Genomic DNA, 243,793 nt, shown 5'->3' with positions numbered 1-243,793 from the left:
AAGAGGCAGGAAACTGATATCTAATGAGGATGAAAGTTGTATGACTTTGTAATTTATATGTGTGTTAGTTGGCAAAACAAAATGGTGAAAGGACAGAAATAAGAGGGAGCAAAAGAAGTGATAATGAGAAACGCAGGCAAATGTGTTGTCAAAATTAGCCAGCTGAATTGATAGCAGTATATCAACAGATTAGCTAAATAAAATTAAGTACTCCCTAAAGTTACATGATTTAGTAAACTGCAGTGCATCATAACCAGATGAAGCCAGTTTATGTACCCACTATTGGTTAAGACAAGGGTGGCATCACTGATACAATAACTTCCTTTCATATCTGAAAAAAATATCCTGTATGATGCTGCTTGGAGACATCTGCTTTTCCACTGTGGGAAAAAAATATGGGCTTGCTGTTGGAGTAATCTAGAACAGAAGACATGTTCCCAAAGTAAATATACAATTTCTAAAATAATTAACACCACCCCCCCCCCCCAAGTTCTGTAATACACATTTTTAAAAGTGTGTAAGAACCATGAGAGATTTATAAGGCAATTGAAATATGCGAGGGGAAACAAAAAGAGAGAGAGAGAAGGGAAATCAGAGAAAATTGATTCCTGATTTGGTCTTGGGGTCTCATGCTTCTCTCTGCTGTTGGCTGTTTTTCTATCTCATCTTGTTCCTTCAGTGAAAGCAACAAATCAGAATGTTTTGGGGAGAAGAAATAGCAACAGAATGTAAAAATCAGTTGAAATACATTAGATATTAGGATAGTTTTGGGATGATGCACTGGCATTATCCTAGGGATATTGTGGGGTTTTTTTCCAAGGGCATCTGTGCATTCCCACTTCGGGGTTCTGGCGTGGAGCTGTGAACTTCTTATTGAAATGTACAGTTACAAAATTGGGCCTAAAAAGCTGAGGTTGCTGAGATGGCTTTGATTTTTATATATATATATATATATATATACACACACATAGCAGTAACCTATAACTCTGTTACTTGTGAAATGACAGACCTGCTTGTTTCTGACTCTTCTTTCATTTTCCATCCCCTATATCTTGCCTCATATGTTCTCTGTTTCCTGTCCATTCCTATGGACGTTCTCCTAGCTGCAGTGCCAGTTTTCTATATCTCTGTGTTCTCCTGTTCTCTTGCTTCTATCCATGTGCACCTCAATTTCTGTGTCTGGGACTCCCCTGATCACAAGAGATGCGAAGAGCAATTTAGAGGTAAGTCCTGTCTGAGTTCTGTATCCCAGGTTGGGATATGCAGAGTAAACCAAATGCTGTGATATTTTTCTCTTGCAGTTGTCTAATGAGTATGTGTGAGCAATATTTGTTTCTCATTTAAGATTTTTAGCTTCTCCTTTTCTGAAATGCAGGATTTGTTCTAGCTTTGGGTAGATCACCAACATTAAACATTTCAAGTATTTTCCACGGTTAAGGCCAGAGGTGGCAAAAATGCAGCTGGATATAGTCTGGCAGAACATTTTATCTGCTTGTTCAGCCTAGATGTGTGGTATGTCATATCACCCGAGTGTGGAGAAGGTCATTTCGGTGCTCATTGTCTGATCATGTGAAGAAGCGCACGGATATGTGCCGCTTAGTGTGATGGGGCTGCCTATATGTTGGTCACCCGACAGGAGAGGGGTTGGGACAGACTGCCCTTCAGTGGCTCTGTGAAGGTCCACATAGCCCGACCCTACTGAAAAAGATACAGTGTCCCCTTGCAGGGGGAAAAATTAAGCTTCTGTTCCCTTTCACGATTAGTGTCATAGGTTGTTTTTTTTCCCCGAAGTAAACTGGTAAGCAATAAATCATCTGCATCTTTTTTCTTTCCTTGTTTTTTTTAAGCTAGCTGACAGTTGATTTCCTTCCTCTTTCTCTTTGAAGATCTGAACTCTTCTTTTGTAGTTGTTTGTTGAACTGTTGGCCCAAGGTCTAGTAAAGTTCTCAAACCTTTGCAGGTCTGTGGTTACAGAATATATTATAAGGTCTCAGGAACTGCGAACTCACGCCAGAAAGTAAACAGCTACAACAGCAGTACAAAGAGCAGGGGTTTTATTCTTTTGCACACAGATTGGTGATTGCCAAATATCTGCATCAGGTCTGGGGCCTGAATTGCTTGATCTTATGTTTGAGATTTCAAACAAAAATTGTTCGTGGTTAACAGTGCGAAACATATATGTGTTTCCAGTTGTTCTCTTCACTAACCTTTTGCAGTGCTTCAAGCTTCCTCTTTGGTCTCACAAGTTACATGAAGAGATTTCAGTGAGTTTGAATTCCTCAAGCACAGAGAAACAGGAAGCAGAGAACTCAAGCTAGACTGGCCTTGCTCTCAGTGGCAATCTCGCCTTGCTATTGGCTTTCAGAAATCATTTGTTTGACCGTATTTGTCTTTAGTGGTTGGGAAAACCAGCTCTGGGATTGCTTTAGTTGGCAAAGGCACCTATCAGTAGAGAACATGCTGTGCATTATGTATGCATGGTGCTGTTTTATTGACGATTACAAATCAAAGAGGATTTGTATGAATTTCATTAGATGCTTCTGACTATCCCAGTCCAAATCAATGTATAAGGACTTTATATAAGCATATGCAATAAGTGTTGAAAGAATATTGGTAAGGTTACAAAGTCAGTGCCTCAAAAGTTAGGAAATGTTTGGATACAAGAGGCTTCTCCAAGTTAAATTCCTTTCTTTTCTACAGATGCATTAAGATGCCCACGTATAAGGCTGTAATATACCATTGGAGTTGTGCTAAGGTACCCTGCCAGGCCTTCAGCTTCCTTGTTGGCACATATACTGGCATTGGGCTACCAGCTTGTGTCCTGTCTTTGGAGAGGATATGTCCATCACAAAGAATAACAACATATTTCCTGCAAAAGAATGCCAGGCAAATTGGTTAAGTGTTCTCCCGTAGAGCGCAGGTGATGTGTAGATGCTGTGGCAGGTGTCAGCCCTGTGTCTTGTCCTCTGTTGTCTCAGATGGCAATAGGGATCTCTGTTTAGACAACTGAATGCCATCCTTAATATCCATTTACTATCCTATCAGTTTAAACACTAGGTCATATGTAGACATCTATGGTGAGACACCTGAGTTCAGGTGTCTTAATCTTAGTTGAGTCCTGCCCATAATGTCAGATGACCCAATCCTATGTCTTTACTTTCTTCAGAAAGAACCAATTCTCTTTAATTTTTTGCAGGTGGGCAATAGTGGACAAACTCTTCTGCCCATTCCCAGCAAAGCTGTCTCACTCCCGCCCTATGCCTTCAGCCTGTCCCCAACTCTGCACTGTGTCTACCTCATGATTGCTTCTTAATCACAGTTTCCATTCCGTGGATGTCTGAAGTCAGTTTCAATCCCCTTGCCCAGCACGAGTCTGTCCTCTACTTCTCAATCCCTTGCTTCTTTTGAGATATTTCCAGACACCGTAGCTGCTTACTGGCTAGTCTGGTCAAATTCTCTCCCATACTCCTTCTCCTCTTTCTTCTTTTGAGGATGGCAGTTGTTCAGTCCTACTGCTGGCAGTGCTTGTCCAGTGTAAGTGTCAAAGTCCCTGTATAAAGTAGCTGAATTTAGGTGCATTTTTGTAAGGAGAACAGAAATGTTTGCCTGATGCAGTCTGCCCTGCCAAATCAAAACTCTTTGACCCAAACCAAGGAGGAGCTAGAAATCTCCCTCTAACATTCACCAGAAAATTGTTTCTTATACAAAAATGACGTATTTTCTGCAACATTTTTTAGAAATGGCTTAAATATTTTGGCTGAAGTCTTCCCAGCCTGTTCCTGTTTGGGCCAGACGTGGCTTTGGAAAATTTCTGCCCTTTCTCATTACAGTTTGGCAAGGCTTAAAGGCAACTTAAAACAGGTTGTTAAAATAAGAATTGCCAAATAGTAGATTCAGATGCAAATCCTGTTTTGAGCATGTGGCTGTAGCTGAAGCCATAGATCAAGTTTATGACTTTACAACTAGTTTTGTAAGGTATTAGAGCCGCTGACTTGCTCTGCAGCTTTCTCAGTAGCTGACACAGGAACTGCCTCTTAGTGATTTTTATAAACTGAAGAAATTTAGTAGTGGGGTAAGATTGCTATGGACTGCTGTGTATTGTCCTGTTACCTCATTTCCTCGACGAAAAAAAGAGATTAATTTGGCCTGAGAGCTTAGTTTAGGCAGCTGAATGTTTGCGGTCACATCTGGAGGAACAAACGGATCTGGTGGTTGCTTAGAACAACAAATTGAGTTTCTTAAAAAGATCTGTCTGCAATGGCACTTGTTGCCAGTGAGTATACTGTTGCGGGTGTATATATGTGTGTGAGGGACGGAAACTTGAAGATACATCCCTGAAGTGCTGTGTTTGCTTTTTGTTCAGTGTGAATGACTCCAGTTCTTTCTAAGAGGTGCTCATCTGTCAGCATTGGTCAACTCCAAAGGTTTCACGCTAGAAGGATCTACAGAACTTTTACTACATCCTATACGCAGAGACACACAACAGTCCGCAGCACATTTCTCAGCTTCCAATAGCAAGGCTTAGACCTGTCATGAAAACCAAAAGCTGCCACCATAACATGCTACAGGAAAGGGGCTGGAGTTACCGAGAGTGCTACCAGCTTTTTACTTTGAAATTTACTTTCCCAGCAGGAAGAATTTGTTAGATAAATTTCCTACGTGGCCCTGGAAAAGGGGCCACACATAAAAAGATGAAAAACAACCAAACAAAGCACTTTCACATTCGGGCAGGAAGGAAGGAAGAAGAGGAAATCCCTCCTGTCCCAAATCCCTCTATTTGTTTTAACCTTGAGGGTGTGAATCACCTCTTCTTCTCCCAGTGATCCAATATTCAGTCCATGCAGGAACATAATGTTTGTCCTTTCAGTACAAGAACCCCAAACTTTAGCACTAAGTTAGACAAACCTATTTATTTTTGTAAAATTGAAGTGAGAAATGAATTCAGGAAGAAGATTGGCCATGTAATAAATCAGTGGATGTTGCTGGCATTCAGTTTTTCCTGGATGGCTCTGAATCACTTGTCTGGGCAAGTCGTGGCTTGGAAGACCACGACTAAAGCTATCACAGACAGGAGATTTTGGGGATACTGGCTGGGCTGGCTTTCAGCTGGGAGGTAGTCTGGAGTCTGACATGATACCTGAATCATCATTAACTGGAATAGATGTTGGACTTGGCCCTGGGGAAGGAAATTCCACCTTGGAAATGCACTGCTAGTATCTCTGTCGTGGTGGAAAAAAAATAACAGACCTTGACGTTCCTGTAGACGGCCGCATAGCCCATACTGCACTCCTGTCAATGTTAGAAGTTGCCTTGCATCACTCTTTGGATAGGATGCCTGTTAGGAACAAGCTTATACAGAAGAAAGGGGGAATAGTTATTATTCTTGCCTAAAAATAAGCACAGTATTAAGCTCCTTATTACATTTAAATATAGTCCCGGTCAGTGGTCACTTCATTCCATGACTTTGAAATCTAGCATTTGAAATGGCATACTCTGGGCAGTTATAAGGGTCTAATTTTCTTCTCCCAGTTCCTTTCTGCTTTCCTTCCTCCTGCCCTAGAGAAAATAAACCAAAGTAGCTCTGTACCTACCAATGCTAGACTTCACAGTCTAGCTTCCAAAAACAATGAAAGATTATGTTGCAAAGTTCAAGTTAGAGATAAATCTCTTATTCCTTTCCCAGAAATAGTGTCGTCTGATAAAATTTCAGTGGAAATCTGTACTGAGGGTCCTAAGAGAGGTAATCAGGCTCTAACACCAAGGAGTGAATTCTGTAGAGAAAAACCTTGCATAAAAAAGCTTTAGCTGAGGTGGAAGACAGTTTATTACACATGCCTGTGTGCTGTCAGAGTTTCAGCAGGAGGTCCCTGAGGACCTCCTGCAACTTGTTAAACGTGGATATTTCAGAAGCATTAGAGTGGAAGGCTGAGGGACTGGGAAATTTGTTTTCAAAAGCTGCTTTGCAATCAAGAAGAGAGGCAGTGGTCCTGGAGAAACAAATTATCTCAAGCTGTACGTGGATGAAAATGTTGATTCTGTTTCAGGACATTATAACTGGTATATTATGCCACACTCATAATGTTTTCACTTCAAGCGCTAGGAGGGGGCAATCCAGCAGTATTTTGTAGCTGTGATTCCTCTTTCTTTTTTCTTCCAAAATAGCTGACAATTTGTGCATGCTTGAAAAAAATGCTGCTAATAATACATACATATAGTAATTAACATATTCTAAAGTAAATAAAATTCTCTTTTCAGAACATGTTAATGAACTGTAGGGGAAGGTTATTTTTGGCAGGAGCACTGCAGAGGTATCCAACAGCAAGGGCAAGGTTGAAAGCCTTTATGGAGTGGTTTGCATAGCCCTCAACCACTAGCTGTTTGTTGGTCACGATCCAAAAGTGCTGTTTGTCATACTTACTCCTGGTGTTGTGGCCAAATGCTCCCTCAGGTTTTTTGATGCTTCCTTATTTAATGCCATATTATTATCTTTATATCATAATCACACTAAACGATACTTGTTACTGTATAATGTTCTGTTAAAAGGCAGTATGTCTGAATAGCTTATAGTCTAAAGAAGCAGCAAAGAAAAACCAGGAGGGGAGAAGTGAGAGGTGAGGAAAAAGATCCAATATACAGAAAAGTTGTGAGAACAGCCATTAATGATTGTTCCTTTTCATGATAAATACAAATAAAGAAGAGTTGTGGTCATGCCTTCTTGTTCTAAATTGATACTCCTGCATTTTGCAATAGTGACTGCACAGCCTCGTGTGGAAAAGGGATTCTTGCTGATAAATCGCTGGAAGTAAGACCTGCCAGACTGAAGCACACTTTTGCCCAGGGCCATGCAGGGAGTCAACTTAGAGATTGGGACTGGGACCCGTGTCCACCACCGGCTGCCTGCCACTGTTGGAAAATGTGTATAGACTTATAAATTACTAGAAAAGGAAGGAAAAGACATTTTATCAAACATGTAAGAATGTGCTTTGAATTACTGATGTTGCCCAAGAAACAAGATTTCAGTTTCCAATCTTCAGAACAGATGATCCTGCTGTTTATGGGACTTGTTCCTGTTCAGAAGCTAATCTAGTGCTGGCAGCTGGAGGGAAGCGGTTGGGCACTTACAGGGTGATTTCTGTAAGCTCAGCAAGCTTTTAGACATATGTTATCCAACACAGCACTGTAACATAGTGATTAAAACAGACATGATATAACAAAGTCGTATTTGGAGGTATGGAAATGGTCTTGCCAGGAGGTTTTCAAGACTCGATTGGACAGGGTGCTAGATAATCTCATCTAGGCTCTCCTTCCCACAAAAGGTTGGACCAGGTGATCTTTCAAGGTCCCTTCCAACTTGGGCTATTCTGTGACTTGGGGAATGTTGGATCATATTGGTTAATCTTTTAAATTGACATGACTTTATTTAGTATTATGATTGCAGCCTTCAGTCTTTTTGCAGCATAATTATAGGGGTTGTTTTAGAAGTGGTGATAGATATGAAAGTGGGACATCTCTGCTAACTTCTGGTTTTCTTCAGGGCTGGTTCTTCAGCTGTACTGCTTGATTTCACTGAAGTGAGGTGCAGCTGGAAATTAACCTCAGATGTCTACAACCTAACAATGTCGATGAAAGTGTTCTTGGTGGGATTTTAATATCAACACAACTCGTAATGACAAACGCTATCCTGGGAGAATTAAAATAAGTGCCAGGAATCTGCAATCAAGTAGGTTGACTGGATTATGTCTGTAGATAATGAGAAGTAGCTTTTGAGTGGTAAATTGAAAATTGTGAAGCCTGGAAGACAGGACTTCTTGTGAGCAGAAAATGAAAGGGCCAGGTGACTTGGTAATGTTAGTAGGTTATTTGTCAGTCCACGTAAACTGCTAGAGATGTCCCAAATTTGGTGCAGTAAATAATAAATGACAAATAATGAACAAGAATGTTGAAAGGGAATTTCGAAGGGAAAAGTCTCAACTAGACAGCCAGGCTATGAAACCAGTGGATTGGAAATGCTACTGGTACCCAGCCAGCCTCTGTGCCCCTGCTAATTTGAAATGTTTTAACATTGTGTTTTCTTCTTCACACATAGGCTCAGCTCCCCAAGAAGACACTGACAGTACAATTACTTATATCACGGTGTGTCCCTTCATTAGGTAGGAGGACAGGATTTGAACTGGGAAAGGAATTTAGTAACGTTTATTGAATTGAGCCCTGCCAGTGCAATAATGATGCACTGGGCCAGTTTGCTGCACGCGGCAGGTTTGGGGCTTGCGGTGCTGCCCCCGGTTGAGACTGGGGCATTTGGGGCATGTCTGGAAGCCCAGGTATCCATGGAAGAGGACTTCAGTGTGAGGAATCAAACAAGTGATGCTTCATTTGTGGGTTGTGGCTGTAGCTGCTATTTTATTTGTGGGTTTAGGCCAATATTGTGTCAAATGTACAAAGTTTTAAAAAAAAATTCAGTTTTCTTCCAGTTTTATGAAAATGCTCAAAGTACGTTAAAATAATTGAACTCTTCTTAAACAAACCTAGCCAAGACTTGATTGAGAAGAGAGACCTGTCAGCCTTTGGGGCTTGCTGGAGTTTATCCAAGCGGTGGCTGGGAATAGAACATGGACAACCTGCCAGCCTCAACCACAAAGCCATCTTTCATCACTTAAAATATAGATGTAACAGGGAGTATGGACCATGGGAGGTGGGAAGACATAAAAATATTCACGTGCAACACTAGCTTTTGTATATGTGTCTGTATCTATACATACGTGTGTATATTTTCAGATAGGTATATATATTCACACACATTATTACTCCTATTGATCAGGATCAGGGTATGAGTAAGATTAATGCAGTGACAGTTTATACCCTTTTCTTTGTAGGGTGTAAAGGTTACAGCCTTTAAAAGACTTCCCCTTTTAAATTATTTCATGAACCTTTTAAGTGAAAAAACTCTTTTTTTTATATGTGCCTTAGTGATTGCTTTGTGTGCAATGCTGCCTTACCTTTAAAAAAACAACAAAAAAAAACCAAACAAAAAACCAAACCAAAACCAGAATACTAAAGAAACAGACATAAGCTTTTCTTCTGCAATGATTATTTGTACTTGTATTTATTTTTTAAATTTTCTTGGTTGTTTATTTGTTGGGTTCTTTAAAATCAAATTACGTTCACTTTTCTTTAGGCAAATTTTGTTTCTAGGATGTATTTAAAGTGGTGTTGCCTGCGGTCAGAGACTTCGAGAGCACACCTTTCTGGTGTGGGTAGATTATTTTAAACTATTATTGACATGGCAAAATTAGGAAGTAAAACCTAAACTCTGTGTGTGCTCTTATTTGTTGGGTTTTTTTGTTTCTTTTATTTTTGTAAATAAGTCCCTGTGGTGGAAATCAAACATCTAATCTTAAAATAACTGCACTCTCACTGGATGCATCCTATATCCAGAATTGCTATTTGCAAGCTTCTGCCCGTTAAAGAAACGCTGAACTTTTATCATAAATGGCATCTGTTTCAGAGCTCATTACCGCATGGCTTCCACTGTGCTAGCGGATACCACAACAAAACAGTGGGGCTTTGTCTCCAAGCATCTTGCATCCTTTTGGGAGGGAAGATGGCTCTGATGAGAGGTCCCTGAGCTCTATCATCAGTGGAGGGATGCTGGGCACCCTGACCGCCGGCCCTTTCCCGCGTGGCTGTTCTGCCAGCAGCCCCAGCCCATGCTGGAGCATCCTTCCCCAAGAGCTGGGCAACCCGCAGGTGTTGTGGCAGCAGATGAAACAGCCGACTCTTGGGTAAATGGTCCATCTGTATTCCAAAAATCCCTGTGATCATCCGTAGTTACAGTCTAAAAGTCTGAGCGCTCTTTCCGATAGGAACTGGCGTAATGTTGTGGATGTAGCTATTTCTAAAGCGTTCATGCAAGTCTACAAATGTCCATGTTGCTCGTAGCCATTACATTCAACCCCCAACCGCGGCATATCTCTGTAGATGAAAATGGATAGATAAACTGATGTAGTTCATTTTCATTAAGCTGACAAATACATTTCGCACATTCTTTATGGTGAATTTGTGAGTATGTGTCAGGTTTCTGCATCTCAGTATACTTATTTAAAGTATTTATTTTCTGGCAATGCTGACCTACTTCAAATGCTGTGGGGTGCTGTTACCTCCATTTTTTTTCAGGAGCCGGTTGATACCAGCAGGGATCTTTGTACTTCAGCTTCTAAACCTTTGATGACATTTTAACTGCTCATTACTGTATGTAGGCAGCCACTTTCTCCTTTTCTAGGTGGGCTTTTGCTTCAATTCAGAGTTAATGGTTACTATTTATTGCATACTTTGCGTGCAGCAAAGTTGCTACGTGCACGTAGTGCCTTAGAAAACCCAGAATCCCGTACATGAAGAACATACCGTCCCTAGCCAGGCTGTGCAAAGGTGCGAGTACGTGAGTAATTTACCTGTGCCCTGGAGTCACGGGGACAACTTAAATGAAATAACTCAACGTCCAGCACAACTGAGTCCTATGATGGGTGACAAATAATCATGAGGTTCAAGGAAAATAAAACATGCTGTGCAGCATGCAAGAGTGTCTTAATTCCTGGATAGTTGTGCTGTGCTGTTATTGTAGCGGGATGTTTTCTTTTGGGTAAATAATCAGTGCTCTCCAGAGAGCTGCAGATGTGCTGTAGCATTATATGTACTCAGCCACAAACACTAAGCCAGGCTTAAAATATTACAGACAGTTCAGGTGTGGCTGGTTTTATGCGGAGTTAATTACCATCACCTTTTTCTCCTCGCTGCCTCGTTGTTCCACCCCATTCCCCTGGCTTTTTTGGCACTGACTCCCCCATCCCCATTGTTGCCGCAGCCCCCGGGAGCAGTGCACATTGCCGAGGGAGGGAGCACGAAGCAGCTCGAAGGCAGAGGGATCGAGGAGGCAGCAGCAGAGCTGAGGCACCTCTGTTCATTCATGCTCCCATTGCTGTGTCCTCATAGAAGTGCTGGTCCTTGGAGGTCCCGCTCTGGGCCCATTGAAGCTGAAAAGTGATATTGCAGAGTACACATTTTCATAGATCAAAGTCTTGGGTACGCACGCAGATACACAAGGATTTTACACTGAAGCCAGTGGTTGGAGCTCTTAACCCACCAGTTCCGACTCCCATGTGGTTGTCTCCCATTTCTAGATGCTGTAGTATCATCCTTCTTCTGTTGTCTTGTGGGACTATTTCTGTCCCACGAGGGTGTTTCTCAGCCAAGCCCTTAAGGGGTACGCTAGAAGCAGGGTAAGACCTGTCTCCTGTCTTGCAGGACTTTTAAAATTCAGTGCCTTTGTTAGCGAAGGGAAGCGCTGGGCGCTCTGAGCAATTCGGGTCATACTGAGTCACCGATCACTACCCTGGAGTTTTGCACACTTCTGATTCAAAACCTCCTGGAGCATTGCTGGTACCAGTGTCACAGCTCCTGTGAATGCCTCGGACAAGGCTGAATGAGGGACCACCGAGTCTCTGACACGAATTTTGCTCTCTGATTTTTTTCTTCCTTGGACATCAGGACATCTCTGAGGGACTTCACCCCCATCATAGAGGATTACAGTCCAAAGTGTCAGTCCTTCGCTCCGTGAGTTGTTGGATGTTGTGTTCCAGCCCAACCCTCATAATTCTCTCCTCTCGCTCAGAGACCTCCGCTGACCCCAGACACAGCACAGCTCTGCGCTGGCACCTCTCCAGGAGTGCCTCCGGCCTCCTCCTCCCCACCATGACACGGGAAAGAGGCTGCATCCCTCTGTCTGTGTAGCTCTAGACAGGGGGACAAGGTGGGAAAGGTGGTGGGAAGGGTCAGTGCGGAGCAGGGCACCAGGCTGCTATTGTGCAGCCTCCAATACTGTAATTGTATGAACACCTAATCATTTCAATATCATTTGCATTTGGGTATGTATGTAAATACAGAGAAAAAAACCCTCTGCTTTAGTCCTGATGAAGAACTAGATCTATTAATTTGAGCATGCAGCTATCCTGCTTTTGGTACCCAAGCTGGCCAAGGCATCTGTGGCTCAGTGTGATCCACCTTCATTGTGGGGCGCTCCCTCCCCCGGGAGAGATGGGCACTTACTCACCGGCATTTGGTGTTTCTCACATGGGTGCTCTCCTCCTGGCTTGTCAACAGTGAGTCAGGAATCTGAGCTATTCGGTTCATTGCTTGGTAGATCATGCTGAAAAATTGCAAAGAAAAAACTGTGACTGTTTGAGATGAATAAAGGAATAAACTGTGGATTTTGGTTTTCATGGGTTATTTCTCTCCACTTCTCTCTCTTTCCATTTTGTTCTGTCGCTGCCACCCTGATTTCCAATTTTACTTGATTTGGGGGGATGGACTCCACTGTTCATCCCTACCTCTTATTCTTGGGGCTTAATTCTTTTTTTTTCTTGTACTCCCTTTTCCAGCCCTTGCAGATCACAGCTATCCTTTGCCAAACATCAACTCTTGAGAGACTACTTTGGGTGCCCTACTAAGAGTTGGTATAGTTTATGGTATGGTTCAGGAGTTTTTCTCTCCACTTGGGTTCTGATGGTCCTCCAACCACTGCTGTTCCTTTTTCTGCCCTTCAAGGAGTTGATTCCCTCACCCAAGCATCTCTCAAGCGCGTTGGCTTTTTGGCTGCAGGCTGCTGTGGCGCACATCTGTATTGTACGTCGCTTTTGGTTGCTGCTCCCTGTGCTCAGTTGGAGCAGGGATAGGGCAACTGTGAATATGATGCCTGCGTTCCTTGTAAAAGTATGAAAAATCTTTCTTAATTATACACTGAACAAATGCCCTGCCCTGCCACGCAGAGCTCTGGCTCACCATGTGCTTCGGTAATCGCTATATGCTGCCATGTTTCTAAGTGGTACCTTCACAGAGAGTAGCTCTGTTGATTTCATGACACCGCTTGCTTAATAAGAACAAGGAAACTATAATGGAAACAGGCCCCATGAAGTCATCTAATTTATGTAGTACTTACAAAACCACCAGATCTTTGTGGAAAATTATAGAATATAAATAACACCAACCAATGGCCAGGCATTTTCAGTCTCCTCTGGGAAATTGTGGAAGGTTGCTGTACTGCCAGTTTGAAATTTATGATACTTTAGGCTTGTACTTGGACCAAAAAGATGAAATAGAATTGGTGTTTTGGAACAGCTCGGGGGAATTGTGCAGGAATTGTGTGCAACCAAATCTAAAGCTGATTGAGGGTCTGGCTCTGAATTTTTGCAAACCAGAATGGTTAAACTCTTCAAATGGAAAAACAAGATACAGCTGGTAGAACACTGACTCTGTTTCAGTTGGGCAAGTAATTTTGTAGCTTTATACTGGTGAAAATGTGATAGTCATGAATCTGCTTTCCTCATAGTTTGGTCTTTGGATCATAAGTGAGTGTTTGATTCACTGTCAAAGGCACAAGTGGGTTTTGGCGATTTTTCTCCCGCAGTGTTACTGCCTGGTAACGTGTGAAAATTGTACGTACAGTCAGTCCAAATATGTGAGTGATCTAGAAGTGCTCCAAAACGAAATCTTTTTTAAATGCATGTATTTATAAAATGGATAATGACTGCTGAGCTTGAAATGCAAAGACTTAAGAATTTGAAAAAAAAATTAAGAAATCTGAAAAACCTATTTTCATGGAAAGTTGATTATATATAGCATTTTCTGGAGGCTTATAAATTGTCTTTAATATATAAGGAAACTGCTAGAATTTTGTATCCCTTTTCATACAGACTCCTAAAACTTGTCAATAAGGTACGGTTGAAAATATAATTTAATAACTTCATTTGGGTGATTTCGCATGTTGCACCGTCTTGTGCAAGATGTTGTACACTAACTCACTGCTGCTTTTTGTCACCGAGGCTGCTGCATTTCAGACCTGAGCCTCAGTATCTCCGATCAGAGCGTGTGCACTTGAAATCCCAATTTGAAACAAAGTATTTATTCAGAAATCAGTCTTCTTCGCGGATCTTCACTTGTTGCCTAGCCAGCCACATCTGAGCCCAGGTATTTGATCTAGAAATATTTCAGTCATAAGAGAGATTTTAATTAATTAATAAAGAATACATAACTGTTTACATAAATGTGATTTTGACACCTCAGGCCTGTAGGTTCAAGAATAGCTTGGGCTTTTTTGGCAGGACACATCAGCATAAATGCAAGTAGTCATTAAATAACAGTAAGAAATGAAAACAATAAACCCCCCTGCCTATTTTTCATCCCAGAAGGGTGAAAGAAAACAGCAAATTATTCAATGTTTTTCATGGATGTCAAAAACTGGACAGAATCCAAAAACTAGTTCAGCAAATATTTATGAAACGGTATCTAAATCATTAACTGTTCTGCTTATCTGAGATGTAGTTGTGCAATCTGTTTCTCCTGCTTCGTACTCCTTATCCAGAGGTGGGGGAGGAAAAGGCATGTTTTCGAGGTAGAATTTGTGCCAAATCAGACTTTGAGACCAGAACCAGTTTTAAAAATCAATTTAAAAAACCACCTTAATAGATCTGGGTGATTCTTTAAATTGGCTACATCAAACTGAGCCCTGTGATTTGAAAGGGATGATTTGAAAGGGATGATATATGGGACATTCTCCTGGCTGTTAATACCCCTTTATTTGATCTGATCTCTAATCAGAATAATCCTTTTAAGTTAGCTATACATGGAAGCATTTGTGCTGAACCTTGCTTTGCAGTCTGGCTTGTAGGAGGACCTCTGTTATTCCAAGATGAATCCAGTCTTCCCTTTTGCCCTCTCTAGGTCAGCCACAGATGCCTGCCTTTCTCCTGCAGCTAAACTAGGAGAGATGTAAATGTGTTTTGCTTGCTCCAGCTGGTTGACTGGCTTCTCTGGTACCCCTGAAACAGGATTTAAGAGAAAGCTCGTTTATTTTTGTAAACTATTTGTATATTCTGCATGCAGAAAATATTCATTTAGCTGGGGAAAACCCTAAACGTTAAATATTTGTTCATTTCTGTGTTAACAAGGGCTGCCACTGAGCTTGTCTTAACATGGTTCAAGTAATAGCTGCCATTTGTGAGTGAACAGTATGGACCATTTTTGGCTTTTTGCTCCGAAGGGACTTGTTTTATCAGATGCAAGAACACTTAGCACGCCAAGGGAAGGGAGGGCAGCAGCCGTTTCCTAGGATGTGCTCTCTGCCTACCACACGAGGGGCATCAACTGGACCTCACATCCGTTGCTGCTGAAGAAAATGTACTGCCTGGCTTCAGTGATTTTTATCATTTGATTTGGCTTCAGTGATGTTTATCATTTGATTTAGACAGAATTAAGGGCAGTGTTGGTTGCACCCAGTTGCAAAGGGTGCAGGGTCCTGCAATGAATAGCATAAATAGACTGAGAGTGATGCATAAGCCAAGCCCACCTCACTGTAATGATTTAGTGACCGGTAGCCATTAATTAAAGCAAACCCTTCATGTTAAAGAGTATTTCAATACATCATCACAAATGTGATTTTGAAATGGCCAAGAAAGGATTGGCAATGCTTCATGGCTCAGGATCTGGCCACCTGTTTCTCCAGAGGGGTGTCAGTTCATTGTATGAGTATTTTTTTGCCTTTGGTTAAAATATTGGAAGCTGTGGAGATGATCTTTCTGCCTTCATGTTAGCTTTTTTCTAACAGAGTTGACCTCATCTTGCAGCAGCCTTCAATAGCGTCTTGGCCAAGAATATGGCCCCATGGTCTGGGGAGTGATTTCTTCACCGGTAAAGGACACTGCAAGATTGTTTAGTGGAATAATCAAAGCTGAACGTGATTATAAAGAGGGATTTTTCAAATAATCCTTGATGAAGAAGAAAAGTCAGATCCCCACCGTCCCTCAGCTCCTACTGGGAGAGTTTGCATTGCTCTGCTAGTACTTGCTCACGTGATACCCTTTCAGAATCTCAGCTATTACCTTTATTTTTAACAGTAATGTTATACTTCGTGCTCGGACACTGCGTTTTCCCAGTGAGGTCTTTATAATAAATTACAAAGTCAATTAAGTCTTCCTCTGTTCGTGCTGCAGATGGGAAAGCTTAAGCCCAGAGAAATAATGTGACTTTTGTACAGCTACAAAGTGGACTTGTGGTTAAGTGGGGAACAGGGCTGTTATGGTGCAGCAGACAGTCCAGCAGTGGAAAATGTATCTGCTGCTCTGTGCTGCCTTCCCCCAAGTATTTGATACTGATGCAGATGCAGCCTCAGTTATCTGAAACTTCTGCTATTGAAACCAGGATCTTTTTTTCTTCTGATCACATTAAAAATGTCTGCGGTTACTTGAACTCTCCAACTTCCCTGGTGTACCCACAACATTTAGCTAATGCACCCAATACGGCGCTTAATTACCTGCTTGTACCGTCCGTGCGCGTCGCTGGCCCCCGTCAGAGTTAATGTGGCAGGTTGCTGCAGTCGCGTAATCGAATCCTGTGATGCCTAAAGCATTTTTGGCAGGGAGCCTGCAGCGAGGGAGAAAACCATCGCCTGCTTTCTCCTGCGTTACCTACCGCTCCTGCCATCCTCTCGCAGCGCTGCGATGGGAAGGAGGAACACACCCAGCCCTGGTCCCCATCTGTTGCAGCATCAGCTTCAGTAGCAGAGCCTGAGATGTTTAAATGCGCTTGCCTTTAGGGAAAAGCTTCGAATGCAGTTCTTCAATGGACGTTTCCAGCCAGACTGCAGGATTTTTCAGAGCTGTAAGTCAGAATGGGGCTTGATCGTCTGTGGGTTTCTTTGGATTTTATTATTTTTTATTTTTTTTTAAATTTATTTGTCTTAGGAGGGGGAATAGGATTTGCATTCATTTAGGTGCAAGCTCGAGTGCACTGCAGGACTCTGCCGAGAAGCACGCATTCTTCAGGCTGAGTAAGAAATGCACAGTTCTCGGGTATTTTGGTTTTTTTCACCGTGTTTTGTCTCTTTTGTATGCATGACTGGCACAGGGCTGTTGTCCTGGTTTTAGAGCATTTAATTACAATAGATACTGCAAGGCTGAACAAAATGTTCTTTTATCTAGTTAAAGAATGTAGCTTGGTTGTTTTTTTTTCCTTGCATAACTTTTCCTTAGTGTTTTGGAAAGAGAGATTATCTTTTGGGGGGTGTTTATTTAATTTCAGCTTAAAACCATCTGGTCGCTGCATCCTGCAATGCCTGGTTTCTCATACTGCTCATCTCAGAGCAGCCCCAACTGCTGGGCAACTAATTGCCGTGGCTGGTCATTGCAAACCCCAAATCGCGGGTTTTTGGGAACTCTTCTTTTGCCTATTGATTTTAATTTGATATTTGATGAGATTTGTCAGGATAAAGAGGCATATTACACACAAGAGGAACGCTTGAAGCCTTTTTTCCTTTCTGCTAGCAGACTTAACGCTGAGCACACGCAATTTGCGCTGCAATTAATGGACCTGTGAGATGATGAATGTCCAATAACGAAGAGGGTGACTCTTTCCTGGGATCAGACCCAAAGCCTGAAGGGTTTAAAGGTGCTCCGTTAGCGGGGTGATGGGAGGGGTTTGGTAAATAACAACTGAAATTTATTCTAGTACAAGATGCAGGGTATTTTGCCAGCATCTTGTGTGTTTTGCTTGTTGGTCACCGTGTTTTAGCTGCTTTATAGGCCACAGGAGAGATCAGGGTATCTGCTGCCTTTGGGGAAGAGATTTCACTCTCAGCTCTATCCCCGGTATGGGCTGAAGAGTCAGGAGTCTAGGAGAGGCTGGGAAGCAGAGGCTGCGCTGACTTTGAGCAGCCCTAAGAGGTGAGAGAAACCTGAAGTTGCCAAAACCGGGAGTCTGGGGGGCAGGAGCATCTGTCGGAAGAGGGAATGATGGGCAGGAGGATGAAATGGATAGTTCTGACGTGGGGCCAACCCTTGATCCAAAGGGAGACAGCAGGGAACCCAGCGAAAGAGGACTCTGTTGCACTTAATTTTTGTCCACTTTTGGTACTGGGAGGGGGATAAAATATATTTATATTGAAAAAGGCACCAGTTTGAAATAAATACCAAAAAAACACCCTCCCCCAAAACCCACCCCATCAATCTGTACTAGGATGTCTGACATTCATCAAGAAGAAATTAGGAGAATTAAAAGCAATATTGTTGCAAACCTTTAAGGGCAAACCACAGAGTTGGTGGAAATCACCTGTAGCCAGAGTTTGCTTCAGGCAGCAAACAGCCACTGGGTTTCCACCAAAAAGAGAAAATCCCCGTGTCATTTCGGCATGTTTGGCCACCCAAGTAGGTCCAGTGACGAGCTGATTTATTGCCAAGAAATATTTAATCATCTTAAATTTAAAAGAAATGCCAGTTAAAAAACTATGAGAGCTTGTTACCCTGTCTGTATACACACAGTATATGATTATATACATTCAAGATATGTATTCTCCTATATGAGATCATGTGTTATACGTGTGTAAAAAAGTGATGCCCTGTGAGATGAGCTCTAGCACGTCTACATCTGGGAGGACATAGTCACCAGTGGCAGACTGTTTCTGTTTCTCACTGTAGGTGCTAATGCTTTTGCTTTTAGAACCGATACATGTTTTGATAAACTTATCTTCTTGCTCTGATGTAAGAGACACTTTTGTAATAGGTATTTAAGGACTTCTAGTGCCTGATTGCAGTTCTAAGTCCAATTTCCATTCCTAATAGAGCTTAAAATAAATGCGAATAGAACCTGGAGTTAAATTCTTACTAATAGTTGTACAGCTATTTAATATGTATAGGTAGAAATTAACATTCTTGATGAGGAAAAAATAACCAATATATTTTTAGGGCCATATTACTTGCATTAACTTAAATTTAGATAGTGAGGAAAAATCAGTATTTTTCTATGAAAACTAAAAAAGAAAGCAAAGCAACAATTAAAAATGTTATTCTGAATCAAGATTTCCTGCTTGTGGATTTAATTCACCTTGAGAAAAGAATTGGTTTGGTTGTCTTTTGCTTAGTTTTGTTTTCTGCTTGGGTGCTGGTTTGTTTTGTGGGAGGTTTTTGGTGATGCTCCTTGGCAGGGTGGGTGTCCGTACCGGGGTGAGCTTCAGGTAGAGGCTCTCCCTGCATCTTGGTTTGGTAATTCCAGTGTGAGCTTTATTTTTTTGTGACAAATGGCTTTGGCCTGTCTGCCACATGGGTTGGAGCAACAGCCAGTTATAAAATGGACTCTCCCGTGCCAAGCTCGTACTCTGCCCATCTGTCACCGTGTCCAGGGTGTCCTGCTAACTTGGAAATGTTTCCCACACTCCCCGAGCAGGATCAAATGCTTCGTGACACATTTTGATGCACAAACTGCCAGCCAAATCAAATGTGGATTTGCCTGTTTCAGCTCACCAGTGTCTGCTGGGTTTCAAAACCATTGCGCGGGGCAGAAATTACATTTGGCAATGTGTATATGTAGATATTGAGCTTAAGTTTTCAATTGGATTTACCCGAATGTGTGTTTGCTTGTCTTTTCTCCACGGCATATTCAGAAAGATCCATTGTAATTGTGATGCTTAAATGGTCACATGAAGAATAAGGTGGTTAAGATCAGAAGACTCTTACTAAGGGAGCCAGAAGTGAATATGGCTCATTCATTAGTAACATTTTTTTTCCTGCATTGGATCTAAGCTAGGAACAATTTCTGGAAAAAAAATAGTGGATACCAATGAAAGTCAAAGCCCTTGAAAGAAGCCTGCAGTTTATTTGGGGAAATATCTGCCTTAAAATTTTAGCAATGCATGTACAGTAATTAGAAAAAAACTCAGTGTGTGTTATTTCTGTCCTTCCCTTTCCATATGTGGATTATTTCCAAACTGGATCCACTGCGAAAGCTTATTTTCGGTGATGGCAGTTTCAAGTTAGACTGAGTAATCCCTTTGTTGTGTTCTTCCATTTGTCTCATTGTTCACAAGATTTTCCAGATGGATAAATATTTTATCCATCTTTCTTCCAGAGATGGCCATTGGTGTCTTCTAACACCTTTTTCCGAGCAGAGCTATGACGCTTTTTGAAGCATATGCCTTGAGAGAGCCTTAACGAATGGCCAGGGCTTGGTGTGAGGAGGCCTGGAAGCGTGAGATACACTATCCCTTGGACTTTTCCCTTAGATCATGCCAATTCTCTTAACAAACATCTTTTTCTCGGAAGTCCTACAGCTGGTCTGTTTTCTTAAAATTTAAATTCTAGTTGTTTCAGTTGGACACAGCAGCTCCTTCATTTTCACTCCAATGGGCACTTACCCCGTCAAAGAGTTAACCTGTTTTCTACACAGCAGCCAAAGCTGTGTAAAGAAAAAGTACATTTTAGGAATACTTAGAAATGCCAACAGAGCTTAGGACCTCATTGTGCTATCTATTGTATGGATGCTTATAGTGTGTCTAGACTGCAAGCAAAGACGTGATTGAAGCTGGGCTTAAATTAGCCCGGCTGAGTCCTGACAGCCGTACAACGGTGGGAGCGAGGAGCTCAAAGTGAGCTAAATTGCTGGAGTATTTACTCAGCCTCCCGCGGGGATTTTGCAGCCTACGCTAACCCGTGTGTTGTCATGGCTACACTTTATCGGTGCTGTGCAGAGCTGGGCGAAAGCGAGCTGGTGTAAACCACGCTTGCGATTGCCGTGTAGACAGGCCCATAGTAAGGCGTGTTCCTTTATCTGGACAGCTTGCTTTCTAAACTGAGGAAAAAAAGGAAAATAAGTGATTTTATTCCTGCTATATAGGTAGTAAAGAGGTAGAGGTAAGAGGCAGGGTTCATTTATCCTATGTTGAATCATCCAAAGTTTAAGCAAGTTGTCTAACCTCTCCCATACCAGGGGAATGGGAGCAAATTGCCCATTGGAGATGCTGGCTTTTCCCTGCTCTCTACACTGGACAAAAATTGTGGGGTAGATGACTAGTGTTTTGGATGGCTGAAGTTAGGTGACAGATATCCTGTTCTTGATGCTTTCGCAGAGGTAAACCAGAAAGCCGAAGCAGGCAATGAAAGTCTCATCACTTAAGTCCATCTTTGAAGCTATTCTGGACTGGATATGCAGTTTGTAAAGCAGTTGGATCCCCACAGGATGAAAGATGTAATGTTATTTATTAGTATTGCATGGCACCGCTAACTGGAAAAAATAATAACGGTACCAAATCTCAGCATCTCTCAGCTCAAAGCCAAGGGTGGGACCTGAAGGACATACAAGCTGGATTTAGGACAGAGTACTGTACTATGAATGTGATAACATTTTCTAGATTATCTCTGAGAATTTGAGCTTTCTTCTGTCCTTGCGGCCTTTATATATTGCCAGCTTCAGCAAAATGCACCTTTAAGTAAGGAGTTCAGAGGGTGAAGAATGAAGATATCCATTCTTTTGGGAAAAGAAAAAAAATAGTTTAACCTATGAAATAAAGCATGTTGTATACATTGGTCTCTTCTTACATGTGGTGCTAAAACTGTAAGAAAAGCTATAGCATAGTGATTGTCAACTTTGTAGACATGAAATTGTTCTCTGCAGCTGCAGAGCGATGTAGGAAAATGCTGCAGGAAAGTATCAGGAGGGGAATCTTCCCTCATCGTGGGCTCCATGTGTTGTCCCCTTTGACCTCCCATTCAGGTCTTCAGCACAGCAAGCACAGAGCCATCCTGTTCTTTCTTTCCTTGCCTAATTTCCTCTTTGCTTCTACTTTTTTTTTTTTTCTTTCTTTTTAAGTTGGGGGACTACTTGATCAGAGCAGGTCCCTCGCTTGCCTGGCTTTCCAGCTATAAGCTTTCTTCTAATTGTTCAGATTATTCACGGTTATTAATTGACAAGAATGTAAAGAGGAGGCAACAGGCAGCTGTCTTCCTAAGTGCCATGAGCTGGAAAAAGTAGTTGCAGTTCAAGTATCTACGGCAGAGATTTTCTGCCTGGTGTGAATGTCACCTTTTTTAGTCACATATGTGCAAGGGAGAACCCTGCAAGTCCTTCTCAGATAAGGCCATCAGCTGGAGGTTTTCAGTCCTGATTTTGTTATGTTTTACTCTCCCTTGAGAAAACGGTTTTTGAAGAGATTTGGCCTATAAAGAGTGGGGAAAATCATAAAAAATGCAAAACAGTGACTTTTAAAGTAGCTGAAGTGTAGAGATGATTTAGAAAGCCTCATGATGATCCTTGCTTTGAATCCCCTTCAGATTGCCCCCATGCTGCAGCATCTCAAGCGTTTTCATTATGTTATGGCAAAATCATCTTTTGTTTCCTGCATTTCTGCTATTTCACTGTGGCTGAAGTTACGGTTTATAGCAAATGCGTGCTTTTCTCTTCAAATACATTGGGATCCTGTGCCTCATTTATGTAAGACAACCAGTAGTGGAAAGCAATTCTGTTGGCACTGAGTATGTGCCACCTGAAGGGTAACATTTCCAGTCTCCTCCAGTCCTTCCCTATAGTTGTGTCTCTGTTGTTTCGTAATTCCCTCATCACTCATCTGACCACGTTTTCCAGGTCTGAGGTATGTTATCTTCTGCTTTCACCTTGTGTCTCTTAACTTTGGGTGCTTCTTGGAGGAAACGTCTCACCAGAGAAAGGTTGTCTTTGGCTGAGCACTCAGGAATAGCACTTAATAATGAGTTTGCATGTGGATCGCAGTGTCACAGGGAATATTGAGAATTTTGTTTTCCTCCCTGACTTGCTTTCTCTGCTGTTCTCTCACTTTCTCTCTCTCTTTTTTTTTTAAATGACATTTTGTTATTTACACGTTTGCTAGATTGTCCATCTGCTGTGTAATAAACATGCTGCCAGTCACTGTGCTACGTGGTTCGTGGTGCGAAGGAGCTGACAAACCAGGCTGTCGTGTGCGTGGGGATCGTATTCAGGTTTTGTCAGAGAGCCCCTAATGATGGTCTGGAATTACTGATGAGGTGGAGGGCAGTACCCTTCATCACAGCATTTCCATACAGCACTGAGCTCTCTGGACATTATAAACATTATGGGGCTGCAGGCAGAACTGATTGCATCCCACCCCAGGCTATCTGTGCTCAGCTCATCTGCAAAGGCTGAATCACCAAGAAGATATGGTCGTGTTTCCTGGCAGGAGAGCACGAGGCTTGAAAGAAAAGTTCCTTTTTTCCGTGAACAGTGTAGGAATGTGTTCTAGTGATTTAAATCTGAGATTGAGAACAAACCAAAAAACAATCCACAGGCTCTTGACAGTTTTTGTTGATGAACCTTGTCTACAGCCTCAGAAGAAAAAAGGTGAATTTGCTGTAGACTGCGGGAGATTAATGCCTGTCAGGGTCAGTCAAGTGGTTTAGAAATGAAGAAGGATGTGCTGGAGGCCGACAGTATCCCATGATCAGGATAACTCAGAAAGAACAGCTTGGAGGACAGCTGTTTTCAGGGAAATATCAAGGACTTACTGGTTTCATGGCTCTCTTTATCCCCTCCCCTTAGAAAAATTCTCAACTTTAGCAGCTCTTTCAGACCAACTGGTAGCAATCCAAGCCAGGCGACCCACAAGTGAGAACAGGAGAAGTGGCTTCAGTAGCTCTTTAGTACTTTGCCTGTTTGTTGTTGCAGCTGAAAGAAATGCCTTCAAATTACATGTAGGATGGTTTTCTTATGTGAAGTTTTCATATGCAATTTTTTTGGATATAGGACAGTGAATAATCACCAGATGGATGGTGATTTCCTCATACCGAGATCTGGGTTAGATTTCAGCCAGCCATAACCCCCTACCTTTTTAGATTATGCCTCTTGGGACTGAATATTTTCTGTTTCTTCCAGGCACATCATTTAGGGTGATGTACCCTCTGTAATTTCAAATTCGATGCTGTATCCACCTTGACATTGAAGTGCGCACAGCTGGTCCTGCACAGTCACTCTGGACCATGCTGCCTCTGGCATCTTCATGCTGCGGACAAAATAAAGTCTTTGTATCTCATTTCTACCATCTCAAACTCTCCAGACCCACTCAATTTTTCTTTTTTAAATACAAATAGCATTAAAAGTAATGGCAAACAAATACATTGGAATAGCCTTGTGAAGTACAAAGCTGGCTTGCACAAATCTAACCAGCTTTGTACATCTGTTACTGCCCACTCCCATTGAGTCATACCGAGACTTAGTCACCAGCATCCTCAGTCTCACAGTACGACTTATATGTCTGTCTCCAAAACACATGCTGCAGTCTAGATGGCATGGGGGAGGGAGGAAAGCAAAGCAATGAGCAACCAACTCCTAAAGGAATAAAGCAATGTAGCAAGTCTTATTATACTATACTATGACTAGTACATCAAAACAACAAAAAAAAAAGGACAGAAATTCCCGTGTAAGTCAGTTTTGAATCTTTCCTTGTGCAATAATTGAGTGATTTGATATAAATCCCCAAAGGCTTCCAGATAGGATTGTTCTCAAAAATAAGAAAATTTTCTATTCAGTCAAAGCTACCAAGCTATGCCCTCTATTCCACAGAGTTCAAACTTTGGATTCTGTTCACAGGCTATTAGCATATGTGGCGTATTTGCTATTCAGAGTTTTACATAGGCTTGTAATAGGTACAAATCCAAGGTTGATCTAAAAAAAAACCACTGGTGTGCAGACTGAGCTGAAAGAAACTGTTCACAGCTAACGTTACTAAAAATCCCAACTTTCTTTGTCCTTGGTAGGATAGTTGAAGTGCTCATAGCTCAGTAACATTAGCAGAGGGGGAGACCCCAAGAGCCCTGTTGAGGTGTGATGCTGAGGAGTGGAGCTTTTAGCAATTTTGTGTGAGATCAGGGCTCTTGTCAGCACTCAGCTTAATTTCTCTGTATCTTGTTTTCTTTGTTTATGTTATTAAAGGAGCTGTCTCCCCATATTGAAAAGCTGTCTTAGTAAAGTGTCACCTCCTGCTTGAGTTATGTTGTAAAAAGAAACTGTAATGTCTAGCAGGCATTTCACATCCTTAAATTTGGTGCAATCCTAGCACATATATAGAACTTAGCAAAGCAGAAAAATAATGTCTCATAGGTGACGCCATCAGTAGCCAGGACTGCGTGATGCTACCTACGCTAGGACTCTGAAGTTGCTTATAGCTGAGGAACCCAGCCTTTCAGCAGAGATGGGCCATGGGGCTGCCGTGAAGCCATTCTGACCTGAGTCACCTCTGAAATATTGCCAAAGAGTTGACCATGTTCATGGGGCATAGACCCACCACCATGGGCACGGATCCCACATGACCACGTTGTTGCATGCCTTGTGTTTGAAGGGACAGTTGCAAAGGATGGATGGCAGCAGGGAACTGTTTGTGAAATATTCTTTTAATACCCAGCCCTGAAATTTTGGACCACTGTTGAGTGGGGCCGTAAAAAGGTCCTACTTCCACCCAAAATACCTTGGAAATTAGTCTCTGACCTGTGAATCACAGCATGCCCCAGAGTGTCTTGCTGGCTCCTTGGCTTCAACCATTGCAGAGAAGCTTTACAGCCTGGCTGCCAAAGTAGCCTTGAAACAAAACAATAATAAAAAAAGAATCCTGTTTATTCTGTACTGTTTACTGGATTCAAGGCTTTAGTGGTCTGTTACTTAAGCTTGCAGCCTCCGCGACAGAATTGCTGGAAGCCCTCTTCTGACACCAAGGTCTCCAACTGCAGCAGCGTCCAGACCAGCATGTCTGGGCAAGCCTTTTTGGCAGGACTCCTCCCCTGTAAGGAAAGGAGCAGTGAAACTGGCTGGAAAAGGTGAAAAACGGCTTGGCTAACCAGATCCTGCTCCTGTTGCTATTTGGCTATGCTATGCCAGACCATATATTTGCTTTCTGTATCCTAAAATGTGGTTTTCCTTCCTATTCTCCAAAACAGTTCTGAGAAAAGGTTCTTTGTTTTCCCAAGATATCAAAGAACAAAAATTTTATTCTTCCTTCTTTTCACATAACCCCAAGTACTCTGATGTAAGGGCTGTCAAAAGAAAAAGAGCTGGAATTAGGAAGGATCACCCTCTAGATGTAGGGGTAACCCAGACAAGAATCGCCTTAGTGTTAGTCTCACCTTTGGAGGAGAAATTAGTGTGAAGAATCTTTAACCTTCCAGATATCTGGTTTCGCCCCAGAGGAAAGAGGGAAAGAAGTGGTAGAGTACGTAAGTGTGCTTGCAGACAGAATTATCCTGATTTATACCCTGCAAAAACTAAAGCAGCAGACAAGGCTGTTAAAAGCAATGAAGTCAATTTAGTTGCTTTTTTAGATCTGTTAACCTCTTGTGCTATCAATAAGAAAAATCCTGGAAAATCACCTGTTGAGTAGGTGTTGTGGGAGATGGCCCTCCCCGGGAGGGAGCCTGGCTGGTAGCAGGAGCACCGAGCCGTGGATCTGTTGTGTCACAGCTCTGCTGTCCACCACAAAAGGCTTTGATATCCCTGGGGCCATATTCTTCAGCGAATGTAACAGGAGCTGCCATGACAACCTCTTGTAAATAAAAATGGGTTGAAAACAAAATAAATCTGCAGTGTCTTTGTGGCTGTAAAGTAAATCTAAACGGCTCAAGAGGTCATTTTTTCTAATTGGGGATGACAGGAGTGATGTCTGGCTGTCAGATGGCACTGAGCGATGTGAAGGACCAACTGAGGAACAGGAGCACAGCAGAAAAGCTAATAAAATTCTACAAAACAGACTTCATACTCTTAATTCCACGTTAGCAGCACTAGGAGCTGCAATCTCTGATGGTCTTTGTTCCTTACAACGATGGTCATAGACTGTGGTCTCTACAGAAGTTGTCTCTCCAAGGATATAATGCAGGACTGATGGATACAGAGAGTGATGCTGTCCGTTCTTCAGCAAGGGCTCTGGAGTCTCAAATGAGAAGCCCTCTTCCTTGTACCAACACACCACTGTACACCTCCAGCAGAAGTTTTTAAAATGTCTCTTCAGAACCATGTGAGTTTCCAGGGCACTTATTCCAAGCGCAGTGAAGCAGAGCTGGAGAGCAAGAAAGCTGTCTAAGAATGGTTTCAACCCCTGCTTAATGGCAGCGCGAGCCTTCAATGTGTATCTGCTGGCATGAGATCAGAGCAGTCAGATATGAGATAAGCTGCACCACTGGCCTGTCAAGAGTACTGTGGTGTTTTGCAACACTTTTGGAGCAGTTTTGAGGTTTTTTTGATGAGTTACTGTATCATCAACTGCGTTGTCACATGTGTTCATGGATGAAGAGGAACACAAGAAGGAAAGAAATATCTAGTCTGTATTCTGCAGAGATACATGCAAAGGGAAAATAAGCATCTAATACATCCTTGCTTAACCAACAGGTTGGAATTGAGAGCAGTATTTGCAGCTTGGCATTTGATATATGCTTTTTTTCATTCTGCAAATGGATGCCTTTGCATATAGAATCCCATGAAGAAGTGAAAGATGAAAAAATTGTTAGGTAGCAGCTACAATTACAGACTTTATCACAGGACTAAAAGCACAGTTATTATCCTGTTTGAAATATTCTCCAGCACTGTATTAACGAAGAAAGGTCTCATGCTGTCCAGAGAGGTATAGCTCCAGTTATTTCTGCTTACAAACAGATATCTCCTGTTCTGCACGTAAAGACAGATGGAGTTAGCATACCCCCATGATATCTGAGAGTTACAAATCAGAATAGAGTCATTGGCTGGGTTTCATGATACTTTTAGACTTCAGAATTTAATATACACATGTTTTTAAGCTTGGAATTGTAACTGGAAACTGAAATTTAGCTCCTACAAAAACAGTTGTACCTACCTACCCCCTCCTGGTTTTGAAGGTTTCTGCTCAAAAAAAGAAGTTATGGTTTTGTTCCTAGCTGGTCCAGATTTTCTGAACAGCTTTTTCAACCCTGATTACTAGATATGTGTAACCCAGTTTCTTCCATCCAGTCTCCAGCCTTCCTAAACAGCAGGTTTTCTCCCTGTGGATTACAACAAGTAGTAATATAGGGACGCTAATATATGGAGCTCAAAAGAGGTTATTTCCTTGATTTATTTCATGGAAAATGACTTAGCACACATCAGATTCCAGCTTCTTCACTACCTAAGATGGGCAGAGGAAAATGTTGGAAAATCCTTTGGCTAAATTGAAGTAAACACGAGGGGATATGTTTTTGTCTAATTTTCCATTAGGCTTTTAAACTTCTTCACAGAGATTCATCAATTAAGTCTTGCAGTAACATATGAAGTAGGAGTAACAATAATAATCCATTTATTGACAATGTTATAAATGTCATTTATGCCTGAATAATTTTTATATGGAGTATGTAAGTCATTTTTGTCTTAACTAATTCTAAGAATAAGCAAATTAATACAGAAGCTTTTCTTCAAGGTCCTGCGGTGCCTGGTTTAGCCTCCATCAAATCTTGATAACAGTGAAAATCTAAACCAGACAAATTTCCTCTTCTTTTGGTTTTGAGATATTTCCTTACATTTTTATTTGCAAATGAAGGTGATGTGAAACACAGATGTCAAACCGTGGTAATGAGGGTGACGTTATATAGTTGGGTTGGTGCTCTGTAGTTTGGGCCTTTGTAGATAGTTCCCATTGAATTTGCATAGATAGAGCCAGGGGCATACTGATTTGTCATGAATACTTTGGTTTGTGGCCTAATGGTTTGGGGCCAGCTTGGCCAAGCCTGGCTGCTGCTGCTTTTTTTTTTCTTTCCAACTTGGCATGAATTACTCCCATGTGCTTCAGTTCCAGTAATTCAATATTTTGTTCCTTATTTTTGTTGTTCATTATGTAACCAGAATATTTTCAAACATTTGTAAGGATTATGCCTGAGTTATACACATTTTTGAGCATATTTTGGATTTAGTATGATTACACAATGTGATGTGATTAGACCTGTGGCTGCTCTGAATTGTGAAGGCAAGCAAGCCTTGCAGACTTCCTAGCTGGTGCTAATTTTTAATTAAGCTCTATTTAATCTCAAATTAGGTTTACGTGAAACATTTATTTATGTTTTGAACTATTTTAAATGGGATGCAGATGTAGTGGTAGAGAAGCACTGAATCATTACATGGAAAGGGTGATGCCTTGCATCTGGGAGGTTCTGTGTTGGGGAGCTATTCCTGACATTTAGATAAAGATTTGGGATTCAAGACTCAGTTCTTCAGCACACAGCATTAGGCAACCCCATGCTTTTGGTCACAGGACTACTCATTATCTACTTTTCTGATCAAACAGATACTAAACTTGACACTAACGTAATTTCCTTATGCATGTAGAAAGGAGCTCTAAAAACCCTGTGGCTGGAACATGAAGTAGCATAAACAGAACAGACGGCAGGAGGTAGAATATAATTGCAGTTTGTTTTTGTTAGTTAAAGATGAGCATGTGTGCTTTTCTTATGGCTTTATTGTCTTTAGTCATGCAGAATTGGGTGCTCCTCTCCAATCTGTGCAAGTGAATTGGTTATTTCCTCCCCAAGCATCATGTCATAGTTTTCTCCCTCTTTGTTATATATGTTACATGTTTTTCAGAACATCGACATATTCTCATTCAAGTTTTGTTTGTTGCCATAAATACTCTTTAAACTAAAGACAAGATAAGGCCATTTGCTGAGCAAGTGGCTATATTTAAACTGTAATTTCCTATGAAATTTTCTGTGGGATTTGAGCACCTCCTCCCGAAAGTTTTAGTACAGGACTTTCGACTTTGGCTGTGCAGGTGCTTTTTCATGGTGATGTACTGCAAGCACTGCTAAGGGCTCCCTATTCACTTGTTACATCTGCCATTGAGTTCACAGCCAAGGAGAATGATCAGAGCCCGTGTTATTGCTTACCAGCAATCACTATGGGTAAAGCAGTGGGCACTTTGGAAATAAAACCACAGGCTACAATCATGGGATGCTCTGATGGAAGGAAGAAGACATTAATATAGGACATAAATTTTTCTTCTCTGTCCTGGCAGGATCTCAGCTCATTTGCCATGCCATTCTTGGACGGTGATGTGGAGAGCACAGACAAAAATGCTTCTCGCAAGGTAGGATATTTCCAAAGCTTCACCTTCGCTGTAGTGGTTGAGTCCCTTGGGGGTAAACACAATTTATTAGGCTTAAAAAAGCCTGGGGTTTTAATCTTTCCTGCCATACCATTAACCTCTTGAGAGTGATGCACTAAGGCAAATATAGTGACTTTTGCAGACCTTAGCATGATGGTACTTATGCAGTATAACCTGTAAACGATGCTAACCTCTGGTGGTATTGCTTTAAATACTGCAGAGGTTGTGTGTAACACTGTTGTAATTCAATGAAGTGATATTGCATAACTGTATTCTCAGGAATATAGTTAGCTAACAAAATTTGTGGTGTTGCTACAGAAATACAGTGCCCAAACAGGTGTCTGTGGCTATTGGTTTGTTTTCCTGGAATTGCCTCCTGATGGTTGCTCTCTAGCTATGGAGGTTTTAACTGTTCAATGTCCTTCATCTATCCATCCTTGGCACTGGCAAAATGAGCTGCCTTCATTTGCTGAAGCCATAGCAATAGAGTCTTCCTCTAAACAAGGTGGAAAGGTTCCTCCTCGATGTGGGATGAACTCAAGGTTATCCTTCTGGAGGCATTGCTATGATTTGTTTTTCTGATGGCCTGCTATTAAATTAAACCGATATATTCATGGAGTTTGCTTGCTTTGAAATGATCGGGCAAGCATATTCAATGGATGACATTAGTGATGGTTATACAGCACCTACACAATCTTCAAAGCAATAAAAATTGTGGGTGGGATCTGTCGTCTTCAGGTCCTGGCCTCATCATTTTCACAAAGCGTTGAAGTATAAGCTGGTCTGCTAAATGTAAGCCTCCTATCAGCCAAGTTATGGCCTTGGTGAAGAGAGGTACTCCTCTGAACAGTAGATAACCCCAAAAGCTGATCTATAGCTACACAGCGGACCAGTTTGACTTGTCACAGTATTTACAAGGCTATGGACCTCTGTGAAGATTAAACCTGCTGCAAGCCATTTGTCAAAGAGTCTGCAGTTATAGTTCAAGGCAGGTGAAGCAATAAATATCTCCTTAGTGAAGCTAATCTGCATCTAGAACAATAATAACTTAGCTCTCTTGACAGCATGAGTCTCTACTCATTGCAACTTGCAGGAAGGGACAGTTGTTTAAAAAAAATCTGCAAACCATCAGTAACTGAACACGTTTATAACATTGGCCTTGTTCTTTTCTGCATTGGACCTTTTAAGACTGACGTAGGAGTCGCTGACGCAGAGGAGCTCTTGTAGATGCCAGGGAAACTAAAATATACAGTGTTACCAAAAGGTGCTTGTTTGGTGGGTTTGAATAAAGTGAACAATGTGGTGTTTTTGAAAAGGGTTGTCATGCTGGAAGAAGGCAGAGGTTTCTAGCCAAAACTTGTTTTTTTCCATTTATCACCTCCTTTTCACCATGAAAGGTGAGAAAGCTGCATGAATCTCAGTCCTGAAGAAAATATACCAAAGCTACTCCCGCTCATGTGTAGTATTACATGATACCATTTAATGACTTCCACTTTACCATTTATGAGGCCCTTGTTTTTCCTCTTACTGGTCTTGGGACTCTCTTTTGATGAGTGCTTGTCTTGGGGACAAATGGAAGAACATTTCAGTAGTTGCCCCTTTTTACAGCTTCAGTAAATGCTGGGTTTTTTCCCCACGCTTGGGTCAAGTTCCGCTTATGGAAGTGCAGTTAACTTTGGAATAACCATGCAACTGGGGCTTAACATCTGAAATTGCTTTTTTAACTGACCTTTTTGATTGAGTATATAAGACCCAGAGTTCTTTCTAACATCTTGGAGCTCTATTCAACACATGTGACAAAGTGGTAAGAAAACAGCTGGCAGTGCCCAACTTCCAATAAAATCCATTGCCACGCATCACATCCTAAATATCATTTTTCTCAATGCGAAGGATGGGATCTTTGCTGCTAGTGAATGATGAGTAGCATCAGACTGCGGTATTTATTTAACTCTAAAAGTTTGCCAGTCCCTGCTGATGCTACATAAAGAAGTTCCCAAGTTACCCTTCACTTTCAAGTGAGATGTTTTTTCTTTGTTCATGTTTGAAATCACAGTGTGGTGTGTAACTTTTTATTAAAAGTCAGTATTTCATCAGTAGCATGGCTTTTCCATTCACCCGTCATGTTGGAGACTGGCAATTCATCAGGGTTGTCTCTCTTCCTGCACTTAACTCTTCTGTCACTTGGGCTATAGATCAAGATAGAGAAGAGTAGTTCACAACCCGTCTTTCCAATCTGCCATTAATTTAATTCTCCTGTTCTTTGTGAAAGGCTTTCAGAAACTGTATTAACATTTTTCACAGAGATCCTCAGAACTTTACCATGCAAGTGTCTCTCAATCATTATCCTGTGACAACAATCCTCATTACACAGCTAGGAAACTCAAGGGCAGAGTTATTTGTTCAAGTTCACATAAGAATTTTTTGGCAGCGGTGGGAATGTGACACACATTTCCTGATGTTTAGCCTTAATCACTTCTCATTAACATGGCTGCTATTATAAATGATGTGTTCTTCTTTCCTTTATGACCAATGGCAAGAAGGAGATAGGGATAGTTTTCACCTTCCTCTGCTGAAGATGGGGAATATAATTTTCTGAAGACTTGCGTAGAAGTTTTTGGTGTGGTGTGATGGAGAAAGGTAGCTCTTGTGCCTGTGGCAGGTATTCTGGCCCTTCTTATTGCCTGACAAAATGCCTTAATACTTGTGCTGGTAGCTTTGTCTAAAACAACTGGTATTGCTGACTGCCCCATGCTCAAAGCTAGAACCCTCCAGAAATGGCTTGAATCCTTCTTGCAGGGTGACCTTAGAGGATCATTAAATACAGCAGTACAGACAAGGATAACCGGGAGCTGAGAAGCAATTAGATTTACTGGATTTCCTTGGTCTGGGAAAAGACAGTGAAAGAGGGGCAGTTTAGAGGCCTGGGAAATCATGAATGATGTGGAGCATCATTCAGAAAATAATTCTGGTACGGTGTGGCAGGGCAGCAGTCGGGGACGAGTACCCCTCTGCACCCAAATGGCTCTATTAATTTTAGAGGTCTTAGAACCTTGAATGCTTATAGATCCTTCATTTAAAATGTGAGTTAAAGGATAAGGTGTGGAAATTATAGGAAACTGATAGCCATTGCTTTCAGCTGAAAGCCTGGGATTGGGAAAGATTACAGAGAAGAAAATGACACAAGAAGAAAATTGTCCATGGGGAAGGAACTAGCAAATTATAGATGGAGGAGGGAAGAGGAGGAAGAAATGAAGTTTGAAGAATAATATTGATCCATTTCTTTATGGAAATAATAGAATTGTCATGAAAATATAGAAGACAGCTTGGAAAAGAAGTGTGCATTAAAAGCTCTTTTCTCTACATGGGGAAAAAGCTGGTGAGATGTTTATCTTAGACGATAATGGTGACTGTTGTATTAATGACTGAAGTGTATCTAAAGCAGAAGATGCTAAAGTTAGACATTTTAAAATTAAATCCAAACAACTCTGATAAAACACCCTTGAATGAATTTGCACAGCTTTCTCTGACTAGTGCTGATTTTGAATAAATCTTGGAGCAGAGATGAAGTTACAAAAGACTGCAAAAAAAGCAATTACCGTGTTAATATTTACAATATTTGCAATTAGGATAATTTACAAGTTTGTCAGTCTAACACTAGTCCTGGGCAAAACAATGAAATATCTAATGTTGGATAGTTAATGATGCTATTATAATAGACTCATTTGGATTGGAATTAATAGTAAACAGTCTTATTGAACTAATGTGGGGGTTTCGATGAATTATAAATTTACTTGGAAACTGTCATAGTGTTGGTGTCACGTATATAAAAAAGTAGCACAAGACATTTTGATTTAAGAAACTGGAATGATACTGAATAAAAATGGAGCCTATTAAATGAATAAAAACCTGGCTGATAAAATAAATTGAGAGTCATCAGTGGAAAAATTTGTTTCTAGGCAGACAAAACATTCTGTTGCTATACTATATCATAATTTATCAGTGACTTGAAAGAAATATAGACTCATTACTGATAAAATTTGTAGTTCATACAAAAATGAGGGGGAAGCGTGTGGTAAATTCTAAGCAGGAAACTCTCCAATGCAGAATAACCTAGAATCATAGGATTGTTTAGGTTGGAAAAGGCCTTTAAGATCATCGAGTCCAACCATTAACCTAACACTGCCAAGTCCACCCCTAAACCATGTCCCTAAGCACCTCATCCACACGTCTTTTAAATACTTCCAGGGATGGTGACTCCACCACCTCCCTGGGCAGCCTGTTCCAATGCTTAATAACCCTTTCAGTGAAGAAGTTTTTCCTAATACGCAATCTAAACCTTCCCTGATGCAACTTGTGGCCATTTCCTCTTGTCCTATCACTTGTCACTTGGGAGAAGAGATCAGCACCATCTCTCTGCAACCTCCTTTCAGGTAGTTGTAGAGAGCGATAAGGTCTCCCCTCAGCCTCCTCTTCTGCAGACTGAACAACCCCAGTTCCCTCAGCCGCTCCTCATCAGACTTGTGCTCCAGACCCCTCACCAGCTTCGTCGCCCTTCTCTGGACACGCTCCAGCACCTCAATGTCCTTCTTGTAGTGAGGGGCCCAAAACTGAACACAGGATTCGAGGTGCGGCCTCACCAGAGCCGAGTACAGGGGCACGATCACCTCCCTACTCCTGCTGGCCACACTATTTCTGATACAGGCCAGGATGCCGTTGGCCTTCTTGGCCACCTGGGCACACTGCTGGCTCATATTCAGACGGCTGTCAGTCAACACCCCCAGGTCCTTTTCTGCAGGGCAGCTTTCCAGCCACTCGTCCCCAAGCCTGTAGCGTTGCATGGGGTTGTTGTGGCCTGAATCACTTAAAACACATTTTGCAAACAAACAGCCCATCTCAGTTTGGCCAAATTGTAATCTGTTACATCTAGGAGGAAATATTGCAGACTTTACTTTTGGGAAGTCTTTCACAAAGCTTTGGTTAGATTTTGAGAATATCTTTAGGTAATCAGCTGTACATGGATTCCGGATGTGACATGGTGGGTAACGGATTAGTTTGGTTTTTGGATGTATGAACAAAGGATTAAGGTGAAAAGTAGAGGTTTTGTTATGACTGTGTTTGGCACTGACTCACAGTTCTGCTATCAGTAATGCAGGAAAGCGTTGATGAACTATGATCAGAAAACATTCGAGGAGTGACTCCAATATCGAAGGACTCCGAGGAGCTCTTTGTCCTGCTTCTGGTCCCAGCATTGTTTTTGTTTTGTCCAGTCACTCATGGGAACTGCATGAGCAACCCCTGGAGCAGGGAGGAGAAGCAAAAAATATGCCATTTTTAGCTCTCCCTTCACTGGATAATAAATCTCTTTTTGATTTATTTTTTGCCAGACTTTCAGTTATTCATTTCTTTATGAGCAGTGAGGATGGAGTGTGTCCTGGATGGTGCCGCATTCTTGGCAGACAGCACTTGCAGTGGATGCAGTGAGCCCCAGGGCAAGGACACGTGCGCCAACTGCTGCACTGCCATATGCATGGCTCCTTCCCATCTGCTGCTTTGAAATAAATGCAGTTAAGGGTTAGGAAGTGGACCGAGAGCCAGCCCTGCTTTCACCTTTCCTCAGGCCTGCTCCTGCCTTTAAGCAGCCCTGCTCGCTGCTGGAAACCTAACCCTTACCGTCCGTACAGCAATGTGGAGCTCTCAGAGCCTGCCAGAGCAGCCAGCCGCATCCCATTGTATTTTAATTTGGGGAAGTGTCATTGTACTTTAGTTTTGGGAAGTGACATCTCTGATCCCGTAAAATACGTTGTCGCCTCGATTGTTACTGCTCATGCAGAACCAAGGGAACTAATGGTGGTGAATGTGACCACACGGTGCCTGGGAGAGCAAGTCCTTCATTACCTTTCACTCTAATGAAGTCAGCTCTTGTGTTTCTGTGAGCTCTTTTATTCCAGCAGAATGAGAGAATCATCCAATTAACTTTATCAAAGAGCTTTTTTATTGAGATTCAGTGGAAGGGCAGGAAACAAGTTCAGACGTCTATCTGGTGTATCGTCTCTAATTGTGTTTACTGTCCCTGTCAAGGATGGTGGGAGGCAATTCCTTTTCTGTTATTCACCTTTCAAACTTTTTTTTAAGTGAAGAGGCAAAATAAAGGTCAAATAACTCACTGTTGTAAAAGCAAACAGAACTCAAATGTCCCAACTATTCGGAGTTGGAGAAAAAGGAGCGGAGCTCAGGAGCGTTTAATAACTTTCACTTAAATTCAGAAGCATTTTGAAAGGCTGTTTAGCTTGAGCCCATTCGTATTACAGACAGGTTTATTTTCAGGGAGGGCATCCTCTGGGGAAGGCTGTGTGCCCAAGAAAGGACCCGCTGCTGGAGCACCCTGGCAGGGGAGCAGAGGAGATGGCTGTGAAGAGGTGCTGCATCAGGGACATGGGCAGCGCTGGGTTTCCCCAGCTCCAACACAGTCTCTGTTCATGGGCAGGGTCTTCTCAGCACAGCTCGTCCATTTTTCTGGCTACGTTGCTTTGGCAGGACACTTCTCTTCCCTGCAGTTACGTGGTCCTTAAGTTCTAGGTTGGGAACAGAAATGGCTTCTTAGAGAGGACTTTATTTGGTAAAATGGAGGGAATAGATTTTCAATACAAAGGATGGGAAAGAAAATTACAAGACTGGGAAAATTTCTGCCTGTGAGTGAGAAGGAGGACTAAGATCGATGGTGTGAGGATGACGAGAGACTACTTTGTGGTGAAGCATGAATAGTTTGGTCTCTTAGTGCATTGCATTGGGGATTATCATGTGGTAGTGACTAAATGTAGTGCGCTTTAATCTTTCTTGTAAAATAAGATGAAGAATTGTGAGTCACATAAGAAAATAGAATCATAGAATCTCTCAAGTTGGAAGGGACCCATAAGGATCATCGAGTCCAACTCCCTGCTCCTCGCAGGACTACCTAAAACTAAACCATATGACTAAGAGCATCACCCAGATGCTCCTTGAACTCTGACAGGTTTGGTGCCATGACCGCTTCCCTGGGGAGCCTGTTCCAGTGACCAACCACTCTCTCAGTGAAGAACCTTTTCCTGATGTCTGATCTGAACTTCCTCTGATGCAGCTTCATTACACTTCCTCATGTCCTATCGCTGGTCACAAGAGAGAGGAGATCAGCACCTCCCCCTCCGCTGCTCCCCTTGAGGAAGCTGTAGACTGCGATGAGGTCACCTCTCAGCCTTCCCTTCTACAAGCTGAAGAAGCCAAGTGACCTCAGATGCTCCCCATAAGTCCTGCCCTTGAGGCCTTTCACCACCTTGGTCACCCTCCTCTGGACACACTGATAGTTTGATGTGCTTCTTATATTGAGGCGCCCAAAACTGCACACAGTACTCAAGTTGGGGCCGCACCAGTGCAGCGTAGAGTGGGACAATCTCCTCCCTCAACCGGCTACCTATGCTGTGCTTGATGCACCCCAGAAGGCACTTGGCCCTTTTGACTGCCAGGGCACACTGTTGACTCATATTCAACTTGGCATGAGCCGAAACCTCCAGATCTCTTTCCACAGGGCTGCTTTCCAGCCTCTCGTCCCCCAGTTTTTATGTATAACCAGGATTACCCCATCCCAGGTGGAGAATCTGGCACTTGCTCTTGTTAAATTTCATACGGTTGATGATTGCCTAGCTCTCTAGTCTATAGTAGTTCAAAGAGTTGAAGTGAAAGATGGCTGGCTGGTATTGAAGCAATGACTGTTGGGTGGAGGGACTGGTGGGGTTTCCCCAGGCTCGGTCCTTGGACTGGTCTTTGCTAGTAAGGCTGAGATGAAAAATAGAAGCATGCTTACCAAATTTGTTGATGATGCCAAAAGAGGCGTTTTCTTGTCATAGGAAAGGACCTTATACAGGAAGACCTGGATGACTTCAGGATGATAATTCTTAACAGCACAAGATACAAGGTTGTTCACTTGGGATATGTCAACAGTAGCAGTAAATAAAAGAGGTCAGGGACCCTTCTCTTGGCCTGGAGATGAAGGGCTTGGGCACAGTTGTGTTGCAGAGCCAGACTCTTGCACCCACTAGAGCAGGGTGGCCATGTGCAACCTGGGGCACTCCCTGGCTTGACCTCTCCTCGAGCCCAGGTGGCACCTGCAGAGTGCTCATGGCACAGACTAAATCCCCATCAGATGGTGACTGAGCAGGGAAGCTGTATGGACCTCCGTTCAATGGTTTCAGCCTGTGTCCAGCTGTTTCATTCACTGGCATAGGGTAGACTGGGACTGGTAGTGGTTTATGTTGGGATTTTGTCATCTAGGAGTTTATCTGTTGAAAATGAAGATGTGGGTCTGCTGGTCCATCACAGGATGGCTCTGGGCCATTAATGTGTGTAGCTGTGAGAAAGAAAGAAGAGATTAGGAAGAAGGGAAAGATCCCCATGTCCAGGTGAAATGCCGGGGGCAACTTTCAGGATGCTATTTCTTGAGTTGAAACCTTCCAGAGCTACCCAGCTTGGGGCAAGTGCCACGCTATCACTTTACATGTCTTGTTTTGTTGCTTTATTTTCAACGGTGGCCAGTTCTGAATTTATTTTAGAAACCTGCCTAAGATCTTTTGGTTTATACAACAGAGCAAAGCCTCTCCCTGGTCCCCAGCTGAGGATCCTTTTGTGCTCTGAAGCATGAAAACTGGTAGTGTCTTGCAGCATTTTAGGATATGTTTACTCAGTGCTATTCAAGGTAACTGGTTTAGCCTTGAACAAAGTCAGTTGATAGAAACAGCGCATCTGATATAACACAGGGCTCTGCTTGGTTGCTTAACCTCAGGAGCACATTGCCGTAGTCTGAGGGTAGGGTTGCACTGGCACTATTACCAAGCTGCTAATTTAGCCCTATTCCTCTGCAGACGTACAGTCAGGAGCTGACATTTCTCTCCAACATAACCAGTTTTAAGGGTTAAGGAGTCCAAGGTTAGGCATAGACCTCAAAGATCCCATATATGCTCTGCACAAAGCCACCACAGGGAATGTTTTGTTGTTGGTTGGTTGGTGTTTTTTTTTAATTAGGTGAACAGTCTTCATACTTAGAGGAATTTTTCAATTTGTTTGATTAGACCTTATTTGTGCATTGATTTGTATTGTACTTTCATTGTGTGTTTGGATTCCTTATCTCCAAAAGGCCAATAACCCAGTCAGGGTCAGATGAGCTGTATCATCACGTGCATTTATTAGGTGTATTTCATATTTCTGCCCATTCTCACCTACTGCTTTTCCTGGACCATCACAAACTGATGTACGAGGGTTATTGATGTGAGAAACCAGGATGCAATACTTTTTTTTGCTGCTACAGCTCAGCTGGGGGAATAGTTATCTTTCTGAAGCACATGTGGGCGTTTTGTGCCCACCTGCCTGTCATAGCTTAAGGAAATGAGTCCAAAAAGCATGAAGAACAGGCTGATGATCCATCTAGCTGTGTAACCTGCCTCCAGCACCACTGCCGGTGTGTCACACCGAGTCTGCATAGGGTGGTGGAGTTTATTCCACAGCGGAGATTCTTCCACATTCCCAGCTGAAGCATGAAAATTAACATTGCCTTGTGACTTTTATATACGCTGTAACAACTGTTGTTGCTGCTGATGTTACTCATAGAAGCACCTAATCATCTTTTACAACTCACAGTCCATTAGCCTTGAACAATATTCTAAGAAAGCAGTGCTGTTGTAATTCCCAAAATGAAATCACAGGTATTTATCCGCTTTGATGGTGGGTGTAACCTGTGTGTAATTAGCGTGTGGAGCGGCTGGGGAAGAATTCAATGTAGTAATTTCCTTTAATTTAGTAGCATGCACATGTGTATTTAGCAGCGTGCCTCTGGTGCTCCGACAATTAGCTAATTCATCTGCCTGGCGCGATGGAGAGAAAGCAACTGGTTGTGATTGCAATAAATAAAAACATCCCGCTGCTTCTGCTCAGAATTTGAGAACCATTTGCTTTTGTGTTTGACTTGTGCATACAAGGGAATACTGACGTTATTTGACAAATTGTTGCTTGGCATTTTACATTTCTAGAACTGCTTTAGCACATGACAATACCATAGTGTTTTAAAAGTGACTCCTATCAGTGTGCCATTATAACCAAACAAGCATGCAAAAAAGGTAACGTGAAATATTAAGGGTAGCACCAGAATGACATCCTTCTGCTGGCTTTACAAATGTCATGGCTTGTCACTTTGGGAAAAATTATAATGAAATTACCATCCTGAAAACAGTCCTAAATTGCAGTAGCAATGGCAGGTTTGTATTACGGTTAAAATGAAATGGAAAATATTCTTACGCCCCACCTGCAGGCGGCAGATTTGGCAACAGACCTCTTTAAATCGCAATGCAAAAGGAGGTGCCCTTACGCTACTTGGTTGTTTCCTGGACTATGTAGTTGTGAAGAGAACAATGTATAAGGAGTCTCAGATGATTTACAGATGATATTTTAGTAAAGTTAATGAGCTTTTATGAAAAAGCTACCACTCTGGGACTATTTACCCATGACAGAAGTGCTATTTGTTTATTAATTTACTTATAGCGTGGTTATTATTCCAGGTCTCAGTCGAGGGATTGTGCCCTGTTCCTCTTGACAAATACTCGCCAGGAGATGGTCTCTGTGCCAGAGGACTTAGAGTGGGAATAAAGGAGATACGGCAGAATAGATGTGTAATATGAAATGAGTTTCCAAGATTACACACAGAATCCGTGACAGAGCTGGGAGGTAAACCTGAGGCTCAGGCACTGCATTAAGCATGAAACACTACTTTTTTCTTCTCTAATGGATACTGACAGAGTGTTTGGTGCCCAGTGCTTCAGTTACAATTGATTTATCCTTTCCAAAAGTTTCCCCTGGAGGGCAACTGCTCCCCTAATTCACTGCTCCCCTAATTCATCTGCAAAAGGACAGGTATATTTTTGAGATATTTTTGTCCACACTGTCAAAAACAAGTGTGCAGGTATAAGAAGCAGTTGTGCCTCTTGTCAGACATCTCCGTGCTGCACAGTGGAGCATAGAACAGAATTCATCAGCTGTCCGGGACTGTGCCAGCGCGGCTCCGTGCCCCTCCTAGTGACCCACGCTATTTGTGTCCATCTCCCGGCCCAAGTGCCTTTTAGGTTAGAAACCTTCCCAAAAGAGGGACCACGCTCTCTGCAGGCCCTTCTGCAATTCCCACGGAGCAGAACCCATTCCAGCTCTGTCCGATCCCAAGTGGAAAGAGGAGCTGGTCCAAAGTGCGTGTGCAGGAGACAGAAAGGATTACAAAAAGTGGGATCCTGTGTTATGGAGGGAGCAGCTATTTGGCCATTGTGCTTGCTCATGAGTATTTCTACAAGTGTTTTGGAGCTGTAGCTAAGCATTATTTTGAAAAGGGAGTTAGTTGCATATGTGTTTTAAACTCAGCTGACCATTTTTAGCTGGATTCATATACACAAGCCCTTTACTGACCCGAAAGAGGGCATATGTACCTATGAGGCTTTCTTTTATCTCTTCTTTCATCTAAGTCATTCTAATAAAAGTTATTATTTTTCTCTACAATGACTCCCATGGCAACACAACCCATACCTAACTAGACTGGCACATATCAGGTGTACCTGGCATCTTTGCAGGTAGAAGTTGCTGTCTGCTCCATACCTCCCCATTTGTTTTGAGTAATAGGGAGGAGAGGCGCAGGCGTGCAAGGGGCTTGAAAGTCAGCGGCACACCTTGCCCGTGGGCACATACGCCATGGCCTTTTCTTACGCGTTCCCTGGAGACCTGAAACCTACCGCTGCCTTTTGCCAGGAACAGGGCCCTTCATTCATGAGAAATGCCCTCAGCTAAAAAAACAGTCTCATGCCCACAGAAGTACTTTGTGCATCCAGAAGGAAATAAACTCTGCATATAGCCCAGGCACAGGCAAGTATCACAGAGCTTTTGGATCAGCTTCTGTTAATTGGATGTGGGAAGAATTTCATCTTTGCTCCTTTTTTTTTGTTTTTCTGGATTTTTATCTCCCCTCGCTGGGCGAGCCCACACAGCGCAGTGCTGTGTTGCGCCCAGCTATTCACACTAGCTGGAAAGCCAGCACGGGTCCCAAAAGAGATACAGCTGTTAGAAAGGTCATACCCAAGCTCGAGGCTGGGGTAATTAGCAGGAACGTCACCACTCTCAAATGGTTCCTCTGTTTTGGGACCGGAGTTGCAATCCCACAGTTGTGGCTGTGTCCGGCATTGTAGAGACCTGCCAGGTGCTTGGGAACTTGTGCACTGTGCTGTGTCGCATGGTGTGATGGAGATTTAAGTACCATAGATGGGTGCTTAAATTCGGGAGGGAGACTTTGGGGTGCTGTGTTTCCTTAATGGCGATCATTCATTGCCTTAAATAAATTCATTGCCAGTCATCTTTCAGTTGGCTGGGGAAGGAAGAGGGATGTGTGGCAAATAAAACCAGTAAAGAAAATCCTGCATTATATGTGTGCTAATAGAATGTATGCACACATGTTGAAATTTTGTGTGAAATTCAGGGTGTCTTTAAGAGCGAGGGGCAGCACGGAGCCCAGAGAGGTGGCACACATGCACCTGCGTGTCAGTGCAGGCAGGCGCTGGGGAAGTTGAGGTCTGGCTAATCCACCACCCAAATAAACAGGGGTTGACTGTGTTGAAGCAAGTTCAGAGATCCTGATCACCCAAGCTGAACTGAATTAATGGTGATTTTTCTTTTTTCTTCCTTTTTCTCTCCTTCTCAGGTGGAAGAAAGCTACTCTGCCAGCAGTCCTTCAAAAAGCTTTTTCTCAAAAGGGCTCCAGAACCGACCTTCCAGCCCTGTTTCTGCCCCTGTGAGATCCAAACATAGCCCTGGCTCACCCAAAACAGTGTTCCCCTTCCCCTACCAGGAGTCTCCCCCACGCTCCCCTCGCCGAATGAGCTTCAGTGGGATCTTCAGGTCCTCCTCCAAAGAGTCTTCCCCCAATTCTAACCCGTCTACCTCTCCTGGGGGCATCAAGTTTTTCTCCAGATCAAGAAAAAGTAAGAAATTGCTCATGTTATTTCAGGAAGATACACGGTACCTCTGGGCTTGGCCCATTCTTTACCTGCGGTAGTGAAGTAAGTGCAGATGAGGCATGTGCTAATTGTTCATTATCGCTTTCACTGACCATGTGTTTTGGGTTTCTGACATGCTGGCCATTAGGGTATGACCTCTGCAGAGCCACAGACACCTACGCAGAGCTGAGGAGGGAAATCACACTTCAAAGCTTTGCTTAGAAATCCTGCGTCCACGTTAGTGGGAGTTTTCTGGGTCGTTTAACCAAGGCTGGTTGGACATCAGCACCGGGGCTCGCGAACAGCTGGAGATGTTCGTGGGGTTTGTGGTGGAGCTGGGCACAGAAAGGACGTCATCTCTGGAGCTAAGGAAAGGTTGCTTCTGTAGACTCCATAGAGAATTTCAGCTGGTTTTTTAATTGGTATTTCTTTGCCCTATTGTAAGGGGGGGAAGAGAACTTTACTGAATAGAAATAAATGATATGTGTTTCCAATCAAATGACCATTCAGGGAGCATTTGAGCTCCTCTGCCAGAATATCAAAGACATCATAGACCTCCATGGTTCACAGCACTTGCTTGCTTTATATAGGGCACAAATTTTACCTCTTTAGCAGCCTGTGGGCTAACACACCATTAGGACTCAGAAATGAGCGGATTGAGAAAAGACTTCAATTTTAAATCTTTCTTGCTGAATAAAGGCTCCCAGTGCTGGTCTACCAACCAAACCTGGTCTACCCAAGGGGTTAGTGGCTGTAGGAAAGGGACAGAGTTACAGGGGAAAGAGAGCACTGGGGGTGCTGGATTGTCAGACCACAGCAAGTTTTCCTTCTGTGAACAGAAGAAATAAGTCAATGATAAATTGTTGTTAAATATCCTGTGACAATGTAGGTGCAGAATTAGTGATGCATATACCTACATTTGACTATATGTTTCCTGTGATGTGTTGATAGCTTTCAGTGACTTTTAAATAGTACAGAGGGACCTTCTTGTTTTTCTTCATCAGAATTTCCCTTAAAAACATTGGTTTTAATTAGAACAAGTAATTTCGTAGTGACTTTTATGCATAAGAATACAGCTATGCAAACCCATGTAGGATTTTTCTTTATGTTTATCAGAAGTTCTGTTGCAGCTTAATTGAAATGGCATTTTTTCTAGTCCTTGCCTCTCTCTAAAACACCTTCAGGAGATTGAAAGTAGCAGAGTCAGTGTCTCTGAAGGACTCCAAGCATCATTTCTATTCAAGGACATTTGTTCTCTGCTTAAAGTCTAAGTATGCTTTTTATGCTCCCCTCTTTTTCAAGCCTCACAATAATTAAAGTTCATTTAAACTCTTTTTGCTAGTCCACATATTGGACATATTAATGTTGCATAGGCAATATGCCGCTGATTGAGTACACAGAGAAGGGCTCACTGCTGCATGGATAACAGCAATATACACTGCATAGCAAAGCCATTTTGCGACTTTTAAATCAAGTTATCCAAGCAAACAGCACTGTTTAAGTCCTAGCTGGGTACAACAGAATATTAAATAAAGGAATCTTCCAGTAGTCAGCAAAATCCTTTTGATAAGGTCACATCACTGTCATAGGAACAGGCTTGGAATGGGGCCATGCTATTTTTGAGCTAACGGAAGATACCCATGACCCTGCTGAGACCTCCCTCCAGAGAGGGTTGCAGGAATTGCGCTGGACTTGGGTGTTGGTGGTCTTCTGGTTATCAGGCAGGAGAGACAGCGTCTTGGAAAGGGTGTGATGATTAAAATTGGTGTTTTAATTGATAACTCTTCCCGTTCTGCAGCTTTTTGCAAAACAGAGCATTTCTTACCACATGCTTTCACATTGTTTAGCTCTCTTACAGAAAGACTAATGCAGATACATACCCTTCCCTACCACGTTAAAGTAGATTTTATTCAGAATGTGCTGAATGGGTTGGTAATGAATTACACTCTTAGGGTTTACTATATTTAATTAAATTTTATTGAACTTTATTTAACAAATCCTTTTCAGGACTTCAAGAAATGTATGGGTTAGCATTTCTGTTGTATTATGTAGTTTTTCACAAGCAAAACTTCTGCATTCTGCTACTTTGCAAATAAAGAATAACCCTATGTATTATGAAGCACTAAGTTAATTGGTTACGTCCCACTCAAAACAAAGTCTCTGTGGCTTGAACAGCATTTCCTGAGTGACAAGACTTCTCAGAGACTCCTCAGATCAGGTATCTCAGACCTTTGCACAGATGCTGCACTGAAGATCTCTGAGGAGATCTAAACCAGCACGTGTCTCCACGTTTCTGAAGGTGCATAAATGCTTCACTGCTCAAAATTGTCACAGCCTGCGTGATTAAAATCCCATTTTCTCCAGCAGTTTGGAATACCTGTGTTAAAAGTGAATGGGACTTAGGTTGCTTTATCAGTTCTGAAACTGAGTGCATTGAAATCAGATGGACTTGCTGTGCTTGTCTGCCTTTACAGCCCTGCTGGTGCTGGGTTAATAGTATTAAAATGAAGATTAACCGTGTGCTAGGCTGTAGTAGGAGGAGCATCACCAGCATGCCAAGGGAGGTGATCTTCCCCATCTGCTCAGCTCTGGTGAGACACATCTGCAGTGCTGGGTCCAATTCTGGGCTCCCCAGTACAAGAGAGACAGGGACGTACTGGTCCAGCACAGGGCCACTACGTTGGTCAGGAGCTGGGGCACGTGGTGTAGGGGGAAGAAGAAGAAGGAGAAGACCTTTTTGCTGTCTTCAGTTACCAAACGGGGTTATGGAGACGGCAGTGCCGGGCATCTCAGGGATGCCGAGTGGAAGGGCGGGAGGCAGTGAGGGGAACTCCAGGCAGGTGTAAGAAAAATGTTCTTGATGGGGGTGATACGGCATCAGAGCAGGGGTCCAGAGGGGCTGTGAAATTGCTACCCGTGCAGATTTTAATGTCAGCTGGGAAGGCTCTGCGCACCTCAGTTTGAAGTTGAAGCCCTGCTTTGAGCAGGGGTGGCACCAGAGACCTCCAGAGGTCCCTTCCAGCCTCAGCTGTTCTGGGAAACTGCACTGGAGCCTTTGCTTCAGATTTATAGCTAATCTGTATTTTATCCAGGCAATCTGCAATTTAAAAAAAAAGCACCAGGTAAGAGTTCATAGGGGTTTGGGGGTTTTTTGTCCCCCACTTCATCTGAAATGAGTCCGTTCTGTACTCCTTTCCCTATCATCATGGAGCACTATGTGGGGGAAGTATGTGCTGTCTTTGTTTTAAATAACATACCGCGTCTTCCCTCCACTTCCTCCTCCCACGCATTGTCCAAAACAGACTAACCTGTTACTCTGCATATTCCTTGTTTTTCTTGGAAGCAACTTCTTCCTAGCTTGTTTTCATTTTAAAGGCTATGTGTGGTATTCACGGCGCTTTCTTTCCCATGTAGTTGCTCTTTTCCCAGCTAAGTTATTTTGCCTTTTGAATATATGCAGTTTAGGAAGGGTGTTAATGGTTAGGGCAGGACGATATTAAAACAGAAAGTGATTTGCAGACATGAGGCTTAAAACATTTTCCACTTAAGGCTGGGAGTTTAAAGCTTTTGCTCATCTTTAATATTTTATCGCTTGTTTTGGCACTAGCCAAAAGCTCATCTTTGTGTCTTTTCCCCTTGGTTGCCCCAGTTCAGCATCTGGTCATAACCCCACGGCTCTGATCTGACGAAAGGTTTGCCTTGAAAGGAAAAATATCTTCCCACAGCATGTACTTGGCTGCCAGGCACTTCAGGTATTTTGTAAGTACAGCTTCGAAACAGTAAACCGCTGGTTGGGGCTTCACGTCCAGCATCCCACCTCTGAAAAGACAACAAACCCACCTTGGGGCCCCCCGGCAGAGGCTCTGCAGGGACCTGTTTTGGGTGAGGTGTGTGCTTGGCCACTGGCACAGCCCCTTCGGTTCAGGAAGTTCACCACAGAAAAGTCCAAGACAGCTCTTTATGTGTTGGGTTTCTGTACAAGTGCACTGTTAGACCAATAATTGAAAACTGAAAACTGAATATGGGTTTGGGATGAATGGCAGTGCATTTCTCTTGTGTAGAGGTTTATGTGAGCAGGTATAATGCTAAAAGAAAGAAGAATTGGCACAAATTCACTCTCAGTAAAGCAAAGTGAGGTGATCCAAAGTAAATGCAGGAGGATGACCTGCACTGGGGGAAAACACAATTCAGATCACGCTTTTCCACGGTCTTGCATGAGCTCTCCCTTCGTATACATATACAAATAGATGAGGAGAGCTTTATTTTACTGAGTGGAAATTAGGGAGCTACCCCTGCAAATAGGCTAAAATCAAGTACCCTGAATATTTTCTTAAAAGTACATGGTTGTATGAAATTTAAGTCATTAAAATGTAGCTCTTTCCATGGGGCCGAATGCCCTGTTTGAAGGACAACAGGGCATTTTCCAGTCTTGCTTCCCCTTCCAAAAACATCAGTTCAGGTAACAGCAATATTTATGACACATTGATGGTGCTGCCAGTTTTAACAGCAAAGGAGATCAATTAAAAGTTTTCTACTGACCTAAAGCTTTGCACTGTGGTGGATGGGATCGAAAAAGAAATGTAGCTCAGAATAAATGTTGTTTGTAGAACTTTGAACCTAAAATTATGCAGCTTGCAAACACCTTGAAGCCGGTGGTCAGATTTGAATCACAGTGAATTTGCAGCGTATTTGAGGAAGGAGATGTTTTTCGATGTAAAGTTTTAATTTTCTGCTTTCTCTTAGTAATTTTGCTCCTTCTGAAATTCAATACTATTAACTGTGGTGCCTGAAATAATCCATAAGGAGGACTCCTGGTACTCCAGATAGTGTTTTTTCAGAAGAATGCAAGATGCAATACAGAAATGTTGTCATATGGTTTATTCATTCTAATAATTTATTTGCTTGGAGAACGTTTTGTGGTTAGACTATGCACTCTACAAGAAAAGCTTATGACTGTACTAGTTTTTACCCATAGATGGAGCAAGTAGCTCTCATTTCCAATACCTCAGGGAAGAAATGGGGAAAACCCTGCAGGGTTTCACGTTGCCACATTCACCTCTGCTCCCTTGAAGGTCTCCTGACTGTGGCTGATCAGTGCTAAGGCTTTTCTTCAAGTTTTAAACTGAAATTCATTTCCTCTCAGACTTTAATATGTATTCGTGACATTTAGGTAACAACTTGCACTGAAGTGAGGTTTAGTCCAAGACAGGCTGATGTGGAGGGTCAGCAGCCAGGCGTAGGCAGTTCGCGTACCTTTGGCTCAAGCTGTTTCTCACCATTACTCTTTAGGAATACCTTCCCACGACACTTAGCGCTGTGCAATGGCATGTCCTCTGTCGTGCCAGTTACTGGAGTCTATATTTGGATTTTTCCTTGCTAAATCAATAAATTTGTCCCATACTCTTGGACCCTCCCAGCCTTTGGACCACAACTGTAGAGAACCATCGATTATAACGTGCATCGGGATGCTGGATAGCTGAGGCCACTTTCATCCTCAGTTTTCCATCTCTGTTCACAGTTCCCCTGCCTTCTGAATGGGCAGGAGGGTGGGATGCTGGAGGGAAAGGCCACGGGCCAGCTTTGTTTTCTGGCTGTGACTACCCTCACCATGCAGGACAAGGGGAGCATGTTGAGGAAGGACGGGGCTGCTGGGTCCAGGTTCACCTTGGTAGGTTGGCATAGGCTCTTCCGCCATCATCCCATAAAACCTAGGAGAGGAGCAGAGTCATATGTCTCGGTTTATTTTCCAGTACTGCTGTGCAAAAATATCTAATCATAATTTTTCAAGCTTGCTTTGCCCGCAGAGGCAGACAGGGGACCAACACTGTTCATTTTGGGCTCATCTACACTAAAAAAATGACTTTTTGCAAACAACATGTGTCAGCACCGCTGCAGCTGAGCTGGTGGTGCACACAGCTTTGCATGGCCAAAGACCAGCCGCATTCAGCACCGTTTCTCCTGCCAGTTACCGACATCTGCTGTCAGCAGCAGATGACTTTTCTGGTTAAAATGTGCCCGTGGTGATTGGTCTTAGTTTATTTGGAGATATCCTTCAATACACTTCCCATTTAACCTTAGCTTCCCATGGTCAGTGTTATCTGCATAGGTGGAGTACATCCAGTACGCTTTTATATTCTTCACCACTCTTTCTAGGCAAGAAGGATTTTTCAGAGTATCTTCAAATTGCTAATGATTTAGATGCAATGATGCAAAAAAAAAGGGGAAGTTTTTTAGACTCTTAACTTTCATGTGTAGGGTGTGGGACAGACCTGTGATCATATTCATTCCCATTTTCTATCTCTTTCCCTGGATTTAAAATATGGAACATGCTATAAATGATCAGACTTTTAAATAACAACCAAGTTATTATTTCTTGTGATGTATATACAAGACCTTAGTTTTATATTTGCTCTTTTAGAGACTGCCGCTGGCACGCAGGGGAAATAGAAACTACAGCTTGAACATCTCCAAAGGTTGATGAACTTTGGTGGCCTTTCACTGGTGGTCTTCTTTGTGTCCTTTGATAAGAGATGTCTGCAGGGCAGTGCTCGTGCAGGTGACTTTGTTCCCCCACAGATAGTAATGTAAGCAACAGTAAAGCTAAAGAGAGAGTTTTGAAGTCTCAAGCTATCTAATCACAGGAAACCATTTGGAAATAAGTTGTGGGGGATTTTTTTGTGGTTGTGGGTTGTTTTTTTAAAAACTATCTGTAGCTTAAAAATCCAGGAATACATATAGGAGCAGATTTTCAAACATATTTAGGTGTCTATTTTCCATTTACATCAATCATTTCAGAATTTGGTCCCTAAGCAAGTATTTGGTTATAAGTGCTGGAGAAATCTTGTTTATTTTAGTAGGTTTGTTCACATATTTCATGTTAAGTACATTGCTTTATCTGAATCTTAGTGAATGCTTGCCATGATCCCACTGAAAATGTGTTGTGCATCAGAGCTCTTTTGATATGTGGTTAGAGTCTGAAGTATTATTAATCACTTAAGGTATCAGATCCAAGCTTTACAGATATCATGGGTTCTCAGCTTCTTAGATAAAGTCCATGGAAAATGCCTCAAAAATGGGCTGAATAAACATGATAAATGTTGAATCATTTGGTTTTCTGATCTGGAAAAATGTGGAATGAAAGAACCTGATCACAAGGCAGAAAAATGCTTAGTTTGGGGAATATAGTATGTGTACTATTTTAAGTATAGCTAAATCCCTGGCTCGATCCAGCAGCCTATAGTTCTTTTGTAGCCCTTGTTGGATCAGTGTGAGTTTTGACTGAGCTGGTACCAAATGAAAACACTGATTTTCAAAAGAAAATAAAACCATAATAATGATGGTAAATCACTGTGAATTGTGAGAATCAATAGGGCGAGGTGTTGATCACTCTCATGTCTCAATATGCAGGCTTTGTGGAAATGAGCCTTTGCTTTATGCAACCTTTGGGGCTGTGAAAGCATCTCGAAGGAGAGCCCTGGTGATAACCGATGATTAGACTGAGAGGGTTTTAAAGACTTCACACAGACTCCGCTACTTGCCTGCACGGATGACTAGGTTTGTCCCCTGGTTTCCCTTGTGTATTTTGTTTTCCCATTGACCGTAAAGCCAACTGAAGGTAACTGAGACCTCTTTTGGGCCGCAAGGCTGTGAACCGTGGATGGATGGGGCGGGACTCGGGAGCCAGCAAGTGTCCTTGGTGGGTTGAGCAGAGCACTGGCCACCTCCAAGCAAGGCAGAGGGCTCTGCAGCCTCTTCTTCTGGGACACCTCATGTGCGCCGAATTATCACCACACCTGGTAGTGACTGAATAATGTGGGGAGACGAGACAGGACTTCTGTTTGTGTAATGCCTTCAGAGACCCTTGTAGTCTTCTGTATTAGCCCAGGAGCATGAGAAGGGCCTTTCGCATTTGATATTGCCTAGGAATCATCAGTGATTTTGTAATATGCCCTTGGGAAAGGTGGTAGAGGCAACATTAATAGAGAAAGAAGCAAGATTTAGCAGGCTGAGGACTGTGGATACCTAGTCCAACTTCTGTTACAGTAAATGTCATTTATGCTTTTTCTGTGGACTTCCAGGGAAGATGTTTCTCCTATTTCTAGTAGTCCATTTGTATGGGAAGTAGGCATGGGCAGACACTGCAGCCTCACAGCTGAGCTGGTATAAACCATCACATGAGCTTCCAGCATCTGCTTCAGCACAACATCACTTCCAGCAGTCACTGGCAGATCTGTGAATTGGCAAGGACGGCCCGTAGCATCCATTCTAATTCAATCACTCGTTGGAGCACCTTACAGCAGCTTGTGTAGTGGTCATCCAACTATGGAGTTGTCATTGGCCCATTTGGTGTATACATGAAATTTAAATGCACATTGGTTGTTACTGGGAGGAGGGGAAGTGGAAAAGCACAGAAGATCTCTTCTAGTATAAAGCTGTGCATGGTACCAGGTTTAGGATTTGTTTTTCCCCATCGCCATAATAAGTCACGTAAATATCAGGCTGGATTAGGAGATCTTTCAAGAATCCTTTTGTACTTGCAGTTTGACAGACGTGAAAGGAAGTTGTGTAATAGCAAAGTTACATTAATGTCACTGATCTAACTAATTCCCATACTCCTGAATCTGTGTAGTGGAGCTAAGTCCTTCCATGCTGCTCTCTATTTGGCTAAAGTAAGATCACGTTTCCTTTGTCAAAGCAAAGGAGAACAAAAATGCCACTTTTTAGAATTAATTGGTTTAGGATTTTCTAGTCTAGTGAGTTAATTGATTTGGATTTTATTGTGCTTAAAATAATCAACACATCAGCTAGAGGAGGCTAGAACTCATGTTCTTAGTTTAAAATAAAAGGATAGGCAAAGTCTTCTACTCATGTCAGAAAATGAGTCTTGGGTCTAATTTTTGGACATTGACCTATGAATGGTTCACAACCGTCAGAACCTTTACAGAAATTTGTTTAATTATATATCCTGAATGGATTATATGTGTCTCAGGAGCCAGTAACTGTTATAGCAGGTGCTTTGACAATCCAGCAAAATTTCTGACAAGCTTCCCTGGCACAATGTGGGACATACTGAATGAAGGACGACACCATACAGAGAACTCAGGTTCAGAAAAGCATTTTATTGCTCACAGGCCCACACATGCACATTAGCTGGAGGTCCATGCTCCCCAAAGTTTGCACCATTTTTCGATTTGCAGGATGAGGGTTGTAAAAGGCTCGGAAGCCCTGGCTGTGCTTTGCCAGCTGGCATATGAAGTGGTTTGTGGTGCAAAGTGGGCGTGTGTGCATGCTCTACAAATAAAGTGCAAAGGATGGGGCAGCAAGGTGAGAATTTATGGTGGGTACAGTGTGATGCTGTGGTAAGTAGTGAATGTGGTAGTGAATGTAATTTTGAGAGTAATGTCCTGAATAGCGATCTTTATGAAGGGAAGATCTTAGTCTGTAGAGTCACCTGTATACTACAAGCAATAATCTGTAACTGGTATTCTCCCCAGGTTGTTTCTCTTTAGTCCACTTTCTGGATGTCAGAATTTGTCATCCATCCAAACAGCTAAACCAGCGCATCTACAGAACATTGCTGGAAAGGTCCAAATGTCAGGAACTAACTGATTTATGATAATCCTAAAACCACTGAGCCAGCAGTGAGCTTACCAAGGTCCCTGGGCCTGGGATCTCTAGGATGGATCAATAGACTAACTGCCCACCTCTCCTATTAGGGCTGGCTGGTTCTAGCATGGAGCACTAAGCGTTTAATGAAATCTAAATAGGATCTTTCTTATTTTAGTTTAAAAAAAAAAATGGGTTGTGGATTGTTTGGGGTTTGGTGTTTTTTTTTTAAAAAAAGAAATTATTTTCTTTCTTCATGCGTTTTCTGCTATGTTCATTTTAGTCACAGTTCTCACAGTATTTGAAGACTCTTCTCCATCTTTAATAAATACTTAGACTATGGAAAAATATTGATCTGTGTGTACTTGATATGCGAAACAAATGCTCCGCATCTTTGATGATCAACCATCAAAACACCTCAATTTCTTAGCTAAATTATTGTGAAGCTTGCCTCAGGGTTCCTATAGGCACATTTTATTGGTAGGCAACAAGGCGGTTTGCAACAGGGTTTCTTTGTACTTTGCTTCTTGCAGCATCTCCTGCTGCTTATAGCTCTCAGAGCCCGAAATGTAAGTGCATCTTTGAAAGCCCCGTGTAGGCGTGTGACACAGGACTGCGGTGACAAGTGCGTGTGGGTAGCTACGCCAGACAGTGCCGCACTGTGCGAGCCCAAACTGCATCTCCCTGGGAGCTCCTATATGACTGTGAAACATAGGTGCCCTCCTGTGGGCATCCTGCTGCTCCTCCTTGCTGTAATGGAGAGGCTGGGATTGCCGTGCCTGCCTGGAGATGCGATGGTTTAGGCTTTGAGCATCCGACATACGTAACAACAGTTGTTCAGGAAACCAGCTTCTCTTCTCCTCATCCCAGGAGGGTTTGCCATTGCCCTCAGGTCAGGATATGGCCCTCAATATCATGATAGACATTTAATTGCGTTGACAAATACATGGACCCTCATGCAATTCATTTCTGCTGGGGAAGGCCTGTGAAGATTAGCTGCTAATCATATGTTCTTCAACAAATTCCGTTATTTGGGAATCCTGAGCATTTTGTTTCAGGGTCAGTATGAATGTATCTGCTTCATTGCCTGCCTGAGCTGGGCAGAAGGTTTGGTGTCAGATTTGTTTGCTTAACCTCAGTGTAAGGTTTCCATAGCTCTTCATGTTCACGGTCTTTCCACGGATCTGTTTAATGGTGAGTGAACTGCGCTTGGCAACCTGAGCTGCAGCTCCAACAGGATGATGCTGTCTGCAGTTACGCGGTTGCTCTAATTCCTCTCGCATGCCAACGTGTCCCCCCTGTAGCGCCGAGCAGTCAGAGGCCAAAACTGACTTTAATCAAAGCAAAATAAAAAATCCACCTCTAAACGCTATGAAAGTTAAGACTTTCTGGAGAGGAGATGAAAGAATTGCACATGAACTAACAATACTGAAACAAGAGTAGCTGCACATGGCAAATAGTGCCTGTGTTATTTATTCTGTGTTGAGCATCTGTATTAAATGCCTGCCTCCTTTGTGTTTCATAGAATCATAGAATGGTTTGGGTTGGAAGGGACCTTGAAAGGTCATTTGGTCCAACCCCTCTGCAATGAGCAGGGACATCTTCAACTAGATCAGGTTGCTCAAAACCCCGTCCAATCTGACCTTGAATGTTTCCAGGGATGGGGCATCTACCACCTCTCTGTGCAAGCTGTAAAAAGTAGAGTTTCCTAGAGAAGTGTTAAGCTTGGCCATGTTAGGTGCACCTCGAAGGATTTCTGAAAGACAAGAAGAACGAATGGCAGCTGAAATACTTAGCCCGGTAATAAAAATGGAGTTTTGCATAGGAGTCCTCAGCAGCAGTGCTTGATTGCAATACAGCACTGGCCTAAACTTCTTCGGGAGAGCGAACCTCAAAAATGAATCGACATGAACATTTAGATGAGCGGTTAGCTGAATTTGTTCATCTTTTAGAAGAAAGTATTGCTCCTTCCTGCGAAGCTAATTAAAATGTGGTTTCTGCCCATACGAAGATCAAATTCTGCTGTATTATGTGCATTTAAACATATCTGATTTACTACATCTGACTTTCTCAGAGTCACATTTGACCATTGGGCTCTGAACATAGTGGAATAATTTCCAGACTTGGGTGCCTGAAGTTAATAGCATAAATCCTTGCTGAGACACCTAAGCCAGTTGACTTTGGGGAAAAAAAAGACCTTCTTAACCAAAAAAAAAAAGCAAAAGACAAGAAAAAAGGAAATATTTTGGCTAATTTCAGCAATATTTACTAGTCACCCATATGAAGGTGATGGGTAATAAGGAATAGTTTCCTGCATGGGCATCTAAGTGTTGGGTTTTGTCCTTCAAAGCCAGAGGAAAGCCCTTACTTCCGATGGAATCAAAGGCACTCTCATTGACAAAAGCCTAATTATGAACCTTCCCTCATTAAAAACATAAATAGTAAGTAATGAGGATTATCACCGATTTGACGTCTTGTATGTTCACTGGCATTCTCGGAAAGCTTTCAAGCAAATGTTGGGGATTAGCGCAAACCAGTTTGTACAGCTGTCTAGATTTTGTTGAATCAGAAGCCCAGTCTGCAGAAAAATACGTGGATTATCAGCAAATTCTTGCTAGTGGTAAGGGAAGACAGGCAGGGATAGATGTTCTGAATCTAGAGATATGGTCAAAGCCATGGCTACGGGGTAACAGATATGGGCTCTGTTGCAGTAGTTAGGAACATTTTTCTTTTTCCCTGGTTGTCTTTGTTGTAGAAACAAAGACCAAGAAAGAAACTGAGATTGACCATTTTTCTTAATTACATTAATGTATTTAATTAATAGCTGTTGCTTTGGTATTCCTTTGTGATGGACCATAATTCCTTCCATTTTGCTTAACAGAAGTGGATTTATGTGCTCGTATTATCCAGACCATTGGGGTGAAGACTGTGTGAAAATCATCATAGTATGAAAATGCAAAAAAAATCACCATGTCTTATTTCTGCGTGTTATGTGGAGCATCTCCATGTAACACAGTAGCACATATCCATGCAGTCAGATAAACCCTGAAAGACAAGATCCCCCTGGATTTAGGGTGGTGGTATGGGATGAAGCTTCCGTGCAAGGGAGATGTCATCAGGGCAGTTTCTGACCCTGGCCCCATGGTGATGTTTCGCTTTTTCCTTTAACCACAGAGTTTAGGGTCATGAAGGGAGGTGAAAACTCAGATATTTTTTTTAGAGAGTAAACCCTGTTGAGGACTCAAGGACGGTGGCTACTCTGGGGTTGTCCCCAACCTCAGACGATGGTGGTGGAGGAGCATGTAGCCATCACAGAGGGTGAAATTCAGAGTAAGGCACCTTGTTACATGTGGCTGTGGCAGGGGCTGGAGGAGATCTGGGTGGCTGCAGCCACCTCAGTGACTCAGAAGAGTTTATGTGGCACCCAGGGGCTGCAAGTTAGAGGAGGGGGGAGTGAAAACCCTTGGGAAACTGGCCTTAGGTCAGCTCTTTCTCCAACTGCAGTTTCTTGGCATGGGTTTTGTTATTAAAGACATGTCACCGCAATTAAATCGCCTTAAAGTCAAACAAGCTGATGATGAGCACTGGTCAGAAGTCACACTGCTGTTAAACTGACCCATCATTTTGGGATGAGCTTTGAGGCAGAGTGTCTGGAGCTTGGTTTGGAGTAGGTGGAAGCCACCATGGCAATCACAGGAAGCCCCCACAGCCTCTCTGTTTGGAAAGCTGGGATATGGGTAGAGTGAACGTTGTCGGTGCAGGAGCTTACAAAGCAGACAGCTGTGCTGCAGACCGGGAAACTTAAATCTGCTGCATGCAGCTGCTTCCCTGGAGAGCCCAGCTACAAACCAAGAGTGGGAATGCTGACAGAGCACGGACCTGGACCAGCTGTGCTGCACCATCAGCCATAGTTTGGCTCTAGTTTAGCTGAGAGAGCCAAGAGAGGGTCCAGCTGCCCTGGGCTGGGCTGGGGGTCTTGCCTGTGCTTGGAAAAGAGACTTAGAGAGCATGATGCTCAGTATTCATACCATCATTTCCATTCTTTTATTGCATTTTGTATTTAAGAAGAGGTGTGGAGTTGGGAGGAGGTGAGCTTTTCTCATGCACTTGTGCGTCTTCAATGTGAGCATCCTGGCACTGCCTCCGTTCACTGGCTTTTACATCTTCATCCAAGTGCTCTTACAGTTCCCAGCTACAAGAGGCTTGGGGAAGGCAACAGCAAAAGGCATTGCCACAACATGAGCCTGTTGAGCTTGTTTCTGCTTCAAGATCTTTATCTCTCTTTTAACAGCATCAGTAGTTTTTCCATGTAAATTTTTTACCAGTGGTTAAATTGCAAGATTGGGAGTGCTACAACAGAAAGGTGTCTTCTCCTCCCCACAGAGCTGTTAAAGCTGGAAGAGTGTCCAAAATCTCACCCCTGCTACTGCTCTGATGAGAGGGGAAACAGAATCATGCTGCGTAGATGAACCTCACATGTTCACTGCTTTGTGGTTGGCATAGATCGGAGGGAGTTATGGGGTCGTGGTATATGTTCTTGTCCTGTTCAAGCATTATTTACTCTCTTGAGGTGATGCTGTCATGACGTTTAGTGTTACAATACCTGGATTTTCTTCTGGAGGAGTGACTGCAAGGAACAGGAGAGTATGCCCTTTGCTTCAGCATGGCTAAACTGAGTTGTTCCCAAGTGCAGAAGGACTTGCAGGAATGGGGCACTGATGTTTGGGGTGCAATTGTTGAAAGAGAGAGTTGGCTGCTTGTATATTCAAAGCCTGTGACATTATTAATTAAATAAAACAAGTGGCACTAAAGAAAGTATCCGAACAGCACGTAATTTCCTTTGGAAAATAACTCGCAGGCTGCTGAAGTCTGCTGCTGCAGAGCACCAGGATAACTGTGCATTGTTCCTCACTTAGGAACCATGTCAGGGACCAGACTGGAAAAATGATCTGCAGTGGATTGTTTTTTACTTCTCTGTCATCTAGCTGCCAGGAAGAGTTTTGTGCTGTATTTTGTATATGCACTTTGGTCCTGTTTCTGTTCTGCCTGAAGCTCTTTCCCAAGTCCTTCCAAATTCTTTACCCTAAAAGATAATAAAACACTACAGCACTTCACTAAACGGCATCCAGAACTCTTTCTTCAAACACTAAGGCACAAGTCAGATTGGGAGCAGGACAGCAGTAACGGGAAAGACTGGGGAAAATTTGCTTCCCTTCAGAGTAGCTGGATTTTTGCCATCAGTGAAACCTGGAATCCACCCGCTGTAACAAAAAATTAACAGGTATTTAATAATGCTCTTTTTTTCCCAAGGCCCCATGGATACCCACCAGTAATGATTTACTGTAAGCACTCCATGAAAAGCAATGTTAAATCTTGCTGCCTTCTGCTTTGGAGGTCACAGAGAGACGGCTGAGCAAACCTCAGCAGTGGCAAATGCAAAGCATAAAATACTGTCATTGGGCCACGGTAAAGAAGGAGCCAAGTCTTAATCACATAAACAGATTCTTATATACTTTCCCCATGCTATTTTATAAAGTGCTTATATAACTGAAAAGATTAACCTTGGAAAAAGAAGGCTAGAAAAATATTTTTACGGCTTCTTGTTTATGGCTTTACTATGGTTGAGGAATTAGTTTGCATTTTACAAAGCCAAAAAGTGGGGGAGGAGCGAGGAGGAGGGATCTGAATAAGGAGATGTATTTGCACGGCTCTCAGAATATTAAAGAAAAACTAAAATCCTGAGGAGTTACCGCTGTCAAATACACAGGCAAATCCTAGACTGAGGCGGGACTCAGTATCCAGGCAATGTCGACATTTTTTGTTAAGCCACTGCCAGTGCCACTGACAGCTTTTGCCACTTCATGGTCACATTAAAAAAAGAAAATGCATGACATCACTGAAGCTCTCAGAAATTAATTTCTCATGCGTCCAGCAGATGCAAGGCTCGGCAACACGTGGCACATGCACATCTTGCAAAAATTCAGAGGTGAAAAACCTTTGATGAGTTCATGGCTGGGAAGGTGTGTGGTTCCTTGTTTCTCTGTAATCCTGGCACTTTGTTTCCCCCAAAGTTTCTTATCCTCTCCCTTGGACACAGATACTTACTGTGCCTTAGCGAATGGATCGCATTTGATTAAGCCATTTGTAAGTAACTTCTGCGCTGCACTATACGTTGCAAGATCAGAGGAACCCTTTGTCATGCTAAGAAAGCCTCCACCTCTTCTTTCCTAGTTCTTTTTGCACGGTGCAAAAGCCAAGTGGCTAAATGAGGTTAGGAACTTCATTAATTTGCTAATAATGTTAATATATGAAGGGAAAAAGCCCTTGCATTTGCAGTCTTACAGGGGTAAGGTGGGACTGATGGGTGCAGAACACATACAGCCCGATGGGCTCAGCGCCGCGAGGCTGTAGGGACTGTGCTGCAGGGTGGGTAAAGAAAGGACACTGTGCTGTGTCCGGTTATTGAAAGGCAAGTATTTTTGTGCTGAAAGTGTTAATACAGTGAAGCTGAACCTTTTCTTGGAGCTGAGAAGTTAAAACTGTGTTAAGGAGCCAACCCTGTTCTTCGTCATGGACCACCGCAGGGAGCACCGAGCGCTCCCCAGGCATGGCTGCATATTTTGTGCTCTTGGAGCAAAAGCCAAACCGTCTTTCACCTTGGGAAGTGCCTTGTGACAACAACCAAGAAAAGGTTGGTAAGACACACAGAGCTTGCCAATCATTAAGGTCAAGTAATGCAAAAACACAGTAAAACTTGTTGCTAAACATAAAGATGTTTAGCTCGCTGCTCGCTAAGTAGTAAAGCACATTAGCAGGAGATGCAGGGGGAGCTGCTAAGCTGCAGAAAGTCCTTCGGACTCTGCTGGTGCCCCACGCCTTCCCTCCCATGCCGGATTTGTGCGGGCTGTGATGTGGCAGGTTTGTGCGGGCAGGGAGGGTAAAGGCTGGAGCAGGAGCATCCCCCTCCACTCCAGCCTCCCCCAGAGCTTCCTGGATCTCCTCCAGGTTTTGGTGAAATTTCATTAATTCCTGTAGTTCAAGAGTGTGAATTTTGTAGCAGGTGACTGTAAATAGGGAGGGCTGAAGGGTGCAGCAGGAATTTGAAGGGACTGATTTAGGCTGGTGATGCTGAGGGCTGTGGCTCAAAATAAAGACCAGCAGGACCTTCCTTGTCAGTGCTGCGCTTGACGCAGGAGCTCGTGTTACGTCTTTTAGCATGTTGCGCAGGAAAAAAAACACTCGCAAATTAATATTAAGACTTCTTGAGAAGCTCAGTTTTGCCAGCAACGAGCCTGGTTTTTGCTAGTGAGGCCAGTGGGACTTTGGTCTCTGAGGCTGGGTGTTGATGCTCTCCACCCTGCGCTTGCATTGCCCCACTCCGAGCAATTCCTGAAGACATGGGGATTTTGCTGTTTGCCTTTGAACACACAGGCTTGTAATACATATAGGCAGCAAATAAACAGGAAGGAAAGCCAGAAACCTGTGGTCACTGTAAATATCTACTTCATCTGCTGTAGGTCTTTGTTTTCTTTAAGATTTTTAAATCTCTTTCTGGTTACTAGGTGTAGAAAAGGGGTTGGTCTAAGCATGAGACTCTTGCAGTACAGTAACACACAGCATCTGAAGATGGCTTTTCATCTGAAGCTCTCGCAGAGATGATGTGAGTTATCCCTGGTTGTGCAGTGGCCTGGTAGCAGAGCTGAGAATAAAACCAAAATCTCTAAACTCCTTACTCAGCCCCATTTCAGTGTTCCTTCCTCCCCTCCTCTGCCCTGTTGGTATTTTATTATGACTGGAAAAAACCTACCTGGTTTACAGAAATATGTAGCTTGGAGCAATAATTTCTGTTCGTGTCTATTAGCACAGAGGTTTTAATATTTTTTGCTCCAGTGACATGCTTGCAAATAAGATGACTGTCAGACTTGCCAGGCCCTATTGCTAGCTGCCAAGGTGATGACGGAGTATTTTTTTCCACAAATATGTATTAAGTAATAATAACAAAAGCATTCAGTCCTTAACACTGATAGGTTTTTACAGGCTGTTTTAAGCAACCTTGACTCCAAGAGCCAGAATTGCACGAGGCTGCATTAGGGAAAGCTCATAGGACTCTGTTAGAAACGTGCCCCTGAAAAAAGAGACACCCGAGTGAAGGACCAAGGATGCAGGATGCTTTTGGGGCAGACCAAGAAAATTCAAGAGTTGGGCTTTGTGCTGCTGGATATAGCCAGAGCTCTGTAACCATAACACTGAGTTTCTGCTTTGATTCTTGATGTGGAATTTAAACTGATTAATGATGTTAGAGCTACTTGGTAGACTGCTTTCTACTTTAAGCACTGAAGCCACTGAAAGAGTATGACCTTTGGCAAGATTTGGGAATCTGATGGCACTGTACAACAAGTTCTGGTCATCTGTGATACTAGTTTAGATCATTTCCAAATAACTTTACAAGGTACAAATAGTAGCGTGATTGGTCCAATGCATTGCTAAGCTAAGTCACCACTAAAAGAGATTTCATTGTTCCAGAAGTCTCTCCTCAATTTGAGGCTTGATGTTTTTTGAGGAAGCGAACAGGGCAAGATGCTGGCTGCAAATTAAGTGTCAGCCTGAGAACTGTGTCGAGCTGGGATGTGCCTGAGCACTGGTACCCGCCCTCTGATTCACAAGGGTATCCTAAAACCTAAATAACGAAGGAAGTGTTGTGCAAGGAGTTACCATGTTGTTGCCTCTTCCCCACTCTGTCTCTGGCTTTCAGGCAGCCCCCCAAGGACACAGCTGATAGCCTTTTCAGTCTCTTCCTTTATCATTAGCTGTTGTGAAAAGCTTTCAGACTATTTTGTCTCCTGCCAGGTATTGTGTGTGCAGACTGGCGGGTTTGGCTTTTCCAGGAATATTCTTTTACTGCCTTGTAGCTCCCAGGTTTCCAGCCCTTCTGTCATCTAGGCATAAAGACTCAAAAAGCTTTCTCTAGTTCATATCTGCATTGGTCCCAGCTAACCCACTGAGATTTTTCACACAATCCTAAATATAACAACTCTGAACTTTACAGTGCTTGGTGTTTTCAGTTGCACAGTGAATGAACAGGGAACTTTTTACCACCCAAGCTGTCCCACACGATCCCTTGATTCACTCCCATCATAGCCTTGTGGCTCCCATAGTCGCAGCATCTTCCCAGCTGGTACCATGGATGTGTCAGATGCTTTTTCCCAAGTTAGCTGTCTGCCAGTTATACGAATTGGTAGAATCATCAAGAAATGGGAAATATTGGGGCTTGGATGGTTTCTAGCTCGCTACAGACATTAAAACAATGCCAGTTTTCCCTTACATGTCCACTGTCTCAGTCTTTGTCCCTTCTGTACCCTGGCAGATTGCTAAGGTACCTCTGTTACCATCTCAGTAAGTTCCAGCGTCTGTTTTCTCACTGTTCTTTCATCTCTCAAAAAGTCAGTAAAGTTTCTTTTGCTAACAAATTTGCTATCTTTGATCTGGGTGCAAAAAATCTCAAAAAAAACCCCCAAACCCAAAAAACCAAACTGGAAAGAGAAACCAGAAAGATTTTGAACGATTTCTTTTCCAGACCTCACATAAGTGATAACGAATGTTTCCTCCTCTATATGCCCATCTGCTCTGGCAGATCTTCTGTAATCTGGGCAACTAATTCTAGTAATCCCTTCAGAGCTGGGGCATGTGAGACAGCCACCTCACGCATACAGCAGTTTAAAGCAGCGTGAACAATATGTCATGTTCTTGCAAAGGAAGGAGCAGAGCTGTCAAGTCGAACAGACCTCCGTCTTGTCCTGTTCCTTGCCAGCCTCGTGCCAGCCTGCTGCACAAGGGCTTTTGGAAAGTCACTTTTCCCTGTGCAAAGAAATGACAAACCATGGTGCTTACCTCCCTTCTGCTGAGGATGAAAAGGTGCTATATGAGCTCTAGCTGGTGGTGGTTCTCGAGATGTTTATCTTGGGAAGTTAACAGAGCTGGTCTGCGAGTTGTTCAATCATTACAACATTAAAGTATGCACTGTACTTGGATTTATTCCTTTGCTTGCAACTAACGACGCTTCAGAATCATTAATTCATAGGAAAAGTAAGGGTAGAAGACAAAGATAGATCTTGAGGGGTTTTTTGTGCGGGTTTTTTTTTTTTTTAATCCCTTGTATTGTTTCTTAACCACCAGATGAAGGTCTACTGTATTTGCTAGGAGTGGCTTGAACAAATAGACCAAGGGAGCTGTCTGCAATGCAAAAAGGCTGTGCAGGGGGTTGGATTTCAGTGCAGTCCCTGTCTGCGCATGGTGGATTCCTCCCTTTCTATTATAATCCCCTTGCTGGAGCAATCCCACTTATAATGACAATGCAGTGTTGGGTGAGCCTTTAGGAATTTCCTCTCTTGGCATTACGCCTGTGTTTAGTTCATCAGATTGAGATCCAGTCCTGTGCGATGTCCTTAGTCATTCATGTAAACATACTGTCGGTGGCTATATAAGAAGTAGTTAAAGCCCTTCCTATGGATACCCCATCTAGTCATCGGGATTTTGTGAGCTTTGAGCTTGAGTTCAATGAGCAATTCAGCTCACCGCTGGTCTAATGCTACAAGACCCTGCTTTCACTGTCAACAAAGCAACGTTTGCAACAGTTCACGGAAAATATCCATTCTGTGTAAACACCTGCATCAGACACCCCTATAGGTAACCTGAACATAGTCCTCGGGCTCTCCTGCACCATCACAGCAGTTAAGAGCAGGAGAGGTACACGTATGCAAACTCCTTTGCCCTTGAGATTAGGAGTTCACGGGGAATGGTTCCTTCCTCTGGAAGTTGCTGCTCTCTTGCAGCTGCACCAAACAAGGTGCCTCTTTCATCACGGAAGAACAGGAGATTCATCAGTGAAATTGAGACTGAGAACGGTTTCTCAAGCATTAGCTAAGCATTTAGCTTTTCAAGGTGTGGTTCAGCTTTCTCTTCAGTCAGCATTTCTGTGTTGTCTCATGTCTAATAGGATGCTGCTGACCACTGTCTCTAATTTTATGTGTATAATATATATAGCACATACGTCTTTATTATATCCACTGTGGCATAGGAATGGGTCAATTGTGGGATGACTGTCAACCCCAAAACTGCACTCTCAGCATTTTTTATTGTTAGGGAACACTTAAGATTATTTTAAACCCAAAATAGCAGATAATAATACCCAGACAGGAGAAGAGTCTCTTTGTTGTCTTATTTTGTGTGTAAGCAAATTTGTTGGGTTTAGCTGCCAGATGCATCTGCTCATTGTGGGGAGCAGAGGGATACAGATCTTGAAATTACTTTGAAATCTCATAATCCCATCTAGATTTTAGGGTGAGGGCATTGCTTCCAATATGCATGTTGGTCAATAAAGTTGTATTTTATGATAACTGTGCCAGTGTGAAAGTTAAAACTGCAGTAAATGTGTGTGAAGCTGTCTTACTGCTAATGCTCTTACTAGTTTCTGAATTGCAAATGTGGTGGCTATGGCTGTGCAACAAAGGGATGCTGACTGGATTTGTGTAGGGTTGACATCCGAGGAAAGTTGAGGATTGGTGCAAACCATTGCTAATTCAGTTACGTTTTGATCATCTCTCCAAATAAATCTCCTAAGGCAGAATTGGTGGAGGACCGTATTTCTGTGGAGTCATGGTGCTCTGTTTCTTAGCGTCTTGTATTTTGGGGTGTTCACTATGGGACAATGATATGAATTTCACTCTTCAGGTACTGGCTATGCCTAATGTATCACTTTCTTGGAGTCATTTCTGGTTTTATTCATTTGCTGTCATTCAGTTTGCGACCCATTCAGTGCTGGTTGAAAGACTTTTTCTTTAATTTAAACTGAAGGGGATATTTTGTTCAGCCCTACAATGCCCATTACAACTTTAGCATCATTTAATCTGTTCCAATCCTGCATGAGAAGTGAGGAAGTAGGAAAGAAAGAAGAACAAGAAGAGGACGAAAAAGAGATTTGTGACGTTCCAGTGAATCCTATCTCCTCCAGGTTTTGTGGATGGATATGGTTGAAAGACTTGATAGAAGCAAGAAAAGATGAGAAAAGCACAAGTGGATACTTCTAAGGAACGTGATTGCCTATACTATTTTTTTGTAAAAGTTACTGCTGAGATGTTTTCCTTTAGCTGAGAACTTATTAAATTTTAGAAGTTGTGTTGTCACACCAGACATCCTGTACTTGCTGGATCAAATACTGTTTTGCTGTTTTGAGCACAGCCAGATTGCGGCATATGTAAGAACAGCTCAATTTTTCACGTTATGAACTGAAATTGCTAAAGAAGTGAGTGCTGGAAACACATGCACCACAGTTTATTACTAGGTTCTGGGGAAATGATAAAATTATCATTTGGATAGAATCATAGTCATCAGTCCCAGCTTATCGGGCTTTTGGGGTAGGTGATCCGAGCCTGAAATAGAGTGGTTTTCTTACTAGAAATCACCAACATGCCAACGCTCCCATTGCCATTACTCCTATTCCTGCTGGTTCATATTATAAACTCTGGAAAGGTAGGATAGAAAAACATCACAAAGACGCCAGGATGTAATTTATAAGTAATTTATCAAGAGTTCTGGGGAATCTAGTGTGCACCTTTGGGACTGCTAAAAAGAAGTAAAATTAAACTTTCAGATTTTTCAAAACCAATTTAGTGCCAGCCTGGCAGCTTCAGAGACTGAAATTTTTCTTAATGCATAGTGAAAGCAGCATGAAGTAGCATAAAAAAGGGGTATAAAGACAAAAATTCATTACAGTGAAACACTTGGTTATGATTATGGGAAGTAATTGAGCCCAGCTTGGAGTCATAAACTTGCAATTCTTTTATGGGGTGTGAGTTGGACTTGGACCAGATGGAGAAAGTGGTAGTTTGTATTTCCCTTTGAAAACGCAGGCTGCATGCTCTGTCCAGCCAGCCTGCAAATGCCTGTTCAGGCAAAACAGGCTTTTTGTTATTGAGCATTGCATCACTTGTAGTCTTGAGCATTTTTTTTTAGAGCAAGGATCTCTTTTACAGATTTCTCTGCATGTTATTTTGAAATATTTTCCATGTTTTCTATTTATATGAAATACGTTCGCAGTTAAAACCAGTCTGGTGTTGTGAGGCTTGTAAGCATGTCCTGGCATCACTGACAGGGATAGAAAATGTTTAATTTTGCCAACATCAGTCTGTAGAATTGAGAAGAGAAATTTCAAAAAATTCCAATTTAGGGAAATTTTTAAGAACCAGACAGAGAAAAGTGACCCATGTAAAAATGCAAACATGATTCATGCTTCACCCTTCTAAGAGTGAATCTGAACTTTATTTCTTTCAACAATAACAAAAACAGAGGGACTTTTGAACAAGGAAATTCTCAGCCGCGAGGAAAGGGAAATACTTGGTTTTGCTGATTTGCAGTCAGAAGCCAGTTGAAGCGTTAATTGTGACTAAGGGGATACATACTCTTTTCAGCCTTCCTGTTTTGTGCTAAATAAGATCTTAAGTTACAAGGAGGAAAGTATTGGGTTTTTTCCATTTTCACACCAGAATAAACCCTGATAGGACTAACTGGTCCTCATTGCCTGCCCCACACTCTGCTGCTGCATTTGTATATCAGCTTAAAGCTCCTATTAAAAAGACAAGTGAGGAAATGTTTCAGAATATCAGAATTTAAACTATTTTCACCACAGCACAGAATTTACACCTTCGTGAGATGGATGAATCAGTTTGTGTTTCAAAACTCTGACGTCTGGGTCAGACACCCCACGATGGCGGCGCTTGGCTGGTGCAGTCGTGTTTTCCGTATTTCCTATCTGGTCACCAAATCCGAACGCTCAACCCCCAATTCTACCTTGTAGAACACATCTTCACATTGCGCTCAGAGAAAGGAATATTTTTGTTATGTTTGTGCCTGAAGAGCCACGTTAAATCGCTGTGGGGAGGTGCAAAAGGTGCTTTTATCCTGAGAGATGGAGAACTGAAAAGCAAGAAGCAGAGAGATGAGAAAGCCCGGCCACGGATGGGGCTTTTTCGGGTTGGATTGGAGATGACTCCTGCCATGAGACTCCTCTCCTTATGTGGCCCTCTGAATTAGTGAAAAATACAGCAGAAGGAAGTTTATCTTTTCTCCTTTGTATGCTCCAGCCTCTCTTTTTAAAAAAACCACGGATGGTTTAAGGGGATGGAGGGCTGGCATGAGCAGGGGAGGACATTGCTGGGAGGGTTGGGCACACAGGCAGCTGATGGGATAAAGGCAAGAATTGGTGTAAGGGAGATTTCCAGGAGATGTGGGTCTTTTTTTTAGCTGTAGAGCCTTTTTTAGGCTCTTTTTTGGACTTGACACTAGGTCATCAAAGTAAAACTGTCAAAGAAACATGACTTGGGGCAAGAGGGTGGTGGAGCTGGAGGCAGGTTGGCGAGTTGTCAGCAGAGAGACTGTGATAAGGCCATGAAATGGCTTGGGTCCGGCCAGCTTAGTAGCGGGACTAGGGGAGCATTTCACACACATGCACAAGTGTTTGTTTGCTCCTTCCCCCCAATAATTTTATTAAGCTGCCCAGTGCTTGGTACCTCACAGAGTGAGCCCACGTATGGTTTTTGAAGGGGACAGTGTTATTCTTGTGCAGCTCAAGAAATATAGTATGCTATACCTAATTTGGGGGACTTTAAAGTAGCTTGACAAGAGTCCATTTCATGGTTGTTTGGAAGGGATTTGTGTTTTCAATCTCCAGAACATAGATGGTCCCGAAGGAGCTCTTTGAAGCCCAGCTTTTTATTATTAGTTTTATAAGATCGTTACACTGGAATCATTAAGAAGATGTAGTATCTGGTGTAAATGTGCTAGTATCTGTTAGACCATTAGCTGTGGGAGACGAAATGATCATACTCAAAGCACTTTTAGTGCTTTTTGTAACAAATTACTGTGAAAGTCAGTTGTTAAAAAGCGTTGTTTCATTTTCTGGTAGCTCTGTGCAGAAACATTAGGGGCTTGCTGCTTTCCTTAATAAGGGGAAATGAGCCCTCCTGGTGCAATGGCCCTGCTTGAAAAGGTCATCAGCAACTATTTATCCTTGGCCTCTATCAAAAAGGGGGCTGTGTCTGTGCTGAATCAATACCAATTCTTATCTCATTAAATAGGGATTTAAATTTTTTGGTTTCTGATGACATTAAGTCATTGTCAGCAGTCCTTTGGCCACTGAGGAATGAGGAATGCTTTTCTAAGGAGGGGAAACTTGAGGACCAGATTGCATTGGTGTTGTAGGCAGCACTTCTTGTGTCTTTGGCCAAGTAAAGACTGGAAAGGGAACTGGATAACTGTCTTCAAATATGTCAAGGGCTGCACCAGAGCAGAAGGGAACAATCTGTTCTCCACATGTGTGGTGAATAAGACAAGAAGCAATAGGCTTAAACTGCAGCAAGGAAGATTCAGTTTTGCTATTGAGGAGCTGTTTTTCAAATAGGAAGGACTGTGAAGGTCATAGGTCTCATGGAAGTAGGTTGAGAGCTGGCCCATGAAACGTGCTTATGGGGAGAGCCAGAGCTTGACCCACTACAGCTACTGTCGTTGTTGTGATGCCATGAGCATGGCAGAATGAAGGGAAGAGACAGAGAAGATGATGCAGCTTGCAGAGGTAAATGTGGTGGTCACACAAGGCCAGATGGGGTGTGAAGAGCTTGACACTTCCTACACCTACATTGAAACAACTATTTAAGTAACACTGACACTTTCCCCTGCCAATCCCTCAACACTTCTCATTGCTCCACCTGCTTCTCCTCTGCTCTGGGGGAACAGTGAACCCCAAGGGAGGGGCTGGAGGGGGGGCTTTCATAAAGCACTGGGATTTTCACATGCAAAGTTGAAAAGGTCACAAAGATGGGGGTAAAAGAAAGTAGGAGCGCAAATCAGGAGGGGAAAGGCTGGGAAGAGCCTTAAAGTAATTATTGTGGTTCCTTGCTTGGATATTAGTGAGAGCCCTATCTCAAAGGTAATTAAGTGTCTTGTTAATAATTTGATTATTTTGGTCACTAGGTGGAAAAACAAAGGTGCCATCTGTACTGTCTTCTTCCATGTTCTCCATAGTAGTAGCTGAGGATGGCAGAAGGACCTGCTGTTATCTCTGCACCTTCATTCAGGGTCCCTGAAAAAAAGCTTTTTGGGTCCCCCAAAAAGCTTTTGATTTAACAGAACATTTACTGTAATCTTAGGAAGGTTGGCTATGATGGTTTGACTGTGCCTTAGTTTGTGCTTGCACCCCTTTCCAGCTGCTCAAGATCTAGCCCATGCTGCTCAACCCTTTCCTAAAATAAACAGCTCTAAATCTACAGACTCGGAGCCTAACATAATACAACCCGGCTGGCTGGGATGAGCAACAGCCCTGTGAATGTATGTCTCATTGAAAAGACCATGAGGTGGATTTCAGTTGTGTTACAAACAGCTGTGCCTTTTGCTTTGCTTTGCAGACAGCAAATTTGAATGGAGCAATCTATGCAAAGCATATAGATACGCGTAGCACAGGGAGAGTACATCGCTAGAGAAAGTCCAGCACATTGCTCCGGCTACGGTTTCCAGAAAGTATCAGCCTTCTTTTTATGAATTGGCCGAAGCTCATTCCCATTAATCCATTAGTCATTAGTCGCGGAACGCCAGGCGTTTCGGAGCTCATCGACAGGCAGCTGGGCTATGCTGTCGCTGCAAAGACCCAGCACACATGAATCAAAATAGTTGGGTGATGTCATGTCACGGTGCGAGTGTGCCCAGGATGCTCGCTGCCAGGAATTGTCTGTCCAGGGGTGGTTTCCTTTTACAGCCTTTTTAAAGAGTCATCGTGCTGAGCTGCACATGACAATTCCCTTCAAGAGGGCTTGTGGCTCCTTTGCATAGTTAGTATTTTTTAGACGAGGGAGCTTATCAGGCGGTTCCTGACCTTTTCCGCATGAGCTGATCCGCTGGGAAACGTTGCTTCGGTCTCCGAGCCTTCTGACGGATAAGAGCTCCGCAGCTGCAAGCTGGGCAGACTTTGAACTTCTCCCCGTGTCCACAGATACTTGCAGGCGTGTTACTGTATGCTGGAATTAAGGCTGGAAACGCCTGGCGTGCGAGTTTTGGCAGCCTGCTGCAGAGTGGCTCTCCACGAAGACCACAACGAAGTGCCTCGGAGCTGAACTGCCAGTGAGCTGGACTTATTTTGCAGCCACATGGTCTTTCTGGAGCTTTATTTTCTCGCACCTGGGCTGTTGGTGTAAGCGACACCTTGCCTTGCCCCTCGCGCTGCTTTTTTTCTTCAATCCTGGGCATGACCGACAGCTGCTGCCGTGCGAGCGCATGTTGCAGCTCATGAAGCGTTTTGGTAGCTTTAGAGGGAGCAAGAAGAGAAAGGAGCAGTGCAAAATCTCGCAGAGATGCCAGTCCGATCCTCGTGGCCTGTTCGGTAGGGACCCTCTGTTTTACCCATCCAAAAAGGAAGAACCATGGTCTTTGGGAAAGGGCAGTAAGTGGGGGATAGCGAATTATCAAGCAACAGTTTTGAGCTTCCCAATTTCCTTGACTGAACTGTGCAGTTGTTGTGTGAAGGTTATTTATATTTTGGTTTGCACTGGGCATGAACATCTGAGCTGGCACCTGTAACACGCATCAGATATAACCCTCAGGAAAGAGTGATGGTACAGGAAGCTTTACAGCAAATGCTATGAAATGCATAGGGGCTGTTGACTAATGTTACTTTAACTGAAGAGTAGTAACTAAATGCTAAGTTAGGGCTAACACTGTATATTGAAAGATTAATTTTAAGTAGAGAAAAATTGCATATCAATCTGATAAGTAATGCATTTTAAAACATATCTTTCTGATACTGCAGTTGACAATATAATTGTGTTTGAGTTGCAATTAGGGACCATTCTCCGTCAATCAAAAGAATTTCCTGGTCACTGAGTATTAACTCAAGTACAGGTGCTGAGTTGTGTGTGTCGGAGAGTCTGTGTATCACGTAGGGATCAGCTGTTCGGGAGACAAGGGGTATTCCGACAGGATCTGGATGTATTTCTTAAGAATAGTGAAGAAAAGCAATGTTTAATGCATTTCCTATATGGACTAATGGTAGCAGTTTTAGAAGTCTGTGGTTCCCTGAAGACCATGAATGCCGCCGAGAGATTCTGTCCTGTGACTAAGAGGTTTAAAACTGGTGTTACACTGAATCAGCCAGATAAGGCACAGTTTAGAGAGGCTGGCTCGTACAAGCGGTAGGCAAGGCTCTTTTTTACTCTGTTGGTCAGGAGTCACTGTGTTAAATCCAGCAGAACGACGAAGGTATGAGTTTTATTGGACTACATGGATGGTGGGGAGAGATGCATACAGATTTAGTGATGGGGAGTTGCAACTGATGCATGGGTGGCTGCCCAGAAAGCTTGGTTTTTTATTATCTAATGTTTTGCAATTTATTTAGTGGTTGGTTGTGTTGTTTTTAAGATGTCCTTCTTGCAAATGCTTCTCCTTTTGTTCCTGTTTTGTACAGTTAAGTGTTTATAAATCTAAGGTACCGTGCCTTGTTCTGCATTCCCTTAAACCCATCTGAGGGTTTCTGCTGGAGTGGCAGTAAGGTCAAGACGATGTGACTGAGATACGACCCAGGTCTTTGGAGTTTCACAATGTCAGCAAGATGCACAAAGACAGGTAACAGAGTTTATGCAAGAAGAGGGGAAAATTTAGATTACAGATTGCCCAGATGTAAAATTTATTCCCAAATTTCTAATTAAAACCCCTACATTCTCACCTAAGCAGAAACACATGTGCGATTTGTTGCTGGTGTGATTAATGGCACTTTGAGCCATTAATTCACCCTCTTCTTGTGGTTTCATCAATGAGATGGGAATAGCCAACATCTGCAAAAGAATTCGCTGCTGGAAGCACCAAACATAGTGTTGCGAGTCTGCTTCCTCGGAATCTAACTCTAAACCCCATCCTTATCTTCCTCCACAGAGAAAATAATTTGTCCTCCACGAAGAGTACTGGCTATATGAACTGTAACGTTTGTGATAGAGTTATAAAAAACAGTTGAAAGTGTAATGCCAGAAATGCCAAAAAATGTGCTCCTCCTTATCCTCATTCCCATTAATCCAGCTCTGTAGCCCACTCTGGTGGTACGCAGCGAGCATTAGGCAGAGTTTTCTGCACCGTATTTACACTACAGATTTGCATACTCCATTATTGTAGAGCATGACCAGGTCAGCTCCCTGCATCCCATTTTCATCGTGAACAGAGAGCCACCAAGTCACAAGAGCAGGAAAAAGCAAACGGGATGTGTCTGGGTTAGTGCCTTCCTCAGATGCTCTGCCGCGGGGGTTGGCTCTGCTACCCCAGTGGAGTCTGGATTCCTTTTGGGAAACCAGTTTTTCCCAAATGGCCTTAATTATTTGCAGGGAAATGTCAAAACAAAAGCTTTGCATTATCTGCTAGATTTAATCTGTATCTCATAGCTATTACGCCTTACTAAACACTTTCTGAGCAGCTCTCAAGGGAACTGCCGGCACTCAGCAGGTTTTATGATCAGTATTAGTGGCGTGTAGGAGCTTTGGTAGCAACCAGACCTGGTGGCTTGTCAGGTTTTGTCATGCACTGGTGCATCCCCTTTAGCTGCTGTCTATCATCAGGGATGAGAAATGAATGATGGCAATCCAACGTGAGCTTTCCCACCCCGCTTTCCCGGGGTGGCTGTGCTGCCACAGCAGCCTCCCTGTTGCTGAATGAGTTTGGATTGTATTCAGAAAAGGGGCAGAAAAGGTAAGAAGAGGAAAAAATGCCCTGACGCCCCAGAAAGGGGTGCTGTGTCACCTGGACTAGTTGAATCTGGAATTTCTGTTTTTTCTTGCCCATCTCTGTAAGTGTTCTAAGGAAGAGTCCTCCGGTCATTGTAAATAGGATTGGGCCAGCACAGCTTCTCGTCTTCCCAGAGATAGATACCATCAGGCCACTGCAACTAAAGTTATCAAGTAGTACTTTCTTCTGTGTATCAATTGAGCTAAACCCCATCCTTCCACTGCACCGATGAAGAGGTTCACGTCCTGGTGGAGAAGTGGAGGGTGGCATTGCCAAGGATGGGCATACCTGTAGCTCCCTGGTTTTGGAGCCTTACAGTCCTTTTATGCCAAGTGAACAGCAAGAGGAGACCTGAGTATGGCCAAACAGAAGCAGAGAGCTCACAGAGAGCGGAAGGAGAAAAGCGTGAACAAGCACCAGGAGCAAACAAGAGCAAGGAGAACTGTGGGGCGAAGGCAGAGAGCCCACAGCTTTGCTCTGGGAGTGGAGCAGCCAGCAGAGAGACCTCAGAGCTTGAGCTATCCACCAAACAGCAGGGAAGCTGATTTATGCAACATGATTTTGGCAGGACTGAGGATTGGGATTACCCAAAATTTCTCCAACCTCTGGATCATCACCGCAGAGTTTCCTCCTTCCTATTGCAGTTCTGCTTGCCTGTGCAGGGTTGCTGGCAGCTTCTCCACCCGCCGAGTCTTGCTGCGGTCTGGTGTGTTGTAAATAGATAGGCTCTGTGGCATTTCTGAAGGGGACAACTTTTTGGCCCCAGTGAGGCTAATTGCTCTGGCCTTTAAAGGACACCATCTATTCCGTGAAGGATTGAATGACACATGCAAAAGGTATAATGTTAAAAGTGTTTCTTCCCTACCCGAGCCATGAGTGCACAGCAAAGGAACCACTCTGCAGCACATGTGGCTGCCATGACCCCCGGCGCTGCCTTGTGCCCAGGCATTTACCTTTAAATCACTCATCTTGGAGACTTTTAGCCACGTGGAAATGCTCAGGAGCTTCTCCTTGCCCATGGTGCTCCTCAGGCTTTGTTGCTGTGGATTTTTATCAGCAGGGGCCAAAGCTGAGCCCCGACAAGCCGGGTCCAAGGGACTCCAGGCAAACCTCAGTGCTGCCCCTTGTCCCCTGACCTGTCCCGCCTCAATAACACTCTTGAGGACAATTTCCCTGCCAGATGTTACAATTAGGTGCAAATTCAGACTAAATTAGGAGCGAGCCTGCTGAATGACTCAGACCCCAATACATACACGTGCAAACTTGCTTTTCCCCCCACCACGTACACGAATCAGGTGGTCCTGGTGCAAAGGGCAGGGACTCGTCCCCGAGTTACCCCGTAACTCACTGTAGCCACGCTGGTGGCACTCAGCGCACATGTTTTATCTCATGTCCCTGCCACCCGCTGTGGGATGGAGGGCTGCTGAGGCTCTCGAGCGGATCTGGGAAGTGCCATATTTTAGATTATCTTTAAATACTCAACCCAAGGGGAAATGTCTTCCCCTCTCAGTCAAAACTCAAGCAGCTTCTTCCATCGCTTGTCATGGTCCTTCCCAGACCCCTGGAGTTGGGGGTGAGTGTAGGTTGTGTGTCAAGCGGAGAAATCATGCTCTTCCTTCCCGACAGTGGAGATGTGGTGACCGCATCAGTGATCACTACGTGGAGTTAACGTGCCATAGGATGCAACCAGCTCAGACGGCAGTCCCTGGGCAAGAACTTACTCCAAACCAAAGAGTAGGTGGTTCACAACCGCTCCACGTGCAAATGGAAACCCAGGGGACACTTCAGCCTGGCTCACATCGCCGTTTATCAGCACAAGCCGGGTTGCAGATAGTTGCACTGAGGACAGGGACTGAAAATGTACGGGAGGAGGACTGAGAAGTGATTGCAAAAGGAGATAGGACTTGATCTCCTTCTCCTCCAGCCTGGGGAGCTGCAGCTCAACTGGCGCTTTGCCCCAAAGTGGGTAATGCTGCTTGTGGGAGGACCAGAGCTGAGATATTTATTTTTCTCATTCTGGTAGGATGTTTCTGTTATGAGGTAGTGGGGGAGAAATCATGGCGAAAAAAATTCTGGAGAAATAAATGAGAGTGAGGGGGTTGCTGCACGTTCCAGCAGCTGCCGTAAACAAACTGAAAGAGCAAAATCCTGTTGCTCCTGAAAAGCAGCTTAAAACCACCAGCATCAGAGACTGGGCATGAGCAACTGAGACTGCTTTGGTCTGTTAATGATTTTCTCTACTGGATTTCATGCTCTGTTGAGCTGACAGTGATTTTAGAAAACGTACAGCCTTGGCTGATCAGTACTGATTAATCTTGTACTACAGAGAGGTCTGAGACATGGAAGCTGTGAAATTTCTATGGTTGGTTGTCAGGAAGGAGAAAAGCAGTGACGAGCCTGATTAAATGTTTGAGACTTTTTATTTTGCCATTTTCTGCTTCCTTATAGTCACTGTGCTGGTGCTTTCTGGCACATCCCAGCTCTGTATGCAGCTTTGAAGCACTCTGAGAGGGGGGAAAAGGACTGTGCCCATGAAGTAATAGAAGCAGCAAGGTATTTTCAAGCAGGTACTGGTAAATTCAGATAGTAATAAACCCCAGAAATCCTCCACTGTTTTGGTGGAAATTGAAACAGAGTTATATTGAGCAGAGTGCTTTGCCCTGGACTCTTCCCTTGCTCCCTCCCTGGTGCAGAGCCCGGCAGCATCTTCCTCTGCAGCCCTTTGTGGGCCTAAAGAAGATGTAGACTCTTTGCTCTCATGCTGAGTTGTCTGAGAATGCCAATTCTCCAAGTAATTTCTTTTCAAAGACAGTTATTTTTGGCTGAAGGGCAGGTTATACACATGAAAATACAGTAAGTTCTCTTGAGGCACAAATTTACAGATAGGTGCTGCAAATGAATCTGCCCACCGACACGTCTTCCCAGTCCTGCTCCAGGCAGCTCTGTGCATCTCGTTGCAAAGTTTGATCAAAAATACTAATATTACTATAAATGACTGAATTACTCAGCATTGACGTGCTGTCGTCAACAGCGTGGTGGGTGAGAGCAGCAGGGCCAGCCTCCCTTTTGGCAGGCTATTTTACAAACTGGGCAGGTTTTTGGCAGGGAGAGGTCCCATCTGGGAGGAGTCCATGTGGTTATGGTCCTTGTTGGTGCTTGTGGGGCAGGTACTTGTCCCCCAGGCACAGCAGCATCATGGACACTTCAGTTTTTTACTGTCTTAAGGATGCTTTAATTCTGCTGCTATTCAAATCGTGTCATTTAGAACAGCAAGATGAGTGTTACTCCTGAAAGACAGAGAGAAACTAAAAGCAAATCTTGGGATTGAATCTAGGTAAAGCTGTGAAATGCAAGTGTGAGGAGGGGTTCACTGAGGTGGAAAAGGAGAAACTGAGACAGGAGGAAGCCAGCAAGTCAAAGCGGATGCAGACACTGCCTGTTTGTGAAAGCAGATGATATTTATGTATTTATCAGGATTTCCTTTTTCCATCCTTCACTTCTGTTACCTTCAGGTACCAGCTCACTTCTGATATGTACATAAGGCTGGAAAACTAACTCAGTTACATTGTGATATAACTAACTATCACCTGATTAATTTTTGAGGCGAAAAGAAAATAGTGTAGATAAGACTTTCATACATGACATCTCAGCTTAAAGAATGCAGCCTGGAGTGCCTTCATGCTGAATGCTGGAGGATCACAACCTACATGCCAAAAATGACTGAAATTACTGATTTCCATGCATGATCAAAATTGCACTCTCATCCCTATTGCACCAGGATTTTTTCCTCTTTCTTTCACTTGTGCTTTTAAAGGGCTCTGACTTTCAGAAGAATATCTCTATAAGAAGCTGTTATCCTCCTCTCACCTTCTACTTGATTTGAATGTGCTAAGCTAGACCACAAGTTATTTATACTTCCCTGCATCTATATTACAAATGCTGTTGCCAGGTTTTAAAAGCAAATTTCAAGCCCAGATCTGTTTTCACAGCCTAAAATTCCACTTGACAGTAGCATTTAGGTAGGTGGGTACTTTTGTTTAATTAGAAATCAATGTTTTGGACTATTGACTCCTTGCTCAAAGTTTCAGGGAATTGCCCAAGAGTGCAATTTCAAAGATGTTGTTAAGGCAGTTTGTTTGTCAGGTTTATTGGATCAGCAAATCCCAGGAATTACCAGGATTCAGCTGTTTTCTACTTTCACCTTTATTCTTGTCCAACCTAAAAGCAGTTCAAGGACTCAAAAGGGCCCAGAGCGGTGGGATTTAACGCCTCGAAATTGTTTTAGCCATCTTATTGTCATTACAGAGTCGTACTGAAATGTGAAGGCTTAGGTCTCAAGAGATGAAGGGCTGCTCTGTGAGATATCATTGTGCGGCTGGCAGGCTCGGCTCAGAGGCTTGAATTCTCCGTGCCGGAAAGGTCACACAGCCTTACTTGGTTTAAGGACAGAGCCCAGTGCTGCATGGCACGCTTGCACTGAGGAGTTCCCGTCCCGTCCTTTTTCTGCTCCTCCTTTGATAAAGCTGGGGCGATTCAGCTGGAGGAGGGATGATAGGATTAGCTGACATTAATTACGAGCATCCTGTTGTTTCCTCAGAGTTTTTTCCAGGCATCGGAAAACAGCTGCTTCCCAGTGCTGTGTTCTCCATGGGATAACAAGGACCCTTTTGACATGCTCAGAGCTACAGTCACCGGATTGTTTAACAGATCCTGCCCATCTGGCCCTGCGGTTTTATTTCAGTCAGTGCAAGCATTACGATAGCGTACGCAGGATTCTTGCGACAGTCCTGCGTTTCCTGGCAGGCGATGCTCCTGGAGAGTAACAGATGATTTGTGACATCTCTGCTGCTTGTATGTAGTATAATTAGAGATAATAAACAAGAATAGGGCAAGAAATCAATTTAAGAAATATAGATGAGGGAGAAATGAGATGGAATGTCAACCGGAGACATGAGGAGGTCGAAAAGTTTGCAACGGAGAGGTTCTTGCTGCAATGGTGGCAACAAAAGTCGGGTGGGTGTTCAGAGCTGAGGATTGTACCAGCCTCCTTGAGAGAAGGACTGAATTGAAAGGATGAGAAGCTGGAATATTGTAGACATTTCCCAAGGGACATACCTAAACTTAGGGGTAGTCAACACCCAGGCATCAGTTTAGGGATGATAACATTCATTAGTGACATGGATGATGGGTGAGATGAGCCCATGCAGCCGTACACGCTGATGACTGACTCCCAGTGAGAAGGACTTGGGGGTTGTGGTGGATATCATCTGGAAAACGATCAAAAAATATGCTCTCACTACCAATAGGGTGAACCACATACATTAGGAGGAACGGAGCAATCCAGTCAAGGGAGGTTATTACACCCCTCCACCCGCTGCTGGTGGGGCTGCAGCTGGAATGGGGTGTCCTATTTCTGGTCCCTCCCTCAGAAAAATGCTGGGGAACTGGAGAGGGTTTCCCTGGAGGACTACCAAGATGTTTCAGGACCTACAGCAGATGTTTTGGGACCTAGAGCAGATGTTTCGGGACCTACAGCAGATGTTTCGGGATCTGTGAGCAGAGGTTCAGGAAACTGGGCTTTTTTTATCCAGCAGAGAGAAGGCTAAGGGGCAATCTAGCAGCAGCCTGCAACTACCTAAAGGGCAGTTTCAAAGGCGATAGACCCAAACTCTTCTTAGTGGTGGCAGATGGTAAAAGAAGGAATAAAAGGTAAGAGTTTGTGGCTGAGAACGGTCAGAATGGATGTCAGCAAAAACTCCCTCAAGAGGGTAGTGCAGCACTGGCACAGGTAACTTAGAGAGGTTGTGGCCTCTCCATCCTTGGAGGTTTTCAAGATTCAGCTAGCCAAAGCCATGGCTGACCTGGTCTTGGCTGATACCAGACCTGCTTTGAGTGGGAGACTGGAGAAGTGGCCTCCAGACATCCTTTCGAACCAACATTTCTGTGACTCTCAGCTGTTCAGTTGCAAGGAAAGCTGAAGTTGCAAATGCCCTGACGGTGCATCTTTTCCCACCCAGTTCTCCACATTCACATACAACTGCTCTTGTTTTGATAAATTTTCAAGAACGGACTTCTCAGGTAGGGGCATCTAGGGCTGCCTGTACGGCTGAGTTGTATCAGCAGACCAGCAGCGGGAGACCACTGCAAAGCCAAAGACCAACACTGGCTCATTTATTAGGCCAACAAAGGCAGCAAGATGTGTGTTTCCTACAAAAGGCACCCAAGCTGCCTTCTGGCCATTTCATATACATTAAGTGTGACCTTGAGAGTCCTGGGCAGTTATTAATGCCCCCCCGAACTGAGCAGTGTCTGGGCACCCCCAGCTGCTGCCCCACTTTGGGTATGTTCCTTTACCAGCCGGAGGAATTGCAGTGGGACTTGGTTTGTATCAGCTATCTGTCACTATAGCAACTCCTCACTTAACCAGTCCCTGCACTAAAAATAGATCACCTTGATCTCAAGGAAAGAAAACTAAAGGAAATCAAAAGGGGCAGTGACAGCAAAAGCTGTAGAGTCAGCTGTTGACTGAAGGCTGGAGCATTAGAAACCTCTTATAAATAATCTATCATGTAAAACAAATATTTGAGGGGAATCTATTTAATGCAGAAACCCCACCGTTTGAAGCTTTAGCAAAGAGCATGCATTACTTTTTATCAGATAGATGATGTGTTTGCAGTTGTCACCCAGCACACAGGGGATGCTGAAAACCGTGTGGGATGTTGCTTAGATTGGTTAAGACGTGTAAGGGATCTTATCTTCCGAGTAAGCAGATCTGCAGCTCTGTCATTAGAGCAGATGATAGGTCTCTACACTCTTGTAGGTAAATTATCAAAATCCCTACTCATTGATGAAATTGTTACTGGTATCTGCAGAAATCTGTGAGGGACCCAAACCTGAAAAAAGCTGAATGCTGTTAACAAACTTGCTGCTACCTCATGATGAAGTTAATGGGAGCTGAGTGTTTTAGCACCTGATAGGGACAGGGTCCTCTGTAAGGGAAGTGGAAATGATACTTGATCCTATTTTTCCTCCAAACCCAGCTAGTGCTTACATCTGAAGGGAATGGAATAAAGCCTTGTGAAAACAGGGCAGTAGGTGTGAAGGCAAAATAGCAACAAGATGAAAAGCTTGTTAAAGAGCTACAGTTAACTGAAAATGCCTTTCATGGGAGAAGAACTGAATTTGCATGAAGATAGCTCATCTATCATAGGCCATATGTATGATGCTCAGGAAAGGGTTAAATTAGCTTCCAGAAATGGCTGGAATTAGCATCATGTATTCAGCATTATCAGTCAGCGAGAGTTTGCTCTTGATAAAAGGCCAGATTATTTTAATGACCTTTTTGGGCTGACAATTTGCAGACATAGCTGATATTGTAATGTGTAGGCACTTAACTGCCCCTGCCCTGTATATTTTGATTCTTATTTTTATTTAGTATTATGAATTGTATTTTTCACATTTAGTTCATCTTCCTAGAACTAAGATAAGCAGCTTTCGATAGTGACATGCACCATCTCAGGAGAATACCTGTGCAGAGGGGGAGGGTGAGAGATACTGCTGACCCCCAACTCCCACCATTCTTTTCAAGTTTAAAGCATATTATTACAAGGCAAAAAAAGTAGAATTAGTCCTTTTTACATTTTTTTACCTTACTTGAGATCCACTGCTTTTATATCATCTGGGGATCTGACCCATATTCTTTACCTCTTCGCTGGGTGCTCTTCTTAATCAGCTTTGGAGCTATGAAGGAACTGCAGTGCAAAGTAATTAGAAATCCTAAGCGCATTCCCAAACAGCAGGAATGGAGGTGTGAAAATAGACAGTTCTTTTAAATAGAAGAAAATCGTTCATTGGAAAGGTGTTGTGATGCAAAGCCCGTAAGCCTACCCCAGGCATGACTCCTGCCCTCTGTCACTGTATTTTGGGGAGGAAGAGCTTCATTAACGTGCATGTTTGGACGAATGTCTCTAATACACAGCCGTTAATGAGAAGGAGATGACAGCAAATGACCCTTGGTCACTGCACATGCTCATTCAAAGGCATGTGCATTTATAGTCAGCCAAGTCTCCTGGAGATGTTAGTTACCATTTCTGGAGGTGACAGCACTGTATACACCAAAAGGCAAAAATTCCCCCAAATTGCAGGAGTTATTGCCAGCAAATGCCCTGTTTAGTGCTTTTACTCCCAGCTTCAGCCTGGCAGCAGATTTGGCACGGATACAAAATTTGCTGTAGGAATGAGCGGAGTTCCCGGTACCGGTATTCTCCCCATACGATATTTTCATGACAGTAAACTGATTTTTACCTCACTTCGCTGGCAAGACAGTTAGAAGTGCTTCTTCTGTCTTGAAAGAGACTGTTGCTTCCACTGAGCTGCAATAAAAATCTCCTCCTTACCCCAAAGCAGGTGACAACTTTCTATTGCTGTCAGATTTGGGTTTATTTTCTTCCTTCCTGAAAGGATACCGGAGTTTTCTTTTCTATCAGCCAGGTCCTGCTTTAAAACTTTACAGAGATCCTTCCTGGCAGCGGGAATAGGAAAACTAGAGACTATGTGAAGTCTATTTGAACTTAAAACTGAGGAGTTTTAAAACAAGTGTCTTATTGTAAATCATTACAATTTTTTCCCAAAATAAACACAAGTATGAAACAGAGCACAAAGCGAAGCAGCAAGTTCCCTGCAAGAAATCCCAACAGCATAAACTAACCTTGAGACATAGGAGACTAATACAGAAAAACTGTAATACTCAAGACTGACAAAACTAATTCTAACTGAGAAGACTCGTAGAGAAATGATTATGTTATGGGAGTGAGCCACCAGCTGAAATGAAATCCTACTACAAAAAACATGAGTGAGCAGCACTCTTTAAAATTTAATTACAAAACTGTCTGGGAGATGGAGAGATGCTGCTTCTCTGTTAGAGGGAGCTGGTGCCTGGTCAAATCCTGGAATGATAGGCTTGGTGCTTGCTCTCAGCTGAAAATTACAGCTATGAGGGGAAAGTCAGCTTAAACTAGAAAAGAATTAGACTGAAGAAATCATAATAGCAGAGTTTTTTTTTCTCTGTGCAGGGATGGGGAATAGCATGAGTCTCATTGCAGCTGAACAGCTCCAAGGTAGCTTCACGGCACTGCCTCAACCCTGGGTGACCACATAGGCATGAGTGTGCCTCTACTGCAGTCCCTGCTGCGCAAAGTAACTCTACAGAAGCCAACTTTAAATTAGCTCATAGCTAATTTAAAGGAGAATTGTAGCTTCCGAACTGCCCTGTAATGGAGTTCGTAATTTACCTTGCTTCCCAAGCAAGTTTTGCAGCAGTGCTGACACGGCTTATCCAAGTGTTGTGTTTAAAGGTGACTTGGATACATCTCTGCATTGCAGACAGCGCGATTCCAGCTTGCTTTTTCCTCCCCACCTTCTTTCCTGATAGGAGTCAGGAATCCACCAAGTTTGATCCTGTCAGTGGTGTTGCAACATCTCGTAACCATGAACAGGCCACGTAGGTTTGGACTTGACTCTTCACGCTTCTGAAAACAGCAGCCCGAGTCCCCCTGCTCTAGATTCCAAAATAAACACAAAAAGGAGGATTTGACCTCAAAAAGCGTTAAATACTCAGTGGCAGTTGGTGCTTCTGAAAATCAAATTTAACGCCTGATATCTTTTTACACCTTGTTTTAAGGCCTTGTCACAGACCCTGGACTATTTGAACTTGAGCACCAGCACATACTGACACACTTTGGTAGCTGAGAGGTTTTGGTTAATAATATGGGTAACTCCTTGTCATTGTTTTATTCGCACAGCTGTAGATCTTGGAGTGTCTTTAAAAGCCTAGAGTAAAATAATTCTCTGAAAAGTGGAGTTGTGTATTTATTATTTCCTTGGCTTGTGCCTAACTATCTAATCAGTCTTTGTACGTGTCAGCAGCACATCCATAATAAGAAAGTGCTGTATGGATTTTAGTAGCATTTTACAAATGGTAAAGTTTAGGCTATAGAAATTAAGTTTTTTATCATAATTACTGTGTGGATGGCACTAGAATAAAGGCACCTTGTGCTTAGGTGTGAGGTTACATTACTAATTTTACTGCTTTGAAATTCATTTTCATTAGACCACAAGAACAAATGTACCAGGTCGGGCCAATTAGCCATCCAGATCAGTCTCTTTCTGTGCTGGTTGCCAGTAACGCAGGTACAGCAAGGAGTACAAGAAGAGGACAAGAATGTGAGGATGTTTCCCATTACACTCTCCCAGCCTCCAGCACTTCATGGCTTACGTCCTGAGCTAAAGCTGGTGTTTGGTAGACCTTGATGAGTTTTTCTTCCATCATCTTGTCCAATTGCATTTTAAAACCAAACCTCTAGCACCTACAACAGCACCTGTTCTGCTGATTAAGAATGTGATATATCAGAAGTATTTACTTGTATTTGTTTTGAGCCTCCCACCTACTATTTTCATCTGATGCTCCCTTGCCTGTTTGCCATCTCCATCCCACGCCTGATTTTACAGATCTCTGTCATATCCTTTCCCTGCAGTCATCTTTTCCTAAGCAGAAGAGTTACTCTGTACCTTTGATCAACCTTATCAGCCTTTTCTGCATCTTTTCTAGTTTTATTGAGTCCTCTTTGAGGTTGGTCAGTAGAAACCCATGGTCATCTATTGCAGTGTATAGCCTGGACTCGGTCTGCACCTCTATATTATGAAGCTGCCTTTGAGCACAGCCCATAGGTGACCAGTTAGACAGGACAAGGCCACCACTGATGCCACCCTGGAGTCTGACCAGTATAGCTCGCTCCAAGAGAAGGCTACTTTTATTCTGCAACCCATCTACTTACATATGTAGACTGTCCACTCATAGCCAGACCCCTCTGGCATGTAACCAGAAAACATCTCTTGGCCACCCAAGTGGCTGCTTACCTGACAAGAAGTGTGCTTGGCCTTCGTAGTGTAGTTTTCTCTTGTACTGATTACAAGGAAGGGGTATATTGGCAAGGTGGGACATGTATATAAGGGGAAAAGCATTTCTTGGCCCACTAATAGGATTAGAAAGGCAGCTTTGCAAGAGCTGCAGTAAGAGTAGTCAAGAACAGTTCACTGTCTAACAGATCGGAAAATGATAAACCTGAAAAAATATTATGATGTGATTTATCTGTCTGGAAGATTTAACTCAACAGCTGGAATTTTTTTTGCTAAGAAAGGGCAGACAACTATGACAACAAATTCAACTGTGCACACAAGAGCCTAGAGTAAAATAATTCTCTGAAAAGTGGAGTTGTGTATTTATTATTTCCTTGGCTTGTGCCTAACTATCTAATCAGTCTTTGTACATGTCAGCAGCACATCCATAATAAGAAGGTGCTGTGTGGATTGTGTGAACTGGAATTAGGGATGCGATAATCAGCCAACCCGTTGGAGACAATGTAAAGGCTGCATGGCATTTGCATTCCTCTAGACGAGGAAAAAACCTTATATGTGCAAATGAGTTGTTGGGTTTTTTTTTTCCTTCCTGACATGTTATAACCATGGGCAAATTTCTGTCAGAGCAGCGCTTCCCCGACAGCATGCCAGTTCACACTGGAGTGCTTCCATGCCTGGTTAGACCTGCTCCAGTATGGTCATGACAGCTATGCTATATTCAGTTAGTATGTGAGGTGATGTGGCAAATAGAGGCATAAAGATGTATATATGGCATGGAAAAAATCGATGATGTATATAGGTAGGCCCACAGTTTTATGATGAAGAGACCACAACCGGGATTAGAAAACCTATTTTCCCATCTGTACAATTCTGATAATATTGATCAATCCCATCAAGATGTTGTGAAAGTAACTAGTAACTACAGAGGGACCCTCACTTTGTGATCCTCATACTGCCTCAATGTCCTAAATTGTTATCGATCCCTTATGCAAGCAATCTGCCTGTCTCCTGGTTGTTCTTCTGGCCAGCCTCAGGGGTTTCTGTCTAAATCCTCCTTGACTCTTATCTTTCCATATTCTGATTAGTATCAATCACAGTTATCAAGGTATAAGGAGAGACTGAAAGCAAAAGGCTGATGTTGCAGAGGGAAGGTGTGAAGTGCTGAGCAGATAAAAGCAAGCTTAGAAGTGATGAGTAGGACAAGTTCAGCAAACTCTGATCCTAAATTTAATCGCAGCCCTGTATGGCTACCATGCCTTTCCTGCTTGGAGGAGGAGAAAGGCAGGCGTAAGTCACTGGTGTGTTGCAGTTTAGTCCCTGTGTTCAGCCCCTGCCCATACCCAGTGTCCCTTCTTGCTGTGGCAAGAAGATGAGGCAGAAATAGGTGAGACTTTAAATGTAGAGCTTGTTCACTTCAAAGGTTTTTGTGACAAGAGCTGTCCTGACATACCCCTAGGGCAGACATAGCTTATCAAAACTATTCTTTAATGTATATAGTTTTAAGCCATTCCTGGAAAATAATTATCTATATTTGTAAAATGATATTGCTCTATACATTAAGAGCATGTTCCTCCCAGAAGCTGTTAATCAGCTAAATTGAGCTGGCAGAAGTTCTGCCTATTTTAATGTTTCAGGTAACTAAAAGCTAGATTAAGTGCCAGCTTACCTCCAACGGAGCAGACTTCTATCCCGTGTTGGGTCACACGACCCAACGCATACACCCTCCTGCCATGAAAAGTTGAATGTTTAAGTTCTCAGGACTGAGAGAGGGAGACAAAAAAAGTTCCTATATGCAGGTCTAAAGGCATATGGGACAGGTCTGTATCCCTTTTTCAGTTTCTAAAATTCAGGCTCATTATCCCAGACCAAACTTACTCACTGCTTAGACCGTACTAAATGCTGTGTTTAAGTGTCAGGTGTCAGAGTTCATCCCAGCTCAACTGGTGTCTTGAAGAACAGGAAATACCAAGGGGGCTTCAATGGCTACAATTTGGGAGACAGTTTGAAGAGCACATAGTTAAGACACGAGAACAAGCTGTTCACTGATGGATTGGAAACAGGAACTCGCATGGAAATCTTGGATTTATTCCACTACCTAGTGGCAAAAGGAACGTTTCAGGACACGAAGACGCAGGGGAAGTTGATTACATTCTTTGCAATAATATTCGTCAAAGACACTGGGGAGATGCCTTCTTGTTAAACAGAAGTACGAGATGACAAATGTAGTAATACACTGAAAAAGTAACAAGTCTCAGCTATGTGTTGCTTACTTGGGCATTGTGAGGATGTAAGAACAAAATAGCTGAATTGTATTCAAATGTGATATTTTGCAGGAAAGTGATATGATGATGCAGACTCTTTCCCTGGCCCTCAGTCTCCTAGACCTCTTTTGAACCTTGAGAAGAGACTTGACAAAAGGAATCTGACTGATGCAATTTTAAAACACCTTATGAGAGGCTGTTCAGGAAAGTGAGTTGTTACAAGAAGAGGAATTATGGTAGCAGATGAAAATCAGAGTTGTCTTCACCATACTGGTAGCTTGAGTTTCACCCCAGCTGATGCCTACTTGCACACAGGAGTTTCTAACTTAGAGATGCTTTACAGCTGAGCTGCTTTGCTCGCTGGGGAGTGAGTTGTTGCTGATATCCAAACTGTAGCAGGGAGGGTGCAGCTAAATGACAGGGCTGCTGCTGTTGCTGCTCCTCAAGCCAGTAGGTATTTTATTTTTTGCTCTCATTCACAGGGAAGAAATCAAATATAGTAAATCCTGGTTAACAGTGGCAGCGAAGACAGCTTCTACAAGAGAGAGCAAGGAGCACAGACAGTCCATTTTCAATAGGGTAAGATGGTAACAAGGGGATGTCATGGGGGACTGTAGGAGGACTGGTGTTAATAATAGGAGAGGTTGAAAAGACTAATCAGATCTACATGTAACATTTTTAGTGTTACTTACCCAAACCAAATTTTGCCTAGATATTTCAAGTAGGGAGGTTTTATTGTCACAGTTCTTAAGAGGCTTTATGATTCATTTCTCTATCTGCCATAACGTACCATGGTCTGGGATAGCTAGAGCATGTTCAGTCTTCATTCCACATTTTTACAGATGAGCCTGAGCCACAGAGAGATGAAGAAATTCAGCTGGGATGGATTCAGTATCAAAACCAGAACTGAAATTTTAAATTTGCTATTTCAGATTGCATGTCTCTGCTCAGAAAAAGGGGACATTTCCACTGGCTGGTTCACCTTCGACAGTGTAGTTTATGTGGGACAAATGCTCCTAGTTAATATTGCTGATCTCCCACTTTTTTTTGTGTGTGTTTGCATCCTATAACTCATTTGCCCTGCTTGTTGCTTGAGAAGACTTTTGATGGTAGGCCAGCCAAAGTGTATCTTTTACTTGGGTTACAAAGCGAGTAACCCAGGAGCTGATTTGCTCTAGGATGCCTTCAACTGTATCATTGTCAGTTTGCTGTCTGCATATCCAAAGACAGTGGTTTGTGCTCAGTTATCTTTATCCATGTAACTATCTTCAGGTCTCCCATCAGTATGTGTTTCACGCGGGCAGGTGCATTTGCAGAGGTCCTTGCTCATTTTTCCAATTGAAATAGTTTTGTGAAGGGTAGAGGGACAAACACTGACTTCCTGCTGAACAGTGATTTAGTTACTAGTGGTGATATTTTGGTAATTAGCAGGTTCTATTTTTAAATTTACCAAATCTTCAATAATTATGTGCTTTTATAATAATCTTTTTAGATTTACCCATTTGTGGAAAGGACATTATTTCAAATAATGATTAACTATAGCATTAAATGGAGAATATCTTAGTTGGTTCATTTACTTTGTTCAGATTATTTTTATGTCCCAACAACACTATATGGGTTCAGCTTTGTAAAACACCACATGCTCTGACCCATTTGGTCCTATTAACCGTAGTGGGATTATGTTCATGTGGTTGGTCTGGTCCCAGGTACTCAGCACCTTGAATGAGCATAGGAACATATCCAGAAAAGGAACATATATATCCAGCTGTCCTATAGCTCCAGCAAATTCACTGGGGGTGTCCAGAGTTGAATTTAGATGATGCTTTTCATTTCTGTGCAGATCTTTTCTGGAAACGTGGAACACGTTAGGAATTTGTGCAAGTCCAAGGCTGTTTCTATCTGTCTGCATATTCATAAACCAGTGATCTGGCACGGCCATACCTGGTACATGTGTGTGTATGCTCACATCCTCATACATGCACTGCGTCTTGTGTGCAGAAATAGTTCCGTGTATGGGAGCTTCTCATAGTTGATGAGCAGCTGAGAAAACTATGATTATTTCTGCTCACGCTGCTTTTTAGAAGATAGAGGTGAATGCAGTAGAGGAATGAGAGAAACAGTGGAACTGACTTGCATGGTAATAGTTCATGTGTAAAACATTTTGGATGTGAAGGGTCAGCTCCTTGTCTCCATAAATGCAAACCCATTACAGATTCACATTCAGTGGATTCACATTTGGGTCCCTTATTGTTAGGCTCTTTTTCTCAATTGTCTCTTGAAACCTTCATCCAGGATATTCAGAGTAGAGATTTTTTTATCATTTTGAAAAGACTGAAACATCTGGATGTTCTAGATGCTCACCCAAATGCTTTGCTGTGCATGGTGCTCTTGGCTGTATGGTTCTCTCCACAATCTATTACTGAAAAGGGCTCATTTTTAGCGCTAACGCCTTATCCGCAGTCCTCGCCCCAGTTTGAGGAACTCAGTGGGAAGCACTGGAGAGCCAGATGTCCTCCCAGGCCAAGCAGCCTAATAACTAACGTCCCACACGCAGCCTCTGTAAGGGACCGGAAACCTCGGAGAAGTTCTTGGGGACACTCGGTCCCCTACACAGCTTCTGGTGTCTCACAACACCTTCCTCCAACTGCCCTGTGAGGACACAGGGAAGAGGACCTGGCAGCCCCCCCTTTGGCCAGGCAAGATTTCAACCACCTTTCCTTGTTGCCGTTAAAACCTTATCAACAGTAGCTAAGAAAATTGCATTTATTTTTTTGCTCATCTGTTTCAGGAAGAGATTTTGAACATCAGAGTGGAAGAATCATGCAATTAGGGTCTGCGAGAAAGATAAAGCTGAGAAATAATGAGGCCTCCCTTGATGGACTTGGCAGTGTTAGGTTTACGGTTGGACTTGATGATCTTAAAGGTCTTTTCCAACCTAAATGATTCTATGAAATAAGAGCACATCACTAACTCCAGGATGAGCTTGCAACTCTTTCATCTTCATAAAAGCCAACCTGCTTGAACAGCCACTGCTGCTCTCATAGCAATGTGTCTAGGACAGAAAGTGTTAGCAGAAAGCCCATCTACCCCTTGTGATTTCATTGCAGTTGCCCATCTTTGACAGATGGGTGCACTGATTTTTGTGTATTTCACAATTAAAGGGACAACTTGGAGCCTAGATAGTCAGGACAGAAAAGCTGTTTATGGTTCTGTAATGGTTTCAAATCTTCCAGGTGTTTTTCAGGGGGGATGTTTCCCATTTTAAAGCTCATTCTTTTTCTGAGTTCACACAAGCAAAGGGGAAAACCAGCAAGATTATACCTGGGAAATGGTAAAGAAGTCCAGAATAAGGAAACTATTTCTCTATACTAGCTTCTGGTTGTGTCAGAAGGGAGAGGGGTGAGTAAGAGCAAGCAGAGAAATTCAGACAGAATGGGATTTTTGTGGGTACTGTATCCCTTTAAATGTGAAATTATTTTTTGTGTTTGAGAAAACCAAATGGACATATGAAATAATCCTTAATTTCACAATGATGGCAGATATTGCTGAACACAGAGAGGAAACCAGCACATTTTTAATTTGCTTAGGTGGCCCACTGGGAGGAAATCTGATGGACTGTGTGAGCGTGTCTGCCTCCGGCATGCTGTGATTACATACAGCCGCCTTGCAGGTGTACAGAGTAGGCTTTAATTTAGTTAAACCAGGTAACCCTGTGGCAGGGAGCTTTCAGCCAGCCACCTGCATAAATACCCCAAGGTGTTGGCAGGCTCAGTGACTGCATGGTTGCAGTTTCACATCTCTCGGTTGTGGTGCAGGCATGCTCTTTATTGCTGTCAGCATGTTGTTTGCCCAGATTTCTTTCTATTATGAGGTTTAGAAGGATGCTCAAGAAAGTATGCTGCTAAATTTCAGATGACTAGGACTGCCATATCAGATTGGGGTGTTAATGTGTATACTGCTCAGAACAAGAGAGAGAGGAAATGAAGGTTTTAGATTTTGTTCCTTGATCAGAGTTTGCTGAGTGATCTTGGATAAATCAGATAAAAATATTCCCATTCAGGTGCAGGCAGTTCACTTCCTAAAGCCCTGCAAGGATGCCAGAACAGTCTTCAGTGGTACAGGGTGTTCTCAGCAACCTGTGAATCCAGTGAGTGCTCGGTGCCTTAGCTAAGGCACTTGGGCAATTATTTAAATTTATTCTGTGGATTTGGGTGTCAGGTCAAGTTTAAAGTTCTTGTCTTAACCTCTCTGTTTACCCAGCTGGCAAAACCTGTGGAAGTAAGAGCTCCCTACTGCGAGGCTGCGTTGGGTAAGAGCGCTAAACATGGAGGGACCGCCTCATTTTGCAAGAATCTCGCTATATTCACCATTACCACCAATCTTCCCTAATTTAATTTAATCTAAACTATTACCATCTGATGCACATTAATACAGGATGATGATTTGAAGATTCATTGATCTGAGATGAATATGAAATGCTGGACAATGCATTGCAAGGCTTTTGGAAAAGGTGCTGGTATTTGCTCTCCCATGTAAATCTTTGCTGCATCCCCAGTGAGTTTTGAATCATCCTGCAGTTCTGGGAATGAGTCTGCAAATGCAGTGTCCTCTGCCGTAGGTGTTCCCTTAGGGGGAGGCAGCTGTGCTGGAGCTCATAGACCTTATTTTACCAACACAGCCACTGAGGGAGAGGCAGGACACACAGCCTAGAGTCCAAAAGTCAAAGGCGTGCTGACGCTTCCAGAAAGGAGGTGTTGGTAGCACAAGTAGTAATGCAATGTGTCACCAAGAAAAAAAAAAAAAAAACAAGAACAGGTTTTCTCTTCCAGAAAACAGGTTTCTGAGACCTTTCTGAAAAGGAAGAGGAAATGCCAGGCTCCCAGAGCTGGAAAGAAAGGAGCAGAAACTTTGAAAGTTTTTTGTTTTTTTTCTTTCTGTTTCCCTGTATTTCATCCTAATGATTTAACAGGCTGTGGAAGGTACAGGCGTGAGTTCTCGCATTCTAATCCACCTATGGAAACCTTAACTGGTCCTGTCATTGCTCATTAGCTAACATACAGCTTCCTTCATTTCAGCCTTTCATCTTCTGATAGAAGAGCTTTCAGGTGGGGCCTCTGGGTTGGTTTCCTGTCCTGTCTCCTTCGGCACGTGCCGAGCGTGACTCTTCCAAAAGCAGTGGAACGGCCTGGGTCCGGGGACAATGATGTAGGTCAAGCTCATATGATGCTTGAGCACTGGTGGGAACCTGAAATGCATGAGCTATGGATCGCAAACTTGTAGGCTTTCAAGCTTCAATGGTTTTATTTTGTATATAAAATATATGCAATTAGGCTTTCCTGATGTCATACGATTTAAACACATATAATATGCCAGATTAGGCATGGTATCTTAGAAGTGTTCAAGAAATGGTGCTTTAACTGGTAGTGTACACTAGGCTAAAGCAATGTGGCTGTACACAAGTTACTGGTGATAGACCAGGTATACACCACCTAAACATAGGACCCATTGTGCTTTTCAGTGAGTTACTCTGCCTCCATGTGTTATTAATGCTGTAAGTAAATGTAAGTTTTCATTGTATTAAAAATCACAGCAGAATTTCTGGGCTTAGCTTTTCAAACACTGTAAATGCTTCCCATGTGAATAACTCATGGAGGGACTATTCGTAGCAATAACTGCTTCTATCAATCAGCTCTAAGGGTTTCTATTTTATTTTGCATAAACCATGCCGTACAGACAGGACAAGGAGCAAAGCCTCTGCCTTACTAACATTACAGAATTCAATCTTTTATAGGGGATAATATTGAAATATTTAATAATATTGAATACTGAAATACGGGTGTGGGGGTGGATGAGTCGGAGGTGGCAATCAGCAGAGGGACTTCAGGGCAGAAATGTAGAGCTGTTTCTTACTCCAGAATCGCATTTGCCTGGGATTGCTGTTACACTTTTTTTCCCACGGAAGATGTAGCAGGAGCTGAATTTACTTCCCTGCTTGCAAAGCATCAAACTGTACTTTTGCTCCTACATTTCATTTCCACTGTTTAAAACCAGCAGAGTTACTTTAACTTTTTTTTTTTTTTAACCCTTGTTAAAAACACAGGGTTTGTCAGTCTGGCAGGCTGGGTTTCAGCATTTTGTATGACTAAATGATAAATTCTTGGTACTGTTTGGAGTATTCGAGCCTGGCAGTTATCTGTAGATGTCTGACAAACACTAGCTTGTCTTCAACTGCTCTCACAAGCAGCTTTGCTTGATTTCCATGAGGGTTTTTTTGGCAGCCGCTTAGATCTAAGAATAAGTTATCAGTCTCTGTCCAGATCCCCATAACTTGTAAACCAGGCTTGTACCCAGGCTATCTGGAGGGAGCGAAGGGGAGAATCTCCTCTGCGGGCTGTGGAGCAGCAGCAGCAGAGATGATCCAAGGCCATGGTGAGCGTTTCGGCAGCTGTGGTTGTCTTTGCCCCCTTGTGAGAGCATCTGTGGCTGCTCAGGTCGCCTAGCCCACCAGCATGGACCCAGTGCAGCCATAAAGTTGATAGAAGGAAAAAAAGATTTGCCACGGCAAAGCTGCTCCCCATCCCAGGAGCACAAGCACACAAAGACCTTGCTGGGGAAGGGGAAGGTTTGAACTCACCACTCTGGCCCTCAGCCATGCTTTGGCTGGTTTAGCCCACCTCTGCTGTTGTCCTCGCTGCTGTGGAGGGCACCCATGTCCCTTGCAGAGCCTCTCTGTGGCCTGCCCCCCTCCAAACTGCTTTTGCCCGGTTTTACGGAGACCTTCCGACTCCAGGTCTGGCGGGTTTGTCCGTGGCAAGAAAGTATGTGCTAAGTTCTCAGCATAGAGCAAGAAATGTAAAAATCAGAGGTTTAACCTCAGGGTGCTTCACCCTTAGAGCCCAGGTATCTCTCTGCTATTGAATGGCATAATATTTATCCTGCTACAACAAGGCTGCCAAGCCACGTGGCTTGGAAATTAGACATGCACGCAGATTATTCTTTGACATATTTAGAGAAGCACCCTTACCAGCCATCGTGTTTACCCACATTTGAAATAATCTTGATTTAAACGAGATCAATTACAACATCCAGTTTTCATTCTCAGGCTGCAGGAGTGATTTCAATTAAGTAAAAGGCATCGGGACAAGTATGGGAATTGTGTGAGCATGTGCAAACAAATATAAAGGAGTCATGGAAAGGCATCTCAATGCGGCTGTGAAATGAGTGAGGCACCTTCACAGCCCCATTCTGTTATGCATTTGGTAGGAAGGATTTAGAGCAGTGCCATTATATGTCGTGGCAACCAATTAGATAAAAATTGTACAAATTTAAAAGTATTTCCACTGTTTATAGGATTCCTCTTGCTGACTTCTTATGGAGCTGAATTCCATAGTCCTTCCACTAACGCACACAAATACTCTTTGTACTGGCTGGTGGGACTGTGATTGTGCCTTCTCATTCTCCACATTATTGATAAAGGCTTCTATTCCTTTTGGGTTTTTTGGTTTGGTTTTAATAGTTTTAATAGCTTGGTTTTTTAATACCATAGGCATTAAATCTGCCTTTCTACTTCAGTTTCTTTAATACACCTTATGGGACATCAGAGAGAACGGCTTTTTTTTCTTCTTTTTCTTGGACATGGCTTTATAGTAAAGTCCCCAAAATTAACCCTTCTAAGACGCAGTATAGTTTTATTCATAAGAAATCTGAAAGGGGTCCAGCCTGGGTTTTTACGTGTAATGGTTGCAAAAACCCAAGTTATGATTTTTTTTTTTATGTTGAATTTGCTTATGTCTGTGTGTACACATGTACAAATACACTCAGGTACAGGCAGCTGGAAGCTGGCCTGTAAGTCTGGTAATTAATCAAATGTCACAGCCAAATGAAAATACTACCCCTGGCCATAACCTAGGTAACAACACACATTGCTATAGAAACCTAATGCATGCATGGAAAAGACCAACTATACTTAAGGAGGGGAAAAAACCCAACCCTGAATACAGTACTCTAAGTAAGTTCCCTTGAGTTTTAAAATATTGGGGAGAAAAAATGGTAAAGACTGTGCAAGTCAGGTATGAACAACTTTCTTTAGAAGTTACTCTGAGACAAGAACTGCATGAGCAGGTGCATAGAATAAGTTGCTAACTTATTTGGAGTCTAGGTAAGGTTCACTGGAAGTCTCTCTATTGATTTTTATTGGGAATTAGATCAAGGCCTTTGCTTGTGAGTGAAATAAGAGAAGGAATCAATCGCAAACCATTTTCCTTCTCCTGAAGTACAGCTTGACTTATGAACAACAATCATTAAACATATTAACCTATTGCCACGTCTTCCATCGGTTTTGAAGATGTGGAACACATATTTCAGTGTTGCTAACATGAAGTAATAGTTTTACATTTACCCAATATTTTTTGTGTACAATTCAAGAGGCTTCATATACATTCATAGTGTCACATAGCAAGTCATAAATCTGTATGGTAGGTAAGGAATCACAGAATGACAGGGGTTGGAAGGGACCTCTGGAGATCATCTAGTAGAACCCCCCACCAGAGCAGGTTCACCCAGAGCAGGTTGCACAGGAATGTGTCCAGGTGAGTTTTAAATACCTCCAGAGAAGGAGACTCCACAACCTCTCTGGGCAGCCTGTTCCAGTGCTCTGCAACCCTCAAAGGAAAGAAGTTCCTCCTCATGTTTAGATGGAACTTCCTATGACCAAGTTTGTGCCCGTTACCTCTTGTCCTGTCACTGGGCACCACTGAAAAAAGACTGGCCCCATCCTCCTGGCACCCACCCCTTCAGTATTTATAAGCACTAGTAAGATTCCCCCCTCAGTCTTCTCTTCTCCAGACTAAAAAGACCCAAGTCCCTCAGCCTTTTCTCATAACAAAGGTGTTCCAGTCCCCTAATCATTTTCGTAGCCCTTTGGTGTAAATGTCCCTGGCATTCACAGAAAGGGAAGTGGAATCAGAAGAATCAGCTTATTTGCTTGAGGAGCTGGTATCCTCTTTAATTTCCCTCCTTTTTCTCACCTATACCATTATTTCAATTAAACATTTTATAGATATTGGTGATCAGTGATTTTTGTGATCATAACTCATAAATATTTACTGTTTCTACGATCATATTATGTACAATGTAAGTCTGATTCTTGCTTTGTAAATAGGTACAAATCAGGAGTAAGTTGAGATATTTCTTTTTCATATGCATGTATAAACGAGAAATCAAGAGCAATTTATTAATCAGAATTGCCAAGTCTAAATTTATTGCAACTTCTTGAATACATAGTCTCTAATGTCCCTGGCTTCTGGAATCATGTTACTTTATAAAAGCTTTCATGTTCTTTCTTAAAAAAAAAAGAAAGGAAGAAAGAAAAGCTTTTTATTTTCTTCCTTGGAATTTTATAGCTCCTTCTGGGTACAGAGAAATATTGGGAAGACTTAATGTCTCAAAAAAGAAAATGTGGATAGAAACCCTGACATTTATAGGTTTAAATACTGTGACACTTTGAGGGTTTAGCTGGTGATTTTTTTGGCATTTGAAACCAGTATTACTGATGAATACAATAAGTACATACAAATGTTGTTTGTTACAGTAGGACCATATGCATTACAATAGCTATGTAGTTACAGTGTAATTTTGTTTGTTCAATTCTGGGACATATCAATGGAAAAATCAAGCACCTGAACCAGAAGTTAGCTTCAGTTTCATTATCAGAGCTGCATTACATTGACTCCACATGCATAGCTTTAGGTACAGTATATCATTGAAAATATTGGCTCTTGTTCTTGGTTGTGCAACATTCAAGCAAGGTAGCTGAATTGTGTGTGACGCCAATAAATGAATGAGTTAAAACTGGATCAGCTTGTAAAACATCTACGTCTAATCCAGTGTTTTGGTAGCTCTGCTGTGGCCATATCAAGGCCACTTATAATAACACAGCTATTGAAATGCTGGGTTATATTTACATTCTAGAGGGGGAACGGTTTGTTGGTGTTGTTATACCATACTTGGAGCGCGAGGTGCAGCGTTTGTGCCAGCGGATCTGAGCACACCCTGAGCAAAACAAGGTATTTGGGAGTAAGTTCAGCTTGGCCACTCTATGGTGCTATGGCCAGCAGAAGCTACAGTACACAGAAACAATGGCCTTCCCTTCTGCATGTAGTAGATACACACAGCCTAAGAATCCAAGCCCAGGTTAGTTGCATTGGCTTATTAATTTATAAATGACTCCCTGTGAATCCCAGAGGGAATTTTTTTTGAGAAGTGTTTGAACAAGGGCAGCAGCTCAATTTGGAAATCACAGAAAAACCTGCCCTCAACTTGAGCAGAATGGCTGAGGAGATTTTTAGGCCTCCTCACAGAAGTGGAGATGGACCCCAACATCCTCAGCCAGAAAGGATAATGTCTACATTAAAGGCAAGGCATAAAAATCCCCTGGGGGTAGGACTGGAGCAGGGGGGAATGAAAATAGTGTAAGTAAGTGCGTGCTTTATTTTTGAAATGTGTATGTTTTACAGATGCTAATGTAAGGAAGAAGGTTTCCTGACATTTCAGTAAAATTCAAACCATCTGTTTCATTCAGACCCGTGCACTGCAGCTTTGCGCTCGTGTGGGAGAATGGGGAAGCCAGGCTGCCACTTGGAGTAAGGGGGGATCAAATGAGAATCTGTTTTATTATCCAAGTGGGATAAAATTTATAGAAGATGAAAAGCAGACCAGATTTGAAAGCTCCCTAAAGTGAGAAAGCTTGTCTTTAGGATAAACAAACAAACAAAGCCATGATTAGCCATGTTACAGACTGGAGACATCCCGTGTGCTGCCATCATGATAAGCATGTGCTTTTCCCTTGACTTTCTGTGCTTCGTTCCGTTGTATGCGCTATCTGCAAGTTGGCCTCTCATGAAGCCAAATATTTGAGCAGGAGTCATCTCCATGGTGTTAGAGGGGTCCGATTAGCAACCGAAGTGCAAACGGGGGCAGCTGAGTCAATGGCAGAGGTTGACCCCAGCAGCCTGCCAGGAAGAGGCAGCTTTGCATTCCAGCTTGGCGTGGTGGGAACTCGGCCAGCCCTGGCTGCCCAGGAAAAGTCGTGAATTAATGCATGTCTCTGCCGAGGAACAGGGATGTGCTGACGGCATTGCCGGAGCCTCTCGGAAAAGGACGGTAATGGACTAGTTTGTGCTTCTGGCCCCTATTTGAAGAGCAACTTTTAACCATTGGGAGCATATAAATCATGGTTTAATAAGCCAAGATGCGTAGGTTGTTATTTTGGTCTACATCTTATTGCGGATAATGCTCTACATATTTGATGTAAATGGTACAAAGGGTCTGACTCCAAAAACAAGAGTGTAGCTCAGGGGATAAATTGCATCGGTGTTCTCAGGGGAATGAGAGATGCTGCTCTGATTAACTCTAATGGAAGCTAATTTCTGCAGAGCCTCTACTGCTGATGTCTTGCCTTTGTTGGGTTTTGTTTTACATTATTAATTAACCATACTGCTGCTTCCAAGTGTTTGAGACCCCTTTGAAGTTGCAGTTTGATCAATTGATATGCAGTACGCTACAGGTATAAACAACTGTATTGCATTAAACTGACACTTTAAAAAGTTCTGTGGCTGGAGAACTTACCTAGGAAGAACTTCTCTGTGCTGAATCATGACTCCATGTTGCTTTAGCAAAGCCTCCACCACCAAATGTTGCCTTTGGTCTTTAAAAATGCCAGTCATTCTAAGCAAATATATTATCACTTTTAAGAGATAAAATATGCATTGCCACATATTTTAAGGCAGTTGTATTGGCAAATAACTTTCTCTCCACAGAACAAGAAAACTGCAGCCTGGAAGGGATCTAAATAGTGGTTAATAATCTGCTGTAGGAGAGATCTATCGTGAGGTTTTTGGATGTTTTTTTTACTGCAAAGTGCTCAGCAGTTTGGGATGGCATAGCTGATCCATGGCAATATTGCAGAGCTGAATGGACATATTTGTATTTGATGCCGATTCTCCTGGGATTTGCAGAAATCTGGCTCTGTGCTTTGAACCGTCTGACCTTCCCATCCTTTGGCAAGCGCCAGCTCACGCGAAGGTGATGCTACCAGTCGCAGGGAGGGCGAAGGTGCGAGCACGTTGTGCTCCTGCTTCCTCTTCCCCAGCAAATCATGGGAGCAGGAGCACTAAGAGTGCGGGGACGGTCCCGGCAGAGGAGGGGAAGGAGGAGGTTTGTTGGTAGAGTCCTGTCGTCCCCACAGGGATATAGGAGGACATCGCAAAGTCAGCATTTGCAGCACAAATCTGCCCTGTAATCTCCATGAGGGAATGAAATCCCCCCAAGGACAGCACTTGGCTCCAGCAAGGTCCCCGTCTCTGCTACTGATGTCATCAAAGACACTTGTTTTCTGCTAGTGCAATTGCATCATTATTTCCAAACTTAGTCCTGAATTTGGGCCCTGTTCATTGGGTGCTGGAGGAGGGATCGACAGACGAGGAGGAGGAATTGGGAAGAGAAGAACTGGGCAGAGTGTTGCTCCGGAAAGAGGGGGAACAGTAAAGAAAAGCCTGCAAGCAGCAGGAAAGGGGACCCTTGTCCTCCTCATTGCTCAGTAAAAAGGAAGGAAAGCCTTCTGGGGAGCCAGGGAAAGCCCTTGGCTAAAGATTTTAGATCTGCCCAAAAGGTCTCTGGGAGAGCTCAGAGCTAAGTAAAAGAGGGATGAAATGGCTGTGAATATTGAGGCATTTCCCGCACCCTTCACTTCATACATGTTGCTGGCAGATAGTTTCCTTGTGTTCAGCACACATTTCTCCAGTCTTGGTTCAATTTAATTTAGGTAAGTCCCCAGTGTCAGCCAAACCAAATCGCGCCAAGCACGAGGGAGGAAAGCTGACAGATCCTTAGGGAAGGGGAGGAGGAGAGGAAGGAGATTGAGGGAAAGGACTGAGCCAGTTTTCCTTGATCACATTATGGCACGTGACAGGGAATCACAGGGTCCCCGGTTGCGTGTGTTCCCACCTACAGCAGCCATCCACATGTCTGTCACACTCTGACACTGGATCTGTAGCAACTGTTGGTTCAGCTGGCTGCTGGCATGTATTTATCATCAGTGGTGTTGAAAACAGAGCCAGAGCAAAATGTCATTAAAGCTCCAGCTCTAGACATCAACAAGAGAAAAATGGAAAAGGATTTATCAATGTGAATGAAAACAACGTGATATATATTTTTTAAGCACAGGTTTGGGATATTTTCTTTTGGATTTTGATTTATTTCAGGTGACAGATCAAAGGAATGAAACAAAATATAGTTAGTAATGTGTTCTTTTGTTCCTGCATGGATTTATTTCTACCCATTTCTTGCATTCTGCTGTAGTACGTAGGTGTGCAGTTGCTGGGAGCACTTTCACCACTGGTAGGACACGGGGCATGGGCAAGCAAGGTCATTGATTAGTACCGTCATGTCTCAGCAATGACAAAGTTACATAATTACGTCTGTCGGGGATCCTTTTTCTAATTGCATATTGCTGAGGGACTAGCACAGATTGTGCCTTGTTTACCTTGGCCGTTTTAGTGGCTAAGCCCTCTCTGGTTGATATCCTTTTTGTTTCTGTAGCACTCACCTCCTCCTGTGGCCAGCTGTGCCCAAGCCCCCTATCCAGGTCTGATTATTTTCCTTCACACTAAATAGTTTTGATTCGCTGTCAGAGCCCTTTAATTTCATTGTGGCTTTGTTTACTGAGATGAAGCAATGTACTCAGAGCACAGAGTAACACAAATAATCGTAATTTTGGTGAAACTGCCTCCTTAGCTCTCAACCTTCCTGCTCTGCTTGCTCGGTACTAGCGGTACCAGCACACCCAGCTCCCGTCTCGTCTTGGTTTAAACCTACTACCACTCTTGCTGCTACCACAGTTGAATGGGAGTCAGTGCCTTCTCCAAAAACTCTGTTTGATGGTCTTAACGCTATCAAGTTTCAAGCCTGTGCTAGGAAGTTGCTTTCACCCAGGCTCCAGAACTTTGTGGGATGGCAGAACCTGGCACAATCTGTGCTGGGAATAGGGCTGAGCGCTCCTTTTGCATCATTGGGATGGACAGGGCTAAGGCAAATGCTGTCAGAGATCCCACACTTGGCTCCACATAGTGTGAATACCTTGGACATAAGCTCTGCAAGGCTAGTGGCCAGCCATGTGATGGTCCGGAGGTCTCAGCTGGCCTGGGCTGGTGTTCAGATTGTACCAGCCGTGGTCCAACACCGATACAGCTGAGTTGTTCCAAGCTGGGTACCGTTCAAGTTCAACAGAACTTCAGGGTGACGTTTCATGTTCAATCCTGCATCAGGAAAAAAGTGTCAGCTAAATACCAGCTACCTTCCACAAAACAGTGATTGAATTGCCTTTACAGTGGTGAAACTTTGGCAGAGTATATCTGCTTAATCAATGCAATAGTTTAAAAAAAAAAAAAGCAGGGCGGGGGGGAAAAGCTTCTTGGGGCCACAGCTTTACAGTGTGATGGAATGAGTGGTGCAAATGAACTGCTGATGTGACAAGAGCCTGTAAGGATAAATCTTAGGGAAACGTTTTGAGAGCCATGAACATTATTCAATAATATCGTGTCCTCTCTTGAAAGGAGAACATTGCAGAACTTCCTGATGTTTTTTGCAGTCAATCTGTAAGGTCTTGGCTGGTAGGAGTTAAAGATCATATGTTCATGCTGTCTCTGCAGTGTCATCTTCTATTTTTCTGGAGGTGTCAGGAACATAATCAGCTGTCAGAAAAAATAGAGGCTCGGTAAAGCAAAGGATGTGGTTTTCCTGGCAAGTACAGTCTCCTCATCTTATGTCCTCTGAATCTGGACTGGAAGGACTAGACAACAGTCCCATTTCTTGACTGATTTTTGCAAGACCTGGCTCAGCTAATGAGCTATCAGCCACGAACCCTTATCTAGATGGCTCTTTAAAGCCACTGATTTATGTGTTGAGCAACAGCAGATGACTCTCAGCATAAAACACATTTTTGCCAACGTTCAGTAAACTGGGGTAATATATAGTGGTTTACTACTTGCAGAAGTGCCCAGAAACTTGTCACAGTCTGTTTGTGGAGGCAGATTCAATCTTAATGACTTTCTGAGTGGGAGTCTTGGGTATCTAGGAGATATGCAGGGATTGGGGTAGTGATGCTCTTGTCCAGAGATGCCAGTGCTTCGAGGAACAGGTTGCAGCACTGCCTTGCTTTAACAACTGAAAACAACCAGCTTTCGAGTGCAATAGTTACTTGTTACAAGGAGAAAACAGCTCACAATTTATTTTCAGAAATGAGGTCAAAATAGTGCAGCTGGGGAGGGAAGTGAAGTGACTGGCGCAGCGGGTTGGTAATGAGATACAAAGCCTTTCCCTGCTAGGTTAAATCCAGCTTCAGTGAGCAGTGACTGAAATCTTTTATCATTTGACAGTTGTTCACCGCGGCCTTTGCAGTGTTGGCTTTGCTCTGTGATATCTGAGTCAGTACTTGCATAACCAGCGCCCTGCTCGACTGCCTGCGCATCGCACGGACCAGCACAGGGGGCCGGGGCAGGTTAGCAGGGAAGCACCCGCTCCTCTTGCCGGGATCACACTTGTCCTGTGAATATGCCTCCTGCTCTTCAGAAGGTTTTAGGTTGTACGTACTTTATTCCTGGTTTGAAGCCCTGAGCCCTGCCTGTGCTTCCAGCTCTGTCAGTGGACAGGGCAGTGGGGTGGAGACTGTGGTAATCCTCTGCTCCGAGTTAAGAGCAGCATTAGAGCAGCTCTGCCAGGGCTGTTGCAGCAGTCTCACCAATTGCTCGATCTGGTCCTGGCTGGTGGAGTCATCCCTTCCCCAGTAGGTTCCCCAGTAGGTCTGGTCCTGCCTCACAGCCTCCTCTGAAGCCTCTCTCCACGTCTGCCCCTACGTGCACAGATCCTGAGGGGTTAAAGCCTTAAATAAAAGGCCATAGGTGTCTTCTGTGCATTTCCTTTCCTTGACCATTGTAGAGTTACAGAAAAAAATAGGGCAGGCGGTTAGATCACTGCCCACAAGTTGTTCTTTAATGCAGAGCTTCTTCGAGTAATGGATGTAGGTTTCTTTCAGAGGGAAGGAGATACTGAGATCGGCTATTTAAGACCTGTCCATGCTTTTCTTCCCTGGCAGGTTAGCTGGTGGGAGTTGTTCTTACTTTTTCCCCTTACGGTATATTAACAGTCATATTGTAGACTTTGACTGCACCTCTTATGCCCAAGCTATCAGATATTGTCCTATTCAGAGAGGTAGCAAACTTGGAGGAAGGGCCTCTTCAAACGTACCTTCTTGGAGATGCACTGAGCTTTTGCCTGATGCAATGGAAGCGCCAAGCACTCTGTTTGCCTTATGTGATTTTTATGGCTGCTGGATTTGCCTAGCTTCTGCAGTTTAAAATGTACTAGTCCTCTGGGTTTGTCACTTAGCTCTCTTGTATGTGAACAGACATGGCTCAGCCTTCCTGAGTCTGAGGACTGAAGCAATGGCTGTGAAATCCCTACCCCGCTTTAGAGTATTAACTTGAGCATGAAATAAGAATAGTTGAGAGCGTCAGTGTGAACTGCCTGTCCACAGCTGATGGACAAAAGTCTCCGGTGACTTAGGGAGACACCTGCGAAAGGATGAGAACTGGTGCCATGGGAGGGAAAGACAGAATGAAGGGGCAAAGGTAGATCTCCTTAAATAGATCAGATTTCCCCACCGAGTGAGGGAAATCTCTGGCATGAAGGTGTCTCCTGCTCCAAAGAGTCTGCTGTTTAGGTACTCGCTCTCAACATGCTGAGTCCTTTCGGCTCCTACTGTTTTCATACGCTTTATAGCAGGATGACAGCTCTGAGGAGTAAAACAAGCCAGGAATGTGACTACTGTCATGTGCTGGAGGCATGCTGTAATAGTGACCTGGGATGGGCTGTGGGGTGAAGCTGGGGTTGGATGACAAGGGAGGGGAAGGATTTCCTGGAGAGGAAAATTGCCTGGCCAGCCCTTTGGAAAAATGTAAGCATGCTCTGCTGAAGGGCACTTGTGCTCCTTCCTGCCAGAAGCTTGCAGCACCACAGAGCTGGGTGTTGAGAGGAGGTATCAGCTGCAGCCTGGTGTGCAGCCAAGGAAAGGAAGCCACCCTGTGGCATGCTTTTGGGGGTTGGTCTTGCAGGTGCTCTGGTGAGTAGGCAAGTGGATGAGGAAGGTTTAAATCAGCATGCAAACAGAAAGTAAAATAACAAGAAAAAAGGAAATGTGTGAGGAATTCCTCTAACTTACTTTAATAGCCTCAGTCTCTAGTGGTCCTGAAGTGGAGTGTTGTTAGACTTAACATTGTAGCAGGAAGCGTAGAGAGGAGATGCTTGGTATGCAGAAGAAGGAAGCATATCAAGAGTCAAGAAAGCATATGTGGATGGGAAAGCATGGGCCAACCTTGCGTCGTGTAGTTGATGCAGAAATATCAGAAATGTGTGTAGTCAATATAAACACTTGGCAACAGAGATAGAAAATCAGATCAGGTGTTGGTTGATCCAATGCAATGGCCATCAGTGAAATTTAGTTCCCTCCCATGAGTTTGAATTTTACTCATGGGCAGGTAAGAAGAATAACATGATGGAGTTTAAGGGGACCTCCAAAATGACAGGGCCATTAAATACCCCAGGGTGAGTATTTGTTCATTTCATGTGACTGGTATTTATCCAGGTATGTGTTTAAAGTTCCCTTTAGGCTTTTGTTAACAAAGTAGGGATGAATTTCTGGCTGAATTCTTTCTTTAAGTAGGATGGGCCCCAGTGCTCATGGCTCTGTTGAGCATGTAGCATGCTTGCTATGTGTCTTTGACTTGCACAGCTGTGGCAACACCAGCATCTAAAACTTTGTAGATGTACCTTTTAGTATACCTCGGATAGCCTCTTGGGGTAACTCCTGGCTCCATCCTGAAGTTTTGACGTACAGATGTGACATCGCTGCTCTTCAGCCTCATTTCATTGCTGGTTATCATGACAGTACTTACTTGGTAAGAGTGTGGAGAATCACGGCAAGAGAACAGGGTTTCATTTGATTTTAAGCTCACCCAGCTTCTGTGCTGGGAGAAGAGAATAAGATAGTAACTGATACCTCATATATGGGAAGCATCGACTTGCCAGTGGTAGGTCAGAACATCCCAATTCAGGGCTTATTTTAGGTCGTTTGATTTGGCTTTGGTACACGGCTGTGCAGCTGCCTTCTCCCCTTTTTTCTCCCTTGTGCCCTCAACCAGATCCTAGAATGGACAACTCTGTTCATAGCAATCGCTAGAAGTTGGGCTGTAGTTTTCTGTACACTTCAAGTGGTATAAATCAGCAATGCCACTGTACAAAAGTGATTCTGCTTTCTTCCTGGCCCCTTTCCCGCTGCCCTCATACTTGTGCCAGGACAAGCGTTTGTACTCCATCGGGAAATGGGTCCAAATTAGAACTAACCAGAAGGACAGAGATCTGTCCTGGAGATCTGTAGATTAGTTTTAATCGCCATCACTTTGAGATCTAATTGTGAAAGGCAGAAGAAAGCCAGTGTTGCGTGGATCATTTCATGGGAAGGAGAGGGCTGGTCTCTGAGCAGGCTAGTGTCTAGAGAAAGCAGCCGTTTACTGCACTAATGTTCAGCTAAAAACATGATCCAGGACCAATGAAGACAATGGAAATTATACTACCAAGTGGCATGAGGAGCAGGAGCAGGCCCATAGCAATTTATTTTCAATCAAACAAGAGCCATGAAGTCATTAGTTATTTCTTCAAGAGGCTTTGGTAGGTGTGCTGGAGACCACTGTGCTGTCTCTGCTGTGCCATATGTGCACAAAAAGATTAATTCCCAGGTTAGCAAGATAGGAATTACGATGAGACAGAAGTCTGAGTCAGACACAGTGGGGAGAGGCAAATGCCACAGGCTGAAGCAATGCTTGGACTTCTGTTGAATTTTGAAAAGAGCTAGAATGAGGGAGATTTTTTTGTTCTTTTAATAAGAGAAAAAGAGAGGTTTTGAAAAACATGAATTTCAGAAGCAAAGAAGTTGCAAATTACAGCTTCATTCTCTAGCTACAGCTTTCCTGAGGATTTGGAGTACTTTGCAAATATTTAATTACTCTCACCTCAGTGCCCTTGTAAGCATTGCAGAAAATAAACAACAGTAAAATGTGCTGCAAGACTTGCAACCCAGCTGTAACTCTGACGCCTTTACTAGCACCTCTAGAGCTGTTTTCTTCATTGTAAGAGTAAGAAAGCGAGGCTAATATAAACTGATAAATTAAACAGAGCACAGGTCCCAGCACCTGAGTCCTGAAGACTCTGCTCTGACAGCCTTATAACCTGCTATTCCGAACCTCAGCAAGTGGCACAGTCTAAACGCTTGCCTTCTTGCTGTGCGGTCGTGGCTGTGTGCAGCATTACAGTACGCATTCCCCTGGCGCCAGCCCTGGAGCTTTCATGCGTACGCTGTAAATGGATATCTAGTAGTCTTTATGTGCATTAATATTCTCTCTCTCAGTTACACAGAGAGTAGATGTACTATGCAGATGAAATCACCCACAGTGATTTCAGTCAGGTTCTGCAGGCTCAAATTTAGACTGTTCTTATAATTAATTTGGACCTCTAATGACATATATGTAAAACATTTGGGGTTCTTTTCAGATTCCACAGGGTGTTCCTCTGCTTTAGCATGTTACAGAATAAGGTACACAGTTAAGGCACTGATTTACAGCAAGCGAGCTAGGAAAATCTTTGCCACAGTTCCCTCATACTTTAAATTTATGTTGGATGAGCATATCATAAATCATAGGAGAAGCAACAACTTACCCCCAGGCAGCTGCTTTGGAAAAGCTGACATTTAGTGCAGTGAGTAAGTATGAAATCCATAAGTGTGAAATAAGCATCAGAACGATCAAGTAATTACTTCCAAACTTGTCTTTATATGTTGTGCATACAACATTCCCCCTCCCACCTTTCCCCCCTTAATTGTCCTCCTCTTTTCCTTTGCCTCTCAAATGTATACCCTTCAGGTCAGGGCCTGTGTTATCTTTTATGTTTGTGAAGCACGCTGCACACAGTGGGTGCTACCAGAAGCAAAACACGAACGATGATGATGGTAACTGTGGTTTGGAAGCTTTGCTGTGCAAAACCAGGGAGAGGGTGCTGGGGCAGAAAGCAGTTATATCAGCCTCTAGCAGAGGACAGGGTGATGGAGAAACAGACAGTGCTGGCCACTGAAGTGTCACCAAAGACAGGCAGTTTGCAGCTTTCTGTAATGGCAGGGGAGCATTTAGCTCAGCTTGGCTCAAAACAGCAAAGAAAGCCTACACAGGACAACTGAGGTTAACATGGAAAGAACTGGTAAATGTTAGCTTTAGCAGCCAGACGTCTTTGCTAAAATAAAAAACAAAAGTTATTTCATTAAAGCCTCTGAACACAAAGTACTCTGTGAAAGTTTAAATGCCAGGTGGTGTATTAAGTAAATAAAGTAGTCCTGCTGTAGGCATTGTTTCTCACAGCAGCCGGCTATAACCAGCACATAGTACCAGTGACCATGTGAATCTCTGCCATGTGATGTAGTGCTATGCCTGGCTAACATGCTGATATGGGGCTGGAAGTCAAGAGGAGACTTTTCTTTCAGCAGGTATGCTGATAAGGGCCAACTGTTGCACGTGGCTTATTTGCATGGATTGGCTTATGCTCATTAGTCATCTGGTTTGGATCAGAAAAAGAAACTCGGGGTTTGCACAGATGTCATGTGTCTTTCCAGCACAGTTTGAATGAAGAGGAGTGATTGATTTTCACTTTAGTGACTTTTTAGATTGGTATCATAGTACTGCACAGTTATCTTTTGTCATAACCCGGCAGTCACCCCCAGGCAGCGGTTGCAGAATGTCATATCCTATTATCAGCAGTCCTGGGTTTGTGTACGGCAGAAGCCATTTGGAAGGTGGCACTCTTAAACTCCTCTTGCTCTGCTGTCAGTGGCAGGATTGGAAAGTTAGGCAGGTGATTCAGAAAGTGAAAAGCTGGTATTTGCAAGCTTCTTGACCCCATAATCTGTGGGTGATGGATGCACAGGAGGATAAAGCATTCTTTGCTCACGTGTGCTTCTCATAGAGATGCATGCCCAAACCTCCTCCTTCTGCTTCTTGTGGTTCTACAGGATGTTTCCCCATCATGCTGTTACCTGCTGAGGATCACTGTTAATACTTTACTCCTATCATTGGCACTTGTGCTGGCAAGGTACATGTTGCCTGTGTTTCTGACAGTGCGTGCTGGCCACAGCCATATGGTGTCTGGTAAAGTCTTGGTGCTGAGTCTCTCAATATAATGACCACGCTGAGCTAATTGCTCATGCCTGGCTCAGGCACGTATTTAGTGGCTACCTCAACCATTACCAGGACCTTTTCATTTATCACCCGCCAGGCTGTCAAACAGCAGTGGAATGTGCAGCTGGCTGTCTCAAAAAAACAAAACCAAAAAAGCCATTCTTTACCATCAAGGTCATGGCTGATCTCCGTTTCTTTGCTATGAATTATTTGCCCATTGTATTCTCTCCAGTATTTGCAAGACAAAGGAGAAGGGTTGGCAGAAAGTTGGGGGTGAGAAGCCAGGCTGGAACCTTCCTGCCAATGAGAACTAGCAAAATCCCATTGGGAGGGATGCTTTACGCCAGGATTTCTGGTCTCTGCTTGCTGTGTTTGGATCCCATGTGTTTGTTGCTTTAAAAGCAACAAATTCATAATTGTATGCAACTCTGGATCCTATATACTACTTCCTGCAGCTTGCCTGCAGCCCTAAGAGTCCAAGTTCACACCCCTTGAGAGCCAGCTTTCTCCTGACAATCAAGCCCCCTGGTCAGCTCACGTACTCTGATAGAAATTTGTCTGCTGAATAAGGGAAAAAGGCAAGTCTGTTGGAAACAGGCAATGCAAAAACAAAAGTGATAAAACTCACCTAGTTGTGGAGAATAACTATTAAGAACTAAGCGTGAAAACACAGGCTCACTGTGGAGGTTTCAATCTCAAAAAGGTGCTAAGCTTGGGAAAAGGAGAGGGTAGAGATCAGCTGCAAGGGTGCTTAGGCAGTGGGACCAGGGGAGCTCTGCAGGGCAGATCCCCAGTGGCTGGAAGCCTGTCAGACTGATCCAGCCTGATTGTGCAGAGGTGATGACTGCTTTGGTAACGTATCCAGAACCTCGCAGTGCACTCTGAAAAGGCAAAACAACACAAAGCTGAAACCTCCCAAGGCCTGCAAAGTCCCCTTTGGCTGAGACTGGAGGTGTAGCCTGCTTACTGTTCCCAGATGGTCAGTATTAGAAAAGCTGCTCTAAGGAAATAAAATACTATTTCAGTTATGTTCTGTAAGCCATGCTGACATAACATGTCAAGTCTCTGCAGATTTGTCAAGTACATTTAACAAATATAAGATAACCAATGTACAATTCTGGGCAAGGTGGGAGATCCTCTGTCTAATCAGCAGTGCGGGAGAAATCTGCAGTAAACCCTCTAGAGGATACGGCATTGGGAAAGTGTTTCTCCTGATCAGCCTCTTCACATATAGGGGCCTCAAGATCTTCAGAAAGAAGAATTCTCAAAACTTTACTAATTAAACTCTTCAGCTCCTTGATTTTCTCAGTTTTGAGAAGAAAAGGTGTTACATGGCAGATTCCACAAATATGAGGGTTGTTTAGGCATGTAAATAGACCACAAGCAGAGGAGAATGGGCTGAATCCTGGAAACTGATACGGCTTTGTCTAAAGTTTTACAAAGTGAAACAGCTTCTAAAGCAAAGTTGGTGCTTTCAGGTTCAGATATTTCTGTGGCTGAGACCACTTAAGGAGTGGTTTCCTTTACTATGTTTGAATTAATATAAAGAAATGAGATTTTTACTCCAAAAATATACATTTCCCTGTGAAACTTTTCAGACAGCACATGATATTTTAATGACTTAAAGGATGTATTTTACTCTTCATTTGATTAATAAAAAAATCTGAAAGATGTTTTTGGAAACAAGTAAGCTTCCCATTGAATGGTGTAACAGCTACGTGAAAAGCCATGGAGTTGTTTCAGTAAAACTGAAACAAATCTCCTTACTAATGCAGCTAGGATAGATGCTGCTCAGCTGGAACCAGGGAGCTCAGATGAAGGACTGGAAGGCCTGGCCATTATATGAGTGACTCACTGTTCATCACAGATATAGGCTATATGGTTCAACAGTAGAAGCTCTAGTTCTTGTAGGGTGGGAGGCATCCTGAATCGGTATGTAAGTGAAAATGCTAGATACAGCAGGAAATTTCCTGGGCAGTATCTATCATATTTTTTGGTAAAATAACTCTTAAGATTACTTGTCAGGCTTAATTTTGTTTATTTTTTTTTAACTAACAGGTATTTTACAACATTTAGTGTCAATATCACCAGTACTATTTGAATAGAAACAGCCAGTAGCCACTTACCTGCTTATGGGTTCATAGTTTTACTGCCATTAAGTGGCATTACACTTCATTTCACATAATTTGCATCAATTTGCTTATGTGTTAAAATTAACATAGTATTGTGTCTGAAGAGTGAGTCAGCTTAATGAACAGCCGGCTCAACTCAGATTAATTTATGCTGCTAACTACTTAAAATTCAGCAGCCACAGCCTGCCGCCTTCTCTGTTTCACTGCCAGGTGAAGAATGGAAATGAAAGGACAGTGCAGTCCTGGGAAGGAATCAGACAAAAAGTGTCACATGGAGCCACTGCAAATGGAAATTCCTTTTGTTTTTTTCTGAGAAGTTTCAGTCTAAAGGGTAAATGAATATATCCCTATACATAAACTTGGAAAGCTACTTTAGCCACAGCTTTATATGTTAGCAACGGCATTATCTGCTTGATCAGGTACAGGACAAGAGAATACTGAAATGTGATTCCTAGGAAGAGGTGAACTGCAAAAGTGATTTATTTTTCACGGCCAGTAACTCTCGCTAGTTTTAGCAACTTCATCTTAAGCAGACAAATACAAAAGTAAAGTTTGAGAGCAAGCTGCTGGCTATATCCTTTGGGCCCTCAACAGGGGAGTGTGACTCTATTACGAACCACCCGAAGCCACCCTTTTGTACAGGAGCATTAGCACATCCCCGAAATCCCTAGCAGCATCATTTGTGGGCAGGTGGCTCCAAAGGTTCATGGGGGCAGGGGCTGTTTTTCTTTCGGGAAAGGGGTTGATTGGAGCTCTGGGCAGAACTACATGTAGCAGAGCTGATAAATAAAAGGGAGGCTTTGGCAGGAATCACTGGGCTGTGAGCATCCTTCCTCCCAAAAACCACCAGATGCATCCTGCCAGGTCAGGCATGAAATGTAGGTGACAGAACTGATTGTGTGTGTCACCCGGGGAATGTAGGAAATTTAGGAGGCGGCCACCCTTCTTCCCTTGGGAGTATGCGAATGACAACATAGCACTTTATCCTTTCCTGTTATGTATCAGTAGAGGGTTGGTTTGGATCAGAATGCCCAAGTAGGTGGGTGGAGAACTTAATGCTGTGCAAAATAGGGGCTTTATTTAAAAGAAATAGTTGCAAATACCTAGAGAAACAAGTGAAGGTAGCAACATTATTTTTGTATGTTTGTGACCAGCTAAATACCAGCTAGTGTTGCGTGCTGAATTGGGCCAAAGCTGTGGGCTCTGCCATTACAGCAGTACTTTCCTGGGGCTCTTGCATCCAATCTGTGATGTGCGGCTAGATCCCAGCCGAAGTTGCTCAAATACAGGCACAGAAATGAATGCTGGGCCATGACTGCATGCCATCAGAGACAACACTGTGACAGGGGGAAGGAAACTGGAGATCGCCCCATTTTGCTCAAAATTAAGACTAGTGCTATTTAGTTCTGTTAGGATCTCACACACATATTTTAAGTAAAATTATACTATAATACGAAAGTTGCTTCTTTACATTAATGCAATTTTGCACCATGTATTCATAAATTCTTATGAATATTCTTTTTCATATGCATATTAAATTATGCAAATGTTAGGACTTACGATTCATCAATATGGAGACCACAAAGTTATCTTCTTTTTTTGCTCTTGTTTTGTCCCAGAAAGGAAATGTCAGGATGACTCAGAACAAAGCAAAACTCTTGGACTGTTTTAAAATTGGACAGGGACGATCAATAGAAAACACAGGACAAAGCCTTGCTAGATTTTTTTTCTCTCCTGTTAATTTTTTTGTCTAAAATTCTTGTTCTATGTTATGGAAAAAGGAAGAGCTATTTAGTTTCGTAACATGAAAATACCACATTTCATTATGCATTTCATTGTCTGATGAAAGAAACGTTAGCATAAGAGATAATTACTTGCCATATCAGTTCATCTTGTTACCAGAACTAGTAGAGTTTGCAGCCAATCTCAAAGATTGTTTCTTCTCCAAAATCCTATGTACATACTGAATTTTTTCAGCTTCACTACAGAAGACTCCAGAATTGTTGGCTAGTTTTCACTGCTTAATTGTTTTATGTGTACTTTCTCCAAAATGAACTGTTTTCAACCATGGCATATAGCTGTATCTTGTCTCTTCAATGGACTTGTTTTGTAGTAGAACAGGGCAGCTACTGCACATCATAGATATAACTATATATTTACACCAATGCTGCCTGTTTAGATGGCAGTCCAATAGGATTAAAGTTAATACAAAGTTCTGTTACTCCTGAACTGATTTTGGTCTGGAGATATATTACAGTTTTTCATTCTTTTATGTGGCAGGCTTTTATAAAATCCTTTGTAGGGTTTAGGATGTTGAGCTGTATCACAGCAGCCAAAAGTCTTTTGTTTTAATAATCACAAGAATATTTAACATTTCCTATGGGATTATTCCTTCAATATCAGTATTGTACAAATGTAAATAACATAGATACCACAATAATGCTGTGAGGTAGGCTTTTAAATACCAAAGATTGAAAAGCTTAATTACATAATTTAATCAAATACCCTGCAAAATAATTATAATTTTCCCTCCACCCTTGCACGGAAACTGAGTCACAGAAAAATTGAATCTCAAATGTATTAGGGTGTGCCTCACAGTGAGTACTTTGTGGTTTAAGTGCCTAGTTGAAACAGTTCTGTTGAAACGGTAGACAGTTCTAAGGCTCAGAGTGCTCCCAGTAAAGTTGCTGGAGTCACAGATGCTCTTCATCTGTAAAAACTCACGCCAAGTGTCCAAGGCTGGCATCCAAAAGGAGATTCACAACCAGTGAATGTTCTTATAAAATGGAAACCACGCCGCCTGTCCTGGCTGTGCGGTTACACATTTATAATGAAGTGGCAATAGTTTTCATAGGATATAAGAGATGTTACTTCCTTGGTCTCCTTTGATCCACAGTCTTCTTATGTCCTATAGAAGTCCTCTACACTTGGCAGGCCAGCCTTGTTAGGACAGTGAATATGTTGTTTCCTTATGTCTCCTAATAGCTCTTTTGGCAGAGTTTGTTGATACTGGAAATGGCTTTTGTAGACTTGCTGAGTACATTAGCGCACAATGAACACATCCCAGCAGCAAGACTTTAAGATCTAATGGTGTTTTTCTCCCTTTTAGTGGTTTTACATTTGCATCAATTACAGCTACCCTCCACCTCAAACCCCAATCTGAGTACTAAGGAAACATTTGTACATCCATAAAAACACAGAAGATAAGAGCATCTGCCCCAGAACTGCCTGTAAGCAAAAACAGAACAGGCAAGTTAGGTGTCCTTTTAATCCTTCAGGATGTGGAACACTCTCCAGTCCCACTGAAACGAGCAGAAGTTGAGGATGTTCAAAATACCAGGCTTATTCTTCTTGCCTCACCCTGTGGCATATCACATTAGCCAACATTTATATCTGCCTACAACACCCAGCCTCCACTGTGGTTATTGCTGCTTGATTGGCAGAGCTACACGTCTCTTTATAAAATTAAATGGAAGTCCTTGGAGGGCAGCTGCAATTTTGGAAAAAGACTGAAGAGAGGGACTGAGTAGGGGGTCCTTTTTGATTCCAGCAAAGCTAAAATTTTTCAGTGAGAGTTAGGATTTTCTTTGAAAGAAATAAATACATTACACTGTACCACCAAACCCACTACAAACAAAACACATTAGAGCCTAATTATTTTGCAGGTTTCTTGATGAATGAGTCTATGCTCTTAAAGCTGTCTCTTCATCTGTAAAAGCCATCAAGAAAGGTTGTTTTCAATGAAGAATGATAGCTAAAGAACAGTTACCTAAATTCCTCGTTAATTCCTTTAATCATAAGATATGGTAACTCTTCCCCAGATATGTCAGGAGTAATAGTTTCTTCAAGCAACAGATCCCTCCCTGAGTTGTTGGATTTCTAGTCTTCTGAGTCTAGCATCTTAGTTATTACTGAGTTTTATTCTTACTTGCCATCAAAACAAAGTTTTCTTTGAAAATGCTGTCTGCAAGGTAAAATATGACACTGACAGGTAATGAGTATAAAGTGACTTGTACTAATGCACTTTACCCCGGATTGAAAGGAGGGACCAGAGGAGGCTGCGTGTACACCAATGCAAAGCTTTTGAGTGGGAAAAAGTCTCTAGTGCAAAAATCTCTGGTGGGGTCCTGAAAGCTCACACCGACAAGATGAGCTAGACTTGTCAGGAAGATGCGTTATCATGTTTTCAAACACTTGTTTGAATGGCTTGGGATTTTACGCTTACTAATTGCTATCTTATCTGCTCCCTTTTGATGGACTTGAGTGCCCATCTGCACAAATCTCTGGAAGTACAAGAAGTGAACCAAATTCAGAGATCATATAGCCCACTTAAAAATAAGTAGCTCTGTTCAGCCTCATAGTTTTTATGCATTTAAGTCTGTCCTGATTTATGCTGGCGTAAGAAAATCATGCTTTGTCTGCTGACGTACTTATAGATATAACAAGAAACACAGATGTTGTAAGTTGAATTTTCTAATTGGTTGTGGATGTCTGCTCGTTTCTTAAATGGATAATAAATATAGCTTAAATGATCTGTTTGATCACAATTCAGATCTGCCCTAAGAATGTAACCAAAAATGCAGCTGGGGTGGAAACACATGTCAAATAAAAACAGGATGCTCACAAGAGAAATTATCTGCTGTTGATAATTGATTGTCAGCAAAATAGATGAATAATCTTTCTCCTCAAAGGATGCTGAAGACAATTCTAGTTTTTATAAAGGTATTGCCAAGAGCCTTATAAAAAGCAGACTGAGGCTCATGGGAAATACTCCCTGTTTCTTTTTGCCTCTGCTCCTAATTTTATTCTAACTGCTGGCTGAGATACTGTTAAAATAACAAAAAAGAAGAAAAAGCAACCATTAAAGCTCTTGAGCCATGTGCCATGAGATAGAGGTAATCCTGCGGCTCACAGGAGTATTAAAATTATAACAATAAAGTAATACCAGTGCTGAGGATCGTTTTAGAAATAAGCAATCAGACAGGAGGCTAACATAACACGCACCTCCACCACTCTCGTCTTGCCGCTACGCCTCCCTGTAAATGGATCAGACAGTTCAGACAGTTGAATGATTAAAAGAGTTTTAACGGCAAGGCGGAGCAATTCCCTTTCATAAATGAGGAGTTGAGATACATACCTTTAGTCTGGGGAAATGTGATGAAAAAATACAGGTTCACTGTAAAGCTGAGATTTCTGTCTGCTTTTCTTCTGAACTGATCTTTGGTAATTATTCTTGTTTACAGCCTCTGGCCTCTCCTCTTCTCCATCTACCCCAACACAAGTGACCAAGCAGCCCACATTTCCTCTTGAATCCTATAAGCATGAGCCTGAGAGACTAGAAACACGGATTCACTGTTCTTCACCTCCGGACACAGGGCAGAGATTTTCTTTGCCTCCATCTCAAAGTGCAGCCAAGCCTCCTGTCATGACACCAGCTCCCTGTGCTACCTCAAAACCAGTAAGTAAAGCATGTGTCCAGTTTTCCACTGGGAAATGTACAGGGTTATGTGTTAACTGTTGCTTGTATTACAACCGATGGGCTGGAGCGTGTGTCCATACTGCGCAACAGAACAAGAGTAATTTCACGGGCCTTTTACTTCAGACTTATCTCAACTTCTCCCAGTATTCAGCTGACAAGTCACTAGGAGTCCAAAGGTGGTAGCTCCCCTTCTGATTTATCCAAATAGCAACTAATTTTTGCACTATTCTCAAGTGAGTTTTGCAGTGGCTACAAATCCCAGCATACATTGCTGAAATGCCACTTTAGAGAAGGATAACATTTTATTTAGGATTGTCTTTATCTCTCTTAGGAAGAGCTGCTGAGAGAGCTAGCAGCCAAGGAGAGCATATCAAAAAGAAATTCACAGTATGAGCTGCAGGGGTTTTGAGTTCCTGCTGCCTCTGGAGTCTGAGATGACTGGGACCACCAGTGACTGATGGCAGTAGTTGCTATCACGCCTCCTGCCCCAGCTCAGGGAGCAGAGGGAGAAGGGCAGCACTACCAGGGTATTTATGCAGCCCCCCCATGTAGTAGAGGTGTCTTCCTATGAGTGGTTTCTTCAGCTCCTGGGAATGCATGAACTCAGCAGTTCCTGGGAATACATGAATTCCAGCCTCTGATATTCCCCACTGCAACATCCGCACTGCGTGCCATTGTGCCTCCTCCCCTCTCCCTTGGCCAGGCTGAGCTTCAGAAGCATTGCTCTTCTTTTCTTTTCTCCTCTTCTTTCTTTTTTTGTTAATTCCTTTGCATTAACTGTATCTTTCTGTTCACCATTCCCCTGCCTCATGGAACTAGCAGACTATGATCTGTCACCAGAGTTAACTACTCTGCATCTGTCTTTCCCAGCTTTTCTTCTTCTTTTTTTTTCCCCTCAGAATATAAAATCTTTGACATTTTCTGTATCTAGAAATCTAGAACTGTAAAGGACATAAGGGTTCATGAGGTCTGTTTCCCTGTTGAATGACTACAAGTTCTCTTTCATTCCAGTTCTTAGTGATTTATTTAAAAGCAGGAAGTTTCCTCCCACTCACCCATGGGAAAGCTAACACAGCAATCCCAAAACCTTTTTGCTTTTGTGTTAGGTACCTCCACAGTAGCAGCAGCCGTTGTATGTTGAAAGTGTGTAGGTACTGGATCAGTGTTCACATACTACTTTCAAGCTGTTCACACAGATCCAGTAAAACACATGCCCTGTTTTGGGGACTCCTGCCCTAATGGTTAGGAAGTCTCTGATTTTCAACCTGATTTTTTTTTGTGGACAGGTTATGACCATTTGCTCTTACAATTAATAGCCATTTTCATTCATTGTTTTTTACATCCTGTTGTACCTGTAGCCAACCTTTGTTTTTCTAGATTAAGCAAGCCAAACTCTCCCTACAAAATACAGACTTTTCTGTTCTGCCGCTATGCAAAAGTAAATAAACTATTAAATAAAATAAATCCTACATTTATAGTTAAGGAACGCCAGCAGTAACTTTTCTCCAGCCAACTCGATGCCCTTCCATGTAAGTAGTAGTCTTGAGATACATAAATTATGAAACTCAAAGGCTTGTAGGACACAAAAATATGTTTGGTAGGTTTCAGTCAATCAGTCATATTATTTGCATATGAATGTGTTTATCTGTGTTATGCAGCTACGGAGGAGTCTTTTGTACCTGTTAGAATAGAAATGGGGAAATAACATAATCTTAGCACATTCCACTGACTGAGAGACTGAAAAGTTTGTTTTGTTTTTTAATTATTTGCTGATTTGGACAATATGAAGTTGAGTAGAAGATGCCAGAATAAAGAAACAGAATTCTCAGCAAGTATTTATCAACTGTTGTGGTTGTATATATGTACAAGAGAGAGTCTGGACAGAAACTCTATATGTTGGACTCAATTATCTCCTGTACAGAAGATACAGAAATACATAAATATATATATATATTTATGTAAAAAGATACATAGGATGTATAGTGCCCTAGTATCTTGGTTTGTACCCTCTGTACTCATTTATATCTGAGAACAGTGAGTGTGCAGGGCTGCCAGTGAATCATTAGTTTCTTGGTTTACTTGGGAACAAATGTCAGCAGCTACAGATCTGTGAGGAACAAAGCCCTGCATGTTTAATTTTCAACACAGACCAGAGAGAGAGATTTGCCATGCTTTTCTAGTAGGAGAAACTGTTAGAGGAGAGAAGAGCTAAGTTTCTGCAGAAGGGCATGAATCTGAAGCTGATGCGTGTTCACTCAGGACTGTTGTGTCTTTTGATCCCTGTAAGTTATTTATCTAGAATTCCTTTACAAATATGACAGCAGTAGACCGACATTCTTGATTTGAGTACTGTATTTCAAACATTTCATTTGTTCTGAGCTGTGTGTTAATAAATACATGTTTTTACAATGCACATGCCATAAACAAATCTGTAAAAGGCAAACTCAATTTCTTGTTTACTCAGATCACAATTTCTTGGCATAACAATTCCAATTATCTTAAAAACACACTATAAATTATATGATAAATGGTTTCATAGCGGCCATGCTGTTAGATGATCAGTTTAATAACAGGGAAGCTTCTATGTTGACATCTGAAACAAGACTCTTATCTACAGGACTCTGTCAGCTTAAATCTCATTTACTTATTACATTGTTTAACTAGTGATGATGATAATGTGTGAGATCGCAGAACTATTATAAATGATTCACGATTGCTATATATATTGCAGTAGCAAAGAGGAACCCTTGGACCCAGACCCGGAATTATTTAAAAAACCCACAGAACAGCACATAACTATAGGAAGTTGCAGTATCAGGACTTGGAACTAATCTTAGCCCATTTTTATAATTAACTGCATTTGATGCTTATTGTGAACTTGTTTTTTATATGTCTGAGACTGTGTCGCAGAATGGTTAAATCTGTTCAGTAAGAGAGAAGGCATGGAGGAAAGAATAAAAATATTTATTTCCCAGCAGATGTAATCAAAACCTTTCATGTTTTAGTAGCACTTAGAACTGTGTATATTTTGATGTGATTTTTAAGCCTTAGATTCTGGCAAGGGGAATAAAAAGTGGGAGACTGTTCCTCACAGGGGGAGAGCCTCCTTCAGCAAGTATCATCTCCAACACAGTATACAAACCCAAGCAATTAACCTCATGCTAAATGGATGTCTGTGATAATCACTAAAGTCTGGATTTAGCCAACCTAACTTTAGAAACCTATCTGAGCTGCTTAAGTTGGGAGTATAGTAGCTCTAGTTGTCTCTATATCCCACAGAGAGGCATTTGCAGGGGATGAATCAGATCTTCAGTGGGCTGAACAGCCTTTTGCACTGATTATAAAGGGAGTGACTCCGGGTGTTGCATTTCTGACTGAGGCACTTCTGTTAGGTGCCCAAAGCTAGATGTGATGAGGCTGTGAACACCATTGCAGCAGTTCTTACAGGCTTTTCTCTGGGTGTGTAGATGTTCCTAGTGGTTGAGTTAGAAGGTTATAATGAGAAATTCAGCTGATAAGAGATCAAAGCTATACCAAAAGATTAGTGTGCACTGCATTAAATGGGGAAGGAGCAATTTGATTTTTCACAGTACAGTTCATGACCCTGTACTTTGGCCTTGTGTTGTTTGGACTGTGTAACCTTCAGGCAGTAAGTGGTAAATGATAACTCTTCTCTAATGTGACATTACTAACCATGAAAGGAATGTAGAGAGGTTGCAAATTCAATAACGAACATGTTTACCCTGTTTCCGCTTTGCCTGTATTTTAAAGTGGAATGTAGTATGTTGAGCTTAATGTGGTTGTATCCTTTTCATTTCATCCTTTCTTCTTCCACTGATGCATAAGACACTGTGAAAATAGCAGTATTCCCTGTCTCCTGCAAACACAAGCATTTTTGTGGTACATCATTTCCTGGCCTTTATGGGTTTCCCCGTTCCCGGCATGAGAGGAGTCCAGGCCAGAGAAAGAAGATGCTAGCTCCAAATTGAGGAGCTGCCTTTGAGTTCTTTTTTGGTGAAAAACAGGGTTGGGGCTTCCTCTGCTCAGAAACAAGTGACAAAGGCAGAACATGCTTACGAATGGCCCTTCCCATATGATTGTGTATTTAATGACTGTTCTCCATGTAACTTCTGAGCCAAGTAATTTCCCAGAACATTCTTAAAAAGAGGGCATCTGAGCCAGAAGGTAGTCTGAGACTTACTCTAAGCTTGTGTGAGCAAGTCCTGTTAAAACTGCAGACACAGCACACAGGAGGGACTGAAAGAGTCCAGTCTGTATCTATTTTACACAGTCCTTGCTGCTCCATCACATGGAAAAGGAGAGACATAATGTACAGCTGGGACTCTCTTCCAGTCCTACATAGAGAGAGGGAAACAAGATTGTTTCTGCAGCTACCTGCTTGTTAAACAGTAGCACTTCCCTGCAAGGCTATTCATGCTGTTTCTTAGCCAAAGTGTAGTAAACTCAAAAACAGGGCTGTTAACTTGTTCAGCGTGATGAAAGGCTATTACATCACACCCTGCTGCTGGCAAGGAGCCTGGGAACCAGGATATGTGCAGCAGCAAGTCCTTCAGTTTGGTGCTCTCCAAAAAGCCGTGCCACCTATCAGAGCTCCATAATCTAGCTGGCTGATTAAAGAGATTTAAATCTGATGAAGTGAACAGAAGAGTGTTCTTTGATTCTGATGTTGCCAAAAAAAAAAAAAAAAAAAAAAAAAAGGCACAGTCTGGGAAAAAAGGAATCCAGTCTGCAAATGTACAAGAACTCCCTATTTCAGCATTCATGTGGTTTAAGGCAATACATTAGAGTGCCAAGACATTAAGACATTACTGTGATTCAGCTTTGATTTACACCACAGTAAACGGATCACAGAAATTAGAGCCAGAAAGGCTGTCATTTACCAGTGAAGAAAGCTCTTGCAGTGGTGGTGTGTCCAGGCTAGTTTTAAGCGGCTTAATACCAGCACTCCTTTTGGGAAATGATTCTGTTCTCTAATAGATCCTATGGACTGTAACAAGCTATCATTGCTTAAACATTTTTCCCTATTGGAACTGTTGCTGTCCATGTGAAAGTGTGTTTAATTTAAAAATGGTATATATTTGTCCAACAGTTGGCATGTAACTAATCAGTTGCAAACCTAGTAAAGCAATAACTTTTTGATGAACTACGTAACAAATACATACAATATTAATGAGAAAATGCTTTGAGCCCACCTGATTTGATTTCAGCCTCCTTTGACAGAGCATCATGGTAGCCCCACTGAATTGAATATAGGCTGACAGGAGAATTATTTAATATGGTTGGAAAGTCCATAGTGAGATTCAGTGGGACATAAATAAATGAACCAGTAAACTCACCTGGAACTAAACATTACAAAAATAGAAAGCTTCTTCTATACCACACTAGTTCTTTTTAATTACAGCTCCCATTTTATTAATATTCTGTTTTCCCACTTCACCTTCTCCCTATTAGCTGTATCTTTTGTATCACATTTGGTATTTTCCTCCGCTTTTAGTATTTAAAATATGCAACGAACATCTTACTATCCATTTTCTACTGGTTAATCTGCTTTTTTTTTAAAGCTTATTTGGTTTAGAAGAAAAAATGTTCAGTCACAACCTCCTGAAACACTAGTTTCCTAATGTATTTGTATTCTGGTTGCAATCAATCTTAGGATGCAGAGAAATTGTATTGCATAAAGGTGATTTTTTCTACCCTAAGGAAATGTGTGTCTGTGTCAGCTTGTGGCTTTTTCTGCAGCCACAGAGATAATTTAATCAACTATCTATGGATTCACTCAGTGGAGAATTTATTTTAATGGCATAAAGTCCTACAATTCCTGTACCTCCTAGTCCTAGATCAAAAGGAGAAAGGCTAGGTGGAAAGGATGAATAGCCAGAATGCTGAGTCCAGTCAATTCCCAGCTGCTTTGACAGCTGTCATAAGACTGTAAGTAGCTAAGGCAATTAAAACTAAAGCATCTATGAGTCTTTTTTAAGATACACATTGGTACCAAAATCATGACGCCAGCATCCTGAAGACAGAGTTAGTGGCTTAAAGCTAAGTTACTTTTATCACCCTAAGTCCTGCACTAGGCATGGTATAAAAAGGCTAAACCTAAGGATCTGGCCTCGTGTGCATATATAAATAGATATCTTTTGAATAAGTAACATGATGTAAGAGGGTGCTTTAAAATTGACAGCCTGGTTTTACCCATTGAACTGATTTCTCATGGCACAGTTTATTTCTGAATTTTAGACTTGTTAATTTAATAAGCACCCTGTTATTTTGCTAGAAGATCAGAACTCCTCATAAGAGTAAGCTGCATTAGCAATTAGAACCTGAATACACACTCTCTGCTTTAATGTAAAGCTGCAGCTTAATATAGGATCACCGAGTTTCTTACCAGCTATATCTGGGCAATTTTGGAACACAAAAATTATTTACCATCTAGGCTGTTTATTCACAAAGCAGTAGGGATTATAGACCAAAGTCTTTCCGTGAGAATGGAGGAGAGATGCACAGTTTTGAACCTGTTCTGTTGCACCATGCCTGCTTATGTATTGGACTAAAGGGAAAATACAGCTAAGAATAAGCAAAAAATGCTTATGGAAGGGAACTCTGTGAATTCCTTGCCATCTTCATCTCTCTTAGCCCGGTTTTGTCTATATTGTATTTTTAGATACACTGTCTTTAATGGCCAACAGAGCTTTAAAGAATGTAAAAAGCAGGTTGATACCAAAAGGAAATGGACTACATAAAGCAGTGATACTGCTTTCTCACTTCCTTACAACATTCCCCAGTACATTCCTCTGACTGTATGAAATAAACTGTTGAAGTTGGGAGGAATAAGGGGGACATCACAAACAACACTCACTTCTGTACGGCTTCGTTCCCCCAGCTTTCATATTTTATAGTGTCACTACCTGCTTGTGCATGAGGAGAGCAATACAGCTCTTTAAAAATACAGCTTGTGTCTGTGTTTTTTTCTTTTAAGATTACAATCAAGCAAGTTTGGCCATTTGAAAGTCAGCTGCATGGGCTGCTGACTCAGAAGAGGACTAGATACCATCTCGGCAGCAGCTTGGAAAAATGTTTCCATTGTGCTGGTGAAATGAATGCAAAATATTTATTCTTTGAGCTTGTTCACAACAGCATTCTCAGCTGGAACTGAGGGTGGGGCCATGTGGAAGACATTTGTGGGAAGACAATGATTTGTACAGTGCCCAAGGTACGCATAATCTTATAACTAACAAAGGACAAGGCTCCTACCATATGGGGCTTATAAACTGAAGTATAAATCGGTGAAGTAATCAACAGCGAATAAAAGAGAAAAAGGTAATGGAGGCAGAAGATCAGCAAAAGAAGGGGAGAGGACAGAATTCAAGAGGGGAGGTTTTAATTTAGTCTTTTTGCATGTTTAAGGTAAATTGCCAGTGATAAGGTTAATACCTTAGACTTTTGAAATTTTTATCTATCATACCTTTTCACTTACAACTGCACAAGCCAGGGCATCTATGGCATTGTAGAAAGTCTTCTTCCTTGTACCTCAGAACAAAAAGTTACTAATTGCTATTTTGTGGTATATGAGCACATATGATTCAAGCAGAAAAATAAACATGATTCTTGCCCTGAGGACCTTATTGTCCAAGAGCCTGATCTAGCAAAACAGGCCAGGCAAATTCTAAAACCGTAAGAAAGCATTGGCTTAAACAGGCTTGTTCCTAACACTACTTCCAGTATATGCTTGCACAATAGATTTTAAGTGTAGCCATAACATAGCTAGCAATGACAGAAGGCATTGAAGAAAGGTAACCTGAAGGTTACAGCACTGAGTTTGGTTGAGGTTGCTATGTATTTATGTTGCTGAATCTCAGGTGCTGTTTTGTTTTGGTTAATGTCGATGTGATGATGGCCTTGATCCAGGAAAGCACTTAAATGTGTGGTTAATTTTAAGTATGTTGGTAGTCCTGTTGGAGTCAACAGTACTAGAGCACTTAAAGCTATGTGCATGCCTAGTCACTTTGCTGGATCAGGGTCTTTGTACAATTTTTATTGTCTATTGAAACACTTACAAATGATTAGCACAAGTACTGAAGATGAGAAAGGAAGTTGATGGATAGACAGAGGATGGAAAAAAACAGTTGGAGAAAACAATAAAGGTTCAGAAGACTAAATGAGGGAAAGAGCTTGGGAATCAGAAAAGAAGAGAGCCCCTGGCGACAATGGAAAATAGCTGATCACTGAGTGGCAGGGAGAGCAGCATCTGCGAGATTGCTATCTTCCTGCTGTTGTGTGTTTGGCCTTTCAAGCTTTGGGTGTTGGGATTGTATTTACTTGGAAACATTCGTGGTGTGTACTACCTCAGGATCCAGCTCCTTACACAAAGGGAAACAGCTACTGATGGAGAAATGGCTTATGAAAGAAGACAAGAGGTTCCTCTCCAGCCCCTCTCCCTTAAGCATGCTGATAAAGACTGCACAAGACTACATCCCAACAGACCTGCTGCGCACAGGACACTGCCAAAGCTGATTTCTTAGGGAGCACCGTGAGGAATAGTTTCCATGGAGAGTGCACAACTTTCTTTTCTTGAATATGCCTTCAGAAAAAGACAGCAAGATGCCACCAAACATGGCTATGGTACAAAAGGACATAATACAAACCGGTCACCAAGTAGCCTTTTCCATCATTCAAGATTTTACAGGTACAGAGGTTACATTTTGAAGAAAAGGATACCTTCCTCAACCTTCCTTCTTTTCCTCATAGCTTCAAGCATTTGGCTGTTGCTGTTTTAGAGAAAAGATCTTGGAATTCAAAGAGCATTTCAGTTGCAAAGTTTTTCAGGAAAACAAGAGTTCAGAAAGGAGAAAAATACAGTGCCAGTAGCTAGGGCATGCTTTAGAGATCAGAGAGAGCTGGCTGCAACCATCTGCCCTATCAGAGATCACTTGTGTGACTCCAAGTCACTTGGTCTTCTAGTGCCTCAGTTTCCCATTTATAAATAAAATGGGGTAACATTTCTCTAAGTCAAAGAGATGCTATGATGATAAATACCCAAAAATGTTCTACAGAACTCAGATATTTCTAGAACAGGAGCTGCAAGTGGCTTAAGATAAGTTAACCATAGACAGCATGTGTTGTATTTAAAGTTTGTAGCGACAGACTTTTACGCTGCAGACTGTTATTGTGTATAGGAAGCTATCACGTTTTCAGAGCACATCAAGATTTACACAAAAGATCACTGTAAAGTAGGCTGCTCTTCTGAGTTCTATGTTTATTTTAGAGCTTCCTTAAAACAGTTCAGGCATTCTCAAGAACCGGTAATTTTCAAAAAATTATCATAGGACATTCTGTCCTGTACATTATGTAAGGTTTGATATATAAACACACATGCCCAAAACTTGATTTTTACCACAACTAGCCATTAAATTACTTTAAAACCATGAATCAATGTAATGTCTACCTAAGCCTATTAACAACCTTAAATAAATACTTACCATTTTTCTAGAGATCCATAGCCAGCCATCTATGCCGAACTTGGTGTGCCTTTCCCAAGAGCTTGAAATATCATCAAAACAAACTAAAAATTAATATAACAACCCCTGAAATGTCAAAGTCAAATCAGTTCCCCTTCTTGAAGGAATGTCCCATACTGTCCCTCACAAGGCGTTACTCAGGTATCTCCTGAGAACAACCCAGCTGAAACTCCAATGCTTAACCCAAATGGCCAAGGCTAGGAGTGTTCTTGGGATTGCCCGGCCAGCAGCAGTTTCCTTCCTGCACTGCCATCATTCCTCCAGCAGCACTTTCACTGGCTCCCTCTCTGGCACACAGCACAGGACACAGGTAGTTTCCCTGGTACAAAGGTCCAAAGCTCTGAGAACTCTTCATCTCAAAAGATGATGCTCTTTGTCTCAAAAGATTATTAACTGTGATATATGACCATTTTGGCAGAAACAACCACTTTAATCTCAAACTACTGACTGCATTATTTAATTTAATATTCAACTGCTTTTTTTTTTTCACTTAAGTTAAACTGACACTGAATTTCCAGTCTGCTACTTAAGTGTACTTCAGAAGAGAAAGGCATCTCCATAGGGCTTATACACAATTTAATGTACAGTAAATAGAATTTAATCCTGGCTCTACTGAAATCAATGCCAATTTTTCTATTTACTTCAGAAAGGCTAGATTATCTTATGACTCAACTATTACCTTACCTTGTAATGACAATTTAAACAGTTCGTTTTCATACCACTGTTAACTGGGAGGTACCACTCTGTGTTAATACAGAAGTCTCTTCAAACAGGCTGTTGAATATTGAATGCAATGCTTTAGTTCTGTATTTTGAGAGCCTGTGATAAGCTACAACAAAAAGCCCTAAGGAAGCATGTCAAGAAATAATTTCAGCTCTTTGCAGACATTTAACTACAGACTGAATCTGAATCTAAGCTTATGTGCTTGTGAACCTGGTGTTTGCCATATCCACACTATAAGCATCCACTGCCCATGAATACACTTTGGTGTCTGCATGTCCACAAGGTCTGCAGAAACACGAGCATGGCAAGAGGCTTGCTGGAGGTGTATCCCTGGTCCTTAGCGTGGAACTACTTTGAATTTTTTTCAATTCTGGATGCTGGAATACAGGGAAAAGCCTTACCATTATTTCCATGTCTCTTTATGATATTGTTTGTAGTCATAAAACATTTAGCTCAGACACTTGATATGCTTCTTGTTTAGCACAGTCCTTGCTTCAGTCCTGCCAGACAGTGTCAAACCACAGAACCAGTACAGAGGACGATCTGGTTTTACCTGTAATGTACCTGAAATGATGGAACGATATAGTTAAGAGGCTGTCAAAAGGGAAAGCATGCATGACAGAAAGAAGATATACATTGCATGTTACTGTCATTGCAGATTGCTTTTGTGCGTAACAATAAAAAAGAAGCAGCGCACAAAAATTAGGCCTGGAGTGATGAGCAGTAGGCCTGGAAGTAATTCAGGAAGAGGGTTAGGTTCCTCAAGTTACACAGCTTCAGTGCCACCTGAAAAACAGCTTTTTGTCAAAAATTAATTTATTTGGAGATTACAGGTCTATCATAGGCTCTATGTTGAAGGAAGTTTATTAATATATTGGTTTTTCTACGCATAATAGTAGCTACTCGGAGATAACAGACTTCACAGGCTTTAGTGGGGCCACTGATGGCACTCATGCCCAGAGTTTGTCAGCTGTGGGGTGGGCTTGAAATCTAATGCAACCACACAGCCCCTCAGTGCTACCAGGTAGCCCTTCTTAGGTGTTTAATGTCCTCTTAGAACCGCACTGAAAAATACTTCATTATCTTTGCCTGCTTCTTTGAGATAGCTTTCAAATACTCCTTCTGGAGTCCTGTTGAGTATTGAGATCTTCGGTCATGAGCAGCTCTGCAGAATGTGGCCACCTATAGCACAGCTCATTTGCTCCACACTTAGCCTGCAGTTACCTGCTTCTCAGTGCAGCTCATGCCACAAAATGAATTATTTGTTCAGTCCAGGTCTATGTAAATTTCTTGAAGAAGTTTTGTTGAGATTGTGGGTGATTCAGCTCTGAACTGAAGGTTGTCTCTATTTTTCAGTAAACCACCCTTGTAACTCTGACCTGCATCATCCTGCTAATGTCTAGGCTCAATAGATCTGCTTCCAGCCTTTCAAAACTGCTGATGATCATGAAAATTACACTTTAACGGTAGGCTACTGATAGGTTACTAGAACTTTGCAGAGTTTCCTCAAGCCTGAAGTGTGGCATCAGTTAACTTCAGGCTTTGTTAGGGAAAAGGTGTTTCATTTTAAATTTTAAAAAATCGTCGTTGAAAGCTGGTGTAATGTTTGTACAGTGAAGTCACTATCCATGACCGAGGCCTTGATATGTAACACTAAGATGAAGAAAGCAAAATGGTGTATAGTAAATGTGTTTATTTAAATCAGATTTGGCTCTGAGTATTTTTTTTCAAATTCGTTATTCTCTGTGGCCTCTGTTCTGCAGATTACTCATCAGTACTCTGGCCTCAATCCATCTAAAGTACTTAAGTAAGTGCTTAACTTTACCTAACACAAATAATCTTGTATTCAATGCCAGTGAATGAAGACCCACGTAAATGTGGGCTCACGCTTACTCTTCTTTTTTATTCACTTTATTTCATTCCACAAATTAGTGGATGCTTACCTGTTTTTTACCATCTTAATCTGTTCTTTGAGTTTTTTTAAAATGTATGTTTGTCACAAGAAAATACTTACTGTAATCATGCTTATTACCTGATTACTGCAGCTTTCTCCAGCAGTAATTTGCCCTTGCCCTCGACCATGCCCCTCAGTGTGATAAGAGGTAGGTCCTATTTCAAAGAGAATAAGGAGCACTCAAGCATATCTGTGAAAACAGCAAAAGTATATCTTTTCGAGCATATACAATAACAAACATTTAAGACAAGAACACTTAAAAACTGTATAATAGATTAAAAGAGTAAGTGGCATCCCTGTGTTTGCAGAATCAGGTAGCACGCTTGTAATATCAGTATTCTTAACAAACTCAGGTTAGTTCCTCACAAGTACTTAACTTTTTTGAACTTTGTGTTCAAAAGGACAGAATTTAAATTGCTGGGCTGTTTGATTAATAACGTGTCACGCTGATAATATTGATTCGGACTCCACCTATATTCTACACGAGTAACCTGAGGAATGAATATTGGCCACAAAGGCTTATGTAGAGAATGCTTCTGGTATTCTTGACTCAAAACTCTGCCTTATCTGAGTTGCAGAGTGATACAGGATCAGACACACAGATAGAGATTAGAGGTCATGTAAACAAATCCTGCCTCTTCTCCACTTCTGCCTTGACTTCTCTGTAAGAATGTAGCTGGGGATCTAGACTATTCCTTGGTCTTTTACTTCCTTTGAAGTTTATTTTTTAGAAGTACTTAACTGTTCTGTCACTGGTACCATTTTTTTTTTCTCAAAGTGAGGTTCTGCAGGACACTGTTCGTGTATAAGATAGTTTCTTTGTTTCTGGTGTTAGATCTAAGTAAGTTTTGTACATCTATTCTGTTTCTCAATTGTCAGTGACAGAACTTACTGGGATTAAACTGCAAGTTCATTTCCACACAGAAATATTTAGGAAGGGCTCTCTGCTAAAAATGTGAAATCACTCTGCACATTCAGTTCACATGTCTTCAGGATAAACAGATTTCAACACTCAGTACTGTAACTGCAGTGAAGATTTAGAAGAAATGCAAGGTGTCCATTTCATCATCTTTCTTAGTGCTGAATGAACTCCTATATTCCTTTTTTTTTTTTTTAGGACCTACTAAAGATCCCCAACTGTGACTGCTCATCACTAATAATTAACTCTGTAAAGTAATTAACATTATAGTTACTGTTATGTGGGAGGATATCTGCAGTGTGAGGCTAGTTACTAGTTCTAGAACGTAGAAGAAATATATAGTTGATCTGTATTCCATGTCAAAAGACTCCTGCTTAGGACCACTGGGCAATTCATATTCTGCTGATGTTGGGGTGAAGGAAAAAAATCCTTTCAGGGTATAATTCTTATCCAATGGCAAACTCTGTTTGAACTGTTTTAAAATGAAACTATTACAGCCACCTTTAACCTCACTATACAGTACTAGAAAGATATATAGAATAGATACACTTGCTCCATCACTTTCATACCTGCTGCAGGATAGTTGTGTCTCTAATTCATTGAGGGCCTTACAGATTAGTGACAGACCACCGAACTGACCCCAGTAAGGATCCAGTGAAGAACACACAATGCCGATACGGAGTGCATTTTCTATTCAAGGTTTTGTTACAGGATTTGGCTACTGTGTTCTAAACAAATTGTAATCTCTGAGTTGTCACCACCTTCATTCATACATGCTACATGCTGACATGATGATAGCATCTAATATTTCAAAAGTCTTTTAAGAGTAGAACAAATTTTATTGCATTCCTTCCAGGTACAGGAAGAAAAAACTTGAATCCAGTATTTTGTGTGAGACATCCCCTTCCTTACTAGTTTGTTTGGTGCTGGAACACAGATTCCTTAGAATAAACGGTAGAAACTACAATTCCTGCACAGCTGCTCTGTTCACCCCGATCTTTTCGAGGTAAGGAGGACTTTGTATCAGCACCAGGCCCAGAGCTCTTCACTGGGACTGACCATGTTCTCTAACCACCTAACAGACTCGTGGACTGCCACCCACAGTCAGCCTTTTCGCCATGCAGTTAGCATTCTTAAATACAGAAGGGATCCAAGATGGGATCCTAATCTGAACCTAACTGACTCTAGTGTTCTCAGCTGTCGTAAACCACTGGTATCAGTTATCACACTCCAGCAGAAAACAAGTAGGGGTTTAATTTACAGTTTAACCAGCAGATGAAACCTTTTTTTTCTGATAACTTCTGTCTTTCTCCACTTCATGAATCAGACTAAATTAAACTAAAAATAAGCAGTAAGTGTTTTAAATTCATTTTGCACAAACAGGTTGCAGCAGAATAAGCATATCTATGACATACGGTTGGAAAAATTCTAAGTTGTTCACTGACAGCTCATCCAACAAAGAGCTGTTAACTACTTGAGTTGTATAGAACAGTAATTGTAGTAAGGAGCACTAGCAAATGGTGGGAAAATTACCATTTGTAGTTTACTCTTGCATTCAAAATGGGTTTGCCTTGATTTGCATTTAGATGGGAATTCCTTCTTGTTGCTCTTCAATCCATTAGGTTTTATAAGGTAAGCCGCTTTTTTTTTTTCTTCTGAAGTACTTCGAAGGACATTCAGTTTTACTGCTGGACTATGAGCTATGCAGGTGGCACTCCTAGCATATCAGTATTGTGTCACTGCCTTCATTGATCAGAATGAAAGGAGGAGTAGAAAAGTCAGGAAAAGCTTTGAGACAGACAGCTCTGAATTTACCTGGAAAAGCCTATTTCTAAATAAAGCAAAGGTAACATTTTTGTTGCAATGCTTGAATAAGTCTGTGCCACACAGACTTGTGATCTGCAGCAGCATTTCTTTTTTTAGGTTGTTCTTTCTATTCCTACCCAGTCATCAAAGACTAATACGTAATCTTTACCATTACTCAAACAAAATTTGCTTTAGAATTTTTCTAATTTAGAATTAAGGCTACTTGTTTGGGGGGCGGGGGGGGCAAAGCAAATTTATATTTCTATTAGATTGTTAGTAAACTGGCTTTTGTACAAAACATACATATAAAGACTTCTCCCTGAATTCTCACACTAAGTCTAAATGTATTTTTCTAAAGATTAGACAAAAATAGAAACAAAACAAAATAAAGCTGGAAAGGACATCAGAAATTCATTTTCCCCCACAGTACTATCAACTGTATGTAAATAATTCCCAACAAATGTTTTTTTTAACCTGTTGCTAAAAACCTCCCATGACAGATTTTACAGGTTTTTTTCAGCAAAGCGTGCTGGTGCTTCACTGTTGTTACATTCAGAAAGTTCTCCCAAAGTCCAACCTAAGACTTCCTTGCTAAAGGCTAAGTAGATAACTCCTTACCCCATAACCAGTGGACCCAGAAGATAGTTTATCACTTTCCTTCTTGCAAAAACACATTATATTTGGAGACTGTTACTATCTTTTCCTTCATTCCTCTTTTCTTTTTTTTTTCCTAGACTAAAGAAACCAGGAGGTTTTCAAGTCCTTCTTTACAGGTCATGTTTTCTGAACTCCTAGATCATTGTTGTTGCTTTTCTTTGGACTCACTTGGTTCATTCTCAAGTTTAATGCCCAAAACTCAATGCAGTATTACAGCTGGCATCTAACCAGGGAATGTGTAGAACAGATTCTCTGTGTCTTACCTTTAACACATTTGTAGACAGTGTGATTTTTTTTCCAAGAATCTGACGTTGTCTGACATTTAGTTTCATTCTCAGGTCTTTTTCTTGCATGACTGCTGCAAGCCAATCCTTTCCCATTTTATTTTTGCATTTGATTATTGTGTAACACAGTCTACTTACCCATATCAAAGTGCATACTGTTTTTCAAAGCATTGCAGCAATTCTCGAAGATTATTTTAAGTTCTAAGGCTACCCCTAAAAAAGCAGCATCTCTTAGCGTTGAGTCATTTGAAAATGTGATCAGGTTATTCATTATTCCTTCATCAAGTCATCAGTGAAAACATGGAATGATGTTAGATAGAACACAAACCTCTGTGGAACCCTCTCTTAAACCCTTCCAGTTATGTAAAGAAATCTTACTACCTTCCTTGTGAATATTGTTGTGACCTTTAGCAGTTGTTTCATCTACACTATCTGGCTTGCTTACATGAGTATCATGCAAGAAAGTGTCAAAAGTCCTGTTAACTCATGTTGCATCTGCTTACCACAAGACTTCTAGCCTGTTATTAAAGTGACTGAGAGTGGCTTGGCATTGTTTATACATGTTGGCTGTTATTGATGATCTTTCTTTCCTCTAACTAACTAACTACTTAAAATGGGTGTACTTGTTCTCTTATCCACCTTGGAATCAAAGTTCTACTGACTAGTTTATAGTTTCTTGGCTCCGTCCCCACCCCTTCCCTTACAGATAGCTATGCTAAGCAGAATGAACCTGACCAAATGCAGATGTAGAGATCTAGTCAGTACAGTGACTGGAGTCCAGCATGCCTTTATCCCAAGTAGTCGTCTGAAATAGGCCATGTGAATGATGTCCTAGAAACGTTTGTTTCTCCACTGGTTACAGAAGCAGCAGCCTAGGGTAACTCGTTCAATATGAAAAGCTACACAGTAGGTGTCTAAGCTCAGGTGAGATGAATCTCGTTCAAAGCCTTTTGATACACCTCGTCTGATGACTGCCACTGATAGATCCCTATCCCAATGGATGCATTCCTGCTAATTCAGGGAGGCAAGATGGCAGGAAACTACATCGAAAATAATCTTCTGTGGATGTTAATCGCTGTTCACATCCCTGAATTGTTCCTACAATTTAAAAACTTAGCATGTTCTTATGAAAATAATGTGATTCCTTCAATAGGACATAGGACTAAAAGGACTCCTAGATTATCAGATAGGTTTTAACATATTCATTATAAGTGCATATATAATTTACAGGACTGATTTTACTTCTACAGACTATTAGTAATTCCCTTTACCCTAGAAAGCTAAAGAAAACAGGCAGAGACCAAGTAAGCAGTTACCTATTAAAATTTACATTCTAGCCTTCCCAGAAGTCCTAAAGCCTCTTTTGTTTACATCTACCTTTTTATGACTTTTGCTGTTGTATCAACCTTGAGTTGTTTTACTTTGCCTCTACAAAGATTGCTGGCACTGCTGTATTAAGCTTCTGTATTAGCGTTATGTCGTAGGCCCATGTTTTTTGGCATAAGTAATGCCCTTGTAAAAAGTTAATTGAAACCTAGCAAAGAAGAAATGTATTCAGGCAGTTTTGGTTTTGCAGATCTTTCTCCTCTAAACTTTTGTAGATAAAATTTATTTTGTTTAGCAGTATTCAGTATATACTGTCTTGTCGCATTGGGCATCTCAAACTGTTAAAACAGGTTACCTGACATGCTCTGATAGCAAATATTTAAACCATAATCTAGACAAATCCCTTGGTTATAGTTAAGAGAAACCTCCTGTGGCAGTAGAACAAATAGTCACAATAAAGAGATATTGAAATGTTACAATATATAACAGCATCTTGGTGAGAATTAGAGGTCCTTTGAAAGACAGATCTTTTCCCTATCTTTAACCAGTAATCCTTTTGTAAAATGACAGGCAGAGTTCGTAGAGAGGAGCAATACCTAAGACCATTGAAAATATCTGCTAATTTGTCTAATGCTGTAGTAGTTCACAATGAACAAGACCATGTTTTTACCACTGATTTAAGCAGACGTAAGAGTGGGTTGTTTCCAGAAGGTGTGGTCCCACTGTCACTGCTGCCCTTGGCACTCCTTGTCCCAGTGCTAGCTGGTACAACTGCACGGTGAGTTGGATCAGGAACTGATCTGGATAAAAAACAATCTTTTCTTTTGGTCCGTTTGGTTTTCAGCTGCATCAGTTTCCTGTTCTGACTCACCGTGTTGCATACAAGCCAAAAGGAGCTAGAATGCAAAGCGAGGAGAGAAATGAACACCATGAGCACCATCAGCAGCTTGTTCCAAAATTGGTTTAAACAAATTGTGAGACTGCAGAGTGAGGGATGGAGTTTCAGCCTTTACTTCTCAATTTCCTTTGGGGTTTTTTGAGCAGTATGGATGTTACAACATAGCTATAGTTTCCATTACAAATCTCTGTTATATATTAAATTACTGCCTTTATGTTATCTTGAGTTTCTCATAGTACTCTTGGTCTGGATGTAGATTCTGTCACTGTAAAACCCTGATCTTGCAGTAAGCTCTGAGGTTCACAGTGCAGTGTAGCTCACTCATGAAATAGGCTTAATTGATTTCTTATAAACATATCTGTGTTTTGTAGCAGGTGAAATGCAATGCGACTTTGAAGATTCAGTGTCACTTCTAGCTACAAACAACCTTACAGTTGTATGTCCTCATGGCTGGTGCTTCCTAGATAATTATGGGGAGTAAATACTTGTTGTTTTAAAAAAAGAAACAAAATCAATTTTTGGAAGCTTGAGCCTCTCCTTAGGGACCAATAGATTTTAAATGTTCTCCAATGGCTCCTGTGACTCCTTTGGAGCACCATGCATTTGTGTCTGCCCACGAGATCTGTTGCCATTGCCAAAGAAATAATCTGTTTATCCACCAGTTCAGCATCCATGTCTGAACTGGTCCTGCTGGGCTTCCTAAGCAGTCAGCGGGGATCTACTCATTATAGTTAAGGATATGTAGCTGTAGCTTACCACATCTCATTGTCTAAATAAATCTAAGTGGTGAATCTATTTCAAATATTTCCGTATTTCCATTGATTCTGCTGTAGCCTGGCTTACAAGCTCAGATGCAAATTTGTAAAGCTGGGTGCAATAAATCCCATTGTTGGTAAGCAGAAGCCTCCCACGGTGTAAACTCCAACCTTCAGACACTGGTAACAGCAAGTGGTTTAGGCTGTCAGCATTATGTGCTCAGATGCTTGAGGGCAAGCTCAGGGCGGTACACCACCTCACACCTAGCGCGGTTGAGAACAGCTCTGAAATACCAGTCTGTAGTGACAGCAATGGTGGGGCAGTCATTTCTCTTTTTTTCGGTTCTTCAAGAGTGATTTTTAAAGTAGGACGATCAAGTCTGATCTGAAACTGATCTGAAACCAATCCCTGGGTCAAGTACCCCCTAACTTCTGGCTGAGCTGAAGCGCGCTGAGGAGGGCGCTGAGCCGCAAGGCCGCCTCGCTCCTCCTCAGGAGGCGGCTCCGGGGGTTAGCGACCAGCTCTGACAGAGGCGCGCGACTTACATGGAAGACGCCGACATTCGGGCTAATCTTGTATTGTAACTTCTCGAACGTTTTAAATGGAAACGAGCGCGTCTGTTCCCAGAGTGCGTACCTCGGGATGGCGGCTCGGCCCAGTGCGGGAGCTCCCTGTCACATACGGCGGAAACCCCCTCAACACCCACCCCCCCCCCCCCCCGGAGGGTAGTGGAACTGTCGGCTTCCCCGCCGCTGCCTTGCAGGTGAGCGCGCGAGACCATACCAACCCCGGCTCGCGGGGGAGGGTGGAGCGGAGAGCTTTCCTCCCCTCCGCCTCCTCTTGGACTGCTCTAGTCCAAAGCAGCCAGGCGAACAGCCGAGCTTTCTGAGCGGGCTGCGAAAGGCGGTTGGCCTAGCAGAGCTCTTGGGGCAGTAAACCTCTCCCTCCTCACCCTCCCTTTTGCGCGCGGAAGTGGTAGTTACCTTCCCCTCCCGCTGCTGACCAACGGGCTTGACTGCAGCAAAATGGAACGTACCAATCCCTCCACCGGCGGGGGGGGCGGGGGCGAGGCGGCGACAAGATGTGGCGGGAAGCGCTGTCCTGCGACAGGGCGTCCGGACTCCCCGTGCGCCTAATGGCCGCCAACAGCCGCTCCCTCCGTGCGGGGGAGAGGCGGCGCCTCCGGGAGGCACGGCCGCGGCGAGCCCGGGAGCCGTAGGGTTAATGGGCTGGGCGCAGCCGCCGCGAAGGGGGGGGAGGAAGGGCGAGTCCCGGTTCCTCCCCCCCGAGTGTGTGCGGTGTGCGTGTAAGAGGCAGCGCACATCGAGCCGTGCGCGTGTGGGAGGCCGAGGGGCAGCCGCTGCCGTCGCCGCCCGGCCTCAGCGCCGTCCCGCCTTCCGTCCCCTCAGCGCTCGGCGGGAGCCGCGCCAGCCGCCCCCTCAGCGCCGCCACTCCCCTCCGCCGCGCCGGGCTCCTCCGATGCCGCCGCGGGGCCGGTGAGTCCGCGCCTGGATGCTCATCTCCTTCTCCTGTCTTCCCTCCCGCAGGCGGCGGCGGCGGCAGCGGCTCCGGCTCCCTCTCAGCACCCGGCCGCCTCCGAAGGGATGCTGGAGAAACTAGAGCTCGAAGATGAAGGTAAAAATTCAAAGGAGGGGGGGCCCGGGGGGCGGGTCGGTGGACACCCACACCCCCGGCGGGGTCTGGGCAGAGGGAAGGGAGCGGGGTATCGCCGCCGAGGAGCGCGCCCCGGGGAGGGGGTTGCGCCATGCCCGGGCCGGCCGCGGTGCCGCCGCCTGCGCTGGCCGTGTCCTTGCAGGGCGGGTCGCAGCCTTCCTGCCCCGGCCCGATCCCTCTGCGGTGCTTTTGTCCCGGTGGCTGCAGCCCGGGCTGTGGCTGCAGCCCGGCTCGCACGCCGCCTCGTAGCTGCTGGCAGCACACCCCTGCGGCTCCCGGGCCGCGGCCGCTTCGGCGGTGCGTGCTTTTGATCTGCAGTTCCAGTCAGCCAGGGTCCCTGGCACGGAGGGGAAGGCAACCTTCATGGCATCCCCTCCTCCTCCCTTTAAAACACTCATTCTCGAATACGTCTGCGATACCAAATATAGACTTTGAGAGCGAGGCGCGAGCAATGATGGAAAGCTCTTTCAACTAAAGCTTCTACTCCTTATGGATATGCATACATCTGTTTAAAGCAGACAGCTGTAAACTAAATTTTCCTTATGTGGCTGCTCTCTTACGTTGTTCTTAGCTGTCCTATTAAGAGCTACAGTTTTAACAGTGCGCTGTTCTTGACAGGGGAAATCATGGCAAGTTTTTCTATCTTGCAAGTGCTGAACTGTTCTGTGGAGAAGCGTGAATGTTTTTTCTCGAACTTGCACAAAGCATTCACTTACCTGTGAAAGGTTCCTATTGAATATCTTGAGCTTTCATTTTCAGAAAGGATTAGAGTAGTGGATGCGTAGTCAAGCTCTATGCTCAGTATTGTAAAGTGGCTAAGACTTTATGGGATGTGTTTTTCTGTAGTTGGTAACTGCTATTGTAAAATATAGGACAAATATTTAAGGAAAACTTTGAAAATAGCAGGCTGAGTCATTCTGTGGAAAAAAAAAAAAAATCTAAGCCGGTATGCTAATAAAGTCAGCTTTTTGGTTACTAGCAGGCTGTCTGCAGTTGTGGGACTGGTCTGAAAAAGTAACACCTTTTATTTTAAGCTTTCTGTGTGTGAGAAAAGGAAGCTCTTAACAATTGGATTCTTTAAGCTTTTTTTTAGGAGTCTAGTCAGTTTGAATTGCAATGAAATACTTGCACCTCTGTGAATCCTGAAGATAATTAAATATGAATATTTGGTGCAAGGGATTTGTTGTGAACTTGTAGCTTTTTTCCCCTCACACTGTTCAACTATTTTTAGTTAGGCCTTCGTTTTATGCTTATGGAGAGTTGGAAAGTTATCGACTTATGTATTTCTTCTTACGTAAAGCTTGTTACTGCTAGATAGGAGATCCTAAAACCTGCTGAATCACTAATAGTTAAGCCATTTTAAAAGCTATTTTAAACATCTTACAAATTTAGATATCTGAAAAGGATGTCTAGGTTAAAAAAAAAAAACAAACACCCACAGTTTTGAGACGCCTTTGCAATTTTAGCAGTGTAACATAGTATTATTTGGAGTCACTTGATTAGGCTGAATGTCTGTATGTGTCGTCCAAAATGCCGCAATAAGATAATGCAAGTTCTTCAGAAAGTTTGGTAATTTTCTAAATATTTTTTTCCTGGTTTTAAAGATTTTGTTTTGCTTTGTCTCTCAATTAATTTAGCTTTAAAAATAAGGTTTTGTCTGTGGGTACTCAAGCTGGGTGGGTGAGAGCAGCTCAGGGATCTGTCAAAAGCTAATGTCTAATAACAAACCTGTGACTAGTTTAAAGTAGTATGTGAATTTTGAAGGGAAGCAGTTGCCTTACTAGCCTTTCAGAATTAATGAAAACTTAATTTTATGCCTAACTTTAAAGCCAAGTGGAAAGGGTATAGAATGCTGTATTCAGAAGGTAAGATGTAATTAAAATTAAGATTGTGAACGTCAGACCAAAACTTACTGTCCAGAATGCTTCTGTATGAGGAGGCCTATAGAAGGAGAATCACAGAAAATTGAAATGCGGTAGCTTGGTTGCAGTATGAGTTTTATGACCTAAATCTTTGCACTAGTTGCTGTAGTTGTGTTTATGCTAATATTGGGGGTGGGGGAGTAAAATGACATCTGTTGGTGTTCACTTTTTTGTTGGATGGCAAGTAGTAAGTGCTCAGAAGTTGAGAAACTTCTTTGAAATCTTGGTAAGATTTCACTAAGTGGCTGTAGACACACTGTAACTGATGATCTTTTGTCAAAGTTAAAGTCTCTCCATTAATACCTAAAACCGTGAGTTAAATGAGAAATTTGAAACTTGTTTTGAAACTGCTTTTCTGACTGCCTTTACTTTAGAGTATTTCCTCTTGCTAAATTTCCAGTTTTTTGTATCCATCAACAGTTGCTAACTATCTTGTGTATCAAATTATGCTGCAGCTTTCTTGAAACAGAGAGCTTAATAAAAAGAGTTGAAAAATGAGGCTCAATGTGTGCACTGAATGCTATCCAATACGCTGAAATGGTGTTTTTGTTTGCCATTCTCCTCAAAGGTTACACAAATGAGAATTTGAAAGCATACAAGGCATGTATTTAATTTGAATTCTAAATAAGAAGTTTAAATTGAAAAAATGATACTAGAAAGACTTATAGTCTGAGTAGTACTGTAATGAAATAGGCAGTCTAGTCTGATGATGTGATTTCTAAATAAAATGGTACTGTCAACTGAAGGGCAATTTTTCGTTATACGCATTATATACAAAGAAGGTATATAAACTATTTTGTACATAATTAGTGTGGACGATATTAGACATGATATTATTGTCGCAGAAGGAGGTTTTGGTCATCTTTTTGGTTTAAAAAGTCTTTTATTTCATGTGTCTGGCTGGATTCTCTAGGATCAGTGCAACTTCTTGGTGGGTCACTAGTTCTGCCTAGCATTGGCTTAATAATACTGCTCTTGCGATGTGTAAGAGCAAATCTTAGTGAGATGCTGTTAAACTGCACTACAGCTGAAATAGGACGGGCTGTAGGCTGACGATGTGCACAGAGAAGAAGGACTGGATAGGCCAGTGTATATGTATTTTATTTAGGACTCCCTAAAGGACCTTTTTCCTAACAGCACTCAGAGCAGGAAGGCAAAAACTCTCCTGTAAGAAGTCCAGGGTCTCTTTTTAACTGAAGGATGCTCTAGAGTAAAATATTCTGAACTCATCCTACTCAGTATTCCTCGGATGGGAATGACCTACCTATGTCTCCTCAAAGTATGAAAGCTACCTATTGATGGGTGTGGAGTTTCTCATTGTAGCCTGAAATAGATTAGTGCTGAGAGACCTCTCATGAATGTATATAAAGGATCAAAAACTGGTTGTCTTCATACATATTGTGTGTTTGCTTGTTCAGCTCTAGTGTTTGTGCAGTCATGTTTCTATATTAAGGTTGTTTTTACTTCTGATCAATATCAAGAGTAGTTTTGGGTTTCATTTTATGGAGGATATGATGAGCTTGGCAAAGAACAAGGAGAAATTATTCTGAAGATCTAATATGAAAAAGGGCTTTAGTTAACTATTTACACTTGCTAGCTTTAATTTAAGCTGGAATTTCAGAAATGGTTGTGTTCCAACAGCTACCTGTGCTGTGAGAGGAGAAACTGGATTAGAGTAGCAAAGCAGTAGCAAATGTATGCCTGTCAATTGTATTGATTTAATTGGTATAGTTTTAGCATGTTATTTTGGAAACTAGTTTTGTTGCAATGTTGGCTCTCATCCATGTTAACCTCTTCCATTTGCTCAGCCTGGGTAATAAAGTAACGAATTAACTACTAAAAGCAGAATTGACTACTTTTCGGTAGCATCTATTAACTCAGAGAGTCTTTCCGAGGTATTTTCTGCAGACAGAGTTAAGTTAATTGCAGGGTTCTCCTGTATCTGTGCTCAGTTCCTAGTCTGGAAAAAAGAATTCTGCAAAGTGTGTGCAGCAGTTGTAGCATCAGCATCATGGGAGCAATGCGCTCGCTCTTGAATGCTCTACTTCTCTGGATTGTTGCACAAAGCAGCGTTTAGACAGTTATTTGATAAATAGTTTGCATTAGAGTGGAATCTCTCCTAGTAATGCTCTGGCCTTCATCTCCCTCTTCCAGTATCTTCCATCTCTTCTGTCACATGCTTATTTCTGGCTGTCTCCTGAAATAGACTTTCACTAGTAATTGCATCTCCTCTTAACTAATTGTTGTGTCTGGGGTCATTCCTTCCCTGCTCTGCAGACTTTCTCATAGTTTCTTGTTAAAAGTAGTTGCTTACTGTGCTCTTCCTGTCTGCCAGCCTCCTGCTGTCAGCTGAATACCTGAATCAAGGTATGAAAATAGATGTCACTTTAGGACCAAAAATAGTTAAAAGAAGCTTGTAATAAAATGCATGCTAATGTGCATACTAGATTTTGTTTAATTCTTAAGACTGAAGGATCAAATGCTCATGTTAGGAGATAGTAATGTTAAGGCATTTTTTTGCAACTGTAATTAATTTCTAATAAACATTCATTATGCGATTTTTAAAGCCGATGCTCTCTGGAGTACAGAAATGGCATTTTGCCCACAAGATGTGCTTTGAGATATCAGAGTACATGGTGATAGTGATAGAGGATGTTTTACATGAACTTTTCCACAGCAGATTAGAATCCTAAGTGGACATAGAGAGAAATTATTAAGCAGAGATTATAATTGGTATTAACAGACTTCATATGGCCTTAGAGTTTGGGATTATTTTCTCTTCCTGCTTTAGAGTTACTTTGTGGTGTGATATAAGAGGCACAATGGCAGATTCTAAAAATCTTATTCTTGGCGCTTTTTGTCCTGGCTATCTGATCTGAAGTAATACTGAACACTTGCGTCTGAAACTACAGACAACCACTTATTCCACTGAATTTACTCCAACTTAACATTTTTCTGTCATTTTGCAACAAAGAATATCAACGGGACAATGGGCTTTCCTGTGATGTACTTTCCAGAGTTGTTAAAGAACAACATATCTGGAGTATTCAAAATGTTCAGCTTTATTAGTTTATGCAAGAAATTATGACCAAGTGCCCTGCTGTCCTAGGCAACCTCATGTCCTTTGTCTGCCAGTTTGCTATACAGTAACATAATAGATTTTTTTTTTTCTCCTGGAAATTTCCATCTTCCAAGTTGAAAGATGAAAATTATGATGGGTAACTGAAAGTATAAAACTTTATTTGAGCAGTGCAAAAGAAGCTATTGGGAATTTTGTTGTCTTAGATGAAGACTGTTCCTGCAGTCGATACATGCGTCTTTAACTTGTGCAAGTACTGCGCGTGGTTCTTCTTGTCAGACCAATGTTCACTATCTGCAGGCAGTCCTAACTGTTTTCCTGCTCCTACATAAGATATGACTCCCTTGTTCTTAATGTGGTATTTATGCTTAAAATGAGGAAAGCCCTGCTCTGTCTTGACTAGGAAATAACCAGTTCATAGCAGCTAAAGCATGCAGTCTTTCTCAGGAAACAAAACTTTTTAAGGCTTACCAATCTGGGAAGTGATGTTTTAGTATAGCAAAAGATACAGCCCTGTATTTCTTTTAGAGCGCATCCTGTGCTCTAAAACTCTCTGCTTTGGGTCTTGGGAGATGCAGGAACTTCTTGATAGAAAAGCTTTCATAAAATTTCAATGTGGTCAAAACCCTTATTTTCCCTAACTTGTTCTTAGAAACAGTGAAACCATTCTGGCTGAGGCTTCAGAGGGAGAGAAAAAAAGAAAACAAACTGTGGAAAAATGCTTACCATGGCAATGAGTCCATGTAAATTGCTTTGGCAAAGCTGCAGCTGAAGACAGTTCTATAGGAAGTGTTGGGGCTGATTGTGTCCAGGTAGTGTTGCACCTGCATGAAAGCCGTTATTGGCCAGCAGCTGTCTGTGAGGAATATTAAGACACCCTGCTATCTCCTACACACTGCTTTAGGTGTATGTATACATGTTAGTATCTGGTGGACAATGTGAAGTACTGTTTTACAATAACCTTTATTAGCCACTCTTGCTAGTGCTGTCACTTTCATCTGCATCATATGAGGGACAATGTCAAGTCTGCTAATAATTTCCATGCAGAACTTCCTTGATCCAGAAGCTGTTTGGTTTGATAGTGGGCTATTATGGTTGGTAAACAATTGCTTCATATAAGGTCGAAGGCTTTGGACAATATCATCTCAACTTCCAAGTGTCCAGAGAACCCCCTGATTTAGAGGTATTGAGTTTACAGCGTTGCGTGCTTGCGTAATGGTAGATGTGGAAAATGTGATGATATCAGTGTTGCCTTATAGATGACTACAAGGTGCTGTTACTTGCCTGTGACTGCTTTGCTGAGCACTACCAGGATTGAGTGGGGTGACTATAGAGTCCTTTGCTCAAGAAACTTCCTAGGTGGTGATCTGCAGTGTTCTATCTGATAGACCTCTCCAATGCCCTGTGTATACAGGGAGGACAGTATAGATCACAGAATCACTAAGGTTGAAAAAGACCTCTAAGATCATCAAGTCCAACCATCAACCCAACATGAAACAATATTATTGGTAGTTTGATAACCTTAGCTGTTAAATGTGGCTGTCACGATCAAGTTAGTGCTCTTGGAAAACTTAGTGCCTTGGGGTATTACCGAGTACTAAATGAAGGTGACTTGGTTTAAACTGAAGTAATGCCAATGTGACAAGAATGATAGCGGAATAGTTGGCTCAATCTAGCTGTTGCTAAACAATCATAAGGGTAGTTTCTGCTTACTAATCATCTGCAACAGATATGACTGTCCTTTAAGATAGGACTTTTTGTAATGTGTACTGTGTTTTCAATAACTTGAGGGTGGATGATTACAGGGCTTTGTCTGTGGAGTCTTTCTTTAAGTCAGGTCACTTAAGTCAGCACTGCTTTTTGTTAGGAGCTTACTCTTTGGGTAGCACTTAAGCTGTCTGCAGTTACTTTATTGATTTGAAGATTTTGACTTCCAGAACTTACAAATCTACTAGCGTTGCATGGGTTCGGGGAGAAGTAGGTAAGTCGAAACATTTTAAGGAATGTAGCATTTCCAACATAAGTACAGGAGTTGATGGTACTGCTTTTCATAACAGTTCTTGTATCTTGAAACAAAATGTACCTCTCCATACTGAGACTGCCTTTGGATGCATGTTGTGGTGGGCTTTACTGTGGCTCTTGTGCGAGTAGAGAAGACTGACAAAAGGAAAATCTGGGAGTTTGGGGGAAAATCCTTCTGTGGAAGGGTTGCACCAATGCCTACGATTAATGTATAGCCAAAGCAGTTTAATACAAATACAAGCATAACTATGTTAGAGCAAAGTTGAATTTGACTTTTAGGTGTCAAGCTTGGCGTCTAGATGGAGCTTTGGAAAGCTTAAATAACCCTATCCTTCTAAGAGTGAACCACATCTAAGAGGTTTTTGAATGGGATGTGGATATCTTCAAGGTAGCTTTCGAATACTATTTGAATAAATAAAACTTGTTCTTAGATTCTTTCCTCCTCTGCTGAATTTTATATGGATTTTGCTGGTTTATGTGAACCAGTTTGGTGAATTTGCCAATTTGGACTGTGGCAGAAGTTAAATGGCACTCCTACATTTTGTCTGAAAGCAGTTTTCATATGCTGTAAACCAGTGGTTTTATTCATGATGTGAATTTTTTTAGGGTGTTTTTTTAAGGGTTTTTTTTGACAAAATTATTTTGCGTTTCTCTGTGTATTGTGACTGAGTATTTAGCTCTGACACTGGGCATTTTAAGAAACAGAATCAAACTTTCTTTTTTTCTACCATTCCCTTACACTGTGCTATTCTTTTTTTCTGCTTAGTTTGTTTGATGAATTTCTACTGACGCAAAGACACAGAGGAAGAAGATATCTGAGGTGCTGGAGAAGGGAGCAAACTGGGATAGGCATAGAAAAGGGCCATTCATGAGAGCAGGAATATAGAATTGCATTAAAGGAGGAAACTAAAAGGCTTTTCTCATTTAGCTTAGTAAAAGAAAAGCCAAGAAAGGATGTGATAACATTGTATGTATGAAACCATACTGTAAGGGGTGGGAAGGGGGTAAACACCAAGGAGGAAAACTAACTGAAGAATAACATTGACACAAGAACAAATGGATATAAACTCTTCCTGTATAAGCTTTGAAACACTATTCTAACTTCCAGCATAGTTACTATAGGAGTGAGTTTGTAGGATAGACCTCTAATGCTTTGAATTGCTCCAGAATGGAGTGGGATCACTCAGTGAAAGGGATTGTGTGCTTGCCTTTAATAGAAGATTCTGAATGCCATAGTGCAGAAGGTGAATGCTTTGCTCTGCTTAGCTCTACACAAGCAGTTGCATGTATCTCTCCTGCCATAGTCTTGCTCGAACTCCCTAGTATTTCTGAGTCAGTTCCTTCAAAAAAAAAAAAAACAACCACAACCTAAAACCAAAACAACAAAGCAAAAAAAACCCCAAACAAATGAAAAACCCCAATGGTACTCTGTGTGGATGTCATATGAGTTCAGAGGAAGATCAGCTTTGGGTGAAGTTGCAGTTTATCTGTGGTATAGAGAATGGATCAATAGAACTTCTAAACTAGGTTCCAGAAAACTGTGTCCAAATATAATTTATTAAATGTGTGTTGATCTTTCCTACTTTAGTTAGGAAACTGCTAATTCTTTTCCTGTATAGCTTCAAGCTACACCTGTCATTAGGTAAATCTCTTAAGTGGTATATTGAAAAAGAACACTTAATAATCTATTAAAATGTGTGTACAGATTCATAAATTGTAATAAGAAATAGCAATAATCACTATTTAGAAAATGTTGGCATGCATAGGGAGGGAGGGAGAAGAAATGTGTTAGGGGAGACTAGAGAGAAACGAAAATGTAAATACTGAATTATTAAAAGCTTCAAGTTAAGATATTGTAAGTAGTCATTCAGGATTTGAGACCAACAGTTTATTACACCTGACAAAACTGTTTCTCCAGCAAAGATCGTCCAAAGTTCTTAAGCCTAAAAATTTTTCTTCCTTAAAGCATTATATAAATGATGCTTTGAGTTTAGATTGTTAGTTTTCAGTGGAAAATCTCCTGAAGATTAGATACTTGCCTTGTTCAGTAAGGATATGACTATGGCTTGTGAAGATGCTGTGTACTCATTTTGGAAATGCTTGTCTTGTGAATAATACTTTGGTTAAGCTGCTTGTTTAGGTTTGATCTTAAACTAATTCCTGAAAGATTTAAATGGCTATGTCTTTTTTTCTAAAGTGTGTGCAAACTGTGTATAGAGTAGGACTTATGCTTGCTTTAAAGAAATAGCAAAAGTTCAAATTGTTTACCAGTCTTCCAGTATAGGTACTAAGGATACAGGATTAATCACATACCTTAAACCTGCCATGAATTCAACTCTCCAGTGTATGATTGCTGTTATTAATATTCAGAGGCTTCATACCATTTGTAGTTTCTTGTGTTTTGTGGCCTGCGTCTTGCAATCTTGAAGAGCATGCCTGCATTCCAGACTGGCGACATCTTAAATTAGATCTTTATTTGGGATGCTTAGGGAAAAATCATGGTGCTTGTTGTCAAGGGAAGATCTTGAACAAGTTTTAGAAGATTCTTCAGGTCAACTTATTCCTTATTGTGGTGAAAATATTAGAAGCATTATTAGGTTGCAGACTGAAGTTGCTACCTTTATTCACAAAACCACAGCGATGTAGCTTTCCTCAAAGTATAAATCTTTAACTTTGACCAAAGGTTGATTTAAGTGATAGTGGGCTGTTTCAAAAATATTCAGTTGGACTTCTGATACTGTTTACCAGTTAGTCCCTAAACAAGGCAGCTCTTGCTTGTAAACAAATAAGTTTCTCTGCCTGCCTGGACAAGAAAATTCAGAGTTACTATGATTAGCTCTGGAATGTGAAGTTTCTTAAGCTGCTCATCACATTTTTTTGTCTGCCTCAAATCTCATGTAATCATTTGCTTATCCACACTGCCAGTGGAGAGCTACAATAAAAATGAAATGTTAACTTCTCAGCCCATTTACCAGGACTTACTAACTCTAAAAATGAGAAACAAAGTTCAGTGCAGGTCTTTGAAGTGTGCTATGAATACAAGGAAGATTGAAACACAATCTGAATCTTTAATTGTTTCAGGCAGCTATTTGTATTAGTTTTCTCTTAAGTCTCTACTTCTTTAAACTTCAGTGGTAGCTGAGATATTTAAGCCTCAAAACCAGAAAAGTAGATCTTTTGAAGTGTCCTGAGGAACTAATAACCTTTTTGTTCTTCACTAAAGCAGGATGTGCTCATGTAGCTGTGGACACTTGTCTCATTCCATGTTTAGGACCTTTGAGGAAGGAGACTGTATAATGTCCTAAGGTTGCTTTGTTCTGTCCAACCAGCTTCTGGAATGCATTAATAGTACTCTAACAGCTGGGGTGGTTTTTTGTTTGCTTGTTATTTAGTTTAAGCAAACTGTGCCTCTTCTTCCCTACTTCTGCTATAGCAAATTAGATTAATAACAGGGTAGTTCTTTCTCAGTAGTAGTGATATTTAGTCACTCCCCTAATTTGCACTCATCCAATTGAGTGTTCCTTTCAGATTCTGGTATTCTCTGAAAGATCATATTAACTCCAAAACACTTATGAATTCAGTTTGAAGTTTGACTTGCCTTTTGACTGGTACTGTATCTTCTCCTTCATGAACTTGCAGAGTTCACAAATGGGTGTTTTTAACGAGGGTGACTCCTGTTTACACACATAATAACCTGCTGTCTCTGCATCAAGCAACTCCTTGTGGCAAGGGGAGAAAACATCCCAATTACCTTAGTAATATAAAGTGACTGAACAGTTGCACAGACTCTAGAATTCAAAAGATATACTAAAACGTGTGCAAAAAAAAAGGTGTAGATGCAAGCAATCCTGAATGTTATGTTTGAAAGTGTCCTAAGCATTTATGAATATAATTCTTGGACTGAAATGTTTTAATATGTGTTATGGTTTCTATTAGCTTGTCACTATTATTAGAAAAGATTAACTTTTTTCTGAAGACTCAAGCAACAAGACTGTGCACTTACTTCTCTATTAATTTTTATTTACCTGTTAATGTACCTATTCTCCCCTCTTATTTTGTGTACCTCTAGACCCTTTTCCTGATTGTAGGATGAGATACAGTTAGCAGGGTAGAGCTTACTTACTCTAATGTTGGCCCTGTGTGCTCACACTTCTTTTTAAAATGCTATTCTTCCTGTCACATCATGTATTCGTGCTGTGCTATGTAATTGAATTAATCTTGGATCACTGAAGAAGCTTCTGACAATGATCTCTAGATACACTTCCTATCACTTCTTTGTATCAGAGTATCTTACATCTGTAAACTTACTATGATCTTTCTTTAACTGCCAGCTCATGCATTCCTTTAGATCAGGGTGGGAAATGTTCAACCTGCAACATCCATATCATATAGCCTGTGGCTGCATGAATAATGCTACTGTGTAACTTCAATGTGTGGTCTGCCAGGATATTTTAAAGCTTTTTGCAGCTTTCAGAAAGCAAAAAAAATCTTGTCTCTGTCACTACATTCTCTCTTTTTGGTTCCTTGCATTTGAAATCCTTTCAGCTTGTGATGGAATAGTCAAATCCTATTACTGTCATCATATTACTTCCTATGTATTAGACTTTAAACCTGATTGGGTTTTTTCCCTCTAAAATTGGAAGTAGTCCTTTGCTAGCCTTGGTTGCTGTCTTTGCAACAAAGTTGTGCCGAGCATGTTCTAAAAACTTAATAATGATTTATCTCCAGCCACTTAGAGTAGGCATCCTTGTAACTCTTGCCACTTCTTCCATCTTTTTTTACCACTCAGTCATATCCTGTGACTGATTACATGGGTGGTTATTTTGGTGGGGTATTTTTTTTTTTTTTGCAGAGAAAAGTTTCCTCTTGAATAAACAGAAACCAAATGATACAGTACAACATCACTTCTTTTTTCTGTGCTTGTCCTTCTTAAACTATGTTAGTATTCTTCTCCTACCAAGTCTGACATTGATTCAGCTTCTGGTGTCTTGTTTCTTGCCCACTGTTTTCAGTGTTCTTGGCTCTTTAGCAGACAGCTCAGCAGACTGAAAAGTCATGCCCTCTTACTGCATTATCCTGTGACAAAATTGCAGTTTCTTGTTCTTCTCTCCCAGTCCCTCAGTTCCCATGCTTTTCACTGGGTATACCATGTACATGTTAATTTGTCTGTGTACCATTCAAACCTATCTAATAATCTAACAAATTAGTCATATTTCTCTTATAGTAGGTAGGTTGAAGTAAAGCTGTTACTCATGATCACAGCAACATACTGTACACAGTGTAGTACTGGATTCCTTTTCAGAATCTGCTCCTGTCTGTCCTTAGCTGAGGAATTCTGAAAAAATCCTACCTGAATGTTTGATTCCTGGAACGTTGTTCTTGAAACCCCACTTACTCATTCAGATGCCTCCATTTCCCTTAAAAGTCATGTTTCGGGGGCTGTTGGTGAGCTTGTAGAGACATCTGAGGAATAGTTTGTGGTTCTTACCATGTATCGTCACTGTTGCTCTTGGAGTGGATTAACTATATCCATTCTGGATGTTTTTTCAGGTCTATTAGAGGTGGTGTGTTAATGACTTACACTAGACCTACTACCATCTCCTGCAGTGTGAAAGTTGTGGGAGAGGTTGTCAAGGATATTAAGAAACTCATTCAGTAAGTTCAGATTGGGGGTGAACAGAAACTTTATATCCAGTTTTGGTGACAACTTTCAGATAAAAATGCAGGCAGAAGAGCAATTTACAAGGTGAATGATGCCTTTTACCTATTGTATACTCTGCCAAGGGTTATCTGTAACAGTAGGGAGGGGGGGTAACTCGCGCTGGCTTACTTAAGTGATTAGTCACCCTGGTGTCTTCTGGCACCATTTGACATAGCTAAGCCGACCTAATGGCTAGCTGCCACAGCACTGATGGTGTCCTTGTACTGTATAGTGTCCTTGTACTTCTAGTGTAAGGAAAAGGCAGGAATAGTCTGCTTGCCACATGGCTAGGTATGGGAGCTAAGTAGACCTAAAACTGGCACTATCAGGAAGCCGGTAACTTGTGACAAATTCAGCTTTTCTAGCCAACTTGTGGAACAGTTTTGTATAAATCCAGAAGCAGTGTGAGGGAGGAAATGAACCACAGAGCCAGAGCAAAAGGATCAGCGGCTGCTGTTAGTATGCTATGCTACTGCTTATGCTGCTGTGGGGTCACATCTTTAGACCTGGCCTTTGAAAAGGTAGAGTTGTTCTGTATTTGCTGACAAAGGAGTGTTGGCTAGGGATGTGAAAAATTTCTCTTTTAAATGGCAGCTTAAGCCAGATGTACATGAACAACTCTCCAGTTCCTGTTTTCACTGTGATGATACGTGTTTGTCTAAGCTGTTTTTTTAATTTCTATGTTAACAAAAGATTTAATTATTTTATTTGATTAAGTGATATAAGAGAGAATAGTATATAGTGCTTTTGTTGGTATAATGCCTATTTTAGTAAAGTTTCAGTATAATTGCACCAATGAGCTTCACCTGATGCGTTACTGTTGGATCAGTTCTGTAGTGAACATTGGGATGAAAAATATCTTTTGTCTCTAACTGTAATATTTTAATTCTCTAGCATCTGAGATGTGATATTCAACGTATTACTCGACTTTTTTGAAATATGAGTGGGACTTGGAGTAGCCTAAAGTACAGATATGTACATGTGCAGCAACTGAAAAGAAAATGTTTTTCCAGTAACTAGGTTATTTAGTACCTGTGAGAATATCACAAAAGTACATTTCTACTCCCTTCCCCATTTCTTTTCATCCACCATCTGAACTGGCTGAGGGGAGATGGTTATGCTAATAGTAGTCAAGCTGAAGAGTCTAGTGTTGGGTGCTGGGAGTGCTTAGCTCCTGCTGCTCTAAGAAAACTCAAAGCTTTTAAAGCTGCACTGTTTCCCAGACTGATTCTGGTTAAAAATCAGGGGGGATGGTGGAATTACTGTGTATATATGTGGCTTCTGTCTTCCTCTAAGTTGTTAACCTAGCTAGACAGTTAGCTGAGTGTATCTTTTTACATACTGCTATCGTCTGGTTTTTCCCTGCTTTAAAGGGCTTTTAAAATTTGGCAGCTAACTTCATGCTAAACTTAGAAGTGTCATATATACAAACAGTTTTTTAGGTAGGTCCGTAAGAAGGGTTCTTTGTGTTCTTCAAATGTTTGAGAATTACTAGAGCTACCAGCTCTCAATCTAACCACGAGGAGCAGGGCTGCTATAGAGAGCTGCAGCGGCATGATTGTGGTCTGTGGTGGAATTAACTCTTTAAAGCAGATGAGAGAAAACAGTCTTTGTGGAACCCTATGTCTTCCTTTCAAATGCTTCTGGAACCACAGACTAAACTTGAAATGTGACTGGATGCCAGTGCAGAATAGCTATATTATGCCAAGGAGCATAATATAGCTATAATATAACAGGAAAGGTTATGATTTTGTACTGTTGAAATTAGGAAGCACATATGGTCCAGGACCTTGTTGTTGGGCCAGTCCAGTATGAATATAGCACAGAAATACAGTGCAGAATAGCTATATTATGCCAAGGAGCATAATATAGCTATAATATAATAGGAAAGGTTATGATTTTGTACTGTTGAAATTAGGAAGCACATATGGTCCAGGACCTTGTTGTTGGGCCAGTCCAGTATGAATATAGCGCAGAAATACAGCCTGTGGTTTGCAGTAATCACTTCTCAGGAACTTTCTATAGGTTTTTATGTTGCAGTATTTGGAAGCTTTTCAATATGTGTTGACCATATGTGTAACTGCGTGTTCCTGTTCTCCATCTGCAGGCACTTCTTTTTTTCTCTTCTTTTTCTTCTTTTGAAGGCCTTGAAATTCTCAGGGGAAAGCTACAGTAGAAAAGCACCCTGCATGGTGGCAAAGGTGTGAGTGAAACTGAAGGTATCTGTTCAGTAGATCTCTGAGGAAATGGCTTCAGTAATACCGCACAAGTTTCCCTTTCACTTATGAGGAGTATTCAGATGATAGTTATACCTTAGAGCTCTCTAAATAGACAGTTATACTTAGTACCAAGTCTCACTGCAGTCTGAGTCAGTATCGGTGAATCTGTTACAAAAACATCACAGCTTTTTTTTAAATAATATTTACTACCTGAAATAAAAAGTTAAAGCATGTCTCATGTTACGGTGAAGGGTGGGAGAAAGGAAGGGAGTAAAAATAATTTGGTCTTAAGTGAGTAAGATTGGGGAGTAGAGTGGCAGAAATACAAACAGATTGATCTTCCAGTCTTTAAAGGATCTCTGCCTGCAGGAATAAATAAAATGGCAATGAAGAGAGAGAATTTACTCTGTAAAAGGCTGTATGACGAGGCTCTCAACTTCAGGTGTTAAACTGTCAAAAAATCTTGTAACCTTTCAGGTGACTTGTGCTCTGTTAAAAACTGCAGAAAACAGCACTGAGGATTTGGATTTTTTTTTTTGCCTTCAGCTATGACTTGGGGAGAGGGTGTGCATATGAAGAATGTCCACTTGCAAGGTAACTTAAAATGAGTCTTTAAGAAATACGCTTTCATGAGTGAACACCCACATGGAAATACACATTCAACTACTTATTAGCGGACTCTTCTCCTCCCCTGATCCTGCTTTAGATTAAGATGCCTCCTGCTGGGAATCTGCTCTGTCTGTGAGCCTACTAACTTCCTGATCATGAGCTGTAGAAATCTGAGGTTTGGCTGGAAGCAGTGTCCGAAGTCTTGGTCTAGACCTAAGCTAAGGTCCAGCAAATGTACTCCATAAGGCTTATCTGCAGCTGCCTTTGCCACGCCAGGGCAATTGTAATCGTCTAGTGCCTTTCCATCTTCCCACTCCTTGCAAGAGTTGTTGCAGAAGCAGTATGAGAGAGGCATACATCAGGCATCTGACCAAGGGAGAAGGAATACAATTGACAGGAATGTCAAGGATAGATGGTGCTTAGCACAGTTGTGACTCCAGTTCAGCTTCCAATGAGGAGGAGGACTCTCTTAGGAAGTCCCTGATCTAAGAAGTTGGGCTGTGGCATATAGTCATTCTCCTCTGTGGCCCATCAGTGTGACATAGCTTAGGACATCTTAAGCATTAAATTAGTGTAACTGGAGCTTCTGCAAATGAGGCTTCTTATGCAAATCTAATTTTGGATACCTCTGTCACTTCCTCAAGCAGGGGCAGAGATTTTATGTCACCTCTTGTTCATGTAGTATACCACTGTCATATCAACATCCGAATATGTTACTGACTTCATAGTGAAAGAATGGCCAGTATATATTCATAGCTCCTGCATGTGGGGCAGATGATCTCCTATGTAGATCAGAGATGACATGCAGAGACTGAGTGAGATTTTTAAGACAAGCTGAAAGGCATCTTCTTGTTCACCCGAAGGCAGTACTGCTTTGCAGGTACTGGATAAGACTGCAGAAGCTTAATAGTAGCCAGAAAGGATGAGCATTTATTGGAAAAACAAGACTAGAACTAGAAAATAAATAGGTAAGAAAGTAAAAATATCCTAATGGTGATTAGGGTGTTTATATTTGATTATTTGTATTTGCAGCACAGGGGTGGTTGGATACAACCAAGAGCAGTAAGTTTGTCCTCTGGGAGGTGAGAGGAACTGTAGAGACAACTATACCCTGTCCAGTTGTGCTGTGCAGGAAAGACGGGTCTGAGTGCACCCCTGAGATGTGCTAAGCCTGCAGCTTGAGACACCTTTTCTCCTTTGAGCAGCTGTATATACATAATGCATATATGATACCTGTACGTATCAGGCTACGGTATCTGTTTAGTAATCCCAAGTAGTCAAAGGTGTTAGAAGGTCTTAAATAACCTTTCCAACAGACACTTGATGAAGTCATGTAGGACATGAGAGTTAAATCAGTGCTGCTTATGTTTTGCATGTTTAGTTAGTAAATAATAAAGTGGTGCATTATTCTTATTTATAGTATAAGGGTCTTCTCTAGAAATAAACCTCAGTTCCAGCTGGACAACTGGATCCTTGTTCAGATCCTGCTAGAGTTTCCTAGCTATTTATATGGGTGTTAAACAGTGCTCACAGATAGCTATCTCATGCTTCTGAATATTTTTAACTGCAACTTTCCAGTGTCAGTTTGGGAAGTGGTTGTTTTGTGGTGCCTCCTCTGAGTTGGAAGACAACACAGGGTGAGATAGCACCTAACCAATCCCATGCACCCTAAGTGGGTGAGGATTGTTGAGGTCCAGTTGAAATTGTGTTTGGAGAGTGGGAGTGTATGGTAAGTGAGAGGAAGGTTATAGGCATACCTTCACTGTGCTGGTCAGTATAGAGTTCTCAACTGTGGCTGCCATTGACAGCCTTACCTGATTAAATCTGGCAACATGTCCTGCTTCACAGTTACTGCGCTGGCTATTGTAGTACATTAAATTTGCATAATTGTTGGTAAGTTGGCAAGACTGCATTGGGCAATGATGTGCTTTGCTAAGTGTAAATCTTTTTCAGCTAAAAATAGTTGGTTGTTTTGTAGTTTATCAGTTATTTGAGGTGTTCCTATGCTTGTTTCTACCTGTAGTAGACTTAATTGTATATAAAGTCACATTGTTAAGGCTACACTCAGTAGGAAATAAAGATTCAGAATTAGAATAGTAACTTCCCTGGGTACATATGCTTGTAGTAGTTTCTGGGTACTTGGTGAATGTTTTGGAGAACCTCTGTTTCAGTCAGCATGGGGAATAGGCTTGGTCTGCAGGTTATTCAGAACTGTTGGACCACTGTCTTGCTTGCTGCAGCAATTGGAATGTATCTAATGAAAGAGGCAGGGGACTGAAATCGCAAGATACTGGTTTTGTCCTGTTCTGTAGGCTGACTGTCATAGCTTTTTGTAATGCTGAGGAAAGACATGTCAGTGCAGTGTCTCTCTAATGGTTACTGATCGTGTTAGTAGCCAGTCTTATTTACTGGTGATTTGACTTACCATTTCAAGCGCCGTTCTCGTTGTGTACTGTCCCATGGAAAAAGTTGAAGTTAAAGTTAATAAGGACTCTGATACTGCATGGAGGGACTGCATTCAGGTCTTTTCCAACCTTAATGATTCTGTGATTTATGGCTGTAGAATCAACCTTAACTTCCTAAAGACCAGAGTTCTTGATATGTCATCTAAGTGTTCTTATAATATTGTTTTTAATGCTTAATGTCTTGTCCCCTCCCACTTCTAGCTTGTGTATTTAAAAAAAAACAACAAAACAAACCCAAAAAACTCCAACAACTCACTCTATTGCAGGGTTGTTAAATTCGTTTCGTACAGACAGTAGCTGTTTATGCTATTGCAGAAATTAGAGGATGATAAGATGGTAGTATATTATGGAGTTATATAAAGGTTTCTCTGTCCCAAACTACCCTTTTTAACCTCTTCTTTACATGCCCTTGATGAGTCAATACTGGTTCCCCTTTGGGATCATCTCATAAAGGTTGCTTCGCACCAGCATTGTCCAAGTCTGTCTGCCTAGTACTTTCGTTATCAGTTTGCTCACATGGTTTCCTAATCTCTTATCAATTTTTCCTAGCTCCTGCTATTTTCACTTCTGGTCCTGACCTTTATAGGAGCATAAATCCAACAGATTATTTTCTTTTTTCTTCTGTTTCTTCCCAGTTGGACTCTCTTCTGTATTCCTATGGAACTTCTATTTCATGTTGTCTTGTGTTTCAGTGGGGAAAAGGTGTTGGGTTTTTTAAAGGGTAATGAGAGTTGGAGATTAAGGACTTGCTTAGTACATTGAAGGGACTGCCTGTATCCTACAGTAGCAACTTGCAGAAGAAGTCCTGCTTTGATTGTGTAGAATTGGACTAAAGAAGCTGTGCTTCCAGTCTGTGGAAGTGACAAATAATTAATTTGTCAGTGCTAGATGGTAGATTTTGAGCAAATCTAGCAAATAGGGATTTTGAGTTTTTTAGCTTCCTAGTATGAAGTTCTTCAATGATCAGTAGCTATTTCAAGGTTTTTTGTTTGTTTTTTTTTCCTCCACTCTTCAAAAGTTTAACATATGACCAGGTTTCTGTGCATTATTACAGGGTCTAAAGGGTACATATGTGATGGAGGGGTTAACCTTGAGCAAGTTCTAGGTACCTGCTGTAAAAAATAGAGGGCCAAACTGCTTTAAAAAAAATAGTTAACATACCTGAGCAGATCTGAAGAACGTATGCATATGCATCTAAACTCTGACAAATGCAAAGTAAATTTAAGATAATATGGACCGGATTGCATGTCCTTGCTACAGACATGCCACACTAAAACCATTCCAGCCAAATATATCCTGTTTTTATTTATAAAGTGTTAGATTCTTGATGCTGTATTAGAAGTAGCCTGAAGAGAATGGAACTGATTATGTAACATGCCTGCTGCCTCTTTAGTGATTTTTGTATTTTCTATGTGAAAAGTGGACTGGACAGAGATGAGATTGGGGAAATATTAATTTAAGGAGCTTGATTTGGTCAAGCCTGATGCTACTTAAGTTTCAAAGTGGCTTCCTCTGTACACAACTAGGGTTTAGATGCATATTCTGATAGTTTGCTGGTAGAAAAACAAGGTTGTTTTTAAATATAACTCTTCAGTACAGAAGTCCTTTCTCATCAAGGAAGAACAATGCATTTTGTCTTTGTTCTGTTTAATTTGAAAGGGAAGATGAGTCTGAAATGCAAAGTGCAAAACTATGACTGTCCAGATCTGAAAGTGTGAATTTGAGTTTTGCTTGAGGGTTGTCCTTCGGCAGTGGTGTTCAGTTGATTTGGCATGTTTTTACTTTTTTCTAAGGTTACTTAAATAAAACAACATAATGTTTTTACTTACAGCACTTGAAGAATCGGAAAGTGACATTTATGTGCGATTCATGAGGTCACACAAGTGTTATGACATTGTTCCAACAAGCTCTAAGCTTGTTGTTTTCGACACTACGCTACAAGTGAGTATTCTCTCCTTTCAGTCTGCCTTTGCTTGCAGTTCATTTTTTTTAAATGAGTGTTTCCTGAGTGTTAAATGAAATTTGGTCTCTTGAAGAGAAATTCTCCCATAATGCTGTGCTTTGACTATACAAAACCATATTGTTTCAACTGTATCTATCTTGTTATACTAGAGGAGGAGCTGGGGGAAGACTTCCCAGCAGAACAGAAAGAGAGGATATAATTTGTTTTGCAGTTGGAATCACTAGCTAGAAGAACTTTCAGATGAGCCCGAACTTATATTGGCTTCTTCATGGCTATCAGGATTTACATAAAGACATTTTATATAAAGATCCCTGTGCAACAGCTAAAGAGTATCCAGGTGTTTTGAGCCTGTTCCTGCTAGATTGGTAAGACAATTTAGGACTAAAATGGATGCAAATTACTACATTCTCCAGAAAATTTTTGTTTTCAGTTTCTCATTTTGCTTTTAATCTGTAAATCATCTGCTAGACTCTTGGCTCTGTCTGAAGAGTTTGTTTGCCAAAAGAAAGGATTAGCTGCCTGCTATAGAAACAGACTAATCTGTTCTGCCGTGTGGTAGAAAGCTGTGGCTTTCTTTTTGTTTCCTGGATTTTGCAATTGGTGGTTTTTGGCTTGCTTTGGTTTTTGTTTGTTTCGGTGTGTTTTTCCTTTTAAAGATGCTCCAATTCTGGCTTAACTAAGCCCATTAAGTAATTTTGGTCTGGAACTTACTGCTCAATTAGACTCCAGCTTTCCACAGTCAGAGGCAACCATGTAATAGATACTTAGTCCCAAAATGTTCACAGAACCATCTTGCTTATCAGATAATCGTATATAATGCTAGATTGAGTGCTATGATCTAAAATGTGGAAAGCCTACATTGCACAACAAGGCAAAGTAATGGGGTGGATCAAAAGCGCTGCACAGGTATTACTCTATTTGTACAATGACCAACAGCATCCTTCTTGAGTTCTGCAGAATGGCTAAAAGCACTGGAGCTTCAGTTACTGCTCAGTAAAAATAAACAAGCAGCTTTAACTTCAGCACTGGACTTTTTTGGATATCCATGCATTTTGCTAGTGAGGGAATTTCCTTCATCTCTTGCCTCTATTTCGACTCTGAGCACACTGAGGCTTCAATGTGTTGCCTCTGATACCTTGGCTGAGTCCTTAAAGGTAAGTATCCTATCCTAGTATTATGTTAAAACTTGAGCAGGGCTGTGGTTTAGATTCTGCCCATGTGCCAAAGGACCTCCTGCTGCTAACTGATCTGGTAGCCAAGAAGGCAATGCTGAATGTAACAGCTGGTCACCAGTGTCTCACATCAGATTATTTTCCTCCTTTACCCAGAAAGCCAGGCTTCTACTAGGAACTTTTTATCCTTAAGCACCTTGTTATCAATGGAACAGTCACTTTTATTTCCATAGGGTTCTTCCATGTGCTTTACTGGACACTGGCTTTTGTAGTGAAAAGATGCCTGATCAGTTATTAGAGATGGAAAAAGATAGCCTGTAGTCTTAGAGCTTTCAAGCACACAGACATCAGTCCTACAGAGTTTAAATGTTCACATTGTTGATTTTCTTTGTATATTCTGCTTCTTGACTGTTTTGATACAATCTTTCAACTGCATCTGCTCTGCATTTCACCAGTCCTCTGGACTCTGTGTAAGCACTGTAAGCTCTGATGAAGAGTAACTGTTACATTTAGATATAATACTAATGAATACTTTTTGCTACATTCCTTTTCAGAGATTTCTTTGTCTGTCTCTCAGAAGCTTGCTTCTTTGGGAGGTTGATTGTGCTAACTTTTTCACTGTCTTAGAGGGAAGAAGTTCTGCAGTTTTTCCTTTCTTCTGCCCAAAAGAGAGAATGACTGTCAACTCTGGACTAAAGAATTCATACTCGTTTGACCTGAAAGGTCAAATTTGGGATGGTAGTGTTTACTCTCACTCTTTCAGCTCTTCTCAAAGACTATTAGCTTCCTTTTGATTCCAGGGGATATTTATTCTCACACTATAAGATAATCTGTTGGGAGTTGGTACCTACAGCTTGTTGGCATGACCCACACCTGTTGAGTTCTCAGCTGTTGGTGGTCACCTGGGTCAAAGGCTTGAGCTTAGCCACTGTTGCAATTGTAAAGATGAATGGTCTTTATTCCATGAACCAGGAAATCTTGGGGCTATTGGGGCAGGTCACCTATTCCTTTTGGATTCCGCAGATATCTTGATGAATTACATAAAATCATGCCAGATACCAGTTTTCATTGCTGGAGATGTGTTGAGATAATGCTGTTAACATAAAGAAGTTAGTTTCATCTCCAGTGCGAGGTAATACTTGGAGAAGCAGAGCATGAGTGAGTGAACCTTGTGAATTTTCACCATGAAGGAAAATGGGTAACTCAATGGTACTGCAAAAACTTTCACCAACACTTCACCAAAATCCCTGTCTTATTTGGGATCCTTGATGATGGTCATGGATTACAACTGGAGAAGAACAAGGCATGTCTTGGTCTATGATCATGGGGTCATATTCTCAGTCTGCTTCTCCAGGTATTTGAAAGCAGTAGTGGTAGAAGGGGGGGTCTATAGTTATCTATTCAGATTCTAGTATATGAGAAATGTGGACCATAACTTGAACCTGGATTACTGGTAAAGAGCTTTTTTCCTCCAAAGTGCATTTTTTGACTTTGTGCTGTTATATTTAATCCCAGTTGCATTACACTTAATTTATAAAGTCATAGTATTATTATAAAGCAGTAATCCTCTTCCAGCATTGGCACTGTCTTCCAACTTCACAGGTTACGCAAAACTAGTAAATTACAGGGTTATTTAAGAAAACATCAAACAGGTTGATCTGAATGCTCATCCTGGGCTATACAGCTAGGAGGTCTTCTAAATACTTCTCTTCAGTGTTTCCCTTTGTAGTTCTTTACCTAGCACCTTGTATTAATGTTCCACCTTCAGTATCTTAAAAATACATATTTCTTCAACTTGGTCAGTGCGGCTGGTGCACATGCATGTCTGGAATATAAAAATAGAATAGCTTTTTTTTAAAACAGTTGAATAAATACATGGTGGAGAATGTACCTAATAAGGGAAGTCAAACAAAAACTTCTAAAATGTTCTTTGAATTAATTTTTAATATATAAATTACTTATTTTCCAGTACTTCAGCACTTTGTATCAGTTCTTATTTTGAAAACAGCTTTGTGAAACATTCAGTGTCTGTGAATCCTCTCAAACTGAGAGGATTTTGCAGATATTTGTCTTTCCTGGATCTGTTTCACCCCTACCCACAACGGTGTTTCTCCTAATTTAAAAAAAAAAAAAGCCTTGTGCATTGGAAAAAGTTCTCCAAAGATCTGAATGCAGGTTTTTAATAATGCTAGCACTAAAACAGAATATATAAGGGCTCACTTCTTGCCTCCCTCAGTATAAGCTAGTAGCAATCAACGGAAGAAGAAGAAAAAATGGAGCTGCGTTGTGTTCTAATGGTATCTTTTGAAAGACTCTGCCGTTGGATTTTTATTTGACTACAGTATCCCGTCTCCCTCTACTGGCCAGCAATCACAGCACACATCACATGCTTCTACCCTGGAAGATTATTCATGAGATACTGTGGAAAGTATTCTAAAACTGTTGTTAGCTGCAGGAAAACTGGAGCTGTTAACTTATATAATGTGGCACAAGTCATACCGCTGAAGCAACATCTATTCATAAAAGTAAATATTTAGTCTCAATGTCTTTGAGGGATTTATTGTAAAGATTTGTAAGGAATCTTGTTTTAACCCTGAATAAGAGAGGAGATGGTAAGGTGCCATTACATTGGAAACAGAAAGAAGGCCTTAAATAGCAGAAATAGTAGCTAATAAAGAGCAGGAATGGGCTGACAGTCTCTTCAGTCTGCTTATTTGTCAGTCGGAAGGCATGGGGGCCTCTCAGTTCCAGCAGCTACCAAACATCTTGCTGCTTCTAGTTCTAGCACACCAGTCTAGTTTTGTGTGTTAAGAACACACCTGTGCAACTGGCACCTGTGCTTGGCTATTGTGAAAGTAGTGGTATATCTCATGTACTTCCGTTAGGCATCGGATCATACAGTAAGGGATATGTATGCTGTGCATCAGCTGGAGAATGTGTCACTTGGCACAGATTTGAGCAACATCTATACTAAATAAATAAAATGTCCTGAGCCAAGGTCTGTTTACCTGCCTGAGGCCAACTGGCACAGATCAGTTTGGCTTAGTATAGCTTAGCTTATATTTTCCCCAAAACAAAGTATCTGCATTGAGTCTGCCTACCTGAAATGGTCCCTAGCCTGTACTGAACCCTGAGAAGCAGCAGATACTGTCTAGGATAGTAATAGCTGGCAAAGTTCTCTTGATTTAGACTAACAGTGGAGTGTTCTTTCACCTTTTTGGTTTATTAATACGGAGGTAGCCTGTAAGTATTTAAAATTATATTTATAGAATCACTTATATTGAACTCCACTTTAGTGCTATGGCTTTCTCCTGCCTGTGACCCATGAATAATACTTGTTCGTGACGAGCTCCTTTTTGCTTTTCCCAGAGAAGATGCTATCTTTGCTTGACGCACATTAAAGAAACTTTTTAAAGTCTGATCTGACTAGGAAGGGAGTCAAGAGACAATTAGATGTCATGAGCTGTCCTGTGACATTTTGAAATTTGATTCTGTGGATAGTGGGGAAACTGGGCAAGTTGTAACAGTGTGCAGCTCACAGTGGATAAACTGTCTTTCTAATCTCTTGCACATCTCCCAAGATGCAAACAATAGGAGAACAAACACTTCATGGCCCCTTTGAGGGGGTTAGGAGGGTTGTGCCCTGAAGGGCTACTCTGTGAATAAGCATTCACTTATTGTTGTTCTTCGTTCTAATTATTGAAAAAATGGACCTGGATTATCTTTATAATGGACTCCAGGAAAACACTGAGCTGAATGCAGATTTACTGGTTACTAGCTTGTGTCTTCAGCACAGTATTTGAGTACTCTACAGGTGTTAATGCATTTAATGTGGCAATCATCTGGGGGAATAAGGTGACATCCAGATCTGCCTTTATTTTCTATTTGTTGGTTTTAACTTGTATCAGGTACATACAGTGACACAGCAATCTGATCTCTTCCTTTGAAACTAATATTAATGCTTTGGAGGAAAATAGGAATTTTAGTAATTCCTGTATAAAATTCAAATGTCAACAAAACATAGCACTTTGCTCGCGTTCTGTGAGTCGGATTACTCTTCTTCAGCAGTACTAACATCATGTACTAATGTGATTTTTACTTTTTTCCTTTTTACTGCATACATTTGACTTTGTGACATTTTCTTTAGAGACCAGTGCATTTTCCCCCCTATCCTGAACTCTGTTTGAATTTTTAAAGGAAATGGCTCTTAGCTAGCTTATAGCAGTGTCTGAAGCTTAGCTCTATAAGCTTACTTAAGGCCAGATTTTTGCCTGGCCTTCAAACAAATTTATTACTTAATTTGTCCTGACTTTGCCCAGCCTACATAAAGATGAGAAGGATTAGCTTATTTTGTAGCGCAGAGCAATTAACCCTTCAAGAGGAATGTAAAAGATAAGTATAAGACAGGGGCTTCCCCGCTCCCTATAAAGCAGCAATCTGCAGTCCCAAGAATGGTATGTTAGGAAATGTAGTGGCTGTGTCTTGTGAAGTTTTGTATAAGCTCTCGTCATCTCTATCTAACCTTTGGCTACATGACATTCTTACCTGTTAAATGTAAATTTGTTTTAATACTAAAACATACGTAGCTTTTGCTCACCATGACCTTGAAGCTATTTTTCAATTATTTGCCCAGCACTTCTTCATAAACTAATAAAAATCATACTCATGTGGAAACAGTCACCAAAATAATCTTTCAGAATCCTAAAGGTTCTTCCCTTTTGTATCCTGAAGAAATCTTGGACAATTGGATGACTTGAAGGTTAGATTATTTAACCTTTCTCTTTAAGGGAATTATCTAAGTTGGTAATGGACCAGATGTTGTTATCACTAATGTAGGCTTTTGTCAGTAACTGTCACATGCTATAAGAGCTCACATACTTATTTTTCTACCATATAGCTAGAAAAATATTTGGAACAATCTTCTGGAAACTTCTTTAGTGGTTTAACAAGCTGGAAGTAAATATAACTTCTGCAGAGCCTGCAGTGGATTCCACATTAGAAGAGTGGAAGAGGATTTGTATTTCTCTTCCTTGTGCTGACTCTATTCAGTAAATGGATTTATTATTCTTGTTCCCTCCAGGTCATTCTTGACTGGGGTGTTGCCTCTCTCCAAGGTAATAAGATAAACCAGGCTTCCAGGAAGAATGATCTAGAATCTTTTGCTTCCAGAAACACACAGCAGACTCTGAGTCTGCTGTTGCAACAGAGTTCTCATAGCTTTACAAAAAGATTGACTGACTGTTCCTTAATTGGTGTTGAGGCATTCCCTCTTCGAAGCTGCTAAATTTAAACTAATACACTGTCTGCATTTCTGAGGAGTGTGAACACCCCTCCTTGCTTACCCGACCCACAGAACTGTAAGAGAATAATGTAATTTAGCTTCTAACTGGCATGTGGGCTGAGGCAATTGAGCAGGCCACATAAAAGCTCCCTTCATTGAGATCAGTCTGAAATCAGTAGCAGAATATGGGAATACTCTTGTTTTTTGAGCTGCTCCCATTGCTTGTACACAACAAGCATAGGAGCTTAATTCCTGCAGCTCTCAAAACCAATAGGAAGCATTCATTCCTGGATCTTGGAGGAAGATAATAAGAGCTCATTTTACCATTTAAACAGAATTGGGTTTTTTGGTCTACACAGGGTGTAGACAAGGTGTTTGTGCTTGGCTGAGTGAAAGTTATGCATCATTCTTCCTGCCTTCCCTGTCCCACCACCACTTTTTCTGGTAAGATCTTAATCTGTGAAAGAATTTCTATACCTTTCCCAATGCAGCTGGTCCCAGTGGCTCTGCCTATGAGGCTTGCCTAATGTCTTACTCTTGGCACATTGTAGCATGAAATCTAGCAGCAGAAATTCTGGTTTGAAGTGATTTCCACCCCCACACACATTTCCCCCCCAAAAAAAACCCCAACCAAACCAAAACCAGAGCTGTGTTATTCTTTTTTTACTAGAATGCTTAGGCTCCCCTCAAACAGCAGATGGAAGTAAGTATCAGAAGAGTACCTTACTGAGATGCAATAACAGAGTTGACTATAATCATGGATCAGCAGCTATCTAGAAGAGGTCCTGATTAACTCAGCACATGTGTGGTGTTAGAGGGAGGAGAGCCCTTAATTGCCAGCTACAATATGGGCATATTGACATAGAGTATCATTAAGGTCTCGGTTTGGTGTCTTCAGTTGGACTGGGGCTTTTTCACGTGGATGTGGTGTGGGAAAGATTTCTGCATGTGGACATAGTACCTGCTCTCTGAGTAGTCATCTAGAAGATGTGCCTGCGTACTTAAACTTGAGGATAAGACACTACCTATTATTTCTGAGGTTTGGCTTGGGTCTGAAGGGTATTACTCCATCAGCTCTAAAATTTTATGAAACACTCTATGGCCATTAATAGTACATCATCTACCAGGAGTGTTCCCTTTCCATCTCCTGTCAATGAAGAAGAGAACTGAATCTTGATCTGGTTTCATGTAAGCTTTCCAAAATTCAACATGAGCTAGAGGAGCTGCTTGTGGATGTTTGTTGGTTAGGGGTTTTTCAGATGTTAAAGCAAATGTAGCCTCTCAGTTAACAGGTTTGTCCAATTTTTCTCTACTTTACTTGAGGGTGTGATAAGGTAAAGGAGGAAACTCTTCTCTTGAAGACCTGCTTGGCCCTTGCCCTGGGCAAAAGTCTTTATTGTTAAGTCCTTAAGTAGCCTTTTTTTAAAAGGCATAGTCCTTCAAGGAGGAGATGCTTCTACCAAGTTCATAGACCAAAGAAGAAAATAGTTGGAAAACAAATTTCAATGCAACAGTCATCATGCTGAAATGGTTGTTTGTAGTCTTGCATACAGATTTAGTCCCTCCAGACAAGCCAATTTATAAAACCACTGAACTATATATATGCACTACAAAAGAGGATTTTAACTTTTCAAAATAGCTTCTCTACAGGACTGTAGTTTTCTGTAACTTAAAAAGATGTCTGGATTGGACATTACATATTTGAAGAAAAAAATGGAATTGCAAGTTAATGTTTAATATCCTTCCCAATGTTTTGTTGGCCACTTCTTGGGAAACATAAAGACAAAGCGATTAATGATCCCCTAGAAGAAAGCAATTCCTGTGAGAACTCTGTTTCCTGATAGTAGGTGTCATCCCTAGATTATAAGTTAGGAGAAGTTTTTTTCAGTTTCCTCTTGACTGCTTGGAAAGCTGATGTGGAGATTCTCTGGAACATTGATCCATCTCCCTGAAATTTCTTTGCTTCAGATCTTGAATTAGGGAAGAATTGCCTTCTCCTCAGCTGAAGGTGTTTAAATGTCATTGCCATCTGGGTGTGAATTGCTTCAAAGCAAAAGTGCGTAACATACTTGGAGAAATTTAGCTTGTACTGCTTTTGCATTATCAAGGTGATGATCATGGGATCTGGGAATGAATGCTGGAGTCCTTGATTCCAATTTAGTTCATAATTTTCAGGCCAGAGAAATAAATCCTTTGAAGATGATGCTGACAATGTGGAAGAGGAGGGTTGCCCAAAGAGCTTTCTGGGGCAAAGCTGTATTTTCAACTTAGTATTGTTTTTTTTCCTGTGTTCCTAAATACTGTATCAGAAGCCACTGTTCAGGTGAAAATTGGGTGGTTAGCCCTTCTCCAGTGGACCATATTGCATTACCTGGGATCCGAAGACTTTCAGTAGAAGCTGAGAGTGAGTAAGGGGGGAAAAAGACAATGTGAGCACCTCAGTCATTGTTGAAGAGTATTTTTTCAGATAAGAAAATACTGTAACTTGCTGGACCTGAGAGTGGGCTTGCACCCTATTTGACACTGTGTTGGTATGACTCAAGTAGTTAGTTACCTTGTTTTACCTCTTCGCTGGCTGTGTTGTCAAACCAGTACACATAAGCAGTGATGAATTCCTTGTATGAGATCTGCCTTACAGCCTCTGGTACAGAAGAAGCACTACCTGAAATCCTAGTGACGTGCAGGAGTAGGAGGGGAGACATGTTACAAACCTGTCTTATTGCAGCTAGATCATAAGGCTTGCCTCTCCCTCATAGGCAGTAGTTGGGACTCTTTGGGTTTTTTTCCTGTCTTGGAGATCTGCCAAGACTTGGGCAGCCAGAGAACTTGCCATGCTACTTAAAGAAATATAGTCCTGTTTATGTTGGACTAGAAACTGTTGCCCCATTCCTCATGTTTTCACATCAAAAGCATTTGAGATTCAGTCTGCATGTAACCACATCTAGACCAAGGGACTGAAGTGTAGGTTGTCCAGTTTTTATGCAGTACAAAGGTCACAACAGAGGCTTGCTGGTTTTCTGTTACAACAAAGACCAGTTGTACTACTGTTGGTCGTCTTACTTGGTATGAACTATTGAAATGCAAGTGTTTAGCCTCTGAGAGAGAAGTCTCAGGGTAACTTTCTCTTGTGCCTTCTTACTCTTAACAGTGAGAACAAAGACTGTAATCTAGAGTGACTTCATCATATTTGCTCGTATTGTGAACATATATATGCTGTTACCCCTTGAAAATGGAAGACTTTTTCCCCTTTACAAGGGACCTATTGAGAAGGGACTCCATGCCTTGCTGTTTCTTACTTTGGGCATGTGAGTTTACGGGTATATGAGTAACCTTCTACAGCACTTCTTCAGCTGTTCTTATGCAATTTGCTAAGACTGAATCCCTTCCTCTTGCAAATTTCTTTCAACTACATATCAAACTTTGTATTTTGTTATGCTGGGAAGGGTTATTGTTTCTCAGTGATTGCCTGAAAGATTTGGTTTTGATACTGTGGTCCACATGTGAACTTTGAGACGGATGTTCCCTCGTAAGTTCTGTAGCCCTTAAAAAATCATCATGAGACAAGACTGAGAATTTGTCAACTTATCCAGTGGAAATGACGATGAATGTTCTAGCTCACCTTTAAGCATCCATCCATCAGGAATCAGAGATGATAAAAGTGTCAAGGATCAGCTGGGTCCAGTACGGCTTTTATGGGACCTCTGTGCCAAAAAATAAGGAGCCACTTCCTTCCTTCCATAATTATGTTTCTTACTTCCATTATCTTCCAGCTTTTCCAAGTTAACTTTGGCATTGAGACAATGGTGCTGAGTTGTGTGTCTTTCGGCACAGTAGCATTCTCTACTCTACTCAGCACTGACCCTTTAGCACCAGGAACTGTGATTGCAACAGCAGCGGTCACCCTCCTTACCTTATAGGACAGTCCTGGAAGACAAGTTTGAAACCCACTGGTCACTTACGCGTGTAGTTACGGTTTTCATAACATAGTGTTAGGTAAAACAAGATAAAAGTATATGTGGACACACAACGAATTTTTGGAAACAAGCTCATCCTCAGTTTTCATTTCACATGCTTCTCTCATTCACAGATGTTTACTTAAGAGCATTTCTGCAAGGGCTCGTGAGATTACTGGTCTGGTGTATCATAATGAGGAGTGTCCCTTTCAGCATTTCCCATCAGAGAGGAAAAACTTTTTCTGTAGTCTGGTGAAATTTTCTGTCTGCTACCACCGTTTCTGGTGTTGCTGCCTGGTAATCAAGCTATTTTGGAGCTCACGAACTGTAAGGGACAAGGCTTTTCCAATATTCTACTACCTGAAAAACAGGACTTCCTATATATGGGTTTAACTCAACCTTTCTTGGTAATGACTGTTATACTGGAAGAAGCTACATCCTTCTTAAGACTTACTGTGGAAATACTTGGATGGTCTGCAGAAGCAATGACCTCCAGAAGTCCTGTCTAACCTAAATTAGTCTGGTTTTTTTATTCAGCATATTCACAGTTGGTGTAATGAGTTCCTGTAGTAAGAAAAGCTTGTTCCTGTTCTGCTCACCATAGTGTAATAGCACCTATTGTTGAGGTGATCTATGATACATCTAAGATTTCAGTTGCTGTGTTCCTTTGCTATAATGTGACCCTTCTACTTAAGGGGCAAATGTTGGAGAAGACAAGTAGTCACGTAAAGTGGGATTCCTCATCTAATTGGACATGTCCAGGCATCTTAAAGTTAGTGAGAGGGGAAATGGCATCTGTGGGATACAACTTAATCTCTATCTAAGGCTGGGGTGTCATGCCACAGAAATGACTGTTTCCCCTGCTTGGCTATGAAGAGATGCAGTGAATATGTAAGGTCAGCATATATGTCAGAACAACCTCTACATTTGGGTAGATAAATCCCATTCTTAAGGGTTCATTGTGTTTGTTAGGACCACTACATGGTTAATAAGAACAAAAGTGCTTTGTTTAAAGAGTGTACATGGTGTTGAACAGCAACAATCTATGGGATCTGGCTGAAGAACAATGGTTTTATGAAGGTCAGGCCAGTCCAACACTCAAGATCAGAGAAAGAACAACACTGGTGGGGTCAAGAATTAACACTCTTGAAGGCCCCAAGATGGGACATGGTAAAAATCTTCAAAGGCTATAAACTATATATAACCTGAAAGAAAGATCCTTATGGGTATTTTCTACATTAACATCACTGAAACATCTAAATATGCTGGACAGAAGCCTAGCTCCACACCCCAGTGCTTTGGCTGGCCACCAAGCAGTACTTAGGGCAACTGAAATTGCTAAACCACAGAAATGAAAGAAAAGTGTGAGTGGATGAGTGTATGTTTGTGCTTGCAAGCAGTTTTAGCAAATAAGAATTAAGTTGTTGTTTTGCTTTGTAATTACCTTACTTGAATAAGAGACAAGTATTAACATTAAGAACCGGTGGCATTGTTACTTTATTTAAAAGATAACTGTATAACACTTTCTAGTATGAAACTGAAGAAAACAATAGGAATGTCACTTAAGCTGTGGTCTAGGAGGATGGCCTAGAGGGATGAGGTTAAGTATTTCTTTACTAAATTTTGGTGACTTACTACGTCAAATGTTTTAATATCCTAATACCCAAGCTGAACTCACTGTCTTTTTATGAAGGATTTAAGTCTGAGCTATCTTAGTAGCTGTATCTGTTCAGCAGCCCTCAGTTTCTCCAAAATCTGTCTTTTAAAGCTAGACAAGAAGGCTTCTAACAGAAGATTCTTCAGATTCTTGGGGACAAATAACTTGCAAATAAAAAGAATAAGGGCATGAACTGATCCTTTGAGGAAACTTTCTTTTCCTTCTGGATTGTCTACAAGCTCAGCTTCTTGCCTAGTATATCTTTGGAATTGTCTCTGTTGAAGTATCATTGCTGAATCTAAAATAATACCTCAATTTTACCATCTTGCCCATCCGAACATTGTGCTAGGTGGTGTTCTTTGCTGCTACTGTGTCTGAGAAAAAAGTAGTAGCAAGAATTTGGAGGTTGACTGGAGTCTTATAGGTGGCTCTCCACATCTTTTCTGCTGTGGGTATGCTTCTTTTCCAGGTTATAAATTACACAGTTTGTAAACTTGCTGGAGGAGTTTTGTGGCATGATTACTATCTGGAAGAAAGCTCTTTACCCCCTGGTTTTAATGGATTAGCTGTTACCCTATTGCTCTGATACAGCTTGAACATCTTACTCTTGTGGAAGACTTGGGACATACGTTGACAGTGTGGTAGCTGTTCTTACAGGAAGATATTAAAGCTGAAGGCTCTCAGTTTCAGGCAGTTTGTGCACTTTCCTTTTCTTGATGAAGAACGGTTAGCACTTACTTTGCCTCAAGGTGGAGATAGACTGTGTGAACTCACCTGTGTCTCATATCTGCTACGCAAATAGCTCACTGCTGTTAGCTTTCACTGCATTAATTGTAAGTGTGATGCTGTTATGTCGGAACACTTCCTGTGTCTGCCTGGAGGGTTTCTTTGCGGTTTCACTCTTAGTTATGAGTTAGTATGCTCCTGTGGTGGATTTGGTAATATTTGTTTTACCTGACTCCTACCTGTGTCAGTGAAGTGGATGAGTACCTCTGGGACCTTTCTATTTAACTGTTTTCTAGATAAATAGTACGTGGTGTGTATCTTACAGTCTTATTTGTGGTCCTGGGTATTTTTTTTGCCCGTATAGCTTCTTCAGTTTTAATGCCGTTTAGGGGTGGTGGTTGTTACGTAGATCATCAATGAACAGGAATAAGGATATGGCAGAAGTATCTGTAAAGTCAGGAGGCAGCTTTGAGAGCTGTCAATTGCTGAGGTCAGGAGGGTAGATTTGCTTTTTCTCATGGTCAGAGAGAAAGCAGTTGCACTACATAGAGGTTCCAAGAAATACGGATCGCTTTCAGATGTCTAATGTTGAAGACTGGAGTTCAGGTAGAGTAGGATAACACCAAGTATTTGAAACATTCCCTGAAAATTACTGAAGTATAGACAGAGGTGATGTGTTCTGGTGCAGACTAGAAGCCTTAAAACTTCTAGAAATTTAAACTGCTACATTATAATACTAAGTGGAGTCTAAATGGAGGTTCTGTCAAATAGCATATGACACTGGCTATCATATGGGTGGCTTTGCAAACTTTTCCAAGAAGGCTGTAGCTAACAATGGCAGATTTACTTTTTTTTTTCCTACCTATGTTTTTGTTTTGACCCTACTTTTTTGGATGCTGATTCCATTGACTGTGAAGCCCTTTATTCCTGACTCTGTTGTGGAGAGAAGCCCCTTGGCACATAATTTGAAGTAGACACTTAAGATACTACTGTGTAATCGTGGTCAGTTCAGATTGCAGTCATCAAGCAATTGCAGTTGCTACTTCTGTGTTACTTGAATCGAGGAGCAATCTTGTGGATGTAGAGATATAGATGGGCTATGTCCTAGTTTTGTGCCAGGACAAGACCTAGATAAGAACCATAATTTCTGTATTGTGTTTTCCATGTGAAGACTATTTAGATGTGTAGATGGGACAGGAAGGTTAACATGCTTAAGCATATCATCAAGAGATCAGGACTTTGAGGTGCAGCAGAGCCTGACTCTGCTTCATGCTTCAGAGAACTAGTGTTCACAAGGAGGTTTTTCTTTAGAGAATGACAATATAGCCTTACAACCTCCAATTCAGAAATTGGGGAGGGTTAATTAATTAAAAAATGAAAGGATTTTGTTATGTTTCTTTAGCAGCAAAACAGGCTAGCTAGTCCTTTTAACTTTCAATCATGTTTAAGATAATCAAACAATCCCTTCTAACTTGTATAAATTGTGAGTCTAAAAGCTGGAGAGGAAATGAGACTTCTATTGTTTCAGTCTTTTTTATTTAATGCAACGGTTGCTACAGTGAACATTAGAATATAGCACAGTCTTCAAATGTTAAGCTCTATCTGTAAACTGGGCACTTGTGATAATTATGTTCATTAGAGTTATTAAAACATGTCATCATTTTGGAGGGTATAATTTTTATAGATAATATCAAACAGGAATAAATTTGAGGTTAGTGAGCATACCTTTTCGGCTTACTTGTTCGTCAGAGGCTTTCACATAAAATATTCACATAACAAAACAAAAACAGATTTGGTTTTGCTAAGCTTTTAACCATTTTAGAAGTAAAAGGCTTAAGGTTTTTGTTTGTGTGTGTGTGTTTTTTTTGTTCTGTTTTGAATACCAGCTACCTGTTTATACTGCACTTCTTTACTAGTAACTGGGGAAATCATTCTGTTGGTGTTTGGTATGCCAAATTAAGAGCAAAGATTAGTTGTTCATTCTTTTTGCAGGTAAAGAAAGCCTTTTTTGCCTTGGTGGCAAATGGTGTGAGAGCAGCTCCACTGTGGGAGAGTAAAAAACAGAGTTTTGTAGGTAAGTAGTTTTAACATTATTCAGGATTACTTGAATTTCCAGGATGCTTTACTGTTGGTCTGGGGCTAGCCATGGTCTAACATCCTAGAGGTATACTGGCAAAGAAGGTTTCTTTTTCCTCCTTGTAAGGAATGAAATGTTGCTAGCTTTCATAGTGTCACTGTACTTTGAGAACCGTGATGATTCTTTTAGGTCCTGAGGTTCTGAAACTTTGTCTCCAATATGTGCATTTCACTGTGTATTTAAAAATAAAGGTAACGGTCACAAAAAATAAATTTGAAAATAGGCACTACATAAAGAAGAACTTAATGTTACAGTATCCTAATATACATGTGATAAGAGCATGTCTTTCTCTGCACGTTCTCAGTAAAGTGCACTGAGAAATCCTGAAATACCAGAACTAATGCTGAGTGCTGCAGATATGTCCCGTATTGGGAGAAAAACATTAGATCTATGTATTGCTTTTTTAAGTCATGTAACTAATTGCTGCAACAATCTTCCGAAATTAGATCTCTGCTGCAGTTGGAAAACAGGGTCATAGGGGCAGTTGCAAATATTATTATACGTACTTCTTGTGACCTGGAATGTAGATTGAGGATTCTTGGAAACAAATGGTAGATACTTTACAAAGCATTTGTTAAAATATTTTAAATCTAAGGGGAGAGGAGCAGTAGTTTCATGCAATACATCACAGAATGCTGTGTGTCTTTTACATTTAATTTTCTGTCTGTAACTAAGCTCTAGTGATTTAAAGCTGACCTCTGGATTAATTTTTCCCTTCCCCATTTCTTAGTTTCTTCAGTTTAGATGTAAGAGTAGTAAACAGTGGAGCAATTACTTCTCAAATTTAGAACTTGAAAGCTCAAAAAAGATTAATGTTTTCAGGTAACTAACTCATTATCAATATTATATTACATAGTTTGGTGTTAGTGGTTAAAATATGTATGCTATGAATGTACTATCTCTTTTTTAAAAAAAATAAATCCCTTTTCAATTAGATATTGAGGATTACCTTGGAAATGATTGAGTGAAGTTCTTTTATTAAGTAATATTCAAGAAAATGGATTATACTGATCTTTCATTTGAGTCTAACAGTCTGCTTGACTTGGCAAGTACATAATGCAAATGTGTCTTATTTGAAAAGAAAACAAAAGGCAAGGATAGGCCTCCAACCTTAAATACGTTCTAAACCCACTTTTCTTTCCATGCTTTTGGGTGTGGATGCTGTCTGTATTCAAGGTTTTCTTTGGGTCACATTGAAAGAAGATGAGAAGCACATAGGTTATCATTCTGAATGTTAATTAAGACATGTGTTTTTATTCTGAAGTATTGTATCAATGTGAAAGTGAATATACATAGTTTTGGAATTCCACTGTTGATTAGTCCAAAACAAATACCATGTTACATGGAGTTAATGTTTATTAAATTAATATTGTGAATATAAATAGAGAAAATAGCTGGAAGTTCTATATGTTAACTATATATCTGAAGAACTTTTTTTTTATGTATCACTTGTTACAGGAATGTTAACAATTACAGATTTCATTAACATACTGCATAGATACTATAAGTCTCCAATGGTAAGTATGATGTTTAGCTATACTTTTATCATTTGCCATACGGTACAGAAACTGAAATATCAAACTGAAAGATTGATCATGATGATGATTATTTAAGTCTTTGGTCACGGTTATACTCACTCAGAGGTGTGGGGTTTTTTTGACAGAAAAGATGGCTTTGTGAGCAAGGTAATAGAATGGTGTCTGGATACCTGGGTTCAGTTCCCAGCTTTAGCCATGAAGGTCCTATAAGCTTGGGCAGGTAACATAATCTGTCTGCTTCAGTTATACATGTATAAACATGAGGAATTTCTTTAATGAGTACTGCCATTTATTATGTTTTGTGTGGTGCTTACCATAATGATAGCCTTCATTTTGGATACAAGGCTCCACTGAGTATTGCAGCTAATGACTAATGCATTTAGGATGAAGGACCTGGCTTAACATACATACTAAAAACTAGATGTGATATAAAAAGGATGAAGGAAAATACTCGATTATTGATCACTGTATTTATTTGTGTTCAGGTTGTTTCAAAGCACATATTTCAATAGTAATCAGAGTTCTATATAAATGGCAAATATCAACCAAAAAAGCATTTGGGGGGAGTGTCTTAAAGTTACATGAAAAAGTCCATTGTATTTAAAAATCAAGTATGTAGCTATGTGTGGTTCACATGTTTATATAATCATCTTTGTCTCATAACTATGATAGAGCTATTCTGGAGGGAGTATGCAGAGTTAAACCGAACGCTAGCTTACAGAGGCTCGGATGCATTAAAAGGTTACTCTGTTCTTTGAGTGATGGTATAGAATAAACAAGTTAAACTAGTTTTAAATATATGCTAATATTTTAGTTACATGGCCGAGTTGCACAATCAGTTAGAGATCTGTTGACTTCAATTAACTGTAATTTAAAATTCCCATTGGCAGTTAGTTGATGAAATTCTCTTGCTTGCATGTTCATACAAATATTTACATCCCTTTCTTGTTCCTGTCAAATCACAACTCCCTCTCTAGCAATTAAAACATATGTACTATGCGTTAGTAGCTAAAAAAATCAAGAACAGTTGGATGAAGTAGACATCTGATGTATTAGACTTATCAAAGCTCATGTTAATTTTTAAAAATTATAGTGGAATTCTTGTCAGATGCCAACTGTGTGGTGCACTGTCCTTTCTTCCTGTTAAAGATTACTTTGTTTTTTCCCTTGGGGATTCACAACGGGTGGAGGGAGAAGCAAATGAAAAGTGATTGCACACTGGTAACTTCCTTAAAATGGTTTTCATATTGTAATGACCCTCAACCTCCATACTACCAATTTTTCCATATAACTTTACCTAAGGTCTGCCTGTTGTCACTCCTGTTTACATTGTCTTAACATCCTGTTCCACAGGTTATGCTTAAAATGGCAGCAGTAAGGAGCAATAGCTGAAAAGTGACAACATTTGACTTACGTGATTGATGTAGTGTTTTTTATTTAAAAAAAAAAAAAGTTCCGTCAGGGAATGTTCTAGTCTTAATAGGTAAAATTAGGCTGAAAATAAAATTCTTAAGTATTTTAGTCATTCTTCCTAAATGCATCACATCACAAACGGTGTGAAGCATGTTACTGTTCATGTACTAGATAATATCTTCAAGTGGTGGATGAGGAATATTCAGGTAGCTTCTCCCACACTATAGTGTGGTCCAAGATCTAGGTTTAGCCTCATCTTGTCAGCATCTAAAGTGGTCTCCTATTCTTTTGATGACTTAAGTAGTTCTTCTGAACTGCACTCCACTGTCTTCACTGCCTTTTTTGTCAAGTGCCCTAAAAGATGGTTTAACTTACTTATGTGGGCATTTTTTATGTCACCCCAAAATAGTGTATTTGAGTAGTCCAATTATAGTATATAGATTTGACATTCCCTTATACTCTTCAAAGTATGCTAATTCCAGAGAGTAATCGAAGTATAGTCTCCTTTAACTCGGAGATAAATGTAGTAGGCTTTGTGGAGACTTCCACCCTTCACCTATATTATCTTCAGCTTCAGCAGTGTTTGCAGAGGTACCTGACAGAGAAGAGCCGTGTAAGGGATGACAGGCACCTTTGGCCTAGGCTATAGTGAGTGCAATTACTATTACAAGCAGCTGGCTTGCAGTTTGATACCTTTAGAGAAAGGTAGCTTTCACATTTGAAACGTTCTTGGAGAACCATCAGCAAGATAGAAGGAGCTACTGTAGGGAGGTTATACAATCTTTTGGCAAAGAACTTCGTGAAATAGCTGCTGAACAGCAAGAAGTTGGTGATGTGACAGTGTCTTTTTTGGTTTTGTTTTCAACTTCAAAGACTCCACTCATGAGGGTGGTTTGTTGTTGCTGATCTGATCTGAAGATAAGCTGCCATCAAAAGGTGCAGACTTGCTGCATCCTATCACAGAATCGCTATGGTTGGAAGAGACCTGCAAGATCAAGTCCAACAATCAACCCAGCACCACCATGCCCACTAAACCAATGGCCCCCAATGCCACATGCACACGTTCCTTGAACACCTCCAGTGATGGTGACTCCACCACTTCCCTGGGCAGCCTGTTCCAGTGTTTCACCACTCTCTCAGTAAAGAAATGTTTCCTTATATCCAGCCTAAACCTCCCCTGGCGCAACTTGAGGCCATTTCCTCTTGTCCTGTCGCTTGTCACTTGGGAGAAGAGACCAGCACCCACCTCTCTGCAACCCCCTTTCAGGTAGTTGTAGAGAGCGATAAGGTCTCCCCTCAGCCTCCTCTTCTCCAGACTGAACAACCCCAGTTCCCTCAGCCGCTCCTCATCAGACTTGTGCTCCAGACCCCTCACCAGCTTCGTTGCCCTTCTCTGGACACGCTGCGGCACCTCAATGTCCTTGTATCATTTGCCTGTCCTTTTTGTGAGCCAGTTAAGGAAGCTAAACCAGCAGAAAACTAACTACATTTTTGTAACTTTTCTGTGCCTGTTTGGTTCCCGGGACCAGCTGAACACAGGTCAGATGAGCAACATTGCTGGCACAGGAGAAATGCTGAGAGCATGCATGGCTTAGATGCAGTGTCTGAAAACATTTGAAGAATGTAACATCAGTAAAAGATTAAACTTGGAGGAGGGAGGGAAATACAATGTTGGTTCTCCTGATTGAACTGACCACTAAACCAAGTGTTCTTGCTTGTTTGTAATCAAGTAACAGTAAAATTAATCTCTGATAGCATTAAGAAGTCAGGTGATCAGGGTAGGCTTTTTACTGGTTTGGGTGTGTGAGGAATCATCAGAGGGTTTACTCTGGCGTGATTGTTTGAAGGTGAGATAAATTACTGAGAAGGAGATGCCTTTGGGTCTAGAAGAGATCTAGACTACAAACCTAGGAAGGTAAAAGATCTTTCCTGTCCCCTGAAATGATAGGTCCAGTATGGTACTCTGCACTGAGCAGGACTGCACCCTTTCTTCTTGTTATTGCCAAGAAATGTTATTCTGCGCTGTTCTTACTCTGTTAGATTGCCTGCAATGAAATGTAAGGAAATTATTCAGAGATTTATAATACTGTTAATGATGTTTGGTTTAAAAATAATATTTCAAGTTAAACTTTCTATCTGTGCATTGTAGGTTCAGATTTATGAATTGGAGGAGCACAAGATAGAAACCTGGAGGGGTAAGAATATTTACTACTTGGTTGACAATTTAATGAGTTTGAATATTTTTCAGTGTAGTGGATTTTTAAATAAATCATAAACTTAGCTTGTCTCTCTCCACAAGCTTTTTAATGAAAGCAGAAATAGTAAAAGCTTGTCCATTGGCTCCTGGTGCTTATTTTTCTATCTGGAACAGTATGTGGACTACAGTGATCTGGGCTATGTACTACTTTGCCACTCATTCATGATTAGTACCATCTCGCTCTTTAAGAAAGATGATGATAAACTGGAGTAAGGCGGCATGTACGGCTGTAGAGTTGATGAGTGTATGTGGAACAGAAATGTATCTGAGCCAGGATGCAGAATGACCCTACGTATTGAGTGAACTGATGGATAAGCAACAAGCTATGCCTGAGTAAATTGTGTGGTGCGACTAGAAATTCATAGAATGTGCTTGGTATGAACAGAAGTGCTGAATGCAGGGAGGAAGCTTTATATAAAAACAAACAAACAAAAAAAACTCAAACAAAAACCACCAACAAACTATATGCCATGAGATTATATATAGAAGTACTCTATGCAGCAGACCCGCTCAAAGAAGGAACTGGTAAAGAATTATTTGCTGTTGTTGCAGTGACCCCTGGTGGTAAGCATTTTAGTCCTGCTTTTAAAACTGGTCTTTTTAATGTCAGTATAGAGAAATGTGTGTAAGTAGTAGAATATCTAAAGTAACTGTATACATTGCTCTCTTTCTTCCACTTAATTTTGTATAAATTAATTAATAAAATGCTTTCATTAAAAAAAGCTAATGTTTTCTAATAAAATGGTAATGGTCTATTAATTTTTCTATACACAGAGCTTTATTTACAAGAGACATTTAAACCTTTAGTGAACATCTCCCCAGATGCAAGGTAGGATTTTGCTTTTCAGTCTGCTTAACTTAAAACAAACTAACTCCATCTCAACACTGAATTTAAGACTTCTTTATATAATAAGAAACAATTTATATTGTAAACTAGAGTACTATAATGAAGGACTGTCTTTTAATATAGTCAAGAAGGCACGGGAGCTTTTTTATTGTGAGTGAGGACTTTTTTAATTATCCAAAGAAGAGAATTTTTAGTTAAACTTTTTGTCTTTTTATCAGTGTTACTGTTCTAGTAAATGAACTACACATGCATCAAAATTAACTGCCCAAAAACATGCAAAAGAGGCAACATGACCCTTCAAGCTAGCCTGCAAGTCATGTTCATACATACAGAGCCTTTCAGCTGTCTTGTTCTCAGCAATCATAGTAATTGAAAACTTACAGTACTTTTTTCAACGCAAGTAACTTTCCTTAACTAAAGGAAAGACAGTATCTGTGTGTTTTGCTCTGCTCTACTACGAGGTTGTGTTCCTTAAAATATAAGTGACTGCCCTTTTCTTGATGGAATTTGAAAGAAATAGGTTTTAAACTGTCATTATACCTTATTTAGCAAAGGTAACTTGAGAGAGAGCTTTAGTTGATCACTTAAAAACTTGAGTACTCCTTAATCGCTGAACTGGAGAGTGAAGTTCTGATTCTTGCTTTCAGTTTGTGGATTAGGATTGCTTATGCCCTATCAAAGGAAACTGGTGAAGGGAACTCTAGTGATTACCTTGAAGTACTGATATGCTGTATCCTCAGTAGAATTGCCATTAAGTCATGAATAAGTCATTCAATTAAGTCATAAAGAACGTATTTTGAATGGTAGCTGGTTGCAAAAAATATTGTTAAGACAACAAAATAGTATAATTGTTTTCAGTCAAAGGTGCAGTTTTACTAGGACCGAGGGGGGGAAAGTGTTACTTGCAAGATGAGCAGACTCGCATAGGTTGGAGTATTGCTAACTGGTAGTCTGCAGTGTCTCTAGGAGTATTTCAGATCTCCTGAGAATAACTTTTTGCCAATTCCTAATGATAATTCAGTGAAATGATTAGATAATTTTTTGGCTTAATTGCATATATGCACTTATCCATAAAAATGCTTGTCCTAGAAAGTGTTACAGAAGTTTGGGATTGAGATGCATTTAGGGCAAGAACACTCTGTTTTTCACTGTCTCTGAACAGAAATATCCATTCTAAGTGCAGGGATACTGTGAGCACAGCACTCACTGGAAAAACAATTTGCACTTGTGCAGAAATATTTCTGCTCTTCTTTCTACCACAGAAAGTCCCTTCCCATCACATTTTCTTATGGGTTTTAGATGTTCATGAGTATATTGTTGTTGATCTGTTTTACCAGCTGCAAAAGTTAATTTGAAATCCCTTAGCAGCTTCTTTCTATAATGTTAAAGATAATACAAGTAATTACTCATGACATGTACTTCATAGAGGTTTGTAAATATGTGTATATATCACTTGACGTTACTCATTGTCAGCTAGAATTCATTGAAAAAACTTAATGTTTTTCTCCTCAGCCTTTTTGATGCTGTATATTCATTGATCAAAAACAAAATCCACAGATTGCCAGTTATAGATCCCGTCAGTGGAAATGCACTTTATATACTTACCCATAAAAGAATCCTGAAGTTCCTCCAGCTTTTTGTAAGTATTTAAAGTTATGCTTTGCTTAACTGATTTTTTTTTTCCCCCAGTAGACATCTTTAAGTAATTTAAGTCTCTAGTACAGAAACTTCTTGATAAACTTCCATATTCATTGTGTCTGTGCGTACCTTTTTTTGATAACAGAAATGAAAGCTTGATGTAGGACCTGTGTACATTACCTTTACTTTGTTTTAGTCATGGCTATTTGAGTAATATGCTGTCCTTTCTGAAAGATCTACTCAGCTTCAGAAGCTTGTTTACGTGAACAGAAAAATGAATTGTCTCCCAGAGACGGGATTATCATTACTTGCTGTAGCTTATGTCAGTCATAGGAATGAATAGGAGGCCGAACAAAGCAACAAGAACTCAAAATAAGTATTCAGCGTATAGTATGTTTTGCTGTCTTGTTTCTCCAATTTCAGTGGGAATTACATAGTTTTGGATCAAAAGTGATGGGTTACTGCGAAAATAAAATAAATAAATGAGCAAAAAACTTAGTTACATAGTCTTAATTTAGAGCTTCTTTGAACAGAAATAATGCTTCTAGATCTGAGCTTGTTTTGGCTTTACATTAATCTAGTAGCAGATTACTGTAACAATCATTTGGAGTCTGTAGATGGATGAGTGAATACAGATTTCATAAAATATAGACCAATCATATGGGAACATGGTAGGTGCAGAGAACTGCACTGTAAATACATTCATTCTGACTGTCCTAGATGTCAGAGATGCCAAAGCCTGCCTTTATGAAGAAGAATCTGGATGAACTTGGAATAGGAACTTACCACAACATTGCCTTCATACATCCAGACACTCCTATCATTAAAGCCTTGAATATATTTGTAGAGAGAAGGATATCGGCATTACCTGTTGTGGATGAGTCAGGTGTGTGTTGGGTCTTCTCCATATGAAAGTGTGGTAAGATGAATGGTGCTGAACCCTGGATTGATGTTGGGGGGGAGGGGAAAGAGGAGAAAGAATTAAAATTAAAAAAAAAAAGGTGGGGGGAGAAAGGGAATATAAAGAAATACTTATGCAAGATGTAGGTTGATAGCTTGGAAGAACTTCATGGTTTGGTGGGTTGTTTGGGCTTTTTCCGTCTTTCCTTCTTTAGCTGTCTTTTTTCTTTCTGTGTAATTATAAGAAATGAAATCAGGAAGCAAGAAAACTAATTTTGTATTTTAAGCACTCTAACTTTTGTTTTTCTTTTAAGGAAAAGTTGTAGATATTTATTCCAAATTTGATGTAATAGTAAGTATATCTCTTAAATTCTATTAAATATTTTATATGCAGTAAGCACTTACAAATTAATTTCTTAATGTCAATTTTGGCTATTTTGTTCCTTAGGCTTTAGTTAACAAACGGAATAAAACAGATTCAATTCACCCTGCACAGCTTAAATAAAAACTAATAATAAAAAAATGCTATCCTTAGTAATACTACTTGCACACAGGCATCTACTGCTCTGGATGTTACCCAAAATTATATCTGGCTGTACTATTACAAAAAGAGGGCATAGGCTTTTTATGTTTGTTTCTATTTTTGAGATTGGAATTTCTTTTCCCAGCCGCTGCCATTCCACAGTCTGTTTTCAAAGAGAATGCAGATTTCTTCATGCACTCTGGGTACTTTGTGCAACTTGACCTTCTCAGTGAATTAAAAGTACTTGGCCCTTTCCTTTGTGTGAGCCTCTGACTCCAGAATATTGCATCTGTATTCCTTCTGATTCAGATCTAATTCAAGTCACTGTTTCTGGGTTTCCCTCAGGAGTGCAAACAGTGTAGTCAGATTCATGTCATGATTTGCCAGCCTCTGAGAGTAAGGGCTCTTCGATTCTCCTGGTCTTCAGAAACTTGAAAAATATATTTAGCTTTTTCATCCCTGTCCCCTCCCAGCTGTATGCACCTGCCTTCTAATTGGAACTTCTGTTAGCTACATTATTTTTTGGAGATTTAAGTGCCCAAGTTGCTTATTCTAGAAGGCTGATGAAGAATCCAGATGTCTGAAACTCTGTGTAGAATGCTTATTAAATGAGAGGGGGAGTAATTCTATTCTTAAAAGAAAATCACCCCTGAGGCTTCTAGTTTTTCATCAGTCTGTTTCAACCTGATCTTCAAGCTTTAAAAGAAGGAAAAAAAAAAATCTGAAAGGTATAATCTGATATTCCAATAAACATAGAACTTGCAAGAGTCAGCTGGTGATTTTTAACTTTAAACCATGTAGCTAATATGCTTAGTTAAATTAGTGTTTTAAGCTATGCCTGTATATACAGCTGGCTAAGTTGATAGATTTCTTTCATTTAAATAGAGTTCTGAATTCATTTTCAGGTGCTTGATGGCAGAAACCTGGGAATGGTGTGATGGTACAGAAATAGCTTTATATTACACTAGTTACTGTGTGTAGGGTGACTTCAGTTTGCAGAGGCTTTTTATGTTCTCATAATGTCCTTCATTAAGAATTAGTTAAATGAGTTAACTAAAACTGCTTGCATCTTCATGATGATCTCAAACTTATCTTGTCACTTTCAGTGTAATTCAATCCAAAAACTTGAGCAATCACAGTATATCTTAGCCAAAAATAAATTTCATTTTATCGCTTGGTCCAGTGTTTTCATTTTAAAGGGCTGTCTTTGTTCTTCCTTCAGTGCTTCAGTACGCAAAATCAATAGGCCAGGATGTGCCAACACTATCAAAATATTGCTATGGTCTAACCTACAAAGTAAGCTTTTGCTGGTCTGGACAAAGTTGTCTCACTACACGCATGGTCCTGTTCTTAAAATGAAAGTTGAGAATGTCAGCTTTCAAACTCTTTCAATCTTCTTACTTTTAGTGGTGGTGATGGGTTTTCATTTATATTATTTTTATAGTACTTATTAAAATACATATACACACACACACAAATTGATGTCAAATGGCAGTGCCAGCACAGTCCAGGAGAGGGAGTTTGAGCCCACAAATAAGAAAGGTTGAAGAAAACCTTTAATTTGCTCTCTACTTAGATCTCCACTATAATCTACTTACTTCATGGGTGGTGTTCAGAGCAGTTGGCATCCTCCCCTATCCTATGAAAAACAAACAACAAAAAATTGTATATTCTTAAAGTATATTCTGTATATTCTAAAATCTGTAGAACTTCATCTTTATGTTTTCTACTCATGGCAAAAGCAGGATGAGTGACATCAAGCCAAATATCAGCTAGCAAAGTAAGGACATTTTAATTGGCCTAATGTATATCACAAAACAGTTTTGTCAATTAACCCAGTCTATGTGGTATTTAGCATAATTGCATGCTTGACTGTTCCCAGAAACTAAAGCTGAAGAGCATTTGCTTTGTTTAATATGTGACTTGGAAGGGACTCAATTTACATTAGAAATGCGTAAATGTTACTTGATGCCAAAATATTTATTTTATTGAGTACTTTATTACTAAGTACTGAGATGTGTTATCTGCCTTGGGGTTTTTTTCAGAATCTTGCTGCTGAAAAAACATATAATAACCTAGATATCACAGTGACGCAAGCCCTACAGCACCGTTCTCAGTATTTTGAAGGTGTTGTAAAGTGTAGTATGCTGGAAACACTGGAGACCATTGTGGATAGAATAGTGAAGGCTGAGGTGAGTTTGCTTTTTATTTTTCCCTTCACTGTAAGTTAAAAGTTGTATTACCAAACTAATAAATAGTACAAATTTACCCTTTCTAAGTTATTTTGGTTACTTGGTGAAAGTATTTTTTTCATAACTGGATGTGTTAGGTATCAGTTTGCTTTATAGATGCTTACAGGGATGTGCAAAATACTGTACAGTACATCTCTAATAATACTCATTTATTTGCTTTTCTGTTTCAAGACATTAACTGAACTGAATGCAAAGCTTTTTTTGAAGGAATCAAGTTTCTTCCGAGCCTGCCATAAGTTTTGCAGACAAATAATTCTTTGAACTCCAGCTTGTTGCTAGGTTGATTGGCTTATTGTTCAGGAAATTTAATGGGTACAATTAGCTAATGCATACAGAATCCTGCATTGCTTTCATACAAATACTGTGAAACAGGGCCAGAAAATAAATTCTTGTGAAGAAGCCTTCACTAACTGCTCTGGTAAATGATTTACCAGTGTGCTTTCCATTCTTTTGATGCTGTTTATGTTGTTTGTTAGTGCTGGGAACTTTCTTGTACATGGTGGTGAATGAGTATGTAGGTCTTCCTCCCCTGTTACGCCTCGCTGCAGAAGAAATCGGTATTACCAGTTTCAGTTGTCTCCGAGGTGTGATCAACTCCATTTAGGTGCTGTAACTCCTTCAATTACAAGATTATTTTTTCCATCTTTAGGGCTGTAACCATACATATACTTGATATGAGTAAAACTTCCACTCTGTTAATATCCCCTTAGAATCTCCATTAGGCAATTTTTACTTGTAACTTTATGCATCTGCTTGAGCTTCTTCCTGAAATTGAGTAATTTTAGCATTGCTGACACACACATGTGAAATTTGTGTTAATTGTATTACTGTCCTAAGAAGCTTTAGACATTTGGGTTTTAAGAGCAACTCCTACCCTTTGGTTCAGTTTAAACATAGTGAGATTATACGCAAAAATGAGTCAGTCAAAACTACAAGCTATTTTTAGTTGCCAGACGAGTGCTTGATCTTAGTGGAAATGAAGCAATTACATTGTCCATTTTTCTCAAATTCATTACACTGAGAGAAGAATAATTTTATTAAATATGTGCATATACAAAAACTAATAACTCCATCTAAAATACCACCAACATAGTTTCATCAAAAAGAAAACGCAACAATATTTTTTCTGTCCCTTCCCCCCTTTTTCTTTCCTCCCTGTGTCAGGTGGGTATGACTGTTCAAGTAATTCAGAGCTCCTCTTTTCTTGTATCTGACTAGCAATGCAGTGGTTGACCTCAGCCATAAATTAACATATCTGTTAAATCAAGACTGATGCAGCTTCCTTGCTATCGCCTCTGTGAGAAGATGAGAAAAATTCTTTTCACTTTTTCTTCACCGTTATATCTGATTATTTGAACTTAATAGTGAAGAGAGAATTCACTTAGGTAAGAAGTAAACATTCAGTATGCTCTCAGCTTTTGACAAACACCTGTTTTAGGATTGCTTACTTACGAGCTGGTTCAGCTGTGATGTTTAGGTTTTACAACTCTGAGCCCCCTTGTGGCAGGCTCTGGTGCCAGGACTGACATTAGGGCACTCTCCTGGTTCTGCAGTGGTCTTTCACTGCTCTAGCTTGCTCTGGCCAATAAGCTTCAGGCTAAAGGAGTATACACCTACTTTCCCTGTAGTTAGGACAAAAGTTTTGTAGTATAAAATGTTTCATAGGATAGGTTTGTAAGGATAAGATCACTATTTGAAAATAGTCTTACTGTTGATAAGGACACAACTTGGAGGAAAGAGTTGTGTTTATTAACTCTACAGTGAGTTTGCACAGATAAGGTGAATCTTTTTTCTGTCTTAAACAGTCTGTTTAAATCAAATTGTTTGAAAACTAATCTTGCACTCAGTTTCAATTGTGTAGCCCTGTGAGAAAAATTTAAGTTAAAACCAACTTGGACATGTCAAGGTACAACAAGTTTTAGTGCGGTGCCTCTCTCTGAGAAAGTATTTTTCAGAAGGAAGCCTCATTTTACTTACTGCATCTTATTTTTTGAAATCACAGGCTAGGTTGGGCAGAGCCTGTAAATTGGGGACAAGTGTTTGATGTGAGTGCCACTTTTTGAGAGCAGAAGTATTTTAAAGACCTAGATCCTGGGTTACCTGTCACTTCAAATTGGATTTTGTTGCCATGTCAGATAGCTGTGTGCTTTTTAAACATATGCTAGTTCTCATTTATGTAGGGTAAGCGTGTTTGTATTGCTGTGTGAGATTGGTAATGCTAACATTTTGAACCATTCTTTTTTTTTCTACTTGTCTTCATACTGCATTACTTCAAGATTGTTGTTGTTGTTGTTCTTTGCTTTAGCTATTACTTTAAATCAGGCAAATCTCTCTCAAAGTATTTTCCCTGCTGGCAGGTTCATCGTTTGGTGGTAGTGAATGAAGCAGATAGCATTGTGGGTATCATCTCCCTTTCTGACATTCTACAAGCTTTGGTACTCACACCAGCAGGTATGGATGTTGCCTTCTGACCTTTGCCATAAGTCATTTGATAGTGTGTACACCCTGCTGGTTTTAATTTATTTGACAATGACAAACGTTTGATTTTCAACTTTTGTAACTATTTGATCCTAGTTCTTAAATACACTATTCATTTCTCTTCAGGAAAAAGCTGACAAAATATTAATTGTCAGTCTTTTGCTCACTGAAGAACACGTGGAGAAGCTTCATGAACATCATTGCTGTTCATATCTTCTTTTTAGAAAAAAAGATCTTGATTAATGTTTTAACGGGAAAAACAGGATGAAGTTGAATGTGGCATGTATAGACACCACCTACAACAGGGTGCTTTCCCCACCTTCCTGAATTTCTGTACTCTGGCCAAGTGCTCCTAGTGTGGATGTAGCTGTGCTTTCCGCTAGCTCTGCAAAACCACTTCCTCGGAGGTGTCCAGTGGTTGTCCAGCTATGCTGTGGGTTTGGGTTAGCACAACTGTGTCAGAGATGGCACCCCAGACCACCAGAATTATTCCAGTAGAAATCTCTAGTGTATTACTAAACATGATCAGGTTCTTTTTAACAAGAGTATCCAATCACAGGTTTATTTCTACTACTTTTATGTTGGTTTGGGGGATGGAGGGGTTGGTTTGGTTTTTTTGGGTTTTTTTAAGTTTTGCCCAAGTTACTAACCTGCTTTATGTTCTTAATTGTAACTTAACTTCGACCACATAAATAACTTCAGTGTCACAACAACTAAAGCAAAGCCCTCCTTTGGCTTTGTGAGGAAGACAAAAAATGTCTTGAGGATTACAATTTTGCCTCAAAAAAACCCCAATACCAGACTAAGCAAATGGAGCTGGATGTGTCCTTCAAAAAAGAAAGTCTAAATATGAGCTTAACTGGGATCTCTTACTTGCACTGATAGATAACATGATAATGTGAAAGTCTCTTCTCTGTCCATTTAAAAAAGTTAAGGTAGCTTTTTGAAATAGTAAGATTCCTCCTCTGAAAAGTAGTAATTCGTGATACTGCTGGAAGTACTATGTCAGTGCATCTAGTTCCTTTTAATGACCTGGAAGAGCAAGTAACGCAGCTTTCTGTGACAGGTACGGATGAGTATGAGAAATCAGCCCAAAGGCCAGGGTCAAATGGGCTCATTGCCTAGGAAGAGAAGGGAGGGGTATAGTAAAAAGGGGGATGTAAAGACAGGCAGATGGTGTCTCTCCAGGCAGAGGAGGTAGTTTCCCCCATGACTGGAGGGTAGAAGGATCCAAGGAGGGTAGATCTTACTATTAATGGAGCAAAGTTTAGACAGAAAAGATGAATCTGGATACTGACAAACCAAGAGCTTTGTTATACTGGAATAACATGGAGACTTAAGTTGCAACTCTGTGTGCTGATATAACAGTGCTCTGTAATTAAAAAGGGCAGTTCCTGCTCCCATACTCCAGGCCATGTGCTTCTGACATTTAGCGTGTGGCTGCACCCACACTCATGAGATCCCTCTGTGAGCTGCTTTAACTCATTGATCTAACAGGAAACCGAACCAGCAAAAAAGCTGCAGAGTTTTGTCAGTTTGGCACACTAAACTGGCTCACAGAAGAGTATAGTACTGACTACCAGAGTTAGAGTAACAGAGGGGGCAGGATTATGCCACTGGAAGAGATGAGGTGAGGGAAGGCATTTTTTAAGTGCAGTTAGGCATTAGATTGCAGTTCTGCAGGCAACTGCCTGATTTTAGGTTGGGATTTGTTTCATGAAGTGAGGATTTCTACAGTGTAGATCTACTTTGTAGAGTCCAGAGTGTGATTTACCTCTTAAAGTGGATATGTAAGAACAACCAGATAAATCACGCCCTAAGTGTCCATTTTTCTTCACAGACTAGAAAGGAAAATTTATTGACTGGCAGGAATTAAGACCAGCCTATGTTAAGGGGAAAAGTTTCAGTTGTAATGAGAAAACTGGTTGTGTTTAATGAATTTTTCAGTGTTTGATTATACATTACAAGTAGTAACTCCAGGTTGCTGGCAAGAGATTCTTGTTCTCTAGAGTTAGATGCTGAAGCCAAACTCACCATAGGGTTCAGTCATTGCCCAGCATGTGGCTAGTTTGAGTACTTGGAGAAGAGGTGAGATGCTATACGGTCCTGCTGAGTAAGTCTCTTGGTTCCCTACTGTAAGCAAAATCTGCCTCTGAGCCAGGAAAAATGCATCCATCACCACAGTGTAGTTAAACTGAATTCTTACATAGTTTACTCTCAAGCAGGCCTTCATTTTTCAAGGCTATTAAGATGATTAAGCTTGGCTTCTAAGCTGATGGACAGGTTTGGAGTGTGGCTTTTTCGTTGGGTTTCTTAAAATAAATTTTTGTGCTGGGGAGAATCTTCAAAGCCACTTTTAGCAACTTCCCAGAAGAGTTACTTAGGCTACCTTGCCAAAGAAGTTAGAAGCAATAATGGTCTCCAGGGCTTCCTCACTGTGTTCACATTAGCATTTAGCAATCCTGCAGCGTATTCTTTATAAACGGTGTCCAGTACTAAGATTCTGATAATGTGGTCAGACAAAGTTGCAGCATTCAGAATGAGCCATGCTTTTCCAGAAGCCAAGTGCAATGCGCATAAGGAAATCATGCCTACTTTCCTCTTCTGTTAACAGGTGCCAAACAAAAGGAGAATGAAAGTGAATGACTGCTGTGAATGTATACGCGTTTGTAGGAGAACTTGAACAAAGTTTCTGGGTCAAGTTTGTCTCAAGAACAGTGACTGCAATAGAACAGAGCAGGATGGTTGAGAATGTGTATTGGGACTTAGTGATGGATGATGAGTCAATTCCCCCCCAGTGATGTCGCAAAAAAGCAGCATGACAAAAGCTTATGTTAAAATGTAGGCTTGTATTTCAAAATGTCTTCAAAACATTTGCTGGAAGACTTCACATTATGTCCTTCATTAAAATGCACTGTATTCTGAAACTTTTCATTTTGTATTTGACAGAAGTCACTGGTCAGCAATGGATATATGTGACATAAGGCAAGTGTATGGCATATTCATATCATAGTGCCTTATGTCAAAATACAGCAATATGTCATCACTGTTGCCCATCACTGTCAAAGGAAGTATTGTGCTAAACGAGACACTGTATTTGAATGTGAAAGTCTTTAAACCTAAAACCAAATCAGTTTCAGTTCTCATTAGATTTGTCATAAAAGCTGTAATTTGAATATCGGTAGACTTCTTTAAAATTTCAATGACAGTTTTGTGTTAAATGTTGCATTCTGAACGGAGATGTAAAACAAGACTGATTTTAAAAACAGCTTTATTTATTTTTACTTTCATGACAATTTTTTACACATCTTTTGGTGGATAGCTAATATTTCACCATTCATTAATAAACTGTTGATTGTTATACAAACAAGTGGTAGATTTTCTCATTATTTAAAACTTTGGAGTTGCAGATGCTGTGGCCTGTTGATCAGTCCACATTACTTGAGCTGAAGATTCCAGAAGCATGGATCAAAAGTGCTCTGTACTGTAATACACAGGTACCATGGAGGAAATGAGGTACCGGAGATCAATACTTTAATCTGTATTAAAGTGTAAAACGGCGTTTGTACACAACCGGAACTTTTTATTGTTTATGATTTGTACAGAAGTGGCGGAGTGAGGAAAGCTGTGGCGTATTTGCTAATGTAAACGTACTGTAAAGTTTAAAGATGAGACTTTTATAATTGTAGATTCTTGTAGATGGAAGAAATTAAACCCTACAACATCAGTTTGTTTTTAGCAGTTCTTGCCAAGTTCTTTTGCATGTATAAATGTACGTGCATTTTGATTAGTGTAAATTAGGTATGGAAGCATTCTTATTTTCCTTCGACCTTAAAGGTGGCTTATGCTAATGGAATAATGCTGGCAGTACTTCTTTTTACTTTGTTTCCATCCTGAATACTGTACTGGAATAATGCAGTAAATTGATCTGTTATTTTTCCACTTATAAGCATAGAGGTAAAAGGTTAACAGTTCTCAGTTTGCTTATAAAATGTGAAGTTTTTAACAGTAATGAAAAACCCTTTCTTCGGAACTTTTCCACTTTTCCACAATAAGAATTTAAATTTTTAACTAAATGCGTGAAAATTTTCTTCTTACTGGCATCTTTCATGTATAAAAATATTCCTGTAGCACATAATGGAAACTGTTCTCTTAGACTTCATCTCACTTTCTTACTCTGTGAAGAACATTGTCAAGTCTTCTCCGGTGTCTTTTCTGACTAGGTAGATACCAACTCTGTTCCCTGCAATTCTGGACGGTATTGAATTGAAGTAGCTGTTTTGGCCTAACAGCAGTGACCTTTGGGTCTGGTGCTGATTGCTGCCATCAGAGACAACATCAGCACAGCTCTGATTATCACTCCATCTCCCCAAAGATAGAAACTAAAACTAGTGGCTTTCGTTCTTTGTGGAGATAATACAAAGTTCTCATCTACCGCAAATTAAGTGGTCAGCAGTACTACCTGCAAATGCCACCCAAGCTGCATAGATGCAACTTTGTGAAGGCCCGGATATTGCTGCAGCACTGGCACTGCAGCCTCCCTGAGGAGGTGGGATGCCAAGGAATTGCTGAAATGCAGCATGAGATCTCTCTACCTGTCACTAGTCTGCATGAGCATATTCTTCAGCCCTGTGTTCAAGGTCTTTTTGAAGATAAGGGTTTAAGGGTTGAACCACCACTAGCTACTTCTTTTATATACTTTACTTTTTAGAACAAAATGTTTTGGCCCTGTTCCATGCAGACAGCTTTGGGACTGTCTGCATAAATTAGTATGCAGAAGGCCGGAATGAATTTGCAGTTTTCAAACAACCATGTACAGACTTACTAACACTATTACCGGAGCTGCTCACGGGTTGAGGACACAGGACTAGTAAAATTATGGAAAGCAGCTGCCTCAGTGAGGAGGAGGCTCCATGTTCTGGAATTCAGTTCTGAATTTTGAATTTGTGAGAAGTAGACTCACAGCGTAACTCCACAAGCGTGAATAAACTGCAGTGCTACAAAAAGACACTCACCTTATACTGGCACAAGTACCAGTGCTGATGCGGTAAACAAAGCTAACTAAATCATCTAATTTATTAATACAGATCAGCTTACTACAAAGCTAGCAAAATGCTTGTTCCAGCTTAAGGGAGGCACAGGAATAAGAAAATGAGAGCAGAGAGAGGAGGGGTGACTCAGCAGCAGTGCAACATATACCAGGTTAAAGTGTCAGTGCAACTACAGCTTTGATCTAGGACCCTTCACGAGGCTTGTGAGAGGCCTCCAGCCATGGGAAAGGATGAATGAAATGTCATTAAACTCAAGTTCTTGCACATTTTCTTTCCTCTGGACAGGCTGCAGGCAGTACTTACCGTTCCGAGACCACAGCAATGGCTCCAGGAGCTCCCTGTCTTTCCCCAGACAGGGCCATGCTGCAAATAGAGATGGCAGCAAGCTTCCCCAGTGCCTCTGCTGAAAGCCTGTTCAATAGCGTAGATGATTTTCTGTCCTGAGGCTGTGAGTTGCTGTAGAAATGGATTATATTTTAACAGGCAGGACTCTAAAACACGTGATTGATTTCTGTTCTTCCCTCTGCATTTCCTTGCCCAGCAAGAGATGTCTGTGAAAGATAATTATTCTAAAGTGCTTCTTGGTCTTGGAAGGGAGCAGATCAAGTTTGGGTTTTACCTACTCTGGGTATTTTTAGCTGTTTAGGTGTAAGAAAATGTTTCTTAGTAGACTTCAGCCCTCAGTACTTTCCATTATCTGGGGATGCTGTGAACTAAATTAGGAAGATTATCCTTTGCTGACATTGATCACTTGACGGATGAAAACATTTTCCTGTTTTACTCCTGCAATCCTTTCGGTTAAAAGGTCCGAGACCTTTAAGCCCCCCAACAGTATTTGCTGTTTACTAGGAGCTGAACTGCAATTGTTGTGTATCCCATGCCTATTCATCTTCTTTTACTAAGGAGTATTATTCTGCTGGGGATGTTTTGGTAACACAGAAAGAACCAGCCTCACTTTCCGAGGCCCGAGCTGTTGTCCCTGCAGCAGACAAGTGGAATCTGACTGAAGCGGTTCCAAAACTACTACGCATTGCTTTGAGAACACTCGTTGCCATCTTTCGAGAGAGCGTAGGGTAAGTTGAAGTCTTTCAGTTTTAGTCTGACTAGAATTGAAACCACACGTGCTTAACCCTGCCACACAGCAGGGTGTTTAACTGCTCGTACTGAACTCTCCAGTCAGTTCTAGAAGCCAGCCTACTTCAAAAGTTTCTGTGAACTTTCACCCCTTACACTCCCATATTGAACACTTATTAGAGGTAATTTCCAGAGGAAAACATCATGCTGAATAATTTAATACTACCCTTGTATTCTCACAGTGCATATTATGCAAAAAGAATGTTCTGCAGACACTGCTCTTTACTCTTAACTTCAGGTCTTAATTTAAATGTGGTTTTGAAAGTCATTTTCTTAGTCCCCATTTGTTTTATGATAATTGCAGTCAGACCTGTTCCTGCTGAAGTGAATGGGAACAGGAGGTGCCCTGTACTCACACATCAAACTCATTCCTTTAGAAAAAAAAAACCACATCCCTGCTAGCTGCATACAAGGACCTGCATGGCATTAGTCTGTGATGTCAGTGGGCCCTGTGAACTGAATTAGTTCCTTAATTTGATTCTACGAACATTTTGCCAGTGTTTCTAACTGAATATTGGAAATACGATCGTTGTGAAAATACAGGAGCAGTAGGAACAAGCATAAGACTGCACTGAATGTACTTTGTCACCTATGTCTATGCTGTCCGTGTGGAAGCGTGCCCAATGCAAACACTGCACATACTGCAAAAAACTCGGGAAGGTCTTGATTTGCCAAAGGGCAGAGCAGGCAATGATATTGGGAATTGCTGTTACAGGAATTGCATGTGCAAGTCAGAGCTGTCCTGCATTTGGAATCTGAGTAGCAGTGTGTTCGTGGGTTTGTATGTACTGTATTATCATAACAATACATGACTGTTATGTTTACGACATGAAATTTGTCGTGGCTTTTCCTCCATCACATAAAAGCAGACATAGGCAGCTAAAGAAAGACGTGTTCCATTTTTGCAGCCTCCCTCAACATCCGTTCCTGATCTCGCTGCACACACGTACTCTATGGGTGCTTCCAGTTCTCCCTTTTGGAATTTTCTCTTCAGAACCTAGGCCATACCTGATGTGTTGTATTCATTGACCATGACTGTTGTTAACTCATTTACAATAAAATTAATGTAATTTGTAATCTGAACTGATACAGAGGCTACAGTTGATTTGAAGGAGTATCTGGTGAAGCAGGCCTGGAATACAGCCAGTGCATAGGTGCATGCTGTACGTCACTTGTCCCCAAGTTCTCTGAACTCCTTTGTAGTTCACAGCACAACTTGCAAACACTGTACAAATGAAGAAGCCTGAGTACGACCAGGGAATGCACAGGCAAAGCCTTAATCCCTACTGCTACCATTGCTATGGAACACTCCACTGTGGAATCACCACCTGAACATCACACTTAGATTGTTAGGGGGGGGACAGAATTTCAGCGAAGGGCCCCTTGGTGAGTGCGTGAAGCTGTTCAGCCCTAAACATATAAATGGCAGGAGTTCAAATAAAGTGTAATGCCCTGATGAGACACGTACGACATAGGCATCACAGCCAAAGGTGTACTCTCCCTCTGCACCAGAGCACTCCAGGAAGTGCTGAAGGTTAACCTGGGCGGGAGAAACACAATGAGAGCCTTATCACCACCCAGATCCTCTCATCTCTGCACAAGCTGCTACCGCTTGAGTAGCAGTATCCCCGAGTGCTCTCAAAGGCCACTCAGCACTACTGCCAAGTTCTAGAGCATGGAGAAATGACAAAGTTCCCGGAAAGTTCTGTATTTGCCTGTATTTTGAGCGTCCCAGTCAAGATAGAACAAAACATTTGCGTGATCCTGATGGAATAAGGATTATTACCCAATTCGTTCCAAAGAACCAGTGGAACAAAAGAAAGTCATAGGTTTTTCTGCAAGTTTAAAAAACACCCGTGCCCAGGAAGGATGAGTTCTGGGTTCCTGCTGCAATACAGGCTCAGCAAGCATGGAAGGTATCCTAAGGTAGGACAACTCTATTGCAATTAGAGGCAGTAAATAAAGCAGCTGATGGGGGGGTGGGGGGAGCAGAAACCCTCCAGTAGTGAGCTCTCCAAAATGAGTAGACAGTGAACAAGTGTAAGTTGTTAACAAGATAAATAAATAGTCAAGGGTGCAGAAGCGGAGTGGGATAAGAGTACAGGAGAAGATCTGATCAAGAAAAGTAGGGTGTCAAGGAGGGAGCAAAACCAGAAAATCTCACAAATTCAAAAATACTGATGCTTACCACTCTGAGCACATGGAAGGGTATGAATATATTTTCTGAAAATGCAGATTAGGTTTCAGCAGAGTGAAAAGCACAGTGCCTAAATACAACAGGGAAATAATAAGAACTGTAAAGATATGGAAGTTGACAGCATAAGTACCACAAACTTCACCTATGTTTCCAAATCCATTTATGCCATTGGAAGGTAACTCTTACCTCAGTTCTTTCAGTCCTCTGGCTCAGTAATTAGCCCAAATTTTGGACCATGCCACAGTTTCAGAGGGAGCAGGTGCAGAGATGACAACACAGCTGCAGAGATACCACACAAGGGATGGTCCTGCAGGATTACAGCTACTGCAATCCTTGTGTCTTTTAAAACACCACTCATGTCTTGTTTAAAGACTTTTTAAAACACGCAAGGCAAAAAGGAATAAAGTGATCTGCATCGGACAGGACTGTCCCTCCACCCCTCATGGAGAGCTGCGAACAAGACCACTCTGGTAACAAAGGCAGGATTTCTAAATGCTACTCTTTCCTCAGTCCCACCAAATCCACCCGTGTGGTATGATTGCACCAATCCCTGTGGTGTGACGGAGTGGGAATCCCTACCGTAGGGGGTGAGAGAGGATGGACATGGACAAAGAGCATGCAGAACGACATCCATTGCAGCCATCCCTGACAAAGTACATAAATCCCCCATTTTCTCATGAAATAATTAAAGGCCACCATACCTGCTGTTTCACAGTTACCAGTACTTAGCCTTCAAGATCCTATAATCCAGAAAATGAAAGGTATAATCAGACTATCCCAGAAAATACAGATACCCCATTAATCTGCTTCTTCAGAAGCAAATCACTTTTGTGTATAAATAGCTTTTTTATTTGCTTTAGTTCCCTCTCACCAGGTTAGATGAATGCTAGTACATGGGAATGAATGATTGACATCAGGGAGAAGAAAACCCATCTCCCTTAACATGACCAAGCTGTTTGTTAGGTTGGTTTAGTCATATCAACTAGTTGTACTCTCATGATTTTTACTTCTAAACAATGTCTATTTTTCACTAAAATGTGGAATCGGTAAACATTACCAAAAATGTTTGCAAAGTAAGTAGCAGTGAAGGTGGAAAAAGGAAAGTTTCCTGTTCATGCCTTTCTCCCTTAAACTCTGCATCCATTAAGTGAAGTCACCATCAGCACATGCAGCACTCACTTTTTTTGAAGTCTGAAACTCACCACCACATGGATCCCACAGATAACACCTTTCTTCCACCCCTCACCCGTCCCTTTACGTGCATTTGCCAGCACTTCACAGACGTTCAGATCCAGCGTTTCCCCAGAACAACCAAATTTATCTGCGTACAAACGCAGTGCTCTGAAGAGGCACTGAGGATTTCAAGGAAACGTCGCAGCCCGGCCGAGTGACCCTTTTCGGGACAGGCGGCCCGGCAGCGCGTCCTTGGAGCCTCCGGGTCTACAGACCGCGAGCGCGGCCCGGGGCCCGCCGCCCCGACAGGAAAGCCGGCCGCCGCCAACCGCCTGCAGCGCGCCGGGTCATGAAAGGAACGCCACACACACACAGGAGCAGCGCCGGATCCGATTCACCGGCGCGTCGTGCAGCCGCCTTCCCTGGGAGGAGCCCCGTGGACGCGCTCAGAAGCGCGGCGGCCGTTAGACCCCCACGGAACGCACCAACCGCCCCTGAGGCGGCCGCGCGCCACTGCGCACGCGCAGCTCTCAGGCACCCTCCGCCCAATCCGCGTCCCCGCTCGCCCTTGCTAGTCAGCTCCGCCCCTTTCTTTGAACGCCGGCAGTTACCGCAGCCGCCGCTCTCGGCCAATCGCCGCCCGCGCTGCCGCGGCGCCGCCCAATCGGCGGGCGGCGGGGAGGGGCGGGGGGGAAAGGCATGACGCAGCGAGTTTTTCCGCTCGCGGCGCCAGGCGCCGGCTCTCGGCGGCGGCGAGGTCGCCGCTCCGGCCTGTGACGCGTGACGTACAGGTACGTGAGGGGCTGGCGAGCCCGGCGGTCACGTGGGGAGGGCGCCGCCGCTGCTGCCAGGCGCCGCGGGTCCCGTGCGGTCGGCCCGCCGCTCCGCCGCCCCTCCCCCCGCCGCATGTCGCTGGCGGCGCGCCCCGCTCCCCGTCAGCCGCCCGCCGACCGCCGCCGCCGCCTCCTCCAGCGCCGCGACCGCAGCCGCTGCCGCCGCCCTTGATGTGGTTCGGGGCCGGGCGGGGAGAAGATGCCGCCGTCCAAGTCCCGCAAGATCGCGATCCTGGGCTACCGGAGCGTGGGTGAGCGCGGGGCGCCGCTGTGGGGTGGGGGGCAGGGAGGGGGGCGGCGGGCCGTTGGGGCGGAGGTGCGGCGCCTTCCCCCGGCGCGGGCGGCCCGTCCCGGGCTCCGCAGCGCCCCCCTGCCCGCGGGGGAGCGCGGCCCGGCCCGGCCCGGCGGCCCCCGCCGCATCGCCCTCCCCCGCGGCAGCAGGTGCAGCGGCGGCGGCGGGGAGGGGAGGGCCGGCCCGCTTCCCGCCGCCGGGAGCGCGCAGCCGCGGCGGGCGGGCGGGCCCCGCCATGGCGGCGCCGCAGAGCGCTGCGGGCCCGGGGCTGCGGGCGCGGGGCCGCCGTGCCCTTAATAGGAAGTTTCACCACACCCCCCCCGGCCCCGCCGCCGCGCTCCCGGCCGGGCCTGCCCTAACGGCCGCGCCGTGCGGACCCTGGAAAAACCGGGGCGGGGCGGGGGGGCGGTGAGGAGGTTCTTGCCCCGCCGGGCGGCTGCCGGTGTGCTGACGGCTCACCCCGAGGGGCCGGCCGCCCCCGGGGAAGGGGGGTGACGCCGGGCGCTCCCGGCGCGGGTGGTTGCCAGCCCGTGGGACCGGTAAGGGATGCGGTGCGGGCCGGGAGCGCTCCGGTCCCGCTGGCTCAGGGAAGCTGTGCTCTAACTCCCTCCACGCGCCCCTGCGTAGGATTTAGGGCCAGTTTTGGAATGCCGAGGGGAAACCAGGTTGATCTATTCCCATTTCTGGCGTCTCCCCCCCGCCCCTGGTCGAGATGCTTCATATCTGCTTCAGCAGCGTAGCGAAGCCGACCGTCGAGCCGGTTGTACTCTCTGAGGCCGTGGGGTTGTATTGACTCGGTGGTGTCCCCCGCACGGGATGGTGTTGCTTTTGCACGGTGCTGCTGGTACAATCCAGAGCGGACTGATCTGCGTGGAGGAACTTCCTGGAACCGTCCAGCACAAGGCCGATAAGGTTTTGTTCTATAACTGCCCACACCTGTAATCCTTTTTCCTCCTACAGTCACCATCTTTGACGGAAAACAGTTTCAGATGTTTCAACGTTCAGGTTCTTAAAGCAGAGAGGAATAAGCCATAGTGCAGCTATCCAAATCGATCAAACTTAAAAGCATAGATCAATGTTGAAGATAATGTGCGGTTGGAAAAAAAGATGCTACAGAGAGATACTATGCTGCTATAAAAGGGGTTTCTACGCTAAAGTAGTGGCTAAATCATTAATCTATCTTTAGTTATGCGCTCAGCAGAAAGAACCCTTAAAACAAAGCTTTTTTTCAAGATCAAAAAAAAAGGCTAAATAAGTGAAGGCGTTTCTTAGATCTTATATGTAACTGCAGCCTGACTTTGAGACGGGGTGAGGCTGAATTTGTCTAGTCCTTAAAAAGAACAGCAAGTAGTAGATTAATCAGTTTGCATCGTTTGTTGCAGTCCGTTTCATTATCTCTCATGTGTGTTATGTTTTCGCTTCTCTTTTTTTCTTTGAGCACTGGTGAAAACAAGCAATTGGCAGTGTAAGTGGGAAGGAGAATGCTTGAAATTCTGTCCTTTATACGTCTGTGATGGGGACTGGGTGTACTGTTGAGCTTTGGTCTTTATTCTGTTGACAATGACAAGCAGCAGTCAAAAAATTAGATGATAGTAGGGATAGTAGATGATAGTAGGGATAGTATACTCAGCTGAGGAAAAATAGAAGAAATAGTATAGTATTGTTAATCTGGTTGGTGATGTTTTGAGCAATAGTACTCGTGCGGAAAGGATTCTAGAAAGAGATGGGCAACGAGTTACCTAATGTCTATTAAGATCTACTGCTGAACTCTTCCAACTGAAGTTTTTGGAGACTAGTGCAGTGTTAGCCTTGATGGGACAAGATCAGTTTTATTAGGACAATTACAAGTTGTGGGAACATAGAATTAAGAGGGAGGAAAAAAATGCAACATTTGAATAGAGCTAATGTTCATTAAGGTGGGGAATGATTCCAGAATTTGAAGGACTGGAAGGAAATGTTTTCTGAATTTCATTTTATAATTAGGGAGCTACATTGCTTTGCCATTAACATTAATCTTGACCCTGGAATGAGGGAGGCTAACTCTGATACGTTGTAAAATGTTTACAGTTTCGTAGGTTAGCATAAATGTTTAGGTGACCTGCTTTGTCAAGTTGCGTGCTCTCCTTGTAATTTGTATGGTGTTTGAGGTGAAGCTAATCAGAAAATGGTGAGCTTTTTCTCCTGCGTCTCTTTCAGTTACGTGTTGAAATAACCAGGTTTTGATGACGTATGTCAAGCAGTGAGCTGTTCCCTACAGTTGATGATTTAACAATTTTGCGGACCTTTCCGATTATGAGCATGTATGGTAATGGGCAGGCACCTCCTCCACGGGGATTTGTGAAACCGAGTCTGAGTCTTGTACTGGCTTCCTGCTAAGCCCTTGTTTCTTCTACTTACATTAAATTTTACTCCTATCCCAGTGCTGTTGTCAGATAGACGAGAGGTTGGGAGTGGTATTCTGATATAATAGTTCTCGGAATAGAAAATTCAGGAGTCTGCTTGTTTGAATACACTCCCTCTATCTTTCAACACCACCATCAACCCTTTCCTATGTGAAACTAGTATGCACTGCTGATGGGAGAGATCACAGCGGAAGCCTCACGAATTCCCGGGCAGACACACTTTATGAGATGCAGAGAGAGTATTTGCCAGGAACTTCGGGATTTGTGTTTTGGTGAGGAAAGCCAATTATGTGTGGATATAGCGTACAGGTTGTGGCATGATGCGAGACAAAATCGCACAAGAATGTCTCCTTTGGGTTTTGCTCAGGCTTAAATCGGTCTGAGGAAGTTAAATTCCATTATGTAAGTGTGCTTGTCTCAGTGAGGTTCTGAGTAGAAATCAGATGGATTGCATCCCAAAATCTGATAGTTTCACGATGGGAGGAACTTGACTTTGATTACTGTTGTCTGATAAGTGACCGGAATGGACCAGCTCCTTGAGATTTGAGTCTGGGAAAAAAAAATCTGTCTTATGCATGATGAAGCATAAAACTTAAAAAAGTTACTGCCTTCACTAAAAAGAATCTCCATACTTGTATTTTGGTCATAATTTAATGTATCCCAAATATAACTGGAAATAAGGGATTTGCATGGGAATAAATCAAGCAAGACTAAGATTTTCTGAATCTCTTCAAAGTAACAGCCGCTCTAAAAAGTAGCATATAATTGTCCAAAATGCTTTATGCTCAGTTTGGTTCTTTTTTGTTTATAGAAGAAATACGTGAATTCGGACCACAAATGCCTGTATGAAAGAAGAGGTTTCTTAGATCATCTTGTAAAGTAGCTTATTACTGGGATACCCTGTATTATATTGAACTGATGGATTTAAGATAAGCAGGGAGGTGTTGTTTGGGTCAACTGCTTCAGTCATAGGTCACTATCTCAGCGTGATTTGGTTTTTCGCTCTTCGTATAACTCGTGCTGCTGATATTACAGATACACTTGGAGAAACTGGAATTCTGTTTCTGAATTTTTACACATTTGGACTGGTGATCTGAAAATGCTTTCCTGGTCAGTTTAGAGCTCTGAGGGGGAAATCCAGTTAAGTTAGTGGTGACTTACCTATTCTCTTCCCCAGCTAAATAAATCAGCTGTTTTATGTAGGTGGAGAGCAGTCTATACCACAGGCAGAAGTAGTCATGGTCTCTGACTGCAGCATGCACGTAGCAAAAAAAGGGTCATCGAACAAAATTATCTGCCAAGGTTAGATTTATATGGAAAGGCTTCCAGATGGTTGTATTAAGGTAAAAAATGCTTCTCCCCCTCCACATTACCTGAAAGCAAGAAAGGCAGAAAAAGCAGTACCTTTAATACATGCCTGTAAATAGTAAGAATAATTGATAGGGCAAAACATAGTTACTGGTTTTGAGAACATGAGTTATTTAAGTATTAGGAGGTTTATACTATAAAACGGAGTTGAGGCTTAGCTTTTTGCTTCTGAAAGATGGCATCTGTTCACACAGTAGTATACCACCCTGAGGAGGTATCTCTTTGATATTGGATGGAGGGAAGTGGTAATTTTAGCAGGCAATAAATTGCCTGTGTAAATGTCAAGAGAGAAGGAATGGAGAAGTTACTGCTGTCGTGTGCTGTAATTTGGTTTACAGAATTGGTTGTGTCCGCAACATTGGAAATCCTGAGATTTAACAGGAAAATTGAGTGGTTCAGGATCCAGCTGATACCTAAGGTTAAAATTTTGCCAAGTCCCTTGTAAGTGCCAAGATTATTTTCATAGCGCTTCTCTCACTGGCACTGCATTGGCTCTGCCAGGGTGCAGCAATGCTGCTAAAAGGAAAGGTTGCAGCTACCAGGGGACTGAAATGAGGCTGGAAATGCCAGCTTTAGTTGCATTTTGGTGTGACTGACTACGCTGTTCAGCAGTGAAAGTTGCTACGGCGCATTTGATAGCAGTAGCTGGAAGCACTAGAGGCAGCATGTTCAGCTGTAATATCAAGTCACGGTAGGGTTATTTGAGGACACCGTTTCAGCATTAACTCTTAAATTGCCTACTCTGATCTCTCTTAATGGTAACACCTGTAGGTTTTGCTTGTATATTTGAGTGTTTTGGTATTTGATTACTCAACTTAGAGTTAACGGGAGAAACCAAACAAAACGTAGATCCTGTAATTTATAAGCTATATAGAATTGAAGCTTTTCATTTAGATATACTACGCTGCCTTAAGTGTAGGTTCTGGGTAAACCAACCACCTCTGCGGTACACACTGCTTCGGAAACTTAGCATAACCACGCGTTTGGGATTAGAAAAACAGGCTAAAATGTGATAAACTACCGATTATGATTAACTTCCTGTAGCTCTCCTGAAGGTGACATTCAAGGGCGTATTTTAAAAACTACTCAACTGAATTCACTCCAAAATTGAAACAACTTCTCTGTGGGATTTTCATAATTCACTTAAGCTCTGTGAATCCTGCATGAGTCAAAATTGCTTGGTGTCAACCCAAATTGTCCTAAATCAGAAGCTGTAGACATGAAGCACGGTATGTAAAAACACAAAGCTGCCCTTGTCGGTCGTGGATCTATCGCCTTCAGCACTTGAGAGGCTTCCTTTTGTTTTCCAAGGCCTATATTTCAAGTGAACGGCAAATTTGTTGTGAATTTGATAATGTGAGAAACTAAAATGTGCTTCCTGAGTTTGGGGGGTGGTTGTTGTTTGAAATTTCTGTCTTCCAGTCCTGGTCAGGACATTTGCTTTCTTATACGGTTCTTGCACACTGATGGCAGCTATCCTGCAGATGAGGGTATATGGGATGGGAGAAAAGGGAAGAATGTGGAGAAAGTCCATGTTACATGTTGCCTAGCAGACCTTTAAGATTATTAAGTTTACCAAAACCATTATGAATGTGGGCCGTTAAAGATTGTATTTCCTTCCTGAGAAATACGAAGTACAGTGGATGCTGAATTGTTTTTTTGGGGGAAAAGATGCTTGTGTTGAACTTGTTACAAGGAAGTAAACTGAGGCAGTTTTTGAACCAAGTGCTGAAACAGGCTTTCAGGTGCAGCTTTTCTCAAGAGACATCCCTGCCATTTTCTTTTTTAATTGCCATGTAATGAAAGCAGATGTAAATGTACTATGTGTGGTGGGGCGTCCCTTGGCACAAGTGGAGCTAATCCTCCCCTGTGGCTGGAAGTTGCACCTTCCTGCCCCCACCCGAGTGCTGGCACTGGCATGCTGGAAGCCTGGTCACCAGCATGGGGAATCTGTTTCTTTCAAAAGTAAAACAACCAGAAGGAAAATTTTTCATATCATTCAGCTGGTCGGCTCTGCAAGTACAAGCCTGACAGAGGAAACAAGGGTCAGGAGCGTGAGCTGTTTCGGTGAGGGTGGGGTAGGCTCTTTGTGGCCATGCAGACTTTACTTCAGTCAGACCTGTTATGAAACCACATCTGTAAGTATTTTCCTCCACCGTTCCAGATAAGTGTGAATGGTTTTTTGTAAACTTTCAACAGCGGGCCTTTTGAACCTGAGTAGTTCTCTTGACGGGAAAAGATAGCCTTGTAAAGGTCGTGAAATGTGCATTAGGGAACCGTGAAGAAATCAAGTTTTTCAAGATTCTTGTTCAAATAACCTTCCATAGTCAAATCTAATCACTTCATGCAGAATTGAGGAAAAGAAAGATGTTTGACCTGGGGTAAATCTAAACCTTATTCTGAAGTCTTCAAATTCAGATGATGCTTCAAGTGATACAGTCTGCTGGAATTTTCTGGAAACACTTGGTAGTAAAGATGCTGCAGTGGAGCAAAGCCAAAAGTCCAGACTACAGTGTGCAAGGTGTTCAGAATCACTGATTGCCTCCCTGCTTTCAAAACTAGCAGAAACAAATCCAAAGGCTCTGGTGCTTTTCAGAATGATCTTCAGTGTTTGCTAAGATATACTACAAAATACATGTTGTCTGCAAATACCAGTTGACTCCTTTCGTTTTAAGTATTTATCAACACTGTTGCAGCATAGAAATGATTCACAGCTACTTAATCTGTTCATATGCACTGGTTCTTCCTTGGTTTACCATATGCACTTTGATCACTGTACATGCAAATTTTGAGTATAGCTGTACGAAGGATGCAGGATGAGACAGTGGTGAAGAAGGTAGTTCCTGAAGTGCAGATTTTGGATTATCAAGCATGATGTGATAATCAGTAGAAGACAGGACAAGCAAAGAATAGCTTGTGAACCTTGGGAGCTCCTGCAAAAGGGAAGACTACTTGGAATTTCTTATTCTAGTCCTTAGAGAACTTAGGACTAGAACATGAGGAGGAAACCTATAGTAGTTCTGTTTTGGATGAAATCCGTAGGAGTTTGTGGATAATGGCCAAAGATTAATCTTTTGAGGCATAAGACTAAGTGAATGATTTCTGAAAGCCTTGTAAGGAACAAAAGACCCTAATGTGTGACTTAGAAGACTTGTTCAGAAAAGTTATGGTGCTTCTATATTAAATAGATAAGAACTCAAGAAATCACGATTCTGTGCCAGATAATGCTTTAAACAGTGAAGTTTTAATGTAACACTGAAGTCTTAAAGAATGAGGAGTTAATACTTCTGGTATGGTTATCAGTATCCTTATGTATTTTAGATTACAGCAACCAGAACAGTGTGCATGACAAATCTCAGCTAGTTGTTTGTATTCTGTGGAGTACTGAGTTAAATGAATTTTAATTTGGAAGAAGAGGGAATGCGTAAGTGGTCTTCAGTGTGTGGGTGTGAACATGTGCAAGTGTAATATGAAATTATGATATGAAAGTGTCTCTTGACAACATTGTCTCCTGAGTTAGTGGGATACATCTGTCTAGCTTCAACAACTTGTCAGATTGTATTGCCAAAACTTCATTCAATATGTACGACCTCCTTGAAAGGTACTCTTGCTATATGCAAAAGAGCTGGGATGCATAATATGTAGGAAGACTCCATTAAATCCGTCCTACAAACTGTCAAAACAATCAAGCCCTTGACATTAATGCAGCAAAGTGTGTTTTGCTTTAAGGCTTGGTCCTCCATTAATAACAAATCTTTGGTGTTCTAAAATCTGTTTCAAAATTACCATTTTGAATCAGAACTGGAAAATTCTGCTTTGAAACGTGCACGTAAACAAGCACCGTGTTTCTTAGTTTGCTGCAGTACCTTTTTCTGCATTGCTTTCTTGGAAATGTCTGTTTCTAATAGATGTTCTGCTTCATCTGTATGGTTTGACACTGGTGAATAAATTCTAAAGAAGGGTGTTAGTTGTGCTGTTTTAACTTTTTTCATGTTTGGAGAAAAAGGTGGTCAAAATTCTTGATAAACCTTTTGTGGTTGCTAAACTTGTGTCTAAAAATTGTTTAAATGTAAGGTAACTCAAGTTTTTCTGAACAGTAAAGCTAGGAAGAGTGAGAAGTTGTCTGAATGTTTCAAAATCATGTTCCTCATATAGAGTGTATCAAGGAGTCTTTTGACACCAAAACCGTTTTTCTGCAAAATACCTTTTATCCCTAAGCGTGATGGTAGGACAGAGGAGGAGTTAAAGTGAAATTTCCAGAACTGTTTCAATGACTAACTTGTTGAAATTTCTTCTAGGTGAGTGTCTTGGATGGTGTTCCTAAGCCTAGCATTGGGTTGTGCTTTTGACACAAACAAATGCTATAAACAAGTGTAAGTTAATGGTAGTACAGAAAGATAAGATGATGCCTTCTCTCTTTGCATTTCCAGGCAAAAAGATTGTGATCTTAAAAAGCCATTATCTCATACACAATTTATAGCTAATGATGAGACTGTAGGATATATGTTTTCTTTTTTTCTGAAGATGGTCGTATGAACATCCCATTATTCTGATATCCAGCTGCCTGTGTGGGCGTGGGCTGTACATCCCAAAGGTTGGAAGGGTTTAAAGGTGGAGGTTGGTAAGGAGAAAAATGGACAGTATGAGAAGGGGTGTATGGACCCAAGTTTTAAGGGCAGCTTATTGTGGGGACAGTTGGGCCATGCCTCTCCAGTTCTTTCAGCATGGAAGTGTGGAAACCAAAACCAAAGATACGGGTTGTTTCCCAGATAGCCAGGCTAAGGAAGTAAGCAACTTCTTAAAGTCTTTGCTGTACCTATGGTAAATCTTGGCCCTTGATCTATTTGCCTGTAATAGTTAACATTTTATCCATTTCTGCCAAGTGGATATGATGTACTTAATTTCTTAGATATTGTTTAAAATAGACGTGAATTTAAGATTACCTAGATTAATTTACGATTTAACTGGGTAATAACAGAGTAATAATCACTATTGCACTTTGAGAATTTTATTTGTGTTGATATGCAAAGACTTATATAGCAGACAAACACAATGCACTGCTCTGTCTCTGCAAGTTTGGCCTGAAGTTAGGTTGCCTATCAACTGTAGCTTGATACTCAACTCCTTGTCCAAGTTGTGTGATTGTGCTAGCAGAGTGCTGGGAAATGAAGAATCCAGCTTCTCTTGGCAAGTGCTTCCTCAGGTGCTGGAGCTGGACTGGATGGAAAACACCTCACTTGTGAAAGACAGTCTAAATGGAAAAATAGTTTAATGTCAGATTGCAAGTGTAATTCTCCGTTACTATCTCCCTGGGCTATTTTCAAGGGGTGGGGCGGGGGGGATGGGGTTGCTATTTGTTCTATGGGGTTTTTTTGTTTAGAAAGATCAGAGTTCTGTATTGTGACCTTTTTGTACCAGATAGTATAAAAACTTGAGTATAGAAAAGTATGATTCCTACCTGAAAGCTCTTTAATTTGAAGTATCTTGTGAGCCAACAGATGGATACACACTGGTTAGGAAGGTAAGAAAGCCAGTTGGCTGTCGTGACAGGCAAGAACTCTATAGTATGCTGTAGCAAACAAGGGTTACCTACTCTATCTTCTCTGCCCTATGGCAAAATCAACTACGTCATGTCATATCTGATGGATCTTTGGCTTAAATTCCCTTAAAATTTCCCAAGGTTGGGGACTCTAATGGTTCTTCGCATGGTGTTATCCTTAGCCTGGAGTCTTTTTTTTTTCCACCACCCCCCCCCCCCCCCCCCCCCCCCCCCCGGTGTCTTACCCACATCTGTCATGCTGTGATTTTGGTATATTACTACTTTGAACTTTCCTTACTGTTAACAGATTGTCCTCTGTATTCAGAGGCTACTCTGTTATGTTGATGGGGTAAGTGTGTAAATGAAGAAGGCTTGCAATGAGAGTTAGAGGGGACAGGTTAGTGACTAACTCCAGCTGTATGAAGTGCTATGGTATGAAGGTGGCATTTAATAGATTGTGGCTTTCTTCAAGCCTGATTAATAGAGGGGAGGAACTTCACATGTTAAGCAGAAGGAACATGGAAGATCCCTATAAAGTTGATTCAAAGAAGATCTAGAACTGTATTGGAGGAGAGACAACAGTAACTTTTCAAAAGTTGATCTGAATCGGGTGGGGGGAGACAGTTTTTGTGGAGGAAGGTACAGTTCAGGTATACTTGTTTTTATGTTAGCATGGTTATGTATAGATCCACAGCAGCCTTGTGCTAGCACAGGAGAATTAAAGTGGTCAAGGCTCAACTGTATGATCATTAATCAAGAGGGTCTCAGTGTCTACCTATGTGTCTGTTGAGAGAGGTGTGATGGAGTTGATCATGTCCTGCTCCAGTGGTGGAAGAGAGAAGTCAACACTAATCTTCATCAGTATCCCTAAAGACCACCACCTGTGCTTTGTGCTAAGAGATGTTAGTGTTGTCAGGGTTGCTACCGCAGTTCCTGATACTTCGCGCAGCTTTGGGAACTTCCACCGGTGTAGGTCATAGCAGGTAAATAGTGCTGTGTCCTTTTCCAAGAAAGTCAGGTTTTGGCTGCTGTGTGCATTGCTGGCATATGTTGACAATGGGTTCATCAGACTTTGGACCATCAGTGGGGGCACGAAGAGTTTGTTACATTGACTTACTACTTCATAGTCAGGTACAGTGCTGCAGGCTGAAGCTGCTTTTTGTTGCTAATATCTTCTAGTGATTATTATGCAGTTAGATTTATATGTGTGTTTAATATGCTGTAAAAGTAGTCTGCCTTTGTTGGGACAAATCAGTAATATCTTCAGGTTTTGCTACGCGTTGGCGAAGAGCTCTGTGGACGTCCCCTCAGAGTAAGACTGAAATTTCTTAGCTATAGCTGCTGGATATATATCACATTATTTGCTTGGGTGATGTTACCAAGAGAGGGGTTATTACCATTACTGTGTTGTCAGGATTTCGTCAGGTACTTGCCTTCTGTCATCCTACAACAACAAAGAGAGAAATACATCTCTCATTACTGTTCTTGCAATTCCAAGAAGATCCTTGAGGCCCTGTATGATATGCATTTCAGTAGTACTGCCAAGAGGGTCCATTCCTCACCATTTCTGCTGCATTTCCAACAGTTCACTTGGCATTACAGTAGACTCAGGGTCAAGCTCCTAGACTTGCCTTTTTAAAATGATGCCAGGAAAATTTCACTGGCATTTTCGGAGACTCAGCCCTATGCTTGGTGTTGGTTGTAAGCAACGATAGGTATGGTGGCCACAGCACTGGCGACAGTCAGTGCTATGTCTCTAGTCCTCATAAAGATCCTTATAAAGGACGATCCTTAGAGAAGACCTGTATTTCAGTGACACAGTATTGATCTGTTGAAAGACTGAGGTCTTTCATCTTGGTAAGGGTTCTGTGCTATTAAAGCTTTCTCTGTTACTGGTGTAGGTCAGGTGGTCTAAAAAAATAAGTGAGACTTGCAGTGAAAGGAAGAGGAGAGAAGAGTTTATCCTGTTTTCTATTAGAAATGTTAAGTTTAAAATCCTACTTTGTACCTGTGCAGTCTTGCTTGTTCAATGGCACACTGCTTTACCAGGTGGTCAGTAGTAGCTTGTAACTTAATGTGGCTGGTGTTAACTTCAGGCGGTTGCGTAGAAATGAAAAAAAGGAAAATGATGGCTGCAAACCCCCGGTAAACCTGAACAGCTGCTTTATCCCATGTGGTGTGCATAGAGTGAAGTTCATCGGTTTCTGCCGTTAAATTCAACTGCGCTGTAAGTGCAGTTAAGGCAATGTCTCTGCAGTGGATGGAGAGCTGGTGCTGGTAACTGCAGTTGGAAGGATCTGCTTCTTGAAGAAGTGCTTAAAACCCCTTCATTAGCCCTGATATTTCTGGCTTGCAGAAAGATAATTTAAGTTGTACACCCCAGTGTTCTTTAGCGTCAAGAAAGAACTGATTGGAAGTTGGGAGTTCATTCCCTTGTCTTGAAACTAAAACCTTGAAGATGGAAAAGGGGAATGCATGGAATGCATTAAAGCAAGAGATACGCATTTTTATTTCTAATGACAAAGCATTTTAAAACTGATTTAATGATGAAACAATGACAGTTACTAAAAGTGTCTTTCAAAGCCATTTCATGTTGTACATACCCGATGATCCAAGGAAGGGTCAAGTTTATTCAGATACCTAATTAGCTGCTTGAAGTGTGTGCATAGAAGAGAGGACTTGGCTTCTGCCCAGCAGTACGACTTGAATTTTGCCTCTTTGGGGGGAAATCAGTACAAAGTTCAGGCTCTTTCCCTCTACGTGTGTCATAAACTGAAACATTAGGGTCTGATCTTTAAGCTTAGTAAGTTTCCCTTTAGAAGTCCAGTATATCAAGTAGTACTGCCTAACTCTTAGCGTAGGAATACATTTGCTAATTAGACTAGCAGACATACCTGATAAGTCAAGTTGCCTCTGAATTTCTACAGCCACCTGAAATATTTTAGGCATGGTGCTGTGGGAAGGGAGGTGGGAAGGTGCTTCAGGGGTGCACAGTTTCTGCAGGAAGTCTGAAGGAATACAGAGGATGGTATTTATCTGAGCAGATATTGGTTGACTGTCTTGGGTGTGAATGTCTGAATTCCCTTCGTAGTTAGGAGAGCCCAGGATGCAGTTTCCCTGACCTATTTAAAGCATCTTGGATGCAGCCATCTGTGCATGTATACCATGGCCGGGTGAGGTGCATGCCGCAGGAGTTTTCTGGATTTCTTTAAGCCTTCTAACACCTCTTCCATCTTTGACAACTGATAGTAAACACGTGGAATTAAAATTGGTTTACCCCCTTAGAAGGGAAATAACAGGCAAACTGTGGCACGCGCTTTTCTGTCAGCAAGGGTAACAAACAGAGGTAACTGGACTGTGCACTAGCTAAAACATTTCTTCTGACAATCCTTCATTGAGGTTACTGACTTAAATGGGGACAAAATGGGCGCCTGGAAGTGGCAACTAAGCTGTTGCAGCAAAACAATAGAATTTTTTTGTGCATACTTGCCTGGACATCTCATACATTGCAACAAAGTGTAAGTGAACATTGAAGGGTGAGCACTGCAGCAGGATGGAGCAAGTTTGCTGTTACATATCAAGGAATAAAGCACATGCTGTCGTCTTGCTTTCCTTACAGAAGATATGATCTAGAGAGCATCATTAGGACTTCTTGGCTTGTGTTTTGAAGGCTCATTGCTGCCAGCCTTGCAGGGGCCTGCAAATATGCTTGTGAGTTTAATAGACTGCTTTGAAATCTGACAAAAATAAAGGAAGCTATCTGACTTCCTTTCTGAATGACTGCCACTCGCAGAGGAATACCTTTGATAAACCTCAAGAAGGTTGTGCAGAAGGAAGGGAAACAAGCATATGTCCTTTTCTCCCTGCAGGCTTGTGTTCTTGGTGTTACAGACCATCATGTGAATCTCCTCTTCTACAGCAGGAGTGGTTCTTGCTACAATACCTTGCAAGGTATTGACTGTCAGATATATTTCCTTATATCCTAATATAAAAACAGATCAGGAGAAGGCAGGGAACAGTTGTAGCAATGGGACAGAGTGCCACAGAAGTTGAAAAAGAGCTTGTGTTGTCCTGAAAAGCTGATCTGCTGTTTGGTTTGTCATGGAGGTCTCTTCTGTACTTGAGGTCCCTCACTACCAAAAGATGTCTCATTGAGGTCCTCAGACTTTCGCTCTTACAGGATTATAAGGGCAGATCCTTTAGTCTGTCCTTCAGAAAGCTCAGACAGCACTTTGAGAGAGGAGGAGTGCCACCGCTCTTTGTGTTGCAAATCAAGCATGAGTATCATATGAGCCAGTGTACCAGTTGAGTTCTGTGTGTCAGCAAGAGTTTTCTCTGTAAGCATCAGAAAATAATTTTTTAATACTGGTATCATATTGTTGACATCGCAAGGAAATCGTTACAAAATGTATAAAACTATGGCTCGAAGTAGATGTTTATAAGTGGTAATTCCTCATGATTAAAAGTCTTAATAGTAGAATTAAGTTGCATCTTAGTAAAGCACAAACTACTCATTGTATCACTGTCTCCAGAGGTTTAGAAACATAATTCTTTATTGACCCAGATGGATCATTTTTATAGTCATTAGAATGATTCATTGAACTACATAACAGTGGACAGCAAAATAGCAACTACATAGCCATAATTAGTACCTGAGGGGGAAAAAAATCTTAATTAACTGTAGAAAGTTGCTAATGATGAAGCCTGAGATGAATGATGAGCTAGTGATGGGTTCTGAGATCATCTGCTATCTTGCGAGAAGATTTTTGTCAGAGTGGTGCTGTAATTCCCTTTGCTTCCCAGTTAAACCTCCATCTGCTCCACAAAGTTGTTCTGTCTCTTTCTGTGCTCTGAGGATGAATAGATAATCTGCAGTGTGGAAATGCTGGTGTCTCCATTTTGTGCATCTTGGTATTCTGAATTAAAGAAGATAAAGATCCCGATGTTCAAGTTAAATCGAGTGTAGCTTTCAGTATGCAAACTTCATCTCTGTGAAGCATAGTAAGTTGAGCATAGCTGTGTGTGAGGTATTGCGAGTTGGGTACGCAGTCAGTGTTACCTAATTTGATATGACTGACAGCATTTCATTGTGAAATTTCTTGAACCCTTTTGTGACAAAACCTGAACTAGTTTGTTATGTAGGTAAGAAGACTGAGTAGGTCTACGTTGAGACTAACTTAGGTAAGATGCTAGGCTTGTGGTAAGAGTGGATTAGATGCTGCCAGCTGTTAAGTGTTTAATAATTAAGCAAAGTACCTAAGCAGACACTTTAATGGAAAAAGATGGGTTAAAGAAACTGTGCATCTAAAATTCTAACAGAACAAAGAATTGCAACTCTTCAGTAGTTATTGTTCTTGACCCCGTCAAACTGTTTACTGATCGCTTGTGCGGATGATTTAGAATATTGAGAAATTCTTCCTGTTGAGATAAACTGTTCTGTGCTGCCAGTGACTGTCATCGTGGAGATGCCATGTTAAGAGGGCAGCTGTGGAATCGAGCTTGCACAATGCCTTGCTTGTGGAGCTGTTGTTTGACTTGCTGACCAGTTGCATCATTTCTGTCTCCTGGGTTTGGGGGGAAGTTGGCTGCAGATGAGAATTTCATCTGGGCTTTCACTCTGCCTATTGCAAGGAGAATAAGGATGTGGGATGGGGGTGGCAGGCAGGCGGTGGTGCACCAAAGAGAGGGCATGGCCTCTTCGGAGAGGCCAGCTGTTCATGCTCAGTTGGTCGTTTTCTTGATAAACTGCCTAATGTTGTAAAGCTTGAATTTTAAGGCTAGATTAAATATCCTGGCTCTTGTCCAAGAAGTAAAAAGGTGAGTAAAAACTCAATTTGGCAATTGTTTTGCCTTGACAATTGCAATGGCATTTAAAACTGATGTGGTATGACTGCACTAGTCAGAGTGTTTATGGGACGTTCTGCTTTTTGTGTAGCAAGTGGTCTGTTATATGAACAGGAATACGACAGCTTTATTTTTTGAAATGGTTTTCTGTCTGAAAACCTGTTCCTCTTCTGTTTTGACAGTGGAAAACACTATTCTTTACCACTCCCACATAATATCATAAATAACGACTTGTGTATGCAAATACCCTTTGGGTACTTCTGGACAACTTCAGTTGAGCTTTCGGCCACCTGGGACTTGTATTCTAAACACTTGTAAAACCAATTCCTCCCAACCCTTATCTTCTGTCCAGTTCCTCCAGGGAGAGGGAGTAAACTTGGAGGATTTTGCTTATAACTCCTCTGCCATAGAGTATCTGGTGCTTTGAGTACCATAGCAAGTACAGCTGGAGGAGTCATCCTGTTGCCTTTCCCCAGTGTTGCCCTTATTTGATTCATTTATTTCTTCATGAGCTCTCTGATTCTGAATAGAGTCAAAAGGTTAAACCATAATCTTCTCCAGTAGGATTTTGCAAATGCTTTTTCATCTTGAAAGCGCAGGTCTCCATCAATTTAGTGAACCACTTCCAGCAGACTTTGCCTTGCTTCTGCTCATGACACTTCTTTCGATCTCAGCAGATGTTTATTTTCCTAAAACTTGAGGAGAGGGGATACCCTAGAAGTACCAGCGTGGAGGATACTGCAAGGAAAAGCTTAGCAAACTAAAAAACATCTGGCGTCTGTTCCAAATGAGGGTATACTAGAGCTTTTTTGAGGTATGCACCCTTGAGTAATTGATTAATCAAATCTTTGCTACTGGTGTCAGGCTCTCTTGTCCTTTTAGGCTGAAGTGTGCTAGCGGTGTATGCACATCTAGACTGCAGTGCCCTGAGATGGAGTTAGCACATCAGTAAATGCAGTTGCATGCAGTTCCTTGGCCCCTGCCTCACAGACGATACGTTTATGTTGTAATTCTCTCCGAAAATGTTGCCTGATCTTTCTGGGGAAAGAGGAGATAGGAGCTAAATTGTCGACTTGATTTTTCTGTCTGTCCATGAGCATAGGTCAAAGGCTTGGAATAAAACCTGTGGGACAAAGTTCAAGCTAAGCTGTTGTTTATGTGGTCCTGCGTGCTGCTTGGGCATGGCCTGAGACAAGGCAGTGGGGTATTAATGGCTTAGGTTTTAAATTTCTTGTGTCCCCTTTGGAAGCCTTGGTTTAGTGGGATACTGTTGCATGCATTTATCACGAGGGGGTAAGTGGCTCTCCAAGACTGGAGAGCTTCCCTGTGGCTCATCTAGGAAAGCAGGCATCCTGTTGTGATCACAAACATGTCATTACTGGAAGGCTTGTTAGGAAGCTTGGAGGAATTTAGGAGGAGAGCGTTGGAATACTGGTTTTGTCTGGTTTTGTTTCCTCCTCTTTCACTGTTAGGAGGAAAGCAGTAATTAATACAGCTGGATGTTAAATGCAGCATTTTCTGTTGGCTCCAACTTCTTTCTAGTGTTCAAGCTTCCAGACTTAGCACAGACAGAAAATAGCAGTTAAGTCTATTAGTTAGTTTAGGATCCTTCTTAAAAGGAAAAATGTTCAGTGATGATCTGGCCGTAACTTTGCTCTTCTTATCTTGAAGATATGCAACAGCCTAATATAGGAATAGTTAACTTTGTTTTAAAATGGAGTGCTCAGTGTGCTGTTACTGGCAAAGAATGTGGAAGCATAAACTCTGGGTAGCAACTTCATAAGCTTATAGCAGAAGAAGAAATAGCTTGAAAGTTTATTCGTTCTTTAAGTGGTGTCCAAAATACACAGTTTCAGAAAGTTGTTGGGACTCGTAGTCTCAGTTCTAAGTCTGTCCTTACTGGGATGATTTCAGATGTTCGTGGTTGCTTCCCCTCCCTCCTCCCTTCCTTGCTGGAGCAACAGTTTAAAGTGCAATGTTCTCTGTAAACTCGTGCACAGTGAGTATGACACCTTTAGTTGCACTGTTAGATGTATCGGAAAATGGTATCTAAGAACTTGATTTGAGAAAAAACAACTCTTAAAAGGTTGTGTGCTGGTTGGTCTTTTTGGGGTTTGTCTGGTTTTTTTAGTCTTGTGTCTTGAATAAACTGGCATGATTAATAGGAGACAGCAAAGGGATAAGCATGGGAGAGCTGGGCAGTGATGTTAAAATAAACCAAGCAGTGAGTTGGTAAAGGTTATGGCTGCTACAAAATCTCCAAGTGATGATGCTTGTGTAACATTTTCTTCCTTCCTCCTGGAGATTTAAATCCTGGAAGTGTTGTCATTAATGAAGAAATTGACTGCACATATAATTATAAATATTAAGCCGAACTTCCCTTGTGTTACTTTCATCCTTGTACTTTGTCTGACTTGCAGTTTTTTAGAATGTCTTTAACAAAATGATTTGCTAACTATGCTGATAATAATAAATTAAATCAAATGTGAACAAGTCAAGAGCCTTGTATGATGAAGCAAGAATGGGGGGGTTGGAAGTGGAAACCTGTTTTTTAGTATCTCCTGGAGGAATGCTTAGGAAGGAACTTTTTCTACAGCAAAATGTAAACACAGCATGGTCTAAGCACTGCAAGTGGGAGGTCTTTATCCAAAGCAATTCTTGAAAATAGTTTTACTATAAACTAGTTCATCCACAACATTGGTTATTTATGATGTCATTGAAAGGCTTCCACTGAGTAGGATGGTTTGAGTCTAAATTTTAACTTGATCATATTTTGTTTGTACCTCTTGCCGATGAAAATAATATAAAGGAGCATGAAGAATATGCCCATGTCCAAAAGCCGCTAATGCACTTGGCAATCTTTGTAAGAGTGTATTTGTTGAGTAAACATGATGTAATAGGATCTAGTAGGTTCCCAAATGTAGATGATATGCTGTAATGGAAATTGTGTTAAGGCTTCAGTAATGCTTTGAAAAGTCGTAAGTTGCAGAGCTTTAAAGGTGCTTTTCATGGTCAATGTATGCGCTTCGCTTTTAACATCTTGTAAAATCTTTCAAGACTAAATTAGTTTTAATTTTTTCAATCTGCTACTAAGTGTAGTATTTTGCATTATTCTTTATTGGGGGGTGTATGATCAGATCAGCGTAACTGAAATTGGGAACGTTGTCTGCAAAAATAGCAGTTAAATTGCTTTCAAGAAAAAAAAAACCCAGTGATGCCCCTGCAATCGTGCTTAAAATACAGCAGCCCCTGTTGTGGTGTGGCATTAAGAGGATTAATAGAAGAGGAGAGTATATTGATCTCAGGAACTTTGAGATCATCCTTTTGTCATGGGAAAGACGTCCAGTCTCCTAGTAAAACCAAATTTGGCTAATTCCATCAAAGTTTCTAGTTTTCTGTGCAATGACTGAAAATTATTTCTACTTTTCCTTGCTTCTCGACAGAAAAACCTTCCAAGTATAACAGTTTGTTAAATTTAGTTTTATGAGGATTGGACACTGCTACTTATAGATTTGTTTTAAACTGGAGGAGGCACTTAAATTATGCAATACTAAAACAAAAGCAGAACGTGTGCCGAGTAGCTCTTGCACTGCTTTTGTTCAGGAGACCCAGTTACTAGGAATAGGCACTTAATTTAAAAATAGGTCAGTTGTCATCATGTATAGATGTTTAAATGAACCATACAAAGCTCATACTGGCTCTTAGAAAAACATCAGTATATCTACTAGTAAGTGTAAAGTGATAGCAGCCTGAAGACTTGTTTCAATACAAATTATCTTTTTCTTGCTTTACAGGAAAATCTTCACTGACAATTCAGTTTGTGGAAGGACAGTTTGTTGATTCATATGATCCAACCATAGAGAACAGTAAGTAAATAACTGACAAGCTGTTCTTCTGTACCTAACTAACTTATCAGAAGACATTGTGGTTATACGTATTACTTATGTGGGCATTTACATGTTAACATTAAAGCTCATTAATTAACTGTTAAGTTTTATTAATCTTTTAAACCAATGCTTAGCAAGCTTCCAGTATTGTAGCGTGGAAATCACTGTGTGCATATTTCTCCAAACAACTAAGCTGTCTTTTAACACTAAATGAGGGAAAACCTAATCAATCTGGCTAAAATGCATCTCCTTCTTGTATTGTATGTATGTTACTGGACATCTGCTTCCCCTAATGTAGTCGGGGCACTTCAAATTAAGTATGTCATACATGTATGAAAATGTGCCACTATATACAATTATTTCAAAGTCTCAAATGTTTCATTTGATCAGTATATCCAGATGAACACAAAGCGAGCAATACCAGTGAGGAGCAAACGACTGCCTTAGAAGGTAGACATGCTGTGGCCACGATAACATGATAGTTTTTTAAATTAATCATTTCCAACTGCTTGATAACAAGCCTGGTACACAGTCGGCTTGCTGCAAATACTGGGTAACTGACTTCTCAAGTGTCTTTTTTTCTCTTAGCGTTTTTTTAATATTAGTGCCTTTGTGAATAGCTAGCATAGCAGGTAAGTAAAGATACTAATACTAAAAATGCTGCCAAGAGCAACAAGTTACTTCAGAGGCGAGTTACCTGGTGCTCGTTACAATCCAACCATCTCTTTCTGAGCTGGCAGTGATCATAAAGGACTTGAGCAACTGTGGTGCTAGGCTCAGTAACTTGATCATACTGGCTCACTTTAATCGTGGCAAATAAAACTTTGATACCATGATTGTAACCGTAGAGTCCTTGTGTTTTAATGACTTCCGAAATGCAGTGGTAGCACACATTTTTACTGTTTCGAACTTGTGCAGTAGGATGTTAAGTCTGTCTGATACTTCGGAAGTTTGACTGAAGTAATCAGCACAACAAGGTTTCTTTTGGATATATATAGTAATAATTACAAATCAGTAGCTATCAGGATATTTTACTCTGGGTTATTTTATTGCTTAGAACTAAAATTCAAACGCTACTTTTTGAGAAGCTCTAAATTTGCTTTAGTGAGTCAGAGTGGATAATTTGCTCCTTGACCTGAATGATTTGTTAGTCCTTATACAGATGTCATGAACATTTTTGCATCATCCCTTTCTACTTTGTTAGAATTATAAAATAGTTTTGTTTTTAATTAAAGCTGCTAACAAAATACTGGGGATTAAGTTTCGTATTTTAAATCTTAGTATCAGTTGGTACAGGTTATTTTTCACTGTCTGTGCTATATAAATGCAAATTATTTAAGTTAATCTTCTAGTTTTATGCAGGTATATGGGAATGAATAAAGCTTGAGAGAGATGGAGTCAAAGTCTCTCCAAAATACTGAGTCTGTATATTGTTTTAGGATTTGGACACCTTGGTACAAGGTTGGCTTGTTTCATCCGTTACAAGCTCTTGTCGTCCACAGAAACCTATTGTCTGTAACTGCTGTTAGTAACTCTGTAGTTGTATATCTCACACTGGTAGCATTTCTTGACTATATGAAAATACACTCTGCATGAATTCTGCTCTTATTTGACTCTTGTAGTCTGCACTGCTTGCTTGATCTGAATTCTAAACACTGAGCATGTCATGGCCATGAAAACTTTGTTGAGTGGGGGCATCTTCAAAAGGCTTAACTTTTCACTTCATTTCTTAACTTATTTGGAAAATAAACAGCATTATTGATTTGGTGAAAGTCTTGTGATCTGTGGCATGGCTGGAGGAATTTGCTTTCTGAAAGGTAGAGAATTGAAGGGCCTTTCTTGCATCAGAACACTTTGCTGGGAAGTAGGGACTGAAAATGTAAAAGATGACCCCTGAGGTTCAAAACAGTAGGAAGTCTGTCCCATCCTTAAGCCTTTTAAGGCTTGATAGAATGTTTTAAAACTGCTTCTGTGAAGAATGGAAGATACACTTCTAAATTTCAGTGGTAAGTTTTTGAAATATATTGAAAGTATCTTTTTTTTAAGAAGACATGTGAAATTAGTTTTCATGGGATTAGTATAAAATCATTCTTTTGACTTAAGAACTTTAATCGTTTTAAAATGCTTTTTCTAAATATAAATCTTTGTTCAGTCCAGTCTTTTGACACTCCCAGGTGTATGTTTCTGATTCTGTACAGGGTCATAAGACACAAAGTATGTAATCAACTCTTACACTGTTTTCCTAGTTTGTAATTTCTAATCTGGTTGACCACGCTGGCAAAAGAAGTTGAGAAGTCCAGATTCCTATACTAGGGGCGGTGTTGGAGGATGTTGCATTTTTCCAGTGCTTTATATCAGGTTATAAAGCCTTGTCAGTTTCATCTAGTGACTGCGTCTACTTTAGTGTCACAAAACTCAGAAATGGGAAAAAAAATACAGGTTAAAGAATAGTCTGGCCTATGTGATTCCTGTTTTGCCTCCAGAAAATTGTTACCGATAATTTATCACAGTATGCTGCCAGCACTGATGAAAGGGTAGAAAGCTGCAGTACTTCTGGTAGCTTAATCTTTATAATTTTTGTCTTCAAATAATAAAACTTGCACAAAAATTGAGTCTAAAGCTAAGTTGTATAGAAGGCATACTATAGTTAAGCTCTTACAGGAACAAGTTGCATAGCATATAAGCCTTGAACAATAGGAGTAAGACCTAATAGTCTACTAGTTTCATTTTTCCAGTGTAAAAATCTCTACCTTCTTTGGAAGTGGTAAAGGAAAAATAAGCTGCATCAGGTTTCACTTAGTGTTTGTTAAAAAAGTCAACACCCCTTTACTGCTGCTTTTCCCCCTTTCCTTTGCTTATATTACATTAAAACCAGAAAAGTTAGTTTATTTAAGTTAATGAGCATGTTGAATTTAGTAGCTTCTACTAAACTTGTGTATCAGGAAGAGTAACTTGTAGCATTTTGTGGCAGCAGCAGAGGTGAGAGTTAATTGCATAGCAAAATAGGATTTTCCTTTGTGAGTGTCCCAACAGGAGTGACATCATGATGGGTGGCTATTCTTGAAATAGACAGGTTGAGAAAGTAGTGGAACGAATACTTGCAGGAGCATTGGAAAGAGAAGGAAGATCCTTGCAGAGCCAGGAGTGTGTGGAGAGAGTCTTTGCAGACACTGAGCTGGATGGGGCTCTGAAGGCAGATTAGCTCAGATGAGCTAAGACCAGAACAATTTCAAACTCAAAAAATTTGCTGGAATAAAAACTAGAATTTTGATTTGGAACTCAAAGCACATAGGTCAGAAAGAGTAGATAATGAAGATGTGCACATAACTCACTCCATACCCATCTTTGCAGGGATGTCTTTGGTTATCATTAATTCAATGATTTTGTGTTGCAGAAAATCTGACTTGACTGCCCGAGTCTCAAAAATGTTTCCTCCAGCTCCTCTGAGGCCTGCCTGGCTGCTTTCTGCTTTTCCTTGCAGTTTCAGAGAGGCTTCTAGCACTGTGCTGCATTCTGTGTCTTCCTTTTTCCCCTGAACAGGCTCAGAAGCTCCCTAAGGGAAGGTACAGCCTTCCCCCAGGGACTTCCTACCTCCATCCCACGTTTTTTAATACAGTTGTGAGTAGAAGTGTATTAGAAAGGGGGAGGGGGCTGGAGGCACCCTAGTAGTTGTGAAGGGGATACTTACAGGTTTAGATGGGTCTGCTAGAAGCATCTTTAAGGCTAAACTTCTGTGCATGTCGTTCGTGGCAACTGCACTGGAAGGGTGAAGTATGCTTCTCCCCAGGAGCTGCTGGTGAGCAGCTTTCTCAAGGGGTAGAAATGAGGCTTCTGAGAAAAACTAAAAATAGCTCTGTTGCATTACACATCTCAGTGTTGTAAAAGATGTCCTTGCAGATCAGTGATAGGCATTGACTTTGGAATGAAGACAAGTAGAAAGGGATGCAGAAGGTAGTAGACGAGGAACCCTTACGAGGTGGTTGTATTTAGCTACCAGCCAGTGGCTCTATGGGAATAATGTTACACCACTCTCATACCTCAATTCAGTGGCACTATTGATCTGAAAGTCGGCATTCATATGCCTGGTACTGATTTCTTATCATAATGTCTTGTTTTCACAGCAGCTGTTTTTTGAGTTGCATATGGAAATCATTCCATTCATGTTAGTCTAATTGAAATATACTTGATCTTAAGGTAACAATGATGAGCAGCTGATGGAGCTGCACAGAAGTTACACTTCCGCTGAACTGTAGCGGCATTCAGGGCTGCGCTCTGCGTGCGATTTTTACCAGGACTTTATCTGACAGCAAAATGGCTTTAGTTCTTTACAATGCACCTGTTGACTGCTGCATCCTGAACTGTACACATAGATCTGTTTGGTGCTGTGCTGTTCACTGCAGCACCAAATTCTCAAAGTTTCAGCAATGCATTAGAACTAGAAACGATTGTAGGTGAAGATAGGGATTGCAGCTTTCTTCATTTAGCTACAGTCGAGTTACGTGTCGCAAGCTGTAAGCATGTCCTGTTCCGAGATCTGGGTGCTTTGTGGAGCTACGACAGGCTTTATCCATGCTTCAGCTGATGAGCAGTGTTTCACAGATGCTCATGTTACGACTAGGACTGCAGAGATTGTTCAGGTCTGCTGAAATCTGTCCTTGGCATACCGGGAAGAGCCATACTGTGCCATGATCGTATTATCGGTTGTTTTTGTCTTGCTTGTGGACACATCAGAAGGCAGGATGGTAGGTGATGGAGTTGGAAGTGAAGACTTCCTCTGGATCAAGGGGACCTGTGGATCACTAATCATATTTACTACAGCTGCAGGCTTTTCCCAAGATTAATTTCTTATCAGCAATATTTTTAAAAAGCTTCAGCAAAGAAATGGGAGTCATTAATTATGACTGCATCAAAGCAGATTTGTGTTCATGCAGTGGGCTGTTCCTAGAGCTACAAGCCTCTGCACTGAACTAACAGTTCTCCTCACCCAGTCTGTGGTGACTCCTCCACCGTTTCCCTTCCCCTGGCTCTGTCACACTCTGCTTCCACTACCGATGATGATGTCTTTGCTGGATCTATTCTAGGCTTCTAGAATAGTCTGAAAAAGCTGCCATCTGTCTCTGTCCCTTTTTAAATATTAATTTCATGAGGATCTTGAAGCTGCTTCGATTGCAGAGTGCTTTGATGTGTATGTGAAGTGTCAAGAGACTGGAGGCTGTTACTTTTAATATACCTGTTAATGCAGTACCTCTCCAGATGAGTCTGTTTTCCCTCTGATTTGAAGCAGTGATACTGTATATAGCAACGCTGCATGTTAACATCTGTTCAAACAAACAGTTGCTTCTGTACTCACCGCAGTATTCATCCAAGGCAAAAAGCTGTTGTGGATGCTTGCTTCATAACCCTGAAATTATGTGCAGTGATGTCAACAGTGTCCAGACAGTGACTTGATAGCAGCTCGCGTGCACATGGGCTAAAGCAGCTTTCTTTGGGGATAGGCAGGGTAAGGTAGTAGCTCTCTCTCTGAGGCTCCATTTCAAATTGCACTTGTCAGTATTGTAATGGAAACTGTAGGTATGCTTTACACTGTCTATTTAGATACTCTGCATTAGTTTGGCTTTGCTGTTTGAATTAATCTTTTTTTTAAAGGGCACTTTGATTTACTAGGTGGGCTGAAACCTCCAGTTTCAGATATTTCAGCCCACTTACTCAAGACAATACTCACATTGTGGGGACTTGACAGGGCAACAGGCATTGGCGGGGAGGAGGAAGGTTGGCCAGCTTCAGCTTCTAGGAGACCTTGTACAAAACCCAGAAGGCGTAGGCAGGAGACTGCACAGTGGGACAGAGAACGTTCAACTTTGCAGCTTCGGGAAGCTGTTGGACAATTTAGAGTACAACGAACAGGTCACTGCAGTGTTAGCTATTTCCCTGCTCATCACTACAATGAAAGATAAAGCTTCTTAGGACTGTTAGTGTTTGGGAAAACCATGTCGACCGGAGGACAACACAAACTTCACTCAATATATCAGTACTGTCTAGTGATTGTGTCTTGAGTGCAACACTAAGGCCCAAGCGAAGCTCTGAAGCCAAGTTTGTGTGCTCCGGTTGGTACATGTAGTGCTCGGTAGTACATTATTCCTACAAGAGCTGTGACACTGTTTGCTTTTGCAGTTGCATAATACAAACACTGAGTAAGGTTCCTCAGCTCACAGTGTGTTGGCATTTCGTGAATGCAAGGAAGAGAAGCAATTCATCACTTTCGGGGACTGAATGTACTTCCTGACTGAGGACTAGATAGAATGGTAGCAACATGGTGAGTGAGCTTCTAGCTAAATTCTCATTATGCAGGTTTAGTATATTCATAAATTAGGCTGTGTGTAGTTTAGCCCTCAGAGAATTTTTTTTAATCCAGATCATTTACCTCATGGTATTTACATTTAGGAATTTGATTTTGCTAAACTGCTTGGAAACTGAGGAAAATATCTTATAATAAGTTCAAAGTTAGCTTTGATGCTAATTGTATTTAAGTGTCTTGCGTTACCACAAATTTTGGTTGCCTGGAAGTCTCTTAGAAGGAAAGAGTAAAAAGGCTTTTTACATGCATTTCTAAGTCAGTAAAGGAGAAGCTGCTGCATCCAATGTGAGAATCTTCTGAAATTTGGAAATTTTGAAGTAAATTTCTGAGTTTTGTTGTCTGTAATATGCTAGTTAAGACTACAGCGACCTGATCCAGCCTTTTACTGCTACTTTAAAGCCTATAACTGAAGTACTTTTTCTTAGTGGTTTGGCTGACGATGGCATAGATGAGTGACTTCTGACCCCTTGTTTATAATTCTGAAATGTGTATGTATTTCTTATTTGTTCTAGCTTTTACAAAACTGATCACAGTAAATGGCCAAGAATACCATCTTCAGCTGGTTGACACTGCTGGCCAAGTAAGTTGCCTTTCTTTCTTTTAATCTTTCTTCAGAGTTAAGACAAGTATTCCTATTCCTGTAGAGCTAAGTTGGTAGCAACCATGCACTCAAAGCTGAAGTTTAACTTAAATGATTATGCCTTGTCATTTAGTCACCAAAGACCAATGTTTCTGTAGTGTTTATTTAAATGGTTTTGTTGGGCTTTGTTTTTTAGGGTTTTTTCTCCTGTCTATTGAACATATGCCTAAAAAAGTGAAGAAGAAACTGCCTTAACTCTAATGTACCAAAAGTTCATAGTTTGCTTGATATTTATGGACTAAACTAGCGGTCTTGCTTCAGATGGAAAATGTCACTTCAATAAACCATGGAGAAGTTTTTAATGACTTTTTGCTATTTGTGTGCTTCAGCTACACCATCGTAAATTATAACCCTGCAATAGTCATGGGGAGTAGACAGAAATGCATATAGGTAGTATTTACCGGGCTACCAATAAACTTCTGCAGTTTGTTTACATTTTTGAGTAAGCGATGATTCATGCGTGCTTCTGAGCTTCGTGTAATGACGGGGAGCGCAGGAGGAGACAGTGAATGCGTGTTTTGTGGCATGGTCAGGAGCTTCATGAAGTACAGGTGTTCATTCTATAGTGTTGCGTGGCTGAACTTGCAGTGCATGTTCCATGCACAGGGGTGCTCCATCTTTTGAAAGACTCTATATTAAAAAAGGAAAGAAAGAAAGAAAGAAAAAAACAAAACGGAAAACAGACTGTTAAACCCCTCTATTTTTATCTTAAACTTTTCATTGCTTACATGCTACCTTCTGTGAGTTCTGATAACTATGGCTTTGTGTTTTTCCAAACTATGAGTAGTGTTAAACAATCTCAGTGTTGTAAAATATGCTGCCAGTACTTAAGACTTTAAAGTTGCAGGACACTTGCTTATAGCTGGGACACTACTCAGAAGGGTTGTAATCTTAAGTATGTTGGGTTGCTTTCTTTGAAGAGAACTACAGGATTGAAGAAGCGCCGTGCTGTATTTTATGGTGTCAGCTTGTGGTGCTAATCAGCAACGCTGTATCCACTTAGAATCTGTCAGACGTGTCTGAAGTGATTAAAAACACAACACTGGTGACATATGCTGGGGCAAGATTGTTTGATGGGGAATATTTTGCAGAGGAGAGCAGGGTTGAGATGGGCAGGCTGTGAAGCGTGAGCAGCAGAGTGAAACCTCCATAGGTTTGTGCCAGCGTAAGTGTGCTTGCCTTACATTTCCAACTGTAGCGTAGTGATAAAAGTAAAATTTCTCTCTGAGGAAGAAATGGTTGCCTGGGAAAGCAGTGTAACTTCACTGGTAACATACCTCTGTTGCTGAGGTTTATTTTCAGGGTTGATTTAATGTTGTATAGTATTGTAAAACCAAAATAACTTCTTTCCCAGCCTGTGGTTATTTTCAGATTTGATTCTTCCTATGAATGACTTGAACTTTGAGTTCTGGCTCACAGGGTTAGCAGGGAGAGATGATGTTGGCTTGTGGAAGGTGTGGCTTGAACAGAGTTCTTTCTGAAGTCTGTCTTGCTTAATGATCCATAGGGAGTCCTCATGTATACAGCATAGCAAGGATTATATTGTAGATTTGTTACATACTTCAAAACTTAGCTATGACTTAAAGTTATAGTTACAGGTTTTTTATCACTTGGCAAAGTTCTTAATTTGACCCACAAGTTCCAGGAAGCATAGCAGCTTTTCTTCCGTCTCCTAACAAACTAAAAATTAAGTAATCAATTAGAAACAGTTGAGGTTATGGCCATTATTTTTCTTGGTACTCCTCTTCTGTCCCATGCCTCTTTACCTTTCATGGTTATCTATTTGCGTAGTTCAGTTAAACAGGAGTCTTGGTACAGAATCACAGAAGAGGAGTGAGTGCAAAAGGAAATCTTACCTAACACCAGATTCCAGCTGGGGCAATCCTGAGAAATTCCGGGTAAAGGCAAACAACTACAGAGTTGCACTTTCACCTGTTTTATACGTAGACTAGCTCAGATCCCTTCTGTATTGACTTTGGGATTACACGGCCAACTGAAGTGGCAGTTTGGCATTTCAGTGAAGATGGGGGAGGACTGCCCTCAGTGTGTAGCAATAAAGGCAAATAAGGGCATCTTTTGTCAAGTGTTACTCTTTCAGACTTTTTTGGCTGAATCTGTGAAGTTGATTTATAAAGGCTTTTTCCTCATTTGCCAGTTAAGGAAGTTTGATTTCTGTTGCCTGTCTAGATTTAGATTTTGGATTGCATTGCTCCATCTGTTCAGTCATGACAATAGGCAGAGAGGTTATGTGATCTTAAGCTAAAATTAATATCTTAAGAAGCATAGGTTTAAAAATTTGAGAACTCGTACATTAAGAAGTATGGCTTTTGTCAAAATGTAAATGTTTCCTGGAAACATCTATTAGACCAATTTAGATTTTTAACATGGGATTCATAGTGTTTGTGTTGTTTCCTGCAATATGTCAGGCTGTTTCATTTACCTATTTGTTTTACAGGGGGCATAAATTCAGTGATTAAGTTTCTGGTTTGTTTCAGTTTTTTGTTAAATAAATGCTTCTCATATAATGTAAACTTCTAGTTGTCGTAAAGCAACTAATAACTATATTTCTTGCATCTACAGTTGATAAGCACTAGTTAGTTGGTAAGCCACAGTTACTTGCTTCCTGACAGACCTCTTAGGTAATTAGATGTGATCAGTCCCACTTGAAATTATCAACTGCTAGATCCTGTCGTCAGGTGTTGAAATTAGGAATTTGAAATGTATCACTAGCAAGATAAGAGATGTAATTGCTAATTAGTGGTAGGACAGAGTGGATGTTTTGTACTAATATAAACTGATAATTAAGCAGAGTAAGAGGATTGGGGATTGCTTTAGCTGATCCATAGTCTTAGAGGGAATAAAGCAAAAAAGCTGTAGATTAAATTTTAGACTATACAAGCTGACTCAGCTTTCTCTTTAATTTGGTAAAGATTCCACATCTGGCATTATGATGAAAAAGCATAATTCTGAAAGTACTACTTATACAAAATGGTCCTGCACCTCATGTCCTACAAATAGGCCAACTTAACTGCTGGTGATCTGCTAGCATCAAGTTCTGAACTGTGGCAGTTAGTAATTTTAAATGCAATATTCCTTCTACAGGATGAATACTCCATATTTCCTCAGACGTACTCCATAGACATCAATGGCTACATTCTTGTTTATTCAGTCACGTCAATAAAAAGGTAATAAAATCTGTTGTGTTCTTCTGGTTCAGATATTGCCCAGATATATTCTGGGTTCAGCTCTGCCTTGCTATATTTTCTTTACATGTGTTTAATTTATTTAATCTCTCTCTCTCTTAGAAGTATAATGGAAATAAAAATTAATGGGTTTTCAGAAGTTTCCCTTCAGATCCAAATGTCAGATACTTTACAGACTAATATGCAAGGTACCATGTAAGAAACGAGACAGTGCTGAACTGCATTGTTTTGAGGTGTAAGTAAAAGTACATAGAATGATTTCAAGAATAAGTAGAGTTCATTGTTCTAGCATCAGATACAAAGGTGGACTTAAATATGAACTGAAAGGGCACTGTTCATTTATGTGACGTACCCAACTAGTTGCTAGATTGGTTCCTCAGCCTTGTAGCTTGTTACAGTACTGAGATTTCTTTGACTTCTTGTCTTGGATTGTTCTGGTTAACGGTCAGGAACTTTCGTATAAGTAGTAATATATCAATATATGACTTTTGGCCTGTAGACTCACTTTTGCCATGCTGCAGCAAATATGTTGTTTGAAAAATTTCCCAGAGTATCTCTTTTGTCCTCGCTGTTGGCTGCAGTCCATTCTGACGTGAGGACAGAGTAGCCGAAGTCATTTACTTGCAAGAAGCACCTCGGCCTTCGTAAGGTTTTGTCATCTTCCATTATTTTGTCCCTTCCATCTGGTCGTCTTGCTTTGTTTAAATACTGGTCGTTCTTGAATAGATCTTAATTTTGTAGTATTGTACAGCATCTTTGTTATGACAGCCAAAATAATCCTGTTATTTAAAATTTTTGTTTGTTTGAGTAAAATGATTAAGATCTTTCACTCTCTTCAAGTAGAAGGGCCGTTGATGCTTCCCTTCTACTTGCAAGGAAGCTGATCACCTTTTTGCAAGTGCTGAAGCGTTTCATGTCTTTTCCTCTGAAACAGACAAAACTGGTCATCTCAAGTGCTCTTTAGTAGACTGTCATAAAATACAGGTAAAACAACTTGCCTGTTGGCTCTTCTGTGCTTCTCAAAGAAAGGATACAGTCTGGCTATAAATTTCCGTTGCTTGCAAGGTCTTTAATGTTGAACAGGTTTTGGCGATCCTTCATTCTTGGTTTTCATCTTTAGTTCTGAAGTAGCGAAGGGCAAGCACATATGATCTGGAGGAGATGCACCAGATGTTAGACTTTCATGTGTGTCTAGAGATACTAAACTACTTAATTCCTTTTTTTTTTAATCAAAGCTTCATTGTTGGTGATGAATAACTTCTAGGAAATAGGAGGAGTTAGTATTGTTAGCTTTTAGAAGTGGAGGACTGGAGAAAAATGTTAATTGATAAGTGGTACTGTGAGGACAAAAATGCCTCTGACTAAAATCAGCATAGCTCCTTGAAGGCTTCTGCATCTTGTGGTGTTTCTTGGTCGGCAGCTAAAGGACATGCCCTTTTTCAGCTACTCCAGTTGTTGCCTTATGATGTCTTGAGCTTAGCAGCCCAGATGAATGAAAATCTGTTCTCTGTGGTAGCATTCAATCAATTAAAACAGAAACCAAATTATGGTGAAAATACTAACAGAACAAGGTCTGTTAAGACTGTAGGTAGATAGTATTTCCATCAGTATTTTAGTCTTGATCTGTTTATTCCAAGTTTTTTTTTTCTTTTTTAAATTTCAAAGTATCAATGATCCTGTTTTGTTCAATTCCTTATGTTCTGTATCAAGACAGCGTTAGGCAATACGAAAGATCTTCCACAATCCTCTGGTAGCTTAGATGACTTGCCCAGGCAATCAAATTACAGTCACCATCTGTCTTGACTTCTGTCAAAGTGTGTATATTGATGTGAGTATTGATCCAGCAGGGGTGAGAGCTTTGATAGCAAACTTAATAGAAATGCCTTTTTAAAATTATCATCCTCCCTGTTAACCTCACGTGGGAGGTTCAAATGGGACTTGAGTAAAAGCTAACGTCCTACATTTCTCCTATTCCCAGGCTCTCAGCAGCAAGGTTACTGGAAGGCTTTTGCTCTAGTTCAGCTTAATTAAATTCCAATTTTGTATCTTGCTAGGTTCCATGATTTTGTATAACACATTTATCTGACAGTTAGTAATTCACACAGTTAGCTGTTTGCTGTAATCCTGTTTGCTTGTCACAACTGGAAAGGACCTCCTGTGGTATCCAGATCTCTTGCTGTTTCACAACTTGATTTGATGATGCTCTTTTTGGATTGGTCAATATCTGGCTTAAACTCTGTCTCTGCTCCTCCTAGCCTTATTAATTTGGAAAGCTTTCTAGAACATTAAATTGATCTGGTCAAGCCAATTTCATTCTTGGCAGTTCTTAGCAACTTGTTTCTGTCAGAATTATGTGTGAGTTTAAATAGTACTTCTCTTTTGGTTTCCACTTTGATCTAGTAACAAAGGTCAGCTCTTTACTCTTAGTCATTTTACTAAAAGTGGCGCTTGTGAACTATGCTAGATAAGCAGATACACAGAATTGGGAATTGAAGAGCCTCAGTCGAGCAAGAACACTTTGCAGCATTGTGCGCGGAAACCTCAGGTGAGGGCTTGCCGGTGTGCTGTGCCGTGGCGTGGCTTTTTCTAGCTGTGCTGGGAACAGCAGGCCTAATAGTGGAAAGGAAACAGTGATTGTATTGTGTTAGTGATTCAGTTATCCTGTGGCTAGTACGCTAGATCTTTCCTGTTGCCTCAGACTGAGAAACAGTTTTGTGGTCTGTAGCAGAATTTGTTTGTAGTATTTTTATTCCTCTTTCAGTTTGCAGGGTCATCTAGTTCTCGATGTAGCAATGCCTCTCAACTTTGTCACAACCAACCTCCGTTTAACTCTTATTTTTGAAATAATTGTAAGAATGAAAGTCCAAGACAAGTTCTCAAGACCAGAACTTCACTAATGCCTTTACAGCATAAGCTTTTTGTAACACTAAAGTCCTTCCCTTGATTCCACATTTTTATGTAATCTGTAGTATTGTACTTGAGTTGTTAGTAGTAAGTTGTGCCAGACTAAGTCACGCTTTTGTTTGCAAAGAACTCATTTTCTTGGTAGGATATACTAAAACTATTAGCTAAACATGGAGAAGTACCGTGTTCTACTCAGTCTTGAAAATTACTGCTGAAGTCAAATTGACCTACTTGACAGAAAATCCTTCTTAAATATGGTAGTGTTTATTGTTCCTGAAGTGAGACGTTTTAATGATTCAGATAGCTTTAATAGTGTTTTTAGGCACCAGTTCTTTGAGAGCTTTGAGTTGGAAGTGTGTTTGAGTGCTGCTCTATTTATAAGAGTTTCAATTCTAATTGAAATGCAGTGCAAGTCAAGACACTGCCTGTAGCTAACAACCTTGGAAGTTGGAAAAGTTTTGGTCACTTTTTTGTTGCACAGTTGTGTGCCTCGTCTGCGAGCCTCTGCCTCTCTCTTAAAACAAATCCGAATTGGGCACTTCATGTACCAGCATTTTTTCCATAATGTAATTAGAGGAGCACAACAGCTGCTCTTCAGCCCCGTTTATAGCTTGTTCTCAAAAGTACTAAATGTCAAATGCAGTGGATTTTGTTAGTGAGGTTTTTGGCTTCTTGGCGTTTCATAGTATTGCTTCTTCTCTTTGGTCATGCAAACTTCACGTACATGGTAGGTGAACAGACAAATATTTGAATAACCACTGTTTCTGTACCATCTTGCAGATCAATTTACTCAATTTCCATAGGAAATTAGAATTTAGGCTTCTTTTAGCTTTCACATAAATAAAACTAAAGAATTCTATATGAACTAAGTGTTCTTAAAAAAAAAAGTATTCTTTCAAGATGGAATATGTTTAACTGAATACTTTTTCTTTGAAACTGCTTTAATTTGACATGCTCATCCAGAGTTGTTAGACTCTAGCAGTTAAATAATCTTACTGCAGATACAAACCGGATGGGAGGTGGGAGAGGCTTTTATCGATCCTATGTTAGATGCATCAGTCCTGGGTAATGTTACTTATTTCTGCAAGTATCATAACTGGGGAGGCTATAACAATAGGCATAGACTAGTCTCTGCTGCTTCTGGGACCATTTTGTCTGTTGTACAGAAATGGGTAACACTTCCAGCATCTTTGTAGTCCTGCCACTATACGTAGAGTGAGTTTTAAACACAGCAACCTACATATGCATTTAATTGCTTGTGTATTGGGTATTAAGGATAAACATTGGAGTGCATGTGTGACTTCATCCCTTTATTTTGCAGTTTTGAAGTGATAAAAGTTATCCATGGCAAGTTATTGGATATGGTGGGAAAAGTCCAGTAAGTAGTGACACTTTCATCTCATTTCATTGCAGGCATGTTACTAGTACTTTGTTCAGTATACTATAACTGTTCTGAAGTTCTGAACTTTCTTTCACAGAATACCCATTATGCTGGTTGGAAATAAAAAAGACCTGCATATGGAACGGTATGTGAACTCCAGTATGTGTGAAATACAAGACAGCAGCCGGCATTCCTGTGGCTGCAAAGCGCTAGTTTTGTTCTTGGCTTTCCATAACGAAAATCAAATTGTAGGTTAAAACAAGGTACTGGCAAAGGAATTGTGTCCAGAATGTGAACTAGGAGCCATGAACTTTTCTTGTAATGTTGACTTTTGCTATAAGGTCCCAGGGAAGGTCATTTAACTCTTTGGGTTTTTTTCAAAACAAGTAACAGAAGTGTGTTTTTCAAAACTGTGAAATACCAGATATTACAGATTACGAAAACAAAGCAATGCTTTGGGACAACTGCTCTTCTGGGTCACATAGCAGTTTTACCTGGCCCTGTAGTGTATTTGACAGCAGCCAAAAGCAAATGCTTCGGATCAGACTTCACAAAACATTCCTATTACATGCATTTATGTGCTTTGGTACTCTGAGGACTTTCCTGACGTATCAAATTCCAATTCCTTTGCAAGTTATAAAGAAACATGCTTTTTCTCTTTGGTCAGGGTGATCAGCTATGAAGAAGGGAAAGCTTTAGCAGAATCCTGGAATGCCGCTTTCTTGGAATCTTCTGCTAAAGAAAATCAGGTAACGGATTTAAGATTCGCTTGGTTCGAATAGCAACGTAATGGAATGACTCATAGTTTCACTTAATAAAGGAAGCTAAAATATTTGCATGTACTCCACAGGTACTGTGTGTAGATTGTTGGAAACAAAATGGCTGTCTGCATTCAGGTTTACATATACAAGTTTTTCCATGCAACTGTAAAAGGAAGGAGGAAGTGAAGAACTGAAAGTTAAGCTTCACTGAACATAGCAGAACAGTTAGTGACAAACTAAAACTTGAATCTGCGTGGTGGGTGGAACAGAGTCTCTGATCTGCTGCAGTTACCTTAAATAGGAGGTCATTGCGGTTGCAGAGGAGTGAGTTGGTATAAGGGGACAAACCTTGTGTTTTAAGGCGCTAGGCAAGGCTTGGTCTCTAATGTGGGGAATAATCGTTTTGTGGGTCCGGGGGGGGAGGGGAAGGGCACGAAAAAACCCAACAGAAAAGTGTTAGAATACAGCAGAGGCTGTCAGATACTACCGTGATACAGCTGTAGTGAAGTTGCACAATCTGACCCAATACAACCCACACACACTTACACTTGTTGGTTTCTTATCACAGAAAGTGTTCAATTAATTGTTAAATAACATCTTACTCTTGGTTGCTCTAACTTTCTTTAAAATGCCTGCTAAATACATTCTGGTTTTTTAATTTGTTCCTGTGGCTGTTAGTAATATTTTGTCATTGATTCGACACCTTGCTTATCTAAGCTACAAGAGCCTCCTAGTTTGGGCTTGAAGTAACAAATAACTGCTGCAGACTGGGGATGTGTATGTCTTTTTTTCCACTCTCTTTTTTTTCCCCCCTCCTTTCTATTTTTTTTCTTTGTAGGTCTCAACAGTGTCAAAACTGTTGCTTTTTGAAAATATAGACATACGATAAGGTCAAAGGATGTTGTCAAGCTAGTTCTTAAACAAATTATTCCTTATGCAGAAGAAACGCTTACATTGTCTCATATTTAACCTAGCATATCATATCCTTGGCCTCCTTGATAACATCAGCACAATCAAAAGGGCAATCCTATAGCTAGGACAGGACCTGTTTAAGCCGCCTTTCTTTCCCTCTCCCCTGTCCCCAAAAGCGAAACAAATAGCTTTTGTCTGATGTTTGTTGTCAATAATTCTACAAGTTACTTGAGTAAAGGTGGATTTTCCCTGGGGAAAAAAAAAAAAAAAATTTTTCTGGAGATGCGGAACACTTGGAGTTAGTTTATCATTACTTCTGTTTCTGGCTAAGACTTGCATTAACCTTGTCAAAACTGGGCATGAGGAAAGCATGCTGTACCGCTGGAGAGCTTCAAATGCACACCCAAGGAAACTAAATTGACAGTGTAAAGAATAAACCAGTTAAAAGCATCTGATTTCCCCCCGCCTTATTTTACATGACTTAATACTTCTGGATTAGGCAAAGCTATTGTCTGTACTTTTTTTTTTGGCATATATTCGCAGTGTGTAACAGCGTAGCAATTCATATCTAGTAGAATATCTTACTGATAACTTTTCTGAAGTTTGTATTGTTCTTGGTTCAAAAAAAAATTGATATATTTATGCAAAAAAACTGCAAGCTTTATGTGATGCTTGGCATGTCTTGCATATTGTACTAACAAAGTCCCATTGACTGCCATGTATTTGTGTCTCTTCTTTAGTCTCAGACTGTCTGTATTAAGTTATGTTGCCAGCTGAAATTTATATAGCAAACTTTGTAGCCTTCAAGGAAATCAGAATGGCAATTGTATGTCAGATGTTCAAAATTCTGCAGAGTCCTGTACAAATTGCACAAAAAATCAGAAGTTCTGTTCATTCTTGCTGTCAAAGTTGTTCCTACCAGGTCTTCCTTTCAGCAGGATCCTTCAGGATAGCGATCGCAGGTCACTGTAAATTCTGTCCCTCTGGAGTCAGATGCAGGTTGTTAGAAACAGGTGCTTGAACACAATTCCTCCTTCATGCCTCTTACGTAATACGCTTGGTAGATTTGGCTCCAGAAGTTTGGGAGATCATATGTCGCTTCTGAGATGGGTGCCCCCAGCATGTGACCATCTTTCAGGCTCTCTGGCATGCTTCCTTTGGAGGCTTGGGATGTACGGAAGAAAGTGTGAAGGAGCCCAAGACTGGGGCAGCTGCCTTAGTCTTCTCACAAACGGTTGCGGAGGAATATTCACCTCTGAAGAGGTGGAAGACTGAGCTTTGAGAGCAAAGTGTGGAGTATAGAGCTGTGACACCAGGCATTGTAGCATCCCTTCCTATGAGTTAGACCAGGAGCATTTCTGAACTTACGTGGTTTTTTCCTCCAAATCCTAATTTGATGAGATCAAAACAGCTGATACATAGACCTCTATCAAGAGGGGATATCTTCTGTTACTCTGAAACTGTCTCTCGTTTGGAGGGAAAAAGGGTTTATTTTGAACTTAGTAACAAGGTGTGTTGTCGTTCTCCTGGTACTGAGTGGTCATCTTGCATAAGTCAACATTACTGGAAAAAGAAACCTGTCAGCACTTTTTGCGTGGAGGTTCATCCAAATCGTTACCTGTACTGGCTTGGTACAGAAAATGTAACTTCCTTACCAAGATTAAGTCTAAACTCCTTCCAAAACTGCTTCAGATACTGTTTGCTTTACAGAAACCTAATTTGATGCTTAAAGGTATGAGCTGGACTGGCATGGGAATTTAGAGCTTAAGAACTTCAGCAGAGAGCTCAAACCTTCCTGGTGGGGGGAAGTCTGTTAATCCTTTCTCTCTGAAACCTAGCTGTCTGTGTTTGATGGATGGGGAGCAAACGTATGACAGTTTCTAGTATGCTGGTCTGAAATTGGTTTGGTATGTGATGTTCTTCACAGCAGCGAGGAGAGTAGGTCTCCTTGCTCTACAGGGGTTAGACCCAACTCGATCAGCTATAACAGCTCTGTTTGCAAGGAACTTCTGAAACCAGAGAAGGTATTCCCTATAACAGGTTCTGATAGCAAAGGCTCCTTTCCCCCTAAAAGCAGGTGGGGAGCATTGGAGAGCACTGACTCTTCTCCCTTCCTGCTTTGGAAAAAAAAAAAAAAAAGAAGAAGAAAATCTCCTTTTTGGAGCATCTGTGAGAATCCTAGGAGCATAGTGTATTGGACAACTGAAATAGTTCTATAGATGAACTTCAGTAAACTAGTCCTGTTCTGCTAGGAGTCACCAAAAGATACCACATTCCAGAAATAGCATGGCTTTGAATAGATGGAAAGCGAGAGAGGCAAAGATCAAAGCTGCGATGAGGATAAATGGTAGTGGCTGGCAAGAGTTCCCAAGGTCAAATATATTTGAGGCTATGTTTCAGCTCCTCCAGACAAGGGTGACCTGGTAGGGTTTTTGGAGGAGCCTGCACTGCGTATCAGCAATGTATCAGTCATCTAGGGAATTCCCTGGGCTTTGAGAAGGCAATTCTGAGACTTAATGGAAAAGACCTCTTTTAGATTACTGCTGGGCTATTATTGTCATATCTTCTCAAACTGCTTAATTATTCCCAGATATGTTGAACTGCTTTGGCTAACTTCAGGAGCTTCGAGCCTTTCTTGTGGAATTTCCCTACTTTTGTTTCATCTAAGCCATAGTATAGTACTTCATCTTAATCCCAATACAATAAAGTGGTAACTGTTTGAAAGACAACCAGAATCCAAATTGGTCTTAAACCCAGTTGAAGCTGGGAGCCAGCTTTTACTGGAAGAATTTGGGGAGTAACGAGCAGCCACATTGTGTTCATCCAGTTACACAAAATTCATTAGATAAACTTGTTTTAGAAGGGGCAGGGAAGTAGCAAAAAATCTACTTCTTGCCAAAACAGAGCTCTTAAAAAGAAATTGCTCGGGCATTGCTTCTTTTTCAAGAGTAACTTCATTGTCAAGCTCAGAAGACGCAATGCTCAGTAAATGCTTCACAGTGGTTTGGGATCTTAGCCCCTTGCCAGGGGTCTGACATGTTTAGCTGGGAGAGTGTGTTTGGACTAGCAAAGGATGGCGGGGGTGAAAACCTCTCTTCCTTATTTACCTGTTTGAGTTCCTTTGCCCATTTCTGTGCCAAGATAAACTAGTAGCATGAGCAGTTGAGGGTTTCATCTTCGAAATAATAAAACAGTTGCATAGTTGAAAAATACAGCATACTAAAAGATGAGCTGATTCTGGAGGCTGTGGGCTGGATTTGGGTGTTTGCACCTTCCTGGCGTGTTCCCGACTCGCTGCGTGTGCAGAGAGAATTGAACCTCCTGAGCTGTCTGTCCCACTCACACCAAGGGGCACATCTGCAGAAGCAGTTGAGCCTCTGGTGTCTCTTGCACGATGCTGAGCTCTCTAGGCAGCATGCATTGCCCAGGCTGACATCTATTTTGTTTCCTCAGGGGAGAAAGGTAGAAGAAAGCCAGATGGCTTTCAGTAGGCTAGGTGTGACCCACATCCTATAATTGGACCATATGGAGACAGACACGCATGAAGTCTGGCTGCGTTTTTTATTTCTTGTCACAAAACACTGCTTCCTGCGTTGTTTAAAACTCATTCTAAAATTCTTCAGTGTATTTGGGCTGAATTACAAATTCCTAAGCGTTAACTGTAGGACAGTGATTAAACCTCAGTGAATACGTATTTTCTGTGAAATGAATTAACCAGCCCTGTGAACTCGTACATCTTAGTGTTTCAAACGACACTTCTTGACAGAGAATGTACAGCTTCTTGGTGTATAGAATAAGTTGTGGAGGTTTTTTAATGGGTGCTTTGGAGCAGGGGCATAAAGACCTTGTGCATTAAAATGAAACCATTGAAAATGTCAACTCTAAGGAAACATTGGTGCAGTGTATTTGTAAATCGGTGTATCGCCAATTTTTGATTAAGGGAAACTCTTCATTAGTGGCACCAGTTTGATAGCAACTGCAGTCCTGACCATGGTTCTCCTAGAGTCTAATTTACCCAGGAAATGTTTTGTATAGTACTGGACTAATGAGCTGCTTCTGCCAGAGTCCATTGGGATTGCAGGGAAACTTCATTATATGGAGGAATACTCTTAGTTCCAGCTGATGAAGTATTTTAAATAGTTCCAGAGATAGTACTGAGCACAAACGATATAAATATGGGAAACTTTAAAATTCAGTCTAATCTCGTTAAGATTGCTTTAAGATTGTTGTTGGGCTACTTTAGTCAATGGGATTAATTTGGAAGTTATCCAATTAAGAATTACACCTTGTGGAGGCGGAAGAATATCTGCCAGGTCAGAACACAGTCATAAATCACACGGTGCTCTTCAGCCTGCTGATTAAACCCAACAAAACTCCCTTTTTATCCTCATTCATAATGTGACTGCTTTTATATAATGAATATGCTTTCCTTCTTAAGGAGTGTATGCTTGGAATTTATGAAACGGATGGCTAGAGGTTAGATAAACTTCAAATGGCATGTCTGAGATGATCAGGAGACCATTTCCAAGTTGAAGATTCACATGCTGAAGTACTGATCATGTGGTAAATCTTCAGCTCAAAAATACCCTAGAAAAGAAAAGCCCTTTTGAATTGTTCTTGATTGTAGTATAGATTTATTCTTCTTAAATTACTTCTAGGCAACCTCAGATGCTGCACGTTGTAGTCGTAGTTTCTGCGTATTGTGATGGAGGCTAGTGTACAATTTTGAAACCCTTAAAACTGAGTGAATCCTGAAAAAAAACAGATTAACAATATGACATTTACTACAAGTAGCATTCATGATACTGTCACAGGTACCTTACTCTCCCCATCTTTCAGTATCTTTAAAAACAACCAACCAACCAACCCCCCACGGAAAACCTAGCTTTACTTAATCAAATTCTTCCATAAAATCTCCTGAATCACTCAAGTGGTCTGACATCCTTAGTGTCTCTGCTTCAGTTAAACTTATTTTCATGGGAAATTGTGTCTTTCCATACCAAGATTTTTAACTGGTACTCGCTAGCATCTGTGTGTCTTAGGAGGTATAGCCCTTCTGAGCCCATGTGCTCCATTTTATCACCTGGAGCTTCAGTAGGGGAGAGCAGGTGAAAAACCAGACTGCTTTATGCTCAGTGTGGAGGGAGGAGACTTGGCATAGACCAAGCAGAGTTGATAGCAGAACAAGTGTCTCCTACTCTAAGAGTACTTGCTGCCTTCCCTCTGAAGGAGTGAAGGGATCCATAGTGCTTGTGGGGCTCATGATTTTGCAGAGGACTGTTATAATCCTGTGTGTTCCATACAGTAAGCTAGAATGTTTGTGTGAGCCTGACCATGTTGCCAATGGCTATCCTATAGTTCAAGCTGTTTAAAATATAAAACCCCTTTCTCTCAGAAGGACTTTATCAAATGATACTGCTTAATATTAGACAGTGGCTAGTTTGGCTCATGTTTTCTCCTCGTGTTCTTGCACTGTGTCTAATACTGGTCTTACCTATAGGTAAGATGAGAAAATCAAGCATATTAAAGTAACCCGCATACTGGGCTGTGCAAAGTCAGTGTTCAGAGCTGAAAAATCTGCTGCCTTCTGTAATTACTTGGAATCTTAAAGATTACTTAGAGGAAATGAATTGGTTTATTCCCTGGAGCAGCACAGCATCAAAATCTTCAATGCTGTCAGTCACTCAGTGCAAGCTCACTGGTTAAAATAAGCTGAATTACAGTTATTAGCTGTGTTGTGAGTATGGCTCAGTTTAAACTTGCCCTCCCTGCAGCGATCGAGAAGGTAGTTGAGGGTTGCTGTGGAGAAGGGGGTTATGCTTTCTTCTTCCAGAAGGTTGTGTTCAACTGGAATTACCATATTTTCCCTCTTTGGTTTTGGAGTAAGTGTTGGGCGTGCATTTATCTGTTGGTGTAGCCAGTAAAACTGCTAACGTTTTTTTTATTACTATTTTTTTCAGTAAGTGGGTGTTTTTTTCTTACCTACTAATCTTGTACTCTCTCTTTGCAGACTGCCGTTGATGTTTTTAAGAGGATAATTTTGGAGGCGGAAAAAATTGATGGGGCAGCTTCACAAGGGAAGTCTTCATGCTCAGTAATGTAATTCCACTGCAAAACCTGAAAACACTGGGAATACATTCTACCTGAAGAAGCAAAACTGCCCATTATCTTTAAGGATAAACTATGCTTCTTTTTTTATTTTTTTTTTTTCTTCTGTTAACCTGAAAGATAAACAGTTGGTTTGGAGCCTTTCCCTTCAGATTATGTTAAACTCTGACTCCTGTGCAAATGGCTTCACTTCCATTTTCAAATTTTAAGCAATCATATTTTCAATTTATATATTGTATTTCTTAATATTATGACCAAGAATTTTACTGGCATTAATTTTTCAGTGTAGTTTGTTGGTTAGAATAATCATCAAAATGATGCATATTGTTACACTACTATTAACTAGGCTTGGATATCAGTGTTTCTTTGTGTTAAATGTATACTTGTAAATAAAATAGCTGCAAACCTTAAATGCTCTGTTATAATTTTTTGTTGAATACTCCGTATCAACTTTTTTTTGTGAAAAATGTTCACCTGCTGACCTTAAGAGGAGACATGCGATCCTTGTAGCCAGTGGATTGTTTGACCATTGCTTGAGAAGTTGTTTGCGATTGATCCCAACCATTTTTGCTGCCAGAACTCCAGGCTGGCCGAGTAGCTCAGCTGTGCTTTGTGTCCGTTCATGGGAAGGAGGCACAAGTAACACCTTTGATTGGGAAGGGAAGGCTTGGGTTTTCAGTCAGACAACCTGCACTGTATTTGTCCTCTGTAACTAAGGGTTATGGAGTAAAGGGTGCGCAGATCTGTCCCAGGTAACAGGCCGGTATGTACCTGCTCTACAGACTGTTCACGTGGACTTGTAACTAGGAACGCTGTCAGGATGGAGCAGATTGATCCAGGTCACAAGCGTAGTCTTGCTAAGAAAACAAAAATGTCATTTAAAATAAATTGCACATCCTGAACAAATTGATGTGGATTGTTTATCGTGCATTTCTGTACTGCATCTGGACAGCACTGGTAGAGGTGAGTGGTGTCCTGGCACCTGGCCGTTCACAATGTCAGGGTCCCAGTGCAGCTCTGGCAGCTTCCCCTAACCAGTTGCAAGTTTTTGCTTGGCTTTCGGACTAGAGGCTTAACAAGCCTTAATCTCTTAAGTCTGGAAACAAACTATTTCAACTATATATTTTAAAAAATGCGGTTGACCTACTTTGTATTTAAAAATGAAACAAACCCCAAAACAACAAAACCAAACGAGGCTGATTTGGGGAACAGTTAGTTAAATGAAGTGTTTCTCATGCATTTTTGTGTCCATTTGAAAACGATTTCTGGCAGGAGTAAAATGGAAGGGAAACTTGCAGTGTTTTTGCAACCAGAATTAGCTTTTCCATTTCGGTCAGTGCTAAAAGATACAAATTCAGCATGTCTCATCTCTTCCATTTCTTGTGCAGTGGTTCCCTCGTATAGAAGATTGTCTAAACCCCTCAATTAACAGCGTACGTAGAAAAACTTAATATTGTCTTTGGTCACCATGAGATTAACTAGCTTCTTGGCAAAAATACTGCCTTTTTTCTCCATTTAGGATATTTCCCAAAGCTTCTGAAAGCTTGTTTGTTACCTCAATTTTGATACCTTGTGCCAAATACAGCTTCTGTAGCTGGGCAGTGGTCACACGTGATCACTGAAGTTCAGCAAAGTCAGAGTGCTCATTCTGGGAAACCAGTACGCCATTTCGGAACCAGACTGATCTGGGGCTGCGCAGTAGGTTTCCTTCACAAGAACCTGCACCACTGGAACAGGGGTTGTTTGGCTGATAATGAAGTTGCTGAGGATTCAGAAAATTATCTTCTGTGGAACTTGGGGCAATATGCATCTATTTGGTAGTACCCTTCGTTGCCTAATCATGAGGTGGTAGATGACTTATTGCACAGCCAGAGTCATTGGCGTTGCATCATGGACACAATGTCATGTGGTCTACATCAAAAGGTAGAAGTTGTGGAATACCAGAAACCTCAAAAACCACATTTACTCAGTTTTTTGTAAAATAGTGGCTGAATGTATGCTGGTCTAAAGCCTGAAATAGCTGCTGCATTGGTGCTTGAAGCGTGCCAGCTGCTAAGGCTTTAAAGGAGATGGGTGAGGAAATGCACAGCTTGATCGTCCCGGGATAATCCAGGCTTTACTTTCCAGGGATGAGGCTTTTCAGGAGGGCTTAAAGGCCAGTGCAGGTTCTCTGGATGATTTGCAATGGGAGCTTCTAAGACTTCATGTACTCAGCACTGAGAAGCATGTCCTGCTCTTGCATTTTCTGTAATAGCTGAAGAATTGAATTCATCAACATACATTGTTTCCTTTCTCATATTGCTGGCTCATCCAGTAAGAAATGTAAATTACTCCACTTGTCCAAGCCTTTCTCTGCTAATAAGATCTAAAGACCAGCCATGTGCAGTAGTCTTGCAGTTTTAATGAAATGTGTAGTCAAGCGTGATCGGTGAACTACTTGTCCTTTGCTGTACAGAGATTTCAGCTGGCTTCTTGGGATGGTACCTTCCAGCAGTTGGAGTTTAACAGAGGCTGGGGCAGCCTCGTGCTTCCTTTTACTGACACAAGAGCTGCTATGGGTTAGGTTCTTCACCATGAGAGCCCTGAAATGGGGTGGTGGGCAATCTTGGAAGCCCTATGTTATGTACAGAAGCAAGAAATCGGTATGTAGTGAACTGCTGCTTGCCTGGAATTGATGAATTTATACAGCCTTGTCTGGCAGCTGCTCTGATGCTTCAGAGCCTTCTGGAGGATTGTGATAAATGGTGCACGGCTTAAAAGGTAAGTCACGAAGGAAATAAGTTCTCTGGCCCAGGCTAGAAAACGTTTGATATACACTTAATAGGGTCCAGCCTTATTCTTAAGGGATGATCATTGGCAAAGGTGAAAGTGCAAAGATCCTGTTGAGGAAATGAGCAAAATTTAACTACCATAAATCAAGTTAAATTCTCATTGACGTGCGTGGATTTAAAATGTGCTGTTCTGGAAATGACTCCTGCCTTGCTTGTGCTCCTGTCCAATTCTTTGCTTTGCTGTGTGAATACTGAGAAACCTCTCGGTATCCTGAGCCCAAGAGAGTGAGCTGCCCATCTCCCAGCCTCCCGTGCATGGAAATGCTGAGGACCAGAAAGGCAGTGAGGCGGGTGCAGCTGAGCAAGCGGAGGATGGACTGCAGGCAGAAAGTGGATACGCGATCCTTCTTTTTCCTGTTCTTGTTTCTATGCATAGCAAAGTTTTATCCCCGCCTGATGAACTCCACCCCAGGGAAGGCTCGGGGGCAGTCTGCTTTGGGTCTGTCGGGTCTTCTCCCTAACATTTCTTCCCAGCTTCTGTCAAGGATTGGTGAATGCACGCTGGAGAAGAAAAAAGCTGGAAAAGTATTTTTACTGCTCCTTTGTGTCTGCAGTAGCTGTATTGTAGTATCTGAATCAAGCAGCCTTATGTCATTCCTCAACCGTGGGCAGAGCAGTGTGGGTTGAAATTGGGACTTCGCAGAGGAAGTTCTTGCAGCATTGGAGACAATGGTGAAGACTCCAGGCTTTCCATTTTCTAGCTCCTTTCAACAGAGAAGTTTCTACATCTGAAGTTGCACCCTGGAAGTGATCAAGGACAACTTTTGCAGTTACCCTCGTTTCTGGCACGGGTGAGTGTAAAACACCCAGCTGGGTCTATCCCAGCTTGCAGCAGTTTCCTTTGATGGGCAGCAGCCTGCAATGAGAAGAGTAGCCTATATCATGGGGTGTATTTTTGGGGTTTCACCTTCTTTGAAAAGAAATGTGCAATCTTACACCTTTGTTGCTAAAGAATTTGTGCTGCTGCTCTGTGCAGGTGTTGCAGGCTGCTGTGCAGCGCGGTACGAGCGCGGCGCGGGTGGTGACAGTGCACCCGGGCTTGCTGGGCTTACCCTGCTAATGAGCACTGCTGCGCTGTAGCCTCTTGAGAGGGAGAAATCAACAGGTTCTAATTAGTCCTTATGTAATCACTACTGCTCATCTGCAGAGCATTTCGCTAATGCTGACTAATCTTCACAACCTCATCTAATAAGGTCAAAATTACTCCCCTTTCCCAGCTGGGGAGGGGGAGTGAGAACCTTTGCACAGATGCCTTCAACTTGTTACGGGCACGGTGGAAATGTGGCTAAACTAGGCCTGGGTGATGGGTGTCCTCAGCATCCAGCTTTTTCTTAGGTGTCATTAGGTTTCCCTACTGGAAACTTTCCTTTTTGAAGTAAGATGAAAATTGAAAGGATTTCACCCAAAACCCCGGACTTTCTGATGTTTTCCAAAATGAAATCCAAGCCCCATCTCAGTCAGGTGCTTGCTGTGTGGTGAGGTGCACTAACACTGATCCCTAGACAGAATATTACTGAAAACAAGCTTTTGCAGATTTTTTTTCAATATCCATCTCTGTAATGCTGCTAATAAAGATTTGGCTAAACCAGACCAGCAGGTCCCAACTCCAAAGTGTGGAGCTATTTTTCCTAGCGGGAACCTGGCCAGTCCTGAACAGTCGTTCTGTGACAGGGTTTGCTCAAGCATGAGGAGGTTTTTTGGAGTCTGTACTCCACATGGGGTGATGTGAGGTATTGCGTGGCACGGGATGGGTGGTGGGTCAGGGCATGGGATGGCCCCCCTTGGTAGAGATATTGCAGAGACTCAATGTCTTGGTGCATCCGTGATGAAGACAATGCGTTGAACCCAAACCCGTTGTCTGGCAGCTGATTCCCATTTCCAGCAACAGGTGATGTATTCTGCCAGTGAGGGTGTGGGTTGGAAGATCCTTTCTCTGCTTGAATGGTTTGCAGAGATGATCTGCAGTTAGTGTAACCAGCCTCCCAGCAGCTCTGGGCGGCAGTGCATGGCGTACCCAGGCACTGGGAATGGGTTAATCACCAGCAGAAATTAGTGCTTTGGCAACTGGTGTGAGGTGGGCTAGGTCTTAATCAAGCAACGTGGATTTAATATAGAAACTCTCCCTTGAGTCATAAGGATGGTTGTTCACTCTGAGGTCTATTGCTGCTCTGAAGTGGCCCACAAGATGTGCTCATCCTCTTCAGCAGCGAGCCAAAAAACTTTCCATGGGAATGATTTAGACCCATAGTTGTTCCATATGTAATGAGCTAGAAGTACCTTGTACTGAGATACATAAAGAAATCTGTGAGCTTTTTCAAACAAGGTGGCGCTTTGAAAGCCCTGAGATACGGCTGATTCCTGTGCCGGGTCTTACGCTGCTTCGCAAATACTAAAAGCTCCTCCAGAAGCTGAAGCGTGGCCCCTGCAAGGGACGCGGTGCAACTCCTTGGCTGTTGCTCACTTAATTATTATTTGTGTGGGGTTGTACTGGCCATAGTAGGCACCTCTGAGCAGAATGCTAATCCTGCTAAGAAATATTCCTGTTAGCATTAGTGAGGTCACTCCCAAAGATTCACCTCCAGGGGTCATGCCCGGCTCTCTTGAGGAAATCTCTGTGTCAGAGAAGGAGTGAGTTCGGCGTCTTCCTGCCTTAACTCGGGTTGTTCAGCATCATCCTTCTGCTAGCACCACCTAACACTGCAGATTATTGCAAGGCGTATTGCTGGGCCGGACACAGGCAGTGGCCAGTGTGTGCTGAGCTGCATGGAAAAATCACCCCCATAAATCCTACGTAACACCCCATGGAAAGAGGCGGTGGCATCTCATGGCTGCGTTTTGAAGACTGCCCAGCCTGGGCTTATTTATGCCGACAACCTTGCTCGCAACCCCTTGGCATGTAATGAGAATCACTTTGTAAGAAGACAAGAGCTGTGCCCGGATCCTGGGTGTAGGTGAGATGCGGGGAGGAGAGCGAGGCAGCAGCTGGAGCCGCCACGTTTATCCAGGCAGGGTGTTTTTGTCCTGGATGGTTGAGTTCTGGTTTCTAGCATGGTTAGGTCTATCTCTGTGACTGGTGTTGGCACCAACAGTGTCCCGTGGCATCGAGTTCCTCCTGCCGCGGTTTTGTTGGGGATGTAACCACAGGGTTACAATGGACTTGAAATCAACCTTGGCCATCTTGCATGGTTGAGGTGTTTGGTTTTCTCACCCCTCTGTTTCTGGCCTGGACTCACAGCAAATCGTCTCTGACTGCCTTGCTCCTCGGCCTCGTGGCAGCCAAGGCAGGCAGAGGTAACACAGCTCAGAGCCGCCGCTGCGGACATCGAGCCCAATATCTCACTCCCTGTAAACCAAGACATGCAGAAAAATCTCAGACTTTTGGGTTTTGTCTGTTAAAGCCTAACACTCAGCTTCTAAGTTCATGTCTCCAGTGCTTCATCCTTTAAACAGCTGCAGTGGAGATGGGCTGCCCGCGATCCTGTTAGTTAGGGGCACCACGGTCGGATGCAATCCTGCACCTGGGCATGAGCGGGAGGTGAGGTCTGCCCCAGCATCGTGTGCCTGAAAGGCTGCTAGTGGCCGCAAGCTCCTCAGGCTGCTCTTTTATCTCCTCCACAGGCAGCCATTCCATCCTTTGCAAGGAATGAAGGGGTTTTTTCCCAGAAATTAGGGTTTGCAGTTCTTCAGCATTCTTCTTTTCCCATCATTTTCCTTTTTTTCTAGAGATGGGCCCTTTGTTGTTTCATATCTTTAATGTGGTTTCTCAAAGAAATGATAATAAAGTTGTCACACCCTCTTTCCATCTCTCCTGAAACAGCTTTTGAACCTGCTGCACAACTTCTAACAAATCTAACAGCTGGGTACAAGTCTCAGATATTTCAAGTTCCTGCAGATTTAATTCAAGCTTGCACCTTAGGGGAAACATGAAAAATCCCATCAGGAGACAGAGCCGGAGGAAGCCAGGCTTTTGTGGTTCCATAAAAACCTCCTCCTGCGGTAATATTTGCTTTACTCCGTAGTTTCGGGCCAGTTTGTCGTGGATGTTGTGGGTCTTCCTCTCCAGGCACCAAACAGCTCATGGCCAACGCAAAGAGCGTATGGGCCATTACGACCCCAGTGGTTGGGAGTATTGGGTCCCAACGCCAATGACGGTGTCACCTCATCACCCTGGTGCTCCCAGCCATGACTCAGAAGAGGGACACGTCTCCTCCTTCCCTCCCAGGGCACCAAGTGCAAGGCCATGGGGAAGGGCTGGTTTTTGGGGATGCCGCTAATCCCCTCTGCTCTGGCTGCTGCTCTTCTAAGTGGGACTTCCCATGCGCTGTTACTTTTCTCACACCATCTGGTGACTAACTTAGCACCTAGAAAGTAACACTGGCATTTCAATGAGGGTTTGGGTAGGTTTTTTTAATTTGATGAGGCTTTTCTTCATTATTTCCTGCCTCCCATCAGAACATGTAAATGTAAACAGCGTTTCTGCGTTGCTGGGGCAGGTTTACCTGTGTCAGCTAAAGGATGTGTTTCTTGTCCAAACACAATGTGCCACCTCTCTCCTTCCTCCTTCAGCACATCCCAGTCAACACGACGTCTTCCAGCTCAGCCTACGTGTGCACGCACACGCGCTTATTATTTTTTACATCTTAATTGAAAGGGTGGCGTATGTTTAAGCCTTAATAATGACATCCTTTCTTCCCAAACGGTCTTTAATCTTGAAATGAAGCAGTGAACAAAGGCAGCAGAGTGGGGTTGCTGTGCGAGGCTGCTGGCACGCGTGTGGATGGGAGCGACCTGCCAAGAAATGAGGTTTTAGGGTTCGGATTTGAAGCAGTTGCCCGAAAGTCAGGGGAGCAGAGCACTGGTGGCAGGGGGGAGGTGACGGGGGCCCCACCGGTGACAAAGAGGAGGATTTCATGAGTAGGAGCTGGTTGTGAAGTCTCTTCCAGAGCTGTTAAATAGCATAAAAGAAAAATTTCCTTTTAACGTGGTGCCCTGGTACATCTCTGCGCACTGGCCCATAGGCCGTCCCCCTGCATTTGCCTTTACCTCTTCCTAGGCTGGCTCATTAATATAAACTGACGGGGTTTATGGGCTGGGGCTTTCCCCTGCTATTTGTCCTAAGAATAAGACAGTTAAAGTCTCTGGATGCTCTTATAACACAAAAGAGGGGAATATGAAGCAGCTTTTCCTTGTGCTGGCG

The 243,793-nt window shown here is 41.5% G+C and overlaps 2 protein-coding genes across 2 annotated transcripts; both read left to right on the top strand.

Annotated features, from left to right (window-relative positions):
• Nucleotides 1-16,623: 16,623 nt before the first annotated feature.
• PRKAG2 (protein kinase AMP-activated non-catalytic subunit gamma 2) lies at nucleotides 16,624-187,275 on the top strand. Its single transcript, XM_059819051.1, is given in 17 exon segments — nucleotides 16,624-16,704; nucleotides 16,817-16,873; nucleotides 29,849-29,920; nucleotides 42,684-42,963; nucleotides 114,261-114,475; nucleotides 134,903-134,990; nucleotides 154,878-154,987; nucleotides 169,791-169,872; nucleotides 171,394-171,452; nucleotides 175,036-175,081; nucleotides 175,918-175,972; nucleotides 177,503-177,629; nucleotides 178,349-178,514; nucleotides 178,843-178,880; nucleotides 181,097-181,243; nucleotides 183,661-183,754; nucleotides 186,396-187,275. Coding segments are annotated over 17 exon segments (1,749 nt in total). The 3' UTR covers nucleotides 186,428-187,275.
• A 7,025-nt stretch (nucleotides 187,276-194,300) lies between these two features.
• RHEB (Ras homolog, mTORC1 binding) lies at nucleotides 194,301-236,171 on the top strand. The gene is made up of 8 exons (XM_059818905.1): nucleotides 194,301-194,420; nucleotides 213,409-213,480; nucleotides 220,369-220,436; nucleotides 223,599-223,681; nucleotides 227,925-227,981; nucleotides 228,082-228,129; nucleotides 228,652-228,733; nucleotides 235,668-236,171. Exons 1-8 carry the CDS (start codon nucleotides 194,369-194,371, stop codon nucleotides 235,758-235,760), a joined length of 555 nt encoding a protein of 184 aa, XP_059674888.1. The 5' UTR covers nucleotides 194,301-194,368; the 3' UTR covers nucleotides 235,761-236,171.
• The last annotated feature ends 7,622 nt before the right edge of the window (nucleotides 236,172-243,793 follow it).

This window comes from Gavia stellata, chromosome 6 (genome assembly GCF_030936135.1).
Source record: "Gavia stellata isolate bGavSte3 chromosome 6, bGavSte3.hap2, whole genome shotgun sequence".
NCBI classification, from domain to species: Eukaryota; Metazoa; Chordata; class Aves; order Gaviiformes; family Gaviidae; genus Gavia; species Gavia stellata.
The sequence above is the reverse complement of the archived record's forward strand: the minus strand, read 5'-3'. Positions and strand labels throughout refer to the sequence as shown.

Bases quoted from the DNA above. Each gene is read 5' to 3' on its own strand.
- RHEB (XM_059818905.1), top strand. From the start codon at position 194,369: ATGCCGCCGTCCAAGTCCCGCAAGATCGCGATCCTGGGCTACCGGAGC. The intron at 194,421-213,408 runs GTGAGCGCGGGG...CTTGCTTTACAG, and splicing joins CCTGGGCTACCGGAGCGTGG to GAAAATCTTCACTGACAATT. The intron at 227,982-228,081 runs GTAAGTAGTGAC...TTTCTTTCACAG, and splicing joins GATATGGTGGGAAAAGTCCA to AATACCCATTATGCTGGTTG.